The sequence below is a fragment of the Dromiciops gliroides genome, chromosome 1, assembly GCF_019393635.1.
Source record: "Dromiciops gliroides isolate mDroGli1 chromosome 1, mDroGli1.pri, whole genome shotgun sequence".
Lineage (NCBI taxonomy): Eukaryota > Metazoa > Chordata > Mammalia > Microbiotheria > Microbiotheriidae > Dromiciops > Dromiciops gliroides.
Genome location: NC_057861.1, coordinates 680111541 through 680399898, shown reverse-complemented (window position 1 = coordinate 680399898; position 288358 = coordinate 680111541). Strand labels below are relative to the sequence as shown.

Sequence of the window (288358 nt, the reverse complement as noted above, 5' to 3'; positions counted from 1 at the left end):
CTGAAGTCCTCCTCCCAAGCCTGCTTTAATCAGGAACTACCTTCTCAAGCTGACTGTGGGAAGCTTTTTATAGATCTGGAACAGAGGCGGTCCTTACATATTGCTTCAAGGTGATTGGTTGGCGTCATCCAAATCATTGTCTTTGAAGTGTTTCTCAAGTTGAGTTCACAGTCTAGTTTCTGAGAATAATACCTTCTTAAGGGATAGCCAGGTGTGATTACAATCCAATGAACTTGAAGTAGGCTTAATCACTCTCACTTGATTCAATCAGTCTCGATTAATCTCCAGTGGGGTCTTTGAGTATCTGCTAAATCCCATTATTTCATCACAATGGCAACTAAGATCTGTGTGTAGCCTACAAGAGAAAGTATGGCTAGCACCTGCTACCAGAAGTGACAACTGGTAAAGCCAGAGGACAGCTGGCTTGCAAGGCTATAAGGAAAGAAGAACACTTGCACCTGCTACTGTAATAGAAATACTATTTCAGGAAGAGAGCTTATATGAGACCAACGTTGATTCAACCAATACCTTGTACTATTTCCTACTAAGTGTTCCTAATTAACTCTGCATTGCCAGCTCTACTGGCAGCTAAGTAGCATAGTGCATAGAGAACTGGCCCTTAAGTGGGGAGGACTTGAGTTCAAATTTCACCTCAGACACTACCACCAATTGCTTTAAAACATCCCAGGACATCTCCGAGTGGTCCTGATATATATCTTGCCACTGGACCCGAGATAGCTCTGGAGGAGAGAATAAGATTGGTGATTTTTCACAGCCCTCCCTCGCTTAAATCCAATTCACTGCAAGTCATAACATCACCCTGATGTCAAGTCTTCTTCGAGAATGAGAGGACAAACAACAAGTCAGCTCCACCAGCCATATGTTTTTAATTTGATTAGCAATGCAACCAGGGACATTAAAGGGGTTGGATCTCTTTACCCCAGCTCTACCCAGATCCTTGGCAATTTGGGGAGTGGAGTACAGGGAATGATTGGATGATTTGGTTTGAGGTTCCTGGCCCCAAAATATAATAGGAATTAAGACAAATTTTGGACCACAAGTCAGGTAAGTATTTAGACTTAGGAAAGAAGAGCAGTATGAGGGCAGCTAGGTGGTGCAGTGGAAAAAGCACTGGCTGGATTCAGGAGGACCTGAGTTCAAATCCAACATCAGACACTTGACACTAGCTGTGTGACCCTGGACAAGTCACTTAACCCTCATTGCCCTGCAAAGAAAAAAAAAAGGAAAGAAGAACAGTAGCAGGAGAAAAGGAATTCAAAGGGCAGTCTTAAAACCAGCCATTGGCTTCTGAGTAGCTAGCTAGGGTATTATAATTCAAAAGAGTAAAAAGAGCCCTTGGACCAAAGCTTCTTAAACTATGGGTTGTGACCCCATATAGGGTCGAATAACTGAATGTGGATGATGTAAAAAATTTGGCAGCAGTAAAATTTATGTATACTTATTTTCATATACCTATATGTCCGAGGTTGCATAAAAATTTACCATGTGAAAAGGGGTCACTAGCAGAAAAAGTTCAAGGAAGCTCTACCTTAGACTAAAGGGAAGAAGCCACATAGCATCTACTAGCCAGCAGAGGGCAGCAAAGAGCAGCTAAAGGCCAGAAGATCAAATCAATCATCCACACATTTTTTTAAATTAATAAACATTTTTATTTAAAATTTTGAGTTCTTGATCCAACCATTCTGGAGAGCAATTTGTAATTATCCCAAGAGGGCTATAAAGCTGGTGCATACCCTTTGAACCCAGCAATATCACTTATAGGTCTGTTATGGAGGATTATGGGCCCCAGTTACCCCAGAAGTTATCTAGGGAGGTCAAGGAACTTTGTCCTTGAAACCTCAGGAGTTTTCCCTTGAAATCAGTAGACCTCTCCTATAGCTCAATCAAGAACAGACACACCCAAAAGAGATAAGCAGCACCAGATCGGGAACTGAGCATGCTCCAGGACCACCACCCTGCATTCCAGCCCTCCCTAACCACCTGATGAGGTAATCCTGTTGGGAGTGACTACACCAGAGAAGACCACCTGGAACTGCCCACCATCAGACTGCTCAGACCCACCAGGATGGGTTAACCTACCTCAGCTCACCAACAGAGGATCCACCAGCCCATCACCCAATAAGGGACAATTCTTACCCCACCCCATCTGAACCCTATAAAAGGGCGCTCCCCCAAGCTAGTCGGGGAGGAAAGCGTTTTGTTTCTCCAAAACCTTCCTCCCGGCCAGTTTCTACTGTACCCCAATAAACCTGTTCTTTATTCCTAAGTAGGACTGTGTGAGAGAGCGTAATTCTTTACAGAGGATTCGTGTTTTCTCCCCATATCAGGTCTTTTTCCCAAGAGAGATCAATAAAAAAGAGAAAAGGACCCCATGTACAAAAATATTTATAGCTGCTCTTTTTGTGGTGGCAAGAAATTGGAAATTGAGGGAATGCCCATCAATTGGGGAATGGCTGAACAAGTTGTGGTATATGAATGTAATGTAGTACTATTGTGCTGTAAGAAACAATGAGCAAGGGGCAGCTAGATGGCGCAGTGGATAGAGCACCAGCCCTGGATTCAGGAGGACCTGAGTTTAAATCTGGACTCAGACACTTGACACTAGCTGTGTGACCCTGGGCAAGTCACTTAACCCCAATTGCCTCACCAAAAAAAAAGAAAGAAATGATGAGCAAGCAGATTTCAGAGAAACCTAGGACTTGAATGAACTGATGCTGAGTGAGATGAGCAGAACCAGGAGAACATTGTACACAGTATCATCAACATTATGTGTTGATCAACTGTGATATACTTGACTCTTTTCTCAGCAAGACAACGGTAACAGGATAGTTCCAAAGGACTCATGATGGAAAATGCTCTCCAAATCCAGAAAAAAAAAAAGAACTGTGGAATATGAATGCAGACTGAATCATACCATTTCTTTTTTGTTTTGTTTTGGTATTTTTAGTGAGGCAACTGGGTTAAGTGACTTGCCAGGGTCACACAGCTAGTATGGGTCAAGTGTCTGAGGCCGGATTTAACTCAGATCCTCCTGAATCCAGGACTGGTGCTCTATCCACTGCGCCACCTAGCTGCCCCCGAATCATACCATTTCTTTTGTTTTTGGTGCTGTTGTTTTTCTTTGTTGAGGTTTTTCCTTTTTGCTCTGATTCTTCTTGCACAGCATGACTAATGCAGAAATATGTTTAATGTGATTGTACATATATAACCTATATCAGATTACTTGCTGTCTTGGGGAGGGGGGTAGGGAGGGAGGGAGAAAAATTGAAACAAGAAATCTTATAAAACAAATGTTGAAAACTATCTCCACATGTAACTGGAAAATGATAAAATACTTTTATAATTTAAAAACAAATAATAAAAATTTGAGTTCTAAATTCTATGCTTTCTTCCCTCCCTCTCCTTACCTCCTCCATGAGGTGGTAAACAATCAGATATAGGTTATACATGTGCAGTTATGTAAAACATTACCATATTAGTCATTTTGTATAAGAAAACTTGAATAAAACAACAAAAATGAAAGAAAGTGAAAAATAGCATACTTCAGTACTTCATCATTAGTCCTTTAGGATTGTCTTGGATCATTGTATTGCTAATGATTAAGTCATTCACAGTTCTTCATCAAACAATATTACTCTCTCTGTACACAATGTTCTCTTGGCTCTGCTCACTTCCCTATACATCAGTTCATACAAGTCTTTCCAGGCCTTTCTGAAATCATCCTGTTTGCCATGTCTTATACCACAATAATATTCCATCACAACCATACCTTGTTTATCCATTCCCCAATTGATGGGCATTCCTTTGATTTCCAATTCTTAGCCACCACAAAAAGAGCTGCTATTTGGGCATAGTTCCAAATTGCTCTCCAGAATGGATGGATCCATTCATAACTTCACCAACAGTGGATTATTGTCCCAGTTTTCCCAGATCCCCTCCAGCTTCCAATATTTTCCTTTTTTGTTATACTATCATCACACATTTATTAAAAGTTAGCTATGTACCAGGCCACACTATGAGGATACAAATACAAAAGTGAGATGACCTCCAACCTCTAAGAGCTTACAGTTCAGTAGGGTGTGTAGGGGCAATACAATAGCAGATAAATAAATACTGGATATATACAAATAAAAACAAAGTGCCTGGGGTAGGGAAGAAGGGATACACTTGATGAGTTACTTGAACTTAGCCCCAGGAGAAAAAAAAAGTATGAGTTCTAACAATGAAGAGAAGTGGAGGAAGTGCATTCCAGGCAACTATGATCCAGGCAAGAGATGATAAGGGCCAGAACTGAGGTGGTTGGGGAGGGTGGGGGAAGGCTGGAGTAGGGAGGGGGAGAAAGAAACATACATTCTAATAGGGAAAAGCATAGAAGGGAATAGAGGGAATACAGCTCAGAAGTGTGTGTGTGTGTATATATATATGTATGAATATATGTGTATGTATATGTATGTATGGAGGGGGTTCAATATTTAATAACCCCTTTATTTTTTGTTTTTAATTTATAATACTTTAGCATCATATATAAATATGTATAGGAAGTGAATTTATATTATATGTGAAAAATCAAATCTCATAAATGGTGAAAAATTAAGAAAAAATAATTTTCTAGCTTGGTACTCAGAATTCATCCATTTGTTCTCTCTGGAGGTTCAGATTGAAGCATACTTTTTTTCCCCACTTTATTTTTTCTTGCCTTTTTATTTCACAACATGGCCAATATGGAAATGTTTTGCATGGCTGCACATGTATAATTGATACTGCTTGCCTTCTTAATGGGTGGGGGAAGAGCTGGAGGGAGAATTTAGAAATCAATTTTTTTTAATGAATGTTAAAATAAAGTATATATATTTTTTTAAATTAGCTTGGCACATGATTAAATCATTATACCTCCCTTCATTGAGGAAATGAGGGCCAATGGGTATGGAATATTGTAAATACCGTTGAATGATGTATTTGTTGGCAGCTAATATAGTAGTTGGTTTGTCTGAATAGTTTTTCTTTTTTTAAATTTTTGCTGAAAAGAAAGGCTCATTTGGTAGAGGGGGAAGGAGGGATACATTCTTAAATGAATGATACAAAAAATAAACTGTAATCACTGTATTCTAGACCCTTCCTATTTCATTTCTCTCTCTATAGGCCAAGATCTCTAACCCCAATCCTTGGGTCACTGTTCTATCTTAGTAGTTTCCTTGACAATTCAAAGTTTAATTTCAGTTAAACAACAATAAGTGTTCATCAAATGACTGGGAGGTGTCAAGGACTGTGCTAAGTTCTGAATGCAGAAGACAAAAAAATAAACAAAACAAAAAACAAAGAAAAAGAAAAAATAATTCTCAAAGATATTAAAACATCATGACTTTTGGTTCACCCTGAATGTGTGGATGCAATAACTAGGTTGGCTGGTCAGAATTCTTCCCAGGAGGAAAGTCTACATAGACGATCAAAATAGTATCAAAAGATTGTTTAATCAATACAGAATTTGAGCAAACAAGAGCTGAATCTTTTAAAACAGGATCAAGCTTAAGGTCTCTCTTCAATGCCTCATTACAGCTGATCCTGACTTCTCAAAGCCAAAGCCAGGGAAGAGAAACTCTGGAGTGTTCTGAGTATAACAGAGCATGCTGTCAGAAATTAAAAATACTGGACTTTCCTTTTGGTGAACATATGAAGGCTTTATTACATTCTTGCAAGAATGGGCACAGCAAACTACTCTTTTTAATCCCTTATCCTATTGCAAAGGTCCCTCCCCTCTTTGCCTCATTGGTTGAAGACTAAGAGGTATACAATTTTCCTGGAACACCTCTACATATTTCCCTTTAACATGTCCCCCCTCCCATTACATACATCAAAAGTTTGAAAACAGCATCAGACTCCGACTTTGGGGTATTGGCAGTTAATATGCATAAGCTAATTAAGCAAGCACAGTACAAACTAGCTTTAACCTTTGGCATACTTGGGCTAGCTAGACTACTAGCCTTGTAGTTTACTTCTATATCTACTTTTGGGCACCGGCAAGACTATCTTTTTTTTTTTTTTAATGAGGTAATTGGGGTTAAGTGACTTGCCCAAGGTCACACAGCTTGCAAGTGTCTGAGGCCAGATTCGAACTCAGGTCCCCCTGATTCCAGGGCAGGTGCTCTATCTACTGCACCACCTAGCTGCCCCAGCAAGACTATCTTTTAGCCTTAAGGCCCCTCCCTGCAATTCTTTCTTACCCAGACTCCCTCCCTGTTTTGTTTTCTGAGATAACAGCATTTTTCTGATGGGAGACTTCATTTTATTTCTCTCAATGCTGGTTAAGATTTCAGCAGAGGGCAGCTAGGTGGCACAGTGGATAAAGCACTAGCCTTGGATTCAGGATTACCTGAATTCAAATCCGGCCTCAGACACTAGGCACTTACTAGCTGTGTGACCCTGGGCAAGTCACTTAACCCCCATTGCCCTGCCAAAAAAAAAAAAAAAGATTTCAGCAGAAGCTAAAAGTTGTAGGGTAAGAAAAAGACCAACACTGAAATGTAAGTCCACATTCCACACCTTAAGCAGAGTGAATCTTGACTAGCCCAACTGCATATGAAAGGGGAAGCAAAGACACTGAACTTATTTCTAGGGCACAAGCCTGATATCCTAGCCACTCCTCTACACAAGAGCCCAGAAGGAGTCTGAAAGCATAACTGATTGAATTGGGACTGATCCTCATAAACCGAGGTGAATACAAGACCGAGGGAACTGGCTTTGAATCACAAAGAATTGTTGAACAGGAGGTTAGATCTCTCCCACCTCTCCCCTGAAGGTGCTAAACCTCTTGAGAGTGTCCAGGAGAAAAAGGCTAAGGACTGTTGCCTTAGCGAAAAGAACACTGTAACACTCCAATTGAAAAAAGAGCAGTACTAGTTAGCTAAATCACTGGCTGAATTAGTGGAAGATTACAGCTACCCTTCAAGCAGTGAGCAGAGTGGGTTCAGTGGGTTGCCGTGTCCAGCATAACCAACAGACTCTAAGAACCCAGAGGCTCAGTGTCTGGAGGCCCAGTGAGAAGCCAATCCAGTAGTGGATTTATCCCACTGAGACTGTGCCCTGAAAGGATCCAGACTAGATGAGCATCAAAGCAACTTAGCTGTCACTAACACTATGTCTCACAGCAAGGTGTGAGAATACTCTCTGGAGAAAGAAAGGATATTAAAGCTTTCAAGTTCTGGAGCTATAAGTTGCCTTGGACTCACTCTTTACACATACCTCCTTAAGACTATTTTTATTTTGTGCCCACTCTTCTCCCTATAGACTTTGTGCATTTAAGGAAGGTAGTACTCATGGTCTGAAGAAGAAATGCTTTATAGCTACTACTCATTATGTTGTTTGAGTAATTGCCTTAGCTAAAGAACTAAGTCTAATGGCAAATTGTTAAGGACAATCAGATGGGTGGGTGCTCCTGAGCTAATGTTAGAAGGATCAACCACAGGGATACCCCTAGAGCCCTTAACAGCTGCCCTAGTGGGGATGCAACCTGCAGGGACCATTGACAGATGGAAATCTGCTTCACTGAAGAGAACAATCCATACAAATTAAAGAACTGTAGAAGGCTGGCATACAGCCTTCATCTACCCTTCCCCATTCTAAGTCCATCAAGGCTGCTGGTTCTTCTCCCTGTATCCCCACTACAATCCATTCTTCACTTAGATTATCTAACTGATTTTCCTAAAGCACCGAGTCTGACCATGTCACCTCACCCTCAGACTTCCTTCCCCATTCAATCACCTCCAGTGTCTCCCTATTGCCTTCAATGGGATCAAATATAAAACCCTATTTGGTTTATGAAGCCCTTCACAACCTAGCCCCTTCCTACCTTTCCAGTTTTCTTCCACCTTAAATCTCACCAAGCACACTGCAATCTAGTGGCACTGGCCTAGCTGTTACTTGCACATGACATTCCTATCTCCCAAACTCCAAGTGTCTTCACTGGCTCTCCCCCATACCTGGCACTCTCCTTTTCATCTCCACCTCTTGGCTGCCCTAGATTCCTTCAAGTCCCTGCTAAAGTCCTGTCTTCCTCAAAAAGCCTTTCCTAATCCCCCTTAATGCTCGTGCCTGTACTCTGCAGTTTATTTTGTGTATGACTTGTTTGTACAGTTGTTCGAATGCTGTCTCCCCAATTTGACTATGAGATCCTTGAAAAGAGGTAAAGTTGGCCTTTCTTTGTGTTCCCAGTGCTTACCACAGGGCCTGGCATATAGTAGGAGTTTAATAAATGCTAGCTGACAGAACTTATATAAGCTAAAGAGGACCTCTCTAAGACTTCTCAGACTACCACTTAGAAATTCCTGGGAGGGGCAGCTAGGTGGTGCAGTGGATAAAGCACCAGCCCTGGATTCAGTAGGACTTGAGGTCAAATTTGACCTCAGACACTTGACACTTACTAGCTATGTCCATGGGCAAATCACTTAACCAAGAAAGAAAGAAAGGAAAGAAAAGGAAAGAAAGAAAAGGAAAGAAAGAAAGAAAGAAAGAAAGAAAGAAAGAAAGAAAGAAAGAAAGAAAGAAAGAAAGAAAGAAAGAAAGAAAGAAAGAAAGAAAGAAAGAAAGAAAAAAGAATTTCCTGGAAGAAGGACTTATGTAGGCTGCTGTGTACGCCTATGAGAAGATGACTGGCTATATAAATTCTATCTGCTTTTCGGTACAAAAACGTGCTGTTTCACACTACAGTGCTATGCCTGGGGGCGGCTAGGTGGTGCAGTGGATAGATAAAGCACCAGCCCTGAATTCAGGAGTACCTGAGTTCAAATCCAGCCTCAGACACTTGACACTAGCTGTGTGACCCTGGGCAAGTCACTTAACCACCACAGCCCTGCAAAAAAAAACCCAACAAACCCACACTACAGTGCTAAGCCTGGAATCAAGAAGGCATGAGTTCAGATCCTGGCTCAGATACTTACTAGCTATGTAACCTTGAAAAGTCATTTAACCTGTTTGCCTCAGTTTCAACTGTAAAATGGTGATAATCTTGGAGGGTTGTTGTGAAGATTAAGTGATATAATATTTTGTAAAAATGCTTAGCATGGTGTCTGACACAAAGTAGGTACTTGTTCCCTTTCCTTCCCCATTACTGAAAACTGCTGGAGTCCTGTCTCATTCACCTCTCATTTCCTAGTATCCCTGGGTCACTGGTTTATTTCTTCTGGCAAAAAACACCATGACGGGGGCAGCTAGGTGGCGCAGTGGATAAAGCACTGGCCTTGGATTCAGGAGTACCTGAGTTCAAATCCAGCCTCAGACACTAGGCACTTATTAGCTGTGTGACCCTGGGCAAGTCACTTAACCCTCATTGCCCTGCAAAAAAAACAAAACAAAACACCATGACTTCCCCCATGCCCCAGTGACTCAGGACAAGTCCTTGCTCGTGCAAAGACCTTACCATTATGCCAATTGAGTTCACTTCAACTCATGACATCAGCAAAATATTTATACTTTAACTTTACCTTTTCAATATTCTTCATTAATCATTAAAACATTAGCTCTTATTACAATTTCCAGGATTATAGCTTAATAGACTTCTTTTGAATCTTAGTAGCCACAGCTTACAAGAGCACTTGAATTTGTTGATGTGGATTCAAGGCTCAATTCTGACACCTGAGTACTATAAAACTTTGAGCAAATCATTTCTCCTTTCTGGGCCTCAGTTTCCTATTCTGTTAAAATAGTTTGGTTTAAATCAGGGATTCTTAAACTGAAGACTTTTTTCTTTTAAAATAAAACTTTGGGGCAGCTAGGTGGGCGCAGTGGATAGAGCACCAGCCCTAGAGTCAGGAGTACCTGGGTTCAAATCTGGCCTCAGACACTTACTAGCTGTGTGACCCTGGGCAAGTCACTTAACCCCAGTTGCCTCACTAAAAAAAAAAATTATAGCTATTTAATTTTATATGTTTAAAAACATTATTCCAAATGGAATTATTCCATATGCATCACTAGACTGCCAAAGAAGTCCAAGACACAAAAAAAGATTAAGAATCCTTATTTTAGATGACCCCCAATGTCCCTTCAGGTACTGAAAAGTTTTGATTCTATGTTCACAGTAGTTATTTCAAGAAAGATTTCTAGAAAAGGCTGTTTTCATTCATTTGAGGTTAATTCTTAGTAGCTTAAATTTCACGGAGTAGCCATTTCTGACTTTGTCCCTCACATCTGGGGCAGATCCTATTTAAAGCCAGTAGCTTGTTAACATTACTCTCAGAACCTCCACTCCACAATTATCATTCTTCATCATCTCACACCCTGACTCCTCCCCTTAACTAAAAAATCATAGGATAATTGGATATATATAGCCAAAGGATGCATTTGAGGTCACCAGGCCCAACCCCCTCATTTTACAGATAAGCAAACTGCTACCCAAATAGGTGAAGTGACTTTCTCCAAGCCAATAATAGAGAGAGCCACAATGTCAGGTCCTCTGAACCCTAGCATTTTCCAAAATACCCATCAATTAATTAGCTATTTATTTACAAATTAAACACAGCTTCTTCTTATTGTAGAATAATCTCAGAGGGGTTTAGTAGAATGAAGATTGAGGATTTGGATTCAAGAAATCTGGGTTCAAGTAGTTGGCTCAGACATTTACTACCTGTGTGACTGAGCTAGTTACATCTCCTCTACAATTTTGTTTCCTTACTGTAAAATTAGTAAAAATATCTATACTGCCTCTCTCAAAGGTGTTATGAAGAAACTTTGTTAAGCCCTACAGTGTTTTTATATACATATGTATATGTATATATGTATGTGTGAGCTTTTATTGTCATGCTTTTATTGTCATGCTTAGTGCCATACCACTAAGATTATCTCTAATTTATTCTGTATATATCTCATTTGTTACATGTTGTCTTCCCTGACTGTGAACTTCTAGAGAAGAGGGGACTAGCCTTGCCCTTCTCCTATCCCCAGCCTTTAACACAATTCCTGACTTGTAGTAGGTGCTTAATAAATGCTTGCTGACTTGCTTCCCTTTTTTCTGAAACTGACCTACTTGCCTATCAACCCCAAGTTAAAACCCCTATTCCCTCCCTTCCACTAAGAAAACATTCTCAGATTGACTGACAGGTTTGACCTAAGGATATTTGCACTTTAAAAAGAGGAATTTGTTAATAGATGAATTTCTAATGAATGGATCAAAGGACATTTACAAAATTATGCAGCAGGGTCTTAACTACAGCAACTGCAGGCCTTTGTCTCACCACTCCTTAAAAAGGAGTTAGAATGACAGAAAGGCAGCCAAAACCTGACTTTGGCAAAAGAGGGCCTTTGAGAGTTTTGTTTTGTTGTTTTTTAAAAGCAGGATTGCCGGTGTACTGACACTCTTCCTGAGAGAGGGAGGTCAGTTTCCGATTGAAAACCACAGCAGTGGATAAAGCACTCAGGAGGACCTGAGTTCAAATCTGACCTCAGACACTTGACACTTACTAGCTGTGTGACCCCGGGCAAGTCACTTAACCCCCATTGCCCTGCAAAAAACAAAAAAACCATAGGGGCCTACGCTGTTTACCTGTTACATGTTCCCATGTGTAAGAAAGCCCCCCAAAACGACAGATGTGGGACTTTGGGGCCAGAATTTCCCTTTCTGGTAAAAGGGCCAGCTCAGGCTGATCACAGAAGAGTCACCTTAACTTGCAGGGGCCTGTTTCCTTATCTGCTTTTTTAAAGGGCTATAATCGCACTGCAGAAACCTCCAATATCATTTCTGTTATGGGCCTGGGTACCTCATTTGAATGGCTCTAGGTACCTCAGAAGTTTTCTGGGGTATATCAAAAGAACCTTCTCCTTGAGAAACTAAACCAAAGGACAGACACACCTGAAGAGATAAGAGGCACCGGGATCCCGACTGAGTTAGCTCCAGAACCATCACCCTTCATGACAGTCTCCCACCCCTGGGGAGATAATATGAGGTGTAGCGACTGCCTTTGTGGCTGGAGGAGGAGAGAGATGGCTAGAGAGATCCACAGCCAGCCCTCACCCAATTCCCCCAGCCACCACCAGTGGGGGATGGTCCTCCCCCAATAAGGGAACTTTCCAGAGTCAGATGATCACCCCCATCAATCCTCTATAAAAGTATCCGCCTGTCTCTAGCTTGAGGAGATAGGCATCTCAGAGCCACGTCTCTGTGCCATGCCTTCTCCCCGAGAGAAGTCCAAGAACTTCTCTCTTGGTTTCCTTTCCCTAGCACCTAAATAAACTATCATTTTACTCTAACTGGATTTGTGTGCAAGAGGGTGTAATTCTTTAAAGAGGAATTCCTAAGAACCCCTATCCCACCCACATCCCCACCCATTTCCCCATAACAATTTCTTTTTAAAAATCGTAGTTTACCTCATACGGTTATTTTAAGGAAAGCGCTTTCTTAATCTCTAGAGATGTGAGTTATTAATATTATTACCCCTCTGGCTCCAATATTTCCTAATGGGACCCTCTCCCCAAGCCCATCATTTCTCCTAGGACTCGGGGGAACCTCCGCCTTCCCAGGGTTCACCCTTTTTTCCTTCAAGTTGGACGGGCCCAGCGATGGTTCCGCCCGGAAGTAGAAGGGCCTCTCTTTCCGGCCGTCGCGCGCCAGGTGACGTCATGGTCGCGCGCGACGCCAGCTCAGGTAGCCTCGCGGTAGGCCGGTGGTTCGTTCATTCGTTTAGTCGCCACGCGTCGCGTATGGAAGTCGGAGGCAGTAGAGGCCTAGGGGCGCTGCTCCCTGGACAGCTGGATGGGTACAGCCCGGGGGAGAAGGGTGGCCTAGTGAGGGAAAAGGGAGCCTGGAAGCGGCGGGAGTAGGCGAAAGAGACCGCGGGAAGGCCCAGAGGCAGCGGGGGAACGAAGGCCGAGGCCTGAGGAGGGGAAGGCCGAGCGCGTGGGGAATTCTGGAGCGAGGGACGGTCTACCCGACGCCGGGCGTGCGGGGCGTTCTCGAGCACCGGCTCACTCCGCACGGCAGGTTGTCCGCTCGCCCGGTGCCCTTACCCCGCATGCGCCTCCGCGTCCTCGGCTTCCGGCCTCGGATTGCGGGGCCGGGTGGTGGCGGGGGGAGGGAGGGGGCATTGGCTTTGTAGGCCACGTGGAATCGAAACCCACTTGAACACCGGCCCCCGCGTGCCGGGGTGACCTTGAGCGAGTCCCTCAAACTCCCGGGACCTTTTATGAGTGAGCGGAACCTGTGACCTTAAAGGTCACTTACAGTGCTAAGTTTGTTGCGTCCCCGAAAAGCCTGGCGGTTTGAGAAAATGGAAATTCTCTCCCATCCCTTGGGATTCTTTAGAACTTTGCAGATTTCAGAGTTCAACCCTCGACTCGCTTGAGAGAGGAAGGGGCAGAGGACAAAAGATAGCGGAAGTGATTTTCCCAAGGTCACGTAGCAGCTAGGACCCAGGTCTCATGGCTCCCAGCTCTGCCCCTACTGGGGGCCAGAGGAAAGAAATTACAGAGCTTTAAGCGAATTCAAAGGTGGCACGCAGGACTTCCTGGGTTTCTTTTAACGTGGGACTTAGAGACAAATACAGAGGATTTTAAAGGTCATTTAGTCAGACCCCCTCATTTTATGGAAAGGAAAGGCCTGGATGTTCTTTAAGGGACTTGCCTAAGGTCCCTAGTGGTTAGTGGCAGAGCAGGAATTCAAACCTAGGTCTTATTGGGTCTTATCTAATAATCTTCCTACTGTGTTGTGCTTGTACTCTCCCAATTGTATGCTAATCTGAACGTAGCCTGTATAATTTCTCAAACTTGGCTTTTATATAACCTGTAATTGTGCTCTTATTCTCAAAGGTAAGTGCCCTCCCCGTCCAGAATTGGGTTGAGAGCATATAAAAGATATGGTCTCTACTCTCTAGGAGCTTTGAGACCCGAATTTGTAGTATTTATATGTATATAATGGGGAATTACTGTTCATCATATGCTTCTTTTTTTTTATTTCAAACAGCTCATTTCAGGAGTATGACCCGTATTTAGATCAACATAATAGTTTTCAGAAGTTTTGTTGAAAACAATTTAGTTGTAGATTTCTTGCCCTCGTGCTTTTTTTTTTTTAATTAGGAAAAACAGAAGAAATAGTCTAGGATAGGACAGTTCCCATCTTGAGTGATGGCCCCAAGTATGGGGATCTACTTCTGGGTTTCTCAGGCCAGGACTAGCCACAGCATCTAATGTCTATTCTTATGAGTTTCAATTCTAGCAGGTGACTGAAGAGAAGAGGGAAATAAGTGGACGGGTGAAAAAGATTGTTGATGTACTAGATTTCCACTAACCCTGTATATGGCCCAAAATACCCTGAGCAAAAGTGCACAGTTACCTATTTAAGCTATCTTCCTATTTAAGAGTAATGGAATTTTAGAGTTGGAAGGAATCTCAAAGTAGCTGGTTCAAAACATATCTGGAAAAAAAAAGAATACTTTGTACAACATAGATAACAAGTAGCCCTCAAGTCAATGATTTTTTTAACTTGGCTGCCTGTCCCATTTTTTGAAAGCTCTCATTGCTAGGAATATTCACCTTATATACACCTTAGCACCTAGTTCTGATCTATGTGGCCAAGAAGAACAATTCTGATCAGTCTTCCACATGATACCATTGTGGATATCAAACTATTTCTGGTTTTAGTCTCTTATCACAGTATTTGTCTAAAATGAAAGTCACTTCCTCCAAAAGGTTCCTGTACAATTGTTTTGCTAGAAAAGCTGTAGGGATCAGATAGTGTCCAGCCTTCTATGTTTTTTTAGCTATGTTGATTATTTCATGGCTTCTTTTATTCTGTCCTTTCAAATCTATTACCACAGTTTTACATTGATTATCTTACACTTAGACTAAGAAAATAGACTTTTAGTTTCCTTTTAAAATTTTTTTTTATTTTCAGGGCAATGAGGGTTAAGTGACTTGCCCAGGGTCACACAGGTAGTAAGTGTTAAGTGTCTGAGGGCAGATTCAAACTCAGGTCCTCCTGAATTCAGGGCTGGTGCTTCATCCACTGCGCCACCTAGCTGCCCCAGAAAATAGACTTTTAGTGGATTCTCTGCTTCCCTTTGTGTTGCATAGCACCAGATTAAGCTTATTAAAACATCACTCCTGCAACCTGGTTTCAACCTTCCCTTTTCAACTTCTCTCTCACTGCTATCATCCATGAAGCCTACACTCCAAACTAGTCTACCAACTCCCCTCATAGACCATCTGTAGTTCACATAACTTTTTAAATCATGTAAAAGATGGGATTCTTGGCTATTTGGGGGTTTTTTGGTCTGCATCTTTGGGGTCTCCAACAGAGATGGCTCTTGAGTTGAAACCCTTTGAGGTTTGAGTTACACATATGATACCACTGGGATAATAGTTAGAAGGAATCTAGTCTGACTCCTTATTTGAAATGAAAAAAAAAAAACAGCCACAGGTTTCCTGTGGCCACACAGTGGACAGGCTCAATTAAATAAACGACAGTCTCCTAGCTCTTGAGTCCAGTTGTTATTCTGCTGTATCACACTGCCTCTCCCACTGCCCGGAGGGGTAGCCTTAGCAGAGAAGCCTAATAAATCATCTTTGGAAGCAGTTGTCCTTTCTGTAAAAAAGAGCTCGCTCCAGATTTCTTATTAGATAGTTAGTTAACCTGTTGAGTAGTTCCTGTCACCAGCTGAATGTTCAATACTAGAGAACAGAAGACATAACAGTTCCTGCCTGTAAGGAGTTTAAGTGCCAAAATGTTGAGAAAGGCAGTATTCTGTGTGCTTAATATTGTTTGGTGATAGTGATGGGAAAAGCTTCATGGGAAAAAGGAGACATGGAGAAAATGGCCTTGAAACCCACCTTGGTCTTAATGCTTATGTTTCAAGGATGACTGTATAGTAACATCTTGTTTGTATAATGCTTTATGGTTTGCAAATCTCTCCTCTTGTTCAACAGGTCTTAATTGGCTTGAGTTGAGTTGAAAGTGCTACACCTCTTCAGCTTCTGGTGTCCCTACCCAGGTCCAGAGGGCATCATGGCATCTCGCCTGATGCAACGATGCATCTACCTCTTGGCTGCCCATCAGGCCTCACCTGTAACTGTAATTGGCAGGCTAAGGCTGGCCAGGGCCCCATGCAAGACGATGACCACCACACAAGGATCCATTGTTTCCACTTTGGATAACCTCTTAAATAAGGAGCCAGTGTTCACCCCCTACCCATGTCCTCAGGAAGTGGACCGGCTGATTGAGAAGGCCACCACCCCTGAGGAACTGCTAGAATTGCTTGATGGTGACCACAAGCTACACCATAACCATGCTGCTCTCCTAGTAATTAAGCTTTCTCGCCTCTTGGCCAATAAGCATCAAGACAAAAGCTCAATCACTAAGGATGCCCGGGTTCAGAAGCTCTTCCGCATTGTGGACAACCAGGTGGGTTATAAGCCATTATTTAGAACTTTAGAAAAGGTGAGAGAGATGACAATATTTTGTTTATGTGGTCTGTATACTCTATCAGGCATTTGAGATTGCATATTCAAGGACAAACATGGTCAGTCAGTTTAAGAAGAGCAAACACTGGATTATACTTTTTTATATTCTCCACATGTGAAAATTATGCTAGACGCTGAATTGAGTAATTTCTTGAGGAGATGCTTACTTAAGCTCTTACATTATATAGAACACTGCTGGGCATTGTGGGAGATGGCTAATAATCTGCCCCTGTGGAGCTTACAGTCTAATGAATATATTACACAATGTTGTATGAGAAGCCCATCAAGACTTGTACAACAAAATGTGCTATTTGAGGGCTATGAAATGGCATTTGATTTGGGATTTAAAGCATAGGGATTGCCAGGAGTAGGGCAGGGGCTGGAAGATATGGGCATCAGAAAGGCCATTAAGAAAGTAGTCTTCAAATTGAGCTTTAAAAGATCATTCGGAATTGAGCAGAAGAGGGAGAGAGACTATTTAAGCAAGAGGAAATAGTGTGGTCAAAAATATGGAGGTAGGAAAAGTCAGTCTGTAAGAGTATAGAACTGCTTAAGAGTACTTAGAAGGAGATGGGAAATAGAGCTGGAAAGTTCGGGTGCTACAAGTTTGTGGGGGACTGTGACTGTTAGGTGTAATTCAATAAGCAGTGAGAGGCCACTGAATATTTTTGAGCATCGACATAACCAGGTCTTTGCAGAAGATCATTCTGATACTAAAGTTTAGATTTGTATGGGTATAAGAGTGCAGAAAAGCAAGACCTGTTCAGAGCTATTGCATAGAACATACAGGTGGTGCTAAGGGCCTATATTAGAGTGGTGGCGGCGGGGGCAAGAATAGAGAAGAGAAGGATGTAAGAGAAAGAATCCACATGATTTGGTAACCCATGGTCAGTGCAGAGGCACAGAGATGGCAGGTGGAATGTGTCGTGTGAGGGACAGCAAAGAAGGCCATCTTGGCTGGACCTTATAACATGCACTCCAGAGACTGGGGGTGGTGGTGGAAATTATTAAAAGATTGGAAAGGAAAATTAGGACCAGGTTGTGAAAGGCTTTAAAAACCAAATAGGAGTTATTTGATTTCCAGAAATACAAACAGCTACAGGGTCTTCTCACCTATTGCAGTCTAATTTTCAGTGACTTTTTTATTACATTTTAGACTGGAAAGTTTTTTTTCTTCCTTCCCTGACCCAGGTATCCTCAGTCTGGCATGGAACCCTTATGAACTTGCTCCGGAGCCTCTACACGTTACAACTTCCAGATAGTTTCAAGTCCCTTCGATCCGTAGAGCAAGAGGTTCGCTGGAGGCTTCGCCGAGTTAAATATAAGAACCTGGTTTTTCTGGCAGAGACGAGCATCTCCTACATGCAGGATCAGGCCTCGAATGAGCTCTTGACAGAGCTGCTGTTACACTTGGAGCGTCGCTGGACAGAGATTGAGGACTGCCGCACAGTGGTGATCCTCATGACCAAAGCAGGGCACCTCTCCAGCGCACTGATGGACCGCCTAGAGGACAAGGTATTGGGTCATGGGGACTGAAGTACACGTTGGTCTTCACTCCTATATAAGATTTGTGGGGAAGTAGGTGCAATTCAGAGCTTGGCCAGCTGTTCCCTTCCTGCTCCAGGTGCACACCCTCTAGGGCAGGAGCCTAGCGCCTCAGCACTTGGTCCCATAGTTCTCCAGTAGAAGAAGCATGTCGCTCTGGGAAATGGTGGGTTTGGACTAAATTATCTCTGCTGCCTTCCACCTCTAAATCTGTGAATCGGTATAATTTCCTGCTGTCTTGGGGTTGTGCTTCCTGTGGCAATGGGGATTAAGAACTCAAGTCCTTGGCAGAAAGTCAGCCAACTCCTGCTCAGGGTTTTTTTTTCCCTTTTACATAAGCTTCTGTGTTTTTAGGGGCTTTTATTTTTTTCCAAAGCAATTTCCCATCCAGTATCTAATGTAATCTTAATAATGAAGTAGGATATACCCTTGACTGACATCAAACAGAAAGTTGGTGGCGGTGCTAAGTTGCCTCAAGTTTATGTCTTATCTCCTGGTCCACTGTACTTCATTTGTCCTTGCAGCCCGTCAAATTCAGCACCTGCCTCTGTTCATGGCAAGGGCTGGCCCAAAAGGCTGCCACAGAAACTGTGGCTCATGGGCCCTATGTCCTGCTTTCTGGGACCTGGGGATAAGTTTGGCTACAGACACTGAATTTCTACAAGCAAACTTCCTCTCAAGAGTCTGGGTTTCAGTCCTAAGCAGCCATAAGGGTCAATGAGACTTAGCTTTCCACTGTTCTTGGAGGTTCGTGACAGAAAAGTCATGTCCCATAGGGATTGACACATCTCATGGGATGGTTTTCTTGGGGGATGGGGCGGCGGAATCTGTTTTGGGTGTTGGATTGAGACCAACTCTCTAGCTCCTCCCCCCCTCCCCCCATCTTGGTGCAGCAGAGAATGGCAGCTGCCCAGCTAGCTGACCTCCCTGGGTGGCTATGGTTGACAGTTCCTGGAGCTGGCAGAGCAGTTTGGCCCTGAGGACCTGCGGAAAGTGATGCTGACCCTGGCTTCTCAGAACCGGCGGTCAGTGCCCCTACTTCGAGCCATCTCCTACCACCTGGCTCAGAAATCTTTTACCCTGACAAGAGGAATGCTTATTGACTTTGCATATGCTTATGGTAAGACAAAGGAAGTGACTATGAGGTGGGGAAGGAATTAAGGGGTCTTGTCACTATTGCTAACTCCCTTGACATGTCTTATTTTTCTTTTTCCTTGTCAAATCAGTATTTGCCCCACCCCTCTGGCATCAGTTGACCTAAAAGGCTACGACTACAGAAACATTATAGCACTTGGACCCCACATATCCCTCTCCTTTTGACCTGATTAACTCTCTTTTGGGGGGGGTGTGAGGCAATGAGGGTTAAGTGACTTGCCCAGGGTCACACAGCTAGTAAGTGTCAAGTGTCTGAGGTCAGATTTGAACTCAGGTCCTCCTGAATCCAGGGGCCAGTGATTTATCCACTGCTCCACCTAGCTGCCCCATGATTAACTCTTACAGATAATAGCACTTCTGGTTCCTGAGGTCTGGGCTGGTGATGTCTGGGCAGGGCTAGTGGATAAAGGGAGTGGCTTTGCTAATTTCTGCTAATAATTCCCCAGCTCTCTCCCCCATTCCCTCAGGGGCCCTGCTATCAAGCTCACTATGGTCTCCTTTGCCCTAAAGGAAAACTAAACTTCCACCAGACCCAGATATTCCAGAAGCTCGCTGCTCAACTGTTGCCCCAGGTGTCCAGCATGACACCCAATGATATAACTCAGTGCTCCAAGTCCTTTGCCTTCCTCAAGTGGCTCAACTTGCCTCTTTTTGAAGCCTTTGCCCAGGTAAGCAGGGGTCAATCTGGGGCTAGGGAGGTACGTTTTAGATAATAACAGTGACAACCATTTATGTAAAACTTGAAAGTTTGCAAAGAGGTGGGGTTTGTGGGCCACTCCTGGTTTAGAGACTGAATAGAAAGTGTCCTTTAAAGATTTCTCCATGTGCCTTCTCTACAGGTATGTGAGGTTATCTCCTAGGTAGGTACAAAGTTAGTAGATACAAATCATTACCAGTTTATTAATTTCATTTGAGAACCTTAAACATTAGTAGGCCCAGGCCACCCCCTTACCATACAGGTCCTTGCAGGGTTTGGGAGCCCAAAGTCCAGTGAGTGTGGCATGTACGTATTCTGCCACTAGGAAGATGACCCTTCTGGAAGAGCTGTAAATAGAACTTGGGTGTTTGGGGAGTCCTCCAGAGAATAGACTAGGTCTGTTTCTTGCCTGGTACATTGGTTATTGGATAATGGGATAAGGGATGAGAGGCTCAGAACTGATTAGGGAACAAATGGGTAGCCTCTTCTCCCCCTTACACCACCTCTTCTGATCCCCAGTACATACTGAGCAAGGCAGACAACTTCACCCCACTCCAGCTGAGCAACATGATCTTGGCATTTGCTCGCCTGAACTTCCATCCTGAGCAAGAAGAGCAGTTCTTCAGTTTGGTAAAGGTTTTTTCCTACCCCCATTTCTCCTTCCTGGAGGGGACATGAGAAGCAGGGTCAGGGAGGTGGGTGTGGGTGTGGTTTTGTGCTAGGGACCACTGAAGGGCTCACTTGACCAGGGTGGGGGGTGCCCTTTTGAGTAGTGGGAGAGGAGTTCAGAGGAAGAAAGGCAACAGAAGGGGGAAAGTGGGTGCTGGGCAAAAGTATTCTGAGAAAGTGCTGATGCCCAAGAAAGGGAAAGCAAGGGATATGGGTGCAAGGAATGAATATAGGACTCAGATCTTGCAGGAGAGTACAAATCGAATAAGCCTGGAGCCTGCGACTCTGAAAGGAGGAATTGTTTTCCTAGACGTGGACCTCACCTCGTTTGCAGGCTGCCTTCCTTCCGCCTTGGGTTGTGTGACTTGCCCCCACTGGTTATATCAGGGTGTGCTCTGCTCTGGGAGGCCCAGCTGCCAGTAGAGAGAGGGGTCGCCTCACACCTGCTCCTTTCACCAGGTACACAGGAAACTGAAGCCAGAGCTGGCTACGTTGAACCCCAGCCTGCAAGTTGATGTGGTGTGGTCCCTGTGTATACTCCAGAAAGTACAGAAGGCACAGCTTCAGAAGGTTCTTTGCCAGGACTTTCACAGCCAGTTTCTAGGTGAGGGGTGGAGCCCACCTGGCACCTCTTCTGTCTCTTTCCATTTAGCCGGGCTCAGATTCAGCCCTGACAGCACCCCAACCCTGCAGCAGAGTCACCTGCATAGTTTCCAGGGTGGTGGGACTCCTCCTGGCCCATAGGTCTGGCCCCCTAGGGACGAGCTGTCATGCCAAGTGGTTCCCTGTACTGACCTCCCCTGGAATGTGGCTCGCTCTCTTCTGTTTGCAGAAGGCAAGTTCCCTCAAAATCCAAACACCTTTCAGAAGCTGATCCACATCAATGCCACCGCTCAGCTGGAGCATCCTGAATACACTGGACCGTTTCTGCCAGCAGCCGCCCTCCGCCCCCAAGCCCCCACATCCAAAAAGATGACACCCATGCAGAAAGATCTCCAGGCCATACTGAAAGGGTGGCTGGGGAGCGATGACAAGGCCCGTTTTGGAGAGACCACTCAGTATGGCTGGGAGCTGGGTGAGCCTGCATCCTCCTCACCCTGTAGCTAGGCTGATGGGCTGGTTCCACCAACGTCCTTCCCCTGTTTTTACTCCCTCCAACCTAACCCTCCCCAGAGGACTTCTGGAGCTTCTATCAAAATACAATTCTGGGGGCAGCTAGATGGCGAAGAGGATAGAGCACCGGCCCTGGAACACTTACTAGCTGTGTGACCCTGGGCAAGTCACTTAACCCCAATTGCCTCACTAAAAAAAAAAAATACAATTCTGCAGCTGTGTCAAATTCAGCATCTGCCCCCTTTTGTGGCAGGAGCTGCCCAACCAGCTGCCACAGCAACACTGTAGCTCATGGGCCCCAAGTCCCTCTTCCTGGGCCTTGGGGATAAAAGCTTGCTGCAGACATGGGGCTGGGCAAGGAAGGGTATTACTATTCTCCAGACGTTTTCCTCTGTATTTGTCTTCCCTGTACAGCTCTGTCTCTAACAGCTAACTTGCCTCTAGTTAATTAACATGTAGTTTGGTCAGATGACTTAAGGCACAGGCCTATCCTGGCTGCCATCTTCAGTGTTCCTGAGTCTATTCAGGACATAATTCTATGGATTCCGATTTCATTTGAAGCCCCAACTCATTGACTATCCATTTCTCATTGCTACTTATATTCCTATCCTCATCTTCCCCTGCTTTCCACTTAATACAGATGCTGAGTTGGTACTAGATGGGGACAACCAGCCTCTGCCCATGAAGAACTTTTTGGCACCTCACCTGGCTCAGCCAACGGGAACTCAGCCTTTGCCCCCTGGTGCCAAGAGGTAATGCACTTATTCTCCCAAATCCTGTGCAGTGTCCCTAGGGAAGGGGGCATGCCTGTATTAGAAAGCAGGAGTTGGTCTTGGTATATAACATGAGCAGGGGGTATCTATATCTTCCTTCTGGGCCTCCCTTCTACCCCCTAGGCCTAATCTTCTCTCCTTTTGATCTTCCCATTCCTTTGTCTTTGAGGAAGAAAGATGAATGAATCTCTTTCCATGGAATAATGCCCAGCTTTCTGCCCTTGACTATTCTCTAGGTTGGTTTTTCTGCGTTGGGAGTTCCCAAATTTCAACAGCCGAAGCAAGGATCTGCTGGGTCGATTTGTTATGGCCAGACGCCACCTTCGGGCTGCAGGCCTCCTGGTGGTTGATGTGAGTACTGAGTGGGTGTGGTCATTCAGAGCCCTGGTCTGTTTCTTGGATGCTCCCTGGGCTTGCAGAGGATAAAGGAGAGACCAAAGGGATGAGAGTTTTATGTGTGCACATGACCGGAACTTAGCGTAGCTGGTTTGGGCTGACCTTTCAGACCCGCAGCTGTGTCAAATTCAGCACCTGCCCCTTTCCATGGCAGGAGCTGGCCCAAACAGCTGCCACAGCAACATTGTAGCTCATGGGCCCCAAGTCCCTCTTCCTGGGCCTTGGGGATAAAAGCTTGCTGCAGACACGGGGTGGGGCTAGGCTAAGTTAAGGCATTCCTCCCCTCCAGCCGGCCATTTTCCTTTGTTTTACCAGCTGACTACTTCACCTGCTTTTTGACTGCTTTACCCACCTTCCTCCTCTCCATACATAGAGTATGCCTGTTGGATCTGTCATTGACTCTACCCCCACCTGCAGGGGCCTTCACTTAGTCCAAAAAGAACAAATGTCGTACTAGAGATTAGCTAGTAGTTGGAAAGGAAAACAGCTTCATCCAAGTCTCGGGCATGATGAGGTCCTGTGAAAAATTAAAACTGGGAGAGATGGCATCTAGCTTAAGGGAATTGGGGAAGGTTCCATAGAAGGGTGTTGTTAGCCCTCGAGACGACCAACAGTTATGGAGTGAGTAGCATCAGGAGCTCTTTGACTGAGACCCAGCTCTTGTTCTTTTCCCTAGATCCTACTGGGATCTTCCTAAGGGAAGGTAGGGTTTGAACGCTCATCCACTAAAGATGCCTTCCTGCCTGTGATTGCTTTGGCATCAGAATTTGACAAAGGTCTGAAATGTTGGCAGACTTTTGACACTTGGGGGTTGGTTCATAGCTTCACATTAGGAAGCTGATTTGTGCAGTGGTAGGAAAAAGAGGTAGCTGGTGATTTTGACACTGAGTTGTTTTCAGTCATTTTCAACTATCCTCTGACCCCATTTAGCATTTCTTGTGATTTTTTTTTTTCATTTCCTTCTCCAGCTCATTTTGCAGATGAGAAAACTGGGACAAATAGGGTTAAGTGACCTGCTGGGGGTCACAAAGCTAATAAGTGTCTCAAGGCTAGATTTGAATTTCCCTATTCCAGGCCCAGCACTCTATCCACTGTGTCACCTAGCTTCTGGAGCTAGTGGTATAGGGGCTACTTTCCCTTAGAAATTTGGGGGTGAATGGAGAATACTGGACAGGTAACTTGAAAGCAGAACCAGGTATCTTGGTATATTAGAGTGCTAGGCTGATTTGATTTGATTTGAATTAATGATCCTGTGATCAGTGGAAGGGTTTTTTTGTTTTGTTTTGTTTTGTTTTTAGGAAGGTGAAGGCCTGGGCCTGTTTGTAGTCCTTCTGTAGTGGGGGTAGTGTTAAGAGAGCATGGGGGGGACAGCTAGATGGCGCAATGGTTAAAGCACCGGCCCTGAATTCAGGAGGACCTGAGTTCAAATCCGGCCTCAGACACTTGACACTTACTAGCAGTGTGACCCTGGGCAAGTCACTTAACCCCCATTGCCTACACACACACACAAAAAAAAAAGGGCATGGGAGGATAATTGCTAGGGATATGACAGGGCAAGAGGCACAAAGGGAGGGCACAAATCAAGTAATTAACTGTGGAATGGAAAAGTGCTTCATCCTGGGAAGCCAGAGTGAGAGATTCAGGTGAGCAGAGGGAGAAGGGTAGAGGAGATTGTTGGGCTTCTCAGAACCTTCACCTTTTGACAGTCTTGATTCTGTTCCTCAGCCACATTGGGCCTTCCTGACCTCTGTTTGACCTCCCTAGGTTCCCTACTACGAGTGGCTGGAGCTGAAGTCTGAATGGCAGAAGGGCGCCTACCTCAAGGATAAGCTGGGCAAGGCTGTGGCAGAGGACCTGGCCAAGTGACCTTCCCTCTTCTGCCAGCTCCACAGCAGAATAGCTTGTGCTGAAGGGAAGAACTTGTGGATCCGGGTCCTATCAGGCAGCCCAATCTTACTCCCAGAGGCCTCAGGTAGCACTTACTCTGCCTGATAAGGACACGCCTGAGCATTGAATGCTGGTCGTTTAAAAGGAGCCTTTCTCCTCGATCACCGGACTCCTGCTACTGAATTGGGATTATTAGATGACCCCTCAGTCCTGTGTGGAGTAGGAGGGAGCTAACATTCATTCCCCTGTTGTAAAGGACATTCATCCCCAATAAAGGTTTCCCTCTGACGTGTGAATCTGGGAGCATGATTTATGGGGGCTATTATACACTCTTTGATTTAGGGCTGTTACCCCTCTGACATCTTCCCTTCAACAGGAAAGGGGGGGAGGCGCTCTCTGAGAGGCAGCTAGGTAGTGTAGTCGATCGAGCGCAGTGGGCCTGGAGTCAGGAAGACTTCAGTTCAAATCCAGCCTCAGACACTTGTAGCTGTATGGCCTTGGGCACAAATCAGTTAACAGCTGCCTCAGTTTCCTCATCCTAAAATGGGGATAATAATAGCCCTTCCCTCAGAGGAGATAGTTGTGAAGCACTCGGCATTGTTCACACCTAGTAGGCACACTTAATGAATGCTGCCTCGTGTGGGTCCACACCCCCATAATGGGCACTATGAGAAACAGAGCTTAGGGCTAAGAGTCTTCTAGGGAGGCTAGCTTCAGGTCAGGCTCTTGCATGGAGGGCAAGCACATAAAATTTTAAGGTAAGTTAGTAGGCCCCAAATAACCACTTCCCTTAATCTGTAAAGTGAGGAAATTGGACTGGGAAGCCGCTGAGGTTCCTTCTAGATCTGAGACACCCTGTAAATTAGTTTTTGTGTCCTGGTCCTAAGTATTGTCAAAGAAAAAAATACTAGTACTATGCCTTTTAGCCAGAAAGAATTCTTCAGCTTCATCTGTAAAAGTATTTCTTCCTTGGAGAAAAGATGTCTCTTTGGGATACTTCACCCACCTCACCTCCTCCATGCCTTTGGACAGGACTACCTTGAGACAAGAAAACATGGGCATCTCAGATGAGAAAAAGGCTGTGATGTATTAAAATCTAGTTTGGGATTAACATTCCCAAGTGGTTAATAACAATGTTTTTTTTCCTGGACCACTCTCCTCAAGTGTTCTCCTGGAGTAGGCAAAGGGAATTACTTGGGAAGAACATTTTATTTTTTTCTCAGTGGAGAAGGGTGGCTCATAAGAAGAGGCTGCCTCTTTGTGGGCCCATAGCCCACAAAGCTCTTTCTCCAGGGAAGAGTCAGGGTGCCTTTCCCCCCAACTGTCAAAAGGATTTTAGGTTAGTGAAATATTTTCAGTTTTATTCAAGAGGTTTTAAGAACTTTTCCCATGGCATGGAAGTTTATTTCCTTATGGTTCATCTAGCCTACCTTCCTGCATAGATTTCTATATGCTCTGAGGCAGCTTAAACAGGAAGTCACTGGAGCCAATGCCCAACCTATTAACATTCGAAAAATGGTGAACAAATTTTGAATTTTGTGCTTAAGGTTGGGGCCAGCAGGGAAGCTATTTACCCCCAGGACACAAAAGTTAGGGAACTAAATGCAGGAAGTTGAGCTGTAATAGTATGTGTTTGAATTGCCTTTTATTATAAAACCACATGTATTTTATTGTGCCACATAACATGGTAAGGATTTGTAAACTCACAACGAAGTGATTTACACAAGCTCACAGCAAATAAATAGAAATGCAGAGACTTCTACTAAAGTCTATTGACTGAAGCTTGCTGACCAGAATGAAGTGAACATTGTGAAAGACCTGACACTTTAAGTTGGGTCCTTGGGAATATGAGTTGTTTTGTCTCTATTGTCCTTGCTTGGCTATTGCCTTCTAGATGGAAGCATTTCCCAGTGTATTACAATTTTAATCTAAAAAAGTTTCCCTTGGTAATCTCAGGTGCTCATGAAAATATGCAAATGACTCCTAAATCTCTAATTCTGATCTAAATTTAGAACTCTAAATGAATGCTGCATCTACGTGTTTTGTCCTCACCTTCATCCAGCCATATACCAAATCCTTTAAACCGACCCTAAACCAGGCACCATATAAAGTTCAAAGCAATGAGCAGTGGTCTTTACCCTCATGGTCCAGTCTGTACTGGAGATAACTGTTAAAGGCATTATGCATCAGATGAGGAGTATGGAGCTATTAAAGAGACGAATGAGGCACCAGGAATTGGGATCTTGTCATGGGTAGTTACTTTTGTGGGACTTGGCCTGGGCTTTGGAGGAGGAATTAAAGGGGCATTCCAGGTGGGGACAATGATCTATCCCATGAGACTAATGGCAGAAACATGAATCAGGTTATGAGAGACCTCAGAGGCCCCTTACTCCAACCTTAAATTTGGAGATAGCTAATCTTTATGATGTGCCAGACAAGTGGTTATCTGGTCTCCTTCAAAACCAGATTCCCCATGAAAGTGTGGCAAGTCTGAAAGAATGTCCAGTCCACTTCCTGATTTTGCTACCATGAACACCCGCTTGCCCTTCTCTCTCTCCCTTCCTGAAGCTCTTCCCCCATCTTAATTCTGGCTTCCTCCAGAGACTGAATATCGATGTTCTCTTGCATAATCGCTCATTCCTGGGTGTTTCAATTTGTAGAGTTGAATAAGGTTGGAAAGGTAGTCCAGAAACACAGAGGACCTTGAATGCCAGGGAAAGGAGTTAAGGCCTTCGTCAGATTACAAAGGTGAATTTCAATGGCCATGTTTCTGGTTACTGTGGCAAATCTGGAGTGGATTGGGAGGGGAAGGACTGGGGGTGGGCCGATCAATTAGAATGGAAAGCTGTATTTGTACTGTGCACCACAGAGACCTACCTCTCACCACAGTGCTATGACCTGGGGCAAATCACAACTGCTCTGGACCAATTTTTTTTTTCCCAGGGTGAGACAGCTAGAAAGCGTCAAGTGTTTGAGGTTGGATTTGAACTCAGGTCCTCCTGAATCCATGCTTTACTGCCACACCTAGCTGCCCCTGGACCAATTCTTAATCTGTGAAGTGATCCAGTTGGACTAAAACTGATATCCAAACTAGACTGTAAATGTTTTTATACCATATTTTGGGTACTTTCAATATAATTAGTTTCCTATGTATTTTTCATGCATTGAAGAACAATTCAATTCTGACAAAGGAAGGCTCCATCCACTTCATTAGAAAGGACTGAGTCCTAACTTCTATGTCCAGTGTTCTTTCCACTTGGGGCAGCTAGGTGGCGCAGTGGATGAAGCACTGGCCTTGGATTCAGGAGGACCTGAGTTCAAATATGATCTCAGACACTTGACACTAGCTGTGTGACCCTGTGCAAGTCACTTAATCCTCATTGCCCCACAAATAATAAATAGGAGAGTATTCTTTCCACTCCACCACACAGACCTCAATGAAGAGAAGGAAGAAACAATAATTATTCTAATTTTCCTACCTGGGAGACAGAAGTACAAAAATTGGGAAGAGTTCAGTTCTGTATATGAGGGGATTTCTGGGTGGAAGACAACTAGAAAAAAACTACAAAATGATATAATTTAGAACTGGAAAATATTTTTCACAGATTGGGAAACAGGCCCCTCCCCCCACCAAAAAAGTAAAGTGTTATTTTTGTTGTAACAAAAATAACAGACCAGACCTGACCTCTGACTCTAAATACTATGGTATTTTCCAGTAGCTGAGAGTTCTGTTATTCAGCTGTGACTAAGGGGGGTGGGGATAGGGGTTGGGGGTGGGGGAGGAAGGAGTAGAGAAAAGCACCTGACTAATTACAGTCTTTTAAATCTTTGATCTCTGTCCAAGAACCCTCCTCCCTCACCTGATCCCAATGAGCCCTACCTCCTTTCTTCCCTCATTGCTCTGGAAATGGCTGCTGATGCAGCTGGGTCCTGTGGTTACCAGGCAACTGGGAAGTGGTTTCCATGGTGACCACTCCTGGATGACTGGGAGGACCAGTCTTTTCTGAGCTCCACCCCTTTATGATCTAGCTTTGGCTTTTGGATGAGAAGAGCTAATTGTTATATAGAGTTGTTTCCCACCACAGCCCCTCCCAAATCCTCCCTAGCCCCAGCTACATGACTGAGAAAGGGACTAAGGATACCGATAATCTATTTTTGGTTCCTTTTCCCCTCAGCATAGCATGACAAAAAGAGCAGTCAATAGAGGGTAATGGAAAGAGCTCTTAGTTTGCAATCAAAGGACCTGGCTTTGGGGAAATTACCATTCCCTCAGTGGGACCCTGTTTTCTTATCTATAAAATGAAGCCCTGGACTACATGATTCCTAAAGTCTCTGCTACCTCTAAATCCAAGCCTTCCCCTGTACCTCCGAACCCAGGTTTTTACTCTGAAGCAGTCTGCCTGCTCTGTACCCCTCGAGGGTAAGGTCAGGTCTTGTGCCTCTTCTTATTCCCAGTAGCATATTCTGGGGACAGGTAGAAGGGGCCCTTCCCTTTGCTTCTTGGAGGACTTAAAATTTATCAACTAAGCACAGGCTGTGATGGGTACTGCTGTTAACTTGCCTAGAGATCCCTTTGAAGGACAAGGCCCTCTTGACTTGGCCCACAAATCTTTGGGACCATCTTTCTTTCCATACCTAATAAGTGTATGCAGGAAGCCAGAAAATCAGTGGTGGCTGAGGAAAGGCCAGCTGGGGATAAAAGAAGTTTTGATCAGACTCCTGGCTTCAGATCTGGCTACACCTGATTGGTAGATTTGACGAAGTTCCGTTTCCCCCTGGATTTCTGGTAAAATCCCAGCTGGAAAGGGTTTTAGAAGTCATCCCCCTATATATCTAGCAATGATATAGTGCCAGGTTCTGTCCTAAGCACTTCACAATTATCTCATTTTGTCCTCATAACAACTCTGGGAAGTAAGGGCTGTTATAATCTCCATTTTACAGATGAGCAAACTGAGGCAAATGGGTTAGGTGACTTGCCCATAGTCATATAGCTAGTAAGTATCTGAGGCAAGATTTGAACTGAGGTTTTCCTGAGGGTCAGCTATGTGGCACAACAAACAAGAGGCCTGGAGTCAGGAAGACTCATCTTCCTGAATTGAAATCTGGACTCAGATATTTACTAGCTGTGTGACCCTGGGCTAGACACTAAACCCTGTTTGCCTCAGTTTCTTATCCGTAAGATGAGCGTAAGAAGGAAATGGCAAGCCACTTCAATATCTTTGCCAGGAAAACACCAACTGGGGTCACAAAGAGTCAGTCACAACTCAACAGGGGCATGGCCCTTCTGAGTGGGTCACTGCTTTGGGAAGTACTTTAGATTTTGAGTCAGAACAGTTTAAATTGGTCAACTGACACTGCAAGAAAAGATAAGTCACTTTGAATCTGTTTCTTCATCTATACAATGGTGATAATGCCTGTCGTGGTTACCTCATAGGGCTGTTGTGAGGTTCAAATAAAACAGTTCAAAAAAATGAGCACTTTGTAAATCTTAAAATGCTAAGTGTCAGCGGTTCTAGAGATGTGGATGAGATGTCCTGGGACTGACCAGAGCTGAGGTGTCTGGAGAGAGAAGTATCTGTCAGCATGATCAAAGGTTAAGTTCTATAATTGGGGTGGTAGTGTTTGTACCTCTGTGTTGGGGGCAACTAGGAAGCACAGAGGATGAAGCACTGGCCCTGAAGTTGGGAGTACCTAAATTCAAATTTGACCTCAGATACTTACTAGCTGTGTGACCCTGGGCAAGCAAGCCACTTAACCCCAATTGCTTTAAATATCCTAAGCCATCTCCAGTTGCCCTTGGACCCCAGTGGCTCTGGAGGAGAGAGTGAGGCTGTTGACTTTGCACAACATTCTCACTTAAATCCAATTTGTTGCAAGTCATGGAATCACATCAGTGTCATGGTCCTCTTTGAGAAGGAAGGACAAACAACAACCTTTGTGATGGGTGGCTAAGCATGGAAGCTGAGGCAGATTAACAACAAAAGGAACAGGGTGTTCTGGGTTTGTTTTTTGTTTTTTGGAGGGGGAAAAGAAGCTCTATTTTTGTGTTAATAATACTCCACATTCAAGTAGAGCTACAAAGTTGAAAAATAACTTTTCTCACAATAGCCCATGAGGGTGGTGAGCATTGCAATAATGTTCATTTTACAGATAAGGAAACAGAGGCTCAGAGAGAAGCTCTTTTTTATATCCCACAGGTCTCGTATAAAATGCATGGTGAATAACATTCATTGGACCGGACCTACGTTTTACTGACATTACCACCTCTGCATATTATTTGCCCCCCTTTTAGAGATGAGAAAACTAGACATGGGGGGGGGGTTGAGTGACTTGCCCACAGCCACACAACTAGCATGTGTCAGAGGCTAGATTTGAAATCTGCTCTGTTGGACTCAGAAGACCAGCCCTCTCTCCACTATGCCGAGCTGCCCCAGGGATGACCGAACCCCAGTGCCTACAGTCTGGAGCTTGTCAGGCATGACATGGTGCCCCAAGTCAGCTCGGGTGCCTGGGCTCGTTTATGTCCTTGTTTGATGCTCGCGGGTTGCCTGGGACAGGAGGACCCAGGGAGGGTACAAAGCACCCCACGCACCCGCCTAGGAGGCAAACGGAAACCAGGGACAGGGAGCGCCAAAGTGGAGCATCTAGCAGGGTGTGGGGGCACGGGAGCCCCTCGGCAGCCTTGGCCTCCCTCACCTCTCCCCCCGCCCCCCACCGCCTCCAGCTTCCCTCGATGCCTCCCCATCCTTCCTCCATCTCCTTGTCCTGGTTCCCTACGCTTCCCTCCACCCCCTATCCTGGTCCCATCCCGTCCCTTCCCCCGCCCCCGCAGGCTCTGCAGTGCCTGGCACACACCCGGCGGGGGGAGGTAGAGGGGGACCGGGGAGGGCGGGGCTGAGGGGACGGAGTAAGCGGTGACATCATTGGCCTGACCCCCCCCCCCACGCGCGCGCGCGAGCGCACACACACACACACACATACACACACACACACGCGCGCGCGCGCGCACACACGCACTCCCACACTCACTTCCACCCAGCTGGTAGCGAGGAGGTGAGGGCGTGGAGGAGGGAGGGGCCACACCGCGGATCCGCCAGGCCCCCCAGGCCGCCCCCCCAGGCCCCCAGCCAGCCAGCATGCCCGGGGAGGCGGCCCGCGCCGAGCTGCTGCTACCCGCGGGGGGTGGCCCGGGCCCCCGCACAGGTGAGAACTCGAGAGAGAGCGGGCCCGCACCTGGGGAGGGGAGGGGGCGGGAGGGCCGGGCCCCCAGGCTGGGGTCCGAGGAGCCAAGAGGGAGGGGACAATGACAGCGCGGCCCCGAGCCGTCCCTGCCGTGTGCCGCCTCATCCCTGCATCCTTTGCCCTTCCGGCATCCTTCCCTCCATCCCTGTGGCCCTCACCCCCCCAGCGCCCAGCTCTCTGCCTCACTGCTCCTCATCCCTCTCCTTTCTCCTCCCGCTCCTACCTTCACTGCCTCTGCTCTCCCATCTCACCCACTGCCCCCTCCCTGGATTACACTCCTCCAGTCCCTTTTGGGCTCCTCCGGTCTTTTGCTTAATTTCCACACTAAGGCTCCTTTCCCTCCCCTATCTTCCATCCTAGCCCACGCCATTCCTCCTTTACTCCTGTCAGCCTGGTTGGGCCCTTCTGGGCTAGAAGGTGTGTGAGGAGGGGAAGGGGGGGAGCTGAGGGGGGATCATGACCCTACATGGGGTGGGGGGAGGGGAAGTTCGGGAATGGTGGGTAATCTAACAGGGATGAGGGAAGAGGTGACTAGAGAGTGGTATTATACCCCAGCAGGAGGAATGGATCAGGCCTCAGGCCTGTCTTGGGGGGAAGGAGGGATTGAAAGGGACATCTCGCAGCTATGAAGATTTTTGAATCCTCCTTGTTCCCTTGGCCCTGCCCTTGAGTTTAAGGGCACTATCAGAGGGCTAGCCAACCTCTTAAGAGGGGTTACAGAAGGGAGGGAACAGGACTTGTGTGTTTCCCAGGGATCCAATCTCACTATCCCCATCCCGTAGAGCATGCTTTGGGCTAAATCAGTTTTCTTGCCCCTCTTCTCTTAAGCCAGACAGAGAAGCGATTGGACTCTAAAATGGTCCATCTTGAACCCTCTGAGGCCTAGGCCCCAGCCTAGTTTGTAGTTTCCTGGCTTTTCGGCTCCTAGCTTTTGTTTTCTTTTCTTGGGGAAATCTTGGGAGAATATCACAAACTGGGAAGAGTAGATAATAGCTTACTCTACTGATTTGAATGCCCCAGAGCTCTCTACAAATGTGTTCAGATGACCTAAACACATGAACCTGCTCCTCTGGGGATAGGAGGGAGGTACCCTCAGCCTCAGGACAGAAAGGAAGCAATATTAGGGACTAGAGAAGGGAGAAAAGAACAGAAGCTGGCCCAAAGACAACCATGAAGGTCCTGAGTGCAGAGACAAAGTTTGAGGGTACAAAGATGACCTGGAGAAAGGACTGAGCTTGAGGGGACAGATGAAGGAGAGATGGAAGAACTGGCCTTGAAGGGGTGTGGGGATGCAAAGGAAACCCACCTGAAGGGAGAAAGAGCTGGACCTCAGGACACTTTCTTTGGAGCATCTCTTCTTAGTAAAGAATGGTCAAATGTCTGGGGCCCAGAGGGAGAGCTGCCTACGGGACCAAGCTATGGTGGCTTTAATGAACTGAAATTGATGAGGGTAGCTAGGAACAGGAGCTTATCCACATGCCCAGTGGTTACCCATCCCACACCAGCCAGGACTTGCCCCACCCCACTGAGGTACTTTCCCCTTGGGTTTCCTGGGCCAACTGGCAGAAATTGGATTTTTCCTCAAAGTGCTTATGGCCAACAGGACAGGAGGGAGGCAAGAGAGGAAAAGAGATACTGGAAAGTGTATAGGGACACCATGGGGATTCTCACCTCAACGTATTCAAGTCCCTTCCTCCCCTAAGTCAAATGGTAGGTGATGAAGAATAAACCAGCCCTGGGAGATACTCTTTCCCAATCTTGTGACCCACTGTGGGTGGGGAGAGCCAGCTTCAGTCCAGTACCTGGCTAATGGAGCCTTCAGCTCCCTGTGGGGAGAGGGGAGGGAATCTCCCCAAAACCTCAGTTGTAAAACCATATGCTTTGTAAGGAAGAGGGTATTTTTCTCCCAATTTAGGAAATGGTCACTCTATTAGCTGTCTCTCCGGAAGAGCTAGCCAGCTAGCATTTCTATTAGCATTTTACATATATTATTTCATTTGATCCTCACTACAGCCCTATGAGTTAAGTGCTCTTGTTATCCCTATTTAACTGAAGAGAAAACTGAGGCTGAGAAAGGTTAAATGATTTCCCCAGAGTTATACAATCTGAGGCAGGATTTGAACTCAGGTCTGACTCCAAATCCAATGCTCTACCAATACACCACCTTGTTTCCTCAAATCCCATAGAAAGGAAAGATTGAAATGTCAGTAGAGACCTGGATCAGGACCTACCTTCAGTCTGAGCCAGGGTTTCAAGAGACCAACAATCTTCATTTCTACTTCACAGCAAACACCCTCCCCTACCCAACCATCAGGCCTCCTGCTTTCTCTGAGACCCCCCCCCCCCCCCCCCCCCCGCAGCCTTTCCCCATCTCCTCCCCCCCCCCCCATGCCTTTAGGCTGGTTCCCTACATCAGCTTCTCAGAATCTCTCATAACAATAGCATTTGGGATTCACATCATTTACAAAATGCTTTCAGTTCATTGTCTTGCCTGAGCCTCACCATGAGAGTGGTCCTGTGGATATTATCACCATTTTAGTTTGAGCAGCTAAAGACTCAGGGTCCCACAAGTAGTAAGGGGCAGAATTAGGGTTTTTCCTTGAGTCTTCTGATCCATTACAGCACATCCCCCTCTCCCAGGGGATGAGATCCCTCCCTATACACACAACGCCTTCTCTGGGCAGGGAGAATTTCACCCAAAGGAGAAGGGAAACCTCAAATCATCTTCACCCCAACCAGTCAGCCCAACTCCAGGGGACAGAGAGAAACCCAGCAAACTTTCTCTGGGCAAAGGGATCAGCTATTTGGGGGCGAGGAAATGAACGAAGAGATGTAGTTTCCTCTACACAACAGGCCAATGACCGTCTCTAAAGAGAAGAGAGACCTAAGTCTCCCCCAGGGCTGGGACCCTCCATCCTTTATATAAAGTTCCCCCATCAGCCACACCCACTCCCAAGGTCCTTTGGGGCAAGGCTGGAGGCTTCCAGGTGCTTGGAGTTAGTCCCACCCCCTAGGTCACTGGGGACTCTTAAGTTCTCAGCTCTCTTATTTCTTTCTCTCCAGGCTCTGCCTCAAACTCAGTCTCAGCAGTTTTCTCAGTCACAATAAGAAATCTAATGCTTTCCTTTCCTCTTTGGTCCCCCTGAGCTCCTTCCCTTCTGAGTGAAAGCTAAGGCTAGTCCCAAGGTGAGGACCCCCCTCCCCTTAACCTCCTTTCAGGATGGCTACTCTCCAGTACCAGGTGCAGCTAATTGGTGAGTTTCCCAGCCTGGGCTGAGGGTGGGGCAACCTTCTAGGTAGCTAAGGGTTGGAGCTGCCCCAGGCCCTGGAACTGGACCTGAGGCTTTGCCACCAGTTTATGGGGGTGAAGCTCCTGTTACCTTGGGGGTGAAACAGTTTGTTCTCTGAAGAATGCCTCTTCCTGCCAAGGTGACTACCCCCACCTCTAGGGCATCTGCTTAGTTACATGGTACCCTGGGGAAGGGGGGGGATGCCCAATTTATTTGGGAGGCCCTCAGGTTCTTGGATACCTCCCTCTCCCTGTTCTACCCCCCCCCACACACACACTCTGGTGCCTTGGCTTTGAGCTGACCCTCCCTTCCCCAAGAACCATATAGAGATGGAGATTATAGGTTGGGGGGTGGAAGGGGATGGAGGGGAAAGGTAATGGTATCAAAGAATAATCACAGGATCAAAGGTGATGGGTGTTGAGTCCTTATTTTTATTATCACTGAATTGGTTGTGAGATCAGTAATACAAGTTATAGTGAATTCCAAGTCGTATGAGCTCATTCGTTGTATTGTTGGCATTTGAACCCTGGCAATCTTAATACAAATTTAGTGAGTTTTTTTTTTCCTGCAGCTGTCAGCTGTCAAAGCTGAAAGGGACCTTAGAGAGCATCTGGTCATAGCTACTCACTTTATAAAGGAGTAAACTGAGGCTAGTAAACAGTTTTACCTTGACTTGGCCCAAAAAGACCCGAGTTTTTGTCTCCTCCCCACCTCCCTTGCCTAGCACTGTTTGTGGACTTACCCTCTTGCCTCAGGCTCTGAGACAGGGGTTGTGATGTATGGTAGGACCCCCTTATTGTAGCAGCCTGAGCTATTGCATGTAGACATCGGGACCCTACCTCTCCCATTGTGGGGCAGGGCAACAGAAAGGTGATTAAAGTGTCCAATGTGGGAAAGAGACCATTAGAACTATAGCGGTTGGATGGCCAATGAGGAACGGGGTTAGGACTCTGTGGAACCTGTCCAGATAGCTTATCGACCCTCTCTGGCAAGCTCCTGCTTTTCTGAACAGGCTGGGGAAAGGCGCCCTGAACATTAACTATCTACCTGTCAAAACAGGCTCTCCCGAATCTGATTTGATGTGCCCATTTCCTGGGCGCATACACACTAGGTGGTTCACACTTCTTTGCAGATTGCTCCCAATTCAGCCTGCTTAGTGGAAACTGGTGGATTTGGGAGGGGGGAAAAGTGGGGTGGGGGTGAGGGCTGGCCACATTCTAATTTGCTGGCCTTTGAGCTCAGTTTCCTACACCCTAAAATGGGAGATCGTGCTACTTACTCTATCTCCCAGGGTTGTTGGGAAATAATAGATGTAAAACACTGGCTGTAGAAACGGGAGCTCGTTTTCTCCTTCCAGGGCATCTTAAAATGCATGGCTAAAGCAATCTGCAAGAATTCATCTTCAACCAACTGATGGCTCCTGTTTTCAGAGTTTGCAGACTCTTAGTACCCCAAAATAGTATTGCTTGGAATTGGGGAAGAGCTTGATTATACTTGTATTCTCTGTTCTGTTGATTTTAAAAAATAAATTTGCCAAGCTCCAAAGAAGAGAATGAAATAAATTACTGGATTGAGAGTCTTATGAAGAGCATGAGTTTTGAATTTGCCAATCACTGCCCCAGATTTTAGCTGTCAGGTCAGAGTGCACTTGGGCTCCCATAATAACAGACACGTTTAGAGATTGTAGAGTTAAGTGCTAAAGGTGGTGTTATCTCCATCGTACCATGGAAGAAACTGAGATGCAGAGATAATAGGACTAGAACTGAGGTTCCGAGGTTGAGTGGGATGATGTTCTACCTAGACAGTAAGTGCCTGAGGTGGGAGCCAAACCAGCTCTTTCCCCATATCCTGTGGTGTTTATATGCATTTTGGAGATTAGTAAAGGCCTTACTTACCCGCTGTGCTCTCCCAGGGATTTGCTTAGCCAAAGGCCAGTAGGGAATGACCTGGAGACTGGATCTTGTGCTTATTTGCATATCAAAGGTCCTTCTCAGTTCTCTTTCTCCTGAGCTACCCTAGGAAGCCCCCTGGGGAAGAATAGAATGGAAGAACAGAATCCTGGGATTGTAACCCTGGTCTTCCTGTCTCGAAGTGGAGGGCTAACCAGTCCTCTTTATGAGCTGAGTGGGCGTGCCTCTGGACAGCCCTAATGGGAAGCTAACCGTGTGGCCAGGGCCGCATGGATGCTTTGGTAGGGGTCTCCCAACTTCCCACCTCCCACTCTGGTGAGCTAGTTTCTGATTGTTTCCTCTCCTGGCTGGGATGTAGGCTGCCCCTGGGAAGGTGAGGCATTTCTCCTGGGGACTTGACAGGTGAGAGGAGAGGGGCTTTAGAGGTCGAGCTGGCCTGCTTCCAAAAGGGGCAAAATGCTGAGTCAGGGCCCTCCGCTGGCCATCTCATGCTGGGATGTATCCCGCTCCCCTCTATCTTCCACTTGCAGCCTGGTCCCTGGGGTGAGATACTCCTTGTCTCCATTGGAGAACAGCTCTCCCACCAGGCAGAAGTTTGGTCAATTTGCTTCAATTCAACTAGCATTTATTAAAATGCCTACTGTGTGCCCAGGAGAAAGACAAACAACAGAAATTAAATTATTCCTGCCCTCAAGGAGCCTACAGGATCTAACCATTCAGATTTAACCTGGCAGCTAGAGTATTGGTCCTTTCTGCAGGGAGGTAGGGATGGGCTAGGGGAAGTCACTGGGATGGTCTGGAGTCCTGGGCAAGGGCGAGGGCAAGAGAGCTTTGTCTCCAGCTCCTTGTTCTCTTCTTCTCCCTTGCTCTTTCTAGGCCTCAGTTTCCTCATCTTTAAAATAAGTATAGCTAAAACACAACCCTTCTAGACAGGAGGCATGTAGTACAAAGAGCCGAGTTCAAATCCTGCTTCTTCAGACTACTGGGGTGATCCTGGCAGGTCACTTTGTCTTGGTGGGACTCGGTTCCCTCATCTTGTAAAAATGAGGGGGGTTGAACTAGACGACATCTGAGATCCGTTTCCAAAAGCTCTTCATTTAGGATCCTGTGAGCTTAAATGATCTCTAAGGGCTCTCCCTCCTCCAGCTCCCAGATTCTAAGATCCCAGCCTCTGTTCTTTGTCCATTAGTGAGGTTACAATGAAGCAGATGCTTAACTGGGGGGAGGGGAGGGGAGAGGAAGGGGTCCTGGGCCTCTACCCTCCGCCCCCCATGGGTGTCTGACCAATGGGGAAGCCTCACATTGTTCATTACCTTTCTGGAGGGTAGAGGGAGAGTCTAAGATCTGGGGACAGTTTCTTCTCCCTCCCCCAAGGTCCCCAGAGACTGGGAAAGTGGGGAGGGGGAGAGAACAAAGGGATGGAAAGTTGTGGGGACCATCTTATGAAGCCCAACTAGGTTCCTTCCCATCCCCGCTTCTAGCGTGGCTTGGAGAAATAGGGACTTCAGCATGGGGGGAGGGGAGGAGCAGAGATTGCGGCTGTTATTTGAGACGGGAATTTAGGCTTTTTTTTTTTTCTTTCCTTTTTAAGGGATGGTGCTACAGCTGCAGCTCTGGTTTAGAGTGAAGGCCTCCCTTCTGGCCTCAGGGTAGCCCTTAGATCTCCAGGGGGGTCAGAGCACAGAGCTCATCTGTTTAGTTCAGATCACACTTTCAGATGGCATCCTAGGAAATATCCAAAGGTCGGGGGAGGGAGAAGGGGCTTTTGAGAGCATCCAGTGTCAAATACCTTATTTTATAAAGGAGGAGTCTGAGACCTCAAGATGGTAAGGGACTCACCCAAGGTCACACAGCCAGATAGGTGGCAGAACCAGGATTAGAACCCGGGTTTCTCCACCAACAAGCCACTGCTCCTTCTAAGTCTTTCATGCTTGAAGCTAAGGTAATGGCTAGGCCAAAAGGGTTATTCTCCCTCTTCTCTTTCTCTGCTCCCTTCCCCTCGCAGGTTTTCCTCATGCTTCTGCCCTTTAACCTGTGGACTGCTGAGGGACACAGAGCCTGTCAGCGTGGAGGGAGAAAAGGACCAGAACCTTAAGAATCTGATTCTTTACCTTGGGATGATGGCCTTGAATTTGGGTAGTTAGTTCCATAAGACCCGGCATGGGTGCAGTGCGTTCAAAATCTGTTTCACAGCACTTTTCTGTCTCCAGGGTGATTGATGTAATCGGGAAATAACAGGATTATTAGAATATATAACAGGGTTATTGGAAATTACCTTGGAGTCTGTCCACAACACCTTGGAAAACCTGTGTTTGAGTCTTGACTCAGCCATCTGTTTCTATGGGCAATCACAACTCTCTGATACTCAGTTTCCTCACCCATAAAATGGGTGCAATGCTAGACTTGGAGTCAGACCCAAATTTAAATCTAGCCTCAGACACCGTCCGTGTGACCTTAGGTAAATTATACAACCTCTCTCTCAGTTTCCTATGGTTTCTTCATCTGTTTAATGGAGATAATGGCTGGTACCTCCCTACCATGGCTGCGGAGGAGACATGTGAATAAAAGAACAAGAGTTATTGTTGTGGATCGTTCTAGAAATGTTATCCTCATCTCGCCAAGGAGAAGACGGAGGTTTGGGGAGATGAAGTGATTTGGCCCCCCTTGTTCATAGCCCAGGTCTCCGGACTCCTAGAGTTTGGGGCCTGGTCTCCATTTTCTGAGAAATAACTAAATGAGGCTTCCCTCTCCTTCCTCCCTCCCGAGACCTTCCGTTTCTTCTAACTCTTTTGTTTCTTTTCCACAGTTGAATCCCTTGATGCCTCTACACCCAGTGGGGACCTGCCCACACCTGAGGACTTGTCCATGCAGGGGAACTTGACTCTGCGACCAGATTCTATCCCCTTGGCCTTCCTTCCCGCCAAGCAGGGTGATCGGCCGCAACCTGAGGGGGCCAGCTCGGATGCTGGAGCGGGCAGCACCAGTTCTAGTCGAACTGCTTTGGGAGAGTGCAGCCCCGTGGTGGGACCCCCAAAAGGACTCCCCGAGGAACCCCTCCTCCTGGAGAGTCTGGAGCCTCGGGTTGTGATGGGTGAAGAAACGAGCAGTAGCGGGCTCCAGCAGGCCAGCCCCGAGCTGCCCAAGGAGCCCCAGGCAGCTGACCCCCTGACAGTGACACATTCAGAGCTCAGGGACTTGGAGGACAGGCGAGCTGGCCCCAGCCCGCCCCCCGAGCTGCTCTCTCAGGGTGACCTCCCTGTGCCTTCCCCCCGCCTGGACTCGGACCCTTACTTCACAGCCCCTTCCACCCCCACCAAGGTGGCCTGTTCCTATCTATTCTCCCACTCTCTCTGCCTGAGTGAGGAAGTCAGTGACACTGAGGCTGATCTCCTCAGCTCACCACCCACATCCCCCTCGGGTTCCTACATCACTGCCGAGGGGGGCAGCTGGGCTTCTTCTAGCAGCTTTAGCACATCCCCATCCTGTTCCCCCAACCTGCTCCTGGAGACGGAGGGCCGGGACTCTCCTGACAATGGGGACTTCTCCCTCCTCGGCTCCAATGAGGAAGGTGGCCAAGAGAGTCCCCTCGGGGGGGCCTCTGACTCAGATGACACGGAGCTCCTGCCTCCAGGGCCTCCGGGCCTCCTCTCCTCAGAGTCGAGCCTCTCTGGGGACAGTGGCTCCTGGAGCCCGGGGGGACGGGGAGACTCCTTCCCGGATGTCGGCTCTCCCGGCGGGGATCCAATGATCCCGGCCACCTTGCTCGCTTTCAGAGGTAGTCTGATCTTTGAGGCTGATGCTGTGGAGATCACGCTGCTGCCCCAGGAGGAGGCTCTGAGCAGAGACAGTGATGAGGAGGACAGCACCTCAGCCTCCTTCCTGCAGTCCCTGTCAGAGATGTCCATCAATGAGGGTGTGGATGAGGCCTTTGCCTTCCGAGATGACACTTCAGCTGCCTCTTCTGACTCCGACTCGGTTTCCTATGCTGGGGAGGAAGATGAGCGGCTCTACAGCGAAGAGCCCCACGCCCAGCCTCCAGTCCCCCTCTGGCTCAGCTCCCCAGAGTATGGGGATGGCTTAGCTGAGAAGGAGGACATAGCATCTACATGGCTTCCAGCCCAGTGTATGGGGCTCGGCATAGGTGTGGAGCCAGCTGCTGTGGCACCAACCCCTCAGTCCCTGCAAGACATAGTAAGTCTAGAGCCCATCGCAGTGACAACATCTCAGACCACACAAGAAGTAGCAGACCTGGAACCCGTTGCTCTGTCAGTGACCCCTGAGCCCCTACAAGAAACAGCAGGCCTAGAACCCATTGCCACAAAGACATCTCAGACCCTACAAGAAGCAGCAGATCTAGAACTGACTGCCATGATGGCATCTCAGACCTTACAAGAAACAGCAGGCCTAGAACCCATTGCCATGATGACATCTCAGACCCTACAAGAAACAGCAGGTCTAGAACCGATCACCATGATGAAATGTCAGACCTTACAAGAAACAGCAGATCTAGAACCGATCGCCATGAAGACACCTCAGACCCTACAAGAAGCCGCAGATCCAGAACCCATTACCATAACGATATCCCAGACCGTACAAGAGGCAGCAGGTGTAGAACCCATTGCCACGACGACCTCTCAGACCCTACAAGAGGCAGTAGATCTAGAACCCATTGCCATGACGACCTCTCAGACCCTACAAGAGGCAGCAGATCTAGAACCCACTGCCACGACGACATCCCAGACCCTACAAGAGGCAGCAGATCTAGAACCCACTGCCACGACGACATCCCAGACCCTACAAGAGGCAGCAGATCTAGAACCCACTGCCACGACGACATCCCAGACCCTACAAGAGGCAGCAGATCTGGAACCCACTGCCGCGACGACATCCCAGACCCTACAAGAGGCAGCGGATCTGGAACCCACTGCCGCGACGACATCCCAGACCCTACAAGAGGCAGCGGATCTGGAACCTACTGCCGCGACGACATCCCAGACCCTACAAGAGGCAGCGGATCTGGAACCTACTGCCGCGACGACATCCCAGACCCTACAAGAGGCAGCGGATCTAGAACCTACTGCCGCGACGACATCCCAGACCCTACAAGAGGCAGCGGATCTAGAACCCATTGTCATGAAGACATCTCAGACCCTACGAGAAACAGCAGGCCTAGAACCAATTGCCATGATGGCATCTCAGACCCTACGAGAAACAGCAGGCCTAGAACCAATTGCCATGATGGCATCTCAGACCCTGCAAGAAACAGCAGGCCTAGAATCCATTTCCATGAAGACATCTCAGATCCAACAAGAAACAGTAGATCAAGAACCTATTACCATGTTGACATCTCAGACCCTACAAGAAGCAGCAGTTCCAGAACTGATTACCATGATATCTCAGACCTTACAAGAAACAGTACATCTAGAACCCATTGCCATGAAGACATCTCAGACCCTACAAGAAGCTGAAGATCTAGAACCCACTGCCATGAAGACATCTCAGACCCTACGAGAAACAGCAGGCCTAGAACCAATTGCCATGATGACATCTCAGAACTCTCAAGAAATAGATTTAGAACCCATTGCCATGAAGACATCTCAGACCCTACAAGAAGCAACAGATCTCGAACCCATTGTTATGATGGTATCTCAGACCCTGCAAGAAACAGCAGGCCTAGAATCCATTTCCATGAAGACATCTCAGATCCAACAAGAAACGGTAGGCCTAGAACTCATTGCTATGAAGACATCTCGGAGCCTACAAGAAACAGTAGGTCTAGAATCCGTTGCCCTGACTCCTCAGACAGTACAAGAAACAGCAGGCCTAGACCATATTGTTGTGGCAGCGACCCCTCAGACCCTACAAGAAGTAAGTCTAGAACCCGTTGCTGTAGCAATGACTCCTAAGACTCTACAAGAAGTGGACTTCATGTTAGGCCTGGAACCTATTGCTATGGAAATGCTTCAAGCTGACAGCACCCAGGTAACAACAGAAACCCTCTCTGTAATGGGACAAGAAGAGGGAGAGGAAGAGAAGCCACTAGAGTGCCCCCAGGATGAAAAAGAGTCCTCTCCAACTGAAGCGCTCCACTCAAGGGAGGGCCTTACTGTCTGTCTCAATGCAGATGAGGGAGACAAACCGTCACCCTCCCAGAGAGAAGCTCTGCCAGAGGCCATGGCCAATGGCCAAGATCCAGGTGCTGAGGGGCAGAAGGGGCTGGCTGGTGAGGATGAAGGCTTGAACTCTCTGGCTGAGCAAAGTTGTGTGGTTATTCCTAAAAGCTCTGAAGATGCTCTGTCCAGAGATGTCAGTGGGAAAGGGTGTCCCCCTGTCTCTGTGAAGTGCTCCCTTCACTGGCCTCTGGGCCATGTGGAGGAGGAACCAGATTTGGGAAGTGAAGGCCCTGTTGGTAAGAGCAAGAGCTCAGAACGGTGCTCAGTCTCTCCCACAAAGATGGACCTTGTGTCAGGGTCACTGGATGCTATCCAAGCCTTTAAAACTGGTGCTCCAGGGCCCAGTTCTGGACCTAGTCTGGAACAAATGGATATCCTGGGGGAGTTACTGGGAAAAGTTGAATTGAATCTGGAGAAAAACCACCCTGAAAAGCCAGATCAGAAGCCTTTACCCAGTGTTGAAATCCCAGAACCCAGTGGAGCCCTTGAGCCTTTGCTCAGAGCAAAGAAGTCCCATGGTACCCCAATGGAAGGTCCCCTAGGTCCTCTGGTGTTTTCTGAGGTCCCCCGGCTGAAGGCTAACTTGAGGTGGGACACTGAACGGGTGTCTTTCCTCAGGCCAGGAAAGAAGGTACTCAGTTCCTCATCCTCTGAGGAGCTGTCTGATCGCCCCTTCACATCCAAGCCCCGAGAGACGCTGGTTTTTTTCCCCGTGCCCATGACAGGCCCCCGACTCCTGCTGGAGAGCGTTCCTTCCTCTGTTTTGTCCTCAACTGACCGTTCCCTCGAAGGACCCAAAGGTTCATCTGAAGAGAAGAGGACCCTGCCTCAGAGCTCCCTGGGTAGGGAGAAGCCACCAAATGCAGCAGGTGGCCCCAACACAAAGTTGGGGAAATCACAGCCCCGTTCTGCCCCTCCTGGGCCTCCCTTCAGGGAGGCCCAGAGCTCTTCTGCCCCTGCTAAACTAATGCCCAGCCCAGTGGTTCCCCAGCCCCCTTCTAGCCCAGAGGCCTCAAGCAATAAAGGCCCCCCACCTCCCCCGACCCAGAAGCAAGAGGTGGGTAGGGTAGAGGGAGAAGTCTCTTCTTCAGCCCGGGCTGTCTCAGGGAACATGCCTCCACTGGCTTTGTGCCCATCAGACCTGGGCACAGTAGCAGCACGAAAAGTAGGATCTCCCCGGCACCGTTCCCCAAGGGGTCAAGTCCTAGTGTCCCCCAGAATACCAACCTCAAAAATGGTCCCCTATGCCAAAGACCAGGCCCCAGCAGGGTCTCCTGAGGTAATCTCAAACCCATGCTCCAGGGGGTTCTGGGCAGGGCAGGCTCCCCTGGGGTCGGTACCTCAGGTGGTTCCCAAGTCCCCCACTCCCAGTCAAGTGCCTCCAGGCCCTGCTCCTGGCCCAGGGCTCTGGGCCCCAGCTCTCTCCAGGACGGGGCCTGCTGCGGTTGCTGCTGCTCCTCCTCCTCCACAGGAAGAATGCAGCCCGGGAGATGTAACCTTTCCACCAGGACCCCGGTTGAGCAGAGAAGGTAACAGGGCTGGGCATGTGGTTGGGCAGGAGTGAGGCTTGTTGGCAGGGGTAATAGGAATGGGCTAAGGGGGATTTGGGGATGGTACAGATGGGAGATGTGGGAGGGGGAAGGAAGGTGGGGTTGGGACATCTTTTGGGGACAGAGGCTTATGCTAGATTCCCTCTCCTGCCTTTCCATCCATCGCTGCCCACTTCTCAGGTACTGATCGGCCACCTCTGCAGGGCTTGGTGCAGTCACAGTCAAGTTCCTCTAGTGAGGCAGACCCCCTCTCAAGGTGTACAGAACTGGAGGAGCTTCGTCAAGCAGCTAACACGGCCCTGCGCCCAGCCCCTGGGGCACCCCCCAATCACAGGGGTGAGTGCTGTGGGGGCTCCAAGCAGGGTCTGGGGGTGTGGTGGGTTTGAATGACCATTCCCTTTCTTATTATACTCTTCAATCCATTGGGAGTCTCACAACAACTATGAATGGGAGGTAAAAGAGGGCAAGGGGTCAAGGCACCGAGCAGTAAAGCAGCTTGCCCAAGTGAGTCAGGAGCAGGGCTAGGACTTCCAGCTGACCAGGGCTTTCTCTGCCGTATTTTGGCTATCCTGTGGCCAGCTTTAGCCTGTCCCAGAGGAGCCCTGGTATGTGTGGCCTGAGGCGGGAGCCCTTGGCTGAGGCCTGGGTAGGCCCTCTCTTGGCCAGGGCAGTCTCCCCGTGGTTTGTGCTTGGGGACCAAGGGGGAGGGGGCTTTTCTTGTGCAGACAAAGTCTAAGCAGCGATTCTTTCTGCCCCTCTCGCCTTCGCCATCCCCAGCACCCCGCAATGACTCTGAGAGTAATGGGGAATCTCTTCCTGAGTTGGAGGAGCCAGACAGTACGGAACCCAGGACTGCACCATCTCAGGTAGCCCCTCCCCCCTGCACACTCTTTGGGGGCGGGTTTGCCCATCTTGAGAATGGGCTCATTCTGTGTCCATGATTTGGGTTGGAAAGTCCCTAGAGAATAACTATAAGAACTTAAATTCTTTTTTTATGGCTTTCAAGTTTACAAAGCACTTTTCTTTTCAACTGCCCTTTGCAGTATACTGGCATTATCTCCATTTTACTTAAGAGAAAAACTTCCCATGAGAGGGGTTGTGATGTTGGCCTAAAGTTACCATAGTGAATATAGCTGCTTTGAAGGGCTTAACATATGTTATTATCTCACTGGATCCTCACAACAACCCTTTGAGGTAGGGGCTGCTATATTATTTCCTTTTTATAGTTGAGGAAAGGGAGGCAGAAGTCAATTGACTTGCCTAGGGTCACACAGCTAGTGCCTGAGGCAGGATTTGAACTCGGGTCTTCTAGACTCTCAGTCTAATACTCTATCCACTGGGGTACCTTGCTAGTAAATATAAGAACCAAGCTTCAAATCCAGGCCTTCTGTCTCTCAAGTCAAGTACTCCTTCCACCCTCCAACTATGAGCTCCTTCTGGACATGGATGGACTCTCTCCTCTAACCTCCTCACAAAAACACAAAACAAAAAAACCCCAAACAACCCAACTAGATGATACGTTACACTGAAGGCTCCTAATTTGACCCTTGGGTCTGAGACCTGCAGTGAATCAGGCAGTAGGTCCAGTGAAAATCCGGCAGTAACCTTTCCAAAGAAAAGTTTCTTTTCTAGGCTTCCCCCTCTTTTCCTTGGAGGCTTCTGTTACTTGACAAAGGAATTAGCCTCTGGACTCCTTGCTCCTGACCCTGCATCCTGCTGCCCCCTGACATTCTGTACAGTGCCCATGGCCTAGATCTCAGGAGACAGGCTGTGCGTGTGTCCCAAATGATCAATCCAGTTCAGGCTCTGTACCATCCACAGGCCCAGCTGGCCCACTCCCTGGGAAGTGGAGAAGAGACCAGCAATAAAGCCAAGCAGAGCCGTAGTGAGAAGAAGGCTCGGAAGGTGGGTTGCCTCTGAGCAGAGAGGGCATGGGTGGGCTCTGGGGGTCCTAGGGTGGTACAGGCTCACCCAGCAGACCAGAGAATGTGGAATGCTGCCAAATGGGGAAACTGATACCCAGAGAAGGTCAGAGGTGGTTTAGTTGCCTCTTGGCCTAGGGTCTTGTTCTGCTACACTAAATGGGTGCTCCTTTATGGACATATACTTAATGTTCCACAGCAATCAAATAAGAACCCCCAAATGGAATGAAAATTCCTTCCTTTTCCTGGTTAATGACCAAGTCAAACATTCTTCCTTGACCCCTGCAAAGTGTGATTTCCTTCCCCTTCCTCCAGTGGCAGAGAGGGTTGAGATTGACTCACCCTAAATATGGACAAGCTCCCAGATGGGGCCTGAGGTCACTCACTCGCCCTTCATGCCCTTCCCCTCACTAGGCCATGTCAAAGCTCGGCCTGCGGCAGATCCATGGAGTCACTCGAATCACCATTCGGAAATCTAAGAACATTCTCTTTGTCATCTCCAAGCCTGATGTCTTCAAGAGTCCGGCTTCAGACATCTACATAGTCTTCGGGGAGGCTAAGGTCAGCCTGCTCAGGTTACTCACATTGGAGGTGGTGGGGTAGGGAAGCGGTGGGGAATCTCTTTCATGCAAAACTCAGGGAGGGGAGGTCAGGTTGTGAGCCCTGGAACTCAGTCCCTGGGCTGAGAAAGGCATATATATTCTACTAAGGGGAATGGGGAGTGTCTGCCTCACCTCTTTCCTTGCATACCTCCCACCCCATCATTCCTCCGTAGATTGAGGACCTATCCCAGCAAGTGCACAAGGCAGCAGCAGAGAAGTTTAAGGTACCGGCTGAACCCTCACCTATCATCACAGAGGCGGCACCAGGCCTCAACGTCAAGGAGGAGAGTGAAGAGGAGGAGGTGGGCAAAGGAGGCATTGGCTGGGGCCCTTGGGCTCGGAATTCTGGAGCCATTTATAGGGTCTCTCCTAAACACGTGGGGAAAGGGGAGGCATGTGGGGTTCAGTGAGTGGTTTGTGGGAATGTCAAGGCAGCCACATTGAACATGGGGCCCAGTCCCTCCTAGCCACATACCAGCTCTTGATTTCTGCTTCTTGCTAGGTGGATGAGACGGGGCTGGAGGTGCGTGATATTGAGCTGGTGATGGCTCAGGCCAATGTGTCTCGAGCGAAGGCCGTGCGGGCTCTGAGACACAACAATAATGACATCGTCAATGCCATTATGGTGAGCATGGAACCAGGAGAGGCTGAGTAGAGCTCATGCCGTGGGGTAGCACCAAAAGCTTCTGCCCTTCTCTTCTTCCTCATACCAGGCTTCCCACCTTCCATTACACTACTGTTCCCCCTCCTTCCTCCCTGCCCCCCCTTCCCCAAGTAGTATCTAGAGGCAGCATGTCAAGGGCCTACTTGAAGGCCCCAGTGAACCCCAGTGAGCTGTCTCCTTGGTCTTCTGGCTGTTCAGCAGAGCCAAAGGCAGGCATGTACCTTGTCTAGAAGCAGCTCTTCTTCCCCTTAGGCTTGTCCTGGGGTGGGGTGGGGGAGAAAGGAGGGGCTATTGCTACATGAACCTTCTAGCTCCCAGCCCTGATGTCTCTTTTTTGTCCCTTTCTTGTAGGAGCTGACCATGTAGCCACTGCCCTGCCCGGCCAGCTCCACCCCCTTCCCCTTTGCCCCTGCATCCCTCAACTTAATGCTGCTCAATAAACCTGTATTCACTCCCTGTGGCTGTACAGTGGCTTTTACTTCACTGCTCCCAACAGGAGGAGATAGGAAGGGAAGAGACTAGAACTTGAACCCAGAATTTCCCCAAGAATCTAGGACCTTCTAGTCCCACCCCCTTATTTTACAGAAGAGGAGCTGTGACTTGCTCAAGGATGTAGCCTAGCAAGTAGCAAAGTTTAACTGCAAACTCGGGTCCTCTGCCCGGTCACCATTCCCTGAACTTAATTTAGGATGGTGAAGGAATTGCAGACCTTGCCATCTGAGGATTTATTGAAGAAAGTGGAGGAAGTTTAGCTTGGAAAGGCAACTAGTGGGGGGTGCGGTATGAGAATGGGTAATGGGTCTTCTTTTGGAAGACAGCATCTGTGTTTGCTCTTCTGCAGAGGGCAGAAGTAGGGATGCCGTTTGTTGTTGTTGAGTCCCCCACATTAGGGGGTTTTGTATGCTGGGGTTTGAGGCCTCTCCCCACCCTGATTTGCCCTGGGTCTCAGTTTCTCCTCTGTAAACGAGGGAGCTGGGGTAGATAATATCTAAGGTTCCCTCCAACTCTAATCCTATAATGCAGCTGACAATCCCCAGGAGAAAAAGGTGAGGAAAAAAGGGGGAAATCATTTCTTTCTACGGCTGTGCAGGCAACTGTCCCCATTGTTCCTCCTCCATCCTACCTCACCTCTTGGAGCACTCACTTTGCCCTGACCCCGCTCAGAAGACAACTGGAAATCTAGCTCTTTTCACCCACTGGCAGGACGAGGGGTGGCTTCTGGTCTGGCCTCATAGGAATAATCTAAACATCTCTTTTGCAACATCCTCCCCCTGTAGGAGCAAAAAGGTTTTTCATGGCTAGGAGACTCGTGCATGAGTGAGGCCGGTAATGGGACTAGCTGGCACCTCCAGGGACTGAGCTTCCTGAAACAAGCTTTTAAGAAGAGGACTCCAGCAGGGGGGGTGGTGGGGGTGAGTGGAGGAATCTCCCTCCCAGCCTGATTTGGCAGTTGCTAATGCAGACTCAAAGGTCATTTCCTTAAATGCTGAGCCAAAGGCAGGAAGACAGCCTTCCGGGAGTGTGGATTCACTTCAAAGTGGGAAGGATATCCTAGAGCTTCTGTCTTGATATGAGAAGCAGGGGCCCAGGGGTGAGGGTGAGAATCTCTCCTTTTCTAGACCCTGGGGAAACAAGGTTATCCACTCACTGTATTGACCCATTGTATGACTAAAATTATCATTTGCTAACAATTTTTTTCTTGATCTATAGATTGAAAATTAACACCAGTTATGGTCAGGTTTTCTAAAAGTTAGATGGGGGATGCGGAATGTGGCCTATATTTCCAATCAATGTCATATTTTGGCCTTCAATTCAGTGCACACTGAAGCTTCTAAAAGGCTGGGGGGGGGGGGCCAAGAAGGCAGGTGTATTCTGGTGCAGTGCGGTCTTGCTGGAATTTGGACTTCAGGCCCAAGCAGGGCTGCAGGGAATGCTGCCTCACCCATTTCTCTTGAGCACTTCCCTCCCAGGGTTTCCATCTCTTCCCACAAGCAGATAGGGAATTCAACCCCCTCATCTTGCAGAAGCAGCAACCGAGGCCCAGTGAAACCACGGCAAGTTACTCCTGGTTAGTGGGCAGCAGGAGCTGTGGAGCTAATCTACCAGACTGCCTCCCAGAGAGGATGTCTGGAGCATGGTGACAGGTGCTTACTCACCAGAGTTTAGGTACAAGGTGTGTGGGGGGCTCTTTCAAGTCAGCAGTGGGTGCCTACCATGACAGATCCTGTTCAGAGCTAGGGAAGATTTTTTTTTTTTTTTGGGAGTGGGGTGGGGAAGGAAAGAGAAGAGTACAAGGTTGTGAGGTCTGAGGACTGTCAGTTCTCTCTCTACCCCAAGAAATCTGGGAATGATAACAACAGACTCATTCCAGAGACAGGCAAACTTTTTGGGAAGAGTGGAAAAAGCACTTGACTTGGAATCAGAGGAGAAACAGCTGAGTTTTGGAAGAGGACCACAAGCCTGGCACAGCGGCTTGCCATAGTAATGATGAGGGACTTGAATTATCCAGACATCTGCTGGAGCTCTCTCTGCCAAAAAGTAGGGCAACCAATAATTTCTTGACTTGTATTTATGATAATTTCATCCTTCAGTATGTAGAGGACTGAACAAGGGAAAATCTATTCTGGAACGGGTCCTTGCCAACAAGGAGGAATTGGTTCCTGTGAGCCTTGTAGGGAACTGACTATGCCATCTTAGGATTTTTGATGAAGGAGATGCTTGGCACAATATGACCAATACTCTAGAATTTTGGAGAAGAAAGCAGGGCATAGCCTAAGATGTGCCCTAGATTTTGGGTGAGCGGATTCAAAAGATTCTGAAGAAAGGGTAGGTAGGACTCCGTGAATTAAAATTCTATAGGGAAGTCAGTCCAGAAAGAACAGGACTGCTTTTAAGAATGAAAATGAAGACACAAAAAGAAACAGTTGTGGTGTGGAGGAAGAGGAGTTAAAATAAATAATCAATGGAGATATGGCTGCACAGGGAGCTCACCAATCAAGAGTTTACAAAGGCATGTGAACAGATTGAAGTTGTAACAGGTAAAGGAGAATGAATACTAACAGGGCCCAGCCCCGTAAGCATAGTCAGGAGTGTTAAAGAAAATTTCAAAGAAGGATTTATAAAAATCTATCCTGGGGAAAAGAAGAGCAGAGAAGAGAGAAGACTGCTGCCCAGAGTGGATGGTATGGCAGACAACAGAGAAGCTACACCAAACTCTTAATTTGCTTCTGCTTTTTATGCTGAAGAGAATGATCTTTGGACTGGAAAGGACCAAACAAAAATAGTGAGTAGGAAGTTAATAACCAAGATTAAGTAGGGAGATAGTAGTACCTCACTGCCTTTCACAAGCTGTTCACCAGGCCCAGATGAACTATGCAATATTAATCCTAGCATTTATGTAACACTTTAAGGTTTGCAAAGTACTTTACGAATATCTGTTTTATACTCACAATAACCCTGGGAAGTAGGTGCTGTTATCCCCACTTTACAGATGAGGAAACTAAGGCAGACAGGGTCACATAGCCACTAGATGTCTGAGGCTAGATCTGAACTTGTGTTTTCCTGACAGCAGGCCCAGAGTTCTATCTCCTATCTAGCAGCATTTAGAGTACTAAAAAGATGTGATTGATAAGGTACAATCAGTGATTAAGAATAGGAAAACTAGGGTTAGATGGAAAAGGGCAAATGTTTTTCCTGATTTTCAAAAACAAGACCCTGTGACCTATATAGGTAACTGAGTGATTCCTAGGAAAATTCTGGAATGTATTGCAGACATATAGGAAAAGAAGCTGTGACCACAACAAGAATCATGCAAGTAAGGCCCCAGTGAAATGTTGAGAAATGTACCTCCTTCCCTTCTTTGAAGAGGTGAGGGGGTATGGGTTTTAACACTGCATTTATTGTCACCCATGTCTGACAGGGTTAGTTTTACCATACTAGTGCCTTTATCCCTTTACTTTCTTCTTAATTGTTTATTACAAAGGGATGGCTCACTGGGGAGGGAGGGTGGAAGAATAAAATTGGAAAGGAAGATGTGAAAGAAAAAATCAATTTTTTAAAAAAGAATATCATGGGGCGGCTAGATAGCACCGTGGATGAAGCACCGGCCCTGGATTCAGGAGTACCTGAGTTCGAATCCGGCCTCAGACACTTGACACTTACTAGCTGTGTGACCCTGGGCAAGTCACTTAACCCCCATTGCCCCGCAAAAAAAAAAAAAAAGAATATCATATGTGATCATTTCTACTTTTTTTTTTTGGTGAGGCAATTGGGGTTAAGTGACTTGCCTAGGGTCACACAGCTAGTAAGTGTTAAGTGTCTGAGGTCGGATTCGAACTCAGGTACTCCTGAATCCAGGGTCGGTGCTCTATCCACTGCACCATCTAGCTGCCCCCATTTCTACGTTGAGTGTTATTAGGCTGATAGACCAGGGAATGCTATAGATATGATTTATATAGATATTAATGAGGCATCTGATATAGTCTCACATGCTATTTCTGTGGAAAAGATAGAAAAATGTAGACAAGGTGAGCATATGTATGATTAGGTGCATTTGTAACTGAATGGCTGGTTACAAGTCAGTTTGGAGAGATTTCCAGGGGAATGCCCCAGAAAATCCGTGCTTGGCTCTGTGCTGTTAAATTATTTTATTTCCCAATGTCCTGGATAAAGTTAGAGGTGGTATGCTTAAGCGTTCAAACCTAGAGAGGTTGGCTGACACAAGAGTCAGGGCCCAAAAGATCTTGCTAAGCTAGAACTTTAAGCTGAATCAACGAAGATAAAATCCAAGTAAAGCTGAACACTTGGGCTAAGAAAGTCAACCTCAAAAGTACAAGATGAAGGAGGCACATCTAGACAGTAGTTCATCTGAAAAAGACCTGGGAGTCTGAGTAGACCACAAATTCCGAAAGAATCAACCATGGGATGCTTTGGCCTAAAGAGAAAATGCTACTTCCTGCTGCCTTAACAAGGGTCATCCTGCCCTGCTCTCATATGACCACATTAGCAGGGCAGTATTCAGTTCTGGGTGCTGTGCCCGTGTGACAATCAGTGGAAGGAACTAGAGATGTATAGCTTGGAGAAGTCATTCCAGGACACAGCAGTTCTATACCTGCAAGTCTGTCATCTAACTAATCGTGTTCAATGCAAAGAGACAAGCTTAGATTAGGTCAAAGGAAAACAAGCCTGACAGCCATCCAGGAGGAGAATGGGCTGACAGAGCAGCTTTCCCTTAGGGGAGGTCTTCAAATGAATGCTGGAAAACGTTTTGGGGGTGTTTTAGAAGGGGCACTTCCCTGTTTATTGAGGACTACTTGATGGTCCCGTGGCCCCTTCTGTTTCTTTTGACCCAAGTCCAAATCAGGAGACCAAGTGGACCTACTGGCAGGGGGAGGGGGAAGGAATGAACATTTATTAAGCACCTCCTGTGTAGCTAGGCTGCCATCTCTGAAGAGTGCAAGTCGAAGGGAATTATTTTGGTAGCCTGTATGGATAGGCCATATGGCAATCCTGCTGGGCCAGAACTCTGCTAAGAGCTTTACCAACATGATCTTCTTCGTAGGGATGTTCCTAAAGTTTCTAAAGCTACCTCTTTTAATTCCTCCTTACCAAAAGGTTAGGGAAATATAGCGCAGTAAAAAAGAACGTTAACTTTGGAGACAAAATGACCTGGGTTCCAATTCTGGTTCTTCTGCTTACTACCTGGTGTGACTTTAGGCACTAAGTCACTGGGCCTCAGCTGCCTCATTTTACAAAAATAAGGAGGTTGGACTGGACAGCTTCTGAGGACCAGACGCTCTAGACTGATGACCTATGTATGGGGACTCTGGGGCCACTTCTTAGACGACAATGCCGGTGTGGGACTTCAGGAAAAGAAGCAGGGATAGGTTGGGTGCTGGAATATATTTACCTGTAACAAAGACTCCATACAGAAAGCATACATACAAAACCGCGTACAAATGAGGTGAGGAACATCTTGCCATACATACAGCTGCCCCCCATCTCCCACAATCCCACACAAAAGCTTGAGGACATTTTTAATGGCTCAGGTGACTGTGTCAGGGGCCAAAGTCCTCTCAGTCTCACCAGCACAAAGCCCACTTGGGGAGACTGAAGTGCTTTCAAACTCTAGGGCCCTGATTTATCCCCATTCCCAGAAGCCCATAGGGCAAATTACCTTTGTATATAAATCTAGAGACCATATAAAAAATAAAGGCATCTCTCCCATCCAATCCCCGCCCTCCCCCCCCCCCACCCCCTTCACTACCCAGGCATAGCACTGGGGACAAATTTCAGTTTCAGAAACTGACCAAGTCCTGGACAAGGCTGGGCCAGGGAAGGACATGGGGGCAGGGAGAGAGGAAGACAATTATTCAAATAGCCCAGTACCCAGAGAACTTTGTTCCCAGTGACCCAACAATCCATGGCTACCAATACAAAAATACTGCAGCTCTTCTTGAGTCACGTCGCTCAGCATGTATGACAATGGCTACAGGTCTGTAACAGGCAAGTCCCTGAAGTCGATTCCGGAAAATCACCCCCAACCTGTCATCGCCTGAGCTTTGTCAGCTGAGCATACGCTAATTCCAGCACGGTGACGTCAAAGGCACTAACAATTCTAATGGCCAAAGTTCTGGGGAAGCCCCTAGCAAGCTGGGGTTTTGGTGAAGGGCCACCAAGAATACAGGTGGCCCTCATCTACACCATCAATGACCTGATCACCCCAAGTAAAGTCTCTAGCAAGCATCTACCATGTGACCAGCACTATGCTAGGTGCTAGAAACTTCATGTGTTAATCCAATTTCTGTGAATTATAGCCTATCTTCAATGCACCAGGAAGCTTGCTAGTAGAGGAATCCTCTCTAGAGTGAACAGCCATGCTCTACTTTATTCATTAGGTCAAACTGGCTTTTCATATTTTGCTTAAATCAGGAGAGACATCCAGCTTCGTCTCAAGCCTTTGGGGGAAGCAGAATCTCCAAAAGGGCAAGATTCTCTGCCCCCAATTCCCTTTGCATTTCCGTGCCCTAGGAGGGCATTGCATATCCATGGTCAGTTAAGGTTAAGCTCATCTCTGGGCTGAGCAAAGAGCTGTCAGCCTTGTTGTTCTGGGCAGAAGGAAGGGACAGTCTCCTTGCCCATTATTCTGTATAACAGAAACAATTGATCACCATCAGTCAACCAGGGGCTCTAGTCTGGCTAGAGGATCCTAGCTAGTGGCTGGGTTGGAGCTCATGGTGTTGGTGCCTTCTTGCTGGCAATTGTAGAGAATAGAATTAAATGCCCAATTCACTGTGAAGAACACTTGAACCCCACCCCTCCAAAGCCTTGAGGTGGGTAATACAGAAAGGGACAGATACGACAATGCAATTGTACCCCTAGGGCAGTCATGTTGCAATCTCTGAAGAGCTCAATTCTAGAGGGAGCCTTTTGGGGTGTTTGTTGCTACTCTTGTTCTTCTTCCCCAACCAGAGAAAGGGCTTTGGGATTTTAAAACTTTTGGGATTTGAAACTTGACAGTGAAAAGCTGCAGTGGGGGTGAGGACAGCCCAGGAGGTCTTGGAAAGATCTCAGTGGCAGGGACCCCAGAGACCTGCAGCATTAAGACAAGGATGAAGGTAGAGGTGAAAGGTATCCCAGTCAAGGTGGCCTTGTATGGCCGCCCACTTCTCCTTGCCTTTCCTTTGTGCCTGAAGAGCCTCAGGATAACATGAAAAGCCTAGAGTTGGAAGTTGGCAGTCTACAAAAGGAAAAGGAAGACTTGATCTTTTTACTCGATTCAGCAAAGAAAGATGTCAACCAAGCCAGTGGAATGAGCATCATCAGAAATGGCTCCAGAGGCTAGAAGGGGAAATTTCTGACCTGAAGAAAAAACTGAATGAACGATTGAAGTTTCTGAAGTGAAAAGAATCCACAGATCACACAGACTACAAACTTAGGCAGGATATATAGTTGTTGAAAAGCCGGAGTACAGTTAGTGTGTCAGATGAAAGAAGCTGATGAAAAACGTAGACACTGGAAGCCATGAGAAGACAACAGAGCCAGAGTTGAGGAATGGAAAGAAGTGTAGCTTGGGTGAAGAACTGGCTTGGAAACGAAGCAGAATTTATGGTCAGTACTGAAGAAGTCAAATGTCCTCTGAATGACCTTCTTGAAGATCGAAAGATCCTTGCTCAGGACAGCAAGTGGCTGCCTCCAGCAGTACTGAAAACAAATACACACGACTCTGAAGGCTCCTTCAAGCAGGAGGTTCCCACAGAAGTGACCCCCCGGACTGAGCCTCTCCCCCATACCAAGACTACGCAAGAGATGTATGATGGGGGCCAGGGGCTGTCAGTCACAAAGTTAAGGAAGTGGACTCTTCCCCTGCCCCTCTAAAGACTAGCCCTGCAGCCACCTCCTGGGAGAACAAGGCCCCAGGGGTGGAGCAGCAGTAGCAACACTAGCTTCTTCTCTGGCTGTGCCCATTAGTGAGGAGGGGGCACCTGCTGCCCCAGCCAAGCCTGGGAGCTATCCTCGCACTGCTTTAGAGGCTGCTGAGGGAGAGGGCTTTTAGTGACTCTTTTGCATTTCTGGTTATTTATTGCCTAACAAAGAGAAAGTTGTTCCCTTCTCCTCCATTTCCCAACTATCTTCCTTCTCTCTAGATGTTGCCTCTGTTGTGAGCAGGCTGCCTGGAACTGTTGAGCCCAGAGCCATTCTCATAATCCTAAAAAGTCCCACACAAATGTTGACATAACAGTTGAGGTTGCCCCCTTTCTGGGATTTATGTTGGAAGTTAGTCTGGTGCCGCCCAAATCAATAAGAGGTGTCTGCTCTAATCCCAAGAAGGTGACCGGGATGAGGCTTTATTGGTAGTCTTGACCTAGTTGTAAGTCTGAGTTAGGTCAGAGGCATGGGTCCAGGTTATACCTTGGGATGAAGGCATGCCCTGCGCTGTTGTTTTAGTAGGAATAGAGATCCTTGGTTTTTTAGCTCTTGAGACAAATTTTAATGATGCTTTGTTAATATTGAGCAAATAAATAAACTTTGGAATCTTTAAAAGCAAAACAAAACTCTAGCTCAGGCAAAGCTGAACCTGAATAACTCTGGAGTTAGGGTGCTTCTATCTGGCCTGGAGAGGGCTGAGTCCAAGACATTTCCAGAAAGATTAGGCAGTTCAATGGATTATGATTCCTCCTCTCTCCTTTTCCCTTCTCCCACTCCTCCAGAGCTGACCCCTCTCCTAAACTCTGGGTACCAACACCACTTTTCCCTGTGAAGGTTGAGTTCCTAGGTCAGTGCCATAGGTCCTACTGAAATCGATGACTAGCCAGCCATAGCTGCTCGGAGACAGGAAGTCAGTGGGGATGCATAGATGAACTGGGGTTGCAATGTGCAGCATATACCACATTAGAGCTCTCAATTAAAGTCTAGATTTCATATACATCTATCTTCTGGGTGAGATTTAGCATAGAGACTGAAATGATAGGCAGACATGCTTTCCATCTTGGGGAAAGCTGGTTGAGATTGTAGCCACTATTGAGAGGGCCCAGAGAAAGGAAGTCAAGAAGTTAGGAAGGAAGGTCTCTGAGAGGAGGTACAGAACAGGGAGATTGAGCTGGCACATATCTGTGATAAGAATTCTCATGAATCCTGCCTGACCTCCCAACAGAGGAGGGAGAACTGAAACACATCCATACTGCCTACAGCCCTACCTTGGCTTAGTTTCTGAGACTAGGTCCCCCGCACGGTGACCCTGCCCTCCCCATCCCAAGCATGAACTTCATCTTGGACTGGTTTTCCATTGGTCTGAGAATCCAGGATCCACTGAGGTGCACAGAGGGAGGTGGTGTGGTGAAGTAGAAGTAATGCTGGATCTGGGTTTACATTCAGTCTCTAGCTACTTACTGACTAGGTAACTTTGGATAAGTCATTTCACTTCTCTGGTCCTCAAATACTTCATTTTACAAATAAGAAGCCTGGATTAGATGACCTTTAAGACCCCTTTCCACTGTACATCTATGACCCTATGTCCAAGAATGAGAATTCAAAAGGTAAAGGTTTGGGCTGGGGACTGGGCGTTAGCCTGCCTGTGCTAAGGAGTTTCACAAAGAAACTTCCCATCTAGCAATGAGTCACGGTGGTAGAAACTGTGACCCTCTCATAGCTAACTTACATACATAAAGGTCACAGATGGCTAGCCAAGTCAGTGTCATGTGACCAGCCTCACTGGCGCTCAGTAGGAACATATGCATATGTGAAAGAGGGGGGAGGGGAGAAGAAAAGGTGGGGGGGGGTATGTGGAGGGGGCTGGGCAGAGATAGGGGGAGGCCAGGGCAAGAGAAAGCCCAAGAGAGAACAAAAGCAGGAGAATGAGACAGATGAAGAAGGAACATGGTGAGATCAGGGCCAGGAAATAGATGGAAGAAGGCAAGGGAGAATGAGAATGAGACTCTACACTAAACCACTCCGGGAAAGAGTCAGAGAGGATTTGCTGCGCACTAACAGTTTTACCCCAGAATGAAAACAGAGCTGTGACTGTCCCTTGGCAAAGTCTTGGGAAGCTTTATCTAAAAAGGAGTAGAAAATATAACCCTAGTATAAATTAAGGAATTAGGCTATTACGCCAAGAGGAGAGCAAGTCCTACCACCTTGGGAAGGCTGGCTTCCCAAGCCAGGATCAGTATGGCATATGGATTAAAAAAATAAGTGTCTTTATAAGAGCATATTTACACTACATGTACATTATATTATATACCTCATGCAAAGGTAAAGCCTCCCAGTTAAGTGAACATGATTTGGTCTTCCACTTATTACTATCTCTTGTCCCTCAGAGAATCCTGACCATTTGATCCTACAGGACTGCCACTATCTCAGCCCCAGTTCTAAGAAGGGAAAACCAGAGCAAGCCAGACATGAGGAGCTCCTTGCACCGACAGCTGCAGCTTCCTCTGGGTTTAGGGAAAGCAGCAGGGTGTCCAGGGAACTGCTGTGCTGGAGAAGGCGACGGAGACCACCCAACAAACTCAGATGAGTCCACACCTGGCCCCTCTCTGGCCAAGCCCCTATTCTCCAGGAATAGGTTTCTCCTAGGCATATATAAAAGAGGCCAGGATAGTCTCAGTGAACAGAGCACGCTCCCCTCTTTGGCCCATGAGATCTTATTAGGGCTGTGAACTGATGGGGGCAGAAGTCAGTGAAAACTCCCCAATGCCATATTCTACATAGCCCAGTCGAGTTCTCCAGCATCCCTGGTAAGCATTTAAAAGGGGAACTGCCTACCACCTAAAATGTACTTCTCTTGGCACATACGACCTCCCCATTTAGACTAGAAATGTGTCTGACAACAACAGATTTAAATTATTCACATTGTGATAAACTTCATTTTTCAAAAAAGGTCTCTGAGAGTTACAACAGGAACATCATGTGCAAAACTGTAAACTGTCCAGGGGAACTGAAGTGAGCCACAACTTCACAAAGTTGGCTCTTTTCCCCATCCTTCTGCCATCCCTTGGTTGACACACTCCTACTCAGGAACTTTCTGGGTAGTGGGTGGGAGCAAGGAACATGGACAGTTTGGACAATTGCAAAGCTCTCCTATATTCCTGGCACCCAAAAGCCCTCCTCTTCACACAACACATTCATTTCTTCACAGTAGAAGGGTCCTAGCTCACCTATGCTATCTAATGACACCATCCTGCTTCCCACCACTAAGGAAGGAAACAAGGGGTTCAACATGATGGCTGGTCCCCTAGAACCTTTTCTGAGGAAGGACTGGGATGACAGCTACGGGAGAGGGTGAGCCAGAAGGAGGGGAAGGCCCCTTCCAGGCCTGAGAGCTGTTTCTCCTCCCCTCCCTCACGCTTTTTCCTCATGAAGAATCCTGGTCCATACTGCAGCCGAGCGCCTCAATGTCATTGCTGATGTCAGAGATCATACGGTCCCATTCATCCCCTTCTGACGGCGCAGACTGGTCGTCTGAGCTGCCTGCGGCCCCATTCCCATTGGTGGTCGAGTTAGACGTGGTGCTCATTGCCCGCCGGTACCTCCCAAAGCTGTCGGTGATGATGCCTCGGCCATCCTTTACTCCAATTGTCTCCAGAAAGTTCTCAAAATGTTGGTTGTCTTTTTCTGGGATGAAGGGCCTCAGACCTGGCAGAGAATGGGGAGAATGAACTGAGGGGAGACAGAAAGGAAGGATAACAATCACCGGTGCTACCGAACTTCTACCACAGAGCAATTCTATCTCCTGCACTGTATGAGAAAGATGCACCCCGGGAGGCACAACCACTGGGACGGGAATGTAGGTATCGGAACGAGAATGGGAAATAAACACAATTCCATTATCTAGAGCTTGAGGCACAGGGGGAGGAGAGAAACAAGGAGGCGATATCAGGGCTTCTGCAGGAACACAGATTTCATAAGGTTTAGAGTTGGGAAGTCACCTAGCCCAATGCACTCATTTTACAGTGGCCCAGAGAGGGGAAGGTCAGACCACAAGTCAGGCCACGCAGGTGTAAGGTGAAGAACTTGTGCAATCACAAACAGCTCTCCCTCCAAAGAACATAAGTACTCCTTCTATCTCTATAACCCTTTATGACTTACTAAGAGCTTTCCTTATAAAAGTCCAGTGAGGTAGGTGGTCCCAGTGTTATTATCCTCAAATTATAGGCAAAGCAACTGAGGCTCAGAGAAAGGCAGTGCCTTGCCCTCAGTCACACAGCCAGAAGTGTGGGAGCTGGCCTCTGAATGCAGGTCTTTTGACTCTCAGTCCAATATTTCCCAGTATGCCATACCCTTTCCTTAGATTCGAATATTGTTAGAGGGTCCGGGGTCTGCAGCCAATTTGATTTGCTACAAAAATCAAACCTGGCTGTTGAGGATGTGCTCTTTTCCTTTGGGTTTTATATTCCTAATAATTCTCAACATCTTGATATAATCATTTTATGGACTAGGAAATAATGGCTCAGAGAAGGGATTGCTCTGGCCTGAGCTTAGTCTTTGGAGTCTAACTCAGTTCTCTGAGCTGACTCTAAGTCCTTTGGCCTCCCTGGGGCCGCTCTCTATTTCCTCCACTCTGCCCTCTTCTAGATCACCCTCGGTTGTAGTGGTCTCTATCAAAGATGCTAAACTCTGGGGGAAGAGGGAAAGGTGGTGAAGAGGGGAGCTGGCTGCAGAGTCCACTACCACACTCCACCAATCATCTGCTGAGGTAACAACTAGCAAGAAGTCAAGTTTATACAAAACTATTTATAGCTTCATAGCAATGTCTTGGTAAAACACCCTAGGTTCTGTCATCAGCCCACCACCCCAGACATGGCCTGGGCTTTGTGATGTGCTGCTCAGAAAGAAGTCAGGGAGGGAACTGCACACACCCATGACTGGGCCCTCCTCTATTCTACAATTCATTGAGCAATGACACAGAAAGGTTCTCAGAGACAATCATCCCTTTTCCATGGTGGTCTGCCATAGTGTATTAACATTGGTGAAGTATTTCATCCATTGTGGTGGCATGAAATCTGCAGAGGTGAGGTTTGGGCCTGATTAGACACTTTTTGGGTTCAAGTTTATTTCCAGTGTTTCTATTCTATTAGGGGAACAAGAGCTCCCTCTGATGGTTAAAACAGTAACTTTCCACTAAGCTAAAGCAGAATCTAATTAATTTAGGGACACTTCTGAAATGATTCCAAGTATAAACAGTAGATGGCACCTAAATAGTTGGGTGAAAATCAAAATTTGAAAAATGAATAAAATTTAAATGCACCAGGGGAGATTGCCCTTGAGTAAGGATACTCAATAAATTGGTCATTTAACACCTGAAGACTAACAAAGCCCATTTTAGTACCACTTACATGTTATGTCAAGCTTCCCCTTAATCTTATACAGGTGGCTCAGATTTCTTATCTCAGGTCTGTTCCTGTGAGACCTTCTTCATTACCAACTCACTCTGGGGGCTAACTTCCCTGGTAGGGTCTACTTTTTCACTTTCTATCGAATTTAGGTTTAGGTATATCTTTTTGGCCTTCCTGGACACTTCTGGTAATTTAATTCAAGAGCTATTTATTATGCCTGCTATGTATTCAGCCATGTATTAAGTATTTGGGAAGAAGGGAGGTGACCTTAAGAAGCTCAGAGTCTTAGTGATTCATAAGAGGAAACAGAACATCTGAAATAGAGAACAATATAAAACAACAGATAATCAAGATGATACGGATTACAAATGCCATGAGATTTCCAAGAAAGTAGTCCTTAACATGGGCTGGAGTAGCTGAAGGCTTCTTGGAGGAGGAGTGCCTTGATCTTTTTTTTTCCCCAAATGTTTGAGACCAAGTGTCCCTGTCTTACTATAGGTAAGTTAGACAGGGATAGTATGAAACATTTTTGTTTTGAGCAGGGGGAACGACAATATAGGCACTTCACAACCATATTGTAACTTATACCTGCAAGGGGTGCCTTGATCTTGATAAAAGTCAAAGGTTTAAAAGTATGGAGATCCAATCCTACTGGTACATATCATTGGAAATGCCCTGCATGTCTGACAGAGGATATGATCTGGCTAGCCTCAGGCACCCAATCAAAATGCAGGGCTAGGCACCATTGAGACAAGAGTAGGGTGGGATTGGGATTGTCTCATTCACTTCTATCCCCACCACCTGGCAGAAAACTGACCTGAAGGCACGAAGTCTAAGAGAACTCATGTGGATTGCTTTGCTGACTGGAGCTACCATCACTCCCAGGGGCTTAGTTATACTTGGCTGCTAGAGTAACATGGCCCTGAAGTCCTCAGTCACTCACAAGGCCTGGTGTCCAGTCCCCTTCTCCTTTGATAGCCCTGAGACCCCTCTTCTTTGAGCCTGAACTTGATGACTGGCTGCTGCCTCTCTGCAGCCTGTGGGATCCTAGAGAGGTACCGAGGGCCCCGGAGGCCCACATCTCTGTATGGATCTAGGTAGACCTGTCAGCAGCAACACAGCCGTGCTCCCGAGCTGTGGGGATGTGCTTTCCACTGCTGCAGACAACAGCCCCTCCAGGAGTCACTTGTTGCTAACTTCTGGGGAAGGACCTTGTTGAGCTTAGCTAGCTCTTGAGACTAGATGCGCAAGTCAGTTTCTGGGTCCCTCTGTAAAACCATTCCAGATTATCTCCATTTCACAGGTTAGGAAACTGAGAGATTAAATGAGTTAATAAATGATAGGACTGGGACTCAAGCCTAAAGCTCCAAATTTGGAGCCATACTTCTTATTCCCACTGAAAGACACTAATTTCTAGATGCTGAAAAATAGCAACAAATAACAGGACTAAGAAAGCCAGGTGACACAATGTGTAGAGCACCCACCCTAGAGTCAGGAGAACCTGAGTTCAAATTTGGCCTCAGACTCGACACTATCTGTGTGAACTAGAGCAAATCACCTAACCCTGATTGCCTTGAGGAAAACAAACCAAAACAACCAAATAACCAATTTGATTGTTACTTCATTCCATAATGGTATTGGGGAGGAAATCCTATCTGAAGCCAAGCATTAAGTCTTGATAATATGCCTTGAGCCAAACCAGTAGAGAGCAGAGTTCTAAGGTGCAGATTCCAAACCTAACTCTGAAAAAGATGAGCTCTGTGACCTTCACCAAATCACCCAAGTTCTCTGAATCTCATCTATTAAAGGGAGTTATTAAATGTCTGCCCTGAGTCCCTTCTAGAGGTGTGCAGACTGAATGAAAGAATATGTGTGAAAGTACTTTGGAAAATTAAGTGTTATGTAAATGCAAAGCATCTTTTTTTTTTTTTTAAATGGGCAGCTAAGTTTGGGAGGAGGATATGTGGCAAAGTCCATGGAGGGCTGACTGCTTTTGTTCTTGTCCATTCTAAAGACAGCTTGTCCCACAAAGGAGGTACAAAACATTTTTCAGGCTTACCCTTGTCCTGTAGAAGTGATTCAACTCCATCAGCCAAGACTGGCTGGCAAGAGAGACAAATGGAGAGACATCTATTGGATCAGGATCACAATCTCCCTGTTCCCCCACCAAGGAGCTGCCTCTTTCCAACCTCTGAAAACTCTTTCATGAATTGCTAAGGCTAAAACATTCTTCACTCAATGGCCGAACTTCTTGAAAAGAGCTAGGCAGGCCCATAGGGCCACATGACCACACAACTCGACCCCCCCGCCCCACTCTCTCTTTCTGTCTATATACAAGTCTTTCCAGCTCACCTAGCAACAGGAACTTCCTGCTGTCTCCATAAAGTTGCCGCAGATTGATGCAAAACTCATGAATGGAGGCCCCATTTCGGTACTCACGCAGCAGCATGGCAAACTGCTGGATCTCCTGGGATGACAGCTTGGTTCTCAGCTGCCAAGAGAATACAACCAAAGACCAGTGCTATCAGTCATCCCTCGTACCCGTATCCATGATTACCCAACTAAATGCCCCTGGAAAGCCTTGCAACACTGTGACAACTGGGGCCACCAGGAAGTCTAGAAATGAAGGAGAACCTTTTTGCCAAGTGGATTATGTGGCAGAGAAAAGACAACTTGAAGTTCCGTGTCATTCAGGTCCCCAACACTTTTTCTCTCTGAGGGAGTACTGAGCCTGCGGTCCAGGGCCTCAAGGTGAATCAGGAATAACCACCATTTCCCTCTCCCTTTTTTCTCACCTCATAACTGTACCCAAAGAGGGACCAGAGGAAAATCAGACCAGGACAAAATATGGGGATAAGGAGGCAAAGTCTCCCAGACTTGGCCCGAGTGCTAAACACATACTTTTTCACTCAGTCATGGAACTGCAAAGCTGACCTGGGCATTAATTACCTACCCTGTGTCTAAAGGATCTCTCCCCTTTCTGGAAAGGGATGGCTCTGATCTCCCTAGTCCCTTTTCAAGGCCCTCAAAGCTTCCCTGGCTGAGCAACTAGGACCCTTAGGGAAAGGGCCTTGCTTCCCAGAGCCGTTGGAAGAGAATGCCAGAGGCATGGCTTCCCCTTTGGGTGAATCATTTCGTAGGAAGTACTAGGAGCTTTTACCAGGAACAATGAGAATGACTGGTTATTTCACTAGAAGAATAGTGAGAGCACACAAGTCAGTGGTGCACAGGATCTTAGGATCACAGATGTAGACGAGGAAGGAAATTTCCAGGCTGTCTGATCTAAGCCTTCCATTTTACAGATGAGGGAGCTGAGACCCACAGAGGATGCTACCCAAGGTTACATAGGGAATGAGGAGAAGTTAATGGGTAAACTGGGCATCATTATTACATTTCCAGCAGTGTTTCTGGATTCACTGCTATGACCCTTTCATCTTATATCTTTTCTTTTCTTTTCTTTTTTTTTTTTGGTGAGGCAATTGGGGTCAAGTGACTTGCCTAGGGTCACACAGCTAGTAGAGTGTCAAGTGGCTGAGGCTGGATTTGAATTCAGGTCTTCCTGAATCCAGGGCCAGTGCTCTATCCACTGTGCTACCTAGCTGCCCCTTTTTTCTTTTCTTTTTTCCCCCTTCATCTTATATCAAAAGAAACCTGATTTTCCATCCTTAGCTCCTGCTTTTGATGCCTGCACTACACATCTTTGAAGAAGAAATCCTTCAAGGCCAGCTTTTCTTACAGTGCTGAGAGAAAAGGGCAGTAAAGTGGTGGCTGGGGTGGGGAGGAGAGGCAATGAGCCATCCACCATGTACTTGCAGGCCAGCCTATTAGAATCCTCAGATAAAAGTTCATATCCACCACAAAGCCTCAGACCTCTCTGGTCAAATACGGACTGAGAGGTTCGTTAGACCAGCCTTACAAATACTGAAATGCCCAAATGCAACCAGCTCTTACACTTCTCCAACCCTACCACCCCGCCCCCTTCCCCATGACATACTTTTTCTCATTGATCTGGTAGTAAAATGAATGAAATGGGAAATCTGGTGTATGACTTGATACTTGCCCTAAGTCAGTAAATAGGGACAAGGACCCTGGTTCAGTTGCGGTGGAGCAGTGGGATTCAGAATAAAGCCTTCTTTTGTGCAGTGCTCTTTCTAGCAAATTTATTCTATTTTTCATTAACTCTGTTTCTGACCCTTCAAGTTATCTCTCTGATTCTTTATTCTGAATCCCACTGCTCCACCACAACTGAACCTGGCTATGAATGGTCTGTTCCTCCAGGAGGCAATAGTGTGTTACCCAACAAGGCCAGTTGGCTACAACGTTCCGCGGTGAGGAAGCTTTGCATGCTGAAGGAGGGCAGCTACAATTCTTGGGCCCAGAATAGCCAAGCTTGGAGTACCCCTTCCCAAAACCTTGGCTCCTGTGTCTCAGCAGACAAGGCAGATGAGGGCCAGGTTAAGTTTTCTTTTGACACCCCCACTTTGACTGTATCTTCTATATGAACCACAGGGTGATAAAACATTAGCAATGCTGCCTGGCCCTTTGAGGAGGAGGAGACAGGGAAGGAGGCCAGGCACACCGTCATCATGTAGTCTTGCAGGAGTTCGGAGGCTGTGGTGCTCAGCTCACTCTCGCTGACTGTTTTGATGTGAGGAGATGGCTGTGTGAAGGAAGAGGATGAGGTGCCACCTGTATCCAGCAATTTTGAAAACAAGCTGAAACAGTAAGAACATAAATATGTGAGCAAGGCCTGGTATTTAATGAGCTGATTGAAAAAAAGTTTCTGCCCTGGAAGGGCTTACTGTTAAGTAAAGAAAGATAAGCTATCTATGTTCCTGTGTATGAATGCAGAGAGAAGTAGCTGTGCTGGGCTATGAAGGAAGAATGAGTTTCACAGGCAGAGATGCAGGAGTCCACTGCCAGCACGGGAGATGGCCTGTGTGGATGCGCCACGGCTGAAGAGGTCTAGGGGGAGGCTGGGTGAGAGCAGGGTGTCCAGCATGGTTGGAACACAGGAAATGTGAAGGAGAGTAGACCGAAAGTAAGACGGGAGTCATCCTGGAACAGCCTTAAGCTCTAGGAAAAGAGCTTGTCTTTTACCTTGCAGGGGATGTGGACCCACTAGATGTCCAGACTTGTGTATTAAGAGGATTATTTTGGAATCCAAGTCTTCTGGATTCCATGTTCACACTTTGGCACCCACGCCCTCCTCTTTACCATATGGCTGTAATCACCACCCCGTTCAGGTCCTCCTCACCTCCTGCCTCTAACCCACTCTCCAAACAGCTGCCTAAACAATCTCCCTAAAGCACAGACACGTCCCTTGCTCAGAAATGCCCAGCAGTTCCCCACTGGCTGAGAAACAAAATGCAAACTCCTTTGCCGGGCACTTAATACCCCATCCCCTCCCCCAAATCTGGCTCCACTTGCCTTTTTAGACTTATTCCAATTTAAATGGACAATTAACTATTTCCCCAACTTTGCCCTCTACCTTCTGCCTCCTTGTCCCTGTCTCTCAGAATCTTTGTCTGCTTTCAAGGCGCAGCTCAGGTGTCATCTCCTCCACGAAGCCACCTTGTACTGACCTGGTTGTTAGTGTTCTCTCTCTTTCTGATTTACCCTGAGTTATATTTATGTGTGTACACGCTACACCCCCACCTTCTCCTCCTAGTAGTTTCCAAATTCCCCGAGGGCAGGGCCTGTTTTATTTCTGTACCAGTGCCTTGCATACAGTGAGTGGTTAATAAATGTTTGTTGAATTAAACTGAAGAATGAATTAGAATGGGAAAAGACTGAAGATAAGACCACTTAGGAGAGGTGTTGAAGGGCTGAGTTAGGGTTGTAACAAGAAGGGATGAATGTGAAATTTTGTGTACATAAAATCAACAGGACAGAATGTGCAGAATGAGGGGGAAGGACGAGTCAAAGATGACAGATTTTGCACCTGAGGGATGAGGTAAAAGGTGCTATTAAACACGTAGGGAAGCTGGGAGGTTTTGAATGTAAAATAAGGGGTTAAGTTTGGGGCACATCCTGCGCTTGAGGTGCTGGTAGGACATCTAAATAAGTAAGTCCAGAAGGCAGGTGGAAATGTGACCATAAAGCTCAAGGTAATGAGCAAGGCTGATTGCCATGCTACAAACCAATTAGCTTAGTTCCATGGCATGTTGGCTATTTGTGTCAACCCACAGGGCAATTCATTCAGGGTAAAACTGCTACTCATAAACTGCTTCCTTGGATTCAGAAAGTGTTTGAATGAATTTATGCACCAGAGACATAAGAAGCTTTGCGATATGCCTAACTTTTAAGGATGGTAACAGTAAAGACAACTATGCTGTATGCAATGAGGAACATTCTTAGCTGAATGACCCATCATGCTGACACAGGATGGCAGTTCAAAGATAAGAGAATCTGAACATAAGAGTGGAGACAGATTGGGGAAAGGGTAACCCTACTCTTGGAAGCAGTTAAAAACATATATCCTAATGACAATAGATCAATAATATCATCTTTGGATATGAAATATGGCACATGATGCAGGCTGCTAAATCCTCCCCTACATTCAATCAACCAACGATGTATCAGGGGAATGCTTGGAAAAGGATAGCTCCCCTGAACTGGAAAGAAATGGGGAAATGGTCATCTGCTAGATGGCCTTGGCCTGACCCCACTTCAGCCACATCTGCTAAAGGATTCAGGGGACCATATCTACTCACAAAGAACTTGTTTCACTTTCATAGGCTTCTTTCATGTCCACCTTTGTAGAAGAGTCATCTGCAAAGAAAGTGGGGATAAACTTTTAAAGACAGGTGTAAGTACCTCCTTTTCAAGTTGCCAAGTCATAGATGAGTGCTGGAGTGCTTAGCTTTATGCTAAAGAGATAAAACAGCAAAAACAAATGAAACTTTGGTGCCCTATCTTCTTTGGGGTGCCTCTCTTGAAATTTTCCCCTTCCTCCTCAAATCACTATGAATCTACTGACCTTAGCACGGGTATGTTAGTCCCATCCAACATACTATAAGCAGTGAGCTCCTTGACGGAAGGAGCTGTTTCATTTTTAGCTGTCAGCCCCCCAATCTAGCAAGTGCCTTGAATAGAGCTAATAAACTTCTGCTGATCTGAGTTCAATAAACATTTACTGAGTGTCTCTTATGTACAAGACATGCTACCAGGCTCTGTAGAAGATACAAAAACGTCTAGGAAGGGAGATGATCAGGTCTGACCGCATCACTGCCTTACTCAGTAACCTCTGGATCAAATATCAGTTCTCATGCCCACTATTCCAGTCCCAATCATTTAGTTATTTATTTTTAAGCATTCCTTTTTTTGTTGTTGTTGTTGTTGTTTTTTTGTAAGTGAGGCAACTGGGGTTAAGTGACTTGCCCAGGGTCACACAGCTAGTAAGTGTTAAGTGTCTGAGGCCGGATTTGAACTCAGGTACTCCTGACTCCAGGGCTGGTGCTCTATCCACTGTGCCATCTAGCTGCCCCTGCCCCCCCCCTTTTTGTTTTTAGTAAGGCAATTGGGGTTAAGTGACTTGCCCAGGGTCACACAGCTAGTAAGTGTTAAGTGTCTGAGGCCGGATTTGAATTCAGGTACTAATGAATCCAGGGCCAGTGCTCTATCCACTGCGCCATCTAGCTGCCCCTGCCCCCCTTTTTTTAATAAAACATTTTGAATTCCAAACTCTCCTTTCCTCCAGCCCCTCCCCTCCCCATTGAGAAGGCAAGCAATATATCAATTATGTATGAAGTCATACAAAACATATTTCCATATTAGATATGTTGCCCCCAAAAGGGCAAGAATAATAAAGAAGGTGAAAAAAGTATGCTTCAATCTGCATTCAGAGTTAATCAGTTTTCTCTTCTGGAGATGGAGTGCATTTTTCATCATACGTCCTTTGGAATTGTCTTGGATCACTGTATTTTTCACATTTGATCATTGTTAGAATATTGCTGTTGTGTTCTCCTGGTTATGCTCACTCCATTTTCTATCAATTCAAGTAAGTCTTCCCAGGTTTTTCTGAAACCATTCCCCTCACCATTTCTTATAGTACCACAAGATGCCACCTACACTACAACTTATTTAGCCATTCCCCAATGATGGGCATGCCTATAGTCTCCAATTCTTTGCCACCACAAAAGGAACAGCTACAAATATTTTTGCATATATAGGGCCTTTCCTTTTTCTTTTGATCTCTTTGGGATACAGACCTAGTAGTGGTACTACTAGGTCAAAAGTATGTACAGTTTCATAGCCCTTTGAGTATAATTGCAAATTGTTCTCCAGAATAGTTGGACCCATTCACAACTCCACCAACAATGCATTAGCTACACTCCCAATCTTATAAATCACTCTTCTTCATATACTTCTTACTGTTCCTCATGCCTGGCACTTTATTTCCTACCTTCCATGCCTAGAATGTGCTCCCTCCTTACTTCTACCTCTTGGAATCTCTAGTTTCCCTTAACACTTAGCTCAAGTGCCACTTTCTACAAGAAGTCTTTGCTAAGTGCTCCACAGCTTCCAGTGCCCTCCCTTTCAAAATCACTTTCCATCTATTTCAAATGTATTTTTATGTGAATATGTTATCCCACGTGATAAAACATAAGCTGCTTGAGGGCAGGGGCTATTTCACTCTTGTATTTATATCCTCTGCACGTCATCCAATGTTTGGGACACAAACACTTATTAATGATTGAGACAGGATTCACATCCATCAACAAAGGAATGTAGTTTAGTGCCAATTGAAAATGATAAACCCTCCGACCTCAGACACTTGACACTTACTAGCTGTGTGACCCTAGGCAAGTCACTTAACCCTCATTGCCCTGCCAAAAAAATAAATATATAAATAATGTAAAAAAAACAAAAACAAAAAAACACAGACCTAACAGGATAAGTTAAAAAAAAATACTGGCTATGGAAATTGATTGTCACTTTCTTTAATGAAAAAAAAATCTATTGAGTTAAAACATGATGAAAGAGAAATAACTACAGCTCCCATCACTAAGCAGTTAATGGATACAAGTATAATGTAGAACTAGAACTGAATAAAGCTCTTCTTGAAAGTTTAAGAAAACCAACCAACCAACCAAACAAACAAACAAACAAAAAAAGATAAACCCTAAATGCTGATCAGAGAAATCCAGAGAAGTAAAAGAACATTATAGATAGTAATACTCAGATCAAACTTTAAGGAGGAGCTCTCTCTTGTTTGGAGCCTTTAAGGAAGTGTCAGAGAAGGTCGGTAAAGGGATGTACGTTATGGGCATGAAAACCAGCATGAACAATGTGTGTGGGAACATAAGTGGATACAGGGAAAACGCTAAAATTTGGACAAAGGGAAGAAACTCGCTAAAAATAACCTATCAGGAATTTCAGTGTTTAAAGAACAAAAACTGAATCACAATTTAGAATATGTAAGTACTAAGTCCCCTTGCTAATAAGTTGGTTACCGTTGATAGGAAAATGGTAAAACGAAAAAAACAAAACTCCAGTTCTTTATAGAGTCCTGGCATTTGCAGAAGGAAATAGGTCAGAAATCTTGGGCTTCCTAGAAGAAATTTCAAAAGGGTTCCTTGTTTTTAGTTAACTCAACAAAAGATAGGGGAGGATATCCTTCTTGCTCTTGCTCCAACTCTACATTTCCTTCTATATTTTCTCCTCTAGATGAAAGTCCTATAAGTAATTAATCCAATAGATTAGACAGACCCAGAAGCAAATGACCCCAATACCACAGTATTTGATAAACTCAAGAAAACTTACTATGGTACTATTCAGTAAGAACTGAAGGGAAAAATGGAAGTTGGCATGGTAAAAGATAAGTTTAGATCGGTATCTACTACCATATGACATAACAAGTTCTAAATATTTAAGTGATCTGATTATAAAACATCACATCATAAAAAGTAAATTGGGGAGATCTGATAACCAAATCATTAAACACAAAAAACAAGACACCCAACTTTCATTGTATAAAAATAAATTTTTTTTTTGGGGGGGCAACCAGGGTTAAGTGACTTGCCCAGGGTCACACAGCTAGTAAGTGTCAAGTGTCTGAGGTCGAATTTGAACTCAGGTCCTCCTGACTCCAGGGCTGGTGCTTTATCCACTGCGCCACCTAGCTGCCCTGGCAAAGATGACTCTTGATGGAGTTGAGAGTCCAAACATTCTGGAAAACAATTTAGTATTATGCAGGAAAACTCACTAAACTGTTCACAACTTTTGACCCAGTGATCTCCTTCCTTGGTGGCATCCCTAATGAGTTCAAGGATATAAAAGTCCCATGTATAATGAAATATTCCACCTAGAACTTTTTGTGATAGCAAAATAGTAGATAGGAAGTGAATGCCTACCAACTGAGTTGAAGTTATACTTCATTTTTATCACCCAGTCCAGTACCTTGATACAGACATCTACTGGCAAGGTTAAGAGTGTGAGACAAATAATGAACACCTCAAGAAAGGAGGGAGCATGATCTGAGGGCTAGTAGATAACATAGTGAGAAGATTTAGATGAAATATTTTTGGCATATAAATGTATTTCCCTCCCTAACAACCTTGTATTTATTGTGTGGTGTTTTGAGTGTGTGTGTATAAGAAAATTCCCAATTCCCAATATATTAATACAGATATAGATATTTAAAACGCAAGAGTAGGGATTGTTTCATTCTTTGTGTACAAATACAAATCCCCAGCTCCTGGCACAGTGCATGGTACACAGCTTTTTAATTAAAAATGTTTGTTATTTATTGGTTTTTCAAAGCTTTAGTGCTGACTTTTCCTTCTTCGTAACAAAGAAAAACAATAATGCATTTTAAACAAACTTAGTAATGTCTCGTAATCTTTAAATTGGTAATAAATGAGCAGACCTAAGTTTCTGTGCTGTCTATCTTGGTCTTTTAGTACACATTGTAAGCAGTGGCTATGTCTATAGGTATATGAATTTGTATTCTTTTTTTTGGTGAGGCAAATTGGGGTTAAGTGACTTGCCCAGGGTCACACAGCTAGTAAGTGTCAAGTGTCTGAGGCCGGATTTGAACTCGGGTCCTCCTGACTCCAGGGCCGGTGCTCTATCCACTGCACCACCTAGCTGCACCTCGAATTTGTATTCTTAAAGTGCTTTGATAAGGACCCCAAACATGAGGGCTACTGTGAACTGGATTTGTTTTAAAAATGAAAATAACCCAAACCAAACAGCCATGATTTATAGAGAAATTTAAGGTTAACAAAGCACTTTAATATCTCCTTTGATTCTCAACAAAAGCAAAGTAAGGTAGATGCTATTATTATCACCTTTTTTTCCCAGTTGAGAGATTAAATGTTTTGGCCAGTCACATGTAGCTAGTAATTTTCTGAGACAGGATTTGAACTCAGTTTTTCCTGACTCCATAAATACCTATGCTCATATAATTAAAGAAAAACCTTTCTGATCGTCCCAAAGAAAAGTACTGCAGGTGGTCCAAAATTTTCATAATTTCACTTGAGTCACTTCCCCAGTAGATTAAGTCATCAAAGAATATGGAAGCTGAAAGTTTTCAAAAGAATTATAAACCACCTGTGACCATATGAAAAAAATGCTCTGCTTTCATCAAATTTGCAAAAATGACTATACAATCATTCTGGAAACCAATGACAGCTGGGTGGCACAGTGGGTGGAGCACTGGGATTGGAGTCCAAATCCAGTCTCAGACACTTTCTAACTGTGAGACCCTGGGCCAGTCACTTTTCAGTCCTTTATCTGCAAAATGGGGATTTTATAGATAACAACAATCTACTTCCCAGGGTTATAGTGAATATAAAGTGAAATAATAAATTGTTTCTTCCTTCCTTCCTCCCCCCACCTCTCTTTTTCTGTCTATATCTATATAAATGTCCTTTTATCTCCATTTCTCTCTGTCTCTCAGTCTCCCAAACTCCCCTCTCCCCCAAGTAAGAAAGGAGGGCTGCCCAGACGTCCTGTAATCTTTTTGTCCCTGGTAGGCAAATCCTCCTTGCTTGACATCCCAAACCTCTGGAAGCAACATTCAAAACAATAATACCACAGTTGCTGGAATGGAGGTGATAATCAACTTCCTGCTGGGCTTCACAAACCCTGTCTCTCTCCAGGTAAGACTTCTATTATTGTTTCCTGATATTAGAATATAAGCTTTTCGGGGCAGCTAGGTGGCGTAGTAGATAGAGCACCAGCCCTGGAGTCAGGAGTACCTGAGTTCAAATCCGGCCTCAGACACTTATCACTTACTAGCTGTGTGACCCTGGGCAAGTCACTTAACCCCAATTGCCTCACTAAAAAAATAAAAAAATAAATAAAAATAAAAAGAATATAAACTTTTCAAGAGGAAGAACTGTAAAACTCTTGTATCTGCATCTCCACTGCCTAGCACATATTAGGTGCTTAATAAGTACTATTCCTTCATTCATCTCAAGTTTTTGCCTTTACTAGATAAAACCCAACAAACAGTCTGAGAGTGTTCTCCCTAAGAATGCTGATAAAATGGTCCTGCTTCTCTTCTGCTGGTGTTTTCTATTAACCAAACCAGAGACCAATGATAGAGGGTTAACCTAGTTAAGTGCTAAGACAGGTGGTTTCTTTATGAGGGTCTGAATGGAAAAAGGCTCATTTAGAACAGTAAAGTCCCAGCCACAATGAAAACTGCTTAAGGATCCACCCAGCCTGCGAAGACTCCAACAGGCCACCAGATTTTTCCTCCTAATTCGGCTACCTACCACTGTGCAGGGACAGTTGGCGGGTGGGTGTAGAGGCCCCATCAAATATCGCTCGATCTAAGAAGTCTATGGTGGACTCTGTGTAAACAATCTGGAAGACTTGGCTGAGCAGGGAGCAGAGTTCTTCTGCAGCCACCTGGAAACAGGGCAGTGACAGTTACTTCAGTTGGCTTCTTTCCCAAACTGCCCCCCTTTCTAAACCTTATATGGTGTGACACCACATGCCAACAATGTGGGGGGTGATGTCTGCTTTGCTTACAGGATAAAATACCAGACACTAAGTCTTTGATTCTATCATGGCCTTGGCTCAACAACCCCAGGACTTCTCCCCAGATGCCTTCAGCCCACACGAACCACCCTACAATGGCAAAGCAGAGTACGCACACAAAGGAGGAAAAAAGTATAGAAGAAAAGCAATGTTGCCCCAAATGGATTTTATGCAGAGATTGACTGGGTAATCAACATTCAAGGCCTTCTCTGGTCTGGCCCTAACATAACCTTCCACTACCCTCTCTCTCTTCCAGCCAAAACATATATGCTTATTATCCTCTGAACACATCTTACTTACCTTACTTTCACACTTTTTGTTCCTGAATCCCTGTATGCCCTCCCTCTCCTCTAAATCCTGCCCATCACTTACAGTGCTGCAACTCCTCTGTTGCCTCCTGGATGAAGTCTTCCCTAAGGGGGCACTATGCTCACACTGATTCTCATCTAAACAACAATTCTATGATTAATCTATTTTGTCGCAGTTCGTCTACTAGTGTCTTAAACTGTTTGAATCTTTTATTGCCATTTCATACTTTCCACACATTTTTACGTCTCATCGAATCTACTAGACTGCTAACTTCTTAGGCTGAAGATAGTGCTTTATACTTCTTTGTGTTTTCCACAGTGCTGATTTGATTTTATTATTCATCAGAAACCCTAGCTTTTAGTTGCTTTGTTAGATTATTCAGGCTTTGGCTACCAGGAGAGGTCACTGTGAGTAAAAGCCAGTCACACTTCACCTTAGACTTAAATGAACTCCCCCCTGCATCATGGAGGTCAAATTCTGAGTCACAAGTTTAAAGTAAGGGGTTGGTTTGGTGAAGAACTATCCTCTCCTCAAAACAACAACAACCCTGATGGTCAACTACTCACCATATCACTTTTTTTTTAATTTAATTTTTAAAAAATTAATTAATTATAACCATTTTATTGATATAGTAATTTTGACATTTGTAAAGTACCTTACTATTCTCTCATTTGTTCTTTGCAACAACCCAGTTTCAGAGAGAGAGAAAGAGTCATTATTTTCCTCCTCCCTTTTCGCGCCTCTTCCTCATCCTCTCTCACTCTTTCATGGATGCAGAAATAGAAGAATGGAGTGTTTTAGTGACTTGCTTATGGTCAGCTAGTTGTGGGGACCAGAATTTAGATTTCTAGACTTCCAGCCTTTTCCAACTATATCATGGGGAAGAGAAGGAAAAAGGGGGTGAGAAAAATAAAAACATTAAAAAAAAAAGAATGCATACAAGTCACAAGGGGGCAAAATGAATTGAGGTTTTCAGAAAACTTAGTGATACAGCATTTCCCTTATCCCAGGGCCTACCAGGCAAGTCACTGTCTAAACACAGACCTTCCTGAATAAAGCTCCTTCTCCCAAGAAAAGCCATGATTTTACGTAGTGTTCCCTTTTAGTGGCATTAGTGAAAACTACAGTCTGAAGGGAAAGTGGGATGTGATCAGCTGACCATCTGGAGATGGCAGCTTGGACCTCTAGTCCACAGCATATAAGAGAAGCATAAAAGAGAACAGTCAAGTGCCTGGAGAATTAGAAAACTAAACATGAGGCCATGTATACACTACTCTATCAAGCTGTGACAGACTTTCCTAATGATGAGTTGTCCATGCCACAGGGGAAAGAGACCGAGGGAGCTTCTAGTTCCCTCCCATCTTACTTTGTTCTCTGTAGCCAGGATGACCAAGCAGCACGCTTCAACGGGTACCACTCCACTTTCAGACAGGGAGCCTGAGGTGAGGGTTTTGGAGCCTTCTGCACACAGGCTCTGGCTGGGGGAGATTCCAGGGTCCTGAGCTGAGAACACACAAATAATCCATGATTAATTAAACCAAAACGGGGAGGAAGAAGACATAAGTACTATCCCTAACAAGGAAGAGTAGGCTGGAACTCCTATAATGGGAACTAGGTTCTGAGGCCTTGGGATCAATGATTGGAAAACCAATACAAAATTCGTCTGCCTTCAAGAGGTTAAATTCTAGTGGGCAGATACCACATATTCATGGAACAAATAAGTGAGCACATAATATATACAAAATAAAGACAAGGAGATGGGAGAGTACTAACAATAGAGGGAATCAATAAACACTTCTTGAAGGAGGTAAACTAAGTTCTTAAGGGAGCTAGAAATTTCATGGGGTGGAGGAGAGGAGAGACAGCATTCCCAGCATGGAGATTGTATTAAGGAGGATAAAGAAGCAGACAAGGTTGTATACGGCGAGGAGGGGAACTTGTCATCCACCTGGAAAGAAAGCCTGGAGAAGTGGTGTCAAACTCAAATAGAAATGGGGTGGGAGTGGGGCACTGAACCAACTGTACATAAGGATCCCACAAGGTTCAGACTGACTTAGAACTAACAATATATTAACATGATCCATGTTCTAACATATTTTTAATTATTTTGTTAAATATTTCCCAGTTACATTTTAATCTGGTTTGAGCTACAAGCACAGGCAGGCTTCGTGTCTAACACCTTTGGAGCAGAGCTAGATTGTGAAGAAGTTTATATGACAGGAATTTGCATTTTATTCTGCAGGCAGTAGGGAGATCAGTGAAGATTCCTGAAAGGGGGAGTTATTTCTCCTCTACAGAATGGAGACAATAATAGTAACTACCTCATAGGGTTTTTGAGATGCTCAAATGAGCTATCTGTAAAGTGCTCTGCCAACTTTAAAATGTTATATAATTATCAGTAGTTATCACTACTGGTGATTAGTGGAAACAGGGGAGCAACTGAGTTAAATTCAACATTTATTATGTGCCCACTGTTCAAGGAACTATGCTGGATGCTACAGACACAAAGGCAAAAATGAAATTGTCCTTGCCCTTGAGGAGTTTACATTTTAGCAGAAACAAGAACAATGATGCAGTCAACCTGAACCAAGAGCAGGAACTAGAAAAGAGTTTATTACTCTCTTGGAAAAAAAAGTTTATTACTCTCTTGGAAGCTTAGGTAGAACCAGCAGCAGAAGCAGAGATGGAAGTAGGAAGCTGGGTCATCTCCCCACCCCCCCGCCCCCACTCTGTCCCCTACCCCACCTTAAAAACAAACAAACAAACAAACCATCAAAAATCAAAATCAAGTTTGCCAACCTGGAAGAAAAGGTAGAAGAAGCAAGGAAAGGGAATTGTTACTCTGGATCTGATTCTCACTGACAAGAAGGATCTTGGTGCTAAACTGATAATGCTGGAAACCTGGGAGGCAAACTCTTTCTCCACCTTAGAAGGGCTGATAAGAAAGAGAAGAAAGCAAGGGATACATCTGACAGGTACCCTGGATTCTGGGAGAACAAATTTCAAAGAATTCAGAACATAGACAGATAAGGTCCTATGGACTAAAGCTCTACACAAGAAGTTAGTTCAGAAGAGATAGAAAGCTCTCAAGAATGAAACTCTGAAGACACTAAAAGAATTATTCCAGATGACAAAGAAAAGGAGGAGCTAAAGAGACCAATTACAAAGACAGAGGATGGAAGCAAGAGCAGGTTGTAGAGGGCAGCTAGGTGGCACAGTGGATAAAGCACCAGCCCTGGATTCAGGAGGACCTGAGTTCAAATCCAGTCTTAGACACTTGATACTTACCAGCTGTGTGACCCTGGGCAAGTCACTTAACCCTCATTGCTCCACCAAAAGGAAAAAAAGAAAAAAAGAGAAGGTCGTAGAGAACCTATACCAAACTGTGGCACAATCCTGTAAGATGTGTGGGAGGAATGCTGAAGCTCAGCATGAACTGAGGCTGTTCAGAAATGCTACGGACAACAAAACAAAGGATTTTTAAAAACCCATATTGGGTAAAAGAAGAGACTTAAAGAAGGGTCTTGAGCATGGGATGAATCATGTAATAACAAAGTTTTTTTAAAGGTAAAAGTACCTAACTGTTATTTTATAAAAGGATGGAACATAAATGGCCAATAAGGTGTCTGACCCTAAGAGAAAGGAAGGGAGCATCTAACTGCCTCTAATGATTACACAGTAAGGGGCCCAGACAAACTTCACTCCACGGTACTCAGAGTCTGGCACCATCAGTGACCTCTGAAAGAACCCACAGACAGATACTGCAGGACTGGAAAAGAGCAAATGTTTTCTTAATTTTCAAGAAAGAGAATCTGCAAAATAAGCACCAATAACTTGACTTAGATTCCTGCAAAATTTTTTTTTTTTTTTTTTAGTGAGGCAACTGGGGTTAAGTGACTTGCCCAGGGTCACACAGCTAGTAAGTGTCAAGTGTCTGAGGCCGGATTTGAACCCAGGTACTCCTGACTCCAGGGCTGGTGCTCTATCCACTGTGTCACCTAGCTGCCCCCCTGCAAAATTCTAAAAAGCAAGGGACAATAAGTGGACAATTAGAAATAGAAGAGGGAATAAGAAAAAGTCAGCCTGCAACAAGTTCCTTAAGGGCAAATCATGTCAGAATAACATCATTTCCCTTCTGATAGTGTTATTACACTACAAGATGAGGGGAACGTCATAGAAAAAGTTTAATAATTTGACAAAGTTTCACAAGTTGGGTCAGAGATGAATACATGTGGTGTAGACAAAGTTCCAATTAAATAGATTTGGAAATGGGTAAATGGCAGGCAAGGTGGTAAAGTGGATAGAGTGCTGGGTCTGAAGTCTTTTGAACTCAAATCTGGCCTGAGACACTTACTAGTTGTGTGATCCTGGGCAAGACCCTTAACTGTTTGCCTCAGTTTCTTCATCTGTAAAAATGAGTTGAGGTCATGAAGAGTCAGACATGACTAAAACAACTGAAAAACAAGAAGACCCAAAGAGCACTCACTAATCATTTGCTATCAATTTGTAAGGAGATCTTCAATGGAGTACTCAAGGGATCTGTGTTCAGTCCTGTGTTGTTTAATATTGTTATCCATCACTTGGATATGGGCACAGATGGCACACTTATCAAATATTCAGAAAGAACAAATCTAGTAGGGACAGTTCACATATTGGATGATAGAGGCAGGATGCAAAAGTATCTCAAAAGGATTTAACACTGGGTCAAATCTAATAAGATGAAATTTAATAAGGATATAGGATATAGAATTTTACATCTTGGTTCAAAAAGTGGATATAAGGTGGATATCCCATGGACAATATGAGGCTAGAATCTTAGGATTTTAGTGGATTGCAAAGTCACTACAAGTCAACAGTGTGACATGGCAGCCAAAAAAAGCTAATGTGATCTTGGGCAACATTAAAAGAACCCTGAATTTCAGATTTCAGAAGGGGTGGTCACACTGTACGCAGTCCTGGTTGCATGACATCTGGAGCAACGTGTTTACTTCTGGGCGCCACATTTTAGGAAGGACACTGATGAAAGAGGAGAAGAGTGTCTAGGTGAGAAAAATGCGGAGAGGGAAGGGCTTCAATATCATGCTGCCTGAGGAAGAATGCTTTGAGGAACTGGGGCTGTTTATCCTGGACAAGAAAAGGTTTAGAGGGACACAAGAGCTGGCTTCGAGTAAATGAAGGACGGTCATCTGGAAGGACTCGACTTGCAGTGTTTGGCCTCAGAGGTTCACCTAAGAACAAGAGGTCAACACTTTAGAGGTAGATTTTGGATGGATGTAAAAAAATCTTTCCCATATTTCATGTTATCCCAAAGTGGAACGAGCTGTTTCTCATGCATTATAGAGTTCCTAGCAAAGGCTGGACGCTTCCTTATGGAGATTCTCTGTTCAGATCCTAGTTGGTCTAGACGATCTCTGAGGCCCTTTCCAGTTCGGAGATTCTGCTCTTTCAGTCTCTCACTGGATCATCATCTCTCTATGTCCCAGGCCTTCTCCTCTTTCTACTCTGCTTTCACACCTGGTAACCTCATCAGCTCTCAAGGGTTTAATGATCATCTCCATGCAGAGACGTCAGAGAGATAGCATGGGGCAGTGGATACAGAGCTGGTTTCAGAGCCAGGAAAATCTGGATTAAAGTCCTACCTCTGACACATTCTGGGCAAGTCATTTAACCTTCCTCAATGCCCTTGGCAACTCTCTAAGATGACAAGTTACAGAGAAGTTGCAGACCAGCATGGGGAAGAGGCACCTTCCTCAATCAGGAGTACTCCACGCCAGTTAAACCAGAAGCCCAGTGGACAACCCTAGCAGGACTCCCAGACTCAGATATATCTGGCCTGTTTGCTGAATTCCACATGTTCAACTACCTACTGGACATTTTGAACTGGATGTCCTGTCATCCTCTAAAATAGTCCAAACAGAACTCATGACTTTTTTCCAGACCCTCCTCCCTCCAGAACTTCCTGAGGTTGAGGTTACTACTGTCCTAGTCACTATATTTGCAATCAGTGTTCTCCATGCCTGAGATACACTCCCTCCTCATTACCTCTTAGAATACCTGGCTTCTGGGGGCAGCTAGGTGGCATAGTGGATAAAGCACCGGCCCCGGATTCAGGAGTACCTGAGTTCAAATCGGGCCTCAGACACTTGACACTTACTAGCTGTGTGACCCTGGGCAAGTCACTTAACCCCATTGCCCCGCCCCCCCCCAAATACCTGACTTCTTTTAAGACTCAGCTCAAGAGCAATAAGGGAGTTAAACAACTGATCAGAAGGAGAACACAGGGGTCTCTTTGTTGGTACTGGGGGCAGGACTCTGTTGCTTTGCTCATAAAGCACTAGCACACCAGAGCTTGCAGCCACAGTGGACTAGGCACCATCATCACAGTTTTGCAGCAGAGTATAGGCCAGGAGAGTAGTAAACACACCTTTCCTTAGATCATACCACCTTGGAAGAACTGAAAACTTACAGGTCCCTAGAACTATCTCTGAAAACAGCTGCACAAAAACCCTGAAGCTTGGAACAGTGCATCCTCCACCCTGGAAGCAGAGCCCTACTTTAACAAAGAATTAACAGTCAAGAAATAGGCTGGGGAAAATGAGCAAACAACAGAAAAAAAATTCTGACCACAGAAAGTTACTATGGTGACAAGGAAGATCAACACACATTCAGAAGAAGATAGCAAAGTCATAGCTCCTACATCCAAAGCCTCCAAGAAGAATATGAATTGGTTTCAGGCCATGGAAAGGCTCAAAAAGAACTATGAAAACCAAGTAAGAGAGGCAGAAGACAAATTAGGAAGAAAAATGAGTGTGATGCAAGAAAATCATGAAAAGAGTCAACAGCTTGGTAAAGGAGACACAAAAAAACCTCAAGAAAATAACACTAAAAACCAGAGTAGGCTAAAATGGTAAAAGTGGTACAAAAAGCCAATGAGGACAAGAATGCATCAAAAAGCAGAATTGGCCAAAGTAAAAAGAGGAACAAATATTAACTCCTTAAAAAGTAGAATTGGGGGCAGCTAGGTGGCACAGTGGATAAAGCAATGGCCCTGGATTCAGGAGTACCTGAGTTCAAATCCAGCCTCAGACACTTGACACTCACTAGCTGTATGACCCTGGGCAAGTCACTTAACCCTCATTGCCCAGCAAAATAAAAAAAAAGAAAGAAAAAAAAAAGAAAAAGTAGAATTGGCCAAGTGGGAAAGGAGGTACAAAAGCTCACCAAAGAAAATAATTCTTTAAAAATTAGAACTGAGCTAATGGAAGCTAATGACTTTATGAGAAGTCAAGAAACAATAAAACAAAACCAAAAGAATGAAAAAATAGAAGAAAAGGTGAAATGTCTCATTGGAAAAACAACTGATCTGGGAAATACACCCAGCAGAGATAATCTGAAAATTAATGGACTGCCGTATGAAAGCCATAATCAAAAAAAGAACCTAGACACGCTCTTTCAAGAAGTCATCAGGAAAACTGCTCTGACATTCTACAATCAGAGGGTAAAACAAAAAATTGAAAGAAGCTGCCACTTTCCTCCTGAAAGAAATCTCAAAATGAAAGCTCTCAAGAATATTATAGCTAAATTCCAGAGCTCCCATGTCAAGGAGAAAACATTACAAGCAATCAGAAAGAAATAATTCAAGTCTCTTGGAGCTCCAGTCAGGATAGCAAAATATTTAGCATCTTCTACATTAAAGGATCAGAGGACTAAAGCATGCTACTTTTCACTTTCTTTCATTTTTTTTTCTTTTAATCAAGTTTTCTTGTACAAAATGACAAATATGGTAATGTTTTACATAACCATACATGTATAGTCTATATAAGATTGTTTGTCACCTCAGAGAGTGGGAAGGGGAGGGAGGGAAAGAGATAAAAATTGGAACCCCAAACTATAAATAAAAATGTTTATTATTTAAAAATAAATTTAAAAAAAAGGATCAGAGGACTTGGAATATGATATTCTGGAGGGTAAAGGAGCTAGGATTATAACAAAGAATATAACCTAGTGAGCAAAACTGAGTATAATCCTTCAGTGGGAAAAATGGACATTCAATGAAATAGAGGACTTTTAGGCATTCTTGATGAAAAGACCAGGGCTGAAAAGAAAATCTGACTTTCAAATACAAGACTCGAGCATAAAAAGGTAAACAGAAAAAGAGAAATCATAAAGGACTTAATAAGGTTAAACTGTTTACATTTCTACATGGGAAAAGAACTTTCTCATTATTAGGGCAGTTAGAAGGAGTATATATAGACAGAGAGCAGTTGAATGTAAAGGGATGATATTTTTAAATAAAATTAAGGGGTGAGAAAGGAATGCACTGAGAGAAAAGGAAAGGGAAAGCTAGAACAGGGCAAGTTATATCACATAAAAGAGGCAAGAAAAAGCTTTTACAGTGGAGGGGAAGATAGGGAGGTATAGGAAGGGAGTGAATGAACCTTACTCTCATCAGAATTGGCTCAAATAGGGAATAACATACACCCTCAATTGGATATAGAAATCTACCTTGCTCTGTTGGAAATAAGTATGGGAAGGGGATAGGGGTCGTGATAGAAGGGAGGAAAGATTGGGGGAGGTGATAGAAACAAAACACTTTTGAGAAGGGTCAGAGTGAAAGGAGAGAGAGAATAGAATAAACAGCGGGAAATAGGATGGAGAGAAATACAGTTAGCAATCATACTGTGAAAAAAAAATTGTTTTTTTTGTTTTTAGTGAGGCAATTGGGGTTAAGTGACTTGCCCAAGGTCACACAGCTAGTAAGTGTCAAGTGTCTGAGGCCTGGTTCGAACTCAGGTACTCCTGAATCCAGGGCCGGTGCTTTATCCACTGCGCCACCTAGCTGCCCCGAACTCAGATACTCTTGACTCCAGGGCTGGTGCTCTATCCACTGCGCCAACTAGCTGCTCCGAAAAAATTTTTGAAGTAAGTTTCTCTGAAAAAAAAAAAAAGCCTCATTTCTCAAACATGTAGAGAACTGAGTCAAATTTATATAAATAAAGAGCCATTACCCAAATGATAAATAATAAAAAAATATGAACAGTTTTCAGATGAATTAATCAAAGCTATAAATAGCCATATGAAAAAATGCTCTAAATCATTACTGATTGGAGAAATGCAAACTAAAATAATTTTGAGGTACTACTTCATACCTTTTATATTGGCTAAAAGGACAGAAAGGGAAAATGAGAAATGTTGGAGAGAATGTGGGAAAAAAATAAGACACTAATTAATGTACTGTTGGTGGAGTTGTGAACATTGAATCCATTTACAACCATTCTGTAGAGCAATTTGGAACTATGCTCCAAGGGCTATAAAACTATGCATACTCTTTGACCTAGCAATACCAAACACTAGGTCTGTATCCAAAAAGATTTTTTTTTTAAAAAAGGAAAAGGTTAAAAAAATATTTATAGCAGCTCTCTTTTGGTGGCAAAGATTAGGAAATTGAGGGGATGCCTATCAATTGGGGAATGGTTGAACAAATTGTGGTATGTGATTGTGATGGAATACTGTTATGCTATAAAAAATGATCACCAGGATGCTCTCAGAAAAACCTGGAAAGACTTACATATGCTGATGCAAAATGAAATGTACTATGAACAAAGTAAGAACAATATTGTAAAGTGATCAGCTCAGCAATACAATGATTCAAGACAACAATGAGGGACTTATCATGAAAAATGCTGTCCATCCCCCAGAGAAAGAACTGATGGTATCTGAATACAGATTGAAGCATACTTTTTTTTTTTAACTTTATTTTTCTTGAGGATTTTTTTTTGGGGGGGAGGGAATCTATGTTTTCTTTTACAACATGACTAATATGAAAATGTTTTATATTACTACACATGTATAACTTAGATCAAATTGCTTACCTTCTCAATGAGAAGGTTGGAGTGGGAGGAGAGAATAAAAAAGAATGTTAAAAATTGTTTTTACATGTAACTGGGGGAAAAAATAAAATAAAATACTAAAGAAAAAAAGACTCACCTTGAGGTCCACCTTCTACATGAAACTTTTCCTGGTTTTCTTAGGGCTTGTGCCTCACCCTCCTCAAGGTTACCTTGAATCTCCTTTGTATATATCTACATATATGAATGCTATCTCCATGAGAGGGCAAGTCTTTGGAGGGCAGAGGCTGTTCTGTGTACCTAGAGCACCTAGAATTCACCTAGCACAGAGCAGGCATTTAATATTCTTGCTGATTGATGGATCAGGTTCTGCAGGTTCCAATGTAGAGACTCTGTTGTAGTTCTGCTGGCCTCATAAATCCTCATGCCTTAATAAAATAGCTTTTGTAGAATTCAAGAATGTGCTTCTAGCAATAACTTACAACAAGAAGGGAGAAAGCGCCTATTTTTTTTTTCTGTTTTTTGTCATTTATTGATTACCAAAAAAAGCATTTGCTTGGCTAAAGTAAAACACAACTTTAAAGTTTCTTGGCCAAAAAGCTGCCTCTCATACACACAAGATCATTTGAGTTTCCTTGATTAAAAAAAAAAAAAGCAATTGTTTTGTTCAATATTCCTCTTTCTTTCTTTCTTTCTTTTTTTTTGCGGGGCAATGGGGGTTAAATGACTTGCCCAGGGTCACACAGCTAGTAAGTGTCAAGTGTCTGAGGCTGGATTTGAACTCAGGTCCTCCTGAATCTAGAGTCAGTGCTTTATCCATTGCGCCACCTAGTTGCCCCCCAATACTCCTCTTTGAATGTTATGTGAGGCATATATTTTATGCATTTTAAAATGGTTAGTGACTTTTTTTTCCAATTATGTAAAACATTACCATATTAGTCATTTTGTAAAAGAAAACTTGAATAGAAGAAAAAATAAAAGTGAAAAATAGCCTGCTTCAGTCTGTGTTCAATCAATATCAGTTCTTTCTTTGGAGGTGGATAGTATATGCTTTGTCATTAGTCCTCTGGGATTTGTCTTGGATCATTGTATTGCTAAGAATAGTTATGTCATCCACAGTTATTCATCAAACAATATTGCTGTCTCTGTGCAAATGTTACCTTGGTTCTGTTCACTTCACTATACATCAGTTCATACGAGTCTTTCCAGGCCTTTCTGAAATCATCCTGCTTGTCATTTCTTATAGAACAATAATATTCCATCACCATCATATACCATAGCTTGCTTAGCCATTCCCCAATTGATGGGCATTCCTTTAGTTTCCAATTCTTAGCCACCACAAAAAGAGCTGCTATATTTTTGGACAAATAGGTCTTTTTCTTTTTTTTGGAATGTCTTTGGGATATAAACCTAGTAGAGGTATTGCTGGATCAAAGGGTATGCACAGTTCTATAGCCCTTTGGCAATAGTTCCAAATTGCTCTCCAGAATGATTGGATCTTTTCACAACTCCACCAACAGTGGATTAGTGTCCCACTTCCCCTTCTAACTTCCAATATTTTCCTTTTTTGTTATATTTGTCACTCTAATATGTGTGAGGTGATACCTCAAAGTTGTTTTAATTTGCATTTCTCTGATCAATAGTGATCTAGAGCATTTTTTATATGATTATATATAGATAGCTTTGATTTCTTTTTCTGAAAACTGCTGTTCATATCTTTTGAGCATTTATCAGTTGGGGAATGAGTTGTATTTTTATAAATGACTCAGTTCTCTACATTTGAGAAATGAGGCCTTTATCAGAGTTACTTATTGCAAAAATTCTTTCCCAGTTTCTGCTTCCCTTATAATCTTGGTTACATTAGTTTTGTTTGTACAAAACCTTTTTAATTTTATACAATCAATTATCTATTTTAATTTTGTTTTACTCTCTATATCTTCTTTGATTCTAAATTCTTCCTCTGACCATAAACCTAACAAATAAACAATTCCATGCTTTTAATTTGCTTATGGTATTTCCCTTTATTTGTAAATCATGTACCCATTTTGACCTTATTTTAGTATACAGTTCCATACCTAATTTCTGCCATATTGCTTTCTAGCTGTCCCAGCAGTTTTTGTCAAATAATGAGTTTTTGTCCCAAAAGTTTGGATCTTTGGGTTTATCATATACTAGATTACTATAGTCATTTATTATAGTGTCATTTCTACCTATTCTATTCCACTGATCCATCTCTCTATTTCTTAGTCAGTAACAGATCGTTTTGATAATGACTACTTTATAAATACAGTCTGAGATCTGGTACTGCTAGACCTTCTTCTTTCATATTTTTTTCATTGATTCCCTTGATAGCCTTGAGCTTTTGTTTTTCTAGATGAATTTTGTTATTATTTTTTCTAGATCTATAAAATATTTTTTGACAGTTTAATTGTTATAACATTAAATAAATTAACTTAGTGACTTTTATTATATTGGCTCAGCCTTACCCATGAGCAATTAATATTTTTCCAATTGTTTGGATCAGACTTTATTTGCCTGAAAAGTGTTTTGTAGTTCTGGTCGTATAATTCCTGGGTTTGTCTCGACAGGTAGATTCCCAAGTATTTAAACTGTCCAGTTATTCTCTTTTATTTATTTATTTATTTGCAGGGCAATGGGGGTTAAGTTACTTGCCCAGGATCACACAGCTAGCAAGTATCAAGTGTCTGAGGCTGGATTTGAACTCAGGTCCTCTGAATCCAAGGCCAGTGCTTTATCCACTGCACCACCTAGCTGCCCCCTGTCCAGTTATCTCAAATGGAATTTCTCTTTCTATCTGTTGTTGCTGTACTTTGTTGGTAATATATAGAAATGCTGATGATTTATGTGGGTTTATTTTTTTATCCTGCAACTTTGCTAAAGTTGTTAATAATTTCAAGTAGTTTTTTCGTTGATTTTCTAGAATTTTCTAAGTATAACATCAAATCATCTGCAGAGGGTGATAGTTTTGTTTCCTCATTACCTATTCTAATTCCTTTAATGCCTTTTTCTTCTCTTATTGCTATAGCTGACATTTCTAGTATAATATTAAATAATAGAGGTGATAATGGGCATCCTTGCTTCACCCCTGATTGTATTAGGAAAGCTTTTGCTTATCCCCATTAGAGATAATGCTCATTGATGGTTTTAGATAAATATCACTTATTTTAAGGTAAGCTCCATTTATTCCTATAGTGTTTTTAATAGCAATGGGCACTATATTTTGTCAAAGGCCTTTTCAGCATCTATTGAGATAATCATATGATTTCTTTTGGTTTTGTTATTGATATGGCCAATTATGCCTATAGTTTTCCTAATACTGAACCAGCCCTGCATTCCTAGTAAAAATCTCACCTGGTAATTGTGTGTGATCCTTGTGATGTATTGCTGTAATCTTTTTGCTAGTATTTTATTTAAAATTTTTTGCATCAATATTCATTAGGAACATTGGTCTGTAATTTTCTTTCTCTATTTTGTCTCTTCCTGGTTTGGTTATCAGCACCATATCTGTCTTATAAATGGAATTTGGTAGGGACTCCTTCACTTATTTTCTCAAATGATTTATACAGTATTGGAATTAATTGTTCTTTAAATGTTTGTTAGAATTCACATGTGAATCCATATGGTCCTGGGGATTTTTTCTTAGAAAGCCTCTATTCTTGAGGCCATAGTAAACAATGATGCTGCTTTGTCATTTACATGTAATTGTAGAGTATAATAAATAGTAAGGTGCAGATTAGACAAAACTAATGAAGGAGCTTCAAACTGATCAAAACCTCCACCTTTTGTTGCTACTTGTTCATCTGATATTATCTAATGAGGACCTATACCTCACTTTTGCTTTGTTTCTTGCCACCTTTGTTTTTTAGGCAATTTCCACTGATAACATGTATGGCCAGGATTTTATCATCTGGCAATCTGTTTTAAGATGTGATCTCCAAGAATATATGGTGTTTAAAAATGTGAGTGCCTCTATTGAAAGAGGGATAATAAGGAAATTCCCTTACTGTTCAATGAAAAAAGCATTCCCTGTGTTCTAGTCTTGCAGAATAGGATAGAATGAGGGGGGAGCTTTTGGGGCAAGTTAATGAAGGAGAAAGTGGGCCATCCTCCATTGTAGAAGACCTGATACACAAAGGCCAAGCACAAAAAGTGCATCTGATACCTGGAACAGAAAGGCCAAATCACAGGACTATAATTTCTAATGGCTTACTCCATAAACCATCTCAACTTTATCCTTGTGGTTTAAGACTACAACAGCCTTCACCATAGCTAGATCACTACTTCAGGCTCAATTATCCTCCTATGACCATATAAGCTAGTGATCTTATAGCTCAAATAGTATGTCATAAGGTGACTCATTGTAACAAAGGCCTATGTGTCCCAAATGCACAGTAAATCTCAAGTCTTAAAGAAAATAACTCAGTGACAGAACTGTATGTTACCCTAAATCTATAAGATGATCTTCCTTCTGCAGTGCACACTGGCATTGTTATGGCCTAACAAGTTCAAACTCACCTTCTAAAGCCACTCTGCTATTAACCCTCTGGAAGGAAATAGGCTTCAGGGGCAATTTCAAGAGGTCTCTAGAAGCAGGGTCTAGTTACTTCCAGCAACATCAATTTAGAACTTTGGATGTACAAAATTTCACATAAACTTCGATTAACTATTATTTAATAAAGCTTCTTTCATCTTTAATTCTAACTGTACTCCAAACCATGGCTGGAGTCTGCAGAAGGCAGATAGCATAGGTGTAGTGCCTAAGTGAGGACATTTGCTATGCTCTAAGGACAGGATAAGATTAGTCAGTGTCCTATACAGATGAACAAGGATACTATCTTGTAGCAGTCTAATAAACCCTCAGAACAGGGGCATGAAAGCTGTGGGTATAGGTTTTTGTTGTTGTTGTTGTTTTTTAGTGAGGCAGTTGGGGTTAAGTGACTTGCCCAGGGTCACACAGCTAGTAAGTGTTAAGTGTCTGAGGCCGGATCTGAATTCAGGTACTCCTGACTCCAGGGCCGGTGCTCTATCCACTGCGCCACCTAGCTGCCCCTTGTGGATATAGTTTTAACTTTTGTTAAGTGTTAAGGTTTCCTATGCACATGAGAGAATAAACCATTTCCACCTGGTTCTGAAAGTACCTGTTTTCAGCACCACTAGGTGCGACGAGTCATCCCGGATGTAGGAAACTGCTGCAATGTCATGGATGGGAACCCTGAGTATGATGTCTTCTCCATCTCTCCACACCAGCTTTATGTTGTAGGCAGAGAGACTGATCACAGCGTCATGTTCCTGGGTCAAGTGCCCAGGGAGCTGATGAGCCCTCTGAAAGAAAACGACGGGCTATCAGAATACGGAGGTGCTTCTGGCTCAGGTATAGGCCAAAAAGTCTGAACCTCTTCTCCAAGGAAGAGGCGACACTATAAATTCACGTGACTCCATCTTTTTAAGCAAACATGTGAGAACTTTTACATTCAAATGAGTTTCATTCTTTTCAAATTATTCCCCCTAGGGAAGCAATACCTTAAATCTAACAATACTGCCCTTTGTCAAAATTTTTTTTCACTTCTTTTTGAACTTATTACCTTCAGAGTTTGTGGCTATTTGCTTTTAATAATATTAAAGGATGGAATATCATCTGTTAAAGGTAGATTTGAGTTTTTGAAACAGAAAAGTAATTTGGGACCAAGTCTAGTGAATAAGAGGATAACAGTGATAGACAGTTATTGTTCTCAAACTGCTTATGGCTTTTTTACCTGGATCTCTTCCCTGAACTTGTAACAGTCCATTCTTTATAATAGTTATTTATACATCTTTGTCATCCTTCCATTAGATCGAGGCCTTTGACAATAGGCTTTGCAATGTATCTCTCTTTGTACCATCAGTTTCTAGCAGTGTCTCACACATGGCAGACACTAGAATGGTTGGACTGTTAAACCATCATATGACTACAAAGAAAAGGGACTAATTTTCTTGTGAGCTTACTAAACTAGCACTGAGAGCAATGAGTAATGGCAGCATCTATGGTATGGGTGTTGCCTCCCAAGAGGCATATTTTGGAGGATAATACTCATTTGGGTAAAAAAAGTTCTAGTGTGTTTGTGGGTTTCTTTTCTTATAGTCAGATCAGGCATAACATATCTGGTATAATGAGGATGACATAAAAGCTACTGAGGAGTTCTTCTCAATGCATTATGCTGGGGGTGAGGGGAAGGACACCAAGAATGTCGCAGATGGCTAACCCATTTCCTTAGGTCTAAAATGCCCTTAAGGAAAAGGACCTAGTTATAGTAGGCATAAGTCACTAGCTACATACACTTTGAACTTCTGCTCTAAGATGAAATAAAAAGCTGAGTGATGACCATTCCTATTGTGGCTAGTGGCCATCAAGGGACCATTCTCACCCCAAGCCCTCTTCTGCCTAAGGTAGGAAGGAAGAGGTAGTGAAGTACAGCAATTAAAAAAAGGTGGGGGGGGGGAAGGAAAGAAGGAGAAAGTTTGTTTAGCTCTTGGAGGGTTATTCTATTTGGTGACATAAATTATGAGCTTTGGCTTCATTGCATATCTTCAACCTGACCATAGTTAACTAAATATATCCATTGTACAAAATATACCTAAATCTTTTAAAATCTCTTCTGAAGATCAAAGTTTCCATTTTAGCAATTAATGATGGCTTATTCTCAATGATTCTAAATCAGGTTATCCATCCTCCTCATTCGGGGAGAATCAAAGGACTTTAGGATTAGAGTAAGATGGTGCTTACCTTCGCATTATCTATGAAATGCAGAATTTCAGTCCGACTGGAGGGATTCAGGTATCCTGGGATTGATGTTAATTGGCCTAAATACTGAAACAGAAAAAGTAACTTCTTTTACTCCATACTATATTAAGAACACATATAAAGAGTCTCCTACAAGTAACTAAAAACAGAGCTTCTTAATGGCAAAAAAGTACAATTTAGTAGCAAAACCACACAATAGCAGAATTTGGTAATGGACAAAAGGGGGAAGGAGAATTTTCTTTCCTTCGATGAATTAACAAAGCATTCATGGGGCAGCTAGGTGGCGCAGTGCATAGAGCACCGACCCTGGAGTCAGGAGGACCTGAGTTCAAATCCGGCCTCAGACACTTAACACTTACTAGCTGTGTGACCCTAGGCAAGTCACTTAACCCCAATTGCCTCACTAAAACAACAACAACAACAAAAACCAAAGCATTCACTCCCACTCCTGGGAATGGTGACACCTTAATGCACCTACCAAAATTCTGGATGAACAGTGACCTCACATTCCAAACTACATCTCAATATGCAATGACATCAAATGCTAGGACAACATATCTCTCAAAACTCCATAAGTTTAACACAATTTGTTTTATTGTGGGTTTCTTTAAAAAGATAAACAAAGATAGCCTTCCTCTAATCAAGCCCCTAAGTCATTATAAGAGAACCAGATAGGTGGTACAGTGGACAGAGAACTAAACGTGGAATATGAAAAACCTGAATTGAAATCTGACCCTAGACACCAGCTATGTGACTGTGAGCAAGTCACTTAAATTCTACCTACCCCAGTTTCTTCATCTGTAAAATAGGCTTAATAAATATCATCTATTTTCCAGGATTTTTGTGAGGCTCAAATGAGATATCTGTAAAGTGCTTGGCATAGTAGGTAATTAATACATGCTTGTTCCCTTCCCTCCTGATAATTAAAGTATAATAATGAAGGTCTATCCAACATAAGCCTGGTAAACTACCAATGGCAGACAGCAATTTTAATGTAATGGCTATTAAGCACTTATTTGGCATGTATCAAGGAATTCACTGTTTTTTTATTAGACTTAATGGATTTCAAGTTCAAAAACAGAACTTAGTAATTACTACCAGATTCTAGACTACCATGCTTTCTTGTACAAAAGAAGATTCCCTGTGGCCAGCACCCATCAATCTTCCATTAACAATTTTTATTATATGTGCTCTATACCTAACATTCAAGTGTGATGCAATGTTTCAATTCTAAATCTGTACAATATGACACTATTTATATAGATATTGGTCCAGAATGACCTTGGCCAGGAAGCTGCCTACATTTACATAGCCCTTTAAAGTTTGAAAAGCACTTTATTCACATTTTGTTTGCTGACCAGGGTAGGAGCGAAGGGGTATATTTTGAAAGTTGACACTCTCAATTTGCTTTATTTTTTTCTTGATGACACTGAAGATAGTGACATTGTCTTAAGATCTACATAGTGAAGAAAAGTCCATTCAAAAACCAAAGTTAAAAAAACCAAACAAACCCAAGCCGAAGTAGAGGCTCACACCTCCTGCCCTCAAACATGCTGGCAGTTACGACAAGTGTCAAGTTCTAGCGGTTTGCTCTTCAAGGTTCTCACAGCTATTTTGCCCCAAAGACTACAGCAGTGACCTTATTGTCTCAGAATCGTTTTATTCACTTCGACAAACATGTATTAAGTGCTTACTATGGGCAAAGCTCTGTGTGGGTTCTGGGCATGCCACAGCACAGAAGCAATAGCCCAAGAGTATCAATCTCCTGGGGAATATGAGACATCTTTGTGATCTTGGGGAGGTGGCTTCCTCTCTTCAGGGCACCACTTTCCATTGTCTCTAATATGAGGAGGGTGGACTAGGTGATGGCTCAGGTCCTTTTCAGCTCTAAATCTTCTCACCCCACATATGCTCTTAATCAATCAATCAATCAATTAATTAATTAATTTTCTTTTTGTGGGGCAATGGGGGTTAAGTGACTTGCCCAGGGTCACACAGCTAGTAAGTGTCAAGTGTCTGAGGCCGGATTTGAACTCAGATCCTCCTGACTGCAGGGCCGGTGCTTTATCCACTGTGCCACCTAGCTGCCCCCCCCACATATGCTTTTAAGGATATAGAAGATGGGCAAGTCATTTAACTCTCATTGCCAAGCCCCCCCCCCCCCAAGGATACAGAAGATAATTTGAGGCAAAGTAGTAACAGTGAGGTAGGGAAGACTTCCCAGAGAAACAGGGACCAGAGATAAGCCTTGAAGGAAATCAAAGTTCTGATAGGCAGGAATGAAGAGGGAATAAGGTTCTAAACATGTGAAGGGGACTAATGTGACAAAAGGTTGGGAAGGTTAGATTGTGGGGGGCTTGAAATGCCTTCTGTAACTTCAGTCAGTTTAACCACCACTATGCCTATTCTCTTTGATTCATTCACAGCATCCTAGAATAGGGAGGTGATGGTCCCACACAGTACTCTGCCCTCATCAGACTTCATCTCAAAGACTGTATTTCATTTTGGGTACCACAATTTTAAAAAGACATTGATAAAATGAAGAATGTCCAAGACGGTGAAAAGCTTAGAGCTCATGACGTACACACATGAAGACCAGGTGAAGGAACTGCCTGCATTTAGTCTAGAGAAAAGTACAAGTGTGTGAATATGCAAGACTCTGTGGGAGAGAATGAAGACTTATTTTGTTTGGCCTCAGAGGGACCAATAAGAGCAATGGGTGGAAGATGCAAAAAGGCAAATTTAGCACCACCAAAGGAGTGAGTGGAGAGCTTCCAGAGGTGCCGTGTGCAAGTGGTGCTAGAGAGAGTCATTGGGTTCAACTATGACCCCCAGACATGTACTAGCCACTTCACCTTTGCCTGCTTCAGTTTTCTCTTCTGTAAAAGGAGGATCATAACAGCACCTACTTCATAGGGTTGTTGTGAAGCTCAAATGAGATGATATTGGTAAAGTGCTGATTAGCTCAGTACCTGCCATATAGCAGGTGCTTAATCAATCCTTGTTCCCTTCCCCTTCCTTGGAGGTCTTCAAGCAATAGCTGCATGGTTGATCACTTGTTCGGTGTGTTATAGCAGGGATTCCTTTTGTATATGGGTAGGAGTAGATGGTTGCCTAGGTCCCTTTAACTCAAATTCTGTGATTTTATAAAATGGAAAAGCTTTTGAACAAACAAAATCAACGTGGTTAAAGTGAGAAGGGAAAGAGTTAACCAGGGAAAAATTCTGGAAAGCAAAAAGTCAGTAGGGAAAGAATCTAAAGAGATCAAAGAAAGGAGGGACCTATATGTACAAAAATATTCATAGCAGCACTTTTTATTGTACCAAGTAATTGGAAACGGGGGAGGGTGCCTATCAGTTGGCTTTGGCTGAACAATTTATGGAAGTATGCTTCTCACTGTCTTGGCAGAGATGACAGACCAGGAGTATAGGATGAGACCTGTATTTAAAATATGCTCCTTTCATGGATTAGTCTTGCTAAATTATGCTTACAAGGAATAGTTTAAACTATTTCTCTGTGTGAGAGGAATTGTTGGGGGGAGATAATGATGTATCTCCACCCCCCAAGGAAAATAAGCACAGAATGTGAAAGAAGGAAAAAAAACAGTCCAAAAGTAAAAACAGTATGGTTCAAGCTGAATTCATAATTCACAGTTCTTTTTTCTGGATACTGAGAACATCTTCTATCATGAGTCCTTTGAAACTGTTTTGGATCGTTGCACTGCTGAGAAGAGCCAAGTCTATCACCATTGTTCATCACACAATGTTGCTGTTACTGTGTACAATGTTCTGGTTCTGCTCCTCTCACTCAGCATCAGTCCACTTAAGTCGTTTCAGGTTTTTCTGAAATCTGCCTACTCATCATTTCTTATAGAACAATAGTATTCCATTACATTCATATACCACAACTTGTTCAGCCATTTCCCAATTGATGGGCATTACCTCGATTTCCAATTCATCCCAAAGAGAGCTGCCATAAATATTTTTGTACATGTGGGTCCTTTTTCCCTTTTCTATGGTCTCTTTGGGATACAGACCTAGCAGTGGTACTACTGGGTCAAAGGGTATGTACAGTCCCAATAGCCCTTTGGGCATAGTTCCAAATTGCTCTCCAGAATGGTTGGATCAGTTCACAGCTCCATCAACAATGCATTAGTATTCCAATTTTTCCACAGCTTCTCCAATGCTTGTTGATGTTTATCAAGTTCAGAGTAACATAAAATAAAAAGAATCCACCATCTACTTCAAGAATTTCTTTGCATGTTTTGTTCTGAACGCAGTTAAAAGAACCTCTTTACTGTTTTTCCTGGCTATAGTCTAATTTACCCCATCTCCTCTACTATCTCTTTTTTTTTTTTAGTGAGGCAGTTGGGGTTAAGTGACTTGCCCAGGGTCACACAGCTAGTAAGTGTTAAGTGTCTGAGGCCGGATTTGAACTCAGGTACTCCCGACTGCACCATCTAGCTGCCCCCTCTACTATCTTTTAAAAACATTTTTATTTTATTATATTTTTTTCAGGGCAATGAGGGTTAAGTGATTTGCCCAGGGTCACATAGCTAGTAAGTGTCAAGTGTCTGAGCCAGATTTGAACTCAGGTCCTCCTGAATCCAGGGCTGGTGCTTTATCCACTGTGCCACCTAGCTGCCCCTTCCTGTACTATCTTTAAGCTTTGAAAGGGCAGGCATACCATGTCTTTTTCATTTTTACATTCTCCATAATACAAAGGACAGTCCTTTTTATAACGAAGGCACTCAAATTTTAATTGAATAAATCAATGAAATAAAATGTTGATAAGTTTATAGAAAACACCAAATTGGTATGAGTTAAAATCAAAAGGGCTTGGTAGGCATTTATAATACACTCTAATAGATCTGAGATTTCATCAATTGAAATTCTACAGCAATGCAGATTGCAATCCATTCATGTTTGCCCATCTTATGCAACTCTTGCCTTGTCTTCCACTTGTCAGTTGGTCAGCAATGAACATTTATCAAGTACCTACTATGTGCCAGGCATTGTGCTAAGGCTAACACACTAGAGGCCTTTCTTGCTTTCTCCCTTTATTGAAAGGCTACCTGAGGAGCAATGTGGCTGTCCACTTGATATTCCTCATCTTGCCACAGTGCCAACCCATCTTATCTTCCTTGATGATATCATTTACTCTTGCCCTTCTTCGAAGTTCCTCAAGGTTATGTGTTATATCATGTGCCTCAACAATGCCCTCTGAAAATCCTTTCTAGATAAAGGGGACACAAAGATAAAAGACAGTCTTTGTTCCTAAGGAGCTTTAATTAAAGCCTGGTAGGACATTGCATTTTCTGTCTGATTTGGTTAGTTTAACTGAATTGTTTTTCTGTACAGGGGATGGCTCATTAAGTTGGGGGGAGAAAAGAGAACTATCTTTATATGCTAAGGTGATTAAAAAACCAAAAGATATAGATATCTTTTCATATAACTAAAAAGGATTTTATTGGGAAGGTGATATTAGTGCAACTATAACACAAAGCAGACTGATCTAAAGGTGCCATAAAGAGAGAGAGAAGAAATTACTTCTTTTAACTGAATGTATCAGGAAAAGTTTTAGGAAGGAGGTAAAATTTTAGCTAAGCCTTGAATGACCAGTTGAATTTCAGAGATGGGCACCATAAGAGAATTAAAAGAAAATTACTTCTGTCTGGGGGATCAGAAAAGATATGAAAGAACTAAAATCTTAGCTAAGCTTTAAAAGATTGGTAGAAATTCAGATATAAGGGTTAAGAGATGTTTATTGTAGATAGCTGAAATAACATGAGCATGGGCCTTGAGGAAGGCAAGTGTAGGATGAATTTGAGAAATAATGAATGAACAGTTCAGTTTGGTTGGACTGAATGATGGATAGTAATGGGGTGTAAACTGGAAAGTTGTGGCCAAACATGTTCCCCATCTTCTGATGAGAGAAGCGATGCACTTAGAGCACAGATCGGGATATTTTTTTTGGACATGGTCAGTTCAGGAATTAATTTTGCTTAAATATATGTGTGTATGTGTATCTATCTATCTATCTATCTATCTATCTATCTATCTATCTATCTATCTATCTATCTATCTATCTACATACATATATAGATATACACACATACATATATAGACACATAAAACATATTTATAGCTATATGTGTATATATGTATGCATACAAACATATTTATAGCTATGTGCCAATCTACATATGTAAGAGGGATTTTGCCTTTCTTTTTTTTCCCGTGCAGGGGGAGAGAAATGGGAAGAAGAAAAGGTAGATTCTCACTGACTGAAAAAAGTTATATTTAATTTTTTTTTAAAAAGAAAGAACAGTACAAAAATATGTATAGCAGCTCTTTTTGTGGTGGCAAAGAATTGGAAATTGAGGGGACGACCATCAATTGGGGAATGGCTGAACAAGTTGTGGGATATGAATGTAATGGAATACTATTGTGCTATAAAAAAATGAGCAGGCAGATTTCAGAAAAACCTGGAAAGACTTACATGAACTGATGCTGAGTGATGTGAGCAGAAGTAGGAGAACATCATACACACTAACAGTAACATTGTGCGATGATCAACTATGACAAACTTAGTTCTTCTCAGCAATTCAATGATCCAAGGCAATTCCAAAAGACTCATGATGGAAAATGCTATCGACATCCCCAAAAAGAACTATGGAGTCTGAATGCAGATTGAGGCATAATATTTCTACTTTGTTTTTGTTTTTTGTTTCTTATGTTCTTTCCCTTTTGTTGTGATTCTTCTTTCATAACATGACTAATGTGGAAATACATTCATATATTGTACATATATAACTGATATCAGATTGCTTGAGGTCTTGGGGAGTGGGAAGGGGAGGGAGAAAAATTTGGAATTCAAAATCTTACAAAATTGAATGCTGAAAACTATCTTCACATGTAATTGGAAAAAAAAATACTATTAAGTGAAAAAAAAAAGAAAGAACCTTGGGGCCAAATTGAAATGTGCCCACGATCTATAAAATCAAGGGGTTGTACCAGATTATCTATAAGTGATATGACATACTAAAAAAATGTGGTTCAGTAGACAATAGGTTGTCCCTGAAGTTTTTTTTTGGGGGGGGGGGCAGTGGGGGTTAAGTGACTTGCCCAGGGTCACATAGCTAGTAAGTGTCAAGTGTCTGAGGCCGAATTTGAACTCAGGTACTCCTGACTCCAGGGCCGGTGCTTTATCCATTGTGCCACCTAGCTGCCCCTGGCTTTTTTTTTTTTTTTCAAAGAAGTTTTGTTTCTTTCCAGTCTTCCCAATCCTTGTCCCACTTCAGCCATCTGAAATGTTGATTGGGATCCCTGGTGACCTTTAAGCCAGATCACAAATAGTTAGGTAGTAAGCTTATAGGGAGAAAAGAGAAACATTGAATACAGACCACACTTTGAAGAAGTCTGGCAGTTGTAACCATTGGAATGATGCCACCTGCTGGAGACTTACTGTAGGAAAGCTCCGCCATGAGGAGAAGGCGTCTGAGGGCAAGCCATGTGGCTTTTCTTTGGCGTCAGGAAATGACATTTGCTTATGGGAGGAAGAAGGGGCAAGGTTGGCTCTCCCGCTTTTTTTCGTCAGGACTCTGGTGGAAAGTGGAGCTAAAAATGCACTCTCCCTTTGATAGATAGATGAATCTAGGCCTTTCTCTCTCCACCAAATGCTTATTCTCCTTAATAAATGCTTAAAAATCTAAACTCTTGCTAAAGCTTATAATTTACTGGCAACCACTCATTAGATTTTTAGATAATATAGCTAGAATTTTAGCCCCTTATACAGTGAAAGAAAGATTAGACTATTACTGGGAGTGGAAGAGGGGGAGGGAGGAGGGAGAAATGGGGTTAGGATAAATGGGACAATCACATTCACAAGCAAAGGAAAAGTCAATCATCAGAAAGTTTAAGAATATAAGAGATCCAGGATAACTTATAGGTAAGGTTTAGGAGGCAACTGGAGGGGGACACTTCTAATAGCAACCCACCTTAATAGAGTGTTTTCAGATTTGCCAAGCACGATGCCCACAGTAACAGTGTAAAGCCAACGTAAATAACATCATTTCACAGACCGGAAAACAGAGGCTCTGAGAGGTAGAATACAAGGCAGATATTCTGGTCCCAGGTCTTGAGCTTCATCTACTGTGTCATATCACCACTCACATATTTCTAGCTTTGATACAGGAGAGAAGGAAGATCTGGGGAGACAGGCATGCTGTGGACTGAAGCTATGGGAGCCCAAGGTGCCCAGCCTGGAGGCCTGTGCTATGTAGCACCAGTCTTGCTGTGGGGTTCTGGCAAAACTACTGTGCTTCTGGCTCTGGTTTTCTTCATTTGTAAGAGGAGAGGTTGGACTACCCTCCCAGATCTAATATTGCTGCCTCTAGGATTCCGGGAAGTTTTGATAAAGAGAGGTAAGATGGGGGCATTGAGACAACAACATAACCCTTAGTTGTAGTCAAGTTCGTCTTCTAAGAGTTGGAAAAGTACGGTAATAATGAATAATACTATGGATCAACTGATACAAATCTATTGATGTGAGTCTTCTTCATGCAAGTAACAACCACCTTTGGTAAGCATACATTTGTTAAGAATGTTCAGATGAGGGGGCGGCTAGGTGGCGCAATGGATAAAGTGCCGGCCCTGGATTCAGGAGTACCTGAGTTCAAATCTGGCCTGAGACACTTGACACTCACTAGTTGTGTGACCCTGGGCAAGTCACTTAACCCCCATTGCCCCACCTCCCACAAAAAGAAAAAAACATAATCTGAGAAGAATGATCAGATGACTAAAGAAGATTTTTGTTGTTGGTATACTTTCTTTCTTTTTTTTCCCCCCAGAGCAATGAAAGTTAAGTGACTTGCCCAGGGTCACACAGCTAGTGAGTGTCAAATGTCTGAAGCTGGATTTGAACTCAGGTCCTTCTGAATCCAGGGCTGGTGCTTTATCCACTTCACCACCTAGCTGCCCCTGTTGTTATAACTTTCAAGAGATACTGTATAATATTGATTCACATATGGGATATACCTTGTTGGAAGATAGCCTCTCAGGTAGCGTTTTTGCCTGTATAAATCAAATGCTTTTAAACTGGTCAACAATCAATAAGTTGGGAGATGAAGAGTCCTAGCCGAGATATTACAAAACTAGGAGATATACACATCGTCGGGAATCACATGTAAGCAAACTAAAAGTCTTGCCATAAGAAAGCAATTTGATTATTTTCCTTTTCACTCTCAACTCAACTCATGAATCCCATGAACAACAACATACCCATGAGAGTCTTTGGTAAATACAATGCTCATCAGAAAATCCTTTACTTCAAGTTGCTATTCCCTCCAATGGAGCATATCACAATTTATCCATGCCTCTTTGCTTGTTTGTATTCTTCCAAAGACCATCTCAACAGCCTGGAGATCTTCCTCTAGGTCTTTTTATATTTTATGGATAGCAGTAAAACAATCAGACTTATGTTATCCCCAGCTCTTGACATGTTTTTCCCAAACATATATTTCCTCAATAATAATCCTCATGTCACTTCACTGGAAATAAGCTGTAGTCTACTTATGCCTAACATTTGCCATCACTTTACAGGTTACTTACATTTCTGATTCTTCAGAAGCTATGTGTAATGTTATAGGATTTATGAACATACAACATAAATGGGAGGGCATTTATGTTTAAAGAAAACAAAATGAAAACGGAATCTTTGTGCCAGAGTAGCTTGAGACTGTTAAAAGCACATTACAATTTTCCAAAAGCAAGTAAACCTGCTCTCTCCTCCTATTCTATTCTGAATTTGACTCACTGTCCATCTGAAGTACCTGTGCCAGACTTTATGTATGGAGGAATAACTTGGTATAATGGTACTCCTAATGCCTGTCACAGTCTTACAAAAGACATTTTTTCATCTCTTTGTACCTACTGTCATCAGCATGTACCAATTGTTATTTCTATGGTAATCACTGTTCTCTCCAAGAAGGTCTTGTAATGTTATAAAAATTATTACACACATCTCAAAGACTGTCTTGTTGAAAATAAGAGGTGAAAATGGGTAGACTTTCAAATATAATTCTCTATAGCTGATTACAACTCTATAGTCCTAACTGCTACACATATTATTTCCAGTCTTCAGAGCATTTACTAGGGGAAAAGTATAGCACAGAGTGGGCTTCAACTCTGATCTCTGTCACTAACTAGTTACATGATCTCGGGCTACCCGTTTAATTCTCTTGAGCTTCAGTTTCCAATAATTTCTGTAAAATGGGGATAATAATACCGATACTATCCATCTTTCAGGTCCATTGTGAGGCTTGCATGAAATAAGGGACTTTGTAATAATTCTATACAAATATATGTTGTCTTCATTATTATTATTATTTGCTAGAAGGCCGTCATTTTAATATCCTAAGCAATGTTCCACAAAACTAAATCCCTGCTCTTTGATGCTAAGGAGTTATTTGTTCCCTGCTCATAAATGCCCTTTCCCTTCTAAGGCCACAATCTTCAATTGGAAGGTGAACCCATTTCTCATCTCCGCCATCCTCTACTTTGCCCCAAGTGCTTAGATTTCAAATTCACTGGAGATACATAGTTTCACTGTCTGCAGTGGTCCTTTTCTGGCCCCTCTCGGGAGCTAGTGCCTTCCCTTCTCCCATTAACTTCCATCTACCCTGCATATATCATACACATACCTACTTCTTTGTATGCTGTCTCTTCCATTCAAATGTACACTCCTTGAGGGCAGGCAGGGAGTATTTTTTAATCTCTCTTTGTAACTCTAGCACTTGGCACACAGTAAATACTTAAAAATAAGTGCTTGTTGATTAATCTTACAGATGAGAAAACTGAGGTTGAGAGACATTAAGTGACTTGCCTAGGGTCATATAGTTAGTAAGAGTCTGAGGGAAGATTTGAAATCAGGTCTTACTCTGGTTCCCATTCACCTGCTGGACTCCCCTGGAACTGAAAACCGGTCTTCAGTAGCAGAATAAAGACTACAATCAATAGGGAATAGATGAATGCATTGCTCAGATAGTAGCTAGACTTCTTTGGACCGATCTATAATCTGAGGGAGAAGAACAATGAATTCCAGAGCTGGGACCATTCATTCACCCTGAAACTTTACCTCTGCCACTGCTGCCTATTCTTCCTCTTTAATCTCCTCTGGATCCCTAGAGAATTAAAGATCAAGCATGATCTTGATAATGGTGCCACATATATGCATGACTTCCTAAGTATCTACCACATGAGACCTACTAGGCTACTTTGTTGTTACCTGGAATGGCAAGGTCCACGTTATCACAGCATGTCTGTGTTACACAGTACAGTAGTTGGGAGGTTAACATAGGATGCTTCTTCTAAAGGCTAATTTTTTTTTGTTTATTTGTTTTTTGTTGGTTTTTTTTTTTGGTGGGGCAATGAGGGTTAAGTGACTTGCCCAGGGTCACAAAGCTAGTAAGTGTCAAGTGTCTGAGGTCAGATTTGAACTCAGGTCCTCCTGAATTCAGGGCTGGTGCTTTATCCACTGTGCCACCTAGCTGCCCCTAAAGGCTAATTATTAACCCCAAGTTAAAGAACCACCGAAGAGGTTCCTGAAAAGCTGCCTGGATCTGGGTATGAAACATCCAGAAATGAGTATGCCACAGGAGGCAATAGGAAACCCAAAAAGTGCCCTGGTACAGGGTAAGTCTTCCTAGGGGAAATAATGCTTATAGCAGGTAGCTTTTTAATAGAACAATGGAATAAACCAGCAAGAGTTTTTCCAGGTTCTCTTCAGATTTATGATGTAACTTCTGTTACTCTTTCTTTTGTAGATATAATAATACCATTTCCATCATGTTCACAAACTCTGAAGTTCCTTTATTTGATCATAATTGGATGTCCTTCCATCTCTCTCTCTGCCTTATGACTTCAAATCCTGTTCTTCATCCTCACCATGATCTCCAATCCCACCACCCTTCAGTTTTTTCCCCAAACACTGGGAAACCAGGAAAGCCAAGAGTTGTGGTAGCTGTAGGAATGGAAAAAAGGGGTTGGACTAGGATGTTGTGAAGGTAAAAATGGTAGGATCTGGCAACTGACTGGATATGTGGGGTGAGGGAGAATGAGGAGCTGAGGATAATGTAAAGGTTACAATCCTAAGAGAATGGAAAGACTGATATCTTGACAGAAATAGGGAAATTTGGAAGAGGAGAGACTTTAGGGAGGAAAAGATGATGAGTTAAGTTCTAGTCTTGGTGGGTTTAAGACATCCAGTTATAGTTATCCAGTTTGAAATGTCTAATAGGCAATTAAAGATGAAATAAAAGCAAAACATGAATAGGAAATCTATCAAGGAGCATTCTGAATTTAGATCCATAGCCATTATCTCTACTAGTGATAAAATTCAATAGAAATTATCAATTCAGAAGGCTATACAGGGTCAAGCTAAACAGGACTGTGGCTAGTAGGTGATTAATAAATATTTCTTGGATAAATGACTGATTAAATGATATTAATTCTACAAATATGAACTTGGATTACAAAGAGAAAAACTCTCTAGATTAAGTGGAACAAGGCAAAGGGAACAGATAAAGCTTCTTTTCTAAATCCAATAGCTATAGTTAATAAGAAGGGCTTGGGGCAGCTATGTGGTGCAGTGGATAGAGCACTGGCCCTGGAGCCAGGAGGGCCTGAGTTCAAATCCAGCCTCAGACACTTAACACTTACTAGCTATGTGACCCTGGGCAAGTCACTTACCCAATTGCCTCACCAAAAACAAAAATCCAAAAAAAAAAAAAAAGGGCCTAATTTCCTTTTAAGTATAAATTTCTCAGTGGTAGCATTTTTCTTTTAATGAGTTGACTATGCTCTGACCTGGGTGTGGGGAAAAGGCTACCTAATCTCCTTGCCTTGTTCTGTAGGCCCTGTGAAAGAGATTTCAGGTTTTGGTCTGTTTCAATTGTCCTTTTCAGTTCTGGGGGCAGTTAGTGGAGTTCCAGCCATAGTGACCCGAGAGGCAGGATCCCAGCCTGGATGCTGCTGTCAGCCAAGTAGGGCTTTGGACTCAGAGCTTGGTGAGATGATGCCAGAGAATTAAGTTCAGCTGTTAAACTAATGACCCTCCTCTCTGCAGAAGAAGCTGAGTTTTAGGGAGGACTGTGCCCCTTATGGTTGCTATACTTTTGAAGTAAATATTCTTTTGTGAAAGGTAATTTGACTATTAAGTAGTTAAACAGAACTAGAATGCTGGAGACCACTCCCCAAACTGAGGAACAGTATCCGATGGCAGACATTAGAAACCACCAAATCCCCTTGAAGGGACCAAAGAACCCTGAAGGGTGAAACGTAACATACCTGGCCTTTGAATGGGGTGGGGAGAAGAGTAATCACTGTCACATAATTTGCCATTTTTGTGTGTGTAGGCAAGGGGGTGACTTTGTTGTTAAAAGATGATTTTGAAATTCCAGGGTCAACTGAGGTTTAAAAAAAAAGTCCATTTGCTTATACAAATTATATATATTTATACATATACAATTATTTCCTGTTTTCACCATCACTACTTACCTTCACTTCCTTTTCAATATAGTCATTTAACAGTATATCTGGTTCAACTCTATCAGGCAGAGATAGCACCACAGTATGAAGAGGGCGTCTTTCTGTGACCTTCTCATGGGCCTTCTTATCCCGACCCTTTTCTCCTTTTAGAAAAACTCGCTTAAATGGTGACACAATTCCAGGCTGTTGGAAAAAAGATGGCAATGTTTGGCTTCTTGACACTTAAAAATTGTTTTGTAACAGATAAGATTAATGAATAAATGACCAAACCAACACTAAGAGATTCCCTAGTCAACTATAAACAGGTAATTACTGGGCAAGTGGGAAAAAATGTTGAGTCCATAGCCAACATAATACTGACTTTTGGTCCTCAGGATAACAGAATGCTAAGATTAAAATCGGGGCTGTCATTGCTGCCTTCTGGGTTAACAAAAAGGCCTCATTATTCAATTGTTCATACCCTTGCAAATCAATGACCAGTTATTTTGCAAAGTATAAGAAATATTTGCTGGCAAGAAGACAGGAAAAAAGTTTGTTTTTTCCTGGATGATTAAGAATGTAGTACTCTATCCATTTCTCATCTATTTCATTTAGGGGATGCTGGGAAGGCAGAGTGTGAAGTGTAGCCCAACGCTGGCAACTATTTGAAAATTAATGGAAAGTACCAAGGACAAGACTTCATTGTCATTCCATATTCATTATGTAAACAAGCATTTAGCTCTCTAAATGTAACTGTGAATGTTGCCTAAGGGAATAAAAAATAAACACAACATTGCAGAACAAGGCATGGTATTACATTCTCGATGGCACTACAAATGAAAAAAGTTGATCAAACAGAACCTTTTACCATTAGAAAACTACAAGATATTTGAATTAATCTGGCATCTCAGAAAGCACTTCTTTTCTTTTTTCTTTTTTTCCCTTTTAGTGAGGCAATTGGGGTTAAGTGACTTGCCCAGGGTCACATAGCCAGTAAGTGTTAAGTGTCTGAGGTGGGATTTGAACTCGAGTTCTCCTGACTCCAGGGCCGGTGCTCTATCCACTGAGCCATCTAGCTGCCCCTAGCACTTCTTTTCTTACTATAAGTTCTCTCCAAAATGCCTCATCAACTCTAATTCAATTACCATCTCTATGTATATTGTGTGTACTATACACGCGAGAGCTAAATCTCTCTCCTGAGCTCCAATCCCACATCACTGTCTATTGGACACTTCATACTGGATATTCCATGGGCATTTCAAACTTAATAAGACTAAAACAGAACTCATTATCTTCTCCCAAAAAACTGTTGTTCCTTTGTTCTCAAAGAGGACCATGACACCGGGGAAGTGATGTCATGACTTGCAGTGAATTGGATTTAAGTGAGACAGGGCTGTGCCAAGTCATCAACTGAGCTCACTCTCTCCTCTGGAGCCATCTAGGTCCAGTGGCAAAGATATACATCAGGATGACTGCAGATGGCCCCCTCTCTAACCCATCCCCCAAAACTACCTGTTTTCTGAACCTCCCTAATACTGCTGAAAGCACCACCATTCTTCAAGTCACTCAGGTTCTCAACTTTGATGTAATCCTCAATTCCTCATTCATCCCTAAATACCCAATCAGTTGCTTCCTCTTGCTTTAATCTCTATCTCTCAGATATATTGCCTTGTTTTCATTCACACAGACATCACTCTAGTTTGGGCCTTCATCCCCTCTCTCCTAGACCAACTTTGCTATTCGGTCTTCTTTCCTTAATGACTCTAATCCATCTTCCAAACAACGACCAGAGTGATTTTCCTAAAATGTGGGTCACTCTGTGTACTTGATGTTTAACTCCAGTGGCACCTTAATACTTCTAGTATCATTCTAGTGTATTAACTCCTCTTTTGGCAATTAAACTTCATCAACCTGACTCAAACCTACCTTTCTAGTCTTTTGGCACGCTGCCTCCTCCATGTAATGATCTATGTTCTGGCCATAATGGCTTTCTGTGCTTCTGCACTTGCTTCCCCCGGGCCTGGAATGTTCTTCCTCCTTCCTACATACATGGCTGTAATCCCTGGTTTCCCTTCATACTCAGGTCGAGCCTCTCTTGCACAAAGCTTTTTCCTGGCCCCATCTGACTAGCACAGCACCCCCTTCTAAGGTTAATTGATCACTAAGACCTCCCAGAGAAAGTAAAAGTCCTCCTTTGGATCCTGACCCCTCCTATTTTTCCAGTCTTCTTCACACTCACTTCCCTACAAGTACACTGGCCTGGCAAGAGTTAGAGATGCCAAGAGGTGGGGAGCAGGAGGAATTGTTTGCATGCTGTCTCCTCCAACTGCTCTTGAGGGCAGAGACTATTTGCCTTTATTTGTAACCCCAGTACAGGCAGTGGGGAGTGTAGGGCGTGAGGTTGTGCAAAGGGGGATAACAAGTAGGACATTCTGCCTGGAAGATAGTCTGGAAGGGCTTTAAGTGCTAGATACAGAGTTTTGTTCACACGCCCAGTGAAGACAGAGCGGTCTCATACTGGTTAATGTGTATCTGCTCGGCCATACCCAACTCAGTGTCTGGCGAAGCCTATTTTACAGGTTTAGATGACCAACAGTCTGGTCTCTGAGGTTTTGTTTTAAACCTGAGAGTCATCATGTATTTGGGGCACAGAGGCTTTTTAATAAAACCAAGCTCCCAATGGCAACGTCTCATGACAGATCATTTGAATTTTTTGATAATTTATTTAGGAGTGAATCTAAAAACCCCACCACTTACTGGTGGGATGTATTACAAGGGGGTGCTGGAGCCAGACTGAACTGGCATTTACAAGCGAGGAAAATGTCAAACAATACAGGCCAGGGCTCGATTTATTGCTCTGTTGATTGTCTAGAAGGAAGGCCCGGAGAAAATGTCAATGTACATTTACACTTATGTCATGGGGCATATTTTATAAGAGCTTGTTGTTAAACATTTACCAGCATTACAATGGCTGTAACCTGTGAAAGTCATGGTGATACTAAACCATAAGGAGAAAGCTACAAAGGTTTATAGAGTTTGTATGTGGAAACCATAGCCCTGTGATTTGGCCGTTCTTTTTTGGTGTAGCAAATGAACTCTTCTCCTTCCCCCTGATTAGACTAGTGTTGAGATGGGGGTGTGACTCCCCTCCTCCATAATAAACTTCCTCCAATAGTTGTTTCATCATTCTTTTTCCTCAATGATGCATCTGACTTTTTCATTTAAGAGGGAATCTTTCATGTTCTTAGAATTGTAGCTCTCTTAACAGGGATAATCGTTCAATCTAACATTATGAGTTAGTTCCAAGAAAACAGTGGTAGAAGAAATATAGGAAGAAATTCCTTAGAAACAATGTCATATACGTGCAAAATGAGTGGCAAGTGGAACAATGTTGCACAGAGGTCTCTGCTGGGGCTCGGCTAAGATGTCACTGAAATTACTTGGTAAGGGCAAATTTACAGGGGTTATGTCTTCGTAGGGTACTCCCAATATTAGATAGAGGGCATTTCTAGAAATAGCTTATTAAAGCAGCTTGTACTAATTTGCCTTTACTTTCCTCAAAGTTCAGACATTGATGAAACTCCTAAGGCAACTAAGGAGATTCAAACGAAAGTAAGATATGGTCCCTTCCACTTCAATAAGCTGCCCTGAAGCAACTAATATATGTCATAAATCAGTACATATTTAACTTCAAAATGATGAGAATTATAATGACTAATATTTATAAAATGCTTCAAGATACTTTATACATATATATATACACATATATATATATATACATATATATAATACATAAATGTGAATGAATTGCCCCACCTCATCCATGTTATATAATCATTTAAAGCTTGTAATGCTTAAACTACACTTCCCCAGTTTCTTAGATTGCCATAATATTTTTTATAAAGCTTTAATAAAATAATTTCCCCTCTTCCTATCTGTCATTCTGTTAGAGTAGAACAGACCAATCTGATTTGAGTTACTCTTTATCCAAAGTATCCTTATTTATTCATTCATTTATTCAAATTACTGTTCCCAAGGAAATGACAGTTTGTTCCTTATTCAGTTAGACAATCCTTAGCTGGTCAATTATTACACAGTCAACAAGCATTTATTAACTGCTTACTATGTGCAAGAGACAGCTCGGTGGCACGGTGGATCAAGTCCTGGGGCTAGGGTCAGTTCAAATTTGGCCTCAGATACTTTCTACCTTGTGTGGCCCCTGGGCAAGAGACTTGACCCTATTTCCCTCTTGCCAAGAAATGGGGTCACAGAGTTGGACATGACTGAAAAACAACTGAACATATCCCAGGGATTCTGAGAGCTATGTATACAATGCAAGGTGGTCCTGGCCTGTCCTCAAAGATCTCATATTCAAATAAGGGAGACAACATTTAAGCAAGTATGTACATACAGGATATATGGAGTGTAAATGGAATGTTATTTCAGAGAAAATGGGCAGCAGTGGGAGGAGCAAGGAAAGGGTTCCTGCAGAATGTAGGATTTTAGCTGTATCTTAAAAAGGAATCAAGAGAAATCAGGAGGTGAGAAGGATGATCAATTCAGGCTTGGGGGACTGCCAGTGAAAATGCATGGAGTTGTGAGATATAGTGTTATGTGCAAGGAACAGAAAGAACTCCAGTTTTGTTGGGTCACAGAAGGGAGAAAGGTATAAAAAGATTGGAAAGATATAAAGAAGTCAAGTTACAAAGGGCTTTAAATGTCAGAGGAATTTATAGTTGATCCTGGAGGTAATAGGAACAACTGGAGATTACTGAGTGAGAGAGGAAAGTGGTCAGACCTGTGCTTTAGGGAAATCATTTTGGGAGCTATTCAGCTCTATTCAGAGAGGATGGTTTGGGGTGAAGAGATCCGAGGCAGGAAGACCAAATGACTGACTTGTAAAAGGCTATGCCAGGAGAGCACACATTTCTGGCAGTGGTGACAGAAAGACTTTGAGAAGTAGTCTAGGTCTTTCTGAGGACCTGCCTACTTTCTGTGACTCATCATTAGGAGGCTTACTATTAGGCAATGATTTTTTTAAGCATGGCAATCCAAGAAATGTAGAAAACACAAAATGGCTCTGAGTCTTAAGCAGTCACTTACACATTAGCAGTGATAGCGGTAGGAGGTGGAGTGGGGTGGGAAAAGGGATAGAGAATGACAAGAATCATATGATTTTTAGACATCAATAAGCATTAATTCAACTGCTGGTCCTCTAAATGTGAGAGCCTTGTCCTATGACCAATGACTCAGCATACTACTAGGGAACTGAACAATATCAATATTTACATTCTTACTATAAATGAAACTAAAAGATAAAAGGAAGTTACAGCTAAATTAAAGGATGGTTCACAGGTTTTCTTTGGAGAGGTAAATAAAGGGTTGTTGGACTTGGTTACTTGGTTTCCCTCAATATCTTCAAAATCATGCTACTTGAAGGATGTTTCGTCCTTCTTTTATTGTAGATGGGTTTTTTTGTTTTGTTTTTTGGTGGGGCAATGAGGGTTAAGTGACTTGCCCAGGGTCACACAGCTAGTAAGTGTCAAGTGTCTGAGGCCAGTTTTGAACTCAGGTCCTTCTGAATCCAGGGCCAGTGCTTTATCCACTGTGCCACCTAGCTGCCTCCCCCCCCCCCCATCCTTCCTTAAGTATCCTTGAGTCTAGTCCAGCCACCCAGCTCTTTCCAGCTTTTCTTTCAGGGTTGATTGCACTTCCTCACAAAGCACATCCTTGGCTGTCTTGGTAGAGTCCACAGGGGGATCTTGTCTACTTTTTCTCTGTTGTCCTTCCAGTCTTACTCCTAAATGACCTTTGGATGACTTTACTTAGTTGAATCTCTGTCTAAACTTTCTGGAAACTTGTTTTTTCCTCAACTATTTTAAGAAGTAACACTGTTCATAATCTTCCACCATCCCTTGTATAAATTTTACAAACAAGTTTGTTCTAACTCAGTGTTTGCCCTTGGTTTCTCTAATGGGCAAAGAGACTAAGTATTTCCTGGCTGAAAGAGCATGTTGGTTCTCTTGGACTCACTATGTTTGTTGTTTGAATTTTATCATTTAAACTTTTTCTGTGTCCTTTCTTTTATCTGTTTTTCATTTTTAAAGGAGACCAATGGGATAAGAATTTACTATTTGGTAAAAATTCTTAGGAAAACTGGAAAGCAGTCTCACAGAAACTAGGTAGAGACCAATATCTTACACCATTTACCAAGATATGATCAAAATGAATACATGACCTAGATATTAAGGGAGATATCACAGGTAAATCAGAACAGCATGGAACATATTACCTATCAGATTTATCAATAGAAAAATTTATGAATAAACAAGAGAGCACTGTGGGATGTAAAATGGATAATTTTGATTAGTCAAATAAAAGGTTTTTTGTACAAATAAAACCAATGTAGCCAAGATTAGAAGGAAAGAAGAAAATTGGTAAAAAAAAATTATGGTCAGTTTCTCAGATAAAGGTATAAATATATAGAGAAAAGAGTCAAATTTATAAGAATAAGTCACTTCCCAATTAATAGATGGTCAAAGGATATGAACAGGCAGTTTTTAGAAGAAATTAAAGCTATAGCTAGTCATATGAAAAATGCTCTAAATCATGATTGATTAGAGCAATGCAAATTAAAACAACTCATATCCATCAAATTGGCTAAAATGATAGAAGGGGAAAATGACAAATGTTGGAGGAGACATGGAAAAACTGAGACATTGATACACTGTAAAGATAGTTTTCAACATTCATTTTTTTTGTTTGTTTTGTTTTTTTAGTGAGGCAATTGGGGTTAAGTGACTTGCCCAGGGTCACACAGCTAGTAAGTGTTAAGCGTCTGAGGCCGGATTTGAACTCAGGTACTCCTGATTCCAGGGCCGGTGCTCTATCCACTGCGCCACCTAGCTGCCCTTCAACATTCATTTTTAAAAGATTTTAAATTCCAAATTTTTTCCCTCCCCCCTCCAGAAGCCAGCAAGCAATCTGATAGACGTTATACATTACAGTCATTTAACTCATATTATTAACCTTTTAACCTTTTCTTCATCACTTTCTTAAGTGTACACCAGAGGTGTTAAACTTTGTCCACTAAATTAGAATGTAATTAGGAAATATTTAACAAAATAAAAATGTAATACCACATAGATAATGTTAATTTGTGGTTTTCTAAGTAAATATGTAGCCTATAGGGATCCTGTTTCTATTTGAGTTTGACACCACTGGTCTAGACAATTAAGAAAGCAATAATTCAAGACTGATTTATATAGCATTTGTCAATTTTCCCAGTGGTAAATGCTCATAATGAAAATTTAACAATCAACTCTTCTGAGCTGGGACAAGCTAGCTCCTAAGCGAAATTCTGATGAAATGAACATTCTCAGTCCTGGAGAAATGAGAAAGAAACACTCTCTTTGAAAAGATTGGGCTATGAATATGGAATGCAGTATATACTGTGTGGATATGTATATATGTGCTGTCAGGTTTCACTTAAAATGCTACTCTTTGCTATGAGGAACGGTTTATTAAGGGCAGAATAAGATGAAATGACTTGTGAAAACAGAAACTACCAATAAAACTCTGAAAAATAAATTTTAGGGGCAGCTAGGTGATGCAGTGGATAAAGCACCAGCCCTGGATTCAGGAGGACCTGAGTTCAAATCCGGCCTCAGACACTTAACACTTACTAGCTGTGTGACCCTGGGTAAGTCACTTAACCCCAATTGCCTGACCAAAAAAACCAACCAAACAAAAGAATGACATGAAATTATAATAACTACACTTCACCTCAAAGAAGAATTTGGTGAATACACCTTCTTTTCTTTGCAGAGGTCAAAGACAATGTGATGGACACTGCATAAAAATGTTAGACTCATCTGATATGCTGATTACTAGTTTCTCCTCCATTTTTATTATTATTGGTCATATGAGATAACTCTCTGGAAGAGAGAGGGAAGAAGGATATGTTGGGAAATGAAGGTGATGGAAAAACAAAAGATAACAATATTTTTAAAAGGTTGCTGAATTTACAACAATATACTTATTATAAAAATTCAAAGATACATGTCTACTGGCCAAAGGTAGTATCTGAAATTGAGATAAGTTAATCAAACAACTAGCAAATAGGCCTCTTTCCTCATCTGTAAAATGAGTAGGTTCATTTACTCATTTCTAGGGTCCCTTTAAATTCTAACAATCCATGACTGTATTTTTCTTAATAATCACCTAATATGCTAGGCACTATACCTAGCAAACCTAATCACCAGAACATTGCTTTCTTTCTTTTTTCTTTTTTCTTTGCAGGGCAATGGGGGTTAAGTGACTTGCCCAAGGTCACACAGCTAGTAAGTGTCAAGTGTCTGAGGCTGGATTTGAACTCAGGTACTCCTGAATCCAGGGCCGGTGCTTTATCCACTGTGCCACCTAGCCGACCCCAGAATATTGCTTTCTAATGCAGAACTTTAAAGCAAAAGGAATTAAATGTCCTGACTTTAAGGGATATTTTTATCTAGTTATAACATAATATGGTGCTACTCTTCTACACATATATAATGCCGCAGAGAGCAGAACAGCTGTGTTTTGTTTTCTTCTTCTTTTTTTTTTTTTGGCGGGGCAATGAGGGTTAAGTAACTTGCCCAGGGTCACATAGCTAGTAAGTGTCAAGTATCTGAGGCTGGATTTGAATTCAGGTCCTCCTGAATCTAGAGCCAGTGCTTTATCCACTTCACCACCCAATAGCTGTGTTTTCCAGGAAGGATGCTTTCTCTTTTATACCATGCCACAGACACACTAAGGAATTCTTCATCTCCAACTCTCCTCCTTTGAGATTCCATGAACAACACCATTCTTCCGTTTCTACTTAATATTACATAATCCTTCATTCTAATAGGCTCTCATTGATAACATTTTAATTTGGTTGTTTCTGAATGGCATATCATGCCATAATGGTGATGACATGACCTCAAAATAATGTAGGATATGTTACACAAAGTCAACAAATGTTTACTAAGTGCCAATTTCTATATGCAAAGGAGTGCTGCCCACACTAATTTAAAAGATTTTAATAATAGCTTCAAGTTTACAAAACTCAAGAACTAATTTATAGTATCTACAAATTTTCTGTAGTCAGCTGAGTCCTTATCCATGATATGGAATTTGGTTAGTTTTAATCAAAAGCAGTGACATTTTTGGAACTCAGAATAATACTATCTTCTTCCTGATTTTTTGCCTCAATAATTTATCATAAAACTCTGGATAGACAGATATTATCTCTCTACCCATTAACTATACCACACCATTTACAAGAAAGCTGAGTAAATTCCAAAAAACAATTATCTGTAAACCCTCAATCTCACAAAAGAATATCTATCCAAAAACATAAATTGTTTAGTGCAGAAAATTTAGCAGATTCAATGAAATAGTCTGATCAAATCTTTTCAAAGCAATGGAGACTCTGAGATTAGCCCAACTTTGCCAACACAAATTGTGACAACCCAGATCACAGCAATTTAAATGTTGGCTTTTGGTTAGAGTATAAAAGCAATCCTCTAAAACCCAACACTTTGAAAGGCCATTTAATGTTCCTTGTTTGCACCTACCTCACTCCCCATTGGGTCTCTAAAAGTCTGATCGGAGAGAGAGTAACTTCTTTGGAAAAATTCCTGTTCTTCCCACTCCACCAACAGTTTCTATGCGTTTTCCTCTATTCTCATGTCTGATCTTGTTGAAAAATATGGCTAGATTTTAACCTTCTCTCAGACAAAAACATGTAAACGAACAGGAAGAAGAATGACCACAATTTCCTCCTACAAAACCCCCTGACGTTTGCCCACACACAAAATAGAAAAGTGTCGGGCAATCTCATACAACTACTGCCAGGAACTAAAGAGGCCTAAGTGCGCACAAAATTGTATAAATGTAAGCATATTTTCATAATTTTTCATTCATCTAGTACATGTAGCTCTGTAAATAGTCCTCCCCCATCCATTGCTGGTACTATTATTGACTTATATTGTAGGCTTAACATTTTCATGTACTCATATATAGGAACTTACATAGATCAACACTAAAAATGTGCTATCAAAAACCTTCTCATTCATACTAGACTGCATTCTTAGACTAGGTTTTTACAAGTTAACATTTTGCACTATTGGCTGGTTAATACTGTTTGTTGGATTTCAGAACATCCACTGTGCTAAGTATAGAGATTGTTCCATTTCCATTTTCTTACCTAGCCTCCTCTGCTTCTGAGGAAGGCTGCAGTTGGGGAATAAGACCATTAATTATGACCCCCTATGTAGAGGGTAAGCTTCTTGAGGGATGAGATCTTCTTGCTTTTGTCTTTGTATTCCCCACAGCTTGGCAATGCCTGGCACACAACTGGTGCTTAATAAATGCTTGCAGATAGAATTTAACAAAATCTCATCTTAGTCTAAATCTCCCTCTATAACAGCCATAGGTGTGAAGGAAATCAGGAAAGGGTTTTTGTTTGTCCTTAAAGGACAGGAAAGATTTCCCTACATGGAGAGAAAGGATGGGGGTGGAGAAGGGTCAGGCATTCGAACGGGAAGAACATAGAGACACAAAGGTAGGGCAAAGCAGAACATGAAGAAGGGACTAGGTGGCAAGAGTGATGAGGCTGGATGGGTTGTATTGTTCTAGACGGTTGAAGGCTTTGAATGCCAGAGCTGGGTTAAGTTTTATTTGGAAGGCAAAAAAGAGGTACTGAAAAGTTTTAAGCAAAGTGATGACTTGACACCATCTGTACACAGGAAGACTAATCTTGCAGGGGAGGGAAGGGTTCCAAGACCTAATTGAAGGTTATTTCATCAGCCATAGATTAAGATATTTAAGATGCAGGTTTAAATCTCAGGAACGAGTAAGGATTAGAAATAAAGACTGGGGAGCTATTGTATAGAGAAGGTACCTGAAGTTACAGAATTAAATGACTCTATTAAGGAAGAGAGGAAAAAGAGAAGGGGGCCAAGTGAAGAGACAGAATTACGATATAAAGGCATAAATGGACAGTTTTCAAAATATTAGACTAAAATTCCTATTATCCTAAAGGTGATCAGTAAAATGTGATATTCTTTTGATGTTTCAGAAGGCACTCCAACATCTTATGATACAACAGAGTCATAATTAGGAATAGTATCATTCTACAGTCTAGCTTATGATCTCATCTTCAACAGAAACTCTTCTCTCCAAAGTTATGCATGATTTCTTAGTTGCCAATCTAATGGTCTTTTCCCATTCCTAATTTTTTTTGGTCTCTCTATAGCATCTAACACTGTTGATTACCTGCTCCTCTCTGATACTCTTCTCTCTAGGTTTCTGTGACAATGGTCTTTCTTGGTTCTCCTATGGTCTACTCTACTCCGTTCTCTCTTCCTGGCTCATCCTCCACATCATGCCTGTACAGGCCTGGAGCCTATCATTATTTAATTGAATTTAATCTTAGCCTGCTATGACTAAGTAAATCTCCTTTTGTTAACAGTTGAATGACCTGCAAGTGTCTGACATCAAAGATAAAAACCAGGGAAATGAATGGCCTGAGTCAGACCCAACCCAGAACAGAGGAGGTTATGTGACTTGCTTCCCCATGAACATACACAGCAGAGGGATGTGAACCCAGGTCTGCCTGATCCGTAGTGTAGCATGATAACCAGTACACCATTCTGCTTCTGAGGTTAGGCAAATCTTCATCAGAGACAGAGAGAGACACACACACAGAGAAATTGATTGACTAGAGAGCTGACCATAGTAATTCATCCTGAATCTATGACTTGGACTCAGAAGCTTCCTGATAACTGTGTTTAGCTACACCTTCTCCAGTTTTTCTTCAGAGGGTAATTGGGCTCAGGAAATCCCTTCTGTGACGGCACCTTCCGAAGCCTTCTTCTGAAGGAATCTTCCCAAATACCTCTCCTTCGGTCACCTTTTCCAGCCTCTATTCTTCTCTCATTCCATTGGAAGTAATGCATGAAATTAGTGTCTTGCTGCTGGGAGCAATAAACCTCATGAACAGATTCCTCCAAATATATGTTTTCAACCGCCTTAAAGAGTAAAAAGTATCTCTCATTCCTCAACATGGTGGAATGAAAATGAAAAAAAAAACACACACACACACAAAAACCCCCCCAACTCTTGAGCAGAAAAAGAGGAAGACAAATTAAGAGATCAAATTCTAATTTTAGTTTTGTATGTAAAGATCCCTAAATATTTATTCTTTTACTCAATCATCTTTGAAGCAATATTCATACAAATTTGGGTTCTCTGGATAGAAACCTGGGGGATGTTGGTAGGAAATTAGGTTACACTTGAAATAATGAACAAGTCTTTCTTGAGTACCCAGTACCCTACCATTATAAGTCCTAGGAAGTGCCACAAAAGTTTGACATTTCCTGCCCACAAGGTTCTTCACAGAGTAGGCACTCAATAATTGTTGTTCATTGATGGGAATATCTGGAATACTGCTCACAGGAGAAATAATTTTTTTTTGATGATAATAATAGCTGACATTTGAATAGAGCTTTAAGATTAGCAAAGTACTTAACCTATTTACCTTATTTGATATGCATAAAAATCCTCTATGGTGGGTATTACAGGCATTATTATCCCATTTTACAGAAGTAGCTGAGGTTTAGAGAGATTAAGTGACTTGACTAAATTATAGTTACAACACAGATGGAAGTTTAGGTATGATGTTAGGAAAATTTTCCTTTAATATTGTCATTCCCAATGAATGAAAAATGTGGTACTTGTTAAAGAGCACTTATAATTAAGAAGTTAATGACTACAACTACATTTAATCAGCAACCCTTACCAAGTTGCAGATACATCAAGTGCTACTGTTTACCCTAGAGAGAACAAAAAGGAGAGTAATGAAAGAAGAACCAATTGCAGTAGACAAGAGAAAAAGAAATAAGGGCAAGATAAAACATTGGTGACCTAATCTAGTAGCCTTATTTCTACTTCAAGATCACTATAAGGGCACCAAAATGTCTGGCATTAATATTCCCCCAATATAATCTCTAATAAAATTATTTCTTGTTGTTGATTTTTTTTTTTTAGTGAGGCAATGGGGGTTAAGTGACTTGCCCAGGGTCACACAGCTAGTAAGTGTTAAGTGTCTAAGGCCGGATTTGAACTCAGGTACTCCTGACTCCAGGGCCAGTGCTCTATCCACTGTGCCACCTAACTGCCCCCATCTCTAATAAAATTATGAATATCCAATGTTAAGTACAATCCTTGAAAAAGAGCTTTTATCCAGTCTCTCTCAACTCCGACAATTTTAAGGGATTTATCAGTACCATATTTGCAAGAGAAATGAGATCATAAGCTAACTTACTCCTTACTGTGCTTGAAAGTGCCATCCCATCCCCCCCCAAAAGGCCTCCTCTATCTTGAGGTACATATCTAGGGGTAATAAGTAACCAATAAGTCTGGATCATTGTGAACACTGCTATGGGGGTCAAACTCTTGCCTCTAATACTTACTAGCTGTATGACTCAATAAGTCATTTAACCTCAGTCTCAGTTTTCTTTTTTGTAAAATGGAGATAATACCTACTTCAAAGGGTTGTTATAAGATCAAATGAGATACTATATGTTAATAAGCCCTTTGAAAACCTTAAAAAGTCATATAAACATGAGCTATTATTAAAGATATTTGTTACTAATATTATTAATCAGTAGTAATACCAGGAAGTGATCATCAGTCAACATTCTGACAGTCAATAGGTTCTCCTCTGATGATCGGTCTATGTCACATCATTCCTAGCTGACACGTATATAGATTTGCAAAACACTTTGCATGCCTGAACTTATCTGAGTTTGACAAGTGATTAGTTTTATCTTTATTTCTTATTTAAGCACCTCCTAGGCACAATCCATGGCATATGAGATGCTTAATAAATATTTGTTTACTAATTTATTATCTTACAGAGTCTGTTTTCCCTACAATGTGGAGGTCCTTTATTTGCAAGCAGTAATTAGGTTCCTTTTAAGCTCAGTTTGGGGAAAAAATAAGGAGGAACAAGAAAGAGTACAGGAGGAGGTTGATCCAAAACAAAGACGAATCAAGGAAACAATATGCATGATGAACTTCTGACATGCAGAGAACTAAGTTTAGCTTGTGTTACAAACATGAAACAGTTTTGGTGTCCTGGAATGACAATCTGGCTAGAAGAGGTGTGGACTGTGGTATGGCAGATGTTACAGACAGCTGGTACATAGTAAAAGGAGTATGACATAGTAAAAGGAGTAAGTTTTTATTTAATGCAGAAGGTAATACTTTTGATGGCAGCTGCTTTGAGTTGGGGATATGGGGGTTAAACCACATTGCCTCTGAGGTCCCTTCCAACTCAGAAGTTTTATGACTATTCTAAACTTTATTAGTTGAGGGAATTAGAGATAATAATCGATAACAGCTCAATACTAAGGACCACGACTAGGGTTGTCTGAAAAGACAACCACGTATTAATTCAACAAGCATTGATTAAGGAGCTACCACTATGTGCCAGACAATGAATTAAGTGCAAGAGAAATAAAGACAAAACTGAAACAGTACATGGGCTTCTTTTTATTGGAGGGAGAATGTGAACAAAGATATGTAAATACAATATAGTTGTAGTAAGTACAAAGTCACTTGGGGGTGGGGGGAGAAGTTCTAATAATGAGGGAAGTGAGAATAGGTCTCATAAGGTAAGTGGCACTTGAGCTAAATGCTTTAAGTAAGCCAAGGGGAAAAGTAGAGAAGGGAGGCATGGGAGAGCATGGGAGAGCCTAAGTAAAAGATGGAGATAAGAAACAGAAACAGTGCACAGGGAAGAATGAGAAGGCCAGTTTGGCTAGAACACTGGTCACATGGAGATGTACACTTGATATACATTAAGCCTTAAAGAGTAGGGTGGGGTGACAGCGCAAGGCTCTAAAGGCCAGAGAAGTTTGTATTTTATCATAGAGAACAGGAAACTAAGGGACCTTTGTGAGCAAGGCAGTAATATATGGTTGGATTTGTGCTTTAGGAATTTCAGTTTGATAGCTTTGTGGAGGATGCCCCTGAGCCAGGAGACTAGACACGGGAACTAAACGGAAGACAGTGTCAATAACTTCAAATACATAGAGGACAGTTGAAGGAAAGAGGCCTTAGATTTGTTATGCTTGGTCTCAGAGTTTAGAATTGCTTACTTTAGTGTCAGAGGACCTAGGCTGAAATCCCACTTGACCTTTTGTGGCCTCGGTTTCCTCATTTGAAGGGGTTTAACTAGATGATCTCTCTAGCTCTGTATTTATGATACAGTGGTATCAGGTAGGTATTACAGTTTTGGTTGTTGGGTAGTTGGGTTTTTTGTCGGGGGTGGGGGGAGTGTATGCCACATCAAACTGCTGACTCATTAAGTTTGTAGTCCTCTAAAGCTCCCAGATCTCTTTCAAAACAGCTGCTGTCTAACAACACCTCTTCCATCTTGTACTCATGAAGTTGATTTTTGTACTGAATTATAAGACCTTACAGTTATCCCTATTCAATTTTCTCTTAGTACATTCAGCCTAGTTGACTCTAGCCTGTCACAATCCTTTTGGATCCTGATTCTTGTCTTTCAGTGCTAGCTGTCCCTCCTAGATTTGTGTCATCTGCATATGAGTATGCCATCTATTCATTTATCCAAAATACTGATAAAAATGTCAAATAGCACAAAGCAAAGAAGAGATCCTTGGAAACCTCTTGTCACACTGACATCAAACCATTAACTATTCTTTCAATCTGGCCCTCATCCAGGGTACTCAGTCCTCTCCCCTAAGTTATTTGCTAGAAAGTGCTGTTATAAGTTTATAATAGGGGGCAGCTAGGTGGCGCAGTGGATAAAGCATTGGCCTTGGATTCAGGAGGACTTAAGTTCAAATCTAACGTCAGACACACTTGACACTTACTAGCTGTGTGACCCTGGGCAAGTCACTTAACCCTCATTGCCTTGCCCCCCCCCCAAAGACTTCAATAAGTTTATAATAGAATATTTATTAAGCACTTAGTATGTTCCAGACACTCTTAAGTTCTGGGAATACAAATACAAGCAAAAATACAGTCTCTACTCTCAAAGGACGTATATTCTAATAGAGGAAGACAGTACATAAAAGAGAGTTGGAAAATGGAGGGTTGTGAGTGGCGGCAAAGCTGATGGTGAGAAGTGAGTAAACATTTATTAAGCACCTACTATATATGCCAGGCACTCTACTAAGCACCGGGGATACAAAGAAAGGTAAAATATCACCCTTGTTCTGGAGGAGCTCACAATCTAGTGGGGGAAGACAACATGTCAATAACTATGTGCGAACAAGTTTTATATATAGGATAAATAGGAATTAATCAACACAGGGAAAGTACTAGAATTAAGGTAGATCAGAAAAAGACTTCCTGTAAGAAGGTGAGATCTTGAGGTAATGAGAGAATTCCAGGAAAGGGGAATGGCCTACTCAAATGTCTGTAGTCAGGAGATGAAGTGAGGAAGACACCAAGGTGGCCAGTGTCGATGGACTGAGGAGTAAGGCAGAGATGGGTAAAGTATAAGACTGGGAAGGCTGGAGGGGTGTACTGATTATGAAGGGTTCTGAACACCAAACAAAGGATCTGATCCTGGAGGTAACAGGGAGTTTACTGAGTAGTTGAGGGGTGGGGTGGGAGATGACATGGTCAGATTTGTGATTTAGAAAGATAAAGAACAGGTGGAAACTTATGGCAGAGAGACTAATCAGCAGGCCATTTCCATAATCTAGGCATAAGGTGATGAGGTTCTGCACTACAGTGGTAGCAGTGTCAGAGGACAAAAAGAGGTTGTTGTTCAGCTGTTTCCTGTCATGCCTGACCCTTCATGACTCCTTGGCAGAGATACTGGAGTTTGCCATTTCCTTCTCCAGCTCATTTTACAGATGAGGAAACTGAGGCAAACAGGGTGAAGTGGCTTGCCCAGGGTCATACAGCTAGTAAGTGCCCGAGGTCAGATTTTAACTCAAGAAGATGAGTCTTCTTGACTCTAAGACTAGAATTCTATTCACTAAGCTCTGTAGCTGCCCCCTAGAACACAAGAAATGCTACAAAAATAAAACTGAAAGGTCTTGGTTTCATATTAGATATGAAGGGTGAGAAAGGAATTAATGATGACAAGTAGGTTGGAAGCCTGGGTGATTGAAGGCATGGTGGTGCCCTCAAGAGTGATAGGGAAGTTTGGAAGTGTGGAGGGTTGAAAAATAATGGGTATGAGGAGAAAGATCATAAGTTTGGTTTTGGACATGTTGTGTTTAAGATATCTAGGGGATGTCTACTAGGCTGTTGGAAATGTACAACTGGAAGTCAGGGGAGAGGTCAGGGCGAGATATGTACATTTATGAATCATCAGCACAGAGATGATAATTGAATACCTGGTGGCTCATGAGATCAACAAGGGAAATAGTATAAAAGGAGAAGAGAAGATGACCCAGGGCAGAGAATCCTGTGGGACATCCATGGTTAATGGTTGTGACCTAGGTGAAGGTGTAACAAGGAGCCTGAGTAGAAATCAGATATGTAGAAGGAAAACCAGGAGAAGGAAGTGTAGTGAAATCTAGAGAGAAGAAGTAATCAAGGAGAAGAGGATAAATCACAGTTTCAGAGGCTCAAGAGAGGTCAAGAAGGGGCAGGTAGGTGCTGAAGTGGATAAAGCACCGGCCCTGAATTCAGGAGGACCTGAGTTCAAATCTAGTTTCACACACTTGACACTTAGTAGCTGTGTGACCCTGGGCAAGTCACTTAACCCTCATTGCCCCTCAAAAAAAAGGGGGGGTCAAAAAGGATGAGGATTAAGAAAAGGATTTGGCAATTAAGAGACCATGTCAGACAGAAAATAGCAGTTTTAGAGGAATAACAGTGCTGGAAAGCATACTGTAGACATTTAAAGGGAGTGCAAGAAAAGGAGACGGCTAGCCTTCTTCAAGCAGTTTAGCCACAAAAGGCAAGAAAGATATGACACAATAATGGGGATGAATGGATGAAGTGAGATTTTTGACAATAGGGGAGAAATGCCTTACATTTGTAGGCAGTGGTTAAGAAGTCAGTCTACTTGGAGAGACTGAAGGTAATTGTCCCTTCTCTCATCCCTACTTTTTCAATCTACTGGAGAAGATAGATGGAATGGAGTCACTTATGCAGGTTAGAGAACTTAACCCTGGTTAAGAAGGGGCTCCAGTCACTTTTTCATATCAGACAGGAGTTAATGAGGAGATAGTGGTAGAAAGCATGGTGAGTGGGATAGTGAGTTAATTAAGGAGGTATACAAGGACTGTCTTGCAGCAGGGAGAGTCCTGAATTTGACCAGAATCAGAACAATGAGCATGGATGGTCTAGACACTTCATGGAATAGTGATTCTATCCAGGGTCTCACCAATTAGAGGTGAGAGCTCAAGAGGGGAGGCATCGCCTGGGTAAGGGTGCTGGTGAGGAGAAAGTCTGGGCAGCCAGAAGAGAAGTGAGCTGGATGGCTGGGCCTTTCATGAAATAGTGGTTGCAGCTATAAATATTGGTGTATATTAGACTTTTGTTTCTCTCTTCGAAGACTTCTTTAGGATATATGTTCAGAAGTAGAATTGCTGGGATAAAAATAGTTTAGTGACTTTTCTTACATAATTCTAAACTGAAATCTAGAATAGTTAAATCATTTCACAGCTTCATCAGCAGTATATTCTTGTTCTTGTCTGCCCAGAGTTCCTCCAGGATTCTCAATTTTTGTCATCTTTGTCAGTCTGCATGTGGGAGGTAATTTGCATTTCTCTTATTATTAGTGATTTGGAGTATGTTTTAATGTGGTTGTTTATGGCTTGCGATTTCTGTTCACACGCTTTAAACTCTTATTAATTAGAGAGTGGATCTTCCTGGAAATAGCTTCTTGATAGTTCTTTCTACCTCCACATTCTTCTTCCCTTCAGTGTATTTTTCACATAGATGCTAGAATAATCATTGTTAATGCATAGCTTTGATTATGAGGCTCCCTACTGCCTACCAGGGCAGCTAGGTGGAGCAGTGGATAAAGCACAGGGCCTGAAGTCACAAAGACTCAATTTCCTGAGTTCAAATCTGGCCTTAGGTACTTACTAGCTGTGTGACCTTGGGCAGGTCACTTAACCCAGTTTGCCTTACTTATCTGTAAAATGAGCTGGAGAAGAAAATAGCAAACCACCCCAGTATCTATGACAAGAAGCCCCCAAACAGGGTCATGAAAAGCTGGACATGACTGCAAAATGACTGAACAACAACACAGTTATTATTCTCCCCCATTTTACAGATAAAGAAGTTGAGGCTCAGAGAAGTTTTGCCTATAATTACATAGCAATTATTTGGAGACAAGATTTGAACCTAAGACTACCTGACTATAAGTGCAGGAGTCTATTTAGTATCCCATGTAGCTTCTCATAGAAAAACATAGGTCGAGAGCCTAATGTGCCTTCACAGCTATTTTCCTTATTTGAAGCCTCACAGAGGTTAAATGACATCACAAAGATTATTCATCATTTCAGAAATCAACATGGATTATTGTAATTGTCTGATTTATTTAAAGTGTTATTTTTAGGGACAGACTCAAAAATAGGACTGTCTAAAGGAAACAGAGATGATAGTAGAATGATAGAAAGAGGGAAGGGAAAATGCACGCAAAATTCTTTCTATTATATATTGCTGACAAGTTTAGAGTTTCTTCCTACTTAGATATGAAGCCAAAGTGCCAAAGACAAAGGAAGCTGACTATATGTCTACTTCATTCATTCATTCAAGAGCTATGAGCACAAGACAGTGTCCTAAAAAAGGTGAGAGACATAATTCTTGCCCTTACACAACTTACTCAAAAGTATGTGTGTGTAGTCTCTTAATTTTTCAAACACAAAGAGTCATTCCTTTGCATGTGTATAGCTCTAAGGCCTGTGGCAACTTGCATTCTGTTTTCCATGATAAGCGATTCCCCAAAGAAGAGTGTCACTTAGATTTAGGAAACAGGTTATTTTTGTCACCACTTGAAAACAAGATTTCATTCAGGCCTACAAGGTTCTAAACTTAGTATATACAGACATTTTAGAGGGTGTGCATACAACTAGGCAAAGTTTCTGCCAAAAAACAACCCAAATGTGGTTTGTTTGCCTTTCTCTGGAAATCATTTCACTTGAAGAGTTCAGCTACATACCACAGGCTTTGCCAACTGGTACAGAGTAAAATTAGTACTGAAGTTTATTAAAAAGAGCAAAGGTTGTTTGTGATAACCCATTTTACACAGCCTACCAAAGTAGCTTGTCTCATCCTACCAAAACTGTATTGTGCTATGGTCTTCTGAGTATTAAGATACATCACATTTATTCCTTCAAATTGATTCCTTAAATAAATGTCTAGCCTAGGAAAAATCTGAAACTATTGGGGAAAAGGGTGTTTTACACCAGGCAATCTAGAGACCAGGGTTCTAGTTGTAGGTTTGCCAGTAGCTGTGTGACCTCAAGGAAGTCACTTTACTTCCCTATCCCTTAGATGACAAAAATTCCTTTCAGATCCAAAAACTGTCCTATTCAATTGTGGTCCCAAACCACTGACTATTTTCTGTATCTGTTCAAGGTATATAGACTGATAGTCAAGCTACATAGGTTATCTTTTCAATTAAATATCACAATCTGGCATTCTTCATTCTGCATAGGCAGTTAAGAAACTTTTAAAGAGTTGTTATTATTATTGTTATTTTTTTTTGCAGGGTAATGAGGGTTAAGTGACTTGCCCAGGGTCACACAGCTAATAAGTGTCAAGTGTCTGAGGTTGGATTTGAACTCAGGTCCTCCTGAATCCAGGGCCAGTGCTTTATCCACTGTACCACCTAGCTGCCCCTTTAAGAGTTATTATTGATCTGCATTACTACAAGGAAATTACAATTTCTTCATCAGGAGTTTCCTACACAAATGAAATCATAGGTCTAGGTTTATTTATTTATTTTTTAAAATCTCATTTAGGTGGCCTTACAATGTTCCAGGACTTGCTATAATTGGAACAACACTGTATACAAGCAGGGACATTAAAAGGAATTCTTCACATCTATAAGGAATTCCTCTTCAATTTGGATTAAATGTTGGACCTTTTCCATGACAGCAGTAACCATCTTTGGAAGACATAGATCTCCCTATTTTGTGCCTTGCTTTATAGTGATGAAAGCCCAGAATAATGTTATCTCTGTGTTTATATCTTTCAAGAAATCTGGCATAATTCTGACACATTCATGGGAGATAAATTGTCATAAAAACATTTAAGGTGGTATTTTGCTGTCAAATCCATTTTTAAAAATGCTAAAGGTAATAAGTTCAGTGGGATCCTGCAGTTTCTACATCTTTTAGTTGACTGTGTGAATATAACAGATGTACTCTACTAAGCAATATATCTAGTAAAAGCCTGCCTATTCTCTTCTAAGATCCTTATCAATAATCAAGGTATGTGAGGATTATATTCATAAAATTTTTATACAGATGGAAAGTAGGAATTATGGGTCTGTAATTATTTTTGTCCTGTTTTCTTTTTTTGGTAATAAGTTAAGGTCCAAGGCTTTTTTTTTTTTTTGCTTTTAGTATCTCTCCCTTCTTCAGACATTCTTGAGAATCTATATTCTTCAATGCCCTCAAAACTGATGCCTTCAGCATGGACCTCTTTTGTGTATACTTAATCTAATCCAGCTAGCTACTTTTTCCATCTTTATTTCCTTCAATAAGATTTCTACTTCCTCTATAAGCACACCAGCAACTGCGATGTTAGAGGCCAAAAGTTGTGGTTCCATTGATTTCAATAGTCAAAAAAGTTTGTTATACAAATCCTTGAAGATGTTTTCCATTTCCTGTCCATTGGTTGTCTTCCTTCTAATATTATTCTTAAATGCCCATGAGTTGACTTTACTTGAGTCTCTTGCTAAGCTTTCTTTAAAATGTTTTGGGTTTTTTTCCCCCTTTCCACTGCTTCTGGCTGGTCTATTAGGTAATACTACTTGATCTTCCAACACCTTTCTCAGTAGGATTTATAAATGACTCTGTATCCTAAATGCTAACATACCTCTTTGCTTAACAAGTTAAGAGTTTGCTAAGTTGATTTCAAGCTCTTGTAAGTCAGTTACTATAATGGGAGACCATATCAGGTAAACTTCTTGATGAAATTGTCATGATTGTTGTCAATGTCCTTTTCTCCATTTCTGATTTTTTAAGTCAATAATTTGTTTAAAGAGGTCAGGGTAGAGTTTGCTTGTGTTTTTTTGTTTTTTTTTTTAGCGAGGCAATTGGGGTTAAGTGACTTGCCCAGGGTCACACAGCTAGTAAGTGTAAGTGTCTGAGGCCGGATTTGAACTCAGGTACTCCTGACTCCAGGGCCAGTGCTCTATCCACTGCGCCACCTAGCTGCCCCCACATGCCTTACTTTTGAACACATTTTTTTTCTGACCTTGATTTCCTCCTATTTCTACACAGTAGATTATCAAAGTATAAGTCACTTTAATTTAAAGTCTTACTGAGTTCTTCATCACATTTCTCTACCTGGTCATCCTCAGCAATGAATGTGATATAAGCTGTTCACTCATTTGTCAACGACCAAGGATTTTTAAATTTTACAAGAGTACCAATAGCCAAATTACTATCTAGAGGCAGTCTAAAAGCTGTGATTCTTAGCACCCTCTGCTCCCTTTTCTACCACTCTGCTGCCATCTCTGAAGAAACAGAAGGGGGCCACAGAGTACTGAGGACTGCTTTGTATTTGCCTTTGCATCATGGATTGCTGTGGCCAGTTGGTGGTGAGCCTCTTCATATCTAGCTAGGCTGGTCCTTGGAAAGCAAACACTGTGTTGACTTGCTGGGGTTGTATGCTATTATACATGTTTTCTGAGAGAAATGATTATTAATAATAAATTATGGGGGAGATGCAGGCTTTTCCCACTGTCCTATATGGTTTGTTCAAAGTTCACCCTTTGAGGGACCTCACCAAAACCATCTTCTCTGGGTGAACTGCAGCCCACTGCGTTCTACTCAGGTTTGGATGGGGATGAGTTCTTTGATGAGACTGCCCAAGACTAGGCAATTTAGAAGTGAATGACATCAAGTTACATCCCCATGGCCTTCATTAGAATGGTTTCACCTCTCATTGTAACCAATGTTAACCAATCAGAATGGACTGCCACCCTCAAGAACATCCACTCTTCCAAAGGTACATAAACTGTGAGCCCACCACCATGATTCGTCTTTGGTTCAAGAAACAGCCAAATGACCATTTTATTAATAAAATGATAGCATTATTGGGGGGGGGCGGAGCAATGAGCGTTAAGTGACTTGCCCAGGGTCTCACAGCTAGCAAGTGTCAAGTGTCTGAGGCCGGATTTGAACTCAGGTCCTCCTAAATCCAAGGCCAGTTCTTTATCCACTGTGCCCCCTAGCTGCCCCCAATGATAGCATTATTAATAAAATTATGAATTATCCAGAAACTATGTCTCAAGCTTTTCAGATGTTACATTTTCCAACCTACAGTGCCAAACAATGTCTTACACATGGTGGGGCTCACTACTACCAGCTGAACAAATTAATATATAGAATGTCCTCCAACTAAATGAAAACTTCATTGCCTAACTTGTTAGAAAAGGCCAGAAGAAACAACGTTCAGATTACAAAAGCAAATTTCATTCAATGTTACCAATTAGAGAACACATATTCCCATCATTTTCTCCATTCAGATCCTGAAGAGTATGCCTTACCACTACAAATTTAGTTTTATTTGGAGTAAAGAACAATACTCGAAGTGGGGAGGGAAAGATGGTACTTAAGGCAATTCTATATGAAAGGAAAACCTTTTTCCAAGGATAGTGCCTTGAGGTCTGCATTCAAAGTCAACAAAGCGCAAGGGAGACATTTTTAAAAGGTCAAGCTCAAGAAACACCCTAATAACACCATGGCACTACTTAGATGAATTTGTGAACTATCAGGAAAGGAGCCTGTGACTCCAGGGGAGTCCAGCTGTTTCCAATCTCATTCTTAGCTCACTAAGCTAGTTTGCTGCCAAGTTCATGAGGACACAGTGGTTTACTAGGTTTTGTTATTGTTGTTTTAATCGAGTCTTACTCTGGGCACTCTGGAATCCTTTGAGATTCTGGGGCTGGGGCAGATGGGGATAAGAGAACTGGCAGAGAGAAAGGAGACAGGAACAAACTTTGGTTTTTCTTTCCTGTTCATACTTATTGCACTCCCATCACCTGCTGGTTGCCATAGTTGCACAAACATACCAAAAACAAAAGTTAGTATTAAGGTGACCTGTGCACCTTCCCAATCCTCTTACATTTTTACTTCCCAATATATACTCTTTGAATCAGCAACATCAGCTTCCTAGTTGTTCTATAAACACACTCCAATTCTTACTTGGTTCCAGGTATTCTCTCTGGCCCTTCCCAATGCCTGGTCTTTTTGACTTCCTTTAAGTCCCAACTAAAAGAGTACCTTCTACAGAAAGCCATCCCCAAGCCTTCTTAATTCTAGTGCCTTCCCTCTGCTAATTATTTCTGTATTTATCCTGTGTATAGTTTGCTTTGTATATATTTGTTTCCATGTTGTCTCCATTAGATTGTAAAGCTCCTTCTTGTATGGACTGATGTATGGTGAAGTGAGCAGAATGAGACAGGAATATTGTTTGAAGAATTGGGAATGACTTAACTATTCTCATCAGTACAGTGATCCAAGACAATCCCAAAGGACTAATGAAGTATATTATCCACCTCCAAAGAAAGAACTGATATTGATGAAACACAGACTGAAGCATGCTATTTTTCACTTTCATTTTTTTTACTCGTTTCCCTGTACAAAATGACTAATATGGTAATGTTTTATATAATTGCACATGTATAACCCACATCTGATTGCTTACCACCTTAGGGAGGGGGGAAGGAAGAGAGGGAAGGAGGGATAAAATTTGGAACACAAAACTATAAAAATGTTTTTATTATTATTTTTAAAAAGATGGTGAGCTCCTTGAGGGCAGGGACAGTCTTTTGCTTCTTTGTAACCCCAGCACTTAGCACAGGGAGAAATCCTGAGAGTCTTCCCCTCCCTGACTTCCTTCCTTCCTTCCTCCAGTTATTTATTTATTTGTTTGTTCATTCATTCATTTATTGCTGAGACCTGGGGAAGACCTTAGCTTAAAAAGGCTAAGGTCTCCCACTGCATCCAGGCACATCTTCAGTGGTCTTGATAAATATCTAGCCACTTGATCCAGATGGCTCTGCAGGAGAGTGAGGCTGGTGACTTTGCATTGCCCTCCCTTGCTTAAATCCAATTCATTGAGAGTCATATTACCTCCTGATGTCATGGTCCTCTTCAAGAAGGAAGGACAAACAACAACTTAACACAGTGCCTGGTAAGTAGTAGGTGCTTAATAAATGTTTATTAATTGATTGGCATATATAAAGCTCACCTTTCTTCTTGGAATGTACTGCCAATTAAGATGCACTTCTATGAAACTGTACTAAAAACAAGCCTTTTGATAGGAAGGACCAAGCAAAAATAGTGGGTCATAAATTTAAAAATTTGGAGTTAGATAAACTAATTCAGGGTTCTTCAAAAGACTGAAATATACTGGTAGATAGATCTTCAAGGGTACTGCCCAAATTCTTTCCCTCTAAGTCTTCCTCCTTGCCTCCTCCTAAGCTCCATATACACCAATGACTTTGAGAAAAGCAAAAGGAGTTCCACAGAACTTAAGAAAAGCTTGGAGGTTCCTGGATCATTCAACCAATTTATGTTACAGAGAAGGAAAATGAGGCATAAAGACCATTATCAGCAAAAAAAGAATCTTAACATCTTAAGGGCTAGAGAGGGATCTTAGAGGTCATGCAGTCCAACCTATCTGATGCAGGAATCCCCTTTAGTATATCTTTAATAGGTGATTTATTCAGCCTTTTCTTGAAAAAAGTTTATGGGGAAATAAACCAATAGTCCCAAGAGGTTTTTATTTCAAGAATTGCTACTTAAATGTTAGCAGATAAGGATACACTTTCTACATAAAGTAACCCAGCCACTCATGCAGCCCTTAGAAAGTACTTGATGAGAAACAGCCTGAGGAAGTAACATGGAAATCAAATTACTTTTTCTAGTTTTCAAAATGTTACAGCCCAAGTGCTGAAAACAGCTCGATGGCCTTAGACTGAACTACCCTTTTTCCTGGAACTGGTTGGTCTATTGGCTTCATAAAAGAAAGGGCTGAATGCCAGTCCCAAGACCAAATCCAAGAGAATGACATCTACTGCTCAAATTCAAAGTTTCAGAGGAAATACTTTCATGGGTGGGGGTGGGTGGAGATGGAGAGAGAAACAAGAAATCAACAGAGACACATGCATAGAGAGGGAAGCACTTCCAAGGACACACTATAACCCAGGACCAGGATCTCTCCTCTCTCTCTCTCCCTCTCCCCCTCTCCCTCCCCCCCCCCTGTCACTGTGTCTCTCTCTCTCTGTTCACCCCTATTTTCTCCCCTTTTCTCCATTCCCCACGTCTCTCTTAAGCCCGAGAAAGAAACAAATCCCTTTCTAACAGTCTAACTTTGGGTGAGTCACTCTTTTCTCTCTCTAGGCCTTGGTTTCTCCATTTGTAAAAATAAGAGGGTTGGGACTAAATGTTTTTTGACGTCTCTTAAATTTCTAAAACTTAAGCAAGCCGATAGCCTACTTTTGTCAATGCATATTTGCTACCACCAGATTCTGGTTATAACCAGAGAATTTGGGCAACCCCTCAGTTTGACATAACAACATTTCCCTGCAGTTTGATGGCAAAAATGAAGGTGCCTTGAGGAAAGATCCCTATAAAAATGGACACATAATATATCATATCTAGGTGTAGTGAATAGTATATTTGATACTTCAAAATCCCCAAATCAGGATTATGGAGTGGGAGAGGGAAAAAGGCTGGGAGTTGCTTTTCCTCTATCTTAGCTTTTAACTATAACAAAGTCAACACAGCAACCCCTCCTGGAAAGAAGATCTGGATCATTCAAAAGAGATACTGCATAGCAGGTTCCCTTTGAATGGTTCCAAAAGACCTCAGAAATCTCTGCAAACAAAGTTCAATCCATGATGAAGTAACAGAGAGGGTAACAAGATTTCTAAACAGAAAAGAGATGGAATGAAATGGAAAGAGAAAGCATTTGGAGTCAGGAGACCTGCACTTAAATTCTCTCTCCAACACCTACTATATATACTACCACAGGCACTGTGCTAGACACCAAGGGTACAAAGACAAAAATGAAATTAAGCTCAAGGAACTTATATTTTTAATAAAATTTCTGAATTTTGTGATAATAGATACAATTAACTCATTGCTGCCTCCAATAGCCCAGTGAGGTAAGCACTACACATATTATTATCACCCCCAGTTTATAGATAAGGAAACTGAGACCCAGAGGAGTTAAGTTACTTGCCCATGGTCTCAAGAGGTCATATTTGAATCCAGCTATCTCCTGGTCTTAAGTTCAGTGCTCTTTCCCTACACTGTGCAAAAACAATCAATTTTAACTAATCAAGCAAACCCTTGGTCTTTGATAGCAAATTTTGCCTTATACCAGGCACTTAAGATAAAATATAGACAAAGAAACTCTTCAACATTCTTTAAAACAAAGCTTCTTAAAGCTGTGGGTCTTGACTCCCATATGGGGTCACTAACTGAAAGTGGGGGTTGTGGAAAAATTTGGCAACAGTAAAAGGTTATGAATACTTATTTTATATACCTATATACCCTGGGGTCACATAAAAATTTCTCAGTTGAAAAGGGGTCTCAAGTGGAAAAAGTTTAAAAAGCTTTTCATGTGAAATTTCTACTTCCATGATGTCTTAAATCTACAAAACAGAAATAAATATAAGAAAGCAAAAATTCTCAAAGAGAAATTTTGCAAATACCAAAAGAATAATAGACAAAGCCCACAATGAATGATTATAATGAGAAATCTGGAAATATACCCCTAATATACCTAATTGACCAATACTATTTATTTATATTACAATACTATTTATTATTTTACTATTTTCCAAAAATCTATTCTTCACAAAACACTCTCTGCGACAGGACTCAGGAACCCATGCCACTTAAGCTAGAGATGGCAATTAGACCAATTTCACTTACAACCTCAGTTCAACCATTCATTTTTTTTGTTTGTTTGTTTGTTTTTGCGGGGCAATGGGGGTTAAGTGACTTGCCCAGGGTCACACAGCTAGTAAGTGTCAAGTGTCTGAGGTCGGATTTGAACTCAGGTACTCCTGAATCCAGGGCCAGTGCTTTATCCACTGCGCCACCTAGCCGCCCCCTCAACCATTCATTTTTAAAGCACCTACCATATGCAATAAACTGTACAGTCTGAAAAGCACTGGGTGGGGGTAGGGAGGAAGACAAATATGAATAAGATCAGGTTCCTACAGTAGGAAGCTTGAAATGACATGTGCAAAGATAAATTTAACACAAATTAAAATATGGTAAAGGACATAAATAAAAAGTGTTATGATTCAAGTGACTGAAGGATTATTCCCACCTGGAGGAATTAGAAGTTTGACAAAGGAGATACCACTTAAACTAGATTCTGAAGAATAGATAGCAACAGGTAAATATGGGGAAGGGTATTCCAGGTTCAAAAAACAGCATGAAGCAAAAGTGAGGGAGCAGGAGAGCAAGAAGGGCCAGACATGTTCAAAGATGAGGAGTAGTACAATTTGACTGTAGTGTAGCAGACCTGAGAGGGACTACTGTGAAATGGCTCTGAAGAGGTAGGCCGGGAGTCAAATTACAGATGGTCTTAGCTAAGGAATCTGGATTTTATTTGTACTGCAAAATGCTAAGTTTACATGTATCAGCTTCAACTGGACTCCCCATCATGAACTCCCTACTCTCTCTATCTTCCCCAATTTAACACTTCAAATGACCTTTTTTTTTTGGCTACAGCCTTAGAATAAAATGGTTCTTCCCCTTGCCAACACTAACTACCTACTTGTTCCTTTGATCCTATCCCTTCTCATTTTCTCTAGGACTCCAGCTCCTTAAATCATCTCCTCAAAAAAAAAAATCATCTCCTCTCACTCCTACTTTTCAACTTCTTATTCACTGCCTCCTTCTCTGGGGCCTAGTAACATATGCCCAGATGTTCACCATTCTTTAAAAAAAAAACAACCCCACAAAATTTTCACTTGACCCTGAAGCTCTCCTTTTCATAGTCAAATTCCTAGAAAAAGCTGTTTATACTCCTTGGTTACATTTTCTTATTACCTACTCATTTCCCAACTTCCTGGCAAGCTAGGTTGCAAACTGATCACACAACAGATATTGCTTTCTCCACGGTCACCACCAAGTATCTCTTAATTGTTAAAAACCTGTGGCTCTTTTTTAGTTATCTTTTTTTTCCTTAAATTTTTAAAAATTTTATCCCCTCCATTATATGTAAAAAATAATTAACATGTTTTAAAAAATTTTAGAGTTACAAATATTCTCCTTCCCAATTTTACCTCCCCCCTCATTGAGAAGGCAATTTAATATAAATTACACATGTGCATTCATGCAAAACATTATTTCTATGTTAGTTATCTTGTGAAAGAAAAAAGACAAAAAAAAAGAATGGAGTATTTATAAAAATAAAAAAAAAGTAAAGTGTGCTTCAATCTGCATTCAGACTCCATCAGTTCTTTCTTTGGAGATGGATAGCATTTTTCATCTTAAGTCCTTCAGAGCTGTCTTAGATCATTGTATTGCTGAGAATAGTTGTCATTCGCAGTATTATCATACAATATTGCTGTTACTGTATATAATGTTCGCCTGGTTCTGCTCATTTCACTTATTATCAGTTCATGTAAGTCTTTCCACGTTTTCCTTAGAACATCCTGCTCATCATTTCTTTTAGCACAATAGTATTCCATCACAATCATATACGACAGGGGGCGGCTAGGTGGCGCAGTGGATAAAGCACTGGCCCTGGATTCAGGAGTACCTGAGTTCAAATCCAGCCTCAGACACTTGACACTTACTACCTGTGTGACCCTGGGCAAGTCACTTAACCCCCATTGCCCCGCAAAAAACAAAAACAAAAAACAAAACAATCATATATGACAACTTGTTCAACCATTCCCCTTAATTTCCAATTCTTTGCCACTACAAAAAGAGCTGCTATAAATGGTTTGGCTTTTTTTTTTTTTAAACATATAGGTCCTTTTCTTTTTTGGTTTTTATGTCTTTGGGATATAGACAATCTAGGTGTATATAGTGGTCTCAATTTTCCTTCTTGACCAGAGGCATCAAAATATAGCCCACAATACCTGGGCCACAAATGTGGCCTGAACCCAGATTAAAATGTAATTGGTAAATATTTAACACAAAATAAAATGCAATAAAATAGATAATATTACATTTTAAAACTAGTCAATAAACAGCCCCCAAGGGATCCTTAAGTATGAATTAGTGGCCCCAGTTGAGTTTGATACCTGTTCTCGACCTCTTTGCAGTATCAAGACAGGGTAGACCACCAGAAAGAAGAGTTTAACCCTAGAGCAAGTTACTTAACCTCTCTGTACTCTAGGCAACTCTACAAGAGGCTGAGCAGCTTCCATTATACAAAGTCAGAGGGAATTTCTTCACTGAAGTTCCCTATACTAGGAAAATCACAGGTTCATTCACTTAAAAAGGGGGTGGGGGCAGCTAGGTGGCGCAGTGGATGAAGGACCAGCCCTGGATTCAGGAGGACCTAAGTTCAAATCTGGCCTCAGACACTTGACACTTACTAGCTGTGTGACCCTGGGCAAGTCACTTAACCCTCATTGCCCCGCAAAAATAAAAAAGGGGGGGGGAATAATACTGGGAGGAAGGGGTGAGCAGATTGTGAAGGGCCTTGAATACCAGGACTACAAGTTTATATTTTATGTAGTAGGACATGGGAAATCACTGAGCTTAGAATGTGACTCCAATGGTTAAAGGTATGGATAGGATCATCAAGTATGTGGAAGGGGAGTGGAGTATAAGAAGACTGGAAAGGTGGGAAGATGGCAGGTTGTGATAGGTTTTAAAAAACAGGATTTTATATTTTAACCAAATGCTCCAAATCATTAATAATGATATGAAATGCAAATCAAAATAATTTTGAGGTTCTACCTTACACTCAACAAACTGCCAAAGATGTCAAAAGATGAGGAAATACTGAAGGGATTAATCATACTAATGCACTGTTAGTAGAACTATGAAATGGTCCAACAATTCTGGAAAGCAATTTGGAATTATGTGAAGACAATGACTAAAATGTTCCTGTCTCTTGACCCAGATGTTCTACTATGCAGAGTATACCCAAAAGTGGTCAATGATAGAGGTCCCATATATACCAAAATATTTATAGCTGTATTTTTTTTAATAGCAAAGAACTGGAAACAAAATAGAGATGAATGTAATGGAATATTGATGAACAGAGGGAGAAACATGGGAAGAATTATATGAACTTATGCAAAGTGAAGTAAGAAAAATCAGGCAAGGAATATACAACATATAACATTGCAAATAGAAAGAATAACAACAAAACAATTGAAAACTAAATCAGGCCAAAATTATAATGACCATGTTTAGCCCCAAAGAGATATGAGAAGGCAACTCCTTCCTTTTCTTTACAGAGGTGAGGTACTATGGGTATAGGCCATGGAAGATAATGGTAGATTTTTTACAATATGTTGGTTAGTTTTGTTGAGCTGTTTTCCCTCCCTTTTAAAATCCTTTATAATAAAAAATGGCTTTTCTGGGAGGGGTGGCAAAGGACTATATTAGAAAATGTAGGTAATGTAAAAACAAAAAATTATCAAAATTTAAAATAATAATAAATGGCTGTTGAAATGAAATAAAATTAAAGATTTGGACTAAAAAATGTTTGGCCATTTTTTTTTTCTGGCTTTCAAATAGGTTGGGCTTTCCTCTAGAATAGTGGGAAAGGAATTTTCCCTGGTAGCTATTTTTAGAACAGTTCTGGTCTTTCTTAATATAAACAAGAGATTCATGTAGCCTACTTTCCTCACTGCCTTTTCTTTTGCATTTAGGGTATTTGTAGGTATACAAAGAGGTGGGAAGAATGTCGAGAGTACTTTTAGAAACAAGAGGACTTTTTTGTAAATAGGAAGGTCCTAGGCCATTCTTTTTTTTTGTTTTTAAGTAAGGCAATTGGGGTTAAGTGACTTGCCCAGGGTCACACAGCTAGTGTTAAGTGTCTGAGGCCGGATTTGAACTCAGGTACTCCTGAATCCAGGGCCGGTGCTCTATCCACTGCGCCATCTAGCTGCCCCGTCCTAGGCCATTCTTAAGACTACAATGGAAGTCTGTTCAGAGGACTAACTTTGTATCTTAAGACCTCTGTTCAAAATGTGGCTCCAACACTAAGCTGTGAGACCACAGACAGGCAAGTCACTATTGGAAACTCAGTTTTCTCATCCCTAAAAAGTGGATGATACTTGTACCTACCTCAAAGAATTATTGTGAGAAAAATATTTAATTAACCTTAAAGTGCTATTAAAATGCCAGCTATTATTGCTATCTCATAATCTCCTTGCTCACCCAAAGTCCTAGCTCAATGCCTCATTAGAGGAATAGGTTCTTTGTAGCTATGCCAAGCTGTGGCAGATTCTACCATGTTGGAAAAGGTCCAAGTATAGTACCAATGACAGACAGACTATTTGCTACCTGAAGATCAGCGTTTATTTTATGGACCTATCAGAATTATCACCTGAAGGTTGGCCACAATGTGAAGAACTATTTGACCACGGCAATCAATGAAATACATAATAATACAAAATAGCCCTCAGTCCAATGTGGTTCCTTTTCACTGCTGTCCCAGTGTGGGAGATGGATGTGTCCTTTTATCCTTATTTTGCTACCATCTATAGTCATCATTAGTTAAACTACACAATTTTCCCTAAAATTCACCAAATAAAGTCCTATTACTTTACATTGCAGGCTCATCTAATCCTTTTTTTTGAAGCTCCCTTTAAGTCACAGCAAAGGACTAGAGCACTTGACATTCATTGTGTCTCTTTTCAGTCTTTCTGTGCAACTCATAATTTGGGTTCTTCAGAGATTCTGATGCTCCAGATTTCACAACCATACAATATTACTCTGAGAATATTAATGCTGTAAAGCTGGAATTTTCTAACAGGAAGCAGCTTGTGATGGCTGGAAGGGTACATGGCTTCCCTTATGCAAAAACAGTGCTCTCTTTTCTTTATGTTCAATTCTGGGATTACATCATAGCCCATTTATAGTGTCTAATCTCCAGTCTCAGTTGTTAGTATTCTCTCCTTCTTATTCATATATTTATCTGTTTATGTACTTTACACCCTCATAGAATGTAGGCAATCACTGAGGATAATGATTGACCTATATAGTTTTCTGGATCTTGATGAAATCAGCAAAATACCCTAAGTAAACTGGAAATTCAAGAAGGACCTCATCATTTATAAGGACTCCCTCTTCCATTTTTATCCTGCCAAGGAACATTTGTTTCCCTATTTTATGTTTTTCTTGATATTGGTAATTATATAGAAACCTTAGACAAAGTCATCTTTGTGGTTGCAAGAAGCAAGGAACCAAGATCTTAAAATATGCAATGGAGAAACCTACTTGGAGGAGACCATTTGAAGACAGTTTCATGTTAGGGATTCAAATACTCCATGGTAATCAGTAAACAATAAACACAGATGGCTGTTGTAATCTCCTTTACACCTCTCAGTCAGTCGTTATAGTGAAGATATGGTTTGCTGCAGAGTATGGTCTAAAAGAGAGCTTCTTAAACTTTTTCCATTAGAGACCCTTTTGCATCCAAGAAATTTTTACATGACCCTGGGTACGTAGGTATATATAACCTTTTATTGTCGCCAAATTTTCATGACCCCCACATTCAATTAACTCATATGGGGTTGTGACCCACAGTTTAAGAAGCTTTGGTCTAAAACAGAGAGAGAGGGATAGATTTTGGAACTCAAAACTTTACATAAAAATGTTTATTCTTATTTTTTTAAATCTTTCATCAGAGCTTCGATGACCACCTATAAGATGTGCTGTAGATGAAATTAATTTTCAGTTATGAGTTGGACTACATGGCCTCTAAGGTCTCAACTACATTGAGATTCTGTGAGTAGACCTGGTTTTGTTTTGTTTTTTAAGCCAGCAACTTCACAAAGATAAATTTAAAAGTAAAAATGAATGTCTGTGTGATTTTAATTAATTCTGTCACTACAGACAACAAGGAAATGGTTGAACGGTTAAAAAATTGATCTTCCTCTTATAAGTCCACAAACAAATAATGGCACAAAAAGGGAGTTCTTGTAATAAAAACAACGGTGAACATGATTTTCCTCCCTTTTTGTGCCTCTGCTTCTTCAGAGACGGCTGCAGAGTGGTAGAAAAGGGAGCAGAGAATGCTAAGACTCACACAGCTTTTATACTGCCTCTAGATAGTAACTTAGCTGTTGGCACTCTTGTAAAGTTGTAAAATCCTCAGTCATTGACAAATGAGGGAGTATCTTTCCAGAGCAACCAAATTGCATCAACTTTGACATTCTCAATATGAATGAAACTAGAAAATGGAAGGATTACTCACAAATTTTTCTTAAAGAGGCAAATAAGGTGGCGAATTTTTCTCATGCATCCAAAGGTAACAAGAAATATAATTTTGTGGGGTATTAGGTCAATTTATACTTCATGCTTATAAATGTTTGCAGAAATCAAGGTTGAACTCCACATAGTTTTTGAGAAAAGAAAGAATTTGGACTATTCAGCTTTGAATTTGACTTGAAAAGAACTAAAAGGCATATACCATTGAAGATGTCCCAACCAAGGGAGTTGTATGATAATTCTGTTAAGATGTCCACATCTGTTGTTAAGCAGTTCACCCAGACTCAGATCAGCTGAGCTGAGTGGGCAGCTTCCACTCTGCTCAAATTTAGCCCATTCACACCATGTTGACTGCTCCCACCAGTCCCACATTGTACCACTCAGCTCTGACCCTATGTTTCACCTATCATCATGATTTCTTGGAATCAAGGTTAAGTGGAGCATATTTGTATAAAATGAAAAAGATAATAAAAGAGATAATAAAGAGATAAATGAACATGATTATTAAAGCAAACTCTCCAACCATCACAACATATTTTAAAAATCTAAGGATATTAAACATATCTAAAAAACCCTTTTTTAAAAATCATGTCTTGGGCTTTGCTAAAGAAAAAATAGTCAATGTATATTTTCTGAAAAATTTACTTATTCTCTATCCAAATAAATTAAAGCTAGTTCCCTTGACTACCTCCAGATCACAATCCCCAAAAACAATCATAACATCTACTTAGATAACTTTTTTAATTAGCTTACTTTTCAGATGCTAAAAAGATGCTTCATTGACAAAATATACCAGCTGCTCAGAAAACTCAAACATACTTAAAGATATATAAGTTAAATTTGACATCAACTAAAAATTCCAAAGCAACATATATTCCAATGTCTTGAGGACCAAGGAAAAAGGGAGGAAAACAAGAGGAAAGAGTGAACAGGAAGAAGAGGTGTGGCAATTTCCTTGTGGCTTTCCAAACACAACACATAATTCCAACTGCAAAGGTTCATGAAAACAACCTCTGTGACTACACCATTTTAAAATTTCGGAAAATGTGTTTGAGAAATCCAGAACAAGCTGGATGCTATCACACATGCTAACATTCTGTTCTTCCTAATATTTCATCTATGCAAGATCAGAATGACAAATTTCCCATGCTTTTAGCTGGTATCAGTTAAAATTTCAGGACTTAGATCTAAGATGCAACAATTTTCCTAGAAACACTAGAAAAGAAAAGGACCCCACTGACTAAAAATTTCATTTAAATGAAAGGCATATGGCTTCCAAATTATTTAAAATGCTAACAAGACATATAAACTAGAAATAAGTGGTTAGTCAGTAGAGAGCAGAACAATTCCAAAAGCTCATATTAATCATCTCCTTAACACCAAACATTTTTATTTACATTTTTTTTTTTAGTGAGGCAATTGGGGTTAAGTGACTTGCCCAGGGTCACACAGCTAGTAAGTGTTAAGTGTCTGAGGCCGGATTTGAACTCAGGTACTCCTGACTCCAGGGCCGGTGCTCTATCCACTGCACCACCTAGCCGCCCCCTTTATTTACATTTTTCAACCAAGTAAGAGGTGATAAGGCTAAGATTAGAAACAAATGGTACAGAATTCAACCCTAGTTGTGTGCTCCACTCACTATCATTTTGGCAAAATCACCATTAAAATATCCCAGTTATTATCCCCTTTCCTTCATTTTCACATATATACAAGTCTAGCAACAACAACAGCAGCAAAAACAACAACAAAGCATAGGTTTAGAGCAGGAAAAAACCTTAGAGGTTATCTGGACCAATACCTTCTTTTTCCAAATGAGAGAACAAAAGGCCAGAGAAGTTAGGTAACTTGCTTAAAGTCACCTCCTTGAATACTTGCTTTTGTCAAGTTCTCCCTTATATAATTTCCAGGATCCTCCATAAATCAGTAAGCCTGGAAAGGGTCTAAAAGACAGCATCCTAGATAACATGCTTAAATTAGGGCTTCATGTTATTCTATGTTGGAATTAATGCCACAAGTTTGGCTTATCTTTTTTTTTTAAAGCAGTTTTTAAATACTAAAAAAGAACACATAGGATCGATCATCTTAAAGCTAGAAGGTCCAACCTCCTTATTTTATATGTTTGAGGAAAATCAGGTCCAAGGGAATTCAGTGATATCCCTAAGGTCATAAAGCTGGTGAAGCCAAGCCTTCCAGTCCAGTACTGGGGGTCTCCCTTATATAACTGATCCAAAGAAGGGCTCTAAAACCCACAAGCTAAACACTGGAGCTCTTCCTTTCTGGAATATCACATTTTGCTTAAGTTATCTGGGATTTTTAGGGGTAGACATCCCAGATACAACAAATCTGTATTTCACAGAGTATACTTGCAACCCCAGGCCACTGGCTGAACACAATCCAAAAAAATGAAACCAAAATCCTACATACCATGACGGGAATCCCCAAAGCACCCAATTCACTGCTGGGCCAAAACTGTTTGGAAAGAACGGAAGACTTTGCTGCTAATCATTTATGATGAATCTGAGATACCCCAGCCTATCACAGGCAAGCAAAAGCCTAGAGCCTTCCCACAATTTGTCTGGAGAGGAATTTAAAGGGAAAAAGGAAAAAGCCGCTCCCAGGAACTATCTATTATATTCTTGGTTTCCAAACTCCCTATGTATCTCTGACAGGATTTGGAGAAGAAGGAAAAAAGGGCTACTTTCCAACTCCACCCTGACAAACTAAGAAAAGAAATCAACAAGTAGGGAACATAAAGCACTAGACATAATTCTCATCTCCAGAACTGACCCAGATTCTCATTTCAGGCTTTTTCTTTTAAAAAATACATGAGGTTTGCAAAAAGGAAACATTTTTAGGAAGAGAGCACCTTTTCAGTCATCTTCTAACCTCTGTTAACAAGCTCTAAGGCTTATAAAAAATGTTCTCTTCATATCCACTTTTTAAAGTCTTTTACTCTCACCTAATAACTTCCTCCTTTCAACCTGAGTAGCATGTGGCTCAGCCAACAGATGGAGACACTTTAGCAGTCTGAATTTGATTTGCCTCTTTGGAAGATCAGATGAAGCATATTCCCTGGTGGAAGCTTTCAGGGGAGTAACAAAACAATGATTAACTGCAACAACTTGTTTGCCTGGACTTAATCCTAACGGTAGCAGAGAGATCCACTCAAGAGTTACTTACCACATTAGGAAAAGCTTGTTCTGGGAAGGCTTCTGACCAACCTGCATCTAAAATAATACATGGACCATAAAAATCTGACACATGCTTTTAACTTAAAACCACACTGGGCTTCTCTAGATACAACCTCTCTGGCAATGAGGCATCACATCACATTACTTTGTGCCCCTCAAATGGCATTTATAAAATGGTCTCATTTATTAGCTTTCGCGGAAGATCATGTGACAGTGAAAAGAGCCCTGGATGAGGTCCTAGGTTCGAATTCTGGATTTACCACTTCTGGCCTCAATTTCTGAAACTGTAAAATGACCCAGCTGGATTAGATGATCTCTGAGGTTCTTCACAACTATAAATTACTGACCTTGTGAACCTAAGACACACTCCATTCATCCTTACCAGACTGTCAACTCCCTGAAGGCAGATTCCAGCTCTAGTATAAAGCCTTGTATATAAAGAGGTACTCGATACACATAACCAATAATTGAGTCTGGCTCTGAACAAGGGGTGGATAAACTATGACATTCAAAGACAATTCATCACAATGCCTGGTGAAGACTGTACTGGGGTCATGATACAGATGGAGGAGTGGCTATACTCAATAAAGGTATTCTAACTTTTAAACATTTTTGATTTGAATGTTACTCATCACCATCTGACAGCTCCTCTGAATTCTCAAACTCTCACCTTTCCCATCCCTATTCTCAATGATACAATCTGGGGGTACCCTAGAGGGGCTTTTGATATCTGAAGAACTGAATAAAAGTGGTTTACTAATTTCTTCCTAAGTGGATCACCAAATAGCATTCCTTTGTTTATAAAGGTATACAACTCAGCACTGGAACATTTTTAATATTACAACATTTTTCACTAATTCTCTTTTTTCACACTAGGTTTTCTTCATGGCAGAAGAGGTCAAGAGCAACCTGGTTGATAGGGGCTGTTTCATTCATTAAGAATAACAAGCAGTATAACATCACAGAGCTAGAAATGGAAGGGACCTCAGAAGTCATCAAGTCAACTCCCTCATTTTTTTTTTTAAGTGAGGCAATTGGGGTTAAGTGACTTGCCCAGGGTCACACAGCTAATTAAGTGTCTGAGGCTGGATTTGAACTCAGGTACTCCTGACTCCAGGGCCAGTGCTCTATCCACTGCACCATCTAGCTGCCCCAACTCCCTCATTTTGTAGAAGAGAAAAGGAAGACTAGTGAAGTTCAAAGGCTTGTTCAAAGTTGGTCACACAGACATTAAGTATCTGAGGCAAAATTCAAACTCAGGCTGTCTTTTGGACTCTGGTACTCTATTCCCACCATGCTCCCTATCTTAGCAGATTAAGTCAAGTTCTAGATTTTTATCATATAATTCAATTATTATTATGGGAGAATAATTTTACTTGTAATAATTTGTAAAATTTAGGGGCGGCTAGGTGGCGCAGTGGATTAAGCACCGGCCCTGGATTCAGGAGTACCTGAGTTCAAATCCGGCCTCAGACACTTGACACTTACTAGCTGTGTGACCCTGGGCAAGTCACTTAACCCCCATTGCCCCGCCAAAAAAAAAAAAAATTGTAAAATTTGTCAGATATAGCCTCTTCATTAATGGGATTCATTTTATTCAATGGAACAAAAAGTTTATCCTGCACCTACAATGGTGGTGCAATTTTATTTTAATACTCACATCTTAACTGAGTTGGACAACAATATCAAGTGAGACTGGAGGGAGCTGTGTAAAAGGCTTTTTGGTCCCGAGTTTGTACATATAACTAAACAGAACTAGAGAATGCCAAAACAAACTGAAACTTTTTTTTAAGGAAAACAGGGTAGGAATGTAAGTCTGTGGTTAGAGTCCAAAGCAGGGACTTAAGTGTTGTGCATTCTATTCTTGGTCTTACCATTGCCTTGCTGTGTAAATGGTATGTGTTGTTAGTATTGTCTTCTTGTATGAAGGAACAACATATTGACCCCCCCCCCCAAAAAAAGTGAGGTTGCATGAAAAAGGATACTATTATACTCTCTTCCAAAATACAGTGGGCATGACTGCTTCTCCACCTTTGATTACTCCAGTTCTATACTCTTAACCCTCTACTTATCTAAGACTTACACATGTTTCAAGGCCCAGCCCCTCCAAAAGTTTTTTTGAGAGTGGGACCCCTTTACTTGCCCCATCATATCTCTTGCAATCACAGGATCGTAGGCTAAAAGCTGAAAGGAACCAAAGAGGTCATCTAGTTCAATCCCTTCATTTTACAGATAAGGAAACTAAGGACCAGAGAGAGTGTGACTTGTTCCAGATCACATAGGTAAGTGGCTGAGTCAAGATAACAATCCCAGGTTCTCTGACTTCAAATTCAGCCTTCTTTCCCTTGTACATTATAGGTTTTCAATAGATGTCTACTGGTTAACCCTTGATCCTAGACTTCTCACTTTCTAAACATTTGGATTAAGCAACATGGTTCAGTAGAAAGAGCAGTGACTCAGGAGTTAGAAAGCCTGAGGTTCAAATTGTGCCTCTGATGGTACCTACCTGTGTGAGCTGTACACTCAAGTTTCTTCATCTCAAAAGTGAAGCACTAGGGGGCAGCTAGGTGGTGCAGTGGATAGAGCACCGGCCCTGGAGTCAGGAGGACCTGAGTTCAAATCCGGCCTCAGACACAACACTTACTAGCTGTGTGACCCTAGGCAAGTCGCTTAACCCCAACTGCCTCACCCCCCCCAAAAAAAAAGTGAAGCACTTGGATTAAATGGGCTCTAAAGTCCCTTCAAGTCCCAGAGCTATTATCTCACTACTCAAAGCAAAGTAGTTTAGCTGCTTAGTAGCCCAGCAAATTAAATATACCTGTTCCCTTCCTAAGGAAAAAGAAAAGAATATGGATGTTCTAGAGAATTATGACAATTTTTTATTAATAAACAAGAAGTAACTACTAAAATGGTTTAGCAAATGTAAAGCACTCTAGATCTCCTAAATTAATGTAAATAGATTAATATAGTAGTTAAGATAAAGTGCCAAAGCCCTAAGCTTGGGGTTCTTAACTTTAGGTCTGTGGACTTGCTTTTTAAAATGATTTAATCAACTTTTGTTTTTTGGGGTTTTTTTTGGGGGGGGGCAATGGGGGTTAAGTGACTCGTCCAGGGTCACACAGCTAGTGTTAAGTGTCTGAGGCTGAATTTGAACTCAGGTACTCCTGAATCCAGGGCGAGCACTTTAACCACTGCGCCATCTAGCTGCCCCTAATCAACTTTTAAAGTATTATTTATTTTCTTTGTAATCCTATGTATTTTATTTTATGCATTTAAAATCTTATTCTGAAAAGGGATTCACAGCCTTCACCATACTGCTGAAGATATCTATGACACACACAAAAGGTTAAAAATTCCTTCCCCAGGCCAATATATGGATACCAGCCTTGACCCCAAGAGATAAATCATCCACTTTGTTGACTATACATTTGTCAGCTTGCTCAATCCAAAAATGGTTACCTTCCTGAGATCTCCCAACCATCATATCTATACCTTAGCTTTTGATTTATTCTTTTTTGTTTGTTTGTTTTGATGAGGCAATTGGGGTTAAGTGACTTGCCCAGGGTCACACAGCCAGTGTGTTAAGTGTCTGAGGCTGGACCTGAACTCAGGTCCTCCTGAATCCAGGGCTGGTGCTCTATCCACTGCCCCATTTTGATTTAATCTTACCCAGTAATGAACCTCTGACGCAAACATTTACTTACCCAGTCTGTAGAAGCAACACCTAGATATCTAACATAAACATCTACTTTATTCAGGCACACAGGCATTCCAGTAAATTAAGTTTCCAATAATTTGGTTAAGGCCAACAATTCCAGTTTCTCCCGGGTGGCTTGCACCAAGCCACCCACTACAGTGGGATAAATGACCCTCTTGCTTGCCTCTTGCTAAGATTCCCCTGCCTGTCCCACTCAAAACCTCTCACCTTTGGTTTTACATTAGCCTACTCAATACACTATATGGTCTGGATGATCTTTGTGATCCATATCTCTTAGATGGAATGGACTGGCTAGACCTACAGTCCATTACAGTATTTAGAATGGGTTAGCTTTCCATTCCCCTTCTTTAGGGCTGCTCTCCACCGAGAAAGCCTAAAGGGAGCCCTAGTTATGGTACAGGAATATGGAATGCAAAATGGCCTAAGAGCCCATGGAATATCATGGGTTTAAGGGAATGGGACTCAGGAAAATACAGTTTCCTGCATTTATCCCTATCAGAAACAATATACTCCTCAATCAGGGCACGGTGGCAACCTTTAGGAAGGGAGGAAAGTATGGGTTATAATCAAATGTCTACAAAGATGACTCCTCGATTAGAACAATACATATTGAGCCTTAGTCTCTCTTGTGAACTCCTGCATCACCAACTACCTACTGGACATTGCTAATGAGTATACTATAGGCAAATCTCAAACTCAACATGCCTCAAACTCTTTTCTCTAACTTCCTTGTTTCTGTTGATAGTATCACCATTGTTCCAATCATCCAGATTCAAAATCTAGGCGTCATCCTTGACTCTTCCTTTTCCTTTACCTTCCAATTCCAATTAGCAACCTAGACTTGATTCAAAATTGTTCCTATTTTCCTTTATTTTCAGTCACATAGTTACTAATTTTATTTCAAGCCCTCATCAAGTCTTAAATGGACTATATTGCACCAGACTCCTAACTGGTCTCCCTATTTCCATTCTTTCTCCTCTCCAATCTACTTGTCCTTTAAAAAGATTAAAAAAAAATTTAGGGGCAGTTATGTGATGCAGTAGATAGAGCACCAGCCCTGGAGTCAGAAGGACCAGAGTTCAAATCTGACCTCAGACATTTGACATTAGCTGTGTGACCCTGGGTAAGTCACTTAACCCCAACTGTCTCCCCCCCCCAATCCAAGCATTTCAAAATAAAAAGTAGAAATACACATATGTTATATAAAATGCATATTCTATGCTGCTCACTTTAATAAAAATTACTTAATAAATTCAACAAGTTACTTTCCAAATTATCTCGCTATCTGTGTTTTCTTCTGTACTCATGTGCATTATAGAAAACATTTCAATGGCCTTCTTGTCTTGTGTTTTGGCGTCACTATTACTAATATTTGCAGTGTTTTTTCTTTGACCTAGAACTCCAGGATTTTGTCTATGATATTCCTTGGACTTTTCCTTTTGAGATTTTTTTTTTCAGGAGATGATTGGTGGATTCTATTTTCACTTTATTCTCCAGTTCTAAAACATCTGAGCAGTTTTCACTTATGATTTCTAGATTTAGTGTCCAGGCTTTTTTTTCTTTTAAATCATGCTCCTCAGGTAGTCTGATAATTCTTAAAATATCTCTCCTTGTCTTGTTTTCCAGTCAGTTGTTTCTGATAACACATACTTGACCCCCCCCCCCATCTTTTAACTTTGCTCTAATATTTCTTGCCATCTCATGAAGTCACTTGATTTCTGTTTGGTCTATCCTCATTTTCAGGGAGTCTGTGGCTTGGATGAGGTTGGCCACTTTCTATTTTAGGCTATTTTTCCCTCTAATTCTTTATTACAGACCTTTATTTTACTTTTCTTTTACTTCATTTCTCTGAATTAGGGTTTTGTGCCCTGCCCTCTGCTGTGCTTTTGGGTGTGGTTGTTGTTCCTACTTGGTTTTTATGTAGGTCTCTGAGCTAGCCTCTGTTTCCTGACGTTAGGTTTTCCTGTGTCTCTGAAGTTCATAACATTGGATCTTCAGGGGATTTTATGGGATCTCAGGATACAGTAGTGAGAAATTTGAACTCCTGAGCCTTAGGTATTCCATTCTGAATGGTAGACATTAGTCAGTGCCATTCCTGGTGGTTTCCAAGGTCCACAATGTGGGTTTCCAACAACCTTGCGGCTTTCTTTGGGGAGCCCTGCATTCTTGCTTCCTCTGGATTCAGAGCCTTGCCAGTTTCAAGTGTTACAAGGTCACAATGGGAGACCTATGGCTTGTTTGGCTGAATGTACACTGGCTTTTCTGACAGATACCCTTTGTTATTTATTATCAGTGAGCTTCTTGCTGATTTCTTGTTAGCTCTGGGGTAGATGAAGTTTCTTACTATAGATTCTCATTACATGTCTTGAGAATTGGTCTGGTAGTGACCATTTTTTTCTCAGTATCCTTTTGCAAAATCTTCATCCATATCCCACTTCTTCCAACTTTGGGTGTATCCCGTTCTAGTTCTTCTCTTTTTCTCCTCTCTGCACTTTGATGGTGACCACACCAGTTCCTACAGATTCAGCTATCATTTCTATGTATGATTTCTAAATCTACATATAGAAACTTCATTTCTTTCCTGAATCCTACATCTCCAAATGCTGACTATATATCTCCATCTAGACACTCCAAAAGCCTCTCAAACTCATCATATTCAAAGCAGAAATCATTATGTTCCCCCAGAAACTTAAGTTTTCTTTTAACTTCTGTGTTTTTGTTGAAGGCACCACCATTTTTCTAGTCACTTAAGTTCACAGAGATCACCTCTGACTCTTCCATCTCCCTCCCCTCCCATAACCAATCCCTCCCCTTTTTGAATCGCCAGCACTTAGCACAGTGCCTTGAACACAGCAGGTGCTTAATAAATGTTTATTGAATCTGAGAAATGAGCAAAAGATGGTCTAGAGTGGGGAGAGGAGGCACTGGGGCTGGATAAATATATCTGGGAATCATCTGCATAGCGATAATCACATACATGAGAACTGATGAGCTGACCAAGTGAGACAGTGGGAGAAGTGAAGAGAACCAAGGGCAAAACCTTGAGGATCTAACCCATGGTTAGTGGGCAAGACCTGGAAGCAGATTCAAAGACTCCTCAAAGGAGGTAAAACAGTAGAGAACATAATCAAGCAAACCTATGGAGAAGAGAGTGTTCAGGAAAAGAGAGCGACAGTGTCAAAGGCTGCAAATGGGTCAAGATGGAGAACTGAGGAAAGGTCATTAAATGTGGCAATTAAGAAATCACTAAATAGAAAAAAACAATTTTAGTTGAATGATAGGGTTGGAAACTTATATTGCTGTACTACCATTTAACTCAAATAATTAAATTTTTCTTTGTGTTTGTCTTGTTTTCCCTACTAGACTGTAAGCTCTTTTAGTGTGGGGAGCCTAAAAATAAGTTGTCAATTGAGTCAATGGGCCTGGACTAGAGGCAAAATTAACTCTTCCCTTTCTGCGCTCTTTCCCTTGCTTGCTTCAACATTCTCAATCAACAAGCATTTATTAAATACCTATGTGCCAGGTACTGATGAGATGCAAATATAAAAACAAGCTAGTTCTTGCTCTCAAGAAACTTATATTCTCCTGTCTGTCTCCCCTGTCTCAATCTGTCTCATTCTCTCCAGCCAATGCTTCACTTTTTTTCTCTCTGGGTTTCCCAGTCTTTTTCAACTTCCACACCTGACTTAATACCATGAAGTCATTTGTGGCTACACATTCTTATGAACAGATTTAAAATCACAGGCTCTCTGGCAAATGCACAAGTATGCTTGCCAATCCAAAAGAGCACATAATAAGTATATCCAGCAATGTTTCCATGTACAATTACTCCTAGACAACTTGCCACAAGGGACACTTTCCAGTTTTCACCTTTGGCTAATCTTAATCACGCAGTGTTCTGCTGGTTCTAAAGTTAGCCACAAATTTCTAATCCACAAATTAAAATACAAAGTGTCTCCTGAAACTATGCGCTAAAACTTCCTCCCCTGCTTTGTACATTACTTGGCAGGGTCCAAACAAAATGCTACCCTTCTGGCAGAGTTGGAAACTGAAACAGATTGGCCTCTTGTCTGTGCTACAATCCCTGGTTAACGTGAAACATAATCCTTACTCATAAACCCAGAATGATTCATGTTGGAAGAGTTCAATTTCGCCTGAGTCAGGTTGGTATGGTTTTCCACTTAATCCCATGGGTACAAAGCAGGGATCTACTTCCATGTGGAAGCCAGCTGTGAGGGAGTAACCATTTCCTTTAGTGTTCAAGCCCTATAAAAAGGATTAGTGCAATGGCTCCTAAACTTTTCTTGTTACAATCCCAAACTCCTTTATCAACAAGGTATTGTGGCGCTAAAGGAGAAAAAAGGTACTATGCATTTGAAAAAAAAGTCCCAAACAGATTTCAACATGTATAACAATGATTAACACAATACAAGAACAGCCCTTAGACCTTTAGGTTGCAGTGGTATGTAGCACATCCCAGACCATTTGCTATATCTTCCACTTCCAAATTTCCTCCAGGAACCCAGTTAGTAAACACAATGTTGGAGACACCAATGCCTCTTTTTTTTTTTTTTTTTTTTGGTGAGGCAATTGGGGTTAAGTGACTTGCCCAGGGTCACACAGTTAGTAATGTTAAGTGAGGCCAGATTTGAATTCAGGTCCTCCTGACTCCAGGGCCGGTGCTCCATCCACTGCGCCACCTAGCTGTCCCCCACCATTGTCTCTTAAATAAGTAACAATCAGTTCATTTCAATGCCAAAAAGAAGTAGCAACATCAGAACCAAAGTCATCTTGCTGGTGGTATGACATGGGGAAAGATTTTGGTAGGCTATTCCTCTTGCTATTTATTCCCTCTTCATCTAACTAATAAAAGTCTCTCTATTCTTTAGCGTATTCTGTGATCATCTAAGAGTTTGAGGAACACTTGCAGTGTATGTGAGTAAAACAATTTCAATCAATTAATGACATTAGGCAGAGGAGGTCTCTATACTGCTTTATGTATAGTTTCTTGTGTATATATGAGTATCTTCTCCACTAGATAAGAAATTACTAAAAATATTTTTATTTAAAGTTTTGAGTTCCAAATTCTATCCCTCTCCCCCATCCCCCTCCCTGAGGCAGTAAGCAATCAGATATAGCTTCTATGTTGGCAATTATGTAAAACATTTTCATATTAGTCATCCTGTATAAGGAGACTCAAATAAAAGAAAAAAAATGAAAGTGAAAAATAGCATGCTTCAGTCAATATTCAAACAATATCGGCTCTTTCTCTGGAGGTGGACAGTATGCTTTATCATTAGTCCTTTGAGACTGTGTTGCTGAGAACAGGTAAGTAAGTCATTCAGTTTTTCATCAAACAATATTGCTGTCACTGTGCACAACATTCTCTTGGTTCTGCTCACTTCACTGTACATCAGTTCATATAAGTCTTTCTAGGACTTTCTGAAATCATCCTGTTTGTCATTTCTTATAGCACATAACAATCATATACCACAGTGTTAAGGGCTAAAATTCTAGCTAAACTGTCTAAAATATTTAATGAGTGGTCGCCAATAAATTATAAGCTTTAGCAAGAGTTAGACTTTTAAGCGTTTATTAAGGAGAACAAGAATTTGGTGAAGAGAAAGAGAAAGGCCTACATTCATCTATCTATTAAAGGGAGAGCAACGTTTCTAGCTCCGCTCTCCACCAGAGTCCAAAGGAAAGAGAGCGAGACCGAGCGCCAGTCTCTTCCTTCCTCTTCCCACTAGCCCGCGTCACTTCCTGACGCCAAAGAAAAGACTCCTGGTCTTGCCCTCAAAGACCTTCGCTTCATGGGTGAAACTCTTCTACAATAAGTCTCCAGCAGGTGGCGTCATTCCAATCGTTACAACAGCTTGTTTAGCCATTCCCAAATTGATGAGCATCCCTCTGGTTTCCAATTCTCACCAAAAAAAAGCCGCTCTAAACAGTTTTGTACAAATAGGTCTTTCCCCCCTTTTGGGGGGATGTCTTTGGGATAAAAACGTAGCAATAGTATTGCTGGATCAAAGGTTATGCACAGTTATATAGCCATTTGGGCATAGTTTCAAATTGTTCCCCAGAATGGCTGGATCAGTTCACAACTCCACCAATAGTGCATTTGTGTCAACGTTTTCCAACATCCAACATTTCTTTTTTTTTGTCATATTAGATACTCTGCTAGGTCTGAGGTGGTACCTCAGAGTTGTTTTAATTTGCATTTCTCTTATCAGTAGTGATTTAGTTATGCTCCTTTTTAAACTCTTCACACAATTAGTAAAGTGCTCTCTGTACATAGGCATTCAGCAGATATTTGATAAATAAAGGAACAACCACTGACTATAATGTTTGGTAGATTACCTAGAGATGACTACAATTACCTTGGGCTGGTGTCCACTAAAGTCTTAGTTCAAGGCCTCATCATGGACTAGAGATGACCTCATGTTCCTATAGGCTCTGGTAGGGAAACACAAGTTCTAACAACCAGGCAAGAACTTGAGGGATGGGCAATGTCTCTTTTCTGAAGACAATGATTTAGAAAGGTTCATCAACTGACTGGCTTCAACAAGACCATGAATATTTCTGCCATACACCTTTCAAAAACCAACCCTTCTTGAAATGAGCATTGGTAAAAGTATCACCCACATTGATCAAATTACCAATCCCTGAAATGTTTTGGGCTTGTGATATAAATTAGCAAACCAACAAATAAAATCCCTCACCCATACTTCTGTCACTTCCCAGTTTAGCTGTATTGAGATAGAGTCATCATGGGGGTGGGGAGGAGTAGGGCGGGGGCGGGGCGGGGAAGCTGGAGAGAGAACTAACCTCCCTTCATGTACCATCTGTAGCTTGCTTTATAAAAGGCAAAGTGACTAGGTTTTTTACCTTCATAACTCACATGTTCAGGCTGCTGAGATAAATTTGGCATCTATACTCATGTTAATTTTCTTCACTTCCTGACCTACATTCCTGCCAAAAATACAGAGGCTTATATCAAAAGATTTTACAGCTCCCTCTGTATTCTGTATTAAAAAAAAAAAATCTGGAAGCAGCTGGTCTGTCCACTGAGCCAAAAGGATACATACAGACCAAACTGTGCAATACTGTTTATGCCAGAGAGGCAATGGATAGGAGATGCCTGTTTGTCTTCAGTTTTATAATTCACATACTAGGTAACCTTGGACAAGTCCTATTCTTTCTTTGTTTTTGTTTACCTAGCTATAAAATAATGATGCCACGCTAGGCAAAGGTCTTTTAGATCATAGAAATTAATTTCCTGTCCTCAATTCCTTATTCTGAAGATACACTTCTGTCTTCATATCTATTCCCCTCTCCTGCTCCCCAAATCTTTTTTTGTTTGTTTTTTGGTGGGGCAATGGGGGTTAAGTGACTTGTTCAGGGTCACACAACTAATAAGTGTCAAGTGTCTGAGGCTGGATTTGAACTCAGGTCCTCCTGAATCCAGGGCCAATGCTTTATCCACTGTGCCACCTAGCTGCCCCCTGCTCCCCAAATCTTAAAGGGGAGGAATGCACCTCCTTTCCTCTAAAACTAACTCTTCTTCCTAACCCTTAGATGTCACCCCTTTCTGACTCCTGAGGCCAGTCACACCTCCACCCATCTCCAGCTTCTTCAGTCTTTCATTCTGTATTAGTTCTTTTTAAATATATACAAGGATTCCCCGCCAGCCCCACTGAAAATATCTCCACTTGACCCTGCTGTCCTCTCTACTTAACATCTGTCCTTTCATTATTAAACTCTTCCAGGTAACCCTTGTCTACTGATTCTATGCTCTCCTTTCTCACTCTTGCTATCTGCTTAAATCACTGAAATTTGACTTTTAGCCCATCATCTGCCTAAGAGCCAACAATTCCCTGTAGCCATTAGTCATTAGTTCTCAGCTGCATTTGATGCTACTTATGACCTCCCTCTTTGAAATGCTCTCCTCCCTTGGCTTCCATGAAATTATCCAAGGATTGTTATGGTAGTATATTACAGACTATCCTAGCTAGATGAAGGATGTGGATAATACTTTTCTGATACAGACTAACACCAGGGTAAGATTTGGCATTAATGATGAATCTCAAATATCCAGACAACTAATGAAAATCTCATTTTTCTCAATATTGACAGAGAATCTGATAGATTTATTTGCTTCTATTATAACAATTTCATCCCTCAGAACACTGAGGAAACAGGGCAGATGGCAAATCTAGAGTGAATTCTAACCAAGAAAAAATTAGTTAGGTAAGAGTTAAAACATATGATCCCATAACCAAAGATACTAAAAATGCAATTCTAATAATACAATCCTGAAATAATCCCAATGAGGAAGAAATCCTCATTAAAATGAGGAAAAGGTATCTAATGAAACCAATCTGGCCAATAAAGAGAACCCTCAGATGAATTCAAATTTTAAAAAGATATGTAGAGGGGGTAGCTAGGTGGCACAGTGGATAAAGCACTGGCCTTGGATTCAGGAGGACCTGAGTTCAAATCTGACCTCAGACACTTGACACTTATTAGTTGTGTGACCCTGGGCAAGTCAATTAACCCTCATTGCCCTTCAAAAACAAAAAACAAACAAAAAGATATGTAGAGAAGCTGGAAAGGACACATACCCCAAAATCTGGAGTCACAGGAACACATGAAAGGGACAGATCCAACTACTTATGGCAGACAGTACAGTGTTAAAATATAGAAAGGAAGTAGCAGATCAACCCCCACTTTGTTTTAGTTTCTTTAGGAAAAAGAATTTTTAAAATAATAATAAACATTTTTAATTTAAAGCTTTGAGTTCCAAATTCTATCTCCCCTTCCCTTTCTCTTCCCTTCCCACTCCATGAGGCTGTAAGCAATCAGATATAAGTTATACATGTAAAACATTACCACATTAGTAATTTTGTAGAAGAAAACTTGAATAAAAGAAAAAATTGTGAAAAATAGAATGCTTCAGTCTGTGTTCAATCAATATCAGTTTTTTCTTTGGAGGTGGATAGTATGCTTCATCATTAGTCTTTTAGGACTGTCTTGGATTATTGTATTCCTAAGAATAGTTGTCTTTCACAGTTCTTCATCAAACAATATTGCTGTCACTGTGCACAATGTTATCCTAGTTCTGCTTACTTCACTAAACATCAGTTCATATAAGTCTTTCTTTCCAGGCCGTTCTGAAATCATCCTGTTTATCATTTCTTACAGTACAATAATATTACATCACAATCATATACCACAGCTTGTTTAGCCATTCCCCAATTGATGGGCATTCATTTGGTTTCCAATTCTTAGCTACCACAAAAAGAGCTGCTATAAATATTTTTGTGCAAACAGGTCTTTTTCCTCTTTTTTGGGATGTCTTTGGGATATAAACCTAGCAGTGGTATTGCTGGATCAAAGGGTATACACAGTTTTATAACCCTTTGGGTACAATTCCAAATTGCTCTCCATAATATTTGGATCAGTTCACAACTCCATCAACAGTGGATTAGCATTCCAGTTTTTCCACATCCCCTCCAACATCCAATATTTTCCTTTTTTGTTATATTTGCTACTCTGATGGGTGTGAGGTGATACCTCAGAGTTGTTTTAATTTGCATTTCTCTGATCAATAGTGATTTAGAGCATTTTTTCATATGACTATAGATAGATGATTTCATTGTCTTCAAACTTCTTGTTCATATTCTTTGACCATTTATCAATTGGGGAATGACGTATTAAAAGAATTATTTTCAAAGTAGAAAGAAAAGAACAGGGCTATAAGAGACATGCGGCCCAACCCCTATGAAAACTCTATAACAGATTAAACAGATAATTATGAGCACTTAGAAAAGTAGGTAGTGATAACAAAGGGGCAGGATGGGTTCACTAAAAACAAGTCATGAAAATTTAACCTCATTTCAATTTCTGAGAGAGATAGCATGATGTAATGAAAAAAAGTTTGAATCAGAAGGTCTGAGTTCAAATTCTGGTTCTATGGGCCCATTCATTGTACTTACTGTAAACTGGGAATAATACTTGCACTAACCTATCTTATGAAATGTTGTGATGAGAATGCTTTGTAAACCTAAAATATGTAGATGTGTTTTCTTCCTATTATTAAATTAATAGACTGATGAGCTTCTATAAACACAATCTATATGAATTTCATTAAAGCATCTGATAAAAAATTTCTTATAAGATCCTCATTGACAAGATGAAGAAGTATGAATCAGATATTAGTGCCATTAGGAAGCTTCACTGCTGTTTGAACAATTATACTCAAGGAGTACTAATTAAGAGAAAACCTCTAATCCCTAAGTGGTATGTTGTATAATAAATGCTTGGTCCCATCCTGTTTTAAAAATTTTTTTCAGTGACTTTTATGACATAACAAAATATACAGAAAACAAACTTATTAAATTTGTAGGTAATGTTAAATTGGAAGAAACAGCTAATATTCTGATTAACAAATTCAAGATTCATCAAGATCTAGAAAGACTGAAATTAAGGTCTAATGAGATTTAATAGCAATATATGTAAAATCCTGCACTCATGTAGCAAGAAAAAAAATCAAGGAAGGTGCAGATTTGATTCAGTTCACCTGCACAACTAAAAACTCATTATAAATGGAAAGTGTGATATGATTGCCAAAAACGTAACACATTCAGCCTGTATTAGTAGAATATCCTCTTTGCTTATCAAAACAACATCCTGTTGAGTTTCAAATGTACACTTCAAGAGAGGCACTGACAAATTATATTGAGTTGGGACAAGGTGAAAGGTTGGACCTTTAAGACACTTGCAAACCCTTAGATCTTTTTGATTTTAGGTCTCACCTCCTCCATGCAATTTTCCCCAACTAACCTCCAACTTGCACAGCTCTATCTTATTTGGATTCCTATTTACATTTTCCACCACACCTTTCACCATTAAAAATAAATAAATAAATAAACTGTCTTGTATCATTACCTAATTTTTTCATGAGTCTTGTCTTTCTAGTCAGAGTATAACTATTTGATGTCAATGAATATACTTGATATCTCTTGTATCTCTCCAGTGCAAAGGCAATATTCCATTTATAGCATAAATTGGAAAACCTGATGATGACTGAGCATATATATACTAAAGATACATTTTTTCCTTGTTTGCAAAGAATATTTTTCTCACATGAATTAAGAATTTTTCATTTCCCACACAATTTATGGATGTTGCCAGATACAATGAGCAATGCATTCTTGCCTTCTCACAAATAATGACCCTAAGGACATTAAAATCTAATATACTAACAGATTAAAACCAGGAAACATATTATCTGGCCTCAGATACTTACTAATTGTGTGACCCTGGGCAAGTCATTTAGCTCTGTTTCCTCAGTTTCCTCATCTGTAAAATGAGCTGGAGAAGGAAATGGCAAACCATTCCAGTATCTTTGCCAGGAAAACTCCAAATGGGGTCACAAATAGTTGAACATGACTAAAAAATGAGTGAACAACAAAGATGATTATGAGAACAATGGAGCTTTGGAAAACAATCATGTAAAGTTCTCATTCACTGGTAAGCTGCAAACAACCAGTTGGAAACAATTACTTAAGGTAACCTGGAGTCAAATTAAAAAACAAGTAATTGTTCTAAATGTAACCCCTATCAGTATAAACTATGACATACTCTTGTCAGTCACTCTTGTTATATCAAGTCATTACTTAAACTGTGTTTTTTTCTAAATACAAAACAGCAGGGTTTTATGGGGTTAGGGGAGCTATACTGGATGTGTTAAATGATCAGAAGCTAAAAAACATATCAGCAGAACATTAAAAGAACAAAAATATAAAAGTACTCCCCAACCTCAATGAGAAAGGCTCCCAGTCAGCACTGCCCTGGAACTCAATTTGGGTGCTCAGCTTTCCCCCAGCTGGTTCTAGTTATTTATCAAATTAACAATATGTCCTCTGAGTGATCTGACCATTTCTAAATAAACATGTATTTTTCTCAAGAGTCAGGTATATCAACATGAAGCAGGAACTGGGAAAATTTTAAGTGCAAGTTACACTCCTATTAATTCTATGCTTTCCACAATATTCTGAAACCAAGTTTGCAGAAGTCTTGAGCATTCCCAGCAAGCCAGCTGAAGGTCATCATGAAAGAAATGGCATTATACCTTGTCCTGACATCTATGACTGGCCTGTGATATTCTGTCACAGCGCTCCAGTAAATCTCGTGAAAGTAATGTTTTTATTCTGCCTAGGTTGCCTGTAAAAGTCAAAATGTACATCCCCACTCACTTGTAGGCAAAGATCCTAAAGTTAACACTGCTTCTTAGGAAAAAGAGAAGGAAAAAACAAAACAAAACAAGAAATTCCTGACCAACAGAGAGAGAACAAAGGAACACAACTCTAGCCAAGGAACATCATGTTACATAAGCCCAGAGACAGGTGTAGCATCCTAGCTTTCCATAAGTTAGTGGGCTGTCTTCTCTGTGTGTATTAGGATTTCAGACATCTTTGTGAAAGGTACTAGGATTATAAACAAGCTACATCAAAGTTGATAAATGATGGAAATAGTCAATGTTGGAGTGGCTATGGATAAAAGTCACTAAACTTAACTGTTCATGCATGTCCTTTGACCCAATAATTCTATTACTGGGCCAACATCCCAAGGAAGTAAAAGATTTACTAAAGAAAGGAACTATATGAAGCAAAATATTCATAGAAGCATTTTTTTGCATAGCAAAAGAGTGAGAACAAAGCAGACAATCATCAATTGGGAAATAACAAAACAAACTGCCACATGAAATGTTACTGTGCTATAGGAAATAATGAATGAAGAATTCATAGGAATATGGAAGAAATTCACATAAACTGATATAAGTGAAGTAAGCAAAACCAGAAGAACAATACACAAGATGAATATAATGTTGTGAACAAGAAAAATATTATAAGAAATCCAACCTACTAATTATAAAGACCAGTTTTTGGTCCTGGAAAACAAATGATGAAATGTGCCTCCCTCCTTCTGGTACAGAAGAGAGGGAAAGGAGAGGGACTAGGGGTGTGGAATTTTACACATCATATCAGGCTCATCAGTTACTTTTATTTAACTGTTCTTCTTTGGTTCAAGAAAGGCTCATTTGGAAGTGGGGCATATCCGGATATAACTGTGATATAAAAACAAAAAGCATGAGTAAAATGTATTACAAAATTTAAAAACCCAAAAGGTCACCTTTGATGTTTACTTGCCTGCTGCTCTTAAATTGTTTAAGTTACATTTTGGGCAAGTCCAACCATAATTATCTAACCAAGGATCTAAGAGTGTAACTTTACATATATTAGTGACTGAAAGATTAAGGTCCCATTAGTTGAGGAAAATGCCCTATGGATGACAATATTTAATGGATTTTGCTTTTGAAAATCCTGTCTTTGTTGTTTTAAAATTAATAATAATAACTAATATTTAACACCTAGCATGTATGAGACACTATGCTAAGAACTTTATGAAATGAGATATTTCTTTTCAAAAACCTTTCTATTTTTAATTATTTTAATTTGTTTTTACTGCATCTTCATGTCCAAATCCATCGGCAATAAGACAAGAGGAAGAAATCAAAAGAATGGAGATGAAGAGGAAATAAAACTATACTTATTTGCTGATGATATGATGCTATACTTGGAAAAATCCTAGGGGATCAGCAAAGACACTAATTGAGACAATTAATTGCTTCAATAAAGTTTCAGGCTACAAAATAAATCCTCAAAAAGCAACTGCATTTCTACATAATAATAACAAAACCCAAGAAGTAAAAATAGGAAGAAAAACCCTATTCCACATAACTACAAGGTGTTTAAAATTTCTGGGAAAGATCTACAAAAGCACATAAAAGACATATAGATTCAATACAAAGTGCTCATTAAAGAAATAAAGAACAACTTAAATAGCTAGAGGAGTATTCAGTGCTCTTGGCTAGGCAGTGCCAATAAAACAAAAATGACAATAGTATCAAGTTGATTTACATTTTTAATGCTGTAACAATCAAATTACCAAGGGGATACTTCATAGAACTTGGTAAAATTGGGGGTGGAACCAAGATGATGGAGGAAAGACATTAAACACACAGAGCTCCTGATACAATTACCCCCAAAACAGCAATAAAAGAACCCCTGGAATAGAAAACCCCACAAAAATATGGGCTGAGATTATTTTTCAGCCATAGACAGATTAAAGAGGGACATGCTGAACTACTGGTAAAGTCCAAACCCGTGATCATGCCAACAGAGACCCCAGGCACACACTGCACACACAACCCCCAAGCCTCCGAATCAGCTGCAACACCAGTGTCTTCTGGAATTGAGCTTGCAGTTGGGTACGAGGCCTAAATGGCTGGCAGAGGTGGGGGTGGGGGGGAGAAGTACAGGGGTGTCAGCAGGACCTAGGGAGGAATTCGGCTGTCACCCCCCAGCAGGGAACCAGGAAGAAATCCTGAGCTGTGAGCTGTGAGAGGCCCAGGTGGGAGAGGGGCACAGGCTTGTTGAAGCTAAAAACCACACCACAGAAAGCTTTGCTGGTTGGTTGTTTAGTAAGTAGGCTTGAGGTTATTTTCAGACCAGAGAACAGGCCAAGCAAGAGAAAAACCTGCCTTCCCTCAAACCAAAACACCTGGGACCCTCTGAAGCCAGGGACAGTAGTATAGCCTAGAAGCAGCCCCCCCCAGTTAAAAGTCAAGTAAAAGAGGGCAAGATGAGCAAGCAAAGAAAGTTTAGAACTATAGAAAGTTTCTTTAGCTACAAGGAAGATCAAGGTGCACCCTCAGAAGAAGATAACAACCTCAGGGCCCCTACATCCAAAGCTTCCAAGAAAAATAAGAATTGGTCTCAGGCCATGGAAGCTCTCAAAAGGGACTTTGAGGAAAAAGTAGGAGAGATAGAAGGAAGATTTAGAGAGAGGGGAGGAAAGAATGGAAAGAGAAATGAGAGCAATGCAGGTCATGAGAAAAAAGTCAACAGCTTGAAAAGTCAAATGGAAAAGGAGATAAAAAAGCTGTCTGAAGAAAATAATTGCCTAAGAATTAGGATTGAACAAATGGAAGCTAGTGACCTTATAAGAAATCAAGACACAGTAAAGCAAATTTACTTGAATGAAAAAATAGAGGGCAATGTGAAATATCTCCTTGGAAAAACAGCTGACCTGGAAAATAAATCCAGGAGAGATAATTTGAAAATCCTTGGACTACCTGAAAACCAGGACCAAAATGAAAGCCTAGACATTATCTTCCAAGAAATTGTAAGGGAAAATTGCCCTGATATTCTAGAAGCAGAAGGTAAAGTAGAAATTTAAAGAATCCACAGATCACCTCCTGAAAGAGATCCCAAAAGGAAAACCTCCAGGAATATTATAGCCAAATTCCAGAACTCCCAGGTCAAGGAGAAAATATTGCAAGCAGCTAGAAAAAAGGAATTCAAACACTGTGGAGCTCCAATAAGGATAAAACGAGATCTAGCAGCATCTACATTAAAGGCCCGGAGGGCATGGAATATGATATTCCAGAGGACAAAGGAACTGGGACTACAGCCAAGAATCACGTACCCAGAAAAACTGATTATAATCTTTCAGAGGAAAAAAATGGGATTTCAATGAAAAAGAGGACTTTCAGGCATTTGTGATGAAAAGACCTGAACTGAGTAGAAAATTTGACTTTCAAATACAAGACCCTGGAGAAGCATAAAAAAGTAAACAGGAAAAAGAAATCACAAGGAACATTAAAAGGTTAAACTGTTTGCATTCTTTTTTTGTGTGTGTGTGAGGCAATTGGGGTTAAGTGACTTGCCCAGGGTCACACAGCTAGTAAATGTTAAGTGTCTGAGGCCAGATTTGAACTCAGGTACTCCTAACTCCAGGGCCGGTGCTCTATCTACTTCGCCACCTAGCTGTCCAAACCGTTTGCATTCTTAAAGCAGAAGATAATACTTCTAACTCATAAGAACTTTCTCAGTAAGGAATACACAGAGGACACAGGTCTGAACTGAATATGAAGGGATGATATCTGTAAAGCATCCATTTTTTGTTTATCCTTGTTCTTTGTGGGGCAAATAGGGTGGGGTGTCTTATGTCTGGGGCTGGATTTAGGCTTTAGGCCTCCTGGGTCCAGGGCTGGTGCTTTGTCCACTGTGCCACCTAGCTAACCCATGATGACATCTTTAAAATGGGGGGAGAGGGGGCAGCTAGGTGTCACAGTGGATAAAGCACCGGCTATGGATTCAGGAGGACCTGAGTTCAAATCCGGGCTCAGACACTTGACACTTACTAGCTGTGTGACCCTGGGCAAGTCACTTAACTCCCATTGCCCCACCAAAAAACAACCACCACCACCACCACCACCAAAAAAAAAAATCAAAACATAAATAAAATAGCAGTGAGGGGTAGGAGGAACAGACTGGGGGAGGGGGAAGGGGAGAGATGGGCTGGGGAGAGGTAGCTCACATGAAGGAAAGAAGAAAAAAGCTTATGGAGGGGAGGGGAAGGGGGGAAGGAACAGGGCAGTGAGTGAACCTTACTATCATCAGAATTGGCTCAAAGAGGAAATAATATACATACTCAAGCAGGTATGGTAATATATTTTTGCCCTATGGAAAAGTGGGTGGGGAAAGAGATGGGGGGGGGGGGAGAAGAGAAGGAGGGAAGGGAAGTTTGGGGGAGGGAGCTGTAAAAAGCAAAACACTTTCGATTACTCCCAATTGGGAGGAGTAATCTATTTAACCCTACAGAAAAGTAGGAGGGGAAGAGGATAAGGAGGGAAGGGAGAATGAAGGGAGGGTCAAGCAGGGGAGGGGGCAGTCAGTAGCAAAACACTTTTGAGGAGGAATAGGGCAAAATAAGATAGAACATAGAGTAAATATCATTGGAAGGGAATAGGATGGAGGGAAATAGTTATAATGATTGACTATAATGGCAAAACATATGATACCTACTGTTTTATTGAGTAATCTCATTTGTTGTTTCAAATGAGACAAAGGGGGGAATGTGGTAAAAAACGGAAGTTTTAGCTGAATCATTTGAGAGTTGAGCACATGCTACTGAAGCAGCTTTTGAAGGACCTCCCTTTTGGGGTGGAGTCCTCGATGAACTTCTACCACTCCAGATTAAAACTGAGGGTGGAACAGAAGTTCTTGCTCTCTGGCTTCTCAGCTTAGCTGTGGTGGCGCATGTGTTTGGTGTTTGGTTGCTGGTTCTCGGTCTGGCAGGCAGCTTGGAATTCGGTGAGTTTTATAAAGGAATATAGACTAAGCTTAGATCTAAGATTATTCATTTGTATTTCTACTTTCCTATTTCCCTAATTGGTATCACCTTTTGTTGTCTAATTAATTCCCAAGCAATAAAAACGAATCCCTCACTGACTAAAGCTCAGAGGCTTCTTTTTCTTAGTGGTCTGGGATATATATATATATATATATATATATATATATATATATATATATATATATATATATATATATATGAAAATTTAAAAGGGGGAGTTTAATGCTCGTATATCCAATTTTAAATCTCACACTACTCTGCTGGGCTATTGTGAAGAAAATTCTTTATCAAGTTTAAAGTACTATATAAAAGTTATGATGGAGGGCAGCTAGGTGGCACAGTGGATAGAGCACCGGCCCTGGAGTCAGGAGTACCTGAGTTCAAATCCAGCCTCAGACACTTAACACTTACTAGCTGTGTGACCCTGGGCAAGTCACTTAACCCCAAATGCCTTGCTAAAAAAAAAAAATTATGATGAACAGGATGCTATTAGAAAAACCTGTAAAGACACACATGAACTGAGGCAGAGAGAAATGTACTGTATACAAAATAACAGCAATAGTGTAAGATGATCTGCTGAGAAGCATGTAGTTATTTTCAGCAAGGCAATGATCCAATAACTCTGAAGGACTTATGAAAATTGCAGTCCATCTACAGAAAAAGAACTGATGGTATCTGAAAACAGACTGAAACACATTTTTCTTTTTGGATAACTCCTTAACCTGAAGTCTTGTTTTTATCTATTTTCTCTCACAACCTAGCTAATGTAGAGATGTTTTCCATGACTACTCATGTATAACTTACATTGAATTGCTTGAGTTCTTGGGGTGGGGGTGGGAAGGGAGGGAAGCAGAGAAGTTGGAACACAAAGTTTTAAAAAATTGATATCAAAATTTGCTTTTATGTGTAATTTGGAAAATAAAATTCTAAACAAAAAAACAAAAAAGAACTTGGTAAAATAACAACCAAATTTATTTGGAAAAATAAATGATTTAGAATATCAAAGGAAATTATGAAAAGAAATAAGTATTAAGGGGGAAAAGTACTTCCAAAACTGTTGGGAAAACTAGAAAGTAGTCTAGCAGAAATTAGGCTTAGATCAACACCTTACACTATATTCCACAATACATTCTTTTTTTGGGGGGGGTGAGGCAATTGGGGTTAAGTGACTTGCCTAGGGTCACACAGCTAGTAAGTGTCTGAGGCCGCATTTGAACTCAGGTCCTCCTGAATCCAGGGCCGGTGTTTTATCCACTGCACCACCTAGCTGACTCCCACAATACAGTCTTAATGGATATGTGACCTTAATATTAAAAATCATGTTATTAAAAAATTAGAAGAAAAGCAGCTCACATACCTCTCACAACTATGAGTAGGAGATGTATTAACCAAACATGAGATAGAGGCAATTACAAAAGATAAAATAAATGGTCAAAGGATATGAACAGTTTTCAAAGGAATTGCAAAGTATTCACAACCACATAAAAGAACGTTTCAAATCACTAATAAGAGAAATGCAAATCAAAGCAACCCTGAGATTCTACTTTAAACTCTAGAAATTGGCAAAGATGGCATAAAATAGCAATGGTCAATGTTGATAGGGTTGTTGGAAGATTGGCACACTAATAGATTGTTGGTGGAGCTATGAAATGGCACAACCCTTTTGGAAAGCAGTTTGGAATTATACAAAGAAAGTGACAAAAATATCCACACCCTTTGAAATTGAGAACCCTTGGGGCAGCTAGGTGGCTCAGTGGATAGAGCACTGGCCCTGGAGTCAGGAGTACCTGAGTTCAAATCCAGCCTCAGACACTTAACATTTACTAGCTGTGTGACCCTGGGCAAGTCACTTAACCCCAATTGCCTCACTAAAAAAAAAAAAATTAAAAAAAAAAGAAATTGAGAACCCTTACTAGGCTTATGCCCCAGAAGAGACATCAATAAGAAAATCCCCATATACACCAAAATATTTATAGTACCACTTTTTATGATAGCAAAGAATTAGAAACAATAGATGCCCATTGACTGGGGAATGGCTAAACAACCTGTACTACATAAATGTAATGGAATATTACTGTTCTGTAAGAAATTATATGTGTGACGAATACATAGAAACATGGAAAGATCTACATGAATTCACACAAAAGCAAAGTCAAGAACACAATAACCACAACAATGTAAATGGAACAGCCATACACAAAAAAATCAAAAGTAAATATAACAATGTTATATAAAAGTGTTAAATATTGCACACCTTTTGAAACTTTTTCAAAGTATCTATCAGCTGGGTTGATTTTTTCCTCGGCTTTAAAAAATACTATTTGTTATATGGAATGGATCTCTGGGAGGAGGGGGGATACTAGAAATAACTGTGATGATGTAAAAACTTATTTAAAAAATAAAATAAACAATCCAGCTTCACTGGTTTTTGCTTTGGGAACTCACTAGTGATTCCAGAAATTAATGAGACGATGCAGTTTCTTTATTAATACAATTAATTTATCAATCATTTACAACCTTTCCAGAAATGAAGGTAGGATTACTAATCACATCTGTATGATATTCTTGAACAAAACAGGACTATTGTATATAAACATACAGCTGCATATGCTACTTCTGTTAAGGCCCCTATCACCTCTCACCTTGATTGTTCCCAAAGTCTCCTAACTGATCTGCCTGCTTCAAGTTTCTCCACTAATCCATCCTCTACACTGGAGACAAAATGATTCTCCAAAAGCACAAGTCTGGCCAAGGTACTCCCTACTCAATAAACTCCAATAGTTCCCTATCGCTGTAGGACAAAATATAAACCAAACTCTATCTAAGTTTTTTAGGTCCTTCACAAACTTAGCCCTAGGCTGTCTTTTCATTCTTTCATTCATTATTCCCCTACAGTATTCAGCAATCTGTCCAACCGCTCTCTGTTTTTCACCTGTAACATTCTACCCCTCCCATCTGTGTCTTTGCATTGGCTGTTGTCCTCCATGCATTCAATGCATTCCCTCCTGACCTCTGCCTCAGAGTCCATTCTCCTTCTAAAATGCAGCTCATGAACCAGCTTCAACATGAAGCATTTCCTGATCTCTCCAAACTATGAGTGTCCTCCCTCCCTTGCATTTGTTACACACACACACACACACACACACACACACACATCCTTCTCCAGCAAGCTCCCTGAGAGTACACATTCATTTTGTTTGTATTTGTATCCTCAGAGCCTAGAACAGTGCCTGGAACATAGTATATGCTTAATCCTTGCTGACTAATGATAACTCATGCATATAATTTCCTTCACAAGAATTCTATAAGGTTGGTGGGATAAGTACTATTATTATTTTACAGTTAAGAAAACTGAGGCTCAAGGAGAGATGTAACTTACTCAAGATCACACAACTCTGACTCTAAGAGTACAATGCTTATCCTATTATACTATGTAGCTTATGGGAAAAGAAATTATTCACATGTGATCAAACCAAGAGGTACAGGCTGGAGGTATTCATGCCAAAGTTATGCTGGTATCTTTGAGGTCTAAAAAACCTGGAGGAATTACAAATATCAAAGTAAGTCAAAGTCTAGAAAGGTACTTGTGTGGTATACTGAATGGGAGGATATTTTCATTTTAAAAGAAAAACAAAGTAAAAGGGAAGAAGAAAATAAACTAATAAAGCATTTAGGAGGTGTCTACCACTGTGCTATGCAATGGAAATGTAACATAAACCCCAGACAGCCTCTGCCCTCCAAGAATTTACATCCTATGGTAGGGAAGAAAGGCAGATACAACATTCTGGACGCTCTGTAAGCATCAACTGAGGAAAGTCTGATAATACGCTGTGATATAAGAATGGAATAGAATACTGCTGTGCTCAAGAAATGAGGAAATAGATGATTTAAAAAAGACATTCAAAGACATATGAACTGATGCAGAGTGAAGTGAATAATTTATGCTATACAATCAATATAATCAAAGCTAACAATTGTGAAAACTGATGAATGAAATAAGCAAAAGAGAACAATTTATACAATAACAACACTGTAAAAACAACAACTTTGAAAGCTGTAAGAACTATTATCGCTACAACAAGGATTTAAGATTCCAAAGAACCAATGATGAAAACTGTTATCCATGAGAGACAATGGGTTTAGGATGAAGAATTAGGCATCATATATTTTCTGTATAGTTACTGAAGCAATTTGCTTTGCTATAACTATGCATATTTCATAAGAAATGTTTTATTTTCCTGTAATAGTGTGGAAGGGACTTTAGAGAATCAGTTCTGTACCTCCAAACTTCCTGCTATATAGTACTACATACACGTCTCAGAGACATCTCAAACCCAACATGTCTGAAACTGAACTATTATCTTTTGCCCTAAACCTAACCCTCTTCCATTGCAGGGCATCACCATTCTTCCCATCACTAAAGTTTCCAATCTAGGAGTCATCCTCTATTTTTACCTCTCCCTCACTTCCCCAAATCGAATTAGCTGCCAAGCCTTGTCAGTTTTACTTCCACGATATCTCTAACTTTGTACCCTTCTCTCTATTCACAGAGCTACCACCCTAGTTCAGGTCCCTATCACCTCTCACCTAGACTATGATAGCAGTATCATATTGGCTCTTTATGATTCTCTTTTTTGTTCACAACCATTCTTTTAATATATTCTAAGACTATGCCAGTAATCAACATCAAAATCACTGGCTTAGAGTTTGCAGAATGGAAGATGACTGAGCAGCTTATCAATTGCTGCTTATCAATTCTATCAGGACCCTGAGCCTAGTAACTTGAACTGAAAAGGTAGCATGGTGTTTTCTCTATTCCCTTATCTCATATTTTAATCTCTTCCCTTTTTGGGGGGGGTGGGTGGTTGGATCTCGTTAATATGAATGTATAGATCACCTGGATTTGATGGAGGTACCTTATTAACCCAAAGCAAATTTTATGAAATCCTGGGTTAATAGGAGCAAAATGTCCTTCAATTGAACTCCAAACTGAACCCAGATAGCTAGCAGATAAAAGGCCCTACCTGGTGACTTCTTTCCTCAGGATAGTAAGTCCCTATCTTATGGGGACATCTGGGCATCCTCATCCTTGCCAAACTCCTTTTTGGAATCCTGTAATTTTATCATGGTGCTTCTATATTTCCTCCATACTTGTTATAACGGAAATTGTTAAAACTGCTTTGCATTACATCCATTCTTGTTATATTATTTGCTTTTGGGTTGATTTGTATTATGCTAATGTAACTGACAACACCTTGTAACCAGTGAATAAAAAAAACACCTTATATACCCTCAGAAAGGAGGAGTCTCCGAGCTCCCTTCTTAGGAGGGGGTCTCGACATGATCAAGTTTCTTTCTTCTTGGGACAAAAAAACCTGGCATTATGTTTTTTTTCCTGTCTGTTTCTGATCTGGGTTTTAGACATGTTCTCTGATCTGTTTTTTTGGTAGGAGGCCAGGTATGGAAACAAACTATAGGAGACGTTAAGAATTAATTTATCTAATCTGTTTATTAATTTTTTTGTAAAAGAGAGGCAAATAAAAACTATATTTAATTTTCAACAATCTGTAATTTCATTGGTGTGGGGAACCCTCTCTATCATCAACAACTGCTCAGCAATTTAGCTATTTGGGGAACTGATAAGTTAGGTAACTTACCAAGAATCATATAGCCAGAATATCAGGGTAAGGACTTGAATTCTTTGAGAATGCACAAAAATATCAAGTGTACATTTGATGAAAATGAAAAGGGAACAGCATAACAATATACAATAAGTCATAAAACTGATCAGAGATTTTGAGCCGCTGCTATGATTTTATACTAGAAATGTCACAAAAAAGGAAAAAATAAACTAGAAATATAAACACATTCATAGCAAGCTTATTTTTTACAGCAAAAAACTGGAAGCAACATGTTTATCCAATAATTAGAGAATGGTTAAATTGTGGCATGTTAATTTAATGAAAGTAATCAAGGGAGTCCCCTGGATCTGTTAGATTAGGATCCTTGGAAGCTATCTCATCCAGCATGCATGAGGACAGTCCTATGCCGTGGCCCTTTCAAGTTTGCCCCTTGTTCAAATACAGATGCACTTTTCAAAACTCTTCTCTAACAAGCAGTTTTTCACACATGTTAAGCTCATACAATATTCTTTGATAAATGCAAACACATGTGAGAAAATAATAATGATAATGGGGGGTGGGGGGATGAGGGTTAAGTGACTTGCCCAGGGTCATACAGCTAGTAAGTGTCAAGTGTCTGAGGCCAGATTTGAACTCAGGTCCTCCTGAATCCAGGGCCAGTGCTTTATCCATTGCACCACCTAGCTGCCCCCAAAATTAATTATTAATAATGGAGTTCTTGGGGAGACCCAGAGATCAGTTTCAGTCCTTTCTCCCCCTCCCTCCCACTCCAGGAAGTCCAGTTCAGGAGGAACTTCAGCATTTCTTATTTGGGACAAACCCATGGAAATAAAAGAAAAGGAGATACTCTTTTTGTCTAGCTCAATGAAGGATTGATAAGATCAAACCACACCTAGATACTGAACTTTAACCTTAGTTCTTCAACTAGGGTCTTTGACATTCTTTCCCAGAAGTCATCAGTAGAGTTCATTTAACTCAGACCACCCTCAAGTCATGTCAACCAATGGAATTGAATAACACTAACCTCTGAGCAAAGTATAATGACCTAGGGGGCAGCTAGGTGGCTCAGCGGATACGGCCCTGGATTGAGGAGGACCTGAGTTCAAATCCGATCTCAGAGACTTGACACCTACTAGCTGTGTGACCCTGGGCAAGTCACTTAACCTTCATTGCCTTGCAAAAAAAAAAAAATAATAATGACTTGCCTCTATCAAAAGAGGATAAAACCCTTGGCCAAGTCAGGGCCTCTCTCTCTGTGCTTGCTCTTCCTCTTGGGACAGTGTAGGTTTTGTAGGTCTTTTGAACTCTCCTTGAGACCATCTGCTGTCTCTGAGAGACAGCATGGGTCTGGGGTTTTTCTCCTGCTTGTGCTAACTGCCACGTGGTCAAATTTTACTGGTATAAATATTAATTAATAATAAATGCTGGGGGCGGCTAGGTGGCGCAGTGGATAAAGCACCGGCCCTGGATTGAGGAGTTCCTGAGTTCAAATCCGGCCTCAGACACTTGACACTTACTGGCTATGTGACCCTGGGCAAGTCACTTAACCCCCATTGCCCTGAAAAAATTAATAAAATAAAATAAAATAATAAATGCTTACTGCCAAAACTGGTATAATAGCTATTAATATATAAAATATAGTTTTAGCCTAAATTAAAAAACACACACAGATGTAACTGTTTTATGACATCATTAACAACAACCAAGGAATAAAAGAAAGGTATGAAAGGTGCAAATGCAGAAGGAATTCCCTATAGTTGCTTAAGTCCTCCAGATTTTATTGGCAAATAATAACTGGGACCACTGCATCAATTCCAGAATATTTACTTACAAGAGCTTCCTTAGTTAAACCCATGATCATTAATCAATGAGACTGGCCTAACATTCCATACAAGAAAAAGATAAAAAATGTCTACTATCCAACCTATGTTGACATGCAATTAGATATCCGATCCACTGAGGGCATATAATGGTAAAGGCAATGCAAATAGAAAATGAGTAGGAAACAGAAGTGAATAGAAGGAAGAAAGAAGGCTGGGTCACATTTGGGGAATGTTTGCAATACTTTAAACAATTTCAAAGTACTCTCCAGAACAAAAAAAAGTTATTTTCTGAAAATTTTATTGATACCTTTTGTTTTTCACACCATTATCATTTCCCAACATCCCCTCCCACATCCTGGATTGAACATTTTTGTAACAAAGAAAAAGTTAAGCAAGACCAACCTACAAAATAGTCCCATTTGATAGGAAATAAAACAGTTTACACCTGGAGTCTCTAAGCTCTACTGAGAACAGCAAAGTATTTCACCATATGTTCTTTGGACCTAAAATGAAGACTCGTTTTAAACACAAATATTCTTCACTGAATACTTGCCTGATGTGAATATTGGAACACCTTCATCTCTGGAGAATTAAAATAGTGGGTGACCAAAAAGGTAACAGAGAGAGACATATGGTTGGCATGAGTTAGTTACAGATTTTTCTTCCAGCTCACTTATGCTCAACAATTGGCATTAAGAAGACTGTCTGTGGGGGGCAGCTAGGTGGCACCGGCCCTGGATTCAGGAGGACCTGAGTTCAATCTGGCCTCAGACACTTGACACTTACTAGCTGTGTGACCCTAGGCAAGTCACTTAACCCCCATTGCTGAAGAAGAAGGAGAAGAAGAAGACGACGACGACGACAGAGAAGAAGACAGAGAAGATGAAGACTTCCTCATCTGTAAAAAAATGTGGCCTTGGACCAGATAAACTCTAAGATTCTTTCCAATTCTAAATCACTTTTTTTTTCTTTGACACCATGATTTTTCTTTCTCAGATCCTGACATCTAATCAACTTCAGATTCCCAAGACCTAATGCAACACTATGGCAACACTTTTTTTGCTACCTTATCTTGGGTTAAGTGTTTTCCTTGGTTAATCAATTAATTGATAAGCATTTATTACTATGTGCCATACACTGCAGTAGGTGCTGGAAATACATAGACAAAGAATGAACTATTTCCATATTATAAAAAATAACTTCAAAAGGTCTAATTAGCAGCTTTGAAGGTGAAATATTTATATAAGCAATTCATTCACCACAAAGAATCTCTTCAAAACTATTCTTGATAATCTTCTTCAGTAGAACAGAAGCCCCTTGAGGGCAAAGACTATTCCAGTTTAGTCTTAGAATCTTAACACCTGTGGCTATGCAAGGTAGGCTAAAGTTTATTTAACTGAAATGAATATTCTTCTTCAGGTACTAAGCAATCTACCTATACTTGTCAAAGCTAGCTTATCTAAAATTTATTTAAAAATTATATTGTCACCTACGGCACCTTTGTATTCAATCTCCATAAGGAAACATGAGATTAAATGCTAATTATATCATGTATTCATTTTTTGGTCTGACTTTTAAGTTTATCTCTATTTTATTAAATAGAAATTATATTTTTAAGAATTTATACTGCAACAAAAATGTAAACACATTTTTTAAATCTAAAGGAAAATAGCATTTCTAGAATCCCAAGACTTTTTTTCCAGAATATATCATTTGAAAGCTGGGATAGAGATCCTAGTAATTACCTAATTCGATCCCTCATTTAGCAAATGAGCAAAGCGGGGCCTAGCATAGTAAAGTGATTCTCCCCAGGTTAAATAACCAGAACTGGAATGCAGGTCTCTTAATGCACTCTCCAGTCCTTTTTATAGATGGATACACTATGAATATTTGGCAGCAAATTTACCTTTATATTTATGTTTTGTTTAAGGTGAGTTAAAAACGACAACACATCCCCTGAAAATACCTGATAGAACACACAAGAAGCATGATAAGCAATGAGATGGTGCTGATATGGAATATTTTTAAAATGTTATGGATAGTAAATTAAATAAAGATTATTCAATTATCCCTCCAAAAATTACAATTGTTACAAAAAATTAAAACGGACATTTTATTTATCGGCAAAAAAGGACTTACAACAAATGGTGAAATGTTTTGTAGTATTTTTTATGGCAATGGTGATACAGGAAGACATATGTTCATTTTTCATCCTTCCTAGATTTCTTTTGCCTCCCTCAATTACAAAGTGTACATTGATGCCCCCCCATTCTCAATTCCAAATTCTTACTTATTGTAATCGATATTAAAAGATATTATCTTAATTCCATATATTTAATATTCACTATTCTTAACACAACTGTGAACTAAAAATGTTAAAAGCCAATCTCCTTTAGAAAAAACAACAACTGAATTTTGGCACTGGTCCATATAGTTAATCAAAGAATCTTCACTTTTATCCCCTACTTAAATGCCTTTCATGGACTGGGAAAAAGCATCCAAGGCAAAGCCGCCAAAAATCCAACCTTGTTATTTGAAGAACAGCTGTTGTTCATAGTCTCTGTGACAGCTAATTGAGAAAGGGACCAAGGGAAGAACAAAACCAGCAAAATCAACAAAATAAGCAATATGCCAAGGACTGGCAGAGACCCTTTCAAATGGCATGCAAAAGAGGAATGACTACTGTCCTCTTCTTACATAGTTCACTGACTTAATAGCCCAGTGCTTCAAACATTAAATTCCCATTTTTTTGAAAATATAACAACTAAAATCGAAAATTCTCTAATTTTTAATGCTTAGATAAGGAGAATGTGAGTTCGAGAAGAACATCTTATCACCTTTGATCTTGTTCAATACATCTTGGATCAACAATAAATGACCCTCATGATAAGGATAGCTTTATCGCCCTCCTCACCTCATAGAATTAACAATTTTCAGAGCTGAAAGCCCTCAATTTAAATGTGAGAAAACAGAGACCCAAAGAACTTAAGTAATTTGCCAATGTCATGCTGCCAGTTAGTGACAAAACTGATCTCCCACTTTCAAGTTTCTTCACAAAACCACCAAAGCTATTTTCCAAAAATGCAGGTCTGACCATGTTACCCCCTACCCAATAAACTCTACTCTACTTCTAGGATCAAATATAAACTCCTCTAACTGGCATTTATTCTTGACAACCTTGCTTCTTCCTATCTTTCATATATGGTTCATATATATTATTCCCCTCCATGTATGCTATAATCCAACCATAGTGGCATACCTGCTGGTTCTCGCACTAAAATATTTGTTCCCCATCTTCTTGTCTTTGCACTGTCCTATAAAAACAGGTCTATTGAAAGAAAATGCATAAGGAAATTGCTGCAGGAGACATCTGCCTATTAAGTTCTAGTCTTACTGTAATCATGGGCCAAACACACTTTGCTCCAACTCAACATATACCAAATAGGACTGGTTATCCAAAATCCAGAACTCATTCTATTTCCCTCTAAAATCCTCCTCCATTTTTCAGTTTCCTTACTACTTATCAAGGGCGCTACCATGACCACCTCAGTGTTGCCTTCAACTCTCATTCTCACCCCACATTTGCCAGATCTTGTGAAGATAAAAATGACAAGATCTCTTGAATACTCCTCTTTATCTCAAATTATAGAGCCATCTCTGATGCCCTGGGGCAGGTCCTTAATCACCTCACATCTGTACTGTGATGGTTAGTCTCCCTGCCTCAAGTTTCTCCCCATAGCTATCAGTGATCTTAAAACACAAGTCTGAACAAAACAAAACAAAAAAACCAAGTCTGACCAAGTCATCCCCTTATTCAATAAACTCCAGTGGCTTAAACCTCCAAGATCAAATATAAAATACTTTTTGGCTTTTAAAATTCTTCACAACCTGGCCCTTTCTTACTTTTCCAGTTTTCTTACATATTTATTCCTCTCTACCTACTCTAAGAGCTTAAAGCATTGGCCTCTTACTGTTCCTTAAAGAGGACACTGTCTCCCAACTGCTTTTTTCACTGGCTCTACTCCATGCCCGGAATGCTCTTCATCCTCACCTCTGCTTCCTGGTTCCCTTGGCTTTCAAGACTCAGCTCAAATTTCACCTTCTGCAGGAAGTCCTTCCAATTCTCTCTCTCACCCCTTCCCTCTGATATTAAGAATCCCACCATAAAAAGATATTGTGGTGGCAGGGAAACTCAAGAACAAACCCAGAAGAGAATGATTCCAAATTGTCTGGAAGCAAAGCCTCAGAGAAAAACACAGCTGGGACACAAATTCAACTAGAATTCCTAAAAGAGATGAAGTGAGAGGTTTTAAAATTTTATTTAACATAATTTTTAATATTTTGAATTCCAAATTCTCTTCTCTCTCCCACCTGTCCCCCACTGATTGAAAAGGCAAGAAATGTGATATAAGTTAAACATATGAAACCACATAAAATATATTAACCATGTTGCCACACACACACACACAAAAAAACCAAGAATAAAGAAAGTGGAAAAAAATTATGCTTCAATATGCACTCAGACTCCATCAGTTCTTTCTCTGGAGGTGGATAGCATTTTTCATCATAGGACATCAAGGACTCTTCAGGACTGTCTTGGATCAAGGGGCATTAGAATTGGGGGAATCATAGAAGTTATTCCTGACTCCTAGGTTCTTTAATATATGAATAACCCGATCTAATGACATACTTCATAACTTAATTTCTTAGAACCAATGTGGATACACAGTGAGTTAGGAAAGGGGAAAATTGTCAGAAGTTTATTTCCAGGTGCTTTTCACGATTGACTCACCATCATCAGTCATCACCTGCTGCCAACTACCAGAAGATAATATTTTAAAGGAGTCAAAGCTCAAAATATTTTTTATAGAGCATAGAGGATACTGAGATATTTGTGAGCCACAGGGCTCTTATCACCTTGCTGTATGGCTATCCCGTAAGACCTCAGAGAAAACCACCTATCTTTTCCATTTGAAATTCTGAGGGAGAAGAGCTAGGTGATGAGGGCGGACAAAGGAGGATGCAAATGAACTTGGAGGGTTTTTTGTTTTGTTTTCCTTTTGTTTTTCCTGGAGGGCTTCTCAAAGACTGAGGTTGGCAGAGGTTACTGTCTGTACTAGGTGCAGTTAGAATATTGGCAAAGGTCTGCTAATTACTGATTGTTCAAACCCCCTATGCTAGAAAATAAGGTGAGGAAGTGTCTCATGAGAAGAGATCTTGGGTAGTCTTTAAAATTGGAGGCACTTGAGTCCAAGGCTGCTGAACAGATTTGGCATTGTAGTTCATTGCTATACAAGCGAATATCTAGGAAATGCTCCAGGTAAAGGAAGCATGGAGAATAAAGGAAGAATTCTGTGGACCAGCAGATATTTTGCCAGATTTCTGTTTCTGCCACAGGTAAAGTAACTGTGAGCTCCTTGACAACAGTGGCTGTTTTTAGTTTTTCTTTGTATCCCCAGTGCTTCACATAGTAGGTGAGTCATAAATGTTTGTTGACTGATTGACAAATTAGAAGAATAGGTCAAAGAGCTAGGAGAAAATGTCTCCCTTCCCTTTAACTCTCCCAGGATGTTAGGTACTCCCTGGGTGAATGGAAATAAGAGGAAAACCAAGAATAAAAAGTCTAAAGAAGACAGAGAAGAATAAAAAGCAGAGGCATAGAAGGCAACAGGTTTAGGAGTTAGAGAAAAATGTATAGAAAGGAAGGAAAAGGCTCTCTAGGCAGCTGTGACTAAAATAGTACCATATTGCCCTGGGAGGATAGATCTGAAATTTACCATGCCTTAGACACAGACTTATTGTCATCCCAATCCCTACCTCTGCTTCTCTGCTTCTCATCAACAACCTACCTCTCCCTTTGACCACTAGAACCAAAGACCTTTTCCTTTCCCTTTCCATTCCCCTTTCAATAGTGAACTTGGCCTGAAACTTTTCTTTTAAAAAATGTGGTTATTGGTGAGGAGCTCCCTCTTCTCTCCTGTTCAACCCTTCAAATGCTTTTAACATTATTTCCCATTATTCTTTTTCTCCATTCTGAAGAATAGTTCATTCCCCTCCCCACCTCGCCCAAGTCCACACTTACTACTTCATACGGTTGTTGTAAGGATCAAAATGAGATTTATAAAGTGTTTAGTACAGTGCCTGGCATATATTAAGTGCTTAAAAATTATTTTTCTCCTACCCTTCCTCATATATCACCTTAGATAAATATGTTCCTTTTATACAACAAATTGCTGGACTTTAAAAAAATGTTCCTCCGATCAGTCTTTTTTTTTTTTTTAGGGGGTGCAGGGCTGGGGGCTGGGGTGAGGGGGAAGTGGAATGGGAGAATCAATCAATGCATTCACCTGGAGTGTTAGATATTTGTACCTTCTACAAAACTGATAACTAGGTTACTTCTTCCTCCTTTACATGAGCACTTTCTAATATTTATTTTGCATACACTCATCTGATCAGGATCTCTTTCCATAACCCATCAAAGAGTATGGTACTAAATCCTTCTTATTCTAAACCCTCATACCTATTCTCTTAGTTTTAGTGGATAGAGAACTAAACTATGAGTCAGAAATCTTACTTCAGATATGTACCAGCTGTGAACCTGGGAACTTCACAGCTACCCTATACCTCAATTCTCAGAGATCACTTCTAGCTCTAAATCTATGATTTTATAATTTAAAGTGTTCCTTTCAGGGGCAGCTAGGTGGCACAATGGATAAAGCACCAGCCCTGGATTCAGGAGGTCTTGAGTTCAAATCTGATCGTATAGACAGACACTTGCTATCTGTGTGACCCCCCATTGCACTGCAAAATAAAATAAAGTGTTCCTTTCCTTTCTAGGGTAATCCAGGATCTAATCTACCCATGTGCTTTGTGCTTTCATGCTCCTCCTGCTCTCTGTGGTCCTTACATCAGTTTCTTAACTGTATAAGTCCTTAACTCTACAAGCTTTGTTCTCATGAATAACTAATTCAGTTTGTGTTAATAAAGAGCTCACTCTCTTTATCCATCTTCCCTTTTTTTGTTTAAAAGAAAGATTCCCCCCTCTGAAAAATAATCTCTGTAATAATAATTACAATTCATAAAAGAGGATATTGGGTATAGTGGAGAATATTATGTAACTTCTGTCAGGAGCCCAATCCTACTCCTATTCTTCCTCCCTCTCTCTCTCAAAAAAAAAAAAAAAAAAAGGTAAATCTAAACCTTTGAACCTCTCCTTTGCATTTATCATGTTTTCTCTTGTATCGCATTTACTTATATGTTCTCCCCAGAACTTTTGTGAGTAATACTGTATGCCACTGTAGGTGTACATATGCACGTGTATGTGCAGTATGCATGTGTATGCATATTTGTACACATGTATGTGTATATGTATACACATATATGCATATACATGTATGTATCCCAAACATGTCATTCAATTGCACTTAGTAGTTGGTTCAGTTCAATGACTGTATTTTTATGGGGCAGCTAGGTGGTGCAGTGGATAAAGCATTGGCCCTGCATTCTGGAGGACCTGAGTTCAAATCTGGCCTCAGACACTTGATACTTACTAGCTGTGTAACCCTAGGCAAGTCACTTAACCCCCACTGCCCCACCAAAAAAAAAGGGAAAAAAAACCCAACAAAACCCAATGACTACATTTTTTAATATTACCTTCATTTTACAAATGAGGAAACTGAGGTTCAGCAAGGTAAAGGGATTTGTCCAAGGTTACTTGGTATTAGAGCCAAGCCTTGAGCCCTGCTCTTCTGACTCCAAGTTCAACATTCTTTCCACCTACCAGAAATGGAACTGTATTATTAGATGCTATATCTGGAAACCTACTAAGATCCCTCATCAGAATATCATGACAGATACAGCATGGCATATTTTAATAGTGTTTAAAGTTTTCTTGCTATGAGCAAGGTTAAATGAAAATAAGGCAAATTTTTAAATAAAAAAAAAGCCTCTACTGCTATTGCCAAAACCACATTATAGATATATATATATATATTAATCATATTGTTTTTTAGCAAAAGCATGAAGAAATTTAGGCTCAGGTTTTCTGTGGTGTGTGTGTTTCCTATGCCAATGTAGTACTATGCCAATTAGGATGAACTCGTATGGTGGAGTCACATTAAGGCTGTTGTCTGTGCTACTAAAAACAGGAACTATAGAGTTTACAAATGAAATTTTGAGAGAAGACAATGGAATAAATTTACAGAAGATAACAGGAGATGGAATCAATACAAGTTAAATGGGTTCTTAATCTGCCTTATATTTTACATATTATTTTGAGCAATGGTTTTACACAAGTGGGTCTAATGAAATAAAATGAACTCAGGACTTTGGATCCAGCTATACTCAGGACAACATTAAGTAGGAAGTGGTTGTCATTTATTAATCAATGATAATAAGTACTTGAATATTCTTTGGGAAATCTTTTAATATTTTCCTTGTTTTCATGGACTAAAATTTAGTATATGGATATTATGTTCATCTGACAAGATGATTTAATAGGAAAATAAACTGAGGACACTGTATCTCAAAATGAGAGGGACCACATCACCAGCATAAACTCTTTAAAAGATATATGACAAAAAGCTACTGGGTTTTGCCAGGTTTCCCGATTTTTCCTAATATAATCTAAGAGGGTATTCTCATATCAAAATGGTTTTGTTCTCACATATTTGTGTGCTTGTAACTTCTGTCCTGCATCCTTTGAATTTTCCCAAATTATGGGTATCTCTTCTATTTCCAATTCTTTGCCACCACAAAAAGCTGCTTTCCCCCCTTTTTCTTTTCCTTTGATCTCTTTGGGATACACACCTAGTAGTGGTATTGCTAGGTCAAATGGTAGACACAGTTTTATAGCCCTTTGGGCACAGTTCCAAACTGTTCTCCAGGATGGTTGGACCAGTTCCCAACTCCACCAACAGTGCATTAGTGTCAAAATTTTTCCACATCCCCTCCAGCATTTGTCATTTTCCTTTTCTGTCATGTTAGCTGATAGTATTCCATTTCTATAATCAATAGTGATTTAGGGCATCTTTTTATTTGACTACAGATCACTTTGATTTCTTCTTCTGAAAACTACCTATTCATATACTTTTATATACATTTATATCATATCCATTTATCATTTGGGAATAACTCATTTTTATACATTTGCCTCAGTTCCCCATATATTTGAGAAATGAGTACTTTATCTGAAAAACTTGATGTAAGAGTTTTAAAATAAGTTTTTAATGTTCTTATAAATTGAATGAGAGCACGTGAGAAAAAAATGGAAAAGTTATGAGACATATGGAAGAAAGGAAATTAGCAGCTTGGCACAAGAGGTAAAAAACCTAGGCCAAGCAAAAAAACTCCCTGAAAATTAGAATGGGGGGGGGGTGGCTAGGTGGCACGGTGGATAAAGCACCAGCCTTGGATTCAGGAGTACCTGAGTTCAAATCTGGTCTCAGACACTTGACTTACTAGCTGTGTGACCCTGGGCAAGTCACTTAACCCCCATTGCCCAGCAAAAAAAAAAAAAAAAATTAAAAAAAAAAATTAGAATGGACCAAATGGAAGCCAATGACTCAGTGGGAAAACAAGAAATATTAAAACAAAGTCAAAAGACTAAAAAAAGTAGAAGAAACAGTGTGTAGGCTATCCAAAAACTATAACCCCCAAAATAACCTAGACATCCAACTTCAAAAAATATTAAAATAAAATTAATAAGATCCTTTAGAACCAGAGGGCAAAGGGGATATAGAATCTACTGGTCATTTTCTTAAGTGTAACAATTGGAATGACACCACCTGCTGGAGACTTACTGCAGGACGCTCCACCAAGAGAAGGCGTCTGAGGGCAAGACATGTGGCTTTTCTTTGGCGTCACGTTTGCTTGTGGGAGGAAGAGGGGGCAAGGCTGGCACTCTCACTCTCTTTCCTCAGGACTGGGGTGGAGAAGGGAGCTAGAAATGTGCACTCCCTTTAATAGAGAGATGAATCTAAGCCTTTCTCTTTCTCTTCACCAAATTCTTATTCTCCTTAATAAATGCTTAAAAGTCTAACTCTTGCTAAAGCTTATAATTTATTGGCTACCACTCATTAGATATTTTAGACAGACTAGCTAGAATTTTAGCCCCTTACAAAAGAAACCCTAAAATAAAAAACTGAAAATGAAAGGAATATCATAGACAAAATCCAGAACTTCCAGGTCAAAGAAAAAAATGCAAGCATCAAGAAATAAAGAATTCAAGTATAAAGGAGCTACAATCCAGATCACACATAATTTAGCAGCCACCACTATAAAGGAGCAGAGTAATTGGAATATATTCCAGAAGGTGAAGAATATGAGCTTACAACTAAGAATAGCTTACCCAAACTGAATATAATGCTATGGGGGGGGGGAGGGGAGAATGGATTTTTAATGAAATAGAGGACTTCCAAACATTCCTGATGAAAAAAACAGAGCTATAAGGAAATTCTGAAATTCAAACACAGGAGTTAAGAAACATAAAAAGGTAAATGTGAGTGAACAATGATAAATTAAACAAGGACAAACTGCTTATGTCCAAATACGGAGAAATGATACATGTCCCCTCTAAACTCTGTCATCATCAGGGGTCATAGAGGGCATCTAATAAAACAAGGACTGGAAGGGGTTCTATTATGTCTTAAAAGAAGAATGGAAAGAAAAACAAAGAGGAATACACTGGGGATGGGGAAGAAAAGAAAGGAAGGTTAGGGGAAATTATCTCACCTCAGGGAAGGGGGGGGAGGAGAGAAGGATAAGATTTGGAACTCAAAACTATAAATAAAAATGTTTATTATTTAAAAAAAAATTTTTAAGCTATGAGAGAACTTATACTGGAAAAGGTGGCCATTTGATGACACTATCCTCTAAACAAGTGTCTTTTGCTTAAAAGACATACCATTGGGCACGAAGCTGAAAATGGGCAGCAAAGTACTGACAGTGGGACCCTGCTCCAACCTATTCAAAATCAGTTACTACTGCCAATTTTATACATTTAAAAAATATTATTTCGAGAAGGGGTCCATTCACCAGACTGCCAAAGGAATCCACAACATAAACAAGGTTAAAAACCCCTGTTGAAGAACTTTCAAGTAAATATAGTTAAGTACAGGAGATCAGAAGCTAGACACTGTTCCATTTGATTTTTTTTTTTAAATAAATTCTTTTGTTTTTGCATCTGCTTAATTTCTGCCTGTACCTTCCTCCTCCCTCTCCCAAAGAGCTATCCCATTTAACAAATAATTTTTTACACTTTAAAAAAAAACACAATTGCTTACGTGTGATTTCATATGTAGATTTTAAACACCTTTAGTTGTTCACCAAGTTGTGAGAAGAGGCTAAGCATCAAATTCCATAAATTTGGGATGATCTCAGGTTGACACTTGTAGAGCAAAATTTCTGCTTACATGACCGTAGCATACTGTATTGAGTTAATATGTGCACTGTGTCATGGCTGATATATGCATCACTGCCCCAAAATGATCTGGCCAATATAAAAATAAGCTAAGGCAACTTGCTAGTCTATGAAAATAAATTCTAACACTATTCAGGATATATCATTGGATTTCCTCTAAATACGATATAAAAATAGTTACGGTGTCAGTATTTCAACTATGTTTTATCATTGCCTTCATGTCAAAAATATTGAAAGTTTTACTATTTAATCTCAAATCTCCAGAACATGTTATTATATATGTCCCCATATTTTTCAATCTCAAATCACAAAATTTTAGGGTTGAAATGGACCTTAAGAGTTAATCTTTTTTGCATGGGACAACAGAGTGGATAGAGTACTGTACTTGGAGTTTGGAAGACCCAAGTTCAAATCCAGGCTCAGACACTAACAAGCTGTGTAACCCTGAACAAGTCACCTAACCTGTTTGCCTCAGTTTCCTCATCTGTAAAATGGGGATGATAATAATAGCACATGCCTCCCAGCATTGTTGTATCAAATGAAATAATGATTGTAAAGCATTTAGCACAATACCTGGCACCTAGTAAGTACTACATAAATGTTAGCTGCTTTAATATTTTGCTTGAAGATTTCCAGTGAAGAGTAAGTAAGTAACCCACTATTTCTAAAAGTAGGCCATTCCATTGTAGATAACTCTAGTGGTTAAGAAGCATATATTTCCTTATATAAACCTTGACTTCTTTCTCCAAAACCCATACCCATCTCTCATGACCAACTTCTTCTCTTTACTCATATTGCTACCAACTTCATTCGGCCATCATGGCTTCTTGCCTAGATTTCTGCAAGTGTTGTAAGTGGCATTCCTGATTCTAGTCTTTCTCCACTTCAACTCATCCTTCACACTCTTGCCAAGATGATTTTAAGAACAAAGCTGATCAAGGTGCTCCCCTCCTCAAACTTCAGTTGCTTCTTCCTGCCTCTAGAATCAAAGATACCATACTGTTTAGCTTTTAAAGTCCTTCACCTTACCCCAACCTATCTTCAAGACTTTCCCTTCCTACACTACCTAAACCAGCAAAATTCCCCTAATCTCTGTTGCTCACACAGAACACTCAATTTCAACATCTCTATGGCCTTGTACTGTCTATTTGATATGGCCTGGGGGAGCAATCCTTCCTCAACTTTGATTCACAAAATCCTTTCCTTCCCTTAAGATTTAGCTCAACAGGGTAGCTAAGTGGCACAGTGGATAGAGCACCCACTGGTCCTAGTCAGGAGAACCTCAGTTCATATCCCACTTACTAGCTGTGTGACCCTGGGCAAGTCACTTAACCCTAACTGCCTAAAAAAAGGGGTAAAAAAGACATCTCAAGCACCACCTTCTACATGAAGCCTTTTCAATATTTAACTCCTTTATATTTATTTGCATTTATTCTTCATATTCTATTTATACTAGTATATCTTTGTTATTTCTCATTAGAAATAGAGAATGAATAGATTGTTACACTCAGTGTTTTTATTTAAAGCACTCAACACAATGCCTGGCACACAGCAGATGCTTAATAAATGTTTGATTTATTCAAACAGATCCTCATATGGACTTGAGGCCCTTAACCATTCTGGTTATTCTCCTGTGGAGGTTATAACTTATCAGTCTACTTCCTAACTGTGGTCCCCAGAACTGAACACAGTACTGCAGACATGATCTGGCCAGGGCACGAACAGCAGGACTATTTCCTCCTCATTCCTAAGAATATATGTGCCTTTCTCCATGAGGCCAGAGATTATCTTAGTTTTCTGATTGGCCGTCTCACAGAGCTGACTCATGTTTTACTTGGGGTCTAATAAAATCTTCAAGTATTTTTCAAATAAATCACACATCCCCACAAATTTTGGGAGGTTTATTTCTTGACCCCAAGTATAAGACTTTACGCTTATCCCTATTAAATTTTATCCCTGAAATTCAATCCAATGTTCTGTCCTTTCTCTCCTAAAGGTCATTTTCTGTAGCAAAGAAAATGGGGCACTAATGCCACATCTCTGTAGTCCCTTATCCTCACCTTATGCACCTTGTCCAATTCTTTATTTGTCCTTCTTTTCTCCAATATGGCTCACAAGAACCTAATTGTCTTTGGCACTTTGCTAGCCTTAGATCCTTCAGAGCTTTAGCACTCCAGGAACAATTCTTTTAGGAGCATGTCACACCTTTGTATGTACCCTGGTATCTGCCTTTGCTTGCAAATTTTCCACATTATCTTCTAAAAATCGGAAGAGTTGGTGAGTTCTGTACATCCAAATTGGTCTCTTCAGACAATTCCCATTTTCCTTCTTGATGAGAATTATTTCCATTTGTGTCTACTTTCCATTCCTGAATATCCTATCCCTCCTGAGATGACATTCCCTAGTCCATGAGATCCCACTTAGGCTTCCTCTGAAACATCTGAAGTCTCTTCTATTAAAGTCTGGAGTGTATGACAAACTATGCCTAGATTTCCATTCCTCTATCACATATTCTAGTCTTTGTTTCCAAAGAGAAATGTTTTACTATGTGAGTCTCAGCCAATTGCAATCCAGCTTGAGCAGGGAATTTGAAGCAAGTAGGTGGTAGAATGAAATGATAGACTTGATATAGGAAGATCTAAACTCAAATCTGGCTTCTGATAGTTAACAGCTATGTGATCTTGGGCAAGGCACTTAACCTTTCTGCCTCAGTTTCCTTATCTGTAAAAAGGGAAATTGCACCTCCAATCCTTGTGAGGATATTTATAAAGTGATTTGCAAACCTTACGATATCTAAATGCTAGCTATTATTACCATTAGTCATTATTTTCCCCATCTTCTAACCTTGACCCATTTACAAACCAATAGACCAAATATGTTTAAGAAAAATCCCATACCTCCCTCAGCAGTGTTTGTAGCACTCTTTGCTGCCACCTTTCTACAGGATGGCTACTGTGGGTAAAGCACTGCCCTTGTGATTTTAACAACCAGTATGTGACAGGTGTTACTGCAACAAACCACAAAAAACCCCAGACCTGGTTCTCTTCATTTCATGTGCATCTGCCATTATTAGGCAGCAACTAAGTGATCTCTCCTTTATGGTTTTTCAATTAGTTCTATAGTTGAAAACCTATGATTTGATCGTGTCTTTTGCAGCTGATATCTGCCAAATCATACTCTTTTGTAAAAAATCTAACTGTAATTTGCAACACATTTTCTTAGTTAGAAAAGTTAAGCCCTTTAAAAGACAGAAAAAAACACCAGATTTTACAACATTATACCTAGCACCAATCGTTGCACATAGTTTCAAGTGAGACTGATCTTATGTGGGCCACCCTCTACAAAAGGCAAAAACTAATTAAAAGGACAAACTCTACAGTAAAATGTGTACCAAGTACTAAAACCAAGGATGTGAGAGAACTTGTTTTTTGTTTTAAATCTGTGTATATAGACAAATAGGAAAACTTCGGGCAGACACTTGGATCAGATCATAGTTTATTGAAATATGCATACATTTTTAACACGCACCTTCCTTTTACAACCAAAAGCTACTGTAGCTGGTGCTCCTTTATTTTGAGTGACAAAGTGGGTCATTTTATCAGTTGTTTCAAGCCTGTAATCAGGGCCATCTTTTAAAATTGTGAAAACTAGGACCTTGGTGAACCACTTAGGATCATCGGCTATATTCCCAATTCAATTGCCAAAGTATCTTACAAAGTCCAATCAAACTGGTTGCCCAGGTATGTTACATCTAACAAGTTATTAGATCACATAGAATAAAGTACAAATCCTTTGCTCTGGCTTGAATCCCAAACTAAGGTCAAGTGAATAATGTCCAAAACACTGCTAACCTTTTACCCATTTGGCTGAACCACATAACTCACATGAACTTACCGAATCCCATCTACTCTTTCCCTTTCCCTTCACAATCAGCCACCCTTAGGACCACCACTTCCTCTGCCTCCCCTGGTCATGAGCACACACTGCTAACTCACACACTGAGAAAGAGCCAACTAACATTTGGGGTTAATTTCAAGGCATTTAAAAAGAGCAGTGGGCCCCGGAGAAAGGAATTTACTGTGTTTCGAGGAAATGCTTTTTAACTAAGTCACAAAACTTGGGGGCCTTACAGACTCCTATCCGGAAAGTTTCCCTTCCCTTCAGGCAAGTTGTGCCAAGTCTTACTTTTCCCACCCCCTCTCCTTTTTGGATCCATCCTAAATCCCTCTGCCTGACCCACCATACCTGCGAACCAGTCCCTAGCTTTCCAAAGCGCCTGCTTCTCCTCGGTCCTGGGCGCTTGGGATCCACACATCTCCTTCTCTGTCTGTACTCACAGAGCGAACATCCTCAGTAAACAGCCTGACACCACCCACAGGCGAAGCGCTTTGCACTGTCCTAGATGCCCGGTGCACGCTCCGTCCCAGCTTCCCCTCCCCATCCCTCCACCCTGGGGCTCTACAGATCCCACGCTCATCCCCCACCCCCCCTACGTGTACACACGGACACAGACGCACACACTTCCCACGGCCGCCCACCCCAATCAAACCCAAATTTCCCCCTCCTCCCTCACTGAAAAAGAATGAGCCTATCCTATCCTACTCCCGCCCCCGCCCCCGCCCCCGCCCCAGCTTGTCCAGCACCCTTCCTTCCTTTAAACCCTCAGGACCTCTCCCCTTAGTACCAAGACCCTTCCTTCCTTTGGACTCGCCAGACCTATCCCTTTAGTCTCCCAGGACCCTCCGCTTGGTCCCCCAGGATTCTTCCTTTAATGTCCCGGGTCCCCTTCCCCGAGTCCCCCAAGACCCTTCCTTCCTTTGGACCACCAGGATCTCTTCCCTTGGTCCCCCACCCCTCCCCCTTAGTCTCCCAGGTCCTTTAGACCCGCAGGAACTCTCTTAGTCCCCCAGGACCCTCTGGCTTAGTGCCTCAGGACTCTTCCTTTAGTCCCCCAAGACCCCTCCCCTGAGTCTCCACCGCCCCCGCCCTTCCCCCTTCTCTCAGGGTCCCCAGCCCCCTCCGCGGGCTTACAGTCCCTTTCCTTGGGGTCTCCTATCCCCTCCAGGCCCCTTTTCTTAGGACCCTCTCGAGGTTCTTACCTTCTTCCCTTTCTTGCCCTCCTCCTCCATGTCTCATGTGTGTGGCTCTGGCAACGGCGCGGCCCCCCCAGGGGCACCCCGGCCGTGGCTCGGCGCCCCCGCCCCCGCCACGGCTGCTACATGCCCCCTCCCGCCCCCACGGCCCCCGCCACAGCCTCCGCTCCCGCCGCCGCCGCCGCCGCCGTGCTCGCGGCCCGTCGCCGCCCACCCCCCAGCCCCGCCCTCTCCGGCCCGGCCCGGCCCGGCCCCCGGGGCTCAGCGGGGACAGTCACCGCCCCGGTCCGCAATGGGATAGACCGCGCCCCCTCCACCCCACCCCCGACTTCCGGGTCTGACGGCCCCGTCCTATCGGCCTCCTTCTGGCCCGTGCTCCCCGCCCCTCAGGCGCGCGCCAGCCCGTGCCCCCGCCCCGCCCCGAACCGGGCGCGCGCGATTCTTCCTTCCGCGCGAGCGCAGGGTGCCTCAGGGGCGACGGCGGCGGCGAACTCGGGACCAACTTTTCAAGCCTACCGCCATCTTTTGGGCGTAGAAGTTCCCAGCCGGCCCTGCGCGCTCAGGAGGACTGACCTCAGTCCTCCCGCAGCCGGGGCCTGCGGCGGCGCCGGGGGATGGAAAAAAGGAGGAGAGAAGGGGGGGGAGGGGGAAGGAGGCACGAGGAAGACGCAGGCGCAGAATAGAGAGGAGACCGGGGCGGGAGGGGCGTGAAGCTCCTGCTCGCTTCTCCCCCTCCCAACGGGACGCTTGGGACGTTGGCGGCCCGTTCAAACCCTCGCGCTCCTGGCCTCCACAAGTAGCCTGTGCTTGCCCCTTCCGCTCAAGATTGTTTGAGGTGGCCAAAGAAAGGACCCCCTCCGGTCCAGGTCCCCGCCCTTCCTCGGGGGAAGCTGACCGTTGACCGGGTGTGTGGGTGGCCGCGGGGCGGGCGGGCTTGGCGCACCCCCTGCTGGCTGCGGCTGGTTCTGCAGGCTTCCACTCCACGTGGGGCCCTTCTTTCACGGCTTGAGGGAGTTGGGGGACTCCAGAGGCGATGGGTGGGTGGGTGCACCATGAGGCTTTTTGTACTTGGCCAATGCAGAAAATTTGTTTTGCTGGACTGGATATTTATGACCGCTTCGTAGTATACGAGATAACATGCAAAGTGTTTTGCAAGAAATATGTGTGTGTACACATATTATTAACGTGCTAGAACGTAAGCTCCCTGAGAATATAGACTGCCTTTTCTGTTTGTTTTTACAATACTTGGCCCGTAGTCAATACATAGGCATTTATTAAGCGCCAGGCATGGTGCTAAGTGTAGGAAAGGCGAAAGAGAACCCCTGCTCCCAAGGAGCGCACAGTTTAATGTGAGAGACAACATGTAAACAACTGTACATTTTTTTTAATATATATATTTTGGTGAGACAATTGGGGTTAAGTGACTTGCCCAGGGTCACACAGCTAGTAAGTGTCAAGCGTCTGAGGCTGGATTTGAACTCAGGTCTTCCTGAATTCAGGGCTGGTGTTTTATCCACTGCGCCACTCAGCTGCCCCTAACTGTACATTTTTTAAAAATCAAGTCTTACAGATGGTATATTTCAAGTTGTAAGGGACCTTACAGATCATCTAGTATAATTCCGTTATTTACAGATGCGGAAACTAAGGCCCAGAGGCAATTTAGTGCCATGGAAAGAAGGCTGGGTATGGTGCTGGAGGTACTGAGTTGTGAGACCAGGTCAGCCACTTAACAACTGTGACCTCAGGGAAGTCACTCACCTTTGCAGGCTTCAATATACAATTAGACCCTGCCTTCAGGGAATTTATTCTCAGTTGGGAAGATGACATATATACCTATCAATTTATGAAAAATAAAAACAAGGGCACTAAGAATAGAAGGGAAATGAGGAGGGAAGCACGAGAGTAAATTTTTAAGTTGAACTTTGATAGCAATTAGGGATTCTTAGAGGCGGAGATGAGGAGGGAATGCATTCCAGTCCTGGGAGATGGAATGTCATATGTGAGGAACAGAAAGGTTAGTTTGACAACAGGAAGAGGAGTAATGTATGATAAGCTTATTTGTAAAGGATTTTTAATCGTCAACAGAGGAGTTTGTATTTGATTTTGAGGGTGATAGGAAAGGAATGGAGTTTACTGAGCAGGGGAGTGAAATGGTCAAAAATGTGTTTTAGTGAAATGAGCTGCCTCAGAAAGGTTATTGGATGACCACTTATGGGGGATATTGTAGAGGGGATTCCTATTGAGTACTATATGGATTAGGTGATAGCTGAGATCCCTTCTAACTCTTTTTTTTTTCTTTTTTTCAGGGCAATGGGGGTTAAGTGACTTGCCCAGGGTCACACAGCTAGTAAGTGTCAAGTGTCTGAGGCCAGCTCCTCAGGTACTGAGGTGACCCAGGTACTCCTGAATCCAGGGCCGGTGCTTTATCCACTGCGCCACCTAGCCGCCCCCCCCAACTCTTAAAATTTGTAAATTTTGTGTGTGTTTTTAGTTCCTGCAGGTAGGAAAGGGCACAAGATTCCTCAGGGGCTCCGTTAACATAATAATATTATGATTCTGAACCTCAGACAATGATTAAAAATTACAAAACTGGGGCAGCTAGGTGGTGCAGGGATAACACACCTGCCCTGGATTCAGGAGGACCTGAGTTCAAATCCAGCTCAGACACTTGACACTTACTTGGCTGTGTGACCCAGGGCAAGTTACTTAACCTTCATTGCCCTGAAGGAAAAAAAAATTACAAAACTTCAGAAAAGGAAGCAACTTTTAAAATCCAGTCAAACTCCTTCATTTTACATACAGGCCCCTGTAAGTGTGTGAGGTGCTAGAAGCCTTTCTTTGGTGCTAGAAGTCCTGTAACAAAGGCCTGGCTAAAGGTGCCTTAATGTCACACAACTTGGTATAGGTGGCCAGCCAAAGAAATGCCAAGACCATGCAGACAGGGTGCTCTCAGGCTAAAGTGGAGGCACCAAACTTTCCCCATTGTCCTAACGGGGAAGTATCAGACTTCCTTGGCTCTGATCACCCCCCACCCCCCAGGTTGTACAAAGGGAAAAATTAATATGATTTTCCACTCTTCACATTCATAAACTCAGACACAAAGCATTGTAAACAACCATGGTTTCCTTGTAATGGTTATTCCTTGCAGAATAAATTAGCATAGATACACAAATAAGCATTTAATAAATAAACATTGGCTCCCAATTCCAGGCTGTAGTGACCATAGCCAGGAGGGTGATAGGAGTCCCTCTTTCTTTCTTCCTGCCCTTACCCTATCACTTTCTTCCTTCTTCATGCTCTCAGAGGGAAAACTGGAAAGGAACTAGTCAGATGGGCAATGGGGAAGAGTGGGCATAGGTACCAGTAAAGTTCCCAGTAAAGGCAAAGAGTGCTTCCAACTGGCCACAAGAAGTCTCTAACATATCTTATTGCTCCATCCCTTTGCTCTTGGCTATAGTCTGATGGACACATGGCCACTAACAACTAGAGGAAATCGATACTCCTCTGTATAGTCTCTTGGGTGCTCTGCTCTTGCTGGCCTCGAGGGATATTACAGAGGAAGAACTTGAAGCCCAGAAAGGTGATTAGCCTAGGGTTACACCTAGAAAAGGACAGAGCAGGACTCAAGCCTGGGTCTTCTGATTCCAGTTCCAGTAGTTTTTCCTCATCTTAAATCAGTGAATTTCAAATCTTACATTAAATCAGTAAATCAGTTTTTTAAGTATTATAACTGTGTTTGAATATAATTTGTTTCCTCTATGTATTTTATGCACTTAGAAACATTATGAGAAGGGCGCATATGTTTCACCAGCTTACCAAAGGGGTGTATGACTCAATGAGGTTAAGAACCCATATGTGACTAAAGAGCCAAGTGAATAGGTTTGGGGACAGGTAATTAGTCATGCTAAGCTTTTAGCAAAGAACTCTTCGCTTCTCTGGGCCTCAGTTTCATCGGGAAGGGGTTGGACCTCTAATATCCTTTTCAACTTAAAAAGTATGATCCTAAGATTAGTGGTGTAGGCCAGCCCCTTTAGAGGGTGGCCCCAGACTGATAAACCCCAGAAGGTCACCACATTGTGCAGCACTTCCACCTAGTGGCTATTTTAATATGTCTTCAATACTTTATGTATTCTGTATGTGTACCCAACCCAATGCAAGTGACAAGTCTTCAGTAAATGAGTAGATGGTCTTAGAGAATTGTTACAGCCAAAAAATGTAATCACTGCAGCCAGACTGTTGATATCCCAATGGGTACAGGAGCCCGCGGACAAGAGACATATGGTCCTATACTCCTTATGTAGACAAAGTACAGTGAAACGTGGGCTTTGAAGAACCTTCAGGGAGTTATCTAGTATAGCCAATTTGTCTTAATGACCAAAGCATCCCCCCCCCATACAAATCCATTGCAGAGGAGACCAAAAATCTTTTCTTCTCTTGCCAAAGGTAATGCCAGAGGGATTGTGTGACTCTTTCCTCAAATGGAATATCTGGTCTATCCCCTCCTCTAACATGTGAACCCCAGCATAGCTATCACAATTTCAAGGTACTCTGAAGGTGGGTTCTATATCCGCTCATAACCGTTGCTAATGATCTCCGTCAATGTATTTACTTTTATTAGCCAAAGGACCCAATTAGTTAAAAACAAAAGCATTTAATAAAATAACAATGAAAAAAAAACAGCAGCAGAACATTCCTCCAATAAATCTGGCATATAATCTCAAAAAATATACACACCATCAGAATGGACATGCTTGAAGAACACACACATGGGGGAATATGTGGCTAACCCTTACATATGGAGTCCTATGATAAATAGGGAAAATATGTGGCCAGGCAACACAGGAAGAGTGACAACTGAAACCTCTGACATATCTCTGCAACAGCTGCTCACATTCCATTTGCTATCTGGCCCCTGAAATGTCATGCAAAGATGCATCTTTCTGTAGCGTGGGTGGCACTTTGGGGTTAAGGTTGCTTACTGATGAGTATTTTTGTTTTCTGTGGGGTCTGATATGAGTCCTATTTGCTAAAAATTCAATGTATATACAAAGTCAAGAGCATTGGATCTCTCGTATAATCACCCATATTTCTCTGCATCTGTCCCATGCCACGCTTGTCTAACTTCCTTGTTATGTCAGGTCAAGTATTATAGGCTTTCCCTCCAGGTAACCAGCCATAACCCCTTAATTGTCATTGGCGCCACACTGCCTAAATAACAACCTGAACTACATTTTGTTGGTACTATCCAAAGCATCATAGTTTGGAGCAAGTTGGACCTAGACCTTCTTTTCTCTATCATACTGGGTTGGTATGTTTACCTTGGCCATGAGGACATCATACAGTTTCTTTACAGCATGCTTAATCTGATGTTTGATGGCCTTGACATTCACAAGAACTACCAGGGTATTGGTGTCTTCATTCTTCTTCATAGTTGACTCAGTAGTCAAGGGAAACCTGATGACAGAATAGTGATCAAGCTGCCTTTTGGTGGCACTTGTTGGAGAGTACTTGAGCTGTCTTCCGAGCCAGAGTGTTGGGGGTCACCAGAATGTAGCTGTATTTTCTCCTTTTTGTGGCCATGTACACCCTTGCTCCTGCATCTTCTCTTCCTATCATAGTTTTTTGATAACATCCCTTTCTCCATTTCTTCAGAGTTCCTTGTTGATTATGTTTAATTCTGCTCATATTTGTGTGACTTTCCATTGCCTTTTGTGTGTTACTAACCTTTAGCATGAGATGATGCTGGTAAAATGTTAGTATTGAAAAGATGAGCCTCTGCTCTTAGGCAAAAGTGTCAATAAAAAAGCTTTGCAATTTCCCAAAAGCAACTAGGGGTGCAATTTTTATATGCACCACCAGATGGCACTCCAATCCCTAAGCTACCTGACAGTCCCTTTGTGTAAGGCTCCACAGGACTTTGTGTGTCGGCTTTGACTTTTAGTGCCTTGCCTAGATCTTGTCTGGGGTATGACTAGGTTCCCAATAAAATTCACAAATTATTAAGTTATTTAGGTTTGTGCCTCAATTCCCACGGGAGACATATCTCTATCCCCCTACATACAAGACCTGAATTATTCAAGCACATGTGAGTTAAATGTACATTTTCTAAAGCTGAAGCAAACTTCACAATGTTAGCTTTGAAGCACTCCTCCCTCTTACTGACATCAGAAATATCACCTCCACCCACTTTTCTGTGCTTGATGTTCACAGATGTTAAGGGCTAAAATCCTAGCTAGTCTGTCTAAAATATCTAATGAGTGGTCGCCAATAAATTATAAGCTTTAGCAAGAGTTAGGCTTTTAAGCATTTATTAAGGAGAATAAGAATTTGGTAAAGAGAGAGAGAAAGGCCTAGATTCCTATCTATTAAAGGGAGAGCACATTTCTAGCTCCGCTCTCCACCAGAGTCCAAAGGAAAGAGCGCGAGACTGAGCGCCAGTCTCTTCCTTCCTCCTCCCACTAGCTGGCGTCACTTCCTGACTCCTGGTCTTGCCCTCAAAGACCTTCCCTTCATGGGCAGAACTCTTCTACAGTAAGTATCCAGCAGGTGGCGTTATTCCAATCGTTACACAGACCATATTAGATGGGGACTACTCCTTAGTATTTGATCACAAAGTTCAAAGGGCACATACTAGCCTTTGTCCCAATCAATTCATTACATGCCCAGTCAGCTTGTTGGCTCCCAGGACCTGATGCTTTAGCAAGATGATTGGTCACACAAGGGTCTTTCTGGCGTTTCATTTCCATTATCACCCACTGTCACTTCTGGGCCTCGGGCCACAAAAACAGCTTTCATGCTGCCAGCTCACTGTCTCTGTTGTATCTCTGGTATGTTTGGCATGTTTTCTGTAAAGTCTTTCTTTTAAAAATGGTCTACTGCTGCATGGCATTAAACAACCTTAAGCAAATCCTTTTACTTTAAAAATCCTAGACAATTCAACTCCTACCCCCTTGAATTTTCTGTCCTTGTCTGGCAGAGAAAAACAACCAAAGGTATTTCAAACATAGGTTACATCTGGGAGTTGGCATCAGAGTGGGGAAATATGCCAGAAGGATCATGGAAAGCTTCATGAAGGGGGTGAACTTTATTTGGGATTTGAAGGATGACTAGTTTCAACAGGCCCAGGACATGCAATAGAATTGCTATTATCCGGGCGGGGGGGGGGGGGGGGATATGAATGGGAATTAGAAAGCCCAGGGTCTAAGTTTGGTTCTACCACTTGCTGTGTGACCTTGAACAAATCTATACCACTCTGTCTCCCCATGCATAATAAGCTAGCTTTGAAGTTTTAGGAGTCTATGGTCCTAAATATGGCTTGACTGTGTGTCCAAAGTTCAAAGTAGGTCGGGACTGGTCTGTTGGCCTTTTATTGGTAATTTTGAATCCCTGGAATGGTTGGTTCAATTTAAATCTCCCTCTGGACTCTAGGAACTCCCACCTCAGCATATTGGTACTTCATACATGGCCTCTGCTCATCTCCTCTTCTCTACTAACTAGGGAAGGTCAGGACTCTATTCACCTTGAGTCTTAGCCAGAACTGAAGCACAGACTTGTGGATCTTTCCCAGACAAAGATGACATTTGTTTATCATGTCATATATTGATGGCATTAATTGATGACATATATAATGACATAATGATGACATTAATTTATCATGATAGTGAAAGCAACATCTGTCCAGGAGAGCTCAATAGATCCAAAATCAGCACCCCTGGGCTTCAACATCTACTAGCTGTGTAACCTCAAGTGAAATACTTCACCTTCCTGAGCCTCACTTAAAAAAAAAAAGTTTTGAACTATAAAAAGCTATGTAAATATGAAGTATTATTACTACTAAAAATAGTAATAATGGTTATAATTAATTGTAATAGATATATAGTTCTAGTTAATACATAGTTAACAATAATAAATCTCTCCCCTATTAAATTGTGAATTCCTTGAGGGCAGGAACTGGTTTTTTGCCTCTTTTTGTATCCCTAGCTCTTAGCACAGTGCTTGGCACATAGTAGGTGCTTGATAAATGATTGATTGATTAATAATAATAAATACAGTTAGTCAACAAGAAAATGAAGCTTCCCTGGGTACTTCATAAGAGGCTGCCAGAGGGCCTGGGGCCTGGAGTTGCATCAATATCTCCTTTTCCAGGCCTCTGAAGTGTTCCTCAAGGATCTTCCTCAACCATCTCTCAGGGATTGCTGCCACGCTGCTGGGCACACCTGCTGTTTCCTTGCTCCTGCTAGCCTTATGTGCCTCTCTTGCATCCTTTTTGTTTTTGTTTGTTTTTTTTGGTTAGGCAATGGGATTAAGTGACTTGCCCAGGGTCACACAGCCAGTAAGTGTTAAGTGTCTGAGGTCGGATTTGAACTCAGGAACTCCTGACTCCAGGGCCGGTGCTCTATCCACTGCACCATCTAGCTGCCCCCCTTTTTGTTTTTTAAGCAGAGTGGAAACATTTCAGATGTTTCCCCTTGTAGTATAATATAAAAACAAACAAACATAAGCAACTGCTTTTATATTAAATGTCCTCAGCATTTTACCTCTACACTTGATGCCTTTCCCTGGTGCCTGGAGATGGGAGGAAATTGAAGAGGAAAATGAATAAATTCCTGACCAAGAAGAGGTTAATTCTACTAGGTTTTTACCATGGGCTTAAAAGAAAAAAAAAACACCCCAGGTGGATTCCTTGCTGGTTTCCCATGGAAATGGCTGGGTGACACTTAGCTTCTAGGTTTGAGGCCTGCCTGCAGAAAAAGGTTTACAGCCTGGTCTGAAACATATTTCATGAGATGGGCTGCATTTGTTTTTTAATTTTATTTTTAATGTTCTTTTAAAATGTTCTGTGTTTTATAAATTAACCAAAGAAGCACACAGCCAGTGATGTATATAACAAAAGGGAGGAAGCAGCAGGATCGAGGCTAGAGCCATGATCTGATTGGTTAACGCAGAAAGATTGGAGCTACAGGCTCTCTGGCAACCCATAGAGAGCATGGTGATTACTCCAAGAGTGGCCTTTGGTATCGAGTGGTGTGCATGATAGATAAGAACAAGCATTTCATGGGCAGCATGGGATCTGGTCCAAGCATAAAGCTCTCTCATCTGCTACAATTCTAGGATTAGAGTCTCTCTAAGGTCCACAGCAATGGGGGGAAAAAACCAAACCAGAACAAAACACTGGATTTAGGGGTCAGAGGACTTAGGCTGCATTCCACTTAGATACTTACTAGGTAGAGAAGTGACTTCATCGCTTTGCTGCTCAGATTCTTCATCCATAAAATGAGAAGGTTGGACTCATTTTTTTCCCCTAAGATTACATCTTATACTGACGTTCTCTGGTTCTTTGAATCTCTGGGTCTCAGAGTTCTTTGTCTTTCATATGACCAGAATCAAGCCTTTCCCTATCAACTTCACACTTCTTATGTAGATTATAAGCTCTGTGAAGGTTTCATCTACCTTTCTGTTTCCACTCTCAGAATTTTAATAGAGCCATGCACACAATAGGTCTACAGGCAAAAATTTGTTGACTAAGATGAGACAATCCTTCTAAAAGGAGTTTGAAAGTATAATAAGCTATACAAATTCAGGAGATGATTTGGGCTTTATCCAATCCAGATAGCTAGGGAAAAGGTCCCAGGGAAATCTCTTATGTATGCCCTAGAAAAATGGTCAGGATTTCAAAGCATTCCCATCTCTCAGATCCTTTGGATGGAGGATAAAATCTGTCTCATGGCAACTTTTTTTGTTGTTTTTCTGTTCTCAAGTCTCCTCTGTCCCATTAGCTTTCATTCACAAAGTTTGCCTCTCGATCAAGAATCAGTGAAAGCCAGTGCTACATAGCCTTCCTCACTTGCTCTGGACATCAAGAAATATAGTGGGACAGCTAGATGGCGCAGTGGATAGAGCACCGGCCCTGGAGTCAGGAGGACCTGAGTTCAAATCCGGCCTCAGACACTTAACACATACTAGCTGTGTGACCCTGGGCAAGTCACTTAACCCCAATTGCCTCACCAAAAAAAAAAAAAGAAAGAAAAGAAATATAGTGGACTCTCCGCTGAATGGATTTTAGACCAAATTTGTCCCTGTCCTACCCCACCCAAAACACAACTCTATTCCTCATTTAGGACACAGCTTCCCTGTCTACCCATCCTTCAGTCCAGAATGAACCCAGGCTTCCTGTGCCCCACCCCCATTGTCCCTGTTCATGCATCAGCATCTAGACAGAGAAGACCAGGAGAGTCCAGTACCTTTTGGCTCGTCTTAGTGATTTACTACTCACTGTTATAGGTTACTCTGAGGAGAGGGCTTTTCAACAACTGTTTTCTCTCCTAGCCCATGCCTCTTCCCTCAATAAGCCATCTACCAGAGCTAGCTTTAGGAAGCAGAGTAGATGAAGACCCAGGATTTTTATAGAAGTGGGCAGGCTGCTCTTGCTGAAAAATATGCCTCTCACCCAGATGCCATAGTACCTAAAATTCCACCATTAGAGAGCAATTTCTGAAGTGCCCTTTGGATACTTTTTAAAAAATATAAATACTTATGGAAGGTGCTAAGGTGGGGGGGCCAGGCAGGGGAAGCTAGGTGATGCAGTGGATAGAGTACTGAACTTGGAACCAGGAAAACTCATCTTCCTGAGTTCAAATCAGATTTATGACACTTACTAGCTGTGTGACCCTGGACAAATCACTTAAGTTGTTTGTCTCAGTTTCCTCACTATGAGGAAATGAGCGAGAGAAGGAATTGGCAAACCACTCCAGTGTCTTTGCCAAGAAAACCCCAAATGGGGTCACAAAGATTTGGACATGACATAACAATAACAACAAGGTTTGGAGCTGGCCCATCTTTCATCCCTCTACCCTGCTTATGCTCCGGGAGATCCTCAGCCACTTTCCTCCCCCTCCCCAAGAGCTCTCCTGTCTTTGTACCTGCAAAGATCCCCAAATCATTGACATCTACTTAGTACTCTAAGGTTTGCAAAGAGATTTTTAAATGTAACTCTGTATTGGTATTGCTAAGGCAATCAGAACATCAGAGAAGGAGACCTGCTGATCTGGCATGGGGGTTGGGAATGTCTACCAGGTTCCTCCCTTCTTAATCCCACGAAAGTTTACCTTAAATCGAAGATTTGCTGTGGACTTTGACAAGATATCTCCTCCCATAATAAGGTATTATAGAGAGGAGAAGCAGAGGGTACAGAGAAGAATTCGGGAGAATCTATAGGAAGTGGAAGAGATGAAAGGGGAAAAAAGGGCGATGTAAGGGAACAGCAGCCAGACTCCAGAGACCAAAATGATGGAATTGATTCGTTCTAGACATAAGAAGCAAGAGCTTCATTCCTAGAACCAGACAGGACTGAGGCCAAAGCCAGTAATCCTCCCCTCTCTTCTTATTTTTCTTTTTTGCTATCTTAAAAGTTTACCTTTCTGTCTACTTTTTCTCTTGAGGACAATTGTTACATAAAGGTTGTGTGTGGTTTTGCTAAAATGAAGAGAGGGACATTTGGGGAGTACCTAGGAGGGGGGGAGAGAGATTTTAAACAGTGTTATATTTTGCCCACAATCTATTGATTAAGAATTTGGTGTTGAAAGAGAATTATTTGTCCATTTCGACAACTTACCAGGGCAGAGAGAATGCTTATATTGGGGATCTATTTAGGCAATGTCAGCAGTGTTTGGAGGGATGCTGACTTGCTGGGCTAGGACAGAGCCTGAGTTTCTCCCCTTTTTATCCCCTAGAGGGGAGGTGCTAAGGAAGAGTGGTTAGGAAAGAGTACCCAAGCTCCTCAGAAAGGAGAGGGGAGAGTAAGCATGACAGTTCATATCTCTCACCAGCACAGCACCATCCATTCATGAAGATTGTTTAAAAGTCAGAATCTCTGTAAGTGGTACCTTTCTGTTTTAGAAATAACTAATGGCAGGAATGAGCACAGTCACTCCTCCATCAGGCACCATGATGAATATTGTTGCAGGCCATAGTTTATCCACCCCTTGTTTTGAGCCAAATTCAGTTACTCATTCATTAAACATTTTTTGAGTGCCTATTACACACAAGGCCCCGTGGTTGAGCCACAATCTCTGCCCTCGGGGGGTTTACAACCTAGTAAGAGTAAAGGGAGTGGGGTTAGCATCCTAAGATTCAGCTAGAAAGAACCTTAGAAGTCATCCAGTTCAACCCCCTCATTTTATAGATGAGAGAGGGGTGAAGTAACTTGAAGATGACACAGTCCGGAAGCGCAGAGCCAAGAATCAAGCCGAGGTCCCCTAACTCCAGGGTCAGCATTCTGTCCCTAGGGCAGCTGAGTTTTACAATTTACAAAATGCTTCACACCCCCGTGGAGGAGGTAGTTTTGCACCATCATTTTTGAGTGTACAACCTTAGAGTTGTAACTTACAAGTATACTTTATGTTGTTTATCCTTCATTCCTGAAGAGGACCATGACACGGGGGTGATATCATGACCTGCACTGAATTAGATTTAAGCGAGGGAGGGCTGTGGAAGAACAACAACTTCACTCTCTCCTCCAGAACCATCTGGTCCAGTGGCAAGATCAGGATGACTGGAAATGGCCCCAGATGTTTGAGGCAATTGGGGTTAAGTAACTTGGTCGGGGTCGCACAGCTAGCAGGTGTCTGAGGTGAGATTTGAACTCAGGTCCTCCCAACTTCAGGGCTAGTGCTGTACCTACTGTGCCACCTAGCTGTCCCACAAGTATACTTTATAGGGTTACCATAAATGCCAGAAAAGAGGAAGGCATGCATATTCTCCATGGCGATCTACAGACTGACTGACACCAACTTGGCTTCAAGAGTGCTTTATCTCCATTAAAAAAAAAAAAAGTGCTTTATCTCTCTGACTTGCATTTTCCTTCACTCACTTGGAAAAATCTTTGGAAACTTGTGATGCAATTTAGGTCTATGTATTCAATTACTCAACCTGCTAACAGACTCAGGTAAAAAAACAGCTCTGAAATAATGGAACATTTCATGGAGACAGAAATAGAAGATAAAGTTGTAGGAAACAAAATCAGCTCATATTCCCTAATGAGTAGGATCTCCTCCTCCGTCTTCTCTCCAGGGTAACTTGGGAAACGAACGCCTCCATACTGTTTCCTTTTTACCCTGGTCTGCAAGCAGGAGGAGGAGACTGGGACGTTTAGTTTGTGGGTAGCCTTGTCCTTCCTGCTTGACAACTTTACCTGTTAGCTTCTGCTCCCTCACCCAGCCATTCCTAGTCTCTTTGCTACTCTCAGCTTCACTCTTCAAGGGGCTCCAATCCCACAAAGAGTTTCATCAATTTTCCATCTTCCTCAACTCCATTGGCACAATATGCCTTAGTGGCCAACGGTCCTCCTAAAATCGGAACTCTTCCAAAGCATGTTCATTCATTCATCCCAGGCATCTTGGGAACTTGTCTTTCCCTGTTTTGGCCCTGCTTCAGCTGTACCCTATAAGTTGATAGCTTTAGAAGTATGCTGATAGGGGCAGCTAGGTGGCGCAGTGGATAAAGCACCATCCCTGGATTCAGGAGGACCTGAGTTCAAATCTGGCCTCAGACACTTGACAACTTATTAGCTATGACCCTGGACAAGTCACATAACCCTCATTGCCCCGCAAAACAACAACAACAAAGGAAGAAGTATGCTGGTAGGTGTACTATATGAGTAGATGAAACAAGTGTACCATATAGTCAACTATCTATTAAACACTTACTAAATGCCTAGCAAGTTAGTTCTAGGGATAAAAAGAAAGCCAAAAGACAAACAATCACTACCCTCAAGAAAAGTATATTCTGATGAGGGAGATCACATGTAAATAACTAGGTAAAGGACATGGCTATTCAGGTAGAGATGGGGAAGAATAATTTTTGGCCACTCTACATACCATCAAGTCAAGAGACAGTCAAGGAAGACCCTCACTCAGCACATTGGTCAGTAGCTTAGAAAGAATTTAAAGGAGAATGTGAACAAAGCTGCACATGATGAAAAGGTGTAGATGACTTAAGTTCTGCACCACAGGAGGGAGGATCAATATCAATCAACGAACATTTAAGTGCCTACTATGTGTAAGGCACTGTGGTAGTCGCTGGGGATACAAAAAATGACAAAAGACAGTCCCTGCTCTCAAGGAGCTCGAAGTCTTTGTTCAGTAAAATCATGGATGAAATATTGAAGTAGATTATGATTACTATTAGATCTATCACTATTACATCTCCTTTTCTCCAAAGATGTGTGCAGCTGAAAAATATTTTAACCCATATTAGGTTTCTTTATTTTTATTGTCTTGTGTTTTTTACATACCTTCATTTCAGAGTATCTTTCTTCTTCCATTATCCAGCAAGACAACACTTTTTTTTAAAACACAGAGGACAAAAAGCAAAACCAACACGGTGACCACGTCTGCCATCATATGCCATACTACAAACCCACAGTCCCCACCTCTGCAAAAAAGGAAAGACATTTTCTCAAGTCTTTTCCAAGGCTAAGCTTGATAATTATAATTATAGCACATTCAATTTCATTTGAAAAAAATTTTCTGGGTATTTTTAACAATGTTTTATTGATTTTCTTTTAAATTGATGCTATTTTAGTAGATGTTTTCATGGGCAATCATTTTCCCTAATGAAAATGCATCTCCATTTCATTATGGAAATCAGTAGAGAAGGAGGTTGAGGTTTACAGAAATTCCCTTTCTGGTCAGCATTTCAAGAAGACATCACACCAGATATGAAAGATGTTGGATTAGAATAGCAAAGGAAACTTGCTTGTGGCTGATAGTCCCCAGATGACTTTTTAGTCTCCTGGAAATGAGAAAGGTCTAATAGCACAAACACTTGTGAAAATGTCAGATACTGAACTAAGATACAAGGTACCAAGGACACTTGGAGAAATGTGTCAGTTCCTTCCCAGAGGATTCTGGGAGCACAGAGAGAGTCCATCTTATCCCTTGGCAATGGCTCCTGGGTACAGAATAGCAGTGAGGTGGCTTTCTGACAAGGGGAGAGGGACTTCATTCTTGGGCTACAGATACACTAGCAATAGAGAATGAGTTGCCTTAGGCACACAGACAGAAAGTTAGGAAACCTAAGTTTAGTATTGGCACTAAACTAATTTCTATAACCACGGGCAGGGCATTTCATCTTTGAAAGTCCCTGGGTCCTGAAACTCAGTTTTCCCCTTCTCTAAGATGGTGTGATTGGACTAGATGGTTTTCTGGGGTCCTCTGACACTGACTGTGGGGAAATTTAATATGTTTCAGTTCTGTTTTCTAGCCAACAGGAGAGCTGTTTAATGAAATCACTGGAAAATTCCTGGAGTTAGAAGGTATCTGAGGTCCTCCTGGCATTTGTCCTTTATGCTACCCCCAGGAAACAGACATGAACACAGACATAGAAGTTGATTTACCCACTTTGTTTTTTTTGCATTCTTTCCTGGGGATGCTTACTCCATGTCTACATTCTCCCAAATTAAAGCATGGCATAGAGCCCAACTATGAGAAGAATTTCCTGAAGTCGGTGCAGTGGCAGGCATAGCTCTGGTCTTAGTGGCTTGGGAAGGAGGTTGGGTTAGACCAAATTGGCTGGCGGGCAGCTGTGGGTGATTTGTCAGAATGCCTGGGGTGATGGTTTGGCAACTTCTGTATGCAGCTGTTTCTCCTGGCTGCTAGTGGTCTCTTTGTGCCCAATATACCCAGGATCTATACCTCCTAATCTGGGATACACTAGGGGCCATCATACTACCTGTACTACCCTGGTTACTCCAATTTTCCTGAACTACAGAGGAAAAAGTTCATGGAGTTTGGAGAGTAAATCTGATTTATCTTGGGCAGGGTTTTATTATTCATAATATGAGGGAGATGAATTAAAGCTCCTTCCAGCTCTAACTCTTTTCTCCCTTGGGAGTTGTATGACCTTGAGCAATTTACTTCTCCTGGCTGGGACTCAGTTTCCCTGACCAGGAAAACTGGGATAGTAATCTCTGCCCTTCCTTCCCCAGAGTCATTCTAAAGTCATAGATTTAGAACTGGAAGGGGCCATTATATAGGATATGTGTGTATTATACTTTCTGGAATTTCACATTTTGGAAAAGAGAGGAAGAGCCGGAGGTCAGACTCTGCTGTGGTAAGAACCACACTTGGTTCACCCCCCAGGATGAGAAAGGGGTGGCGGGGGGAGTATGACTTGTGGGGAATGTGGCCTGTCTTGGCCCAAGGCCCATCTCCCTCTCCCACAAGCTCTGTTCTCTATCTTTGCCTCTATGTATGCTGCTTTTTCTCTGAGCCTCTCTGTCTCCACTGTGTGCAGGAGGGAGTGTATGTGTGTGTTTTGGGGTGGGAAGATGTATCCTCTGGCTCAGTTTATCCCAACTTTTCCATTTTGTGCTATCACCCAACACCTTGACATATTGCCACTAGTATTTGTTTTTTCCTACTATATCTCTGTGCTTTTGCCTGTCTCGACCTCACCCATCCCATCCCTGCTCCTGGAAGTCCTCCAAGTACCAGACAAGAAGGAAGAACCCGTTGCTATCCTGGTCCCCCAAGACAGTGAAGCACCTTGCATCTCTCCTGGTACAATCCAGGATTCACATTCCAGGTCCAAGGATAGGGAGCCTCTCCTAGCTGCCCTCACTCCATGGGCATTGAGGGCTGGGCCCTTCCCCGGAGCTCTGGGGAATCTGAACCAGACTTCCTGAGCGCTGGAGATCAGGGTGTGAAGAACTCCAGCTAGGAAGAGGGGACCAGACCCCTGACTCCTTAGAAGAATCCAGACAGGGGCAGCTAGGTGGCGCAGGTGGATAGAACACCGGCCCTGGAGTCAGGAGTACGTGAGTTCAAATCTGGCCTCAGACACTTAACACTTACTAGCTGTGTGACCCTGGGCAAGTCACTTAACCCCAACTGCCTCACTAAAAAAGAAGAAGAATCCAGACCGGTCAAAGGCAAGATTGGGTAGTCCCACCTCCAAAAGTCATTCTTTCTTCCCTCTCCAACCTCATCCCTGCTAAATTCATCCCAATCTTTCCTCCTCCAGTCTAGAAAACTGTATCCCTGGGAACTCTGACAAGATAAGTCTGGATTAGCCACAGGCTCACCATGGTAGAAAAGGCCTCCCCCACGTCACCCCTGGGACCTTCTTTATTTGGAGGTTGATAGGAACAGCATCCAACCCTCTTCTCACCTAAAAAATTCACCTAAACCCCTAAACCCCCCCCCAAAAAAAGGGTTCCAGATAGGATGGAGCTCTCAACAGCTAAAATATCCTTCATCCACCCCCACCGCATGTCCTAGAGCAGCTAGAACAGAGCCTTGGGAACTTAGGTCTTGGTTTCCTCTGGATAGGGCATGTATAGAAAATGGTGCTGGGGGGGGGGTGGGCAGGGCTGAAGTTTCAGGTACAATATAGCAGCTTGAAAAGGGCTCTAAGCTAAAGCAGAGCTTGTCTCCCCATTCGGCCCTGGGGTTTCCTGCAGCTGACCAGGTGAGTGCCTGGGCAGGACTGGGCTGTGGTCACCAGCCCTCTGTCAGGCCCTCTGCCCCGCTGGCTGCCTTACACGCCCTGACTCTGGCTCACTCCAGCCATGGAAACTTGTACTTCAGCCCATAAAAATGTGGTTGCAGGAAATGAGCTTCTGTGGTTGCCAGATGTTGAAAGTTCTACAGACAGAGGCTGCTTTCCTCCTCGAGCCCTCTCAGGAAAAAGAAGAATGTGGCCCTTTGGGGCAGGACACAAGGGTCTTGGGGCTTTCTTTCTTCTTTGCAAGTTTCCCAATTCTCTAGACTCTTGGAAGGGGGTAGCAATTGAGTGTGGGAGAAAGAGCTAAAAGGAACAAGGGCAACCTTCTGGCTCTGCTCTGAGACAGGCAGACTACACCTAGCACTGGGCTTTAGACACGCTAATGTGATTGGACACGAGGGAGACTGGACCAGAGTGTAGTCACTGGCTCAGAGGTTTCTTCTTTCTCTAGACTTCTCTCCTCCTCTGCCCCTACATAAAGCCAGTGCTCCAATAAGCCAGCGTTTGTGGCGATCATCACCTCCCCTCCCCATCCCCTCTCCCCGAGTTGTGAACATTCCAACCTCGGAGCTCTTGCCTCATAGTATCTCCTTAGGATGCCCCTTCCCTTTCTTTCCTCCTTTCCAAATTCTATGCTTCTGTAAAAGGGCCAACTTGAGTCTGATGGCATCCAGAAAGCTTCTCCTGCTCAGTACAGCTCACGTTGATCTCCACTTCCTCTGGATTACAACACTTTCTCTGTACCCCAACTCACTGGCCACTTAGCAGATATTACTGTAGTTTTGTTTTGTTTTACTTCAGCAGTCTTGTGTCTCTGCCAACCCACAACCTAGACAGACTGTGAGCTTTTCCTTGGCTCTCACATCCCTCCTCTGTTCTAGCCACAACACCCTAGGAGTTTGGCCTAGGACAGGGTCTGGCTCCAGGGCCTCTCTAGATTATGCTCTCCCTGAGGGCAGGTTTAGGGCAGGTCCCTTGTCTCACTCATAGGTAATCCCTGCTTTAGAATGGCCGGGGACATTAGGCAGAGGATGATTGCTGATTAAACTCTGCTCTCTCCCTCCCAACCCTGATCTAGTAAGAATATGTATAAATAAACAGCAACATTTTGCATGGCACCAGAAAGCATCCGTGCAGCTAATGGAGAAGACACCGGACCTGGTGGGTTGGATTGATTCAAATGGAGAGGCCAGGTGCAGCTGGTTCAGGGCGAGAGAAGAGAACTTCCCGAGTCCCTTAGGTGGGCACCAAAACGTGACAGTGGCCAAGAAATTGGTAGAGAAAATTCGCTAAGGACAGCCAGAACATTCCACTGTTTATTATTAGAGACATAAATAAAAGAACCGAGAGATCTTATGGTTTATGTTTGGACTTTGTGGGTTTTTATAAAAAAGTTAACACATTACCAGTTCCCTTACATGTTTCTTCTCTATGGAGCAATATATACAGCTTTTCATATATATATGTATATATATGTGTATATATATATATATATATATTTTTAATAGATAACTACATTCAAGTAACAAAACATGGGATTTACAATCTCCCTCCTCGACCAGAGGAGCATAAAATTCACACATGATTCACAGAGGAAGGTACCTAAAACCCCAACCATGCAAAAGACCTGCTGCCTGAGGACATGGAGGCAGCTGGGGAAATAATTACAATCACACTGTTGCATATTATGGGGCCCAGGAGAGGGCTGAGAGGAGGCTGGGAGAGATCCCAGCCCTGTTTGCCCTGGGAGACCAGTACACATAGCTAGCTAGCACTGGTGGCTTTTGACCAAGGGGTGGGCTGCAGAAGTTTAACACTCATTTCTCCAGGAGTCGCTCAAATTTGGGGTTGACAAAGGAGAAGCCAGCAAATGGCTGTCTGGTCCCATGGAATCGATTGAGGTTCTTGTCACTGAAGGATAGGCGGGCCTTCTCACTTAGGAACTCACGATCAAATTGTTGTAGTCACCCGCAGACTTCTGTGATGGGGAGGTATGAAGCCTCAAGAAGTCAAATATGTCACAGGTCAGAGTGAACAGGGGACAGGATCTTGGGCCAGGAGGAGGACTAGCCATAATACTTGTTCCTCCCATAAGTCCCCAGGCGGATATAATGGAGGGAGAGCGAAGAAGGACCCTAAGTACTAAGAGAATGAGTGGATACCTCCCCCTTCTGTGTTCCCAGCCTTGGGATGTCCCAAGTCAAACCCATAGAAGCCTTCCTCATATGAGTTAAAACCTTTACTACATGAAGGCCTATTGCTTTGCACTGAATGGCTGGTCTAATTCTTGTGTGATGCTCAAGTAGTGAAACAGAATATAACTCTAAGGCAGGTAATGAGAAGACAACATCACAGAAAAACAACTTTGATTTGCTGGAGCCCCACCCTGTCTCCTGCCTAGGAGAGCTAAATCTAAGTAAATGGAATATAGAGAGGGGTGAAAGATGTATGGAAGGGGGGCTCAATCAATGGTGGTGGTCACACATCTCAGACAGATATATAACTTTTGCAATTTACATGGCTCTTCATATACATCTCTCCTCCCGAACTCTCTCCCCACCCCCAGGAGACCTTCAGCTCTTTAAAGACAGAGATCGGTTCTTATGTGTCTTTGGACCCTTCAGAAGATCTGGCCTTGGGCTAGGTACAAAGTAGGCACTCAATCACCAATATCTTCTAATTCAACTCAATTCATTGACAATTAATTGAAACACCTATTATGTGCCAGGCATCGTACCAGGTCTAGGAATACAAAACCAAAATTAATAGTGGCTGACTCATGGAGTTTACTTGAATGCTAAGCACATGATGGGGATAGGAAATGTCCACTCAGTTCAAGAAAGAGAGAGAATAGAGGGATTGAGGGGGGCAAGGTCAAAATCAGAGAGGAAGAGAGTGGGGTGAGTTGGTGGAAAAACAGGAGAGGCGGTAGAAAGAAGGAAGGCAGAAAAGGCTTTAGTTTGGAGATGGATCAGGGAGGAGGAGGGAGGAAGGAGAATCAGGGCCAAACAACTACAAGGCAGTGGAACCACTTACCACTTTGGGCTTGAAGGGGGATCCACTTCCCTCTTCTCCAGAAGAGTCCAGTTGATAGTCTTGAAGAATGGATGGACTTTGATGTTACCTGTCACCCCCAGCTCTTAGTGGATCCCTTTCGAACAACTGTAGCCCCCAAAACACCATGGTTATAATTGAAAGTAATATAAACACATGTTTACGTTCAAGCTCAGGAAGGATTTAGGCAAGTTTGCGATGTACAGACCTATTAGAATCAATCACTGAGGGACTTAAGGGATAGAGTGAGGATTGCATCAGAGAAGCTTGCCATGGTCTTCCCCAGGCCTCGGTTCTCAGTACCTCAGCCAGAGGCAAAGCCTGATCTGGAGGTAGATGCGGAGAGATGACTATAGTCTGAGAAGTGAGCCAAAAAGTTCTTGTTGGGGAATAAGGCCCTGTTTATTTTTCTATAATGCTTCATGCTTACCAAAGTGCCTTGTACATCATAATCTAATTGAGATAATCTTCAAAATAATCCTGTGTTTGGAATGATTATCCCCATTTTAAGATGACGGAAAGTAAAGGCCCGAGAGAAGAAAGTCATTGCCCAAACAATAGGGCTAGCAGGCCACAGAGCTGAGGCTAGAGGGAGTGAAGGAGAAGGAATATCGGCAGGAATATCAGTAATTGGAAAGATGAAGTTAGATGCGCACAGAAAGGCCAAAGTGTTGTGAACTTGAATGAACGCTAGATTTGGCACTGGGAACCCAAGCTCAAATACTGGCTCTACTCCCAATGACCTGCGTCACCTCAGGCCAGTCACTGAATTAAAAAATCATAGAGGTGGGACTGGATGACCTCAAAGGTTTCCTTCCAGCTCGGAAGTCTATGATCCTCCCAGGTTAATGAGTAAAAAGCAATATAGCTGTGTGACCTGGGCAAGTCACTTAACCCAATTGCCTCACTAAAAAAAAAAAAAAAGCAATGGTGGTGGAAGAACCAAACATCATTGATTCAGACAGACTAACTTCAGGGGTCACTAGGCCAAGTTAGCTGGCACTGGGAATGATGGATTATTTGGGGGGGGCGGAGGCAATGGGGGTAAGTGACTTGCCCCGGGTCACACTGCTAGTATGTGTCAAGTGTCTGAGGCCAGATTTGAACTCAGGTACTCCTGAATCCAGGGCCGGTGCTTTATCCACTGCGCCACCTAGCTGCCCATGCTGAACTATTTTTAAGGACCAGTGGCTTTATTATGATGGAATACATACACACACATGTACATATATGTATAATGGAATATATGGACTAAGGGCTAACAAAGAAGAGCCAGGTATCAGTCTCATGGACTGGATTTAATGAATAGATAAGAACCAATTGCATTGTTTTGTTTGTTTTCAATTAAATGCTGTCTTGGAATGAGTTTGAGGGCTTAGAAGAGACTGTTCTCTTAAGTAGGCTAACTCCGCCCTCTCCCCAATGCTCTAGAGACGATTCCTTGGCTCCAAAATAAACTTTCCCCTCCTTTCCTGCAGCTCCTTCCCTGCCCCCACCCCATCCTCTTCACCAGAGAGAACAAATCCCCACCCAGCCCGGGCTCAGTGGCTCTGGGGTTTGAGGAGAAAGAGCCCCCCTCCAAGACATGGCTTGAACAAGCACGTAGTGACTGAGAAGTCATGCTTCTGGAAGGAACCCAAACTCCAATGCCTGCCCGTGATCAGGAATACATGCCATCCCTAAAGGCAAGAATGGGCACTCAGGCCCTTTCTGCTTCTTTTCCTCCTGTCCTCTTACAAGCTTCATGCCTTAGAGGGTAGCAGCCATTAGATTGTGAGCTCCTCAAAGGCAGGACTATCTTCTGCCTTTCTTTGTATTCCTGGGTGCTTACTTAACACACAGAACCAGGCAGCTAGGTTTCCCAATGGTTAGAACACTGAGCCCGCAGTCAGGAAAACCTGAGCTCACACTAGCTGTGTGACCCTGTCACTTAACCTCTGTCCACCTCTGTATCCTTTGCTATAAAATGGAAATAATAATCACACCTACCTCCAGGGCTATTATGAGGATAAAATGAGATAATATCTACAAACTGTTCTGCAAACCCTACATTGCTATAGGAATACTAGCTTTTATTAGCTATTCTCTTCCTCCAAATCTTTTTTTTTTTTTTTTGGTGAGGCAATTGGGGTTAAGTGACTTGCCCAGGGTCACACAGCTAGTAAGTGTGTATTAAGTGTCTGAGGCTGGATTTGAACTCAGGTACTCCTGACTCCAGGGCCGGTGCTCTATCCACTGTGCCACTTAGCTGCCCCTCTTCCTCAAATCTTGCCATCCTTGTCTAGGCTCTCCCTTCCCTCCACCATCAACCAGGGTCTCCATACTTCTCCAAGATGTCTTTTGATTCCTTGGTGATCCATCTCGGGTAGTGGGGCGTGTCCACCCGGATGGACTCAAAGAGCTCATCTCATCATCCCCATGGAAAGGGGATTGCCCCAATGAGCATCTCATACAGGAGGACGCCGAAGGACCACCAGTCCACCGAGAATGTATACTTCAAGCCCTGCAGGATCTGTGAGGAGAAAGCAGGAGGGGTCCATGGAAGCTGCCTCTGGGATGGGCTCAGAATGACTTGGGTATCAGCGGTTCCCTCCTCTCATCACAGTCATGCCCATTTAGACTCCCTGAATCCCTTTGGATCTAGAAGGGACCCTAAGAGACCATCAGGGTTCAACTTCCTCCTTGGACAGAGGAGAAACTAAGTCCCAGCCAGAAAAGAGAAAAGAATGGCCCCAGGGTCTGACAGCAAGTTGGTGGAAGAGCTAGGACTACGATCCATATCTCAGGACTCCCAGATCAGTAATCTTTCCTTTCCGCTGTCCTTCCTAAGGTCTGTTTCAACTCAAACATTCTCTTATTTGTTTTCTTACTGCTTCAAATAAGGGATCAGAAAACCAATCCCCACCCCACAACCTGCCCCCGAATTCAAAGCACTTTCTCTCTTTTTTTTTTTTTTTGTGGGGCAATGGGGGTTAAGTGACCTGCCCAGGGTCACACAGCTAGTAAGTGTCAAGTGTCTGAGGCCGGATTTGAACCTGGGTACTCCTGAATCCAAGGCCAGTGCTTTATCCACTGTGCCACCTAGCTGCCCCAAAGCACTTTCTCAAAGCCAGATTCTCTATAAGGTGGGATCAGGGAGATGTGGGAAACCAGGGCCCAGAGAGAAAGAGGTTACAGAACAGTCCAAGGGAGAGAAGGCCCAGGTGTCCTGCCAGGTTACAGGGCGGATCCCTGGAGCTAACCAGGGACAGAAAAGAGACGACCGTTTCTCCTGCTCTGGGACATCAAGTCCAAGACTGTGCCTTCCAGCATTTGGGGGTGGGACATGCGACACAGCTTTCACTGCTATGCCACTGTAGTCAGAGGCTAAAATATTTGGTGCTGCCCCATGGCCCCCTGGAGACTCAGGACAGATGCTGAGGAACTCACAGTCCTGCGGGGCAGGCTTCATATGGTTCTGGACGTTCCCTGCCAAGGCCTTATTGGTAGGTACTATCAGGTGATGATCAGCCTCTGGCCAAAAATGGGTAGGGGGGCCCCTTCTTTGAACCACCTTGGTGCTCTGGGTTTCACAAGGTAGGTCCTATTCCTGGGATGGAGCAGGAATGCCTGTGGCCCACTCTTACCTCAGGGGCAATGTAGTCTGGTGTACCGCAGAATGTGCTGGCCTGTTCTCCCCACCACATTCTCCTTGCACATCCCAAAGTCGGCGATCTTGATGTGGCCTTCTTTATCCAGCATCACAATTGTCCAGTTTGAGGTCCCTGTGAGACCAGCAAGATAAAATAGAGGGATCTAAGCATTCTGGAGAGCAATTTGGAACTATGCCCAAAGGGTTAGGGGACTGTGCATACCCTTTCACCCAGTAACACCACTATTGGGTCTGTATCCGAAGAGACCATAAAAAAGGAAAAGGACCACATTGTATGAAAACATTTCTAGCAGCTCTCTTTGTGGCGGCAAAGCATGGAAATCGAGGGAATGCCCATCGACTGGGGAATGGCTGAAGAAGTTGTGGTATAGGAATGTAATGGAATACTATTGTGCTGTAAGAAATGATCCTGGAAAGACTTAAGTGGACTGATGCTGAGTGAAGTGAGCAGAACCAGGAGAACATTATTATTATTATTTTGGTGAGGCAATTGGGGTTAAGTGACTTGCCCAGGGTCACACAGCTAGTAAGTATCAAGTGTCTGAGGCCGGATTTGAACTCAGGTCTTCCTGAATCCAGGGCTGGTGCTTTATCCACTGTGCCACCTAGCTGCCCCACCAGGAGAACATTGTACAAAGTAACAGCAACACTGTGCAGTTATCAACTGTGATAGAATTAGCTCTTCTCAGCAGTGCAATGATCCAAGGACTCATGGTGGAAAATGCTTTCCACATCCAGAAAAAAGAACTGTGGAATCTGAATGCAGATTGAACCATACTGTTTCTACTTTTGTTGTTGTTTTTTTTTTCTTTTTTGAGGTTTCCTCCTTTTGTTCTGATTCTTCTTTCACAACATGACTAATGCAGAAATATGTTTAATGTGATTGAACATATATAACCTATATCAGATTGCTGTCTTGGAGAGGGGGGAGGGAGAAAAATTTGGAACTCAAAATCTTATAAAAACAAATGTTGAAAACTATTTTTACATGCAACTGAAAAATAATAAAATATTTCTATGATTAAAAAATAATAAAACAAAATAAAATAGAGGGATCTGTGAGCCAGCTTGATACTGCAGAGGAGACCTTGAGGCCAGGCCTTTGCCCTGGGCAGAGGTATCTGGCACTTAGGATGTTCTCTTCTTAAGCAGGGCATTAGAGGCCAAGAGGAGAGACAGACAGACAGACAGACAGGCAGAGACAGAGACTGAAACAGACCAACTCAGGCAGAGAGAGACATGGGGGAGGGGAAGATATAGAGACTCTTCTCTGTGGAGCTGAGCCAGAAGGGGTTCCCAAAGCCCTCCTAAGAGGAAGAGTGATTAAATGGGTCCTTCCTTTTCCTTTCCCCCTACCTCAAGGAGATCTGTCTTTGGTCCTTGGTCCTCAGCAAAGATCTCTTCCTCAGCTCTGCTGAACCTCTTCTGCACTAGGTTCAGCTCATTTCAACAGGTACTTACTAAGCATCTATTGCAACCAGAACACTGCACTACAAGCTGGGGGAACTATAACATTTGGCTTAGAAGGGTCCCTGTGTTCTTAGAGCTCCCAGTTGCCCTGGATCCCCAGCCTCCGCCTCCAGGCCACTCCCAGCCCACGACTCACCTGTAAATGATGCCTTTGCTGTGTAAGAACTGTAAACCACACAGGATCTCAGCACTATAAAACCTGTCCAAGAGAGACAGAGCCGGGAAAGAGAGTTAGTCACTGTTGGAGAAGGTGAGAAGGACTATGCAGGAGGTCAAGACTTTGGGGGGAATTTAGGGTCTTGGTGGAAGAGGTCAGGGCATGTGGGGCTGGGGCAGGGGAGGGAGATAAAATCATTAAGGAATAAGCAATGGCTATCAGGGAGCTAACTGTTACAGTTAAAACCACCAGAGGGTATTAAGAGTATTTTGAAGTAGAGGTTCAGGCTCATGTTGAGGTAGGACCATTGTCGGGGATGTTAGGGCCATGGGGAGGCTTCGAGCCACAGTGGGGTTTAGGCTTTTCAGGAAAGGTCAGGGATATGAGGGTGGTGGTGAAGGCCACGAGGTGGGATGGCAATGAAGGTGGTATGGCCCCTAGTGTTAAGATCACTGGGGTGGAAGGTGGGGGCAAAATGGGATCATTGGAAGGATGTTAGGACCATGGGGGTAGTTACCGTTACTGGAAGAGGAGGTAGAGTCATCAGAAAGTGTTAGAGCCCCTCCGTTTAAGAATATGGTCATGGGGCATGGGAATTATGACAGGAGTTAATCATAAGCAGTGGGCTCTAGCCCCACATAATTGAATAAGGCCATGTCAAAGGAAGTAATGTTAATAGTTATCAGAAGTTTAGGGCCAAGGGAAGAGGATTAAGTTTATGGGAGATACACGTTAGGACTATAAAAGCAGGTTAGAGCTCTTTTGGGTGTCATGAGAGTGGGATGGGTTAGGCTCATCCTCTGGGATGAGAGAGGATCTGGCTTAGAGATTTGCCAATTCCACCCTGAACCCTAGCCCTTCTTGTACCCTAGGACCCACACCCTTCCCTTTCATTACCAACTAAGGACCCTGAGGACAAAGCAAAGCTTGAATTCATACACTATCACAGGAGAGTTTTTATGGAAGTCCCAGCTTGGACTGTGCCCTGGATGGGCTAAGAGTCAAAGCTAGACCTCGATTCTCTTTCCCAAAAAGAACATCACCTAGGTGTTCCCTAAACCACTCCAACTAAGACTGATGATTTTTTCCCCACTCATAAGACAATGTGGACGACTTGAGTTCCTCAAAAGCAGGACCCAACACTGATGCTAGCGGTGCCAAAGAAACAATCTTGGCCAAAAGTCAGGAGTCAAAAGCCCAACCTCTAGTTTCAACTTGGTCCCAGCTCGAGGTGTGACTGTGTAATCAAATATGATAATTTATGTGAAAGTGCTATATAAATGCAAGGTGTTATTATTGTCTCTCTGCGCCTCATTCTTCTCATGTGTAAAAAGGGGATAATAATCTCTGGCTTGCCCCTTTAGTGTGAGGATCCCATAGGGGAATGAACATGAAAGGAAAAGGCCCTTTGGGCATATAAGGAGTTATTATCATCTCTCTGCACACCCAGAGAAGAAACAGGACACTAAAGCAAGGAAATCTTGGATCCTAAGATCAACTCATATAACCTCCCAACTCCTGACATTTTACAGAGGAGGAAACTAAGGCACACAATGGGAAGGGTCTCCTTAAGATCTCTGTTCATTCGAGACAAGGCTAGGATGAGAAGCCAATACTTCTGGTCCTGGGACCTTTTCCAATCCACTCCAGCTTCTAATAGGGGATGATCTGAAGGTCACCAAGGGGACTCTATCATTGAAAATCTCTCCTCCCTCAGCCCCGATCCCTGGGGCTCAGAACAAGGTAAGCACAGCTTCTGAGGAGAGAAAGGTGGGGGGGATGGAGAAGGGTCAACTAAGTAGGGGGAATCTTACTCTCATCACCCAGGAGGGCCCTGCCCATCACTCACGTGGCTCGGTAAAGGTCAAAGCGTCCCTTATCCTGGATGTGAAACATCAGGTCCCCTCCATTGAGGAACTCCATCACAAAGAACAGGTGATCCTGGCCAGGAGAAGGGAAGGGTGGTGAACAGGGGGCCACGGCCTGGCATATGGGGGCCATGGGCCAGTGTATGGGGACAGGTAGGTAGATCCTCTATGAAATAGCCTTGTGGGCACTACTCTGTCCATGCCAGATGTGCTGATTCAATGTGTAGTATTTATTATGTGCCAACCATGAGATGGACATTGGGGATAAAAGACAGAAAAGAAGCAGCCCCTTCCTGTCAGGAGCTTATGTTCTGCTGGGTCAGCAGCGGAGGAGGAACGAGGAGGAGGAGAAGGAGAAGGAGGGAGGGGATAAATGAGATAATGTAGAGCACTATGAACTCATTAACATGCTATACAGGCAGTCCAAAAGTCATAGTGCCATCTTGAGCTAGTAAAGCTTAAAACTGCTTTGAGAAACCTGGAAGGACTTGCATGAACTGATGATGAGTGAGATGAGCAGAACCAGAAGAACATTATACACAGTATCATCAACATTATGTGTTGATCAACTGTGATAGACTGGATTCTTCTCACCAACACAATGGTACAAGAAAGTTCCAGGGGACTCATGATGGGAAAGGTTCTCCAAATCCAGAGGAAAAAAAAAAAAAGGAACTGTGGAATATGGATGCTGATTGAACATACTATTTCTTTGTTTTTGGTGCTGTTGTTTTTCTATTTTGAGGTTTTTCCTTATTGCTCTGATTCTTCTCTTATAGCTTGACTGATGCAGAAATATGTTTAATGTTGTTATGTATAGTATATGTGTGTGTGTGTGTGTGTGTGTGTGTGTGTGTGTGTGTGTGTGTGTGTGTATATATATATATATATATATATATATATATATTTAATATATATATATATAATGTATATCGGATTGCCTGCTGTCTGGGGGAGGGAGGGAGAAAAATTTTAAATTGGAAATCTTATGTAAACAAATGCAGAAAGCTATTCTTACATGTAACTGGAAAATAATAAAATACTTTTATTATTTTTTTTTAACTGCTCTGAGACTTTTGGGACACCTTGTGTTAGTAAGCTGTTACTATTCCTATTACTACGGTTACTAGGATTGCTGCTGCTGCTGTTATAGTAAGTGGAGGGTAACTAGAGGTGGGAAAGAACATTAATACCCAGAGGGTCTGAGAAAGGCTTCCTTTAGGAGGTGACACCTGGGAGGAGCCTTGAAATGAGCTAAAAAGGCAGAGGCCAGGAAGGAGAACAGTCTGGGCACAGGGGGCAGCCTGTGCAAAGGCAAGAAGTTGGTGATGATTGATTGGCCAAGTCTGAGGAATGGCCGGTCAGGTGGGAATGGAGTATGAGAAGGAAAGAAATATGAAAGTAAGTCTGGACTGTGCCAGACTCCAAAGGGACTTAATTTCCAGGAGGAGTTTATATTTTATCCAAGAAGGAATAGGGAATCACTCAGAGAGGGGTGTGCTGGAGCCAGAATGAACAGGAGCTGATTGTTAAATTTTCAGCGTGAGTATTACATCTCAGAAATCGGCAAACTACAAATCAGGGGGTGATTTATTATTATTATTTTTTTTTACTTTCTAGACTTAAGAAAGTGGTAGAGAATATGTCAGTAATGCTGATTAAACTTAAAAGTGCACATGCGGGGCAGCTAGGTGGTGCAGTGGATAGAGCACTGGCCCTGGAGTCAGGAGTACCTGAGTTCAAATCTGGCCTCAGACACTTAACACTTACTAGCTGTGTGACCCTGGGCAAGTCACTTAACCCCAATTGCCTCCCTTAAAAAAAAAAAGTGCACATGCACATAATCACACACCTCCCTCAGAGAGCTGATTGTTAAACATTAGTCAGCACAACTCTGGAACCACAGAAGCTTCTTGAAGTGGAGAGTGATGTGGTTAGAGCTGGGCTTTAGGAGGATATTTTGTCAGCTGTGTGGGATGGCTCAGGAGAAAGACAGAAGGTAGATCAGGAGAGGAAGAAGGAAGAATATCTACCCCTAATCTCAGTAATCCCTAGTTGCATGAAGTCCCAGCCCTGAGGGGGAGACATGGCTCTGAGCCTGAAGATCCTCCAGGCTAAGTTGGCTGGGGTAGGGGGGCAGGGGAAGGGAAGGGACATGCGTGGGGAAAGTACCTTGGTTTGGAAAGTGCAGTAAAGGTGCGTCAGGAATGGGTTCTCCCAAGCGAGTGCCAGCACTCGCTTCTCCACCATGGTGCACTCCACATCATCATCTATGAGAACGACATCTTTCTTCAGAGCCTTCACTGCAAAGAACTCACCCTTTCCCTTCAGCTCAGCCAGCAGCACCTGAGTCACCAAGGAAGAGAGACAAGGGGACTGAATAAAGCAGAACAGAGGAGGCAGAAGAGCCCTCACAAACACTCTGTGCAATTTCACTGCGATCCCCAAGTGGGGGAGGTCATGCAGAAGATGATCTCTGCTCCCAGGAGCCCCATCTCACTAGAGGCCTGGCACCCTCCAAAGACACCCACCCATGCCTAACCTGTCTTCCCAACAATGCACATGCATTGTGCTTCATGCCACAATTGTGCACAGCTGGGAAAAAAAAAAAACACAACTGCGCGGAAGGACACACTACGTAAATCAAATCCCATTTTCCCATTGCCTCGCAATTATGTTTTCTGAGGAGGCTCATTTCTGATGGATCTTCAGTGCTTCCCATATGTTTTAGTGTCCAATTTCTCACCAACTCTCTACCCCAATTAAGACTGAGAAGATACTCCTTGGAGGTTGTCTCTGCCAGCTCTCCCCTTTTTCCAATCCTTATTCAAACTCTAGCTTATCCTCTTATCACCCCCCAAACTAGCTCATCTAATCCACCCCATGTGGCTAATTGTGCTCCATACTGAGATGGGATGCCCCTCTGCACTCCCAAGGAGCACCTGTGGATTTTAAACCATTCAAATCCGGGCTTTGCAATTCACACCTCTTTGGGACTCCATTGGATGAAATGATATTTAAGCTCCCTTCCAGCACTGGTGGCCAAAGGAGGAGGCCCCTCACCTTCCCAAAGCTGCCCTTGCCCAAGACTTTGTGGAACGTGAAGCTGTCAATGTTGAACTTGGAGGGCGTGCTACCTTCCCAGATCTTCCCATAGGTCCCATTATCTGTGGGAATAGAAAGTAAATACTTCAGATCTTCACCCAACACCCTGAAACACACTCCAACATCCAGCCACATTTAACTTGGTTCAGAGGGGCAGGGAGGGACTGGGTGTCCCCCACCAAGGCTGGCTGCTCCCTTTAGGAATGGGTGGGGGAGGTAGGAGGAGAAGGGAGACATTTGAGGATGAGAGAAGGGGCAGTAACTCCGTTGGGGCCACACAGGGAGATACCAGAAAGATGCAGACCAGAACCCCAGCATCCTTATTCACAGATGAAGACTGTATCCACTGACACCTTTGGCTGACCAGTTCAAATATACACTGTCTTCCACAATTAATACCGTGCCTCCTATCCTCCTGCCAGTGATATCCTGACAACCCTCAGACTCAAACACTTGATGACCTCCCCAAATCCCCTCCTTAACTCCTGCTGAAATCGGCTAGAGGAAGTCCCACAACTGCTGACCACAAATCTACGTCATCTAAGCTCAACTGGCCCTCACCACAATGGCATAGTCCTCCCTTCATACCTTCCTGATTGATTCTCAGGGGCCCCAAAGCAGCGGTTCAAAAGAGTTCTCTCCTCAGGTTCCCTACATCATTCTCATCATAATTACTCTTGTTATAAACTTGCCTCCTGCTTTTAGAAGAAAATCTGAATCACTTGTTATGACCTTTTTGATCTTTCCTATGCCACACCTGAAATTCTTCTATATCTTAACCAGTCTCCTCTCTCTTCACCCCTGTCTCTGAAAAAAAGCGGCTGATTCCTTCCCTTGGATCCTTTATTTCTTCTCCTCCTGTCCCTTCTGGGAGCTTGTCTCATCAATATCCGTCCCCTCTTTCTCATCCTCATTCTTTCTGTATCTATTGGGTCCTTTTCCATTGCCTAAAAATGTACGCAGGTCCCTTCTTTCCGTTTCGTCTTCACTCGGCCCCAGCCATTTTCTTTCTTTCTTCTTTTTTTTTTTTTTTTGGTGAGGCAATTGGGGTTAAGTGACTTGCCCCAGGTCACACAGCTAGTAAGTGTTAAGTGTCTGAGGCTGGATTTGAACTCAGGTCCTCCTGAATCGGGGGCCGTGCTCTATCCACTGTACCACCCAGCCATTTTCTTAAATTCTCATTTGATATCTCTCATCCCTTTGTTGCTGAGCCTCTAAAAAGAGCCACTGCCTCTCACAGTCTCCACTTCCTCACCGATCACTCCCTTAACTTTTTTGTTTGTTTTGTTTTTCTTGGTGAGGCAATTGGGGTTAAGTGACTTGCCTAGGGTCACACAGCTAGTCAAGTGTTAAGTATCTGAGGCCAGATTTGAACTCAGGTCCTCCTGAATCCAGGGCCAGTGCTCTATCCACTGCATCCACTAGCTGCCCATTCCCTTAACTTTTTAAAAAAATTTTTTTAATTTTTTATTTATTTTTTGGGGGGTGGGGCAATGGAGGTTAAGTGACTTGCTCAGGGTCACACAGCCAGTAAGTGTCAAGTGTCTGAGGCCAGATTTGAACTCAGGTCCTCCTGAATCCAGAGCTGGTGCTCTATCCACTGCGCCACCTAGCTGCCCCCCTGCTCCCTTAACTTTTTATCATCTGGCTTCTGACCCCACCACTCTACTGAAGCTACTATTTCCAATGTGACCAACAATCTCTTCACCTAAATCTGTTGGCTTTTTCTTTGTTTTTATCCTCCTTCACCTCCTATACCCACATTTTGATTGTTGCCTCCCCTCCTTCTGCATATTCTTTTATTCCTCGTCTCTCCTGGTTTTCCTCCTACATTTCCTTCCAGGGTCCCATCATCCATCTCCTATCCCTTAAACAGAGTGCCTTCCAATACTCTGGTTTAGTTTCTCTTTTCATCAATTCCCAAGGATTTAATTATGCTACCCGTGTAAATGATTCCCAAAACCTGTCCATTCAGCCCTAATCTCCAGCGAACCCCAGTCCTGCTTTTCCAGTGGCCTATGGGACATTTCCACTTGGATGGCTCATGAGCACCTCAAATGTGACAGGTCCAAAATGGAACTGAGCATCTTTCCCTCTCAGCTTGCCACCCCTTCAAATATCCCTACTTCTGTTGGGGGCATTGAAGCCCCTAAAGTCATGGGGGTTTGAAAGGGAAGAACCATCCCTGACTCTTCCCTTGCCTCACTTCCCTTACCCAATCAGTTGCTAAATCTGTTTTTGTTTGTTATTTATTTATTTATTTCAGGGCAATAAGGGTTAAGTGATTTGCCCAGGGTCACACAGCTAGTGTCAAGTGTCTGAGGCCGTGTTTGAACTCAGGTCCTCCTGGATCTAGGGCTGGTGTTTTATCTACTGAGCCACCTAGCTGCCCCCATCAGTTGCTATATCTTGACGACCTCCACAGTATCTTTGCCTCCTTCTCTCCATTTCCTGGGCCATACCTGAGTTCAGACCCTTATCATCTCTTACTAGGACAACTATAATAACCGCCTAACTTGTCTTCCTCTCTCCAGACCACCAGAGAGCTGGTGAAATTCTCTTCCTGGCCCAGGTTACCATGTCATTCTCTGGTTCAAAGTCTTCAGTGGTTGCCTATTGCCTCTGTGGCAAAATCCAAATGCCTAAGCCTTGGGTTCAAAGCCTTTTTCAGGTTTGCTTCCATCTATTATTCTAGACATATTACATTCTTTGCCTTCTCGGAGTCCATATTTCAACCAAACTGCACCATTCACAGTTTCCTGAGCTCTATACCTTTGCATCAGCTAGTTGGATGGAAGCAGCTAGGTAACACAGTGCATGGAATGCTGGGCCTGAAGTCAGGAAGACCTGAGTTCAAATCCAACCTCAGACACTAGTGGTGTGACCCTAGGCAAGTAATTTAACCCCTGTTTGCCTCAGTTTCTTTGTCTGTAAAATGGGGATAATAACCACACCTACCTCTGAAAGTTATAGTGAGGACCAAATGAGATAATAATTATAGAGCACTTAGCACAGTGCCTGGCACAGAATAGGTGCAATATAGATGATCATCCCCTTCCCCTGCTTTCTTCCTCATCTCTGCATCTCTGAATCCTTAAGTTTTCTTCAGGGGTCAGTTCAGGTGTCACTCCCTCTATGAAGCTCTTTTTTTGACCACCCCAAAAATGGTCTCTCCCTCCTCAAATTTCCTTGAACCTATTTATTGCTACATACGTTGATACATATGGAGACAGCTAGGTGGCACAGTGGATAAAGCACCAGTCCTAGATTCAGGAGGACCTGAGTTCAAATCCAACCTCAGACACTTGACACTTACTAGCTGTGTGACTCTGGGCAAGTCACTTAACCCTCATCACCGGTGCCCCCCTCCCCCCCCAAAAAAGACATAGGATAAATACTGTGCATACCCTTCAAGAAGAATCTAAGTTCTTTGAAGGCTAAGGCTGGTTTTTGTTTTGCCTTTGGATTCCCAGTGCATTGCACTTAGTAAATGTTAGTAAAGGTTTACTTAGTAAATTCAGTGAGCTGAATTGAAATCCATGTTTTGAAACCTCACCTGCCACATCTTCCCCAACAGTCCCTGCTTTCTTCTCAAAGCCCTGGTAGATGCCAAAACTCTCTGTGGACCCCGTGTCTGACTTCCGGGAAGATTTCTGGAGAAAGGGGGCAAAGAGAAGGAGATCTACAGCCAGAGCCAGCTCCATAGGACCAGGAGGGGAGGCAGCTAGAGAGAGAAGCCAGATCCTGGTCCCCCGCCACCCTGACTCCATTACTAAGACAACTTTCCAGATCTGGTTATAGGGGGGGACCCCTGTTATTTCAACAACACAGGTTTATTCTATTTTATTCAATAGTTGAATATTATTAAATATTATAAATAACAAATAATAATAAAATATCAATAATTGAATAATTAAATAGTTATGGAGATAAATAATAAATTATTAACAATAATAAATCAATAAGGGATAATTAATAGATAATAAATAACCATTTAAATAATAAATAAATAATAAGTAAAATTTGAATGACAAAAATAATAAATAAAAGTTAAATAATCATCATTTAATTCACAGCTGAAAAGGCTTTATCAAATCTCAGTTTTTCCATTGGTGTCCTCTGTTTTTCTCAGGTTATGTTCATTTCACTTCTGATGAATATTCTGTGGCCTCCTAACATTTCCCCTTGAAATTTCTGAGCACTTTCCCCACCACCCTACAAGGCTCTTCTTTTAACTCTTTTGGAGCTCTCAAATATTCTGGGGAGATCTCTAAATGAAGAAACCTGAAGTTCTAGCTTACTTAACATGCATCATCTCTTCCCAACAAATCCTAAATTTTCTAGTCTGCAAATTGGGGTTGGGGTTCTCTGTCCTTATCTGATCGGTGCTGGCTGGAGCCTCCCCTTCTTCCAGCAGTAAGCCCCATCCCCAGCCTACCTCCCTCAGCCCGGGGGTTGATTTTTCCCCTACATACCTGGCTGACTTGGTTTAATGCTTCAGCTAAGAGCTTCTGGTTGATGCCGCAAAGATTTGCCACTTTCTTCTGACACTTGTGATGTACGTTCATCCCACAGTCTAGGGGAAAGAGAAAGTATAGACATTTGGAATCTCCCCTGAATCCCATCTGCCTTCTCATGCTATAGACTCAGGGCCCTAGAGGGAACTAGGTGGGGCAGTGGATAGAGAGCTGGTAAGTTATTTAACTTCTGTCCAGCTCAGTTTCCTCGATTGTAAAATAGGTTGTTGTGAGTCTCTAATGAGATAAATTTGTAAAGTTCTTGGCATGGTACATGGCATATCGGAGGTGATCGATAAATACATGTTCCCTTCCTTCCTTCCCCAAAGAAATGAGATTTCAGGTGAGCATTTACACACACCCTGACCTTCTTTCTGAGGCGATATTGCATAATAAGAATTATGAAAGCTAGCACTTTAAGGTGCACAAAGCTCTTTACATATGTCATGTTATTTGATCCTCACAACCCAGTAAGAAAGTGCCATTGCTATTCCCTTTTTACAGATGAGGAAAATGAAGGGGAGAAGGATTAAGTGACTCATCCAGGGTCATAAAGATAATAAGCATCTGAGGCAACATTTGAACTCAAGTCTTCCTGACTCAAAGGCCAGCATTCTATCTACTGAGAAGACCCACAGGCTGGAGCACTGAGTAAACACCACCACCCCCCTTCTTTTGTGCCCTCAGCTTCACAGACACCACATCTCTGACAACTTCCCACTCTCTTCCTCACCCTTCAATGTGGACGCTCCCCAAGGCTCTGCCTTTGAACCTCTTCTCTTGCTATGTCTTTTCCTTCTGAGTTTCTTTCATTCCCAGTTTCAACCACTGCCTCAGTAGATGACTCCCCATTCAATAAGTACAGCCCTCACCTCTCTTTCTAGACCTGCATCTCCACCGGATGCCCCACTGGCATCCCTGGAGTCACCGGGTGGGGGGCTAGGCTTGGGCCTCTGAGTTTGGAACTGTGGCTACTCAGCCCTGAAAGCTCCCTCAGGCCCCCCTCCCTCTCTTGTTCTTTCCATCTCCCATCACCTACCCGCCCCCAGCCCCGCCATTGTTTCCTGCCCACAAACCTTCACACTTTAAGCCCTGCTTCACCAGTCCCCAAAGCAGGCTCCCACAGTGGTCACAGAAGGTGGGGCTCATGTAATTGTACACCTTGAAGCGATGTGGCATGTCTATGTTGAAGCGCTCCTTCTGGAACTGGGGAGAGGATAAGGAACAGGCTGTGAGTCTCTGCCACCTCCTCCCAACCCCCTGCCCCAGCCATCCAGCCCTCCAACAGCCAGACAGAACTCTGGAGTCACTGACTGTCAGGTCTCTCCGAGGGCTTAAGGGCGGCCTAGAGAAGGGCTGCACCTCAGGTCATAGGCAAGGATGGCTCTGGGAGCTGGGAGGGAAGGAAGTCCAGAGGAGCACCGAACCTTCTAGGGATCTCCCCCTCTGGTCTCTCCTGCCACCTCCCAAAGGGCATCCCTCCTGAGAAGTTACAGGAAGGCCCAGCCCCTCACCAGGAGGGGCACACCCTGCAATGAAGGCCTCAGATGGGGCCTTCCCTACTGCAGCTCCCTTGATGAAAGAGAACCGGGTATGTGGGTACTAACCCCCCACACTGAATGGTTTCTCTTTCCCCTGAAAACAAGCCCATGCTTCCCAATTCCTACAAAAGTCCTCCCAAAGGACTTTGTGGCTCCTCCCCAGCTGTTTCACTGGCTCTCACTACGATGCCCATAGTTTCCTCCCTTCCCTTCAACACGATGCCCCTGACCTGGTCCTGTCTCCATGGCGGTCCCCACCCTACCCCGACATCCCTTCTCACCATGGTGTCCCTGCTATTGGCCGCTGTGGCCCTTGCACCGGCCAATGATCTTGTCGATGCATTTCTTGTGGATCGCTGCGTTACATTCTTGGGGAGGCAAGGCCAGGGTAGGGGGGTGGGAAGAGATGCAGGGCAAGGGGAAGAGACTGTGAGCAGGCGCCCAACATTGCCCAGCCCCCAGGCACAAAGCTTCTCGTTCTCCTGGCCTGCCTGAGTAGCCTCCCACACCATTACGGAGGCATCTGGCCCAAGGACTGATTCTTTTCCCCTCCCCACCTCCTACCGGCCTGGTTACCATGAGCCCTGAGGGAAGGGAGAAGTGGAGGGAAGAAGAAATAATGACCAGAGAGGGGGACACAAAAGGAATGGGAGGCCATGGAGGGACCCAGAGGGAGAGAGGGACCTGGTGGATGAAAGGCACCATCTAGGAATACAGGGAGAATGAGATCCTGAGAAGGTATTAGGGAACAACTGGGAGGAGGTCGGTGGGGGGGGGGGCAGTACAGGGCTCTCTGGGGGAATGGATACCCTGGGGGAGGGGTAGTACAGAAAGGCTACGGAACACAAGGGGTACCTTCTTTCTGCCTGGCTCAAGGTTAGAGTGACCCCCTCCATAGTTTACACACTCACACATTTGTACACTGGCACACACATTTACACGTGTGCACAAAAATGTGTCAGGGACAAACAACACACACACACACCCATGTTCATACTCACGTCTGCATTTGTAGCCTTGCTTGTTGAGGCCCCTAAAAAACCAAGTCAGAGAGGCCAGGTGAGGCACAGCATTTCCCACTTCCTCCAGAAGTCTGAGCCTCCTAACCACCCTCATCCCCACCCCCCTCTTCCTCAGACTTCTCCAGTCAGCCCCTGCCCCACCTCCCCAACTCTCCCCCAACCCATGTCCACTCTGAGAGCCTGATGCCCCTTCTCCCCCAGGGACCTTCCTTGTGTGATGTTTAAAATCTATATTGTGTGATCGCCTTCAATTAGAAGCTTTAGCACCAGTCTTTGGGCATTAAACATTTATTAAAGCATACACATGGAGTTCAGAACGTTAAGAAAAGGCCTATCGGGGCAGCTAGGTGGCACAGTGGATAGAGCACTGGCCCTGGAGTCAGGAGGACCTGAGTTCAAATCCGGCCTCAGACACTTAACACTTACTAGCTGTGTGACCCTGGGCAAGTCACTTAACCCCCATTGCCTCACCAAAAAAAAAAAACTAAAAAAATAAAGTCAACAAGAAAAGGCCTATCTAGCCTAGGGTTCCAGCCTGGTCAGGTTCTTCTTCCAGTCCTCTGCCATGAGCCTGCTTCAATAACAAAACTCTCCAGCAAACTGATTAGGGAAGCTTGTTATAGGTCTGGAACAGAGGCGGTCCTTACACACTGCTTCAAGCTGATTGGTTGGCAACCTCCAAATCCATTGGTTCACTGAACTTGAAGGTATTCTCAAGTTAAGTTCAAAGTCTAGCTTCTGAGAACAGTACCTTCTTCTTTTTTTTGGGGGGGGGGAGCGGTGTGAGGCAATGAGGGTTAAGTGACTTGCCCAGGGTCACACAGCTAGTAAGTGTCAAGTGTCTGAAGCTGGATTTGAACTCAGGTCCTCCTGAATTCAGGGCCAGTGCTCTATCCACTGCCACCTAGGTGTCCAGAACAATACCCTCTTAAGGGCTCGACAAGTGTGATTACAATCTAGTTAACTTTGAAGTAGACTAATCAGCAGTCAATCACTCTCACTTGATTCAATCAGTTTAGATTAATCTCCATATGGGTCTTTGAGTATCTGATAAATCCCATTATTTTATCTCACTTGCCACTCACCAGACAAAGTCCTTGCAGACTGAGCAGAAGGTGGGCTGACCAAAGAAAGTGGCGATGAACTCATGGTTCTTGATATAATGTATCTTGGCCTGCTTGATGGCCCCCCGCCGGTTCATGGTAGGAAATTTACTGTCATCCTCCATCCTCAAGGACTGCTTGCAATCTGGGGAGGAGGCCAGAAGGGTCAGTCTCATCTTAGCCTGGAGATTCCAGTCATTAAATCATGGCACATCAGAGCCTGGAAAGGCACTAAGAGCAGGAGGAGAAGGGACTTACCCAAGGTCACACATTGAGTGAGTGGTAGGACCAAGTATACTCAGGTTTTTTGAATAGGAAATTGGAGGTGGGGGTGGGTAGGGAGAGTCAGTCTCAGAGACTTGAGTGCAAGGTACTGGGGGTTGGGGAGGGTGAGGGAAGTCCACTTGGGTAATCCATAGTAGGCAACAGCAACTGCTTCCCCAAAATCTTCTGCTCCACCCCCTCTGAACCAAACTTGAAGAGGAAACAGGGTGAGCTGCCCTGGTAGAGGGTTAGGACAAGTCCCAGAGAGAGCTCACAAGTCTAGAAGACTACAGTCTGAAACTACAGTTTGTCACTGCCCTGAGCTCTGTTCCTGTGGCTACAGGACAGGAATGTCCACTCCGCCCCTCCCCCATTTCCAGCAGGGCCCAGGCATACAATGTGAGGCCCTGGTGAACCCTTCCTTACCTGTATCTTCCAGGAAATACTGGACAGACATGAGTACCTTGGCCTGAGGTTGCAGGTCCAGCTAAGGAGACAACAAGAAGGCGTGGCCATGAGGAGAGGGGAGAGTCCCCAAAGGTGGCCTGCCTGGGGCCCTCAGGCCTCCATCCCCTGGCCTCTCTCTCGATCCAGGCCAGTGCCTGGATTCCTGATCATACCCAATCACGGGTCAGTCTCCCTCTGATCCCACTCCCTCAGGCTGTGGCCCCACCAAACATCCTCATCCAAATGGTTGCCCAATGTAGAGGAAAGGGCCTTTGAAGTGGGAGGCAAGGTCCCCATCCCCCATGAGGTATTGTTACATTTAGGGAACTGAAAGGTTCTAACCCCAGCCTGGGCCAGGGACAGAATGAGAAGGAAGGGAAACTCCCCACCCCCACCCAACAGCTGCTCTGATGAGGGGAAGGGCCCAGACTGGGGCAAGGGTCCTAGAAGGCCCCCAACCTAGAACAAACACACGCTGGAACCCAGGGACACCAGACAGCACACACAGCCTCTGGCTCACGCAGATGAGCAAACCAACAGACAAGCGAGCTCCCTTGGTTCAAACACTCACCTCTTCCTGGGAGCCTTCCCTTCCTGACTACTGCAGCTTCTCAGCCCTGCTGGCCCCAGCCTGGACTACAGTGTTGGGCACCTACAGGTCAGTGGCTCCTTGTGATTTTCTTGCTGTTCGTTCTCCCCAACTGTCTGTGAGTTCCCTTCTTCTACAGTCTTTTTGTCCACTATGGCCACCAGAAGGAGGTGCAGAAAGAATGCTCCTCGTATGAATTCAGGACTCTGCCCTCAGCTTCTGATGAGAGGAGAGGCCAGCGGGGCCCTGTCTCACATCTGCCCCTCTCCCTGCTCTAGCTTGCCTGCAGTAGGTCTTACTGGGGGTACAAGAATGGACAGTTATAAAGCCTTTTCCTGTTGAGACATCTCTGCCTGGGGGGAGCAAAGCCCAGTGACTTTCTGTGGGTCCTATCAGCTGCAACGACACGCAGATACACTCACACAGACACAAAGGCATAGATACACATAGGGACGACACACACGTATTCCAGGCACTGTGCTAAGTTGGTCTTTGTCCTTCCTTCTTTTTTTTTCCTTTTTTTTTTTTTTGCAGGCAATGGGAGTTAAGTGACTTGCCCAGGGTCACACAGCTAGTAAGTGTCAAGTGTCTGAGGCCGGATTTGAACTCGAGTACTCCTGAATCCAGGGCCAGTGCTTTAACCACTGTCCTTCCTTCTTAAAGAGGACCATGACATCGGGAGGTGAGGTTACAACTTGCAGTGAAGTGGATTTAAGTGTGGGAGGACTGTGCAAAAGCAGCTACCTCACTCTTTCCTCCAGAGTCATCTGGGTCCAGTGGCAAGATGTATATCAGGACGACTGGAGATGGCCCTGGATGTTTGAGGCAATCAGGGTTAAGTGACTTGCCCAGGATCATACAGCTAGTAAAAGTGTTTGAAGCCAGATTTGAACTCACATCCAGACTCCCCAGCCAGTGCTCTATCCACTGGGCCACCTAGCTACCCCAGGATCATAGATCTGGAGCTGAAAGAGACCTCAGAAGCTATCTAGTCCAGCATCCTCATTTTTACAGATAAATAAACCGAGGCCCAGATGCTAAATAGACAAAGTAATTCAGAGACACACAAACACAGCGTACATAGAGACATGATCACATGTTCTCTCACATACACAAACACTCATTCATGGCATCCACACAGAGTGCCCTTCCCCGGTGATTCCTCATGACCCCTGAGGACAGCACCCCTCACCCAGAATTCAGCTTTGGCCATTGTTCTTCTTGCACCTCCGGCCAGTGCAGACACGCCCACTGTCACCTCCGACAGGGGCTCCTCCGCTGCCTTCATCAAGACAATCTGGATGACCCGTCCCTCATAGATGTGGGCATCAAATGTCGATGTCCAATCTGGGTACATGGTGGGCTTCTTCTGGACCAGCGTCTTCCCTCTCTCTAAGGTCCACAGATTTGGTGGGGGGAGAACACATAATATGAAGCAAATCTTCAAGCACTGCTCCCACACAGGAAAGTTATCTACCCACCAGCTAGCTCTTGATAGCTCACTCTAGCCATGGCTAATTCTCCACCAGGGACAATCTGCAAACCTCATTACCAGCAAAGTCTCCACCATTGCCCAGCCCCGCCCCGCCCCAGCAGCTAACAGGAAGCCAGGGACACTTTGCCTTCCCCCTCCATTAAGCTAAGCAGCAGTCACGATGCCACCAGCACGAGGGAGAATGAGGGGATCTGGTAGACAAACATCGGCCTTAGTTCCTCGGCTCCATCGATCCCAGCCTGTCCCTTCCTTCTGCCCCACCCAGTCTCCTGGGCCTGGGGATTCTCAGGACAGGAAGGTTGGCCTATATGCCCTCTCCCCTTCCAACTCTGGGATCTCATGATTGCGAGGTCCCAGGACTGAATCCTTTAGCATCTCCGCCCCTTCTCCTGCAGCCAAGTCAACTAGAAGGGCGCACTCTCTGGCCCCCTCTTACCTGTGGTCAGGGATTCCTTCATCTTGACAGCACAGAACGGCTGACAGTTTTCCTCAGGAGACTGAAGGGATCCGAGCTCATAGGAGTTGAAGGAGATGCGTAGGAATGGGGCCATGGCTGATCACACCAGTCACACACCTGTTAAGGAAGGAGCAGAGTTTGCTGACAGTGACAGGAAAAGAAGTGAAGAGTATTTATGGCCGAGAACAAAGATGAAAGGAAACAATTGTGGTGTAATGGAAAGAGCCTTAGACCTGAAGACCTGGGTTCTAATTCTAGCTCTGGGCCATGAGACCTAAGGGAAGTCACTGAAAGGAACAATTATCTCATAGAGAGGCCTTGGGTGCTGTTTTGTTTAATCTCTCCCCTTTTTAGAAATGAGGAAACTGAGGCCCCTGAGAGGCTGATGAAGAGAGAAGCAGGGGGCAGCTAGGTGGTGCAGTGGATAAAGCACTGGCCTTGGATTCAGGAGTACCTGAGTTCAAATCCAGCCTCAGACACTTGACAGTTACTAGCTGTGTGACCCTGGGCAAGTCACTTAACCCTCATTGCCCCTCCAAAAAAAAAAAAAGAGAGAGAGAGAGAAGCAGAGCTGAGGTTTGAACAAGTCTTATGACTCCAAATTCACTTCAATTTCCACACAGCCACACTGCTTCCTGCTTTTCCCATCTGTAAAATGAGTGGTTGGAACTAACTGGTCTCTACAGTAGCCCTCTGGCTCTGAGATTCAATCACTCTAAGGCCAAAAGCAGCAATAGCATAGTAGGTACAACTCCAGCTCTGGGGTCGGGGGCCTAGTTTAGGGCCTGACTAGCTGTGTGATCCTAAGCAGGAAACCACTTCTACAAGCTTCATTTTCCTCATGTGTTAAATATGTATACTCAATATTCAAATAATACTCAAAAATAATAAAATAAAAAATAATAAAAAAAAATACTCAAGCTGCCTACGATATAGAGACGTTGTGGGGAAAGCGCCCTCCAAGCCTTAAAGAGCTCTATAAATGTGAGTTATTACTATTATCATTATCAACACAATCACAGTGGTCAGGAAAGGGTGAACAGGTTGGCACCAGCAGGAGGCCGAGGTGGAGGGAGCTGGTCCACAGCCACAGCCAGGGAGACACCAACTGGAAGATATGGTGTTTCTGCATGGCCCAGAAAGCATTTGTTTTACTGGGGGGGTGATCCCTTAAAGCAAAACAACTCAGTGTTGTAAGTGTGAGCCTCTCCCTCTGATGAGGGGATGGCTGTGGGGAAGGTCTAATTCTTTCTGTCTTCTCTCATATCTGTGGAACCTTGGGCAAGTCACTGAACTTGTCTTTGCCTCTGTTTCCTCATCATAAAATCAAGTGATTAGGCTAGATGATCTCTTAAGTTCCCTTCTGGCTCTAAATCTTGAATCCGATCATCCCATGGAAGACCCAACAATCCATGACAAGGTTTCAGGAAGTTTGGGAGAGGACTCTTAGCTAGGAAACTCAGGGTAGGTCATGCAGGGGGCTTCAGGACAGAGGACAAGAAGACAAAATGCTGGTGTAGCAGAAAGCTAAACTCAGGCTGGCCTTAGGTTTCCTTGTCTCCCCACCTGGAATTCAGGAGGATCTGAGTTCAAATCTGGCCTCAGACGCTTGACACTTACTAGCTGTGTGGACCTGGGCAAGTCACTTAACCCTTCACTGCCCCACCCAAAAAAAACAAAAAAAAGAGAGAAGGGGGAGGGAACAAGCGTGTATAAAGCACCTATTATGCACCAGCACTTTACAAGTATTCTTATTTGATTCTCATGACCACCTTGTAGGTAGGATCACACACTCTGAGAGCAGATTTGAACTCAGGTCTTTCTGACTCTGAACCCAGCACTCTACCCGCTGATCCACCTTGCTGCTTAGATGATGAAATCATGGAAACTTAGCAAATTGTGGGTGAATTTGAGATTCCTGCTTCTAGGACGCTTGGCCATCTCCTCACAGGAAAGAACATTGGATTGATGTTGACTCCAGTCTTGGCTATCCGGGGGCTGGGGGTGGAAGGGGAAAGGGGTGGGATTGGCTTAAAGTAACCTCATTTGTCTATAAAGAGACTCCTAAGTTTACAACTCCCTGGATAGTACCAAGGACTCTTCCCTTAGGAAGGTTCCATTGGCCAAGACTCAGAGCCCAGAGAGGGCAATGGAAACTAGCCTTGGGCCTCCTAGGGCAGGGGTTCTTAATCTTTTTGTGTCATGGACCCTTTTGGCAATCTGGCAAAGCCTAAAGACCCCTTCCTCAGAATAATGTCTTATAAATAATCAAAGGAAATGCTCAATTTCAGTCGGAGGTTAGTGAAAATAAAAATGTAGTTTTTTTCCTATCCAAGTCATAGATCTCCTGAAACCTATACATGGACCCTAGTTTAAGAATTCCTGATGTAGAGATTGACTGTCCCCCTAGACACTTCTCTTCTGGGGGTGGCAGCCCAGTTTGGAACACCTCCAATTCTTTTCCCTAGCTTTTGACTGACTATTCACCTTCTGGGAGAAAGGATTTAGACACCACAGGTCTGGGAGACTAGAGGTCTGGGGTGGGGGATGAAAGGAGTTTGGGAACCTTGCCAGCAGGGTAAACCTAGGGACCCATAAGGATGTGGGGAGTTGAAGGGCCCAGTGTATGCTCTGGGGAAATCATGACTTGGGTGGAGTTCTAATTAGGGGTCACCCAGGGGGACTAGAGGCTGATCCTGGGGTGGCTGAGATTGGGACTGAAGAGGTATAACATTGATGGGTAGACTTGGGAAGCTAGTGGGTCAGTCTAATCAGGGACGGATTATGGGGACGGACAGCCCTTACCCACTTGGTGACAAAGTTGGAGTTGCTAATCTTGGAGTGAGATCATGGACCAGCAATACAAGGGCTCTCGATCCTGAAAGAAAAAAACAAGAGAGATGCAGAGGGTGGTGATGGTACAGTGTGGGGGCTGGCTGAAGACTCTACAATCAGCCCTCCATGGTGTTTCCTTGGACTGGTTTCCTTGTCCCTCTCCTCTCCCCCTAACAAGCAGGGACAGAGCTCCCTCCACCTTGCAGCCCATTCATCTTCAGGGAAGACTAATCATTTCAATTCGACTTTGCTTGGGATACTAATTTCAAAACTCCACATCATCTTTGTGGTTCATCCACGGTACACCTCCCCCAGATAAAATAGAGGCAGAATCAGGTTGCAAATTCTTAGGAAAGCCTTGAAGAAAAATGCTTCCAGGATCAGTAATTCCTCCAACTAACCCAGTGCCAGCCCCTTCATACCTTGACAGACAATTTTACAAGCTGCCATGGTCAAAAACCCCTTCTTTCCCTGGCGCCTCTTTGCACTTAGCAAGGCTCTTCTGTTGATGCCAGATACCCTGTCCTTTTCTGGGCTTATCCCCAAAGCTTTTCCAGTTCGGTAGGATCTGTCAGGGCTTGCCCTCTGCTGGCATAGCCTTTGAGAAGCAGGGTCACCTCAAGGCCACAAAGAACCATCTGAGGAAGACCTCAATGAGGCCCAAAGATATTTTAGGAGAACAGCCCGAAAACTGAGGATGGGGAGGAGGGAAGAAGGGAAGCCCCCCTCCTCTGTACCACCTTGGACTTGGGTCTGATGGGGAGCTCCCCAGGCTGACAATGAGCCTTAAAGTATTTTCACCACTACTGGGTAGACCCACAGCCTTCTTCCCCCTCATCTACCCCTCTCTCCTCTCCCTCTGGTTGGTTGCCTGAGCCACAGCCCAGTGACTCCAGTGTACTGCCTTGTCACCTCCAAGGGCAAAGCAGTTTGGTTTGCAGTCATATAGATCACAGAACTCTAGAGCTGGGAAAATTTGGCCTCAACGTGACTAAATGTACCTGGCCACAGAAGACTAAAGAACAGAAAATACATCAATAGAACATGGAGGCATTAGTCTATGGAGATGGACTTCTCCGGGATAAAGAAAGATTGAAGAAATTTTGAAGCAAAATAGAGGAAATGAAGCCTATTTTCAGAGCAAAAAAAAAAAATGAACCTTGTAATAATTATCTTAGATACATAACTTGAAATCCTACTCTGATACCTTATTTTGATTTTTGTCAGGGCAATGAGGGTTAAGTGACTTGCCCAGGGTCACACAGCTAGTAAGTGTCAAGTGTCTGAGGCCGGATTTGAACTCAGGTCCTCCTGAATCCTGGGCCGGTGCTCTATCCACTGTGCCACCTAGCTGCCCTGATACCTTATTCTGAAATGGAGGGGTTCCTGAATTCTCTTAAAGTGATAACCAGTATTTATACAGCCTCTAACTTGTGCTAAGCACTTTACAGATATCATCTCTTTGATTGATCTTGATAACAATCTTGGGAGGGAGATGTTATTATGATCCTCATTTTACAATTGAGGAAATTAAGGTTAAGCAACTTGTTCAGTCACACAGCTTGTTAAGTATCTCAGGATGGATTTGAACTCATGTCTTCTTAACTCCAGACCCACAGTTTATCCACTACATTCCCTAGCTGCCTCTAATTCTCACTATACTCAGTATAAATGAAACCAGAAGACATAAGGAAATTGCATCTGAATGGAAGGATGAACCCACAAGTTCTCCTCAAGAAGGTGATTTCATTGTATATCTGAGGGAAAAAAAGAAACAACTTTATGGTACAGTGCTAGGTTATCTCTTCTCATTGTGTTTGTTGTTCAGTCCTTTCAGTAATGTATGACTCTGTGGTTGGGGTTTTCTTGGCAAAGATACTGGAATGGTTTGTCATTTCCTTCTCTAGATCATTTTACAGCTGAAGAAACTGAGGCAACAGGGTGAAGTGACTTGCCTGAGGTCACATAGCTAGTAAGTTTCTGAGGCCAGATTTGAACTGGTTGTCCTTTAGGATGAACATAACCAAACAGACCATTACAAAGATTCTGCAGTTTTATGCATCTATGTCTGTTGCCGATGTCATTCTAGAAATGAGGATCTTCCAAACCAATTCAGTCTTATAGCTCTATATTCAATGGCTTCAATGAGAAAAATTCCATTCAATTTAATGAGCATTTATTAAGTGCCTGTTGTATGCTGGACATTGTTCTAGATGCTGGGGATAGAAAGACAAAAATGAAACAGTTTAGCAATGAGTTTGTGTTGTATTGATCGGAGGCAGGCAGAGTGAAGGATTAAAAAAGGCTGGAAAAAACAAGAGTTAAAATGAAGAAAACGAAAGAGCCTAAAAGCTAGGGGATGATTCAGAAGCCTCACATCTGTACAGTCAGGAGACATTAGATATAGAGACTACCAAAAAAAATAATAAAAGTAAAACTCCTATCTTTTTTTTTTTTTTTTTGGTGAGGCAATTGGGTTAAGTGACTTTGCCCAGAGTCACACAGCTAGTAAGTGTCAAAATGTCTGAGGTCGGATTTGAACTCAGGTCCTCCTGAATCCAGGGCTGGTGCTCTATCCACTTGCGCCACCTAGCTGCCCAACTCCTATCTTTTTAAAGGGAACAAATACTTTTATTATGAGAACTTGTTTTCCATAAACTACTGGCAAATTTTCCTCCTCTTTCCCCGGCCCCCCTTCTTCTAGCCCCAGAAGATCTCAGGTGTCAACCACATTGGGTTTTTCATAGCAAAGGTTACTACTTTTACTTGCAACTGACAACCTAGCTGAAACAGGTTTTAGATTCCTGGTGTTCACATAATGCAACTAGTCTTCATAGAATCACAGATTCTGAGCTGGGAAGGACCTTACTTAAAGGTCATCTAAGCTATTCCCCTCATTTTATAGATGAGAAAAGTGATTATGTTGTAACAGACAGGAAACAACTAGTTACTGATAACTGGAGTCATTTCAGAATCAGGAGTCTGTATGCACACTATTAATTTGTTAACACAAAGGTTAATAATTAATATCAAATTAAAAGAAAGGCTAAAGATGAGAAGACATTACATGCAATTATAACTTCAGCCTAATCTATCTAGACAAGCTGTTGACTCTTTTGAAAAATGGGAAATGGATAAAAATAAAGGCACTGACTATTTCCATAAGACATAGTTAAAAGAGTCACATGAAGGATCCGAAAGAGCTTAGGGACACCCTCAATTAAAAACACTGCTAAAGGGAGAGAATTGGTTGCCAAGGTCAGCCTGTTTTGGGGTACACATTCATTTGTAGCACCTTATGCAGGGGGATAAAATAATATTATAAGAGATATTGTCTCATAAGACATTTGAAATCAGTAGAAGAGATAATTAGCCTGCAGAAAAGTTAACATGAGACCCAATTAAACCAGGTTGTTCCAAGACCATTTAGAGATGAACTGGAAGGACAACAAACATAAGTGAAATGGAACAGACCCATCAATGTTTCCTAGCAATCTCATCAATGACTCACATATCTGAACTCAAATATCTCAGTCCCTGCTATGCAGAAATGGCATTCAAGAACATGAAACCAGGGAAAATGGCCAGACCTGACCAAAGTATATATAGAGAGGAGATACAACAGAGGTTTCTTTCTTCTTCTTTTTTTTTTTTTGCAGGGGCAATGGGGTGTAAGTGACTTGCCCAGGGTCACACAGCTAGTAAGTGTCAAGTGTCTGAGGCTGGATTTGAACTCAGGTACTCCTGAATCCAGGGCCGGTGCTTTATCCACTGCGCCACCTAGCTGCCCCTACAACAGAGTTTTAAGGGCCCCCAGAAATGGGGTTTTAAAATATCCCCATGAGGGAAAGACTGCAAAAAGATGAAAAAATATATGAGTAGTTCTCATACACCTCCTGCCCTTAAAGCTACTGAGGCCTCAATAACTATTAATCCACATGTCTATTTTCACAGCTCTGTAAAATTTTTATTAGTGTGGTCAAAATATCAAGAACATCCTTAATGAAAATATGAGAAGGGAACGGGGCCGACTTTGACAGACCATTCATTCTCTCTAGCAGACGACGTACTCAGTCATATAAGTGACTAAGAAGCCCAGAGAATACAAGGACCCGCTGTTTTATTGTTAGTTGGTTGCAACAATATTGTTGGTTGATTACAAAGGAGCATTTGACTCAGTAGAGCAAAACAGTCTTAAAGGTCCTTCTCCAAAAAGAAGTCCCTCACGCATATGTTGAAGTCACCAAAGTTTCCTTGAGAGAGTTCAACAGTCCTTTGAGTATCAATATCAAGCATAAAAGAACCAGGAAAAACACATACAGTAACTAAAGCGATATAAACAGAAAGTATAAAAGTTTGAAACTGAACACTGTTTATAATGATTAAACATGGCCTCAGATAAGACTAGAGAAAAAGCATCTCCCTTCCTCCTGGCTAGGAAATCTTGCATCTACTAGCAGACACAGCTCATGTTTTGCTGACCTGCCTTTTGTCTCTCTTTTAAAAAAATCTTTGTCACAAGGGATGACCCTTGGACAGTGGAGGATAGCATATATTTGAGAGTGAAGGTGATATAAAAACAAACAATGCCAAGAATAAGGTTTTTTAAAAATAACAAGCACAAAACAGAGACATGGGCTCTCCAAAGGTGTTTACCAGGGTTATATACAAGTTATATACAAGAAACATATGGAAAAGTGATTCCCTATAGATAGAAAGATTTTCTAGAATCTCTCGTTTATGGGTACCATTGTGCTGACTTCATTGCACCCCAGAATACTATAAGGCCTCTTTGATGACACTGCTGGCTACCCAGAACAAACCTCCCTACCCAGTTAGGTGGCAAGGTGGATGGACCACTGGGCCTGGAGTCAGGAAGAGCTGAGTTCAAATCCGGCCTCAGACCTTTCCTAGCTGTGTGACTCTGGGCAAGTCATTTAACCTTTGTCTCAGTTTCCTTAATTGTAAAATGAGGATAACAATAGAAACCAACATCTCAAGGCTGTTGTGAGAATCAAAAGAAATAATATCTGTTTATTAGGTTGTTAGCTCCTTGAGGTAAGGAATTGTTTTAGGCTGTTCTTTGTATCCCCAGTGTGTAGCACAGTGCCTGGCACATAGTAGGTGCTTAATAAAAGTTTATTGACTGATTGAAATTCACATATGAAAAAAAAAGAGGGGTAACAAATACATATCGCCCCGCAAGCAACTGAGTGGAAGTCCAATGAATTAGTGCATTGATACAAATATCTTGGACATGTACTGCAATCTACTGGACCCAGAACTGAATGTGAGGGGGAGACTGGGCTGAACTGAACTTGAGGAAATGTGCAGGGAAAGGGAAAGAAAATACACATTTAAGTGCCTACTGAGTGCCAGGCATGATACTAAGTGCTTGACAAATACCTGATTTGATCCTTCTAACTACCCTGTGAGGGAGGTGCTATTATTATTCCCATTTTTCAGATGAGGAAACTGAGGTAGACAGCAGTGACATGACTTGTCCAGGGTCACATAGCTAGGAAATGTCTGAGGCTGGATTTGAACTCAGGTCTTCCCAACTCCAAGCCCAACATTCTATCCAATGCACCACCTAACTGCCATATGCAGTGTTTTCAATCTGCTCCTTGCCATCAAAGTACATTTTAAAAGAACATTAATATTCTCTTCATGATGCCATATGCCTGCGAATCATGGAACTTCACAATCACAGAAGAATAAAAATTTCAGTCACGGAAAAAATGTGCTGAAGCATATTACCAAGGGTAATTTGCATATGTGGAGTGGTATTAAAGATATCACAAGTATTTGCATATATATATACACACACACACACACACACACACACATACATACATACATACATACATACATACAAAAGCAGCTAGGTGGCATAGTGGATAGAGCACCAGCTCTGGAATCAGGAGGACCTGAATTCAAATGTGACCTCAGACACTTACCAACTGTGTGACCCTGGGCAAGTCACTTAACCCTGTTTGCCTCAGTTTCCTCATCTGTAAAATGAGCTGGAGAAAGAAATAGTAAACCACTCTAGTATCTTTGCAAAGAAAATCCCAAATGGGGTCACAGAGAGTCAGATATGACTGAAAATGACTCAACAACAAAACAGCAACATACACACAGATACTTATGACTGGTAAAAGGTAGTATATCATCCATGTAGCAAAATAACAGAGACTGTTCAAGTGTTTCACAGGAGCCATGCACATTAAATTCACCAGAGGAAGCCCCCCAGCATCTTGGGTAGGGAGGACTTATAGAAAGACAAGGATAAAGATAGCACAGGATGGGAAGGTGTAGATGGGCCATGGTCCTTCCTGCCCCATGTTGGACTGATTTCATTTACATATCTATCATATAATTTCACATCTAATATTTTAGAGGAAAAGTCTCATGAGCGTGGCCTGTACAACCCCTGCACTTATTATGTTCAACATGAGGATTCTGAAGTAACATCTAATTCCTTCTTTCTACAGGTCTTCCTTCATCTGTAGACTACACTGAGGTTCAAAGATCAGAAGCAATTTATCCAAGGCCACACAGCAAGTCAGTGGCAGATACAAGCCTAGAGTTCAAGCTGTTTGGATGGGAATGAATGGGTCCATTTGAATGATAAGAAAACTGAGGCCTTAAACTTTGACCTTCCGGTCCTATATGAGGCCCGCTCTTAGGAGTGGCCTCTGGTTGGGGAAGGCAGACTGGGAGTCCAGAGTCCAGCTCTTTAGGAAACACCCCCCTCCTCTCCTCTCCTCTCCTTTGCCTGTACTACGGTCCGTTACATGGCTAAGGGGAGTATAGATGGTTTACCTCCTCATCTCTCCCAGCTGCAGCCCCAACCACGCCACTCACTACACCCAAATTCTGGCCCAGGCTCTACAATTAATGTGTCATTTGGCCTTTAACAGGACCCTTTCCCCCCTTTGGGACTCAGTTTTCTGTCTCTGTAAAATGAAAATAATGCCGCGCGTCCTACTAACCTCTCAAGGTTGTTGTGAGGATCAGATGAGAGAAATGGTAGGCAGGCACTCTAAAAGTCAGGAGGTAGACACAGATACAAGGTGGTAATTATTCCCTAGAGGAAACAGGACAGGTTAGCTCAAGTGCTCAGAGAGAAGCATCTTTAAAGTGCCCTGGTGCTTGTGGAGTACTCTGGTCAGAAGCCTCAGTGTGAGTGGCAATCTGTTCTCAAGAGCCAGCTGATGAGGGGATGGCACAAAGAACACAGACTCACAGACTCTAGAATCAGAGAATGTATGTTCAAATCCCACCTCCAAGTGACCCCAGACACTTAACCTCCATAGGCTTCAGTTTTCTCATCTGGAAAACGGGAGGATGAGATTAAATAGGCTTTGAGGCCTGTATAAAGGCACCAGCCTTTTTTAGCCCTAGTGTTTCACCCTGATACCTAAACCCCAATTCCTGGGCTTGCAGATCTTCCTGGCCCTTGAACGGACCTCGGCTCAGTGATCCATGTGCCCTATAACTTGACCGTCCAGAGTTTTAGGCACCTGCTTCCCTCTTCTTCAGAACCTAGGATCGAAGTTCTGTTTTTATTCACAAGGGAAATGTGTGCATAACGATAACAATCGTCTCCCCACTCTCCCCATCCTTCACAGACTCCTAAACTTTCCATGTGTTGCCTCCCAAGGCTTCCTCTATCCCAATCTGGCTGTTTAAATAACAACTCCATTCTCAGGACGCTATCAATGTGGGAATGTAGATGCCAAGCTAATGGGACTCCACCCACATTACTAAGTAATCTCTTAACTAAATAACTGTCCACCCCCATTTCTATCTCTCCCACACACACAGCCAACAAACAAGGAAACAGAAGCAGACAGATAGGAGGTTCCCCTCACTTCAGAAATCAGAATAATTTCGGGGCCTCTCAGTCCTGGCCCAAAGCTCACCACCGATACCCCTTTCTTTATATTTCTGGTTTCAATGACCCCAGGCCAGGAACTCCTGAATCTCTATGCAGATAGATCAAGCTCTCTGCCTGTGGTCTCAGAAACTCTTTCTCTGTCTTTTTTTTTTTTTCCTGGTGTGCCCCTATCTTGCTTGAGTGTTCTCTATCACCCTCTCGTCTCCGTGTGCCTATCAAGTTCTCTGATTCTATCTCTGCCTCTGCATACGATTCGTCTATGTCAGTCTCGGGTGTCCCCTTTTATGAAATTCTCCATGTCCTGCTCCGTTTGTTTTTGTCTTTCTTCTCCTTTGCCTCTGCTTCTGTCTCTCTGTCTCTCACTGGGTCTGCCTCCCTCCCCTATTCTGGCAGGAAGGGGAAGAAGGAACCTAGATTTTCTCTTTCAGCAAGCAGAAAACAATTCCTTGCAGAGGGTGTGTTCTGACAGGGTTATAGTCCATGGGAGGTTCTCATAAGGAGCCACCCAATCTCCTCAGCTCCTTGGGGCCTTGCCCTGAAAAGTATGAGCCCTTCCCTAACAGGCATTAGATTATGTGGACAGAGACAGACAGGCAGAGAAGAAAGGTGGGATACATACATGCAAGAGACCTGAGAAAGCTAGAAACAAAAACAGAAATAAAGCAAATGCATGGAGATAGCCAGATTCCAAAGGAATGACAGAAAGAGATATCCTTGTCACAGGTCAAGGTCACCCCTCTCTCTAGGACTAAGAGGTGGAGCTTAGAGGTGCGACTCATTCTTCAAACCTGACTTTTTTCATACATAGGCCGTCCTCTCCTTACCGGACCTCCCCCCTCCCCCAGTAACTCAAATCTCTGGACTTCCCTTGAGCTAGAGAAGAATCATTTAGATCTCCCTTCTCTGAGTTCCATATCCCATCCAGCCAGAAGCCAGAATTCCCACCCGTCTAACAGGATGGTCTGAGCTCAGTTCAAATCAGAGGAAAGAGGGGAAAGGTCTCCTTCCCCTGGTCATTAGTCCATCAAGTCTGAGCTCTGGGGAGACCCTGCTGACTAACATCATTTACTGATGTAAAGGGTTCTAAAATTCTAGCTATACTATCTAAAATTATCTAATGAGTGTTCCCAATAAATTATAAGCTTAACAGGAGTTAGACTTTAAGCATTTATTAAGGATAAGAAGAATTTGATAAAGATAGAGAGAGAAAGGCCTGATTCATCAATCTATTAAAGGGAGAGAGCATTCCTAGCTCCACTTTCTGCCAGAGTCCACACGAAAGGGAGAGTCAGAGCACCAGGCTCCTCCTCCTTCCTCCCACAAGCAAATGTCACATCCTGACGCCAAAGAAAAGACACATGGTCTTACCCTCAGAGACCTTCACCTCAATGCAGAGCTTTTCTACAGTAAGTCTCCAGCAGGTGGCGTCATTCCAATTGTTACACTGACCACCTTCAAGGGATTTCAGGCCCTGTCTCCTGTCCAGACATGTCAGCTGAACTGAGAACCCACATGATGTATTATATAAGGGACCATGAGCTTCTTCCCTAAGTCAAAGGCCTAACTTGTTGTTGTTGTTGTTGTTGTTTTGGTGAGGCAATTGGGGTTAAGTGACTTGCCAAGGGTCACACAGCTAGTAAGTATCAAATGTCTGAGGCTAGATTTGAACTCAGGTCCTCCTGAATCCAGGGCTGGTGCTCTATCCACTGCACCAGCTAGCTGCCCCAGCCTAACTTTTTAATGTTAATATTCATATAGTGCTGGGCAAATCACTTACCCTGGTCAAGTCACTTAACCCTCACTGCCCCACAAAAAAATTTAATTAAAAAAATTTTTTTTAATATTCTTATAGTGGTGTTTTAGGTAACCCAGTCAAGGCAAGTGAATAGAATGTTGGGCCTGGAGTCAAGAGACCTGAGTTACAAATCCATCCCCTAAATGATCTACTGACTGCCTACCCCTGGCAAGTCACTTAAACCCTGTTTGCCCGAGTTTTCTCATCTATAAAATGGGGGTTGTCATGAGGATCAAATGAGGGTAATAGTTGTATAGTATTTAGGCACAGTGTCCTGGCACATAGTAAGCACTATTTAAATGTAAATTAATATTATTGATCATTCTAAGTCATGGAATATCACAATTCCTGAAGGATAAAACTTTGAGGCTGCCAAAAGACAGTAGAATGGTACATGTAGGCATGAGCAGATGAGTTGGCTTACCTCTTCGGGGATGAGTAGAAGAAGCAAGTATAAAGGTTGTCAACAGAGAAGATTGAACTACTAGGAGAGGAGGTGGTAGGGGGCAATCATGGGTCTATGCAACAGGTAACCAAGGGACACATGTCTATAGTATCCACCCAGTATCAAGAGGATCTAAAGGATAGTGCCCAGATACTGAATGGCACCTCCTGGAGGATTTAGTGACAGGGCATGAAGAAGAGTCACCCAAGAGGAGATGTGTGCATAAGGTACAGTCCTCTCCAGTTTGGAAGGATATCACCCACATTTGATAGATACCACATGTCAACAAAAATTATCAAAGTATCTTCAGAGATAAGCATGAAGGGTGTGGCATAGCAGACATTTAATAATACCTGCTGACTTTTCTTTTGTCATCGCGGAGAACTAGAAACAAGAGCAGATGCCTGTCGACTGGGGAACGACTGAACAAATTAAAACAGGTGAATGTAGTGATGGCACTAGAGTCAGTGTATAATAGAATGTAGAGGTAGGGGACTAGAAGAAGGATGAGATGATGAATGCAGAGAAGCAGGATCTGATGCAAAGCAAAGTAAGCTGAGGCAGGAAACAATGTATACAATAGCTTGTTGTTCAGTCACGTCCAGTTCTTTGTAACTCCATGGACCATACTGTCCATGGGGTTTTCTTGACAAAGATACTGGGGTGGTTTGCCATTTCCTTCTCCAGTGGATTAAGGCAAACAAGAGGTTAAGTGACTTGCCCAGAGTCATACAGCTAGTAAATGTCTGAGGCTGGATTTGAATTCAAGTCTATCCTGCCTCAAGGCACCAAACCACCTAGCTGCTTCCTCTACAATGGCTACAACAATGAAAAGGAAAAAAATCACAAAAAATTGAGATGCAAAATTACAAATTACAAAAAATGCAATTGCACAATCATTAAAAAACAAAAAACAAAAAACAAAAACAAGTTTGTCCTAAGAAGAGATATGAGAAAACACTTGCTGCCAATTCTTTGGAGATCAGGGTGTCATGAGCATGGAACATTGTCTAAAATATCAGATTTTTTTTCAGTGTGTTGAATAATTTTGTTGAATTTTTTTTCTTTTAAAAAATTCCTTAAGAAAAAAAAATGCTTTAAATTACTATTGATGGGGGCAGCTAGGTGGCGCAGTGGATAAAGCACTAGCCCTGGATTCAGGAGGACCTGAGTTCAAATGCGGCCTCAGACACTTGACACTTACTAGCTGTGTGACCCTGGACAAGTCACTTAACTTTCATTGTCCCACAAAACAAAACAAAATTACTATTGATGAGAGAAATGCAAATTAAAATAACTCTGAGGTACTACCTCATACCTATCAAATTGGCTAAAATCATAGGGAAAATGACAAATGCTGAGAGGATGTGGAAAAATTGGAACATATACAGTGTTGATGGAATTATAAACATCCATTTTGGAGAGCAATTTGGAATTATGCCCAAAGAGTCATAAAACTGTGTATACCCTTTGACCCAGCAACACCACTATTACTTCCATTTCCCAAGGTGATCAGGGAAAAGAAAAAGAACCTATATGGATTCTAAAATAAATTTATAGCATCTCTCTTTGTGGTGGCAAAGAATTGGAAACTTAAGGATGCTCATCATTGGGAAAAGGGTGAACTGTAGTATATGATTGTGATGGAATACTATTGTGCTGTAAGAAATGATGAGCAGGTTGATTTTAGAAAAACACGGGAACACTTGCATGAAATAATGAAAAGTGAAATAAGCAGAACCAAGAGAATACTGTAAACAGTCACAGCAATCTTGTTCAAAGAGTAACTGCATGACTAAGCTATTCTGAGTAATATGATCATTCAATCAACTGTGAAGGACTTAGGAGGGAAAATGCTACCTGCCTCCAGAGAAAGAACTGATATATGGAAGTAAATATTGTTTGGTTCCACATATCTATCTGTGTCAAATGTTGGCCTTCTCTAATGCAGGGTTGGGGAAGATGGAGTGAGGGAAGGAGACAATTCGAAACTGAAAATGTAATAAATAAATAAAATTATTTATTATAATGGATCGCCCTCTGGACAGCACAGAGGAATATGTGGAGAAATCTAAGTGATGTGAAAACAAAAGACAGCAATAAAAATCTATTTTTAAAAAATAAAATAAATATTTGCTGTATTGATCAGCACAGTCAGCCATATAATTACCTTTGGAAAATAGGTACCTAGGGGGCAGCTAGGTAGTACAGTAGATAAAGCACCGACCCTGGATTCAGGAGGACCTGAGTTCAAATCCAGTCTCAGACACTTGACAATTATGAGCTGTATGACCCTGGGCAAGTCACTTAACCCTCACTGCCCCCCAAAAAAGGAAAATAGGTACCCACACACATAAAAATACATGCATGTATTCACTCTCATGCCTATATAAAGCATATATATATATATGTATACACTTTTTAAAAAATTTATTTATTTTTATTGGTTTATTTTATTTGTGTTTTCTTTTACAACATGGCTAATATGGAAATATGGTTGGCATGACCTTACATACATAATCAAAATAAAACTGCTTGCCTTTCAGGGAGCAAGGAGGGATGGGAGGAAGAAAAAGTTTTGAACTCAATTTTTTTTAATGATTGTTTTAAATTTTTTACATGTAATTGGGGAAATAGTTAATGAAGATAAATTTTAAAATAACATATATATGTGTGCTCACACACTATTTTCATATGCCATCACATGTATGCGCATATAATGCCATAGAAATACATATATCCTGACAGGATGGAGCCTCACATATTCAAGCAGAAGACATTTGGCTCTAGTTTGGGGGGCACAATTTCTGGGAAGGGCAAGAGGGAGAGGGAGAAGGAGAAGAGATGCCGCCACAATCTGTCTCTGTCTCTATTTCTCCTTTTGTCTCTGATTGTCTTTGTCTGTCTGTCTCTCTGTCTCTGTCTCTCCCTTTGTCTCTGACTGTCTCTGTCTCTCTCTGTCCCTCTCTCTCTCTCCCCCTCCCTCTCCTTTGGGCCCTTATGATGAAAGCTAATACTTTAGCAATTAATCCATAAAATGCCTGTTTTTTTTTAGTTCTTTGCAAACTGTGCATGTCATGAAAGGTGAGATCTGGCTATTACAATCTCTAGGTGTTTTCTAGCTCCTCAGCCAGAACGAGAGCTCCCCAGATTGGGGCTGAGTCTCCTCTCTTCCCAACAGGCTCCTGTAGCACGACTGGGGCATACCACACAGGAGGGTGCTCAGGAAAGACTTGATGAATGAATGAGGGAGGGAGGGGGCTCCTGGGGACCTATCAAGGTCTCCCTCCCTTCCCCCAAGTGGCCAGGAGACAGCAGAGATGGGAAGCCTTCTTGGCTGTTCGCTTCATCTAGTTCCCTGCACAGAATTGCAACACCCAACCGGGCAGGGCAGCCAGCAGATGGGCGGGCTGTGGAGTGGCAGCTGCCCAATCCCAAGGTGGAGGAAGCTGCCTGGCTGGTGCCCCTGTTGGGGGAGCTAGGCCTTCACGAGATAGTCTCTATCAGAAAGACCTTGAGAATTCTACATGATGCCCCAGAATGGGGGAGGAGGGAGAAGGCAGGGAAGGTCGTGATGGAGATATTTATAACCCCAGACAGGATTCTTTATAGAGGTGAAACTTCTTCCTCCCGAAGGCCAAGGATATGGACCTTATAATCCTAAATCACAAACTTTTCCTGAGACACCGCCTCCATTCCCCATGTGCCCAATCTTCAACTCTACCATGCCATGGGAGAGACAGAGGAGACAGAGGTTGGTCCTTGGGGAGCTCATGGTCTGAATGGGGGAAAGGAACAAGCATTCATTAAGTGATGGCAGGCACTGTGCGAAGTGCTTTACCAATATCTCATTAGCCTAGGGGCAGGGGTTCTTAACCTGGGATTCAGAGAATTTGTTTCGCTAATATTTGGATAACTGTATTTCAACATATTTGGTTTGATTTCTAATCCTACGATGCTTTGTGCACTTAAACAAAAACAAAACCATGATTCTGCTAACTAGCTGTTTGACCCTAGGGCAAGTCACTTAACCTCATTGCCTGCCCCCCCAAAAAACCCAAAACATGATTCTGAGAAGGATTTCATAGGCTTCAACTGACACTTCCCAAGAGGTCCAGGACACAAAGAGGGATAGGAACTATTCCTGGGTCAGATAAAATATATGTAGTCCTGGCACAGTGGATAGAACGCCAGGCCTGGAGTCAGGAAGTCTCTTCTTCCTGAGTTCAAATCTGGCCTCAGATACTTACTAGCCATGTGACCCTGAACAAGTCACTTCACCCTGTTTGCCTTAATTCCTCATCTATAAAAATGAGCTGGAGAAGGAAATGGCAACCCACTTTGCCAAGGATCTTTGTCAAGAAAACCCCAAAAGGGGTCACAAAAGAGTCAGAACCCGGGTGAAAAACAACAGAACAAGTCCCTATATTCATGAGCCTACAGGATAAAAACACCAATATATGATAAATACGTTTGAAAAAATCAGGACTTGTGATCTCATGGTATAAAGGGAGCTTTCGGTGTGTAAGCTGTCTGATGCTGGCCAACACTGCTCTGGACATTAGAGTCTCAGAGGGTCAGTTCTCAAACTTCTTGGACTCAGGACCCCTTTACACTCCTAAACATCTACCCTCCTCCCAAAGCACTTTGTGTAGCTTGTATCTATGGATACTTATCACATTCGAAATGAAAATATCTAAGTATTACTCAGATAGTTTTGACCTTGTAGGTCCTCTGAAAGGGTCCCCAGACCAAATGCTGAGGATTGCCTCAAAGAGAGGTAAGGAAACCAGGTCTAGGGGAAGCTGGAGGAGATGAGACCTAAGGCCTGCCCCAAGGGAGCTCAGGGTCTAAGGCCTGCCTCAGGGGTGGGGTCATAGTCTCCAGGATCCGAGGAGCAGCAGAGAACAATCCAGAATAGAATGTGGAACCATAAATATGTGTTTACATGAAGGGCTGGCTGGAGAAGTCAGGGAAGGCTTCCCAGAAGAGACAGGGGTTAATGTGGGCCTTAAAGGATGGCTATCGGATCACTGAGGTGGAGGTCACTCTGGCCACTAACTGCATAAGCCAAGCAGGAAGGAGCTCAATGGACCAGGATGGGGAGCATCGAAGGGAGAAGATAGAGAGAGGACCAGTTTGTGGAAAGTCTAATGATCAATGAAGTCTGGCTGCTGAGAACACGGACCACATCTGGCTACCTGCACAGGACAAAAGGATTGGCCAGCACGGTCACCGTCCAGCCAAAAGGGTCAAGTAGGGCCTCCTGCAGCAGCCTGGGCACACCCACCCCCTCTCTGGTCCACCCCGTGGGGGACAAAGCCCTTCTCATGATGGAACAGAGCCCTGCGCTGGCTCAGAGCACAAAACAGCCTCTGTTAGGAAGCAACAGGAGAAAACCGGCCAGAGGCTGGGACTGGGGGGACTTGGAGCTGCTGCTGTGGATTTCTCCCTGAGCCACGGCAACGGAGACATGCAGATGTCGGCAAATAGACACACATGCACACAAACATAAATAGGCATGTGCAGTGATAGACATGTACGCAAATATGCACACTCACAGATGTAGTAACACACACACCCATGCACACATACACATGCACACATACAGACATCCACACACACTCATGGGCACACACAGATTCCTATCCAGAGCCAACAGGGGGGAGGGCACTACAGAGCAAGAGCAGCCCACCAACGAGATCACTCACTGGCCTTGTCGGCAGCTATCCCCTCCCCTGTTTCCCTCCTCCCTAGCCCCAGCACCTTCAAGGAAAAGAGAAGATGGAAAGACTCCAGGAAACCTTCAGGCCTTAGAGTCCTCCCTGTTTAAAAGCATAGGACACGGAAAGTCATGGGAGGGAAGGGAGATAGACACAGAGAAAGGTACAAAGATGGAGAGAGTCTGAGACATGGAGAAATAGAGAAAGAATGAGAAAGTGAAACAGATACAGTTAGAGAAAGAGGCAAAAGCAGAGGGAAACAGAGGAAAAAGGAACAGACCCACCCAGGGAGAGACACACACCGAGAGATACATGGTGGGGAGGGAGGGAGGGACGGGGGAGAGGGGGGCCAAAGGGAGAGAAACATTTAACAAGGAGATAGCCCTGCAGAAAGGCTAGGGAAGGGAAAGGATGGCAGAAAGGGGACCCCCTCATCCAAGATTAGGCTCTGGTTCTCTCCAAGAAATTTCCAACTACACATTTTTCCACATCAGCCACTCACTGAGCAAAAGTGAGCCCCCACTAGGAGGGGAAGAAGGGAACTAGGGGAGGAGAGGAAAAGAGGAGACATGGAGAGGAGACAGAGGAGAGGAGGGTGGGAGGATGGAAACTATGTCATCTGGAACAAGCCCTGTCTCACAAGACAAAGGAGTGGCCCAGACACAGCTGATATGGGGAGCCCTTCCCCTCCTCTTCCCCCTCCCCCATCAATGGCATGGAGCAAGGTCCATGTGGGGCACCTCCTGCCAGTTGAGGCTAAAGGGAGTCTGTAGACGGAAAGCCACAATTTCCGGATTCGAGGGGAAGGGAAAGAAGATAGTTGCTTTTAGGACCTAGATGGGGGCCCAGCAAGGGGTGGAAGGGAAGGGGGATAAGGAGAGGAATCCATATATAGCAGGCTTTGCCTCCTCTGTCTAGACTCTGTACACAGACTTGGGGGCCACGAAGAGAGGAATAGTTTAGACAAAGATAAGAGGATGACTTCAGAGCCCCCATGGACCATTTCCAAATGAAAGTCTCTCACAGGCCTACCTTCGAAAAGAGGGGAGTCACCCCCTGAATGAGCACAGGAGAAACAAAACAGAGTTATCATACATCCACAGCTATCTTGTTACCTACTAAGAACCACCTCTTCAAGGAAGTCCTCCATGGTTTGCTTTTAAAAAAAAATAATAACCCCCCCCCAAACTTCTATAATCCTTCACATAATTTATGAGAGAATCATTACCCATTCACTCCAAGTGAGTAAGGAAGGACTTCTTTGGGTCAAACTTCAATAAAAACAAATCTAGCTTTTCCCTCTCCTACTCCACCAAACTTTCATCCCTCTCTTCTCTTCTACAGCTATTCAGACACTAGTCAGAGAACCCAGGGCCACGAAACTAGATCTGGGCTCACAGTATCCCCAGTCCATGGGTCACTGCCCAAGATCAGCTGCTCCTGTTTACCCAACATGGACAGAGAAGTGCTCAGAATCTTCCAGAGGATATTGTGAAATACAAACCAGTCGCAGCTCCATGCCATGCATGCACCCAAGGGGGCCCCAACATCCTTGGACAGAACTTCTTTCTGGGTTTCCCGCCACTAGACACTAGCCTCCAATTCTAGTCTATTGATTTGATGTCCCATCAAAGAAACTTTCCTCGGAGAGTAAGCCCCAGTCCTACCCAGGCCCAAACCCCAAATCTTTTTCCAAACAATAAGCCCCGGCAGATCCTACACTGGGAAGACCAAACTAAGACCTCAGCCTTTACTTTCCTCAAACAACCTCCAGCCCTCACCCACACCCTAACTGCCAAACCTTCTGACCCCAAAATGTAGACCCAAACCACTAATATTCCCCAGCCTCTAACCCTCAACTCTCCCCCACTGAATAATTTTTGCTGCCTCCCCCTGCCTCAGCCCCAGACTGTAACCCTTAATCCAAACCTCAAAGATGTAGGAGCTGAAACGTCTAGTCAAACCTCATTCTATAGATCCCATGATTCAGAAATGGGAAACACTTGCGGAGGCTGAGATTCCTTTTTCTCTGCTTCTTCTCCCACTTCCAGGATATAAAATACAGTTATCCCTTCCATATCTCGTGAGTTAGGAGTGTGGCATCCCTTTGATCTGGAAAATCCACATAAAATTTTTGCCCCCCCCTTCATACCAGATAAGAAGTCTGAATTATGTGGTATTAAAAGATAAATAACTTATTATACAACACTATAAAATATATTTTATCCATTTCTGTTTTTCTGTGTCGTCTGAGGGCCATCGCATGTCGTCTGTGACTTCTGCAAGACTCCCCCCCAAATTCCCATTTAATTTCTTATGCCAATGCGATATATCAAAACCTCGATGAGGAAAGTCATGATGTAGAAGGGATAACTGTATGTATAAATGTATCCATCTGGCGTCAGTGTCTCTTAAGCTCAGTCTGGTCTCATATTACCAACTGTGATAATTCCATGTAAAGCCCTTTGCAAATTAAAGTGCTATGTAAATGCTAGTAGTTGTTATTATCATTGTCTGCTTTTTGGTATCTCATTTGGCATTGCAAGGTTCAAATAGGACGCCCCATAAGCACCTCACACTCAATATATCTAAAACAGAATGCATTCTCTTTTTTTTTGGTTTGTTTTTTTGTTTTGTTTCCTGGGGCAATGAAGGTTAAATGACTTGCCCAGGGTCACATAGCTAATAAGTGTCAAGTGTCTGAGGTCACATTTGAACTCAGGTCCTCCTGAATCCAGGGCCAGTGCTTTATCCACAGCAACACCTAGTTGCCCCATGCATTCTCTTTCTTCCCCAAATCCACCCATCTTCCAAACTCCCATCTTTCCATCAAAGGAACTACCAGTCTTCCAGTCTCCCCCAAGTTCTTGACTTAGGTATTATTCTTGACTCTTCATTCTCCCTCCTCCCATATCTCCAAACAGCCACCATCACTTGCCTTTTCTACTTGTATAATATCCATCTTCTTGTTCCTCATGCAGACACCTCCTTGGTTAGGCTCTTGTCATCTCTTGGCTAGACTGTTTCAATAACCTCTTATTTGTCACAATTCTCTACCCCTTGCCACCCCATCCTCCACATAAATGCCAGCTACTCTTAAGTGCTCCCCCCCCCCCAAGAATTATCAGTGGCTCCCTATTGCCTCCAGGATAAAATAGAAATTCTTGTTTCACAACTGAGGGCTTTACCTTTCCAGCCTCATTCTGGATCACTCCCTTTCTTGAACTCTTCGGTCTAGTCAAACTGGCCTTCTTGCCAATCCTCACACAAAGACTTCATCCCTTATCTCTGTCCCCACCTTACCTTTATTGTGATCGCACTCCCTTCTCACCTCTACTTTTTAGAATCCATTACTTCCTTCAAGACTCAGCCTCCTTCTACCTGAAGTCTTTCCTCATCCCGCCAAGCTGCTAGTGCCCTCCCCTGCTAGATACTCTGTATTTAGCTTTATAGATTCTGTCTATATTCACATAGATATATATTAGCTCTTCTAATAGAGTAGAAGTTCCTTGAGGACAGGGAGTTTTGTTTTTATCTTTGTATCTCCAGTACTAACCCAATGCCTGGCACATAATAGGTTCTTAATAAATCTATATTGATTGATTCCAGTGAAATCTCAGTAATTTAAGCCCCCTTAATTCAATCTGACAGGAATGAAATTTATTTTTGCAATGGATGTCTGTAACTGAAGTTTTGTTCTCTAAACAAATAAAGAACATAAGCCAAAGTTGTTTAGAGGTTGATTAAAATATTTAGAAGAGGGGCAGCTAGGTGGCGCAGTGGATAGAGCACCAGCCATGGACTCAGGAGTACCTGAGTTCAAATCTGACCTCAGACACTTAACACTTACTGGCTGTGTGACCCTGGGCAAGTCACTTAACCCCAATTGCCTCACTAAAAAATAAATAAATAAATAAATAAAAAATCTATTAAAAAAATATTTAGAAGAGCAAACTATATAAATAAGTGCTAAATTCTTAGAAAAAGAAGAAATTGATATGTTAATCATAATTTATTCTGCTTTATTAAGTAAGAAAGGTTCCTAAGAACTGCTATTAAGCCAGAGGTTTTTTTAACATAGTATCCCTGAGCTTGGTTTTTTTGTTGTTTTGTTTTAGTGTTTTGATGGCCCTATCTCAGTATAATTGGTTTCCTTTGTAATCTTGTGTATTTTATTTTATGTATTGAAAAACCTTAATCTGAGAAGGGGTCCAGAGGCTTCAGCAGATTGTCCCAGGAATCTCTGACACAAAAAAGGTCAAGAAACCCTGTGCCAGGCAAACTCTGGTAAGCTTTATTCAAGTCACTATATGTATTTGAAAGTAGAAAAAGCAATCCCCATATTCATGAGACAAATAGTGATGGTACAGTAGGAAGAGCTGGATTTGAATCCTAGTTTTGCCATGTCTTGGTTGCATGACCTTGGACAAGTCACTTCATCTCTTTGGGCCTCAGTTTCTTCATCTGCAAAATGAGGAGACTACCTAACCTTTAAGGTCCTTGCAGCTCTAAATCTATGATCTAATGATCCCAACTCCTATCTCACAACTCAGCTTCTTGCCCCCAAGTCTCAGCCCTGCCATTTCTTAAAACCTAGCATACAGGTGGCACAGTGGATAGAGCACCAGACCTGGAATCAGGAGGATCTGAGTTCAAATCCGGCCTCAGACACTTAACACTTACTAGCTGTGTGACCCTGGGCAAGTCACTTAACCCCAATTGCCTTCCCCCCCCCCAAAAAAAAAGAAAAAAAAACCTAGCATACAAAAGATTCCTAAAAGGCAGAGATAGGTTCCCTTAGAATCCTAGAAGCATCTTGGTGGTATAGTGGATAGACCTTTGGGCCTGGAGTTGGGAAGACCTGAGTTCAAATCTTGTCTCAGACACTTTCTAGCTGTGTGTGTGACCCTGGACAAGTCACTTAACCTCAATCTGCCTGGTTTCCTCAACTGTAAAATGGGCATAATGATAGCACCTCCCTCCCAAGTTATTGTGAGGGTCAAATGAGATAATATGTGTAAAGCACTTAGCATAGTGACTGGCACATAGTAGGCATTACATAAATGCTCGTTTCCTTCCTGCTCAGCCACAGGACTTGGCAGCCCCTTAAAGGATGCTACCAGCTTCCAGGACTTTATTCACCAGACCAATTATTATGCCCCAGCTGCTTTCAGCCCTGAAACTTGCATTCTGGATCTTCCCACCTCTGTCCTCCTGACTGGTGAGCCCTTCACATAGCCTATCATATAGCTAGATCTCTTCCAGGCATGCGTCACTATCCTGCCTGTTTTCTTGCCAGCTGCCTCCCTGCCATCTGTACCCAAACCCCCACCACCCAGTAGTTTCCAGCTCTGGAACCATAATAAAAAATTCTGCCACTGCTCCCTGGAAAGTGTATGTGCTAATCTACTCGCACCATCCTTAGAACTTGCCAAACTAAACTATTCCCCCCCGGGCCAACTCTCCTTCCTGTAGAGGGTTCTTTCCTCATTAGAACAGAAGCTTCTGGGGCAGCTAGGTGGCGCAGTGGATTGAGCACCAGCCCTGGAGTCAGGAGGACCTGAGTTCAAATCCAGCCTCAGACACTTAACACTTACTAGCTGTGTGACCCTGGGCAAGTCACTATAACCCCTATTGCCTCATCTAAAAAAAAAAATGAAGAACAGAAGCTCTTTGAGCACAGAGACGGAGGCTGTTGTGTATCTGGATTCCCTGAGCTTAGCAGAATGACTGGCACATGGAAGGGCTTACACATGCTTTGTAAGAATGCTGAGGGATTTGAGGGAAGAAAGTCAATGAAGTGCCACTTCCTCCTGGCCAAGGTGAAGCCTCCACCTGTGCAAGAGATCCCATTTCATCCTGTCTCCTCCAACAGATTGTCCCCTCTGCCATCCCTACATTTTCACTTATTTTCAATCTCTTCCTGTCCACTTTCTCTCCTTTCACTCTCTCTCTCTCTCTCTTTCAGGGCAATAAGTAAGGGTTAAGTGACTTGCCTAGGGTCACACAGCTAGTAAGTGTCAAGCATCTGAGGCTGGATTGGAACTCAGATCCTCCTGAATCCTGGGCCAGCGCTTTATCCACTGTGCCACTTTCACTCTCTTCTTAACCCCTTACAATGTGGCTTCCAACCTTATCATTTCATCAAAACTATTCCCTCCAAAGTTATCAACGATCTCTTAGTTGCCAAATCCAGCGGCCTCTTCTCAATCCTCATTTCCTTGACCTCTCTGCAGCCGTTGACACTGTTGATCACTCTCTCCTCCTTGATACTCTCTTCTCTCTAGGTTTTCAAACTGGGATTCAAATCCCTGCTGACCTCCAAGCTCACATCTTTATCTGCCTTTCAGACATCTCAAACTGGATGTTCAGTAGATGTCTTTTTTTTTTAAGATGGCCCCTCATCTCCAGGAGCCCAAATTCATTCATTCATTCATTCATCTATCTATTTATTTGCTTGCTTATTTATTTGACTTATTGGGGGGGGGCAATGAAGGTTAAGTGACTTGCCCAGGGTCACACAGCTAGTAAGTGTCAAGTGTCTGAGGCTGGATTTGAACTCAGGTCCTCCTGAATCCAGGACTGGTGCTTTATCCACTGTGCCATCTAGCTGCCCCCAGTAGATGTCTTAAACTCAATCTGTCCAAAACATAAATTAATCATCTTTCCACCTAAATCCTCCTCACCCCCACCACCTTCCTATTACTGTAGTTGGAGACATCATCCTCCCAGTCCCTTGGACTCCCAATTTGGTAGTTATCTTGGATTCCTCAGTATCTCTCACTTCCCATATCCAATTTGTTGACAAAGCCTTTTGATATCACCTTTGTGACAACTCTTGATCCACTCCTTTCTCTCCTCTGATACTGCCACCACTCTGGTATAGACCCTTATCACCTCACACCTGGACCATTACAATAGCATGCTAGTGGCCCCCTATTGCCTCCAGGACCAAATACAAAATGCTCTGTCTGGCATTCAAAGTCCTTTATAACATAGCCCCCTCCTATCCCTCCAGTCTTCTCAACCTTACTCCCTACCATGTACTCTTCAATCCAGTGACATTGGCCTCTCGGCTGTTCCATGAACAAGACACTCTGTCTTTCAGCTCTGGGCATTTTTTCCAGCTGTCCCCCATACCTGTAATCTTCTCCCTTCTCAACTCCACCTACTGCATTCCCTGGCTTCTTTTAAGTCCCAATTAAAATCTCATCTTTTACAGGAAGTCTTTCCCAGCCTCTCTTAATTCTAGTGCCTCCCCCCCCATCAATGATTCCCTACCTACCCCATATATAACTTACTTTGTATATATTTGTTTGTATGTTATCTCCCCCATGTCACATTGTAAACTCCTTGAGGGCAGGGACTGTTATTTGCCTCTTTGTATCCCTAATGCTTAGCACAGTGCCTAACATATAGTAGGCATTTAATAAATGTTTATTGATTAGGGATCTGAGGGGGAGAAGGGAACAGCATCACTAGCTCTCAAGGTCACTTACTTTTCATTTGTATTTTTTATTCTAATTTTGCCCCTGGGGGAAACAAGACAGGGAAAGGAAAGGAGAATCTTTGTAGAGATGCTGAGACCAGTCTCATCTTCTCTGTATGTTCCTCTCATGAAAGGTATAAATACATTGTAAAAACAGTGGAATGAACATGGGGCTAGGAATCAAAAGAACTAGGTTTTAATCCTAGCTCTGCTACTGATAACCTATGTGACCTTAGGCAAGTCACTTGGTTAAGGTCCTTCTCTACCTTAAGAAAATGAGTAAGCAGGGGGCAGCTAGGTGGTACAATGGATAAGGCACTGGCCCTGGATTCAGGAGGACCTGAGTTCAAATCCAGCCTTAGACACTTGACACTTACTAGCTGTGTGACCCTGGGCAAGTCACTTAACCCTCATTGCCCTGCAAAAAAAAAAGAAAGAAAATTAGTAAGGTTAGACTATGTGATCTCTAAGCACCTTCCAGCTCTAACATTCTTATCTATGATTCATAACCCTAGGAAATTACATTTTTGACATATAATTGAGTAAAAAATCTGGGTTTTAGGGAATGGTATCTCCAGAGGTGCCAATTCCTGCCTTTATCTAACAGCCAACTTTATGGTAAAAAGTTCCATCTGTATAAGCACCATCAGGAGGCATCAGGGTGGTGAGCTGCCACACTGTCATAGCTGATTGGTCCAGTCTGGCACTTCACAGTGTTACTGGGCATGGTAGGGGATGTGATATGGGGCATATGGACAGCATCTGCCCTCCCCCACGGCGCTCAGCTGTGGAGGGTGAGGGGACTGTCCATCTTGTAAACCACTTCCTAGTTCAGCCCCAAAGGGAAATTAACCAGATACTTTACTCCCTCTCATTAGTTATTCCAAAATGGTGAGCTAGCTGGGAATAAACTGGAAAATCTGCTGGAGGTGCTGATGAGAGCTTTTGAAGGACCTCAAGAAATTGCTATACTAGTGACTGCTCAATTTCTATATCCACTTGGGGTTTATTTTTCCACAACAGCCTTGTGAGGGAGGCAGAAAAAGTATTCTTATCCCATTTTACAGATGAAAGAACAGAGGCTTCAAAAGGTGAAATGTATCCCTAGCAAGGTTTTGAGTCAGGAAACTCAACCTCACTCATGACCCTCAGGGATTCTTCAACCTATCTTACCCATCTCCATGGTCTCCCTACACCTCTCACCCAGGTCACATTGAGCCAGGGCGTTCCCTGACAGCGCTCCCCTCACCCACCCAAAAAGAGTCCTGGGCATGCTCCTGAGGGCCTCGGTACAAAGCCTAGGATAAGAGAGAATGAATGATGCCAGTGGCTGACACCTGCCTCTGTGCATTTTCTCCATGTGGGTAGAGGGGGCTCCAACAGCCCCTGTAACCACATTCCCCAAGGCTTCCGCCCAGCTCTCAGCCACCAACGGTACCCAGCTGCAGCTGATGGGGGCCTTATCTTCCAGGGCTTGGGGGGAAAATGCCCCCCTCCATAGTAATCCAGGACACAAGGCTCTTCTCCTTGAATACACACTCACTGCTATACACAATACCACTCATAGCACATATGCCACCCACACCATCCATCCACACATCCCACATATCACGTACAAACACACCACACATATATACGATAGACATGCCCCACACTCACCACAAATAGTCTCACACATCATATACCTCCCATACCACATATGCCACACCCACCCACAAGTCTTATACTATCCACACATGCCCACACACCACACATATCCTATACATTGGCCACCTACCATATGCTCCCAAACCACATAGCCACACACATACAAGACCAACACACATTATATTATACAACACCACACACACACACCATGTATATCACAGCCCCACAATCACAATACTATCTACACTCTAACTGTGGGTCATGACCCCATAGGGGGTTGTGTAACTGACTGTGGGGGTAGTGAAAAATTTGGCAACCATAAAAGGTTATGTATACCTATTTTATATACCTATATACCCAGGGTTGAGTAAAAATCTCTTGGGTAAAAAGGGGTCACAAGTGGAAAAAGTTTAAGAAACCCTGCTCTAGGGGGCAGTTAGGTGGTGCAGTGGATAGAGCACCAGCCCTGGAGTCAGGAGTACCTGAGTTCAAATCCAGACTTAGACACTTGACACTAGCTGTGTGACCCTGGGCAAGTCACTTAACCTTCACTGCCCTGCAAAAAATAAAAAAAGAAATGCTGCTCTATACCTACCTACATCATACCTACATCATACATCTCATAGACATATACCACATACACAATATACAGCCCACATACAATATAAACAGACATCATTTACTGTACAATCTTCCACTCACATATGCTATATATACATGACCATGCATGACAAACATACAACATACAATGCCATATACCCAACATATGCCCAAACACCTCACATGTCACACAATATACCTCATATGCCAATGTATGCTACTCATGACATATACATATCACACTAGACTATGTATACATACCCCACGCCACATGTATTACATACATATGTACCCACACCCCTCACGTAAGTACCAACCACAGAGACAGGGACACTCCAGACCCATAGCACATACTCTCACACACACACATGCACACACACACACACACACACACACAACTCTCAGACTATACTCATTTATCCCACACACATAACACATTATAAACATATATCACTAAAAGGTAGGAATGAAAGCCTGAGGCCTGTGGCAAAGGTGTGGGGATTATTGCTCACTAGACCCCCAAAAAACCCTGACTGCCCCCAGTAGAATTTAGGGGATAGCACCCACAGAAAGGGTAGATAGAGAAGGAATGAGCCACATCTGCCATGTCTGCAGCTGATGCTTCTTTCCTCATCCCTCCTTTCACCTTGCCCCACCTCCTCTCTGGCTCAAAGTTTGAAGGTTGAAACATCATCCATGTGCTATCCCTTCCATTCCCTTGAGGCCAGAGCCACCCTCTCTTCCCACAATACGCCATCTCTGTCGGTGACTAAAGATCTCATTCTTCCATCCTGGGGAGGGAGCACCTTGTAAACTGAACACAGATCCCGAACTCGAAGCTTTCTTTTTTTCTTTTTTTTAGTGAGGCAATTGGGGTTAAGTGAATTTCCCAGGGTCACACAGCCAGTAAGTGTCAAGTATCTGAGGCGGGATTTGAACTCAGGTCCTCCTGAATCCAGGGTGGGTGCTTTATCCACTGCGCCACCTAGCTGCCCCTCTGCTAATCATTTTTTATCTATCTCCAGACTAGAGGCTCTTAACCATTTTTGATATCATGGACCTGTTGGGCACTATATCTGGAGATACCTATGAACCCCTTATGAAAGGTGTAAATTTTAAGTGCAAAAAATTAAATACATAAGATTACAAAAGAAACCAATTCTGTTTAAATATAGTTAGCCACTTAAAAAAAAAACACCACTGGTTAAAAATCCTGCATGATACAGTTTCTATCCCAGGGTTATGAAGGATTAGAACTAGAACCATAGAACCTAGAAAGTTAGGCCCTTAGAGGTCACCTAGTCTAACTGCCTCATAGTACAGTTGTGGAAACCGAGGTTCAAAGAGAAGGAACTTGTCTAAGATCACCCAGAAAGTTAGCATCAAAAAAGAACTGGAAGTAGATGCCCAATAATTGGGAATGGCTAAATAAACTGTGATACATGAATGTGGTGGAATATTAGGGGATGCAGGAGAAAATTTAGGCAAAGTAAAAAAATCATTCTAGAAATCTTTTATATCAATTTTTAACTCTTTTTAAAAGAAAATTAGTGGTAGAGTTAAGACTAGAATGCTTCTAGACAAAGTGTACTAGAGGAAACCTCATTGCATGGCAAAGCCACCAACTAACACAGACCCATCCACCACGGATGCTCTCCCCTTCTGATGATGGAATGTTCCCAAAGAGCCTTCCAAGACCAAGTTGATGTGACCTCAACATCCCAGAATTTCTGTCTGTGCAACCAACCTGTGTGCCTATCTAAATGTGTGTTGGTATATGATCAAACATCTGTGTTGAATGTATATTTCTCCATGTTTGTGTCTTGTCTTTCTTATATCTCTTAAAGCCCTCTCTTACATCCCACCCGTTCCCTTGACTCACCCTAGTTCGGGCTTTCACCTCTTACCAGGATTATTGGAAAAGCCCTGACTCAAATCTCTCCCTTATCTAATCCACCCTCTGCTCGGCTGTCAAACTGATTTGCTGAAAGTGAAGACGACCATGTTAACATCTCCATCCAATAAACTCTGGTGGCTTCTCATTACACTGAGGATCAAAGATAAACCACCGTCTATAGGAAATCTTTCCTGATCCCCTTGGTTGCTAGTGCTTTCCTTCAAAAAATGACCCTGAGCTTGGATCTTCTTCATACATACATAGAGTCAGGCATATATATGCACACTCCAAAATTACCTTTATCTTGTGTATCTCTTTTGTATGTGTTTACATTCATACACACACATGCGTACCCTTATACACATACACATATATACTCTCAAAAATTACCTTGTATTTATTTTGCATATAAAGACATTACACATGCATGTATATATGTATTGTTCAGACATACACGCATCCGTGTGCATAAATGGATATATGTACAATAAATGCAAACATGTGTATACAAGTATGCCTACATATAAGTATGCCTATACATGCATGTTGTCTCCCCTGGTAGCATATAAACTCCTTGGTGGCAGAAAGTATTTTATTTTTTCTTTCTACCCTCAGTGTTTCATGTGGTGCCTGATACACAGTAGGTGTTTAATAAATGCCTTTTGCTTGATTGTACACATGCTCTATGAGTATATAGGTAAGGGCTGTAGTTGTGTGTGTGTGTGTGTGTGTGTGTGTGTGAGAGAGAGAGAGAGAGAACACACACATCTTTGGGTGTGATATAGTTATGAGTGCCTGTATATGTGTGTTAGGTAGGGGGTAGCAGGGAAGAAGAAAGAGTGGCACTGTCCCAAGGCTAATTAACCTCATTAGGTAATGAAATTCACTTGGGAAAGGGAAAAGAAAGGAGACTGGACCTGCACATGTTCTTCCCTTCCCCCCTGCCTTCCTCCCTCATTCCTTCTTCCCTCTCTCTTTAGCTCTGTTTGGAGAAGCTGAGGATCGAGCTCCTCAGAACAAAAGGGAGAAGTGAAGGGGGGAAGTGGGGTGAGTCTAAACCCCTCCCCCCAAGTCTTAGGCCTTGGAGAGCCAAGCCTCTGCTCTGCCCCTTTTCCCATCCCCCAGCTGCTTGAATCATCAGAATGAGACTTCCCAGTGGGGAGTTCCCTGCTTGGCTCTGGGGGGACATGGAACTGTGACCAGCTGGACACTTCTCCATATCCCTTCTTCTGAAGGTCCTGTTCTCCTACTCTCAGAGTCAGCATTGTCCCCACCCTTTGTTCTTAGGACCCTAGCTTGGGATCCAGATTCAGGAAAAAGTCAGTCCAGCCCCCATACTCTGGATCTCCAGACTGGTTCTGTTTTGCCTTGTTGGGATATACCAATGGTCAAGAGGGGAAAAGAAGAAGAAGAAAAGAGGAAGGAAAGAGGAAATGAAGGGAGAGGGGAAAAGACAGGGGAGAGGGAGTCAGGGGAGAAGGAAGAGGGAATGAGAAGGGAGGGAAAAGCACCCTGTAAACTTCTATTCTGATGAAGATAAAGATATCAACATTGTCCTAGTTTGGAAGATAGGATGTAGTGATAGGGGTTGAAGTGTTCAGTCAATATTTGGGGAAGACTTTGGTCGAAAAAGCACATAGGACTAGGAATCAGGAGGCCTGGGTTTGAGTCCTGACACTCACTTATCGTGGAATCTCAAGAGAGTCACTTGATAGTTCTGGGCCTCAGCTTCTCCGTCTGTAAAATGAGGGGGTTGGACTAGATTATCTCTAGGGTCTCCTTCAGCTCTGATAACTTATGAATCTATGGAAAAATTTTAATATACATGACAGGTTTTTCTTTCATTCTCTACCTTTTTTCCACAGAAAAAAGAGAGAGATTATACTAGCATTCAAAGGATTAAGTTAGATTGTGGATGAAAGGCCCAAAGCCCACCAACAAAACAGAGCTTCTGGACTGGCTAAAAGTGCGCCAGGGATTGAATCTAGTCCAAAGCGCTCAGGTAGGCCGATCTCAAATCAGTACTGGGAGTTCTGGGACAACAGATTTCAGTCAGGGAAAAAGCTCCCAGCCTAGATCTAAGCATGGGGCCAAGCTTGGCAGGGGGGAAGGGGGGATAAACAGGGGATGCTTCACCCAGCTAGCTCTGAGTGGTTTTCTTTGATAACACACTCTTGTTCTGTGTTTGTATTGTGCAACCCTACCCTTGATAGCTCTGTTATAAGTCTTCTTCCTTGTGACAAACACCCAAAAAAGAAGGGAAAAAAGGGACTGGTCACAGAACAGGGCACCATGAAGTAGGGGGACAGAATCAGAGAGTTGAACAAGCTCAAGTTTCTGACAAAGTTTCTAATTGAGTAGGAAAGAGAATCTGAGACAAGAGCAAACAATCCCTGGGTAAGACTTGAAAAGGGATCGAGGCCCTAGAAGGCTGGCATGACTAGCAAAGTGCCCACTCTAAGATGCCCTTCTCACAAGGGGCATCCCACCCCCATATGTGAAAGATACATGAAAATCCTTGGTAACTGGCACATAGATGTGTCCCCAAACCTGTTGAGATGATATCAGAGGAAAGGAGAGACCAGAGCAAGGCAGAACTAGTCAGGGAAGACTTCCTGAAAGAGAGAGAATGGGGATAGTCCCTGGCAAAATTGCAAAGTAGCGAGTTTAGTTCTGCTGCTTTCTTCTTCCCTATCTTGCTGCTCTGCCAGGACCCCCACCTCATGAAATCTGCCATATATTGGAAGGGGGCCCTTGCTTAATAGAATGTGTTTTCCCCAAAGGTGTTAACAAAGGGGCCTGCAAACAGCAGGTGTTTAATAAATGTCTGTTAAATGAATGAATGAAAGCTTCTGACAAATCCATCCACTCTGAGCTATTAGTGATATGATATGCTACTCTTCTGAGGATTAAACTAAATTTTTATTTCCCAAAATCATCCTGGAAAGGGCAATGCTTAACCCACAGGAATGAATTGGTAATGGCAGAATTTATAAGTGATGATAGGCCAGTGGAAGAAAGATATGAGATTTCAACCTTGCCCATGGTCTCAAATTCCATTCCACCCCAGTGGCACCCACCTATTTACTTCCACTTACTTCTCTTATACTATGGGTTAGCCTGGAGGTGGGCATCGTAACAGAGAGGCACAAAACCAGCTAAGAAGGCATTCATTCTGAGAGTCAGCAGACCGGGGTTGGAGTGCTTCCTTTGGCATTAAGTCACTCTATGGCCTCAAGAAAGTTATTTCTCTTCTCTGGGCTTCATTTCCTTTATGTTCAGTGAGAAGCTGGGTCTCTACCTTTTCTTCTAGCTGTAAAAATCTCTGAGCCCAGGATGATAAGGTTCTAACACTCTGAGTCTAGCATCCCCCAAAATAACCCCCTCACCCCTTTAGAAGCAACACTCACCCCTCCCTCCCCAGCAAAGGGAACCTACCTAAACTTCTTTTGCCTACACAGTTAGAGAAGCAGAGGCTAGGGGCCACAGACCGGTGATGAGTGCAGAGTGCTCTGCATACAGACCCAAGGGTGATGTATCGTCTCAGGCAACTCTCCTTCCTTCCATCCTTCCATCCTTCTCTCTGGCCTACAAAATCCTTCTTCCAAACTAGGGCCTAGAGATCCTGAGGAGCAGGACGCCCAGCCAGAACTAAGCAAAGAAGCCACAAATCCAACATAACCTGCCTGAAAGGGACATTAGGAGAGCACAGGCCTCCTAAGCCCAGCCCAGCCAATCCCAAACCCATCACAGTCCTCAGCCTTAGCCAGCGTCCTAGGTACCAATACTCTAAACCAATATTCTAGAGGCAGATAATTGGGCCTGATTCCCCAGAGGCCTGGTCTTTGGCATCAGAGACAGCAAAAAAGAAACACTAAGGAAACAAAATTGGTGAGGGACCGAGGAGGCCCCTGGATCATCATTACCTGCAGTTCCTGACTAGAGCCTCACTCTTTGTCCAAGGTCCTTATATAACAGGTGATTCTGAGGAATAAGAAAGATACAGCCAGGGCAGCTAGATGGCGCAGTGGTTAAAGCACCAGCCTTGGATTCAGGAGTACCTGAGTTCAAATCCAGCCTCAGACACTTGACACTTACTAGCTGTGTGACCCTGGGCAAGTCACTTAACCCCCATTGCCTTAAAAAAAAAAAAAAGAAAGATACAGCCTAGACTGGCACTAGGTGAGACCAAAGGGTGTCCAATTGCTACCAGACCTGCAGGGTCAAGACAGAAAGAGGGTGAGTCAGGTAACCATTTCAGAAATACCTTTTGAATCTACAAGTAGAAGGGTAGAAAAAGTATCAGACTAGGAGCTGGGAGGTCTGGATTTTTTCTAGTCTTTACACATCTGGAAAAGAAGGGATTTGGTTGAATTTGATACAATTATTCCTCTTTTTCTGTCAAGGACCCCCTTTTACCTTCTAATGAAGCCTATGGGCCCCTTCTCAGAATGCTTTTACATATATAAATTAAAATACATAGGATTACAAAAGAATCCAATTAAAAAAATTAAAAAAAAAAAAGAAACCGATTCTACTGATGTAGTTTACCTATCTGACTATATTCTATCAGTCTATCGAGCTATAAGAAAACAAGTTCACAGACCCCAAGTTAAGAACCCCTGGATTAGATGGTCCTGAAGGTCCCTTTTGATTCTGATGTTCCATGGTGCCAGGTCTTTCAAAAACACTCATGAAGAGCCCAGCTCTGTGCTAGGCATTAAGGAAGAGATAAAGATACATAAACCAGATTCCCTTCTGTCTAGGAGCTCCAGACAGGCCAGGGAGAGAACACAGGGTGGGCAGCTGGGTTCTAAGCACAGAACGATCCATTCCCCAGCCCATGCCCGGAGGCGCACAGCTATCCCCCAAACCACAGATATACTAGTTCACCTGTCTCCTTTGCCCTCCTCCAAAAGGTCACAGACCCAGGGCAGCTAGGGGGCACAGTGAATAAAGCACTAGCCCTGGATTCTGGAGGACCTGAGTTCAAATTTGACCTCAGATATTTGACACTTACTAGCTGTGTGACCCTGGGCAAGTCATTTAACCCTCATTACCCCCCCCCCAAAAAATGTTAAATAAACAAAAGGTCACAGACCCAGTGCCCAGGGCACAGCTGTATTCACTGGCTTAATAATTCTCCTTTTCTTAACTTTAAATTATTTTAACTTATAATTTAGATTCTAATTATCTCTTCCTGTTAAATGGTGTCAGTCCCCTGCAGTCATAGCCCAGAATCAACCCAGAATAGGCTACTCTCCATTATCCAGGGCTTGATTATCCAGACCTCCATTTTCCCTTTTGGCTCCTAGCCTGAGGGAACTTCCCTTGGCCTTCTCTCAGGAAGCCTGGCAGAAAAATTCTGGGAGTTTAGAGCTGGAAAGGGCCTATTGTCCAATTCCCTAAATTTGCAGATGAAGAACCTGAGGCCCAGAGAGGTAAGAGCCTGCCCCAGGTGACCTGGGTAGAAAAAGGGAGGGCTGGAATTGGAATCAAGGTACTCAGACCCCAAATCCAGTGCTCTTTCCACCATACCAAGCTGGCTCCAGTCTATATCAGCACTTGGGAACTGGGGACTAGAAACTGGGGACTAGGGCCAGACGGGCAAGAAGGAATAGGGGCAGAGATCTTGGACAAGGATCGAGCCTAGAACCAAATCTTGGAATTATCTAGAGTCGTTATTTTACATATCTGGCTTTCCCTGTACCCCAGTACCTACATAATTATAGTCTTGGGCACTTTACTTCTGTGTGTCTTGTCCCTGTGTCCTTATCTCCATCCCTGCCTAGATCAGATTTTCATCACCTCTTGCCTGGACTATCTCAAGAGCTTACTAATAGATCCCCCTGTCTCCAGTCTCCCCCCACCCCCAGCTTTATTCCTTCCCCCACACAGCTATCAAATTGGAATTCCTAAAGTACAAATTGGACCATGTGACTTCCCTGCTCAAGAAGCTTCACTGGCTCCCTATACCCCAAAGGATGGAATTCATACAAACTCCTCTCTTTACCTTTTCAAGCCTATCATAATCTGGCTCCACACTACCTTTCCAGGACAATTTCACCCTGCTCCTCTCAAAGGCTTTTCTGCAGCCAAACTGACCTTCTGGTTGCTCACCTAACTCAACATTCCATCTTCCACCGCAGTGCAGTGCAGTGCAGTACAGTGCCTTTGCACGGACTGTCCCCCAGCCTAGAATGGACTGGCTCCTCATCCTTGGAATCACCAGCTCCCTTCAAGGTTGGGTTCAAATGCTGCCTACTCCCAGAAGCCTCTCACCATCCCTCCAGTCAGCAGAGCCATTCCCCAGACCCCAGGAAATGACTGTATATATTTATCTGTGTACAAGTTTCCTCCCGGTAGAGTCTAAGTTCTTCAAGGGCAAACACTGTTTTGTTTTTTTACTTTTGACTGCATAGTTCCTGGAAAACTGTGGGGGTTTGGTCCAGACCTGCAATTTCATAGGCATGATGAAACTCCTTTTTATCAATGCAGATTTCAGTCAATAAGCATTTATTAAGCACCTACTATGTGTGTGGCACTTTGCTAAGGGCTGGGCATATAAAAAAAGGCAAAAGATAGTCCCTATCATCAAAGGAATAGCTAGGTGACATGGTGGATAGAGCAGTGAGCCTGGACTCCTCTTCCTGAGTTCAAATACAACTTCAGACACTTACTAGCTCTGTGATCCTGGGCAAATCACTTACCCCTGTTTGCCCCAGTTTTCTCATCTGTAAAATGAGCTGGAGAAGGAAATGGCAAACCACTCCAGTATCTTTGCCAAGAAAACCCCAAATGGGGTCACAAAGAGTCAGACACAACTGAAAACAACTGACCAACAATAACAACCCTCATAGAGCTCACAATCTAATGGAAGAGACAACATGCAAGCAAATATATAGAAACAAGCTGTGTACAGGAGAAATAGGAAATAATCAACAGAGGGGAGGTGCTAGAATTTAAAGGGAGTGGGAAAGATTTCCTGTAAATGGTGGGATTGTAGCTGGTCCTTGAAGGAAGCCATTGGATGGGAGATGAGAAGGGGGCAAAAAATCTGGCTCTTCCTGACTCTAAGACTAGATCTCTTTCCACTGCATCCCATTAAATGCTCATTGAACTGTGTGATTGTGATCCTAAGAGGTTAAGCCCAAGCCTTTCCTAATCCTTCCCTCTAATACAGGTCAGAGGCAAGAGCTAGGGCACTCAGAACTCCATCAGAGAAGCCACTTTCTCTAAGCACTGTGAACACACAGGAATGCATGGATATACATACATACAGTACAAGTTTGTACATGCATGTACACTGTCTACACACACAGTGTCATTGGTCATCTACACTCAACCACAGAATAAAGCATGGAGTCACACTCTCACAGAGAGTAAGTTTCATACACTAATAGAGCAGGCATTCACAGAGTCATGCACACTCACACACACACAACCAGACATACCCACACAGTAACAGTCACTCAATCACGCACAGTCACATTCACATTCACTGCCTCCCACACATTTAGTTGAATATTCGCCCTCTGCTGGTCTGTTGCTAGGCACTCTGATTCAAACTGTTTCTACCACAAGGAAGCCAGAATGACCTGGGTCTCCACCTCTCAGTGACCCCATCACAGGTGGCTACAGCATGTCTGAGGGTTTTTGAAAAGAAACCACACACACACATACACATCAGGTGGATGTATGTATAAATTTACCATTTAGTGTCTACACGGATAAACTGTGCCAATACCTAAATCCCCAGCAGGATTCACAGTGGCACGGGAACTAGAGACAGGAGATAGACAGCCAGAGGGAGCTCATAGTCACACTGGACACAGGGAATTAGGGCACAAAGAGATAGGACACAGAACAAGCACACAGATATGCAAGACAAACAGTGACAGAGATAACAGAACATGAAGAGACAGAAGTCATGAAGGAAACAGAAAGAACACAGACAGAAAAATGCAGACTCTATCCAGAGCTGGATAGATGGAGACACATGAGATTATACAGGGAGAATCCCTAAGAAAATTCACCTGAATGGTGGTGAGAAATTCCCTAGCCATAAGTCTTTCCCATTGCTTGCCAGCCAAGGAAGGAAGTCGGGGGATGGAGGGGGTGTGTGGAGGAGAAGGGAAAAGACGGTCAGATAAGATCAGCCTCCTTCTCCACTCCCCACCAAAACTTAGAAATGGAAGGGATCGCACATGATGATGACCTCTGTGTGTGGGAGTAGGTGGGTTCATTCTCTGTTCTCTATTCTCATCCCCCCCCAACACACAGACAGGCTACTCATCAAACCAAGAAGTGTCCAGGCTTCCCTTCCAAAGGTCCCCTCTTGTTTGGTCCAGGATCAGAGGGTGAAGTAGCTCCAGATCTACTGTAGGTCCAGCTGAGATGGAGGGTACAGCTGTCCCTTCAAGTTCAGGAAAGGTGGTAACAGGAAGATAAGAGACAGGGACAGAGAAAGACAGAGTCTAGGGCACACAAAAAGAAGAAGGAAATGAAGGAAAGAAGAAAGAGACCCCAGCGGCAAGAGAAGAGATGTAGAAGGCAGGTAGTCACTTAGCTAAATTAAGCCATCTCTTTCCCTTTGTCCTGATGAGGAAAGGAGTCAGAAATAGGAGAGAGGACAGTATGTAGCTGGAAGGAGGGCAGAAAGTGAGGTGCTGGGATGGAGGAGACATTGGAGGAAGGGTAAGAACACAAAAGAGAGGGCAGAGAAAGGAAGGGAAGCCCAAGGGGATAAGGAACAGAGTGGTGGTTGGGACAAAGCAAGACCAAGCAACAAATGAACCAATGTGGCAGGAGAAACAACATGAGGGAGATGTCGAATGGTTGACAATGAATGAGAAGAGCAATGGATAAGTGGGCATAAGTGAGGGCGTCAATTGATGTGGGGATGACAGATGGAAGTCAGTGGGATGTGGGATGATGGCTATTAGAGGTAGAGGAAGTAAGATTACAGACTGGAAGACAATGAATGAGGGACATCAAAATATTGGGATGGTTGACAGGACGTTGGATGGGGGACAATGGAGGAGAAGATGAATAGGGATGACGCTTTTGGAAGACAATGATGGGGAGATGATGAATTTGGGGTTCAACAAATGAGGGCATTATGGATGAGAGGACATGGATGGAAGATGATAAATTGGGGGTGGGGCAGGCAATGCCGATGGAGTAGTTATCAAGCTGCGAGAGAGACAGGTTTCCTCAATCAAGGGAAGAGTGACTAGAGGCACAAAGAGAGGAGAGACCCAACAACTGACAAAGTCAGAAGAAAGGTCGCTGGGAAGGCAAAGCAGCAGAAGGGTCCATAGCCATACTTTTCACTTAGTTCAGTTTAAGAAGGGCCCTGAGACTCCCAAAGTCCAGAGCCAAGAGAATGGTAGCCCGGACTGCCCTGAAAAGACCTGGTTTCCTCTCCCAATTCCCCAGTCCCAAGGGGTGAGGGGTCCTTAGCCCCCCCTCCCGGTTCCCTCCTACCTCCTCACCTTCCGGTGGCCAAGAAAGGGGGATTGTCTCTCTTGGATGAGGGGTCTCTCCAGGCCCGGTAGCCTTCTTCGCCTTCGAGGGCTTATCCCGGACAACACCCCCGAAGGAGTCTGGGAGAGCTTTCTGCTCTGGGGCGAGGAGTGGTCTCAGGTTGGGGAGGTCTCTGCTGTCCGTTCTCACGGCCCCCTCACGATCTGGGACTAGGCGGGAGGGGATGGAGGAGAATTGAGGGTGGAGAGTCTCTCCTCTTAGTTCCGGGGGTGGAGAGAAGGCTGGGGGTGGGGGTCTGTCTCTTAGTTCCAGGGGAGTCTCGGCGCTCCAGAGAGAGGTGGGGGGAATCGCGAGGGTGAAGTCTCTGGCTCTCGGCTTTGGGGAGTGTCGTGAGCCCTAGGGTCCGTCTCGGCGCTCTAGGAGGGGGCGGCAATCTCTCAGTCCTCAGGAACTTGGCGCTCAGGAGGTTGGGGGGAGTCTCAGTCCTGGTGCTAGTTCCGCCGGGTGAGTGCGGCGATCGCTTAGTCTCTGGGGTGTCTCTGCCTCGGGAGTGGAGGGATCAGTGGGTTCCCAGAGTGACTTCGCCCCGGGAGCGGAGGGATCGCTCAGTCCTTTGGGGGTCTCTGCACCCTAAGAGTTGGGGCGGGGAGGAGGTGTGAGAACCTCTGGGTCCGTGGGGTCTCTGCGCCCCAGGAGTCGGGGGATCGCTCCGTCCAAGTAGTCTCTTCTCTCCGAGAGTCTCTCGGTTCTGCTGGACCACGGCGTGCAGGCTATCTTTTGGCCCAGAAGTCTCTCGGCTCCGGGAGGGGGGGGAGGGGGAGGGGAGGGGGAGTGGACCTCTTGTATGGGGAGGGGGTTTCTCTTCGCTCCGGTTGGTAGGATCTCAAAGCCCCAGGATCCCTCTGCTCTGGGGCCGGGGGAGTTCCCTCTCTCGTTCGGTTCCGGGGCCCGGACACCGCCGCTCCGGTCGCCTTTTGCTCCGGGTACCGTCACACAAGGAAGTGCGGGATGGGGGGCGGGGCGGCCGAGACCTCACCCAGGTGCTGGGAACCCCGGCGGCCCGCCCAGTTCCGCCCAGCGCCTCCAAGGGCCGCCTCCGAGGCCGCCCTGGAGCCCTCCGCTCCCCGCGCCCCTCCCCTCCTCGGGTTCCTCAGCCGAGGTCTCCCTCCTTCCCTCTCTCTCTCCTGGCCCCTCCTTTCCCTCGGCCCCCCAAGCTGCACCTCTGCTGCCGCCCCGCCCCTCTACGCTATTTCGTACTTTTTGTATCTTGCAGGAGTGTTCGTGAATGAGTGTGAGTGTGAGTGTGTGTGAGTGTGTGTGTGTGTGTGTGTGAGACAGACAGACAGACAGACAGACAGACAGACAGACAGACAGACTCGATGAGTCCCTCTCTTATCTCAGTTTCTTAAGAAGTTTCCTGACTTTCACTCCCCCTTTCCCAGTATCTGTCCGCCTCGGGGTCTCAGTCTCTCTGTGTGTATCTGTGAGTCTATCTTTACCCATTCTCCTCCATGTTTTTGTCTCTGTCACTGTCTTTCTAGCTGTGTGTGTGTTTCTTATATATCTATCTTCCTTACCCCCTTCTTTTTCTCGTGGCTGTCTCTCATGTCTTCAGATCATAGCATCACACAGCTGAGGGGCCTTAGAGATCTTTCTTCCCGTGTCTCCCCTTTCCTTTGAATATTTTCGTCTGTGTGCCATCTCTCTTTTGTCGGTCTCTTCTCCCCTTGTCCCCCGTCTCCCCCTCCCCAGTAGAACAGAGTCTTGGAACTGAAGGGTGAACCAGCGGGGAAGGGATGTTTCTTGGCCCACAGCCTACCTCCACTCTCACTAAAGAAAGATTCTCTCCTCTCTCTCAGTCTCTCTGTCTCTGTCTCTGCCTCCTCTCCTCTCCTCTCTCTGCCTCCCTCTCTCCCTCTCTTTCTCCCTTTTTCTCTCCCTCTCTCCTTTCCTCTCTCCTCCCCTCACTATCCCCCATATCCTGCCCCCTGCCCCCTGCTCTCCGGGGGACAATGTAGTTCCATCTGCTTAACGATTGGGGGAAGGGGTCTTATCTCTATATAGGGAGGGAACCAAAGGAAGAGGGATCAAAGTTCTCTGCTCATTGTTCCTCTCTTCTCCTGGCTGCCAAAAGATCCCTGAATCCACCACCTAGGTCTCAGAGATAATAAGTACTCCAGCCCTCCCCTCGTGGTCATTTCTCCTCCAACTCCACAAACCCCAATTCGGTCAATGGAATTCAAACTTAATTACAGCGATTCTCTGAAGAGAGATGGAGACAACAGTGGCAGAGATTTTATCCCAACATCGTGCTGAGAGGATTTTTTGTCCATCCTTCAAACCCACCTCCTACAAAATCATGGAATGTTAGACCTGGAAGGAACCTTGGAGAGCTACCCAATCACTTTACCAAATGGGAAACTGAGGCTCAGAGCAGGGAAGCGACATGGCCAAGGGTTCTTCCCCCTGAGCTTTCGCTACACATGTATTTTATTTTCTTGCATCTCCCTGAGTACCTAGGTTGAGGAGCTGGACAAATAGTAAGTATTCAGTAAATATGCTTATGTTCAATTGATTGATTGAACTGAAACTCAGAAAGGGTAAAATACTGGCCAAAGAATGCCTATTGAATACAGGTGGCATCAGGCAGGTGCATCCAAACCCATGTCTAGACAAGGGGACCAGTTTGTGGCTCCAGCTTAAGGACACAGCAAGAAGGTTAAGGAAGGCCCAGATATTCTACTAATTTTTTGGAGGTGAGGATAAGGACCTGAGGTGGGTATGGAGAACAGGACTCAAACTTTATGTTTGAGTAGTCATAAACTGCTAGGGCCAATCTGCCTTAGTCAGGGAAGGACAGAAACCCAAGGGTGGAAAGGAGCCAATGAGATCAACCCTGAGTAAGTTAGGCTATGTAGGAGTTCAGGCCTTCTGGGAATTAGACCTCAAGGCAGGGTTTTTCCCCAAGTCTCTCCTCTCCTTGTTCCCTCTACCCAAGGCACCAGCCTCTTGCCATTTAAGAGAAAAGCATTCCTAGAAAACTCTGAGGATAATAGTGCCTATCCCAAGGTAAATATAACTCCTCTAGGAAAAAGTCTGGAAACTGACATTTCCTGGGGATTGGGCTAGCCTGGAACCTCAAGGTTCCTCCCTCCTCTCTCCTTCCTCTTTCTTTTTCATTTTCTCTTTTCCTTTTGATCTTTCTTGTTGGAATGCACCCTGGCTTCCTCACTTCCTCTCAGCGCTCTCCTAGCAACTGCAGCTTTACATCTCAGAAGCCAGCAAGAATTTACAGGGAATAGGACACCTTCCCACTTCATTCATATCCTTATCCACTCCCCACCCCCCAGGAACATCCCTGCTCTATGTGCAAGGATAACAGTTCTGATCTAGGCTGTGTGAGCTTGTTTTGTAAGTGACCCAATCTGGGTTCAAGGGTTTCTTTGATTGAAATTTTTCCTTGGTTATTAGCATGTATGGAATGTAGATCCCATTAGTCATTCCCAATGAGATAATCCATTGATAAATGGGGAGACTTGATCTTTCAGCCCCCTTTGTCCCCAGTCCCAGCATACTCCCACCAAAGTCCTTGACTAAGACAGGGTCAAGGTGTGAAGCAAAGGAAATGGGATTTAGAAGAAGGGAGTAGCCCCAGGCTGATGGGGCAGGTAGAGCAACTCCTCTTACCAGTCCAACAAGGATCAGCATTGATCTTCAACTGTACTGCTCTTCCTCCATGCCCCAGTGCTGAGTTGGACATGTAAGAGATGTGAAGTGTCCCTATGAAGATTAACTTTCCACTTCAGAGCCAGGTGAATCCTGGCTAGTCCTCTAAAGTCAGCCTTGATTAGCTCTAAGATGGAGATGGCAGGGTCAGTCATTCTTCATAATTAGTTATTTCTTGTCTCCTGATGACTCTCTGCTCCATTTCTTGTTTCTGTTCCTATTCTTGTCTGTCTCTACTCCTGTCTCTGTCTCCATCCCAATCTCTGTCTCTATCCCTGTTTCTGACTTCTTCCATTCCTGTCCCTCTGTCCAACTACCTGTTTTGCACTATGTGTCTGTCTTTCTGTCCCTGTCCCTGTCTCAGTTGCACTTGGGGAAAAGGGATGGTCAAGGATGAAATGGCAAGTGCACCAGGGCTGGGATGCTCCCACAGCCTGTGCCAAGATGATAGCGTTTGGGCTGGGGGAATCACATAAATCAGATAGTGACAGGACCATGATGAAGACAACCCGTCAACTCTGAAGAGACACCTCTCTGAAGAAAGGGATCAACCAGAGTGAGTCTCAGCTTGTATCCACAATCTCAGCTGAATGAGATACTTCCAGGAGAAGCAGATACTTTTTGGAACTTGAAATGATGCCTCGTACTTGACCCCAAGCCACCCTGATAGTAATCATCCTAGACATAATACTGAGACTAGAACTGGGTAGTTGGGGGAGCGAGGGGAGAGGTCAGAGCTGACATACATAAAATAAAACAGGGTACCCAAGATAACAAAACTCAAAGCTAACCCAAAAGAAACATCTGGAAACGAACTGCGCTTGGAATCTGCAGACATTTATTTTAGTACTATCTCTGCTACTAGTGTTCTGTGTGACCAGGGGAAAGGTTTTGTTTTTGTTTTTTATTTGTTGGTTTTCATTTCTCTGGGCTTAATTCCCCATTTGTTAAAAGAGAAGGTCAAATTAGAAGGTCTCTTCTGGGTCCCTTCCAAATCTCATATTCTGTGATTCAATGAACTAGCAAGAAAAACAGGGTGGACACTTGGGGGAGGATTTCCTGACAGTGGGAGGTTTGGGACCTTGGAAAGCAAATTAGAGATTCTCCTTCCCAGGAGAGTTCTTAGCTCAGGACACTCACTCCCTATACCTTTAACCCCCCAATGGGTTATTTTACATCTACTTTGTATGTATCTTGTGTGTGTGTGTATATATACATACACATAAACATATATACATATACACACATATACATGTGTGTGTGTGTATAAATGTACATGTTGTTTCTCACTATGAATGAAAACTCTTTAAGGTCAGAGACTGCCTAATCTTTGTACTCCCATCCCACCCCCCAAATGGCACATAGTAGGTCCTTAATAAATGCTTGTTGACTGATTGTCCAGCCCAGAGGCAGGGGGCTCTATAGATCCCTCCCCACTCTTGGCCCTTTTCCATTTGCATCATTATAACCTTGAATCTCTGGCTCCCCTCCTGAGAACAAAAGTTTGATCTGAGCAAGGAAGGTTATTTGGCGACTAGGGAGTTCACTGGGGCTGCTATCAGAAAATGACTCCACACTCACATACAGCTGACCAGGCATTATCTCTCTATTTGGCTGGGGACTGGCTCCTTGATTCTTTCCTCCCTCCCCCAGGAGTTATGCCAGGGACAAAGGTCTTTCCTATTTAAAAAGTAGCTGGGGATCCCCAGGGCGGATCCTGACATAGTTACCAGTACTGCCTTCTCCCCTTCCCTGAACAAATCTTCCTGATGACTCACTGCTGAACCAGGCTGGGCTTGGGGGGGTGACTTCACAGTAGCAGAAACACCCATTTCTCTCTCACCCGACTTTCACCCAACCCTCCAGCTTCTGTCCCATCCCCTCTTCCATTCCCTCATATCTCTGTTTCTGTCACTCCCTCTCCCCTTTACCCCTGCCTCAGTCCTTCTCCCCACTGTCTCTGTCCCTGCCTCTGCCTCTCACAGTCCCGCCCTCTGGTCCCCTAAAGATAGGTAGACACACAGTCAGGCCCACAGAACAAAGAATTCTGGAGCCAGAAGAGAACTTAAATGAATGGTGGAAAGATTACAGTACTTCTGGCCAGCTGTTTGACTTTGGACAGGTCACGTCTCTGAGACTCATTTTTCTCATCTGAAAAATGAAGGCAATAATGTTTGCACTCTTCACTTTAAGAAAATTGCTCAGTAAACTGTTGGTAGATTTGTTTGTTTGTTTGTTTTTGCAGGGCAATGAGAGTTAAGTGACTTGCCCAGGGTCACACAGGTAGCATCAAGTGTCTGAGGTCAAATTTGAACTCAAGTCCTCCTGAATCCAGGGCCAATGCTTTATCCACTATGCCACCTAGCTGCTCCCTAAGCTATTGGTAGATTTAAGTGATGATGGACAGAATTGGTTTGGAAAGGAAAAATTAACAGGATCACAGATTTTGATCTCCACTTCAGTAGCCTAGCCCAGCCCCTTCATTTTACAGATGCGACATTGAGACTTAGGGAGGTCAAGCAACTTGCCCAACATCCCACAGCATGTGTAACCCTAGGTTCAAGCTGCACAATCTTGAGGCAGGACTGGCATCTCTCTACCAATGAAAAGAATCTTTTGCAAATCATCCAAGCTTAAAATATGCCACACACTCCCCCAGCCCTTCCCAACCACATGAATTAGAGGTGGGTTTTGAACTTGGGTCTTCTGATTCCTGAGTTAGCACTCATTCTGCCATATCACTCTTCCTCTATGAATTTGTCTAACTTTATTGGCAAAGCTAAGATTAGGACCCAAATTTCCCAGTTCCCAGACCAGTCTATCATGATGTTTCTCTTTACACAAATGCATAATGATATAGTGTAAAGGACCTTAGACTTGGGATCAAGAGTCCAGGGTTCCAGCAATACCACTGCTAGGTCTATATCCCAAAGAGATCAAAGAAAAAGGAAAAGGGCCCATATGTACAAAAATATTCATAGCAGCTCTTTTCATGGTGGCAAAGAATTGGAAATTGAGGGGATGCCCATCAATTGGGAAATGGCTAAACAAGTTATGGTATATGAATGTAATGGAATACTATTGTGCTGTAAGACACCATGAGCAGGCAGATTTCAGAAAAAACCTGGAAAGACTTACATGAATTGATGCTGAGTGAAATGAGCAGAATGAAGAGAACATTGTACACAGCAACAACATTGTGTGATGATCAACTTTGATAAATTTAGTTCTTCTCAGCAATACAATGATCCAAGACAATACCAAAAGACTTATGGTGGAACATGCTCTCCACATTCAGAAAAAGAATTGTGGAGTCTGAATGCAGATTGAAGCATACAGTTTTCACTTTTGTTGTTACTTTTTTGATATTGTTCTTGTTTATTCTTTCTTGCATTTTGTTCTGATTCTTCTCTCATAACATTACTAATGTGAAAATATGTTTAACATGATTGTAATGTATAATCTATATAAAATTGCTTGCTGGCCTTGGGAGGGGGAAAGGAAGGGAGGGTGGGAGAAAATTTTGGAACTCAAAAAAAATATCTTTACGTGTAATTAGGGAAAAATTTTAAAACAAAATTAAATTGAATTTTAAAAAGAAAATAAAGAAAAAAACACATGGCAAGAATTAGACGAACTGATACAAAGTGAGAAGAAGTAGAAGATTATTGTGCAGAACAAGAGCAATGTTGTAATGATGATCGACTCTGAAAGACTTGGCTACTTTGATCAGTACAATGATCCAAGACAATTCCAAATGACTGGTGATGAAAAAATGCTATTTGCTTCCAGAGAGAGAAATGATGAACTTTGAATGAAGATTGAAGTGTAATTTTCTCACTTTATTTTTGTTGCTTAAAAAAATAAGGGGGGCAGCTAGGTTGCGCAGTGGATAGAGCACCAGCCCTGGAGTCAGGAGTACCTGAGTTCAAATCCAGCCTCAGACACTTAACACTTACTAGCTGTGTGACCCTGGGCAAGTCACTTAACCCCAATTGCCTCACTAAAAAAAAATAAATAAATAAGGTTAATATGGAAATATGTTTTACATGTTTTTACATTTTTAATTGATATATTGCTTACCTTCTCAGTGGGTGGGAGAAGGGGAGAGAGAGAGAATTTGGAACTCAAAATTTTCAAAAAGAACGTTTAAAATAAATAAAAAAGATTTTTTTAAAAAATCTTTAAGAGTGCTGGATTCTAGTCCCAGCTGTTACTAACTCACTGTGTTAACTTCGGCCAATTCCAGAGCCTCAATTTCCTTATCTATAAAATGGGAATAACAATCCTTGACCTCCTCCCTCATGGGGCTATAGTAAAGATCGAATGAAATAATGCATGTGAAAAAGTTTTGGCAACTCTTAAAGGATACACAGACTTGAGACCTGTATTATGCATGCAGACAGACATGCATGCATAGAGACAGACACACTGATGCGCCCACACACAGTCCCAAATCCCGCGCTAAATTAAGAGAGGCATCCAAAGCCCTCCCCCAGGCCCAAAGAGCCCCCCGCCCCCAGCTCCCATTGGAAGCTATTTTTAGCCCGAGGCGAGGGAGTGGCCCTCATCCTTCTCAATGACGCAACCAGTCGGAGCTATAAAGGCCGGGGCGCTATTCCTGGGCCAGTACCTGGGATCTTTAGCCTGCGTTGGCTTCTCACCTGTGGAGTAGGAGACGAGGCGGAAGGAGGGGGACGCACCCCTGAGACTCTGGGTTTGGGGAGGTGCGGCAGGGTCTGAGACACCTCCCGTCCTCTCTACCCTCCAGCCCACTCCACTCCGCCCCGATTCAATTTAAAGAGACGGATCTAGAAAGGGACAGAAAAGTACAGAGAGGTATAGAGTCTCAGAGAGCCAGACAGAGAGAGGCAAAGATAAAGATAGGGAGACAGACAGGGACGCAGAGCCCTAGAGGAAGGAGAGCCAGGAATCCAAGAAAAGAGATAGAAGGAAAGATGGAGAAACTTGAGAGACCTTCCCTCCACCCCCACCTCTCTCCTTTCTTCTTTCCTCCTTCCTTCCAGTAGCCTTGGGTCTCAGGCTCAGACCCACATCCTTGGAAAACACTATTTAAGGAAAAAGAGGGAGGAATAAGGCCTGGGATCTGTGGGAGGAAGAGAAAGTCGATGAACGACCCAGCTTCTTGGAGGGGAGCCAAAGTGCTGGTACAGTTCCCTCCTGGAAACCTCCTTCCCATATCTTTCCCCCTTCAATTTCCAGTACAGGCATTTTCTGATTCCTGGAGGTCAAAGGTCACTAACCTAGTAGCCCGCAGGGTAGGAGACCAATAGGCTGCTTCTGGCCTTTCATACTACAGTGGAGGAAGGAGGAGGAATAGGTTCAGAGACAGGTCTCACCAGTTTTTCAGATTTGTTGAGGAGAGTTCACAATTTCTTAGTCATTCTACAGAAGTTCTTTCTACAGTCTAACCTCTATCCTCCGGGTTTATGGTCACTTGCCTTGCAAGTGAAGATGAGGATGGGGGGGGGGGGGCGGCGGTGGAAGACAGGTGCTGCTGAAGACAGCGAGGGAAGTTATAGGCTTCTGTTCTGGGGCCCATTTAATTATATTTAATGGGCTCTGTCATCCAAGAGTCATTTAGACTTTTCAGAGCACTTCTGTACGTTATCTTAATTGATTTTGAAAGATTAACAAGACAGGTCAGGGATTTTTAACCTTACTTTACACATGAGGAAACTGAGACCCAAAGAGGTTAAGACCTAAATAACATTGTTAATTAGGTGTTAAGGTTGGATTAGAATCAAGGACTTTCAATCCAGTGTGGAGGTCTGTTCTTTGAATCGGAAGACCTGGGTTTGATTCTCTTCTTGACACTTAAATTCTGAGTTTTAGTTTCTTCATCTATAAAATATGTAAATTATGTAAAACTAACATTTGAATGACTTACCTCAGAGTTAGGAAAGATGTTTGTAAAGTTTGACCAAACTTTCAAGTTTTCTTGTACCAAATGACAAATATGGTAGTTTTACATAATCATACATGTATCATCCATATATGATTATTTGCTGCCTCAGAGAGGGGGGGAGGGAAAGAGGGATAAAAATTGGAACCCAAAACTATAAATAAAAATGTTTATTATTTTTTAAAAAGACCAAACTTTAAGAGGTAACCTTGGGGCAGCTAGGTGGCACAGTGGATAAAGCACCAGCCCTGGATTCAGGAGTACCTGAGTTCAAATTCCACCTCAGACACTTGACACTTACTAGCTGTGTGACCCCGGGCAAGTCACTTAACCCCCATTGCCCCGCAAAAAAAAAAAAAAAAAGAGGTAACCTAGATCTCTGCCTCAGGGATAAGGTTATTAGAGATGATAAGCCTGGGAGTCCCAGAGAGGAGGATGATCTCAAAACCCTCAGGGAGTCCCACTTCAGCCCCTGGTCTGACCTTCCTCCTCATCACATCCTCCCCCACCCAAATGGCTTAGGTTGGGTGGGTTTTTTCACCATTTAGAGTCCCGGGAGTCAGGACCATTAGATCTGGAAGGACCTTTAGAATTTAACAAGGCCAGCCTCCTCACTGAGCTTCCAAGGTGTCCCAGAGATCTCCTAAGGTGGTGTAAAGACTTGAGAGACAATGGGATGGACAGAGAGGAGAGAACAGTGTGGTATCTTTCTCAAGCTCAGATGATTCGGACTGGACTGAGTACTTCTGCCCCCAAGCAATGCCAGGAGAGTCAGGTGCAGAAATGGCAGCAAGACACCTAAATTGTTGTCAGACCAGGGGCTGAAGTGGGACTCTCTGAGGGTTTTGAGATCATCTTCCTCTCTGGGCCTCCCAGTCTTATCCAGCCTACTCCAAGTCACAAAGGGTTAAATGGCCACACACTTTCAATCTCAAACGTAGACAGAAATGGCTGCTTGTTTGTGTGTTTGTGTGTGAGAAAGAGGCAGGCAATGCTGAGCTGACCCATGTGGGAGGGAGTTCAGCTCCAAGCAAGCCTGCAAACTCACCTCCTTCAAGAAGATTTCTCTTATTAACCCCCTGCTCTAAGAGCTCCATTCTGAGTTCTGTAATCTGTGGTTTAACATTTGTCTGCATACTGGTTAGGAAGTTTTCATGAGTCTTTTTGGGGGGTGGGAAGGGAAGGTCTCTTCAGCTGCTTCCTCTCCCAACTGTCAGCATAGTTTGATAAGGATAAGGCCAGGGACTGGACCTGTGATTTCACTGATATAGGAAACTTCCAGATGAAGAAACTTCCTTTACCAAAGCAGGTTGGCACCTTCTCTGTAACTTATAGTCTTAGAGAGTTTTCTGAGGTACTGAGAAACTAAGTGACTTGCCCAGGGACACACAGCTAGTATTTGACTGAGGCAGGACTGAAACCCAGGTCTTCCTGTCTTCAAGCTCATTAATTGTCTTCTAAATCTCTCCCAATACCCAATATGCTCAATCCAATCTGCTTAATAGTATCAGTGGCGACTCAGTTTTTTATAATGATTTACAAGGTATAAAGCTAAAGGGTTTTCCTGCAACAACTTCATGAGGAGATAGGACATTCATCTATGGCCTAAGGTCCCCCACAAGTGTCAACAGAGCAGCCTTCCTAATCTCTACTCTCAGCCAAGGCTCTACCTAGTTCTAGTTCATGCAGGGAAAACTAAACTGCAGAGCCCCAGGCAATATGAGTTTGGAAGAATGATAAATTTGCAGGGTTTGGGGCAAGAAAGGGCAGACGAGAGAAATGCATATTAAAACAACTCTGAGGTACCACCTGACAACTATCAGATTGGCTAATATGACAAAAAAGGAAAATAATAAATGTTGGAGAAGCTGTGGAAAAATTGGAACACTAATGCATTGTTGGTGGAGCTGTGAACTGATCCAACCATTCTGGAGAGCAATTTGGAACTATGGCCAAAGGGCTATAAAGCTGTGCATACCCTTTGACCCTGCAATACCACTATTAGGTCTTTTCCCCAAAGAGATCATAAAAAAGAGAAAAGGACCCCCATGTACAAAAATATTTATAGCTTCTCTTTTTGAGGTGACAAGGAATTGGAAATTGAGGGGATGCCCATCAGTTAGGGAATGGCTGAACAAGTTGTGGCATATGAATGTAATGGAATACTATTGTGCTGTAAGAAACAATGAGCAGGCAGATTTCAGAGAAACTTGGAAGGACTTACATGAACTGATACTGAGTGGGATGAGCAGAACCAGAAGAACATTGTACACAGCATCAACAACATCGTGTGTTGATCAACTGTGATAGACTTGACTCTTCTCAGCAATACAATGGTCCAAGATTGTTCCAAAGGACTCGTGATGGAAAATGCTCTCCACATCCAGAAAAAAAAGACCTGTGGAATCTAAATGCAGATTGAACCAGACTATCTCTATTTGTTTTTGTTTTTTGAGGTTTTTCCTTTTTGCTCTGATTCTTCTTGCATAGCATGACTAATGCAGAAATATGTTTAATGTGATTGTACATATATAACCTATATCGGATTGCTTGCAAGACAAAATTTGAAACTAGAAATCTTATAAAAACAAATGTTGCAAACTATCCCTACACGCAACTGGAAAAGAATAAAATACTTTTATGGGGAAAAAAGGGGCAGACAAAACTGTGATGGTGGGGAGGAGGTTTACTGGCTCCTACCTACACTCATGCAACTGTCAAGGGTCAAGGATTTGCCTGACCCTCTGCCCACTAGGGCTGCCCTCAAACCACCCCAGCAGGCTCCTAACAAGGCACGGGAATACACAGCCACAAATAACAGGGTCTGTGGCCAGATCCATGGGCTTTCAGCCAGCCAGTGCCAGGCATCCTAGCTGAAGAACAGGGGCCAGAAGCCTATGGAGGGCAAAGAAATTTGTTATTTTGCCGGGCCTGACACTGGGACAGATGATCCCTTAGGACCCACTATCCCAGCATAGGAAATGAGGATTGGGGAATATGAGCCTCAGAGCCTCCCCTCCAGGCAGAAAGGCAGGTCTACCCTTAGAGAGCACCCAGTTTGTGGGGAGAAACACAGTCCTGAATGAATTCAGAGAGCCCACAGTTTGAGGGGGGGGAGACATGAGGAACCCCTTCCCACTCTAAACAAGGAAGAACAGCAGGACTCAGGACATCTGGAAAGAACATGGGAATGGTATCAAGTCTCTTTGTCTCCCTGTCTTTAGACCTGTCTCTGATTTCCCTGCCCCTTTCTTGATATTGCTCCTAAGCAAGGCCTTTGGGCCATGGGTCACTACACACCTGGGTTTCATCTCTGTTCTTTAGTCTGTATCTATAGTTGTCCTCGCACTGTGGCTCAGCTAGCTAATCATTCATTCATTTATTCATAAAACAACCTTTATTAAGTGTCTATGAGGTGAAAGACAGGGAATATCAAGACAAAAATAAAATAATTCTGACTCTCAAGGGGTTTATATTCTGCGGGGGGATTTAATATTTATTCAGAGAACTAAACAGAAAATGCACCTATGCAAAATAATTATAAGAGCAGCAGGCAGAGAACGAGGAAAAGTCTTGAATGGGAATTATTCTATGAGGCCAAAGTGATGAAGAACTTTTCAGGGATGAAAGACCACTCTGCCAAGACATAGGGGCAGGAAATGGAAATGTTGCATATGGGGAGCAGCAGAAAGTAGTCTAATTTGCCTGGAACAAAGTGTTCCAGGCAATAAAGGAAGAGAAGTCATTTGAAATACTGGAAAGGTCAGTAGGTAGGAGCCAGATTGGAGAGCACTTTAAATAATGGTATTGGAAAGACCACTGGACCCGGTGAGCTGAGACCTGAGTCCAATCCTGCCTCTGACACACACTACCTGTGTGACTCTGAGCAAGACTCTGATGACCCCCGATGAGCCCCAGTTTCCTCATCTGTAAAATAAAGATAATAACACTGATAGTTCTTACTTCATAGGGCTGCTATGAGGATTAAATAAGATAATGCATATAAAGTGCTTTGCAATCCTTATAGCCCTATAAAAAGACAGTGATGATGCTGATGGTCATGATGTGGTTATCCCTGCCCCTCCCCTCACACCAGGAGCATCCAGACCTTAAGAAGTGGAGCCTGGAGAGGGTAAAACTAATCCCAAAGGAATAATAGTCCACCTCTGTAAGTCTTGCAATTATAAAGGGCTTTGACATCTATTATCTCATTCCACACTCATAATAGCCCTATGAGGTAAACAATCAGGGCTTATTATTTCCATTTCCTAGGATCAAAGATCTAGAACTGGAAAGGGCTTTAGAAATCATCTAGCCCAACCCCTTCATTTTACAAATGAGGAAACCAAGGCTTTAAGAAGTGGTAAATAGTGGCAGCTAGGTGGCGCAGTGGATAAAGCACTGGCCCTGGATTCAGGAGGACCTGAGTTCAAATTCGACCTCAGACACTTAACACTTACTAGCTATATGACCCTAGTCAAGTCACAACCTCAATTGCCCCGAAAAAAAAAAAAAAGAAAAGAAGTGGTAAATAAGCAAAACCAGTGTTATGGACCTGGTTACCTCATTTGAATGGCCCTGGGTACCTCAGAAGTTTTGTGGGGTACATCAAAGAACCTTCTCCATGAGAAACTAAACCAAAGGATAGACACACCTAAAGAGATAAGTGGCACTGGATCGGGACTGAGCTAGTTCCAGGACCACCACCCTTCATTCCAGTCTCCCCCACCCCTGGGGAGATAAGATTAGGTGTTGGCTGCTGACTTTGTGGTGTGAGGAGGAGAGAGATGGCTTGAGAGATCCACAGCCACCCCTCACCCAACTCCCCCAGCCACCACCAGTGGGGGATGGTCCTCCCTCAATAAGGGAACTTTCCACAGTCAGATGACCACCTCCATCAGTCCTCCATAAAAGCATCTGCCTGTCTCCTGCTTGTGGAGATAAGTATCTCAGAGCCACGCCTCTGTGCTATGCCTTCTTCCCATGAGAAGTCCAAGGATTTTTCTCTTGGTTTCCTTTCCTAGCACCCTAAATAAACTATTATTTTATTCTAATTGGATTTGTGTGCAAGAGGGTGTAATTCTTTTTTTTTTTTTTTTTTTTTTTTTTTTTTACGGGGCAATGGGGCTAAGCGACTTGCCCAGGGTCACACAGCTAGCAAGTGTTAAGTGTCTGAGGCCGGATCCGAACTCAGGTACTCCTGAATCCAGGGCCGGTGCCCTATCCACTGCGCCACCTAGCCGCCCGGTGTAATTCTTTAAAGAGGAATTCCTAAGGACCCCTACCCCAAATCCCCACCTGATTTCTCCTATAACACCAGGATCCAAATTCAGATTTTGTGACTCCAAAGTCAGCTCCCTTGTCACTCTATAACAATGACTTTCAGATTGACCCAGAAGCCAAGGCCAGGGAGCAGAGGGAAGGGCCTGGGCTGGAAGCCAAGAAACTTGGATTCTCTTCTAGGTCTATCCTGTGATACATGGATTTAGCAAGTCATTTCCCATCTCTGAGCCTTTATTTCCCCATAGGTAAAAATTAGAGGATCCACTCTCCACCTCAGTTTCCCCATCTTTAAAAATTAAGGGATTAGATTCAATAATCTCTATGGTCCTGTGCAGTCTGATGCTCTAGAATTCTGATTCTCCAGCTCTCCTAACGTTACGTTATAAAAGAAAAAAAAAGATTAATAGCAGGATGAAGAGGTTGAAAACAGCAGAGCTTGAACCCCAGCCTCCCTTGGTTCCAGGCCAGGCCACCTACTGACCAGTTGGGTGTGGGGAGGGAGGATGTATGTCTACCCAGTTTTAAAGCTTCAAATTTGGGTTTTCCCTAGATGGTGCCAAAGCTCAGAGAACCCAGATTTGATGTGATGTCAGGGTCTAGGACCCAAGAAAAAGACTCAGTAATATCTCTGAGGTTATCCCCAGTTTCTCCTTAGAACCTCAGTTTTCAAATGGGCTTATCTCAGAACCCACTTCCTAGGGGAAGCTTTAAGGGATTCCGCACCCCCCCCCAGTTGCTAGCACTCTTCCCCTCTGCAAATTAGCTAGTTTGTTTACACATTTGTTGAAAAGCAGGGGTTGTTTTTATTTATATCTTTGTTTTTGTATTCCTAGAACCTGTCCAGGTATCTTGTACACCCTTAATGATAGCTGAACTAATATTTGTTTAATTGAATTGAATTAAATTATCTGGTACAACATAAGCACTTAAACTTGATTGATTGACCATAATTGAGTCCACTTCCAGGCAGAGGGAGGTGGGCAAGACCAGATCAACTCATGGGAAATAGTACCACAAGGTGGGTCTCGGCTAAATGGAGTCCCTCTGGAGAGCTGGAGGTAACTTTTGGGCCTAGGACCAGAACATTGGAAGTTCAGGACACCCTGAGTTTTTTCATGCTTGTTCTCTCTTCCTAGGGTCTTCTCTGCTTCCCATTCTTCTTGGAGAAAGCTCAGGCTCCCAATCCTGAGACAGTTACTTTCAAACCCATGCTATTGCAGCACTAGGGATGGATGGAGAATCTCATCCATCTTAAGCAGTCTATTAACAGAGTCTGTAGCTCTAATCAATAGATACTTCTGTTCCATCTAGTTTCCTTCACTAAGTGTTGCTCCCTCCAAGTCCTATGGAGGTCTCTCCATTAATCTAAATGAATTCCTGGAGATGAAAAGAAAGTATTCAATTCGCATGAAAAGAAAGTATTCAATTCACAGCAAGGAAGAGAATGGAATGGAAGCAGAAGGGAAGAGGGGGGAAAGAAAAGCAGAGGATGGGAGAGAAAGACAGTGGAGAGATTAGGATCCCAGCACTCCTGGAGGGGGAGTGTATGTCTTCCTCCAAGTAACTAAAACTCCTAGATAGCTGATAATGAGAGCAGGGTCAGACTATGCTAACAAGGTTCTAGTCTGAGAATATGATTTGCATTAACCAATGCAGAGTAAAAAGAGTAAAACAAAAGAAAAATAACACAATGACTACAATAAGGTAAAGAAAACTACACCAAAATGGTGACAAATTCAGATTAATTTCAGTGACCAATCTTGGTCTCAGAAAAAAGAGGATAAAATATACCTCCCTCCTTTCAGTTGAGAAGCAAGGGATTATGGGTGTGGAATGTTTATATCCACTATCACAGAACTGCTTTATTGTTTGAATTTTGTTGATTTTTCCTGGTTATCAGAAGTATTTGAATTGATAATGGGAACTGATTCAGAAGAGGAAAAAGACATAAATACTAATAGGTATAGGCATCTTTTGAGAATAAAGGGGAAGGGGGAGTAATATGTGTGTGGCTCCTGAGAAAGCTTTCCTTCCTACTCTCCTGAAAGGTCTCATGGTAGTCAGCTACCCCAAGTTCAAGTATTCTGTGGGTCCACCTCCCCTAAAACTAAAGCTCCCATTGGCATTGTTAACCTTTAATAGCCAGCCAGAGGATATAATTCATTTAAAGGAAAGAAATTCAATGTGATAGCTTGGTAAGAAAAGTAGCTTAAGAACTTTTCCCCATAAAGCTGAGGTACACTCTCCAGAGAATCATAAGAAAAATAGACACACATAGTGAACACACATGAAGAGGTTATTATTTACACTGTCTTGAATGTACGGTTCAGTCAAACTACTATTATCTTCCTCAAGGAAGAGTGAGTGCTAGCTTAAAGTCAATATGTTATCTCCAGATCTTTTAGGGAAAAAAAACATAAATGAAAACTTTTGCCCTAAGGTTGGGGGAGGAAGGGGCATGTGTATATGTGTGTGTGGGGGGGGGATGTTCCCTGTTATGTTCTCTCAGTCTTCAATATGGAGACTTCTCTCCCTAGCAAGAAAGCCTCAGCCCCAGCAGTTAGAGTAGAGTCCTCAGAGGTAGCTAATGAAAATAAATTACTCTTTGGATTCTTCTTTTTAAGCCAGGCCTTGGGTTATCCTCAGAGACATCATTTTAGCTTATGGTGAGCATTTGATTACTTCCCGGTTTTTAACCTCTGAAGGGTTAGGGTTATAAACCAGACAATACTTATTTGCCTATCAACTACCAAACAGCCCTCTGGTTTGGGTTCCCTCATTTTCAAACACCCTTCTAAGCCTCTTCTCTTTTCCCATGTAAAAGAGTATGGGAGAGGAAGCACAGCTCAGCAACCTTCCTGATCGCTTAAAATGCAGATTTGGCCAAAGTCCGGAAGGGGTTCTCCCCATCTTCCTGCTGCTCCTGCCCCCTCCATCCACAAGTATATGCATATGTTAGTCAGCTGGATGGTTGGAGTAGAAGTAACTGTGTCTGAGTAGCTGTTAGTAAATGTGATAAGTACCTGAGTTTTATTGCATCGAAGGATGTATGAGTATCTAGTATATGGCATACCTCTGTGTGTGTCTGTTGAAAGAGTATGTGATATGTTTTTCATGACTACACATGTATAACATATCAAATTGCTTACTGTCTCAGGAAGGTGGAAGGGGAGGGAGGGAAGGAGAGAATTTGGA

General features: G+C 42.9%; 4 protein-coding genes and 4 non-coding genes across 13 annotated transcripts; 5 read left to right on the top strand and 3 right to left on the bottom strand.

Moving 5' to 3' along the window:
- Positions 1-12609: 12609 nt before the first annotated feature.
- TBRG4 (transforming growth factor beta regulator 4) lies at positions 12610-24986 on the top strand. 2 transcript variants are annotated; one of them, XM_043975266.1, is made up of 11 exons: positions 12610-12758; positions 15922-16396; positions 17647-17970; positions 18949-19120; positions 19666-19823; positions 20372-20482; positions 20981-21125; positions 21354-21596; positions 22275-22386; positions 22644-22758; positions 24568-24986. In XM_043975266.1, the coding sequence occupies exons 2-11, from the start codon at positions 16001-16003 to the stop codon at positions 24667-24669; spliced, it is 1878 nt and encodes a 625-aa protein (XP_043831201.1). In that variant the 5' UTR covers positions 12610-12758; positions 15922-16000; the 3' UTR covers positions 24670-24986. The 2 variants fall into 2 exon arrangements, with proteins under 2 accessions (XP_043831201.1, XP_043831202.1); XM_043975267.1 differs by having other exon boundaries at positions 12650-12982.
- LOC122737778 lies at positions 18520-18653 on the top strand. Its single transcript, XR_006354554.1, has one exon. It is a non-coding gene; the product is annotated as a small nucleolar RNA SNORA5 (small nucleolar RNA).
- Positions 21846-21982, top strand: LOC122737780. Its single transcript, XR_006354556.1, has one exon. It is a non-coding gene; the product is annotated as a small nucleolar RNA SNORA5 (small nucleolar RNA).
- Positions 22916-23053, top strand: LOC122737779. Its single transcript, XR_006354555.1, has one exon. It is a non-coding gene; the product is annotated as a small nucleolar RNA SNORA5 (small nucleolar RNA).
- A 6661-nt stretch (positions 24987-31647) lies between the features above and the next one.
- NACAD (NAC alpha domain containing) lies at positions 31648-48499 on the top strand. 2 transcript variants are annotated; one of them, XM_043975703.1, is made up of 9 exons: positions 31648-31893; positions 39939-44834; positions 45036-45191; positions 45633-45721; positions 46677-46760; positions 47192-47338; positions 47553-47681; positions 47882-48004; positions 48395-48499. In XM_043975703.1, the coding sequence occupies exons 1-9, from the start codon at positions 31827-31829 to the stop codon at positions 48407-48409; spliced, it is 5706 nt and encodes a 1901-aa protein (XP_043831638.1). In that variant the 5' UTR covers positions 31648-31826; the 3' UTR covers positions 48410-48499. The 2 variants fall into 2 exon arrangements, with proteins under 2 accessions (XP_043831638.1, XP_043831637.1); XM_043975702.1 differs by lacking the exon at positions 48395-48499 and having other exon boundaries at positions 47882-48378.
- Positions 48500-53925: 5426 nt separating this feature from the next.
- CCM2 (CCM2 scaffold protein) lies at positions 53926-188693 on the bottom strand. 4 transcript variants are annotated; one of them, XM_043986678.1, is made up of 10 exons: positions 188673-188693; positions 105387-105560; positions 91813-91896; positions 90191-90374; positions 76550-76686; positions 74607-74742; positions 68592-68649; positions 66455-66590; positions 64228-64366; positions 53926-60175 (listed from the first exon to the last, which is right to left on the bottom strand). In XM_043986678.1, exons 1-10 carry the CDS (start codon positions 188676-188678, stop codon positions 59895-59897), a joined length of 1335 nt encoding a protein of 444 aa, XP_043842613.1. In that variant the 5' UTR covers positions 188679-188693; the 3' UTR covers positions 53926-59894. The 4 variants fall into 4 exon arrangements, with proteins under 4 accessions (XP_043842613.1, XP_043842597.1, XP_043842620.1 ...); XM_043986662.1 differs by lacking the exon at positions 188673-188693 and adding an exon at positions 188163-188278; XM_043986685.1 differs by lacking the exon at positions 188673-188693 and adding an exon at positions 142430-142453.
- On the bottom strand, positions 62340-62469 carry LOC122737753. Its single transcript, XR_006354532.1, has one exon. It is a non-coding gene; the product is annotated as a small nucleolar RNA SNORA63 (small nucleolar RNA).
- An 18283-nt stretch (positions 188694-206976) lies between the features above and the next one.
- Positions 206977-271309, bottom strand: PRKCD (protein kinase C delta). Its single transcript, XM_043979027.1, is given in 25 exon segments — positions 206977-207618; positions 207621-207639; positions 208691-208799; positions 208801-208823; position 210761; positions 211040-211227; positions 212342-212390; positions 212392-212459; positions 212461-212479; positions 213974-214036; positions 215844-215935; positions 218035-218208; positions 218926-219029; positions 222524-222620; positions 223443-223543; positions 224561-224690; positions 225307-225333; positions 225335-225393; positions 226027-226058; positions 227133-227295; positions 227841-227901; positions 229643-229842; positions 230382-230519; positions 233208-233280; positions 270237-271309. Coding segments are annotated over 23 exon segments (2034 nt in total). The 5' UTR covers positions 230497-230519; positions 233208-233280; positions 270237-271309; the 3' UTR covers positions 206977-207478.
- Between the last annotated feature and the right edge of the window lie 17049 nt (positions 271310-288358).

Bases quoted from the DNA above. Each gene is read 5' to 3' on its own strand.
- TBRG4 (XM_043975266.1), top strand. From the start codon at position 16,001: ATGGCATCTCGCCTGATGCAACGATGCATCTACCTCTTGGCTGCCCAT. The intron at 19,121-19,665 runs GTAAGACAAAGG...TTTGCCCTAAAG, and splicing joins TGACTTTGCATATGCTTATG to GAAAACTAAACTTCCACCAG. The intron at 22,387-22,643 runs GTAATGCACTTA...ACTATTCTCTAG, and splicing joins TTGCCCCCTGGTGCCAAGAG to GTTGGTTTTTCTGCGTTGGG.
- NACAD (XM_043975702.1), top strand. From the start codon at position 31,827: ATGCCCGGGGAGGCGGCCCGCGCCGAGCTGCTGCTACCCGCGGGGGGT. The intron at 46,761-47,191 runs GTGGGTTGCCTC...TCCCCTCACTAG, and splicing joins GTGAGAAGAAGGCTCGGAAG to GCCATGTCAAAGCTCGGCCT. The intron at 47,682-47,881 runs GTGGGCAAAGGA...GCTTCTTGCTAG, and splicing joins AGGAGAGTGAAGAGGAGGAG to GTGGATGAGACGGGGCTGGA.
- CCM2 (XM_043986662.1), bottom strand. From the start codon at position 188,192: ATGGAGGAGGAGGGCAAGAAAGGGAAGAAG. The intron at 91,897-105,386 runs GTAAGTAGTGAT...TTTCTGTTTCAG, and splicing joins ATATTGAAAAGGAAGTGAAG to TATTTAGGCCAATTAACATC. The intron at 90,375-91,812 runs GTAAGCACCATC...GTTTTCTTTCAG, and splicing joins ATTTCATAGATAATGCGAAG to AGGGCTCATCAGCTCCCTGG.